Here is a 276,658-nt window from a genome sequence, read left to right on the forward strand (position 1 = left end):
CACCTGTCCTCCGCGTCTGCGCAGGGCGCAAATACAGTGGGGCCTTGACTTACAAGTATCCCGACTAACGAGTTTTTTGAGATACCAGCTGTCTCTCTGCCGATATTTTGTAATGAGTTGATAGAGTAATTTGAGTTAACGAGCTCCTTAACAAGCTCGGTCTCGGAAGGAATTAAACTCGTAAGTCGAGGCCCTACTGTAATCTTAGAAGAGAAGTGTCCGTTCTCTTCTCTACCATCCTCCACAACTTTGTGAGCTGAAGTACTCCCAACCGCCTCTGGCAACAGGTAGTCTGCTCTCTGTATCTATTAGTCTGTTTCTGTTTTGCTTGTTTGTTTATTTTGCTCATTAGATTCCACATATAAGTGAAATCATATGGTACTTGTCTTTCTCTGACTGGCTTATTTCGCTTAGCATAATGCCCTCTAGGTCCATCCATGCTGTCGCAAAAGGTAAGATTGCCTTCTTCTTTACAGCCAAGTAGTATTGCCTTATGTGAGTGAACCACAACTTTTTTCTTACCCACTCATCTACCGATGGGCAATTGGGTTGTTTCTAAATCTTGGCTATTTTAAATAGCACTGCAATGAACATAGGTGTGCATGTATCATTTCAAATTCGTGTTTTGGGTTCCCTCAAATAGATTCCCAGAAGTGGAATCTCTGGGTCATAAGGCAATTCCATTTTTTTTTTATTAGGCACCTCAATACCGTTTTCCATAGTGGTTGCACCAATCTGCAGTCCCATAAACAGTGCACTAGGCTCCCTTTTCTCCATATCTGTGCCAACATTTATTGTTTGTTGATTTATTGATGATAATCATTCTGACAGGTGTGAGGTGGTTTCTCGTTGTGCTTTTGATTTGCATCACTCTGATGATGAGTGATGTCCAGCAACTTTTCATATGTCTATTGGCCATATGTATGTCTTCCTTGGAGCAGTATCTATTCAGGTCTTCTGCCCACTTTTTCATTGGGTTGTTTGATTTTCTGGTGTTAAGTTGTCTGAGTTCTTTAGGGGTCTTTGGATATTGACCCCTTATCAGATGTATCATTGGCAAATATCTTCTTCCATTAAGTAGGTTGTCCTTTTCTTTTGCTGATGCTTTCCTTTGCTGTGCAAAAACTTTTTAGTTTGATCAAGTCAGTCCCATTTGTTTATTTTTTCTCTTGTTTCCCTTGCCTGAGGATATATATCAGAAAAAAAATGTTGCTATGAGAAATGTCCAAGATTTTAATGCCTATGTTTTCATCCAGGCATTTTTATGGTTTCGAGTCTAACATTTAAGTCTTTAATCCATGTTGAATTTATTCTTGTGTATGCTGTAAGAAGACGATCTAGATTCAGTTTTTGCATGTATCTGTCCAATTTACCCAACAACATTTATTGAATAGACTATCTTTACCCCATTGTGTGTTCTTGCCTCATTTGTCAAATATTAAATGACCATATAAGGGTGGGTTTATTTCTGTTCCATTGATCTATATACCTGTTTTTATGCCAACACCATGCTATTTGATTACTACTGCCTTGTGATATAGCTTGATATCAGGTAATGTGATATCTCCAACTTTGTTCTTCTTTCTCTAGGTTGCTGAGGCTATTCAAGATCTTTTGTGGTTCCATATAAATTTTTGTATTATTTGTTCTAGTTCTGTGGAATATGTGATTGGCATTTTGATAGGCATTTTCATTGAGTCTATAGATTGCTTTGGGTAGTATGGACATTTTAATGATGTTAATTCTTCCTATTCATGAACATGGTACTTGCTTCCCCTTACATGTATTTGCATCTTCTTCAATTTCTTTCTTCAGTACAGGTAATTTACCCCCTTGGTTAAATTTATTCCTAGATACTTTTTTTAAAATGCAATTGTAAATGAGATTGTTTTCATAGTTTCTCTTTCTTTTCTTTTTTTGAAATCCTCACCAAAGCATATGTTTTTACAGAAAGGGGAAGGGAGAGAGAGAGAGAGAGAGAGAGAGAGAGAGAGAGAGAGAGAGAGAGAGAAAGAAATATTTATATCAATTGGCTTCCCCACATACACACCCCCATCAGGGATTGAACCCATAACCTAGGTATGTGCCCTCACCAGGAATTGAACATTTTGGTGCATGGGATGACACTCCAATTAACTGAGCCACACCAGCCAGGGCAGATTCTCTTTTTAATAGTTCATTATTGATCTATAAAAATGCCACTGATTTCTGAATATTAATTTTGTTTCCTATTACTTTACTGAATTCATTTATGAGTTTTAGTAGTTTTTTGTTGTTGTTTTTTTGTGTGGAGCTTTAGGGTTCTCTATATACAGTCATCTGCAAATAATGACTCTTACTTCTTCCTTTCCAATTTGGATGCCTTTTATTTCTTCTTGTCTGATTGCTATGGCTAAAACTTCCAGAACTACACTGAGAAACCAGAAACACCAATCAGAAAGGATATATGCACCCCTATGTTCATAGCAGCACAATTCACCATAGCTAAGATCTGGAAACAGCCTAAGTGCCCATCAGTAGATGAATGGATTAGAAAACTGTGGTACATCTACACGATGGAATACTATGCTGCTCTAAAAAGGAAGGAACTCTTACCATTTGCAACGTCATGGATGGAACTGGAGAGCATTATGCTAAGTGAAATAAGCCAGTCAATGAAGGAAACATACCACATGATCTCACTCATTCATGGATAATAGAGACCATTATAAACTTTTGAACAATAATAAACATAGAGGCAGAGCTGCCTCAAACAGACTGTCAAACTGCAGCGGGAAGGCCGGGGAGGGTTGGGGGGCAGGAGGTAGGGGGGTAAGAGATCAACTAAAGGACTTGTATGCATGCATATAAGCATAACCAATGGACATAAGACACTGGGGGGTATGGGAAGCCAGGGGATTGTAAAGGGTGGGGGGAGGGGGAGGACACATATGTAATACCCTTTGTAATACTTTAAGCAATAAATAAATAAAAAAAAAATGCAAAAAAAAAACAAAAAAACTTCCAGAACTACACTGAGTAAAAGTGGTGAAAGCAGACATCCTGTCATTTGCCTGATCTTACGGGAATGGCTTTCAGTTTTTGTCTGTTGAGTATGATACTGGCCGTAGGTTTGTCAGACATGGCCTTTGTTATGTCGCGGTATGGTCCCTCTGTTCCCACGTTGCTCAGGGTTTTCATCATAAGTGGGTGCTGGGTTTTGTCAAATTCTTTTACTGCATCTGTTGATAGGCCATAGGATTTTTATACCACATTTTGTTTATGTGGCGTATTACGTTAATTGATTTGTGGATATTGTGCCAACCTTGCATCTCCAGAATAAATCCCCCTTGATAATGGTGTATTCTTTCTTTAATGCATTGTTAGTATTTTGTTGAAGATTTTAAAATCCATAGTCATCAGGGAAATTGGCCTATAAATTTCTTTCTTTGTAGTGTCTTTATCTGGTTTTGGAATTAAGATAATGCTGGCCATGTAAAATGAGGTGGGGGTCTTCCCTCCTCTTTAATTTTTTGGAGTAGTTTGAGAAGGATCGATGTTAATTCTTCTTTGGATGTTTGGTAAAATTCACCTGTGAAGCCATCTGATCCAGGAGCTTTGTTTGTTCAGAGTCTTTTGATTATTGCTTCAATTTCATTAGTTGTAATTAGTCTACTCAGATTTTTTTTTTTTTTTGTCTCTTCTTGATTCAGTTTCGGAAGATTGCATGTTTCTAGGAATTTATTCATTTCATCTACATTGTCCAAATTGTAGGCATATAGTTGTCCATCGTATTTTATTATAATCCTTTGTATTTCTTTGGTGTCAGTTGTTATCTTATTTATCTTTTCATAGAATCAGCTCAATTTCATTGATCTTTTGTATTTCTTTTTGGACTCTATTTCATTTATTTTCACTCTGATGTTTATTATTTATTTCCTTTTACTTACCTTGGGCTTTATTTGCTGTTCTTTTTCTAGTTCCTCTAGTTCCTAAAGTAAGGTTGCTTATTTGAGATTTTTCTTGCTTCTTTTGGTAGGCCTGTATTGCTATGAATTTTTCTGTTAGGACTGCTTTTGCTGTGTCCCATAGATTTTGGGTTGTTGTGTTTCATTTTCATTTGCCTCAAGGTATATTTTGATTTCTTCCTTGATCTTATTATTCACTCATTCATTGTCTATAACATGTTATTTAGCCTCCATGTGCTTACGTGTTTTTCAGGGTTTTTTCCCATAATTGACTTCTAGTTTCATACCATTGTGGTCAAAGAAAATGCTTGATATGATTTCAATCTTCTTGAATTTTTTAAGACTTTTTTTGGGTTCTAATATGTGGTCTATCCTAGAGAATATTCCATGTGCACTTAATAAGAATATATATTTTGCTGCTTTGGGGTGAAATGCTCTGAAAAATATCAATTAAATACAACTGATCTAATGTGTCATTTAAGGTTGCTGCTTCCTTGTTGATTTTCTGTCGGGAAGATCTACCCATTGATGTCAAACGGGTGTTAAAATCTTCTGCTATGGTTGTATTACAGTCTATCTCTCCCTTTATGTCCACCAAGATTCGCTTTATATATTTAAGTGCTCCTATGTTGGATGCACATATGCTTACAAGGATTATATCCTCTTGTTGGATTGATCTAGTTAGCATTATGTAATGTCCTTCTTTGTCTCTTATTATAGCCTTTATTTTGAAGTCTATTTTGTCTGATATAAGTATTGGTACTCCAGCTTTTGTTGTTATTGTTGTTTCCATTTGCATGAAACATTTTTTCCATCTATTTACTTTCAATCTGTGTGTATCTTTTGTTCTGAGGTGAGTCTCTTGTAGAGAGCAAAAATATTGGTCTTGTTTTCTTATCCATTCAGCCACCCTACAGTTACCATATTTTTTGAGCACCGATTATGTGCCAAGCAATGTGCTGGGCACTGTAGCTAAGCTAAACTGAATTCTGTCTTTTCTATATAAACTAGCTCTTCCTTACACATGTATTAACGGGAAAGATGCAAGTTGGCCAAAGTATGATTATTTGGGGCCTTGAGTCAGATGCAGGAGCATGGAAAATCTGAAAAGCTTTGTTTCCAGTCCTAATTCCCTCATTTGTTATTTCTGCACATATCTCTACAAGGTTGGGAGATAGATCAGAATTAGCTATAAATGTACAGGGGAATGGAATCACCCAAAGGTCAAGTGTGAGAAGGCACACTCCTCGTGTCTGGAGGGGTGTGAGATAACATTTCGTTTAAGTTTATCTAAACACCTTCCAACTAATGGTGTTCCTAGTCCCTTTCTTCCCCTAATCATGGAAAGAAAGAAGAAAGAAAGAAAGAAAGAAAGAAAGAAAGAAAGAAAGAAAGAAAGGAAGGAAGGAAGAAAGAAAGAAAGGAAGAAAGAAAGAGGGAAGGGATAGGGGAGGGGAGGGGAGGGAAGAAAAAAGAAAAGAAAAAGAAAAAAGAAAGAGAAAAGGGAAGACAGTCTATTCTCAAATGGCCTAGGAGGCCCAGCATGGCCATCTGTATTGGTCTGGGGTCATTGTTCCTTCGGTGTTGGGGACATGTGACAGCTTTGCCTTGCGGTCTGGTCTGCTGCTGATCCAAGTGTTAATTAGCTGTCCTCTGGCACCGCCCCCTAAGAGCTTTCCTTAGCTTTCAAGAGACTCTAAGATCTTCCCAGTCACTAGGGGTGAAAATAAGGAAGTCAAGAGGGAACAAAATGGCAGATGTGTTCCCTTCGGTGCAACAAAGAGCTACAGAAATGGATCTTGTTTAAAAAGACTTGAAAGTGTCATTGTTATGGAAACAGGCTGGCTTGTCCTTGGGGCTGTTTTATGGGCTTTTGGAGTTGGCCTGAGAAGGGGGCCTTGTGAGTCCCAAGGAGGTTGCTATTTCAACACCTGCTCTCTGCTGGGGCTGGCTTTCCTCCAAGCTTGATTGGGGGTGGGGCTGGGGTGGGGTGGGGAGAGCTAATGAACTTCCCAGTGATTGACAGTCCACCTACTCCTGGGCTGCCTGGCTCCCAAATGAAGGGGACAAGGTTGCCCAGGCCCCCAGTGATGGGTAAACGCCCCCTTTCTTCCTGCATGACAGCAATAAACTTCTCCTAAGCCCCTACGGTATAGGTTCAAAACGATCCGATGAAGATCCTGGCTGCCATGGATGTGCCACGGGAGGCATTCAAGGAGAAAGCTCGGTGGAGGGCATTGATGAGGAACGTTTCTCTGGAAGATGGCGCTGAGAACCTGACATTAGAAGAAGCCCTTCTGGAGCTCCAGTGACGCAATCGGTTAGCGCGCGGTACTTATAAGAGGAAGCCCTTCGCATAAGCCCCTTGAAAATGTCTGCTGGTGAAGCTACGGAGCCTGGACACTGGCACCTTCGAACAGACACGGTTGGTTGTATGTGACGCTCATGTAGCGACTCTGGTTCTGTGCCTGGAGCACTTCCATCCATTCATTTACTAAGCAGCCACGTAAGGGGGCACCTACTGTGTGGCGCCCACTGTATGTTCCTCAGGCTCTGATGGGGCAACGCCCTAAACTCTCTCCGGGAGGAGGGACTTGGCACTTTTATCAACCCCTCCGCCCGCTGTCTGTGTGTTCATGTCTCCCTCTGCAGACCTCCCCCGGAAACTGCTGAGGGCTAAATAGTGTGCAGTGCAGCTAGTGGTGTTGCACCAATGTTAATGTTCGGGTTTGGATAACTTGGCTGTGGTTATGTAAAATGTTAACATTAGGGGAAGCTGGGGAAGTGGTATGTGCGAATTCTCTGTATTATTTTTTTAACTTTTCTGTAAGTCTAAAATCAGTTCAAAATAATAAGATTTATTTATTTTTCTTTTTCTTCTTTTAAAAAAAGAAGAAAAAATAAAATGTCATTGGAAACATTGAAAAAGAAGAAGAAGACGTCCCACCAGGAGTTTCATTGGCTGCTTCTTTTCCACCCTTTGGTTTCTGCTGTTCCGTATGTCTTTCTATAATCCTGCCAATATTCCTTGTCCCTCCTCTGTCCATTTCCCTTCCTCCGTCTGTCTCTGTCCTTCATTCTCTTTCCCACAAAACCCTGCTCTCCTCCCAGACTTCTCCTCCCCACGGGGCTTAGGTGTTTATAACCAGTTACTAAATTCTGTTCATTAAACTTCCTGAATATCTGTCACCCCCGCCCCCCCCCGCCCCCCCCCCCCCCACACACACACACACACACTGCTACTTCCCAGGCTCCTGGGTGACACCATTGTCACCACACACAGTCATCCGGGTTACCCCAGAGCCCCCCTGTGGGACTGCCCACTGCCAGCTTGGGCTCAGGCTGGTTCCTTCTCCTTGTGCAGCTCCCATTAGGTCTGGCCGGGGTTGACGCCATCACTTTTGCATCCTCCTGAAAAAGCCCAGCCCAGCCCAGCCCGGTCCAGCCCGGTCCAGCCTCATCAGACTCCCTCCCTGCTCCAGTGTCAACTCCCGCCGTGGCATCACTCGTTTGCTGAGTCCCATCGCCGTCCGAGAGGGGCTTCCACACATACAGGGAGAATAGTGCTTCTTCCTCCTGAGGGCAGTGAAGGTGGGTGTTTCTATGTCAAAGTCAGGTTCTGGGGCTGAGTGTGAGGAGAGAGGAGAGAACGCAGTGGGAGGAGAGAGAGGTTTCCATTTCAGTGTGGGCAGAGGAGCCCACGGAGGAAGAGACTCCAAGGGATGCGAGAGTAGCCCGTGTCTTCCTGGCAGGTGGGAAATGGCCTGAGGTCCACAGAGAGGCTGCGGCCCCCTCCGGACACGCCGGGACCTTGCCTGTCACAGCCTGCGGCTTCAGCAACGCCCGCTCAGCTGCCACTGCGCTCAACCAGCCCTTTAAAGGCCCACACACCCTGTGCAATGCAGCAGTTGCATAGTCCTCCTCTCACAGCCACTCACCCTCTCCTCAGTATTTTATGCTCCAACAATACCAAGCCCACCACACTGTGCAGCCATGGGGGGCAAGAGCGCTCGAGCGTTTAGAGGTTTGTACCCATCAGCCACTGGTGGAGGGTCACCGCACTGGGGTGGGAGTCGGGTTATATGTTCCCAGGCACTCGCAGCAAAGCAGGATCCGCAGCCCGAGGACAGGCCTACACAGACACGGTGCTGGCTGTTGGGGCGAGCACAACAGGAGGCTGTGCACCCCGCGGTGGCTAAGGGATCTGAGAGGAGGCTGGTAGAGCAGGACCGCGCGGCTGCAAAGGGGGTTGTTGCCATTTTAGATGCGGGGCAGGGAGGCCTCATTGAGGAGACGGCATTTGAATAACAACCTGCAGGAAGCGCCCCGCACAGAGCAGGTGCTCCGTGTGGTCTGAGGAGTGGATGAAGGGATAAACCAACAACAAGCGATGCCCTGGGCTCCTGTTCCCCTGCATGGGAAGGATTCCGGGCTCCTGGCTCCGCCGAGGTCCAGGCTGACAGTACAGGAGGCGGCTCATGCCACCAGCAGGTCCAGCGCGGCCTCTTCCAGCTCCTCTCCTGCTGAGCACGCCGAGCCAGGGGAAACGAGCACTCCGGGTCCCTCAGCATCCTTGTGAAGTAAACACCCTCGTGCTGGAGAGCTGCAAACTCCCTGGGTGCGTGTGGGCTGCCTCGGGAGCCACAAACGAGCCCGGGCAGATGGTGTGGAGATGAACGGCGCCATCCTGTTACTGTAGCGGTACAGTCGTAATTCTGCGGAGACATTTATTAGGCGCGTCTCCGTCTGCGGGACTGCGCCGCGGCTGGCGCGGGGTGGCCGCCAGCAAGGTGGAATGCGAACCCCAGAGCTGACGGTGTGATGGGCGCCTGTCCTCCCGTTCTCACTTCTGACAATTTATAGGTTAGTTTGATGCTTGAATAGCTGCGTCTCCCTAGTAATATGCACTCCTTGTAAGTACTTCCTGCTGTGGCATATCCTAAGAGAACGCCATCAAATAACTATCTTCCCTTCTATTCATTCTTCTTTTTGCTTGATCTGCATTGCTATAAAATAATAGATGGTCTCCTCTGAGTAGCAGCCTCCTCTGTGATTGTAAAGTGTATTTATGTCCAGTCGTTCTTTATCTCAGCACTGGCTGCCTCTGACAGGGCTCCGGGCCTGCAGCGGCCACACCAGCTCCTGTTGGGAGACGGAGAGCTGGGGTCGTTGAAGCTGGCGTCTCAGCCCTCAGGCCCCGCGGGCATGGGGGTGCCAGCTCAGGAACCTATGTCCAGCTGCACCTCAACATGCTCTGACCTTAACCTCCTTGCTCAGGATCCCCAGTGAGCCCCCTTTGCCATGAGGAGTCTTGTCCAACTTTCCTCCCCTCTCAGGACCTAGAGGAAGCTAGGGCCCACTGGGAGCCACAGCCCCTGGGCCCCACAGCCAGGGCTCAGCTGCCCGCTGGCTTTGGAGCCTCCAGGCTTTTCTTAGGCCTATGGCTTCCCTAGCTTGGCAGAAAGCTCCCTGTGGGCAGCACAATAGCTTTTCCCTCACTTGGTTTTCCCAGAGCCTTTAGCGCAGAGCTGGGTTCAACTCGCAATTCACAGTCAGTCCTACGGCTTTGAGTCCCTTTCCAGGAAGTTGCTCCGATAAGGCCCTTCCTTCCGTGCCCCTCACACCACATTAACGAGCCTAGTTAATAAGCGGCTTCACAGTTTTGTAAGACTCTCTCCAGCTAGATGAGAAGCGCCTGCGACATCTTCCCCTCTCCCGCTGGCAACCTCCTCGGGGGTCCCCCCGGCCCCTTCATATCCAACCTATGAAAGAGGCTTTCTCCTGCTCTTGTTCTATCTTCTTGGCGCCCAGATTAAACAACTTGAAGCAAGAAGCAGCAAAGTGTTCTAGAAAGAGCACAGGCTTGGAGCCAAGACACCTGCATTCTAGTCAGTTCCCTCCCTGCCCTTCTGAGTCACCAGCCTTTCCGGCCTTCATTTCCTCACCCGTAACATATGGAAACGCTTATACCATCACACCGTGTTACACCAGCCCAAGGTTAGTGGCCGGTGGGCTCATCCCTCTGCCCCAGATGTGTATGTATCTTCTCTGGAAAGGCTGCCAGAGGTGGAAATCCAACCCTCTTACCTGCCCCCTGAACCTTCTCCATCCAGTTCCACATCAGGATCACCTTGGATCTGCTGCATCAGAGCGTCAGGGGTTTGGGTCCATGAATCTGTGTGTGTTTTTTAAAGCTCCCTGGTCAATGCCGAAAGCTCCGTCAGGGTGACAGAGGGCCTGTGGGGGTCCTATGACTCCCTAAGCCCCACAGGCAGGGCAGGAAAAGCCTCTGGGGCCTCAGCTTCTCCTGTCGTTGGGCTGCAGAGCAGGACTCGTGAACAAGGCGGCTGACAGCATCCGCTTCAGGACCACAGCCATGGCCGAGCGCCGCGGCGGAGACACGCCCAGGGCAGCAGGGATGGGCCTGCACCCAGTGGGGCTGGATGTGAGGCTTGCCTCTCGAGCAGGCCCTGGTGATCTCATGCCCTGCCAGCTCCACCGGGAGGAGCTGTCACCCACACTAACCGCCAGGCCGGCGGATTGACTCAGGGGCTGGCGGGCTTCCTGTCCTGGTCACTGTGGATTTGACTCTTCAGACACCGACCTCATGCAAGTTCCTGAGTGTATGCAGGCTCGCTGCTAAGACCAGACAGTTTTCCTCGCTCCAAGAAGCTTAACCCCTACAGCAAGGCCTCATCTTCCATCCCACCTCCAGCCCTGGACTCTGCTGTGTGCACAGAACGCCCAGTCCGGCGCTCATGAGGCCTGTCTCCTACACACCCTCCTGCCGGGACTCCACGGTCCACCCGAGAGCCCAGCTGAGCGAGTGGACGCTGGTCCACAGCAGAGGTGTGCTTTGTCCTGTGCTCTCTGGGAAGGAGCCACGTGGCCACACGAGGTCACCCCTGATAGGACCTCACATCTTGGGCCACACCCCTCTTCTATGCCTCCCTCTGCTTCCTATCTGGTCTCAATGACCTTCCGGATTCTTCCATTTTTGGCTTTGTCAGTTCTTAGGCCTGAGCTTCTTCCACTGTCTTCGTGACTTATGGGAAGATTCCTTATTTTCAGTACCCGCTCCTGCCTCCCCACCTCCTCCCCACTCCTGCTTCCCCACCTGCTCCACTCGCCCCTCTCTCAATGTGTGAGAAATAAGGCGAGCCCCCAAATTCAGGGGTCCTGGTAGAACACAAAGCATACTCGGGAGCCAGGCAGCAAGGCCAACACCTTTACTTCTATGAAGAAGGATGCGCAGCACATGATCTGGAGCAGCGGTTCTCAACCTGTGGGTCGTGACCCCTGAAAATACATCCTGCCTGTCAGATATTTACATAACGATTCATAACAGTAGCAAAATTACAGTTATGAAGTAGCAATGAAAATAATTGTATGGTTGGGGGTCACCACAACATGAGGAACTGTATTAAAGGGTCGCGGCATTAGGAAGGTTGAGAACCACTGCACATGCACACTCAGCAGGCGGTCTGCTGGCTTTATAATCCCTGGCACACGTGACCCGTCCCTCACTCTTGATTGGAGCTCAGGCGCACAGTCTTTCGCGATTGGCTAATTCAAAGGGAGGGGTTGGCCTTTGCCGTTTCAAGGTCCCCAGGGAGCTGCAAGTCATGCGGCCAATGTGGTGGCTGTCTACACTGTTCTTTGACAGAACAGATGACTTGTTTATTCTCACAATACAAGAGGGTTTAGCACAGGGAGCAACTAATGAGGTTTCCCATCTCTTTCTGAAAAGGCTATTTCTGAGCCCCAACCCGCAGCCTGGGCATCGCTGTGTGCCAGGGCTGGTGGATGAGCCGAGCCCTGGGATCGCATCTCCTCGTGCGCTCTCCTCCGGCTTGGCCTGCTCCGGAGGACTCTCTTCTGTGGCTGACCTGACTGTTCTGCTCCATCTCGGCCAGGGCCGGAGGCGGGCAAGGCCTGTTGCAAGCTCCAAAAGAAGGCAAAAGGAAGACATGCCGTTCCTGCCTCCTCTCCTTGCTGTGGCGTGCTCTTCTCGCCCAGGAACCTCCGGGCCCCGCGGAAAGTTCCACAGCAGCTGTTCGACATTTACATGTACACAGTGCCAGGTTATTTGACTGCCATGATTTGATTGTCTCCAGTTAATAACCTTGACTTACGGAATGATAGCAGCAATGGCTCAGCTCCTTTTCCTGCCACAAGTTCCTGCTGCTGGGAGTGGTAGGTGAGCACAGACCCTTCTTTCCAAGACCCCTGCCTTCTTCTCCCACAGGGAAGGGACCCTGCAGGACGAGGGAGGTCCAACAGGCCTCGCCGATGCCCAGGCCGTCCATCAGCACCTCCCTTCCTCACCCCTTTGGAACAAGACCCCTGGCCCTGGTCCCTTTCTTCACATACCATCCTGACCTGCCTCTCCTTGTCCTCCTCAGTCCAGAGCCACAGGTAGAGAGGATGAAATATCGATCCCTCTCCTCTCCTCTCCTCTCTCCTCTCCTCTCCTCTCTCCTCTCCTCTCCTCTCTCCTCTCCTCTCCTGTCCTCTCCTCTCCTGTCCTCTCCTCTCCTCTCCTGTCCTCTCCTCTCCTGTCCTCTCCTCTCCTCTCCTCTCCTCTCCTCTCCTCTCCTCTCCTCTCCTGTCCTCTCCTCTCCTCTCCTCTCCTCTCCTCTCTCCTCTCCTCTCCTGTCCTCTTCTCTCCTGTCCTCTTCTCTCCTCTCCTCTCCTCTCCTGTCCTCTCCTCTCCTCTCCTCTCCTCTCCTGTCCTCTCCTCTCCTGTCCTCTCCTCTCCTCTCCTCTCCTCTCCTGTCCTCTCCTCTCCTCTCCTCTCCTCTCCTCTCCTCTCCTGTCCTCTTCTCTCCTCTCCTGTCCTCTCCTCTCCTCTCCTCTCCTCTCCTCTCTCCTCTCCTCTCCTCTCCTCTCCTCTCCTCTCCTCTCCTGTCTTCTCTCCTGTCCTCTCCTCTCCTCTCCTCTCCTCTCCTCTCCTCTCCTGTCTTCTCTCCTGTCCTCTCCTCTCCTCTCCTCTCCTCTCCTCTCCTGTCCTCTCCTCTCCTCTCCTCTCCTCTCCTCTCCTCTCCTCTCCTCTCCTCTCCTGTCTTCTCTCCTGTCCTCTCCTCTCCTCTCCTCTCCTCTCCTGTCCTCTCCTCTCCTCTCCTCTCCTCTCCTCTCCTCTCCTCTCCTCTCCTGTCTTCTCTCCTGTCCTCTCCTCTCCTCTCCTCTCCTCTCCTCTCCTCTCTCCTCTCCTCTCCTCTCCTCTCCTCTCCTGTCTTCTCTCCTGTCCTCTCCTCTCCTCTCCTCTCCTCTCCTCTCCTCTCCTCTCCTCTCCTGTCTTCTCTCCTGTCCTCTCCTCTCCTCTCCTCTCCTCTCCTCTCCTGTCCTCTCCTCTCCTCTCCTCTCCTCTCCTCTCCTCTCCTGTCTTCTCTCCTGTCCTCTCCTCTCCTCTCCTCTCCTCTCCTCTCCTCTCCTGTCTTCTCTCCTGTCCTCTCCTCTCCTCTCCTGTCCTCTCCTCTCCTCTCCTGTCCTCTCCTCTCCTCTCCTCTCCTCTCCTCTCCTCTCCTGTCCTCTTCTCTCCTCTCCTCTCCTGTCCTCTCCTCTCCTCTCCTCTCCTCTCTCCTCTCCTCTCCTCTCCTGTCTTCTCTCCTCTCCTCTCCTCTCCTCTCCTCTCCTCTCCTCTCCTCTCCTCTCCTGTCTTCTCTCCTGTCCTCTCCTCTCCTCTCCTCTCCTCTCCTCTCCTGTCCTCTTCTCTCCTCTCCTCTCCTCTCTCCTCTCCTCTCCTCTCCTCTCCTCTCCTCTCCTGTCCAGTTCTCTCCCCTCCTTTCCAGGAGTCCTGGCACGGGTTAACTGAGTGCATAAAATTGATTGCGATTTTAGTAATTCGGTATAATCACAGTCTACCAGCAGGTTGCTTTTCCAGCAGGAGGGTTTGGAATTATTTTCTGGAGTTTGCAATACAGAACTTAAATTAAGCCTCAGAAGTCAGGGGAGCTCCGCAGCATCCCTAATGCGGTGCTAAATTCTCAGCAGCACAGTCTCCGCATTACAGCCTTTGCTGGCAATTAGGTTCATTAACTATCACAATACCTTATTTATTACTCCTCGTGCCATATGGTTTCCTAGCTAAAGGATGGCGCCCGCTCTCCTACAGACCATTTGGCATCATAAAAATGTTAACAAATAATATTACGGCTCTTGGGGGCACAAGGCCTCACTGGGTTCCAGGTCTGAGCGGAGGGAGAGAATATGAAAACATTTTTCTTCCATGCAAAATAAAACCTTCCTCAAGACAGAAGTATTCAAAGACTGTAGCCCTTGCATAATTCCAATGGGAGTTTTATTTACTCTTGTAATGGTTATGCCAATATTTGCATCAGCTAGGCCTTCACTCATCTTCCTCTCCACTCTCTTTTGGGGTTCTCTTCACTTTCACTTTGCCCATCTTATTTCCCTACTTCTATGGCGTGAGGCCAGCCACAGCCAACACTCCCCAAGGCTGGGGGCACACTGCTGGGCGGGTGAGGACTGCCCATGGGATCTTCCCACAATTCACCTGCCCTCAGGGTCCACCACAGCTCCCACCTGGGCCTGCTGCCCGCTCTGCTCAAATCCTGCCTCAGGGCTCTCCCTCCCAGTTCTAGCTTCAGCTGGCAGTTCCAGCAGAAATGGGGAAGTCATGCACATGCCAGTGTGAGCAGGCGTTCTGTAGCCCAGGCTCTGCCAGTCTCCCACCGTGGAGGGTGGGTCTGGGAGGGCAGGAGCAGGAGGTGAAGACCTCTGGAGGATGGGAGAGGTGCACCTCAAAGGGCCCGCCTGAGAACGCCATTGTGGAAGGACAAAGCACCCCTGTTCCCTGTCCCCTGGCTGTGGGAGGCTGGGCCTATGTCTGGGGATGACAAGCAAAAGGTACATAGAGGAGGTGCTCTCTGCCAGCCTTCAGTGTGCAATGAGCAGGTCCTGCAGCTGTGAGTGCCCCTTCCCCACGCCACAGCCTTCCTCTGCATGAGGGTCAGCCTGGGCAGTATCCAGTGCACGTTCCAGGGAGACTGTGACTTACCTTCTCTCGAACAACTTCTTAGACCTGAGACACTCCTTGGGAAGCAAGATAAGGTTAAATGACAAACACTGGGACTAGACTTCCTAGTTTTGAATAGATGAGTTGTCATACTAGCTGTGTCTTCATCTGTAAAATCTAGCCTATCTAATAATAGAGAAACATGGTAATTAACCGTAACTTTGCTACCCTTCCCATTGGCTAATCAGGGTGATATGCAAATTAACTGCCAACCAAGATGGTGGCCGGCAGCCAGGCAGCTGAAGCGAACAGGAGGCTTACTTGCTCCAGTGATGGAGGAAGCCAAGGTTCCCAGCCTGCCACTGCCAGCCTCTGAGCTGCAACTCTAAGAAACAATGTTGCAATTATAGAAGCTAAACCATCACCAGAAACCCGCTTTCAGCCAGCCAGGCCTCAGAGCTGGAGTTGAAACAGTGTTTCAATTATAGAACCCAAACAAACCAGATACCTGCTTTCAGCAGCCGAGGTCTCAGAGCTGGAGCCGAGCCTCAGAGCTAAAGCCGGCTCTCAGCTCCAGTGACAGCCATAGAAAGTAAATAAATCCCAGAATTAAAAAGAAAAAAAGGAGAGGTTGGGAGCTTCAGTCACCCGCCAGCCTGAAAACGGCCCTCAGCCCCTCACCCAGACTGGCCAGGTACCCCAGTGGGGACCCCCACCCTGAAGGGGGTGTGACCAGCTGCAAACAGCCATCATCCCCTCATCCAGGCTGGCCAGGCACCCCAGTGGGGACCCCTACCCTGAAGGGGGTGTGACCAGCTGCAAACAGCCATCATCCCCTCATCCAGGCTGGCCAGGCACCCAAGCGGGACCCCACCCTGATCTGGGACACCCTTCAGGGCAAACCAGCCGGCCCCCACCCATGCACCAGGCCTCTATCCTATATAGTAAAAGGGTAATATGCCTCCCAGCACCAGGATCAGCAGAGCCACGAGGCCTCCTGGCATCAGGATCAGCGGAGCCTCCCAGCACCAGGATCAGTGGAGCAGCGAGGCCTCCTAGCACCGGGATCAGCTGAGCAGCGAGGCCTCACTGCCCCGGTGTCAAGCGGAGCAGCGAGGCCCCCCAGCACTGGGATCAGCGGAGCCGCGAGGCCTCCTGGCCCCTGGAGCAGCATGACAGGGGGCAGCGCCCAAACCCCCTGATCACCCTGAGGCTCTGTGTGTGACAGGGGGCGGGGCCACAACCTCCCTATCCGCCCTGCTCTGTTCGTGACAGGGGAAGGCTCCTCAAATTCCCAATCGGCCCTGCTCTGGGCCTGACCAGGGCTGCACCTAGGGATTGGGCCTGCCCTCTGCCACCCGGAAGCGGGCCTAAGCCAGCAGGTCGTTATCTCCCGAAGGGTCCCAGACTGTGAGAGGGCACAAGTGGGGCTGAGGGACACCACCCCCCCCCCCCGCCAGTGCACAAATTTTTGTGCACCGGGCCTCTAGTCTATATATATATAAAAAGCCAGCGACCGGAATGCCGTAACGACTGGAACAACTGGTTGCTATGATGCCCACTGCAGCCAGTGAACCGGCCCAATGGGGGTGAGGGGGGGCCCAACCTCCTGTAGCCCCTCCACCACCCAGCCCCACACCAGATTGGCCCCCCACCCCAATCAGGGGCGGGGCCCGCTGGCCAATTGCCTGCAGCCCCTCCCCCCAGCTGGCTGGCCCTGATCAGCCTGGATTGGGGCGGGCCCACTAGCCAGCCTCCTGCTATCTCCTCCTCCCGATAGGCCTGCCCAGATCCACCCCGATTGGGTCCAGGCTGGCTGGACCCCACCCGTGCACGAATTCATGCCCTAGGCTTCTAGTAGGGATCAATAGTACCAAAGACTAAATAACTTGGCCTCTCGAAGGACCTAGGACAGCAGCTGGCACAAAGCAAACACTACACAGGGGACAGCTGTGACTAGAAATAGTTGTGTTAGACTATCCCTCTTCTCTGCTCTGATATTTCCTTTGATGCTTTAAGGCATCTGGGAAGGGGCCCACCCCCACTCTATAACCTCAGCTCCAATCCTGATTCTAGCCTGAGATCAAGCCATGTGGGCAGGGGTAGTGCCAGGGTGCCATCTGCCCCCACCCACACACCATTTCCCCTGCTGTGATCACACACTGTCTGTCATCTGGGGATCACAAATGCAATGACACCCCTGCACACCCTACCACCACTCCCTGACTCAACCATGATGGGTTAGGCTTGGTGAACCAATTGGAATCATGGACATGGACGAAGAATGCCAGACTGGATGAGACCTTAGACATGACCAGAGAAGGAGATGATGTGGCCACGGTCTTACAGCCAGGAAAGGGCAGAAGCAAGGCCCTAGTCAAAGTTCTCATCCCCCAGCTCCACTCAGCACATCAGTGAGGATGGGAACAGAGTGCAGCAGAGGAGAACTCAAAATTAAACAAATCCCATTACGTGTCAATTACATGGAAAGCACAGAAAGCATTGGACCCATTGCTGGGCCCAGCGGATGAGTCTGGGATGAGCTGCCTGCGGGAGGGCAGCCGCAGGAGAGCTGCTCCTCATGCCCAACCTGCTGGGCATGGTCCCTTGAAAGAAACAGGCTATCCGGGCGAGGACATCCTCAAAGGAAGCCCCTTCCATTCCCACCAGCCTGCTTCACAGTGCCAGGCGTGGGTGACTTCCTGCCCACGCTGTCGGCCCAGCAGGTTGCTCAATGTCTTCATCTGTAAAACGGGGATATAACTGTACCCACCCTGTAGCATTGCTCCTGCCCAATGACTCTCTCCCTGTCCAAAGGCACCTGGCTTCCCCGCCTGCTGGTTTGCTCCTACTGGTTGCAGAGACTAGTTTTTCCCCCTTTGCTTCTCCAAGGGGTGGCCCCCTCGGGGAAACTCTTTTAGGAGGAAAAGTGTAGGGCCTGGGGTTATGCAGTAACAATATGCAAAGGTGCACACGCACACGTTACCACAGGCACAGATACAAGCAAATACCAGCCTCAGTATGTGCACCGCCAGGTGACAATTCTCCCAGGACAGGCCATCAGGCTACCGGAGCTCACTTGTCACTTGCCAGGTCCCCCGATTGGGCCAGGACAGCAGCTGGCACAAAGCAAGTGTTTCTGGGCACATTTCCCACTACTTCTCTCCTTCACGTTCCCATTTGTAAATGGAGAAATAAAAAGGAGTCGCTTCAGAGCATCGCTGTGATGGCTAAACAATACATGTGAAAAGTTCCAGTAAGTGCTAGCGATCACTGGAACCATTAGTATCATGTATGACCATCTACCATGGGCCAGGCTCTATCTATCGACATTATGTATTTTCCTATGTATCATCTCACTTAGCCGTCACAACAACCTGTAAGCGTAATCTCTTTTCCATTTTACAGAAGGCAAGACGAAGGCTCAGAGGAGACAGCTGGGTCATGAGAGCCCGAGCATTCGAGCAGCACCCGTCACCCTAAGTCTGGTGCTCCTTCTAACATAGGGCATTGCCTTTCCTCTGCTTCCTGCTCGGGCAGGCATGGGGTATGCAAGGAAGGCTCCACTTTCCCTGGGAACTCCCCAGCTGAGGCGCATCCCAGCCTGCCCAACTCCTGGGGGTCATGCTGCTCCCAGCTGTCACTCCGGAACTCCCTCCACGAGAGTCTGGGAAGGGGAGGATCAAGGTTGTCAGGCCTGGGTAGGTCTCTCCAGGACTGTGCCCTCCAGCCCAGCCTGGAGGGAGGAAGGGCAGAGCAATCCGGAGTAAACTTGCCGAAAGCTGTGGCTGTGAGGAAGAGAAACATGGAGAGGACCGGGAGATTGTTTTCAGGAACATTAGACAGAGACCAGAGAGAAGTGGGTAATTTCAATCCCGTGCAGCTGCTGGAGATTAATTTAACCATTGGTGCTGGCTCTTCTCCCTCTCCACCCATTGCATTGAGGGCCGGAAGGAGTGCAGAGCCCAAGTGATCGCCCAGCACCCCCCGCCACCCCCCCCCCCCCCCAAGCAGCCTTGGGTACTGCAGCCCCAGGTGGACTTAACTAAACAGTATTTTTTTTTCAATCTAGACCTTTCTCTTATTGAGAAGGGACTGCGGTGAGACAACAGGAAGAACTCCCAGGAGCAGAGTGTGATCTCTGAGAATGGGGGACAGAGACTGCAGCAGCTGTCTCCTCCTACTCTTAGGGACAGAGGGATGCTGACGGGCCCCTTGCTCTCACCGCACACACCACCATAGTCAGACATGGGCACTGGTATCAGGGACAGGCTGGGGGTGGAGTGGGGGCACGGAAGCCCAAACCGGGGCTCAGACACACCTGAGGACGCAGCCATATTCACACACACACACACACACACACACACACACACACCCGCTGTCCACTCAGCACATGCACGTTAGAAGCCAGCAAGTGCTGGTTCTGACCTAGGGTTCTGGATCCCCCTGGCTGCCCTTTAGAATCTGCCTGGAGCGCTTTAACAATAAACCCGACGTCAAGGTCCCACCGGTGGAGATTTTGACTTAACTGGACTGTGGTGGGGCGGCACAGGGGTACTTTCTAAGCTCCCGGGTGAAGCTAATTAACATGCAAAGCCAGGGTGGGAACCGCGGAGGTGGGAGAGGACATCCCCCCCGTCCCCCTCTGCTTCCCGCCCTCGCCCGGCGTCCTGGTCAGTTCTGCCTTGTGACCACTAGAGGTCAGCAGGGCCTGGGGGAAGTGGCCGCGGTGGCCCCGGCTCAGAGCGCCCCGCCCAGCCCCGCCCCGCCCCGCCCCGCCCAGCTCTGGGTGAGCGGCGGCCCCTGCCCTCTCGCTGCTGCGGGCGCTGGCGGACAGAGGGCGGGCACCGCGAGGGGCGGAGGCGGCCTGCTGGCAGGATCCAGGCCTGCGAGCCAGAGTCAACTTCACTTACATGCTTTTTAAAAAGTATCCCCAATAAAATCTCACAATCCAGGCCTGTGGCAGCCAGCGCCTCTCGGCACCAGAATTTCCCACGTGGTCACTGCCAGGTACCCTGTGCGCACACGCCGTGCCCGGCAATCAGGGGGCCAACATCAATAGGAGAGAGAAATGTTTTGCCTTTTCCGTGGGACAAGCCAGCGTTTGGATTTCAAGGGCTGTTTATTTGGACTCACTGCTGTTTGGGCTGGAGAAGAGTAAAGCGGCGAGTTCCTGGACGCTGGCTGAGAGGTGGCACACGTAAGGAACGCAGCAGGGCCCAAATTTCAGATGCGCACACAGAAGTGAGCCAGCGGTTCAATCTTTCATCATCTCCCAGAAGAATGTCAGGGGCAGAAAAAAGGAAGCTTTCCTACATTTCAGCTTAAGAAAAATGAAAGCAGGTATTGATGGTAGTTGACTTCAAAAATGAAAACTGGAGGCCTCCTTGTAGTCCTGGTTCCCAGTTCCTGCCATGCAAACCTTGGGGCGCTGCACATGCGTGCCCCTGGCACTGCCCATAACACGGTGTCACAATTGCCCTTTACAAAGCCCACCTTCCCCTCTAAACTGCCAGGCTGCTTGATGGAAGAATAAGTTCTTGGCACATAGAAGGTGTGCCATAAACATTGGTCAAATCAAAATGTTCGGCCCGGCTGGTGTGCCTCAGCGGTTGAGCATGGACACAGGACCCAAGAGGTCGCACGCAGGTTCGATTCCCAGCCTGGGCACATGCTGGGGTTGCGGGCTCAGTCCCCAGTAGGGGCATGCAGGAGGCAGCCAATTGATGATGTTCCTCTCTCATCGATGTTTCTATCGGTCTATTCCTCTCTCTCTCTAAAAATCAGTAAAAACATATTTTTAAAAACGTTTGTTGACAATGTTATCTTGAATAGTATTTAAAATCAACCCACAGAGAAAATTTTCAAGATCCTTCTCTATTCTGTCCCAAAGACACCCCCCCCCCCCCACACACACACACCCATACTTAACCCTAAAACATTTGGGGGAAATTTATTAAAAATGCAGGTTACTTGTTTGGCTCAGTGGATAGAGCGTCGGCCTGCGGACTGAGGGGTCCCAGGTTCGATTCCGGTCAAGGGCATGTACCTGGGTTGTGGGCATATTCCCAGTGGGAGATGTGCAGGAGGCAGCTGATTGATGTTTCTCTCTCATCGATGTTTCTAACTCTCTATCTCTCTCCCTTCCTCTCTGTAAAAAATCAATAAAAAATATTTAAAAAAAAAAAATGCAGGTTACTGAACCTCAAGAGGCAGTGCTTGGTAGGTGTTGGGGTGGAGTCAGGAACAGGCATTTTTTTTTTAATATATTTTATTGATTTTTTACAGAGAGGAAGGGAGAGAGATAGAGAGTTAGAAACATCGATCAGCTGCCTCCTGCACATCTCCTACTGGGGATATGCCCTCAACCCAGGTACATGCCCTTGACTGGAATCGAACCTGGGACCCTTCAGTCCGCAGGCCGACGCTCTATCCACTGAGCCAAACCGGTTTCAGCAAGGAACAGGCATTTTTGACAAGTGCCTCAGGTGCTTCTGAATGGTTAGGGGGAGGAGCCTTCCCCTCCTCAGTCCCACCCACACCTCCTGGCTGGGCTTGTCCCCAGGGGAAGTCCAGGGAGACAGGCCAGGGCAGCTTTCCATGCACCCACAGGGGCTTCTGTCCCTTTGTCCCCCTAGCAAGGCATGCTGGGAGTTGTCCTGGCCTCCAGCAGAGAGGAATCAGGTTTCTCTTCTGCTCCACCTGGTCTGGTTCTTTCCATGCTCGGCTCTCTTTTCTCCCCCTATTTTATGTTACTCTTTTCCTTGATTTCCTTACCAATCCCAGGGGGCAGGACAGACGTGCCAGGCCCCTGTCCCACCAAGTAGGAGACGATTGTGTGGAATTCTGGAACTTGACTTGTGGGCTGACCTTGGGGCTCTTGTGGATATGGTTCCAGGTTTTAGCCTGGCCTTTAATGGAATGAAGGGATCTAGGGCAGCCAGAGGAGAGGGAGGAGCCTGGGGCCTAAAGTTCAACCAGCAGCCTGGTACTCACCTGGCCACTGTCCTCTTCATAACCACTCCAAAGAGACAGGACACTCTCCCTTCTCACAAAGACACTGTCCACAGGCCACCCCTCAGAGGGGTGGAGGGAGAGGGGAGATAAAAAGCCACAGTAAAATAACTTGAATTATTGAGCACTTACTTCATTGCAGACATTGGACTGGGTACCTAAATATACATTAAAACATATACCAACACTGAAAAGTAGCCACATATATATCACTCTCTCCATTTTACAGATGAGTCTGAGAATTTATTTATTTTAAAAATATTTTTAATTGATTTCAGAGAAGAAGGGAGAGGGAGAGGGAGATAAAAACATCAATAATGAGAGAAATTCATTGATTGGCTGCCTCCTGCATGTCCCCCACTGGAAGTCGAGCCCGCACCCCAGGCATGTGCCCTGACCAGGAATCGAACCGTGACCTCCTGGTTTATAGACCAACCACTGAGCCACGCCGGCTGGGTGATGAGTCAGAGAACTTAAACAATTTCCCAGGACACAGAGTTATAGAGTAAGTGACAGAGAGAGGATTTGAATTCATACCTGTCTGGCCAAAGCTCCAAAACGCCACCTCAAAACGAAAGAGAAGGTAATGGCATTACTCTCCCTGCGGATGTTTCCAGGCAAAGTGCCCGCGGGCCAACAGAGGTCTCAGAAACTGTTTGGCATTTGAAAAGCTGCATTGGCTCCAAAATACAAAGAGAAAATGACAAAATTAAAATGTTTAAAACCAGTTATTTAAATGACAACAACACACATTATGACAAGTAGTTAACGCAGCTCACATCTTACCACTTTGATACAAGTGATGTTTAATGAGGGGGATATGCATATTCTGATTAACTGGGAGAGGCTCCTTATCCCCACCCCACCTGGCCCTACCCATCTATACTCATTGTGCCTGGCCCAGGTGCCCCAATAGAAACCAGAAGGAATGCAAAAGGACCAGAGTAGATGTCAGGATATCCCTGCTCTGAGCAAGCTCCTGACAGCAACTTCTTATTTTAGTTTTCCTGCTTGCAGAATGGGGGTAATGATTTGTCTGCCTAACTCCTGAGTAGTCAGAGGTTCAAAAAAAACAACCTTTGGAGGAGCATAAAGTTCCACAGACAAACCAAAGATCCTAGAATGTAAAGGATCTCTCCAGATGCAAAATGCAGGCTCAAATTAAAACAAGGACACATACTAGAATAAATAAGTTTCACCCATAAAAAAAAAAGTCCAGTGTCTTATGTATTTCTCTCCTATCCCAGATCTCATGAGGTTTCAGATTTAATAAGGATAGTCCAGCCGGTGTGGCTCAGGGGTTGAGAGTCAACCTATGAACCAAGAGGTCACGGTTCCATTCCTGGTGAGGGCACATGCCTGGGTTGATGTTTCTATCTCTCTCTCTCTCTGCTCCCTTCCTCTCTGAAATCAATAAAAATATATTTTAAAAAATATTTAATAAGGATAATTACTAATACTAGAGCACTTCACATTCCTTATGCTAGGCATCCATCTTATCCTATAAAGTAAGAGGGCTGTCTCTTCTTATTTCTGTCACAGGTGCAGAGAGGTGAAATGACTAGTTCAGGGCTCCCAAGTAATTGGAGCTAAAGCCTGTCAGACACCAGCCCTCCTTAGGCTAATTAGGTAACGCTCTGGGCCTAAACTTTCTCATTTGGAAATGGGTATAACAAGAATCACTTTAAAATGGGTATACAGCAGCCTCTACCTATCTTTTTTAAAAAAAAATGTTTTTATTGATTTTAGAGAGAGAGGGAGAGAGAGATAGAAACATCGATGAGAGAGCAATATCTTCCTGTATGGCCTCAAGGATCCAGCCTGCAACCTCGGCTTGTGCCCTGATTGGGAATTGGACTGATGAGCTCTTGGTACATGGGTCGATGCTTACCACTGAGCCCCACCAGCCGGGCATTACCTATCTTTTAGGATTGTTGGGAGGCTCCATAAGAAAAAGCATGAAAAATTAGCACATAATGTGGGTGTCCTTATTATTTATTATTATAGTTATTATTACAACATAGATGCATATTCTTTCTTTGCGAATGCCTCGCCCAAACAAACACATACGTAAAATTTCTTTCCAGGAATGAAGATCTCAGGTCTGAGTTCCTTAGGGAAACCAGGCCAAAATATCAGCCAGATGTGGCTTGATTCTCAAGATCATGCAAAGGAGACAGATAAGTTAAGACACAGAAGAAGAAGGAAAATGAATAGATGAGAATTTAGACCAGGGTGCGGAACGTCTGGCCCGAGGACTGTATAATATAAGGCCTGCAAAATCATTTGGTCTGGCCCTGCCAAGGCATTAGGAGTGAGTTAACGACATGTTTGACCAAACACAGAAGGCTAATTTTTAAGTTGGTAATTTTGTGTGGCCGCGAATGGTGTTATAAACATCCAAACAGCCCTTGGTAGAAAAAAGATTCCCCACCCCTGACTTCGACCAAAAGCGAGGAGGAGGAGAGCCAGGAGGAAGGCCGGGCTGAGCCCACCTATTAAAGCTACTAAACAGTTCCGCATCCCTGACCCGGGCAGCTTTGGGGAGCCTGGAGGACGAAGGACAAAATCCACAAACAGGCCCTGGGTGGATGGGGAGGTCTCAGGGCACTTGGGAAGCTGCTTTCATTTCATTACCAGCAACACGGAGCCACATTGTCACAGGAAAATATAAACCAGTTGGTTCAGAGGCGGGAGTCACACTTAGCCGGGCTGTGAAGGTAGCACCACCCGGCTGGGTTCTGAAGGTGCTTCCCGCCCCTCAGTGCAGGGATGTGGGGAAGGAGCCCTGGGAGGCCTGGCTCACTTGCCAGGTCTCAGCCTCCAGCCTTGGACTACACTCCCAGACCAGGCTACCCATGCGGCCACCAGTGAGGAGCTCAGTTCACATCAGCTTTGCTCTAATTCCTGAGCCATCCTGAGCACAGGGGACCTTGAAAGTAGACTTTGAAGGGTGATGGCTTTGTCTCAGGCAGACAGGAAAGGGCAGAAGGCACAGCCTGTCCCAAGCCCTGGAAGCAGGACGTCGCTCAGGAGGCAGCATGGTGCCCGTTTGTAAAGGTCTTAGGGCCACGCCGAGGCCTTTCTTTTCTTCCGAGATCAGACGAGATCGGGCGCGTTCAGGGTGGTATGCCCGTAGACCCTTTCTTTTCTTAAGTGTAGGCCACGAGAAGAACCACTGAAGGGTTTTCATTCCGGGAGTGACACAGACCTGTCTTTTAGAGAAATAATTCCAGTGGCCATTGAAGGAAAGGTTGCTAAGAGGCAGCTAGAACAGTGGTTCTCAACCTTCCGAATGCCGCGACCCTTTAATACAGTTCCTCACATTGTGGTGACCCCCAACCATAAAATTATTTTCGTTGCTACTCCATAACTGTAATGTTGCTACTGTTATGAATCATAATGTAAATATCTGATATGCAGGATGTATTTTCATTGTTACAAATTGAACATAATTAAAGCATAGTGATTAATCACAAAAACAATATGTAATTATATATTCAATATGTGTTTTCCGATGGTCTTAGGCCACCCCTGTGAAAGGGTCGTTCGACCCCTAAAGGGGTTGCGACCCACAGGTTGAGAACCGCTGAGATAGAAGCAAATAGACAAAGTGCGCCAAATCCTCCCCGATCAATCCGCCCTCTAGCTATTTTGCCGATATTTCTAGACAAAGAAGTACCATATGACACGAGAGGAAATGTGCAGGACGCTCCAATGAGCAGGGCCAGCGTGGTGCCTAGAGTGCAAAATCGAACAAGGCGCCACTCTTAGAATCAGGCAAATGCCCAGAGGTGATGCCTCCTCAAACTCTGCACCCTGGGTGCCTCACCTGCCTTACCCGAGTCCTGGCCTGCGAACCAGCCCCAGGAGGCAGCAAGCCTGTATCCTTTGGTAAAATGCTTAAATGCAAAGGCAAGAGCACTAGCTGTGGGCAGACCTGGATCTGAGTCCTAACTCCTCTTTTTTGGTTAAGCCTCACCAGAGGATGTTTTTCTGTTGATTTTAGAGAGAAGCGGAAGAGGGAGGAAGAGACAGAGAGAGAAACATCAGCATGAGAGAGACACCCGAACCTGGCTGGGATCAAACCCGAGACCCTTCAGTCCTCAGGTCAACGCTCTTAGGTCCTAACTCTTTTTGAGCTTGGGTGTCCTCATCTATAAAACCGTAAAAATGATGTGAAAGTACTGGGTACAGGGCTGTACACATTCCAGGCGTTGTGGCTTGTTTTGCCTTGGCCTTGGCTGGCACGCCCCCGGAGAGCGGGCGTCACGCTGCCTGTGTTTCTTTTGGAAGCAGCAGCAGCAAAAATAGGTGCAGCTCAATCAGCATGGGCACCTCGGAGCTCGGGGAAGGACACACTCCTCTCACTCCCCAGCCTGTTCTTTATTTGGGCTCAGATCCCTCATTCCCAGCAACAGCTGCCTGTTTGTTTAAACATCTACCTTGTTTTGTTCTTTCACTCTTTGGACAGACATTTGTTAGGAGTCTACTATACACAAGCATAGTCATTCCAGGTGCTGTGGATACAAAGGGAGAGGGCCCACCCTCTGCCCTCATGCAACTTACATTAACCAGAGGGAAGCTAAGGGGGCTCCAGGGAGGGCTTCAGGGAGGGCTCCAGGGAGGGCGCCAGGAAACAAACAAGCAGGTCCGTAAACAAAGGAAACAATCCCCCCCAGAGGCTCCAGGGGGCAGGAGGCCTCAGCCCAGGAGGCCGCAGGATTTCTCTGGGAGGAGAGATTTGCATGGTGGGAGGGGGAGGACAAGACATCAAGTGCAAAGGCCCTGGGGTGGGAACCGGCAACCTTCAGTTATGTCATCTGCTTAGCGTCAGGTGTACAATTTTGGACATGATTTCTGAACCAGAGGGGCAAATGCGTCTCTAGACCTGATTCAAAGTGGCATGTCTGTATCTGTCTCTATATCTGTACCTAATTCTCCATCCCACTCTCTGTACCCAGGACACCTTATTTGGGTCACAGCTAAACAGTCCCCTAACTACAGTTGCCATGCCCCCTCCCCCCTCCTTCCTCTATGACCTGGCCATGGCTTCACCACTGATATTTCCTTTTCTTTTTAGAACCACAGAGAGCCCTCCCCGGCAGAAGCACCTTGCCATTTCCTGCCCAAGCTGAAGCCCAGAGCACTCTCTCTTTCCTCCTCCACTTTGCTTGCTCCTGTGTGGACGTAGGAGGTTCCCCAATACTTTGGTTCCCTCGTGACAGGAATCAAAGCTATAATAAAGAGAGGCCACTTGCTTTACTTTTTAAAATTCTTTTGTTAATCCTCACCCGAGGATATTTTCCCATTGATTTTTAGAGAGAGTGGAAGAGAGAGTTGGGAGACAGAGAGAAACATCGATGTGAGAGAAACACATGGATTGGTTGCCTCTGGGGAGGAGCCTGTGACCAAGGTATGAGCCCTTGACCAGAATCAAACCTGGGACCCTTTGGTCTGCAGGCCGTTGCTCTATCCATCAAGCCAAACTGGCTAGGGCAGCCGTGGGCAAAATACGGCCCGCCGTCTGTATCCGGCCCGTTTGAAATGAATAAAACTAAAAAAAAAAAAAAAAAAAAAAAGACCGTACCCTTTTATGTAATGATGTTTACTTTGAATTTATATTAGTTCACACAAACACTCCATCCATGCTTTTGTTCCGGCCCTCCGGTCCAGTTTAAGAACCCATTGTGGCCCTCGAGTCAAAAAGTTTGCCCACCCCTGGTCTAGGGGAAGACCACTTATCTTAAACACCCACATCAGAACTTCCCTCAACCAGAAGGGGCTAGCACCTGATCCTGGTGTTGCTGACAGAGTTCACAGAGCACTGTAGAATGTCAGAAGCTACAGTGGGTGTGGCCATAAGCTGGTCCAGTATTTCCATGTTTTCCACAAGGTACCTGGGCCCCAAGAGGGGAAAGCAACTCGCTCCAGGCCAGGCAGGACACTGGAGACGGGCCTTAGGGCTCGTCTCAAAGAGCGAGCAGGGCAAGCACTTAGAAATGGTTAGAAACTTTCCCCCTGTAACATCTCTATTTCCAAGGAGAACAGGGGAGCACTCACCCAGGGGTACTTAGACAGGAAGTTTGGGCAGAGCTGGCCTTGAATCCAGGTCTTCTGACCAGAAAGCCAGCGTTTTTATGATTTCTCCATGTTCTCTCCAATCTGCCTAACAGAAAATCAATCAATAGGTAAACATTCCTGAACATTCCAAAGAGATGCTGGGGGAGAAAAAATGACCATCTTCCATGATGACTCTTTTTTCTTGTTACTGCGGGCACTCAATAGGCAGTAAGCTCAATAGGAGGAAAATTCTCTTTCTGGGAAGATATTGCGTCTTTGAAAAGAGCTTCTAAACACTCAAATATTTGTACTGTTTACTGGAGGGCTTTCCCTTGGAGCGCCTGCGGAATGGGGCTTCAGTCAACCAGAGAAACCCTGGCCTGCAGTCAGCTTATTGTCTTTCCTGCTTTTACACCAAATTTCTCTTCCTGGTAGCATTTTTGGCATTTTAATTTTAGACATGGGCAAAGGAGTGGGAGTTTTTTGGGGTTTTGGGTTTTTTTTTACTGAAATCTAACACGATTTCACTGAAATCATATGTGATCTTAGCCTACTGCTTCTTTCACACAGGGTATAAGAGGTGGCTTTACAAAGCACCACCGGGCCCTGGCTGGCGTGGCTCAGTTGGTGAACGTCTTCCCGTGCACCAAAAGGTCACCGGTTCCATTTGGGTCAAGCATGCACCCAGGTTATGGCACAAACCCTGGTGGGTTCGGTGGTCCTGGGCAGGAACATGTGTGTGGGAGGCAACCGATCGATGTTTCTCTCTCACATTGATGTCCCCCCCTTCATGTTCTCTCTCTCTCCCCCCCCCCCTTCCTCTTTCTCTAAAAAGCACAGACGGGGTGATGTGGGCCTCCTCTCCAGTCCTAGTGGCACCTTCCTCACTGGGAATTGCCTCCTGCTCCCCTAAACATGGGGTGCAGGAGAAGGGTACCCAGGAAAGAGGTAGGTTTGGGAATCTGGTAGATTTAGGTTTCTATGCCAGCTTTGTCCCTTAGGAGCTGTGGGATCATGGCCAAGTTTCTTAACTTCTTTGTGGTTACAGAGACGTTCGGTATCCTAGATATCCTCATGACGGCCAAGCCTTAGGAAACCTGCCAAATGTACATGCTATGAAGTGACAGGTTTGGATCTGAGACCCATTTCTGCTTTCTAACAGCCCTGTAGCTGGTTCCCCTGTATCTTTTGCACAATATACATGGTCCGGGTGAATTAGTGGGCATCTAGGAGGTGGCCACTGTCCCTGCAGGTTTCGCTGGATACTTTAAGATCTGGCTAATAAATATATGGGAAAGAGACAAAGTTACAGCTGGCAAATGACTTCTGAGTATCGGGGCACCCAGCTTTTTATAACATTTCCAGCTTTCACCACTCCCCTTCCTGTCTCCAGCCAAACGGAGCACAGGACACCAGCATACATACCACCAGGCCCCTCACAAGGGACCACGCATCCGGCTGGCAGGCTGCAGCTGCTTTGCAAGGCCAGAGCGCACACACATATGTAGGCTGGACCGGGGCGTGGTGGGGAGTCCGCAGTCCACACCTGCCTCATCCTGGCTTCTCCACAGACCCCTGGGTCTTGTAAGCATAACCCTACAGGTTAATAATGACCACAAGAGGCAGCCCCGCACCACCACCACCCCACCCCCCACCCCCGCCCGGTCTGGCTGAGAAGTTTACAACTTAAACTCACGACAGAGAGAGAAATTGGCTCAATCACTTGGAGTAATGGTACATGGAGAGCCAGTTGGGCATGACTGCTATTTAACGCAAGGAAACCAGGCTGCTGTGCTTAACGTACACACACACTAATAAACACGTCATGCTACAAGGTGAAAATTACCACCACCTCCTGCATTCCCCGCCTCCCTCTGCATTTGCCTGTTGGCCTCATCCCAACCCAATGAAGGGGACAGAGTGGGAGAATCAGGCCACAAACAGATGCTCAAAGCTCCGATTATGTCAATACTCACAGATCACCTTTCACTCTTAAAAAGATTTAAAATTTCTCACAAGACCTTACTCCCGATTTTCATTTTGTAGGAGGAGGGTGGAAAGAAAGGTTACCTGACGTCATTGCTAAGAACAGCTAACGTTTTCAGATCTTCTACTGTGGGCCAAGCACCCCTGGGGCATCTTCCTGGCAAGTCTAGTGAGGTGGGACCATTACTGTCCCCACAATACAGATGAGGCCGCCACAACTCAGGGAGCTCAAGTCACTGACCCACGATGGCCCAGGACCTAAGGGGTGTGTGGTATCTGAACAGAGACCCATGCGAGTGAGTCAGAGCCCAGGCTCTCAGCCTTTACGCTGCACTGGGTGTTTGAGGACAAAGGAGGGAGTGGAGGATGAGAAGATCACTGACGTGACAGTGTTCTCAACAGTTGTAACTTTATTCCCTGAGGTCTTGGAGAGATCCTCATTAAGATGCCTTCCTAGCTGCTTTCCCATCACCAACGAAACTCGACTTTCACCGTGTGCCAAGCACAGAGACACAGAGGTAAAACCCTAGTCCTCCTGTCCCCACAGAGCTCATAGCCTAGGGCAGTGGTCGGCAAACTGCAGCCCCTTGAGTGTGGCTCTTCCACAAAATACCACGTGCGGGCGCACAGGTACAGTGCGATTGAAACTTCGTGGCCACACTCAAGGGGCCAAAGAGCCGCATGTGGCTTACGAGCCGCAGTTTGCCTACCGCTGGTCTAGGGCAGTGGTTCTCAGCCTTGGCTGCACATTAGAATCACCTGGGAATCTTTTTAAAATCCTGATTTCTGGGCCTCATCCTCTGGAAATTCTGTTTCTTTGTGACTAATGTTGTGGCCTCACCCCATCACAAAGATACACAATTTCCGGAGGATGAAGCCCAGACATCAGGATTTAAAAAGATTCCCTGGTGATTCTAATGTGCAGCCAAGGTTGAGAACCACTGGTCTAGGGGAAGAGGCCAGTGGAGACAAACAGGTTCATAGAAGCGGTGAGGGAATTTCCCAGTTTCCGCCTCGGCCCTGTCCACACAGGATGCTCCTGTCTCTGGAGGGACCTGCCGTATGTGTAACCAAATTCCAGCTCAGACCCGGTTGCCATGCTGCTTCTGTCAAATGAAACAAAGTGATCATTAAGGTAATGCTAGCTCCTACAAGAAACAAACCCCAATATATAACAGCTAAAAAGCTAGGGTAGCTAGATGTTTTAAAAAGACCGATTTAAATTTTTATTTCAGAGACCATTTTTGGTTTTCTTCCTGTTTTTTTGTTTTTGTTTTTGTTTGTTTGTTTTTTAGTGTAACTGCTCTGTGTAGTATTTGGGACATACTTATATAAAAAAATATTTATCATTTGTCTAAAATTAAACTTAAACTGGGTGTCCTGAGTTTTATTTGGCAAACCCTACTCCACACACCGAAGGTTTGTTTCTTGTTTATATAAAGTCCACAATGGGTGTTCTTCGTAGGCAAGCAGCTGTCATCCAAATCGCAATTCAGGGATCCGGGTTTTTTCCATCGTGGCTCTGCCATCTTCATCACTGAACTTCCAAGGTAACTACCTATATGGTCATGGGGTCAAGTCACAGAAGGAAAAGGGCATGGAGGGTTCCACGGGGGAGCTTTTGTGGGCCAGTCCTGGAAGTGGCACACTGGACATCTGCTCACAATTCGTACGTTGGCCAGAACTCAGTCACATGGCTTGTCCCTAACAGCAAGGTCAGCTGGAAAGTGTAACCCACTGTGCGCTGGGGAAGGCACGTGCAGACCGCTGGCCAGGCTCTGCCACACCTGGTAACAGCAGAGCTAATCGCTCGCACTGGTGCACATGCATGTCTCATAGGCTGGTGCTGGGTCCGGTCAGCAGTCCTACACCCATGGTGTCCTTCTCAGGCCTGGCTGGGTAACGAATAGCTACATGAGGCTGGAGGACAAGGCCCCTGTGGGAGTAATGAGTGGTGCAATTCAAATCACTTCATTTTACTCAATGCGATTTAATAAGTATTTATTAATGTCCCTAGAATACTGAGAAAAGCTTGGTCCTAGGCCCCTGAAAGAGACCTAAGTTGAAATAGGACACTGTTACAACCTCAAGGAGCTGTATACAATTCAATTCAACAGCCTCCCCCAACCCTTACTTATATCCCACTGATTTTTCAAGGGTGAGTAAAAAACACATAGCTATAAAAAATTCTGCCTTAAATATTGGGATACAGAATAGTACCTCCTCTTCTGAATTTCTGAAACACTTGGTGTATATGTTCACTCATTCATTCATTCATTCAATTAGTTCATTCAGAGCAGATACATGCTCTACTCTGAGGGCAGGGGATGGGAATACTAAATTGAAGAAGATGGAGACATTGTCCTCCAGAAACCCACAGTGCAGGGGGTGGTCAGGAGGCACATACGGCGGTCAGATCCGTCACGGGAGAAATATATGGAATAGTGCAACTGAGACACACGTCTTTATGGACCGTGGTGCTTCCGGTGGCACCTCCAATGAGTGTGACACTCCCCTGCACGTCCCTCCAGGCTTTGCACATAACTGTGGCACTCCTGCTTTAACACAGCTGCCATGATTGAAATCTATAGGGACTGGACTCTGTACCTTTAAACACCTCACCCGTTAAACAGTTAGCTATGTAAAGTTAACCAGCCTAAGAAAACGTTACATACTTTCCTCTTCCTGGACTCTCCACAGTGACCCGCCAAAGTGTCAGAAAAGCCTCCCATTTCTGCTGAGGCCTTGGGGGTTAATTTTCGGCGCGGTGCCTGGGGGCTCCAATTCGCACACACTGTATGGAACCGCGCCCCTCGACAGCTGCAAAATTTTAGTTTTGAAAGTGAAGCTGACTTTCTCAGAACAAAGCAGATTTCCAGGATCACCAAAAACGACTAAATGTTGGCCCAGATCTGTGTGTCGGCGCTTATGTGTATGCAAAGGGAGAAAATGCCTTTCTCTTCCGTGCAGATGACCTTTCAAAGACAACACGAAGACATGACGCCCAACCGCGGGCAGCAATGGTTGCTCCGTCTCACCCCGAAGCTTTGTGGGGAGCCCTGGCCCAAGGTTTGTGACACCCAGTGAAACTCTGTGCTTCTTCCATAACAACCTGAGCGCCGCTGCCTGCCATTAAGGGACCTCTCTTATCACGCATCTCTTTTTTAAATGGCTGCTATCATCTGGTCCCCTTGTACATTAACTTCCATGATAATTATAAACACACTTCCCCATAACATCCGCTGCAGATTTCATCCACACTGCCTACCCCTTCAGGGCATCTTTGCACTAATAACAGCTCAGATTTGCTACTTGAGTTGACAACATGAGGCCCCAACTCCATTTGCAATATGCCAGGGAGAGAGGGTAGAAAACGCTTTCTCTTCCTCAAGCACAAGATCTGGGGTCGCAGTAACCCAAGGCCTCGGGGGGCTAAGAGCAATAACTCCTCTTGTTCTCCCTTTGAAAAGTCACTCTCTGCCCTGAAGGTGAGAGGAAGGGTTTACTTAGAACCCGGAGAAGAAGCCCACGTTTGTAACATCGCTAACCAGGACTCCACGAGGGAAAAAGATGGCTATTATCAGTCAAAGAAATCACCTTCTTATTTGGTCTTCTGGGCTTCCACTAACCAGAATCCACAAGTCATTTGATTATTTCCTCCTCTGTTTTTTGGAGAGGGGATCTAAGGAAGTGACTTAAGAGAATTAACATTTAGCCCTGGCTGGTTTGGCTCAGTGGATAGAGCATCGGACTGCAGACTGAAGGGTCCTGGGTTCGATTCCAGTCAAGGGCACCTGCCTCAGTTCCAGGCTCCACCCCTTGGGCCTAGTCGGGGTACATGCAGAAGGCAACCAATTAATGTGTCTCTCATCATTGATGTTTTTTCTTCCTCTTTCTCCCTCTCCTTTCCTCTCTGAATTCAATAAAAATATATTGAAAAAAAAAAAAGAATTAACATTTTAAAAAAGGCAAACACCAAAGAAACCTATCAACATGCCGGGTGGGCCAAAGGTAGGTTCACAGTTATGAGTACACGAAACAGTTTATTCTTGTATTATTTTCCGTATGAGCAACTGTAGGCCTACTTTTGCCCCACCCGATATGCACTGAGGGCAAATTCGACTCTGCCTAATTTTTTTAAAATAATCCTTACCTGAGGATATCTTTCCCATTGATTTCTAGACAGAGTGAAAGGGGGGTACGAGGGGGAGAGAGAAACATTCATGTGAGAGAGACACATCGTTTGGTTACCTCCACATGTGCCCCTACCCGGGGCTAGGGAACCTGCAACTGAAGTATGTGCCCTTGACCGGAATAGAACCTTGCCACCTTTTGGTCCACGGGCCGATGCTCTAACCACTGAGCGAGCAGCCAGTACTCTGCCTAATTTATTTCTTTTTTAAAAAAAATATATTTTATTGATTTTTTACAGAGAGGAAGGGAGAGGGATAGAGAGTTAGAAACATCGATGAGAGAGAAACATCGATCAGCTGCCTCCTGCACACTCCCCACTGGGGATGTGCCCGCAACCAAGGTACATGCCCTTGACCGGAATCGAACCTGGGACCCTTGAGTCCGCAGGCCGATGCTCTATACACTGAGCCAAACCGGTCAGGGCACTCTGCCTAATTTAAAAAAAAAATGTTTCTTATTGATTTCACAGAGAAGGGAGGAGAGATAGAAACATGGGCTGCCTCCTGCATGCCCTCTACTGGGGATCAAGCCCGAAACCCAGGCATGTGCCCTGATCTGGAATCGAACCGGAGGTGCTCAACCCAATTGCCACACTGGGCAGACTGCCTAATTTTTCACCTCCTCTGCACCTAGCTAGGAGATATCAGTAGTGATGACCTTGAAGTATTGTAAGGTCCTTTGCCGTCAGAAGAGGACACGCAGGTCTGCTGTGTCTTCCCGCAGGGTCCCCGGTGAGGTGACCTGAGAGCACTGAGAACGCCAGGTCACCCCCAGTGGTCACCTCTCCGTTGTAGTGGGGACTGCCTTCACTCGGGCTCCACCGCCTGCATCTTTTTCTGAAAATGCTCACCCCCCACTCACTCATGCCGAGGTTTGGGGGAAATGCAAAGTAGCTTTTTCTCCTCAAAGGGAGGAGTCCTTGATTTATTTATCATGGTAAGAAAGCTTGCCTCTTGCAAAACTGTTTTCCAAATGAGCTGGAATAAAATGAGTTGCTGCATTCCATTAATACTCAATCAGAATACTCAAAACACCCCTATAGCCTTCTTCCTGGGTCTCTGTTTAGGGCAAGTTTTATTGTAATTCAAAACTTCCTCCTCGACTTCCGCCTGAGATTTTGAGGAAGGAGGGAAAGAGCAGAGATCCTGGCGGATGCAAGTCTACTTACCTGGGGGCCTGGTTCCACGGAGGACTGTTTGGGCCTCTGCCGCACAGCCCTAGGCCTCGGTGGAGAAGAGAAGGACATTAAAAGCCCTGGCTCCCCCTTTCTAGCCACCGGAGGCTGTACAATCTAAGGTTAAGAACTTCACAGTCAGAATGGCCGGATTTTAAGCCTCAGCTCTGATGTTTCATGAATTCGATAGTCTTGGATAACACACTCCATCTCTTTGAGTCTCTTTTCTTATCTGCAGAAACTGGGAAAATAACAGTGCCTGCTTGAATAGGGCTGTTATATGCATGAAATAGAACAGCATAGGTAATGTGTTAAGATTCCTAGTCAGCCCTGACCAGTCTGCCTCAGTGGCTAGCAGGGGTGGGCAAACTTTTTGACTCAAGGGCCACAATGGGTTCTTAAACTGGACCGGAGGGCCGGAACAAAAGCATGGATGGAGTGTTTGTGTGAACTAATATAAATTCAAAGTAAACATCATTACATAAAAGGGTACGGTCTTTTTTTTTTTTTTTTTTTTTTTTTTTAGTTTTATTCATTTCAAACGGGCTGGATCCGGCCTGCGGGCCGTAGTTTGCCCACGGCTTGGCTAGAGCATCGGCCTGTGGACTGAAGAGTCCCAGGTTCGATTCTGGTCAAGGGCATGTACCTGGGTTGCGGGCACATCCCCAGTAGGAGGTGTGCAGGAGGCAGCTGATCGATGTTTCTCTCTCAGGGATGTTTCTAACTCTCTATCCCTTTCCCTTCCTCTCTGTAAAAAATCAATAAAATATATATATATTTTTTAAAAAAAGATTCCTAGTCAGTGCTCAGAATGAGTTGTTCGAACTGTCTCCTCCCTGTAAGATCCCTTAGACCAGCGGTTCTCCACCTGTGGGTCGCGGCCCCTTTGGCGGTTGAACGACCCTTCCACAGGGGTCGCCTAAGACCATCCTGCATATCAGATATTCACATTACGATTCATAACAGTAGCAACATTACAGTGATGAAGTAGCAACGAAAATAATTTTATGGTTGGGTCACAACATGAGGAGCTGTATTTAAAGGGCCAGAAGTTTGAGAACCACTGCCTTAGACCTACACACCCTCCTTTTCCACAATCCCAGCTCTGGCCGGTTGCTACCAGTGGGAGGTGTATGAATTAAAGAGGAAGATTTAGCAATGGAATTCCATCCAAAGGTGAACTCATCTGTTCCCTTGTCTCCAGCATGACCTCCCTCCAGACTGAGGGCGCTTCTATTTTTAGGACGGATGTCCCAGCTTCCCTTCCCTTACCCTTCAAGGAAGAAAGGAAAGCCCTGACTGGTGTGGCTCAGTTGGTCTGGGGGTGGTCCCCACCACCAAGAGGTAGGGGGTTTAATTCCTGGCCAGGGCACAAAGTCAGGTTTCGGGTTCCATCTTGGTTGGGCGTGTATGGTGTCAGCCAATCCATGTTTCTCTCTCTCCCCCTTCCTCTCTCTCTCTCTCTCTCTCAAGTAAATAAAAAAGGAAAAAGAAATCAGTACAAATATATATTAGAGAGAGGAGAGAGAGAGAGCGCGCGAGCGCACTTGTAATTTTCCACCCTGCTTGTTTAGGTGCTGCCATATGAAATCCCTGAAGTGGGGATTCTCATCAGCCTTCCTGGGCCCCAAGGACGCAAACGGTGCTGGTGTAGGTGGTAGAGCTGCCGCCGCGTTATCTGGGCCCAATAAACCTTATCAAACTGCTGTGCAGCCGGTCTCCAGTGCTAAGCGGAAATGCTCAGAGCCCAGCGCTGGCACGCAGCCTGCCTTCCTCCTTTTTGTTACCTTCTCCACCTCTTAAACTCAGACATTAATCTCTCTTTAACACGTTCTAACAAGGGTTGGGCTTTTTAATGGCAGAATTTATGAAGCAAGGGAGATTTTCACATAGAGTGAGTATGGTATGGCGGTGGGGGGAGTCCGAGCCATGGAGGAATTGTTCTTTCTCTCCCATTGTTCACAGGGATTCTCTTTCTCTGATTTGAGAATTATTAATAGGCCCAGGACCAAGGGCTAAGCCTGTGCTTCTCCTGCCACTGCATTTGGGAGCGGCTGGCAGTGGTGCGGACAGCCAGGCCGCCACCTTCAGTAGACACCAGGAACACAAGTGTAAGGATTCCCTACTTCCCTGGTGAGGAGGTAGGAGGGCCTTTTCTCCTCTTCCGACATCTCTCCCCACTTGCTCTCCTTGCAGACCAGTTTTCTTAACTTTCTTGACATCCCTTTCCTCTTACCAGACTGCATAGTCTTTGGCTAGGAAAGTTGTCAATGCCAGGATTGCTCTTTATTGTTAATGAAAAGGAACACCCAGGGCCTGGGCTTTCCCGGGCACCAGGTGGGCATTGCGGTTGGTTCCAAGCGGCCTCTCTGCCCCCGGCTACCCTCCCCCCTTCCCGGACCCTGCAGGTCCCAGCACTGCCCTGGAGAGAGAGAGGCAGGAGCGGTGCTGGCTGGGCTGGAGCCGGCTGTCCGGGGGACACCCCGTTAGTAACTCTTGGGAACCCAGATCAGTTGATTTGTAAACTCTGTCTTTTGGCCTTTCACACCCGGAAGCGGATTCTTGTCTCTAGTTGGCTTCTGCCACCTTCCTTGACCCTACAGCTCCTGGGCCGGACGCTCGGCCTGGCGCGGTGCCAGAGGCACACATCGGGAGGCGATTATCCGTGAGTATTGCGGAAGGCCTTTGACCCGCCCGCGTGCCAGGGGCAGAATGTGGAGGCTCAGGACTCCCAGATTGAGATCTGGCTTTGCTAAGACTTGCATGACCTCGGGGTCTGACTGTCCACAGACCCAGAGATAGCCCTCCTCCTCCCCAACCCACCCCCACCCCCACCCCCACCCCAGCCTCTGCTCCTGATCGTAGTGGCTCACCCCTGCCTTCACGCAGCTGCGCGCTTCCCACTCTTTGGCCCCCTACCTTCGCAGGGGAAGGGGCAGAAGGGGACTCCGCGCCGCCGAGGCGGACAGATTCCTTCTGGTTGCTCTGACCCCAGGTTAGTGATCTCCACGCTGAAGTGGAGCGGCCCGCCGGGAGGGGGCGCTTTGCCGGCCCGGACTTGGACAAGCTTCCACCGCCCCCTGAAGACTGCGCGGAGCGGGGCGCAGCGCTCGGGAACTGTTTCCAGCCAGGGCACCTGGGGGGCACAGCCGAGGGCACGCGTAAGACCGAGAAGGCTGAAAGTTTCTCCCAGGCTTCGACCTCAGTCCCCAGGGATCGCGACAGCCCCAATGGGACGTCTGCCTCCAGGGACGGGTCCCGCGGGCCCTTTGGCACTTGGCTCGCCAATTCGGTTGCTCCTCGCCCAGAGGCACACGGCGGCCAGTAGGCACGCAGGGCCTGAGCTTGGGCTGGGAAGGCGACCTTCCCAAACCGACCTCGGGTTACAGGGGACGCAGTCCTGAGCCTGGAGCAAAAGTGAAAGGCGAGATGACACGCACGGAACTGGGGCGAACATTGGAGCCCGGGACGAAACTCCCCTCCTGGAGCAGCAGGGGGGAAACCGTGTCCGGGGGAAAGGAAAATCTCGGGGGTTGAAGGCGGGGCTGGCCCCCGCACCTCATCTCTACCGCCCCGCTAAGGGCTCCGAGCCCCTGGCGCTGTCCTCCGTGAGGTCCTTTCCTCCCCGCTTGGCCGGTGACGGCGGCCGCCGGCGCCCCAGCAGCAGCTAGATGTCAGGCGAAGCCCGGAGCGCGGCGCGCGGAAGGGAGGGGATGGGAGGGGAGGGAAGGGGTGGGGCGGGAGCGTGCGCCCAGTGCGGGGGAGGTGTGTGTGGGGGGTGGGGACGGGCTGAGCCGGGGGACAGCGGGAGGGGGGAGGGAGGGGGGAGCTGTGGGCAGGGAGCCCGGCTCCGCCGCCAGCACTAAAGATGGAGAGGCGCCGGGGCCTCGCAGGGGAGGGGGCTCGGCGTTGACGTGGGACGCGGCGGAGGCGCCGAAGCCGGTGGTGATTTGCTAACCTCACAGCAGAGAGGAGTTGAGGGCGATGAGAGCGGGTACTGCGAACTGCCGGGCGACGCCGCCGCTGCCGCCGTGAGACGGAGAGCAACAGTTCTCCCGCAGCCCCGCTCCCCGACACTGGCACACCCCCGGAGGCACGCACGCCCACCCCACAGCGCCCGGCGCGGCCGCGGTGAGCTGGGGGGCCGGGGAGGGGCGCGCTGCCCAGGGGAAGCCTCTGCCGAGGCGCCCGGGGTTGCAGAGGTCTGGGGGGCGCGTTCGCTTCGGCCACTCGGCCGCTGGGCTTGCGCCTGATTTTATTCGGCTGGTTCCCTTCCTGCTGCTGCCGCCGCCGCCGCCGCCGCCGCCGCCGCCGCCAGTCGGGGTCGGGTAGAAGGGGGAGCCCCGGCTGTCAGCTTGGGCACAGCTGCCACCCCAACCTTTCCACTCCAGGGCACGGTCGGGGTGAGAGGTGGCGTGCGAGCGGTCTTCGGGGACTGAGGGCGCGAGCGGAGGGTTGGGGTTCACGAGGCTTGGGGGTGCCGGGAGCGGTGGGCGCTCATATGCATGCGGACCGGTGCGCGGGCGCGAGAGAGGGTTGTGGCTTATTTGTGTTTATTCGCCGGCCGGCTGGGAAGCTATCACCGGAGGATCCGAGGAGTGGACCTGGGGGCGGAGGGGAGCAGGACTGGGACTCGCTTGGGTTTTGTTTCTCTTTGGAGAACGTGGTGGGCCCTTCTTTCTTGGTTAGACTCGGTCCCCTCTTTTTAGGAGGGTGGGCGGCCGTGGCGGAGCTCCGCAGCGCCCAGGGCTCCGGGCCCTCGGCGCCCAGCGGGACTGGCCGTGACGCCGGAACTGGCTGTGCGCTCCCGGCCGCACTTGGTGGGTGCCAGGCTCTGCACCTGATGCGTTCGGGCGCCTTTCCCACCCGGCGCGCCCGCAGCTCGCCCTCTCGGCCCCGGGACGCCCCCGCGGGCGGTGGAAACGCGCACGGTCTCCCCGGCCTGCGGACCCGCGGGAGCGCTCAGACGTCCTCGGCGCGGACTCGCTGGCCCGCTCCCCGGGACGCGCGCACGGTGCCGGGGCCGGGCACACCGCTGCTGGCGGCGCCGGCTCGCGGCCGGGGATCCTGCCCTTCGCTCCCGGGGGTCACGGCCCTGGGTCGGAGAGGGAGGGCCGGCCGATCCTTCCTTGCCTTCCCTCCCGCAACTCTCGGTGGGGCTTTTGTGCTTCCCCTTAGCGGCGAGGCGGTCCACCTCCCGGCTCTTGCTCCGGCGCCCGGCCCGCCCGGACTCTAGCTTTTCGTCCGGGTCCCTTTTTGCTTTTCCTCGTCCCTAGACCGGCTCCCTTCCTTTCTGCCGCCTGGATCCCCGGGAAAAGTTGCTTCTGCAAGTTTGCCGAAGTCGTCTCCAAGTCTCCGTGGGGGTGGCTGGGAACGGGGTGTGTGAGAGCGCGGTCGATCCCTAGAGCTCGGGCGGGTGAGCGCCGGCTTTCCACCGCTGCGCCGGGGTGGGCGCTGCAGCCGGCGCCGCCAGGATCGCCGCGCTCAGCCGCGGGCCGCAGGCACGGCTGACTGAGGGCACCCAGATTCCCCTTAGGACCCAAGGAGCTTGTTTTTGGGAAGGAATTCAGTAGCCCAGCTTGCATTCGTTGCATTGCTCTCGGAAACCCCTAAGCAGTCTGTGGAAAAGCCATAGGGGAGGATGAATGGCCTCAGCCCCCACCCCAGGCTGGGCAGCCAGCGGGCTTGATGAGAAGTACTGCTACCCTACCTGCGGGCGCTTTTGGCTCTGGAACCCGTAGGGCTCCTTCTGGGGACAGAAGCAAGTAGTGTTGGGAGATTTAGGGAGAGCCCTTGCTCTGCTTTGCTCCCAGTTCATTTCTTGACCACAGCAAGGCAGAGGCTGGAGGGTACTGGGCCTGCGAGGTCTTTCCAAGTCTTTAAACAGTTGGGGGGGGGGGGTGGCTGTTATTGATCCTGAACAGCTTGCTGTGGGGGAGACCTTTGTCTCCCAGCCCTGTCTTCTCTTCATACTGGTTGTAACTCGCACCATAGATGCTGGTGCCAGCGTCACTTCTAGCACCGGGAGCCATGCCCAGCAGCAGTTGCTGCTCCTGGTCACAGGACTTGCCCACTCCAGAGAGCCCGCGGGACACACTGGGAGTTCATATGTCTAGATTGCACTCCTGGCTGTGAGGGTCCATATTTCCTATGACCTCTCTTCTGAGGTCCTCCACGACCTGTCCTACATTTTATAGGTCCTCTTGTCCACTGGGCCCCGTGGGCAGGGGTGAGTGAGGCATCTTACATAAGTGTGCACCCATGTGTTAGGATGGGCCTGAAGAAGAGCCCTTGCCCTTGGATGTCTGTGGGCCAGACTGCAGGCTGCTAGCCCCAGCGAGGCTTGGCTTTGCTCCTGGGGCCACCACACTGAAGCAGGGTTCAGAAAAACGTTACTTTGAAGATGAAGTTTGCTGCACAGGGGGCTGAGAGTGAAACTGAGGGCTTAATTTGACCCAAGGAAGTGGCTCAATTGTTACTGATTTTCAGCAAGTGCTGGGCACCTCCTCATAACATGTTGGCCTTGCACAGGCCCCCCCCCCCCCCAAACTCTTAGATTTAAGACCAGGGCTCTGAAGACTCCATTGTAATTTTCATTTTACTTCATCAGTGAATTAGGCATATGTTATGGCAGAAATTTATCTTTGCTCTCATTGGTGGGTTTGTAAAGGCAGACAGACTCCTAGATTTCTAGGAAGCCCCTTGCCCTCTGTTAAAATCTCCAGGATGCTCTTGCTGGTTGAATGAGGGTGGGGTTGTATTGTTTGAGTTATTTCAGGGACACTGACTAATCTAGCTTTTATTCTGTCATCTCTTTTGCGTCTTCCCCCTTTCTCCCTCCTAGCCCTCTCCGACGGCCCACGAAACCCAGCCCGCCCCACCACGCAGAGCCCGGAAGGAAAGAGAGCCTCATGCCTAAGCCGCGGGGAGCACCATGGATCTGACAAAGATGGGCATGATCCAGCTGCAGAACCCCAGCCACCCTTCGGGGCTCCTGTGCAAGGCCAACCAGATGCGGCTGGCCGGGACGCTGTGCGACGTGGTCATCATGGTGGACAGCCAGGAGTTCCATGCCCACCGGACCGTGCTGGCCTGCACCAGCAAGATGTTTGAGATCCTCTTCCACCGCAACAGCCAGCACTACACTCTGGACTTCCTCTCGCCAAAGACTTTCCAGCAGATCCTGGAGTATGCCTACACGGCCACGCTGCAGGCCAAGGCGGAGGACCTGGATGACCTGCTGTACGCCGCCGAGATCTTGGAGATCGAGTACCTGGAGGAGCAGTGCCTGAAGATCCTGGAGACCATCCAGGCCACAGACGACAATGACACGGAGGCCACCATGGCAGACGGCGGGGCGGAGGAAGAAGAGGACCGCAAGCCTCGGTACCTCAAGAACATCTTCATCTCGAAGCATTCCAGCGAGGAGAGTGGGTATGCCGGTGTGGCTGCGCAGAGCCTCCCTGGGCCCATGGCGGACCAGAGCCCGTCCATGTCCACCTCATTTGGTCTTTCAGCCATGAGTCCCACCAAGGCCGCAGTGGACAGTTTGATGACCATAGGACAGTCTCTCCTGCAGGGAACTCTTCAGCCCCCTGCAGGGCCTGACGAACCTACTCTGGCTGGGGCTGGGCGGCTCCCTGGGGTAGCTGAGGTGAAGACAGAGATGATGCAGGTGGACGAGGTGCCCAGCCAGGACAGCCCTGGGGCAGCCGAGTCCAGCATTTCAGGCGGATTGGGGGACAAGGTTGAGGAAAGGGGTAAAGAGGGGCCCGGGACCCCAACTCGGAGCAGCGTCATTACCAGTGCGAGGGAGCTGCACTATGGGCGCGAGGAGAGTGCCGAGCAGCTGCCAACCCCCGCGGAGGCCGGCCTGGGTCCCCCAGGCCGACAGGAGCACCTGGCGCCCACCGCAGAGAAACATCTGGGCGTCTACTCCGTGTTGCCCAACCACAAGGCTGACTCTGTGCTGAACATGCCGTCGTCCGTGTCCTCCGGGCTCCACGTGCAGGTGCAGCCCGCTCTGGCTGTGTCCATGGACTTCAGCACCTACGGGAGCCTGCTGCCGCAGGGCTTCATCCAGAGGGAGCTGTTCAGCAAGCTGGGTGAGCTGGCTGTGGGCATGAAGTCGGAGAGCCGGACCCTCGGGGAGCCGTGCAGCGTGTGTGGGGTGGATCTTCCTGACAACGAGGCTGTGGAGCAGCACAGGTAGGTCCCTCGCCAGCCCCAGTGTCACCCGGCCCCAACCTCTGGCCCTGGCAGCCTGCCCTCATCCCTGGCTGCTCCCGCGTCCTGGGGCCCGACTCCCCTGTCCTCCCTGCTATTTGTAAAAAGCCCATGTCTTTCTAAGTCTTGGGACTGGGGTATGCCTTCCAAGTGTGGTGAGGGGCCTAGGGTGTTGCCTACGTGTTGGGGAACGCACGGACCCAGATCTTACTAGGCTCTTGACGATTTCTGCTTTCGGGCTCCCATCTGCTTGTTCTGCTGTTGGACCTGTTCTCTTTTGCCTGGAGTGGCTGATAACGTGGAGGGAGGGAGAAGAAAAGGTGGGGTTGAGGATGAAGGTGTCCCACGGCCTGGATCTGGCCATGCCGCCAGGTTTCAGGTACTCGGTTCCCATCAGTGGTCTCTGCCGAGGCAGGCCGTCTGCGGCTCAGGAGGACGGGAGGGGCCGGATGCTGCTTCGCTGCTTAGTGCTTGAGAGCAGCTGCCGGTCCGAACGTCATTCCTGGTGAACGTTCATCACCAGGAACGTGGCTTCCTCTCTCCCTTCCCATTCTCTGTTTCCAGAAACACATTTAGAAGGAGTCGATTTACATATGAAGGGGGAAGGATGGGTATGAGAGACTTGGGGCCAGCGTTGGCTTCGTCTGGCTTCTGTCCCTGCTCTGTGAAATAACCATTGCGCGCTTAGGACGTGTCCGCCCCAATACTAAGTGCTTGCCGTGGAGTCACGTCTTTGTTACGACCCTCTGAGACAGGCCATGTGCTCCCTTCACGTGGGAAGACACGGAGACCTTTGGCCAGGATCGCAGAGAAAGTAGGAGGCAGAGCTGGATTCAAATTCAGCTCCAAAGCCCTTTGCTGCCTTTTGGAGTCATTCAGTCCTGAAGAGGATTGTGCCCATAGCACAGAGGGTTCTGAAGATTCCTCATCAGTAGGGTCTGGTGTTTGCCTGCATCTGTCATAAGGACATGCCCATCATTTTACCCTCCAACCCCGGGTTCTGATGAGTGGTATGGAGAAGTCCAGTTTCTGTCGTCATTGTGATAACATTTGCCTGTGTGCCCTTTCGCCTGCTCTTTGTCTGTTCTTGGGGGATCCCCACTTTTGCACCCCTCTCTGTCTACCCCTTTCCTCCGTTTCTCATGAGTGTAGGAGGGGATGTGACTGAGGGGGTGTGGGCCAGAGGGGGGCGTCTGGAGGTTTGTCTGATGACCCCAAGCTGAGGCGGACTCCGACAGTGACGGTACCTAATCGTGGCTCTGAGGGTTACTGACCTCGTGGAAAGTGTTGCTGAGCTAAACGTTAGCCGAGTTTTCCGGCGGGTGCGGAAAAATAACCACCGCTAAGGTGTGTCTTGATGCTTGTGCCGCTCAGAAGTAGACCGAGTTCGTGTTTGTTTTTGCTCAAACTTTCCTCAAGAGGAAACCCCCTCCTCAAACTTGACCAGGTACGTTTCTCGTCTTCTCCGGATGTGAATGATTTCAGTGTCGTGCTGTGAGAAGTGGGCTCTGGTGGGAAGGAAACGCTTCGCTGGCGCTCCTCAGGCCCGGCTGCCTCTGTGACTGAGGGGGCTACGAAGCTGCCACCCGCCCAGGACTTCCAAGTTCCCGTCCTGCGGGACCCTCGGTCCCCCTGGGAGGGGCTGGGGCCTGGCAGTGCGATACTTTCCGGAGTGAGCGAGGTGGTGAAACTGGAGTTTAGGAAACCTTTCTGAGCCCTGTGTTACTTTTTATTTATTTATTAACAAAATATTTTTCTTGGGTTACTTTTAAAAATGGAGGTGGTTAGCAGGGTGTGGTGCTGAATTAATGAAGTAGTAGCTAGAAGTCCCTAGAGCTGGGACAGTACCCAATAACTGTGAAGGTGAAGAACTGACCCTCTGCCCCCCGTCTTGTTTGGTCTCACGTCTGCCTAACCCCGTTGGATCCGAGCTCCAGTGCGAGCGTCCACCGCGCGGCCGTCCCGGGGCTGTGCTGGCTGCGGGCGTTGTGGGGAGTGGCCCTGTCCCGTGGACTTGGGGTGCTGAGGCGCTGGTCCTGGGCCCTTGGTGTCACGCTGTGGGCTGCTGGCATGGAGAATGTGCTTTGACTGAGGGTGGAGAGTAAGTTGCTGCAACCCAGGAAACCAGGGCCTGGGGCAGTGCCAGGGTGGAAAGCCACGAGGGTCTAGAGAAATCAAGGAGGAGACACAGTGCTCCTGCGCAGCCCGGCCCTCCTAAGACTGGCAGCCCCGCAGCTCCTGGTCGGACGGCCTTACCCCCCCCCCCCCCCAGAGCACCTGGATTAAAGTGCTACTTCCCTACTTCCTACTGTTCCCTGTTCCTCCCCCACATCCCAGCTACCAGCAAAAACAGAGAAGCAACACAAAACAGTCAGTGGGAGACTCTGACATCAGGAGACGGAATTGGCTATAATATAACAGTGATGAACATAGTGAAATAACAGGCGACAGATTTACTTTATTTTTAAATATATTTTTATTAATTTCAGAGAGGAAGGGAGAGGGAGAGAGAGATAGAAACATCCATGTTGAGAGAGAATCACTGAATTGGCTGGGGATGGAGCCCATAACCCGTGCGTGTGCCCTGGCCGGAAATCGAACTGTGACCTCCTGGTTCACAGGTTGAGGCTCAACCACGGAGCCATGCCAATTGGGCAGGTTTTATTTTATTTATTTATTTAGTCTTTTTAAACATTTTAATTTAAATTCTTTATTGTTTAAAGTATTATATAAGTCTCCCCCCCCCATTGACCTCTCCCCAGCCGCTCCCACCCCCCAGCACATGCCCTCACCCCCCTACTGTTTGTGTCCATTGGCTATGCTCATGTGCATGCATACAAGTCCTTTGGTTGATCTCTTACCACCACCACCCCCCATTTTGTTTTTAAGCCCATAGGCTAGAGTGTTGGTCAAGGTGAAGTCCCTTGCAGTTGTTGGGGAGCAGAAGGGCATGGAGAGGAAGGAAGGGGAGCTTGCTGGGAAGTGGTGCAGGAAGGAGAGCTTGTTATGGAATGCCATCAGTAGGATTCCTCGTGACTGGGCCCCAAGCTGGTGAGAGAGGAGCCTGTTAGCATGACAGAAAGTTGGAATGAAACCTAGTGAAGCTGTGGTTCCTACAGGGCACAGGGAGGTGTAAAAACAATGTTAAATGTAGTCCTGGATGGAAGGAAAGGCCAGACAAAGACACTACCTGAGTAAATCAAATGGGGCTGACTTTCCTAAGGGTCCAGAGGAAGTCGGAACAGTTAGAAGACCTGATCGGCAGCATTCTCAGGCAGACGGAGGAGCAAGCTCTGGGCCCCCACACCTTCCCCACGAGGCCCACATTATAGAAGATACGACTGAGGGAGGGAGGGTGATGTTGGGGGGGCCACAGTAAGCTTCTGGAAGACTGGAATCTCTCTCTAGGCCAGTGATGGCGAACCTGTGACACGCGTGTCAGAGGTGACACGCGAACTCATTTTTTTGGTTGATTCTTCTTTGTTAAATGGCATTTAAATATATAAAATAAATATCAAAAATGTAAGTCTTTGTTTTACTATGCTGGCAAATATCAAAAAATTTCTGTATGTGACACGGCACCAGAGTTAAGTTAGGGTTTTTCAAAATGCTGACACGCTGAGCTCAAAAGGTTCGCCATCACTGCTCTAGGCTCAGTCTGTCTTCCTTCTCTTTCTCCTCTGAAAGGCTGGAGCAGTGCTGCACGTAGGCTTGTCTGGATCTGCTCTGGGGACCGGCTCCCGTGGGCAGACGCACCTTCTCATTCTCAGAGTGCATACGGATGTGATGTGTGTGTTCACCTAAGTGGGAACACAGTCATCAGTGATAGCCCTCAGCCTCCCCAGGCTCATGCCGCCTGGTCGTAAGATGTTTCTGAACTCAGTGCTGCAGGATCAGCGTGGGATCTGGCTTCCTAGGATGCTGGGTCTTCTACAGACAAACCCTCAGGCCAGCGACTGTGCGTGTCCTGCACACACAGAGCAGGGTCTCTTGCCTGGCTCCTGCAGAGACGCTCAGGAACCAGAAGGAGCGGTCTCAGCCAGCTCCCTAGACCCAGCTCTGGGGTGCCTGAGCCGTATAGTTGAGATGTCAGAGCTCTGCCTGGCCCTTTGCCTCGGTCTCTCTCAGGTGGCCAGTTGCTCTGTTTCCAGTGACTGACCATGGAGAGGGCCAGTAGCCATTGACCTTGGTTTTGGCCAGTTTGGGGAGGTTAGCAGTTGCCCTGAACTCTTGGCCCCTTTGCATCATTCTACCAGCTTTAGGCACCCGTGAGGTCAAACCAGGTTCTGTTTGGAAAAGAGTATGCTGTGGGGCAATGGTAGCAACAGCGATAATGTTATGAATGCCTTTTATCAGTTGTAGCACTTTCTCCTTTGCAAAGCGTCTTCACTGACCTCAGTCCTCCCCAAAGGGGAGGCAGGCCCATCATCATTCTGTATCTGTGATGATGAAGTCTGAAGAACTCTGCAAGCCGCGGATAGGTTCTTTGTAAGTTTGCAGCAAACTCATTTAGTGGCAAAGCCTCATCTGAACGGATGTGAGGCTATGTTTTTCCTGTCTATTTTGAATATTCATTTGTTTTGCTGCAAAAATATTGATGTGTTTGATTACGGAGCGCTTCCTTAGACTCCTCTGCGACTGGGCAGACACGATCAGCCCCATAGTGCCTTTGTAGAATCTGAACCATTTGGGTTTCTGAAGCACCTCAGGGTTTTGGATAAGGGATTGAGGGCCATTAGCAGCTCCAGTTCACAGATGAGGAGAACGAGCCAGCGTGGAGCCAGTAAGTGACTTGCCCACCGTTGCATAGCTATAAATGGATAGGACCAGCCCCACCTAAGGCACAGCCCCGGGTGCTCCACGCCAGGCCATATAAGAACATGTGCATGCCGTTTGGGTCAGTTCCATCTGACCTAGTCTTCGGTTGCCAACCCTGTCCCTGAGATGCCACCATAGGAGGCTACAGCTATCTTCCTTGACGTCAATCCTAAAGGTCAGGTGGTGCCCAGCTTCTCTTAGTATCTATTTATGGCTATTCTGTCATTCACAGATTTGCCCAAATCCTTTCTGAATCCATTTCTATTTCCAGGAAGTATCCTTTTGGGGGTGATGAATGGCTCAAGTTTATAACCTCCTGAGCTCCTGGAAACCCAGTCTTTGGGAGAGGACGTTGGGTGTACAGATAGGAGAGTGTGTGGGGTCTGCAGCTGCCGAGAGGCAGGCCTTGGGGCCCAGCCCTTTAGTTTATATTTTATTTATTTATTTATTTATTTATTTATTTATTTATTTATTTTATTTTATTTTTTTAACTCTCGTCACCATTGTCAGTCTTTTTTTCATCCCCGAGCTTTAATTTCTTCATTTGTAAACGTAGGCACTTGGACAAACTGTTTCTGGATTGCTGAGCGCTTTAAAACGTCGTTCTTTTACCACCTGTATTCCCACTTTCGTCTTCATGAAGCCCTCTTGGTTCATTGACTTCTGCTCTGGTTTGGATCTGGATTCCAGCGAACGTAGGGGGCCACTGAGAGCCGAGTCTGTCTGCTCCGACGTCGTTTCTACACCCTGAAGCCTGCTTAGGGTTACTGAGTCACCGGGATCGAGGCTGACCGCCGGGAAATTTTGAAGATGATGTGCTTTATTTCCAGTGGAGGAAGCTTGTATGCTCTTTCATCTCAGTGAGAAGTTCCAGTTTGATTTGCTGTCACCACTGGCTGGTGCCGCGAGCTGCGGGGAGTGGGAGACAGCTTTAGCTCAGCAACACTTTCCCTGCCGCTTGCTCTAAGGACACTATTTATGAATCTAAGATAGTGATTATCCTAAACTGTTAAAATTAAACCCCATTCACAACTCGTTGATTTGTTGCTAATTCCGGAGAAAAACATTTCCAATCACTTCAGTTTTGTAAATTAATGACTTTAAAACGCGTCCAAGGGAAAGCCCAAGGGTGAGACTTCAGAGTCCCGCTAAATAAATACAGGTGTGTCTCCGTTTGCCCCGTGGAGGGTTTCTGAGTTTTCCACGGTAACGGAGGTTTTCTTAGCCAGGTTCTGTGCTGGCCAGGTTCGGTGAGAGCCTGACGCGATGGCGGTTATTCTGATAGAAAGAAAAATGTACTGCGGCATCCCCACTGCCCCACCTCCCACCCCACGTTTTATTTATTTATTTAAAAAATATCTTTATTGATTTTTAGAGAGGAAGAGAGAGGGAGAAAGAGATAGAAACATCAATAATAAGTGAGAATCATTGATTGGCTGCCTCCTGCATGACTGGGGATCAAGCCCGCAACCGGGCCTGTGCCCTAACCGGGAATCGAACCGTGACCTCTTGGTTCATAGGTCGACGCTCAACCGCTGAGCCACCGCAGCCAGGCCAACCCACATTTTATACAGAGTAAATGCATATTTTGAGCAAATGAGACTATTTTTGGCTCAGGACCCCGATTTTACTATTTGCCAGCTGTGTGACTCTGGTTACCTTACCTAACCTCTCTGTGCCTGCTTGATTGTTTGTCAAATGGGAATAATGACAAACACTTGGTTAGTTATAAGGACTAATTACTAAATATTTGTAAGGTGCAAGGAATGTGGCACAGGGTAAGTGCTCCATATGTGTTTGCTATTATTTTGTGTGTTTTTTAAATCCTCACCTGAGGATATTTTTTCCATTGATTTTTTTTTAGAAAGAGTGGAAGGGAGGGAGGGAGAGAAGGAGAGAGAGAAACATCAGTGTGAGAGAGACGCATCAATTGGTTGCCTCCTGCATGCACCGTGACTGGGGCCGGTGATTGAACCCGCAAACCCAGGTACATGCCCATGACGGGGCATTCAAACCCATGACCCTTCAGTGTGCAGGCCGATGCTCTAACCACTTAGCACACCCACCAGGGCTGCTGCTGTGTTTTTATTGCCATTGTTGTTGTGACGAGGGGGACACTGGTGGTGCGAGGTGGAAGACATGTTTGTGCTGGTCCAGGTCCTACTTTCCCCAGAGGCGTTGGTTCCTTCAGCACCAAAAAAGCTGCTGCCTCGGGCCTGGTGTGGGGGTGGTACACAGTGAGACCAACGTTTTCCCAGAAGTTGATCTCTTGTTCCTTGGTGGCCGGGGTACTCTTTGTCCCATTGACCCGAGGCCTGATGAGTCATTGCGGTTCTCATTTAAATTTAGCTGGGCCACGCTCCAGCATCCCCAGCTCCCCGCGCCCAGGCGGCTCACGGTGCCGTGTCCCGTTGCCTGCCCGCGTGGCCAGGCGTGCAGAGACGAGGGGCACAGCACCGCCCACTGAGGCAGTCCGGGCTGCGGGTGCTGTGCGGGTGCTGTGCGTTCCAGAGCGCCCTTCCTTTCCCCTCCCCCGTGCAGCAGGGTTCTAAGGGTGAATTCAGCAAGTGCTGTTTTGAGTGCTTGATACAGATCAGGTTCGGTGCTAAGCCGATCCGTCCTCAGAATCTTCCCAAACCCTAGAGGCACCCTCTAAGGTGGATATTAGTTTTGCATCCCAGATGGGCAGAGGGAAGCACAGTGGTTAGTGGACTTGTCCATGGTAAGACAGGCAAGGGTGGCACCAGGGCTTTGTGCCCAGGCCTCTGGCTCCACTCGCACCCTTCTCTCCATCGCACGCTGCTTGGCCCTTCGGCCCCTGGTGTGATCAGAAGGGGAGGGGAATGCAGGACGGCCGGCTCTCGCTCCCTGCAGCCAGTGACCGGGCGGCTCGCTGCTCAGCCTGCTCTGGCCTGGCTGCCTCTTGCGGCTGCCGCGGAGCGGAGCTGTGAATGTGCTGCTTCTGCCTGGGGTCCAGGTGTGTGGTGGTCGGGGCCAGCGAGGCCCAAGGACCTGCATCTACTACACTGTCTCTTACTGACACCGAGACCGGCTTCTCCAGATAGAGGCCTTTTGTGCTGCCTGAAAAAACCCCCAAAAAACAAAAAAGGGAGAGAAAAAGAAACCCACTCACAAAAATGAAAATTCCATGCTGTTACTCCATGCCAGCTTAACCAGAAATCCCCCTTGCTACCATTTCCCCGTAAAAGCCCTGGTGTGCTGCTTCTGCCGGCTCATTCTGGCAAAACTATGGTTGGGTTTTGCCTACGTGAGGTTTATCTCTGCAGCTGCAAGGAGGGAACCTGCGGTACTTCGTTGTCAGCACGGAAACTTTGGCTGAAAACATGCAAAAACCTGCTTAATTCTAAATTCCTAGCTCACTTTGGACTCTTGTCCTCAAGGCGTGATTTTTCTTTACCAGGAAGAGACTGTGTTCAGCTTTGCAGCAGGAAGAACCCAAGTTAGATGAGAGAACTTCCCGAAACAGTGGAAGACTCGTGGTGACGTTATTAGATTTGGTCACGGAAATGTTTAGGAAGAGAATTGTGGGCCAGTCGGAAATGGTTGTTAGAGTTTTCCCCGCTTTAGGGTCTTTTAGATCCTCCCGATATAATAAGACTCTTAGACACACAAACAAACCAGCACCAGCAGGCCCGCCAAGAACAAGCCATGTGTGCCCCCAGACCCGAGGGAAGTGGGGCCAGGCATGAAGACTGGCCGTGGGTCTACGTGGCATGGGAGAGCTGCACTCTGAACTTGGGAACTCTTCCACCTGTGTGTCAGGCTCCTCTCCTGGGAAGCGAGGGCAGCCTCTTCCCTCTCAGCGTGGTTTTAAACATGTGGGTGCCGGTGCCATGTGGCAGAAAGCACACAGCAGGGACTCCGCGTGAGGCCGCCTCCCGCCTCTCCGGTGACTCCTGCCCAGGGAGTCGCTCTCCGAGCCGTCACACCCTCGCCCAGCGCCGGCCTCTAAGCGGATTAGCCAGCGTTGTGATCTTAATGTCATTAGGCCTGTTGGCACAGCTCTCCTTGCCGTAGTGAGAAGCAGATGTGGCCGGCCGTCATGGCCCTGGGTGATCCATCAGCCTGGCGTGCCGGGGGAAACATTACGAGTGTTAATTTGGGGGAGTCTCTTATGGTAGCTGGGGGAAACGTGGAGGGAGTGTTGGAAACGTATTGATTTAAGCCCTTCAGCAGGTTAGATGCTGCCCGGGGTCTACTGTGGCCGAACTGCCCAGCCCCCCACACCCCTCTCTTCCAGTCAGGCCCCTCCTGATGGCTTCCAGAGTTGGAGAGACAACTTAGCAGGCCCTTGTTTCTTGCCGATGTACCTTATTAGTAGCACCTGGCATCATAACCCACTAATGGGAACCAGCGCTCTCCCCCTGCGTGGCCAGTGACAAGTAGCCCTGTCAGCCGGGGCTCGCCGTGCGAGGAAGTTCCTATTAGCTTTATGGTCAGGAGAACTTGTCCTGTTCAGGAAATGAATGTTGCTGCTAAAGGTCCGCGGCCCTGACCCTGGCGGTGTAACCTGTGCTGGCCGGGGAGCCCCGCGCAGGATGCTTGGGATTTCAGCCCCTCTCTGGTTCTTGTCATACGTAAAGAGGGAATCACTGTGGTATGTTGCAGCCTTGAACTTTTGATTTATTAGCCGAGGGCCCCTTAACTGTTGCCGTGCCGGACGGCTGTGCGGTGACAGAGCCAAGTGTCTGTGCCTAGATGTGTGCGAGGAGTCATGCTGGGAGGGCTCATCTCTGCGAGGAGGGTCCTGGGGGGTGGCGGGGGGGGCGGGCGGTCATGATCTACTTGCTTTTGCATTCCTGCAGCTTCAAAATTTTCTGGGGGTGTCGGTCACAGTGATGGGAAACTAGGAAGCACTGCGTTGGACCTGGGTTTGAATTCTTCCTCTGTGTCTTGCAAGCTGTGTCTTGCGGCAAGATTCCCAAGCGCCCCCGTCCTCGTCTGGGAGGGGCAGTGACAGCCTCCACGTTGTAGTGTTGCCGTGACGTTGTCCATAGGGTGATGCATACGGAATAGGCAGCCCAGCTCGGAACGCTGTGTGGTGTCAGGTTATAGTGTTTGAGAGGATGTGCCTGTTGCTTTTATGTTTCTCAACATAAACTTGTTTTAAACATTGGAAAGTATGGCACAGCACTTTTTCCTGTTTAATTTACCGAGACCGTTTTTTTTCCCTCTCATCGTAGCCTTAGAGTCATTAAAGAAAGGCTACTTAAGTTGTTCCTTTTTTTTTTCTTTTCTTTTTCGGCCTGTGAGTACCGTTTCTAAATGTGAATTTTGCAGGGAACAGCAGTGTTTGACCTTCTTCTTGAGGGAAGCTTTTTGCCTCCCTCTTTTTAAGGAGAGGTGTTTGTGAGTTGTCTGGCGAACGGATGCGTTACTTTTGCTGCTATTGCTGCTGCTGCTGCTGCCGTTTTAAAGGCCCCCGGTGACAAAGGAGTGAACCAGACTCCCAGGGAAGCATGCAGAGGGTGGCCCAGAGAGATGGGCCTGTGGGGGACCGGCTCAGAGATGACACCTCCTTTAGGACCTTGAAAACAGATCTGGCCATCTGTCTCCCGTGTTTATAATCGCCAGCAGTAGTTCAAGGCGGGGGGAGGGGGTTATCATCTGATTGCAGGGTTGGGTGCAAGGGAAAGGACAGCCTGTCGAGGCAGCTGGACCCCGAGTTTTGGAGAATGGGTTACTGGCCCATTTCAGGGTACACACACCGGAGGGGAGCACGTTCTCACCTCCTCTCAGCCATTTCTTTATCCTCCACGTGAAGAACGGTGCACGTCTTGATTAAACAGCAGGTGAAAGTTGCTCCGAAGCATTGGTGGAGTAGGGAGTGGAAATGTTCACTGCAAAGCTCAGCCATGACAGTTGTCCCCTAAATGCTCTGCTAAATTAAGGACCTGCTAACATGTGTGAGTCTACCTCCCCACCTCCTCCTTCCCCTTCCCCTCGGCAGAAGGGATAAAGATGGTACCTAGAAACAACGTGAAGCCGCTGCTAAATCGAGCGACTCTAAAAAACAAGTTTCTTTCCTTGACGTTCGTGTGGAAGCCAGGGCTGGCCGTGTGAGCGCTGCAGACCCCTTGGGGCCCGTGTGCCTGCCCCTCCCCAGTTTTTAACGCAGTGGTTTTCATTGCCATGTCTCCCCTCTTTCCCCCTTCGCGATCATCCGCTATTTTACTTTTTGTGTTCTGACAGCCGCAAGAGTGATTTTTGTTGTTTGAGCCGAGGAGCTGCTAAATCTTCCCTAGCGGTTGATTCAATGAGGCAGGGAGGGTGGCTGGAGGGGAGAGGCCAGACCTTGGCATCCCCTGTTGCAAAAGTGAAAAATATTTCTGTTTGCAGTTAATTTTAGTGGCGAGCAGATCATGTTAACTGGATGTAATTGCTTCCAGATATGGCCGAGGGTTTTGTGTGTTGAGATGAAGGGTCTGGTAAGTGCTTGCTTCCTGTGTAAATTAGCCTATTCCATTCAGTCTTTCATTCTCATCAGCCCTGGGTTCTGTCATTCTCCCATTTCCCCTCCCAGCCCGCAGCCTGGTGTGAGAAGCAGCTTGTCTGTCCCTCTGGGTGCAATTCTTTTGTCACTTGGAGCCATTCACCTCTTGCTTCTTGATGTGACTTTGCCCTGAAGATGACGAGAAGAGTTTGAAAAGATGCCACCGGGCCTGCCTCTTCCTGGGCAGGGGCAGGGGCAGGGGCAGGGGCAGGGGCAGGGGCAGGGGCAGGAGCAGGGGCAGGGGCAGGGGCAGGGCAGCCCTGCAGGGCCCCGGAGCAGGCGCGCGTCCTGGCCACGCGGATTGTGTTTCGGAACCCAGGGCTCCAGGTTTTCCATGGCTTTTCTCGCCCCTGCCCTCTGACCTCTACTCCCAGTTTGGAGAATACCCCTTTCTCCCTCCCTGAACAAAGCACATTCCAGTGGGCCTGAAAGCCCAGGCAAATGAAACGGCTGTTGCGCGGAGGAGAAGCTCGTAGTCACAGAAAAGGGTCCCCTTAGACGTGAAGCCACCCCTCTTCTTTGCAAAACAGGTGGGGCCTACACACGCACCTGCCTCTCTCGGTCAGAGAGGAAGAGGACCCCCCCCCCCCCCCCAGAGAATCTTCTCCAGGTTCCTGCGGGTTTCCGGGGTTGAAACCGAGGAAAACTGTTACGATTCCTGCTCTCCCGAATTCCGATTCTGTCCTGTGGCCAGCCCCACATTCTTAGTGCTATTTGCATAAGGGGGTTGCTGTTTATCTTTCTGTATCAGCTCCACTGATAACCCCTGTGGTCTGTTTAACAATCTACGAGGAGTAGATGACTCGATAAATGCCGGTTTTCCAATATGCAAAGATAAACGGTTGGGGTCAGGGTGAGGGGTGGTGAGTGGGGAAGGAGGGGCCAGGTGGGCAGACAGGACCAGACCCTCCTGCAGATCGGGGCGGAGATGTGTGAAAGCACCTGATGGAAGGAAACAGGTACCTTGTACAGCACAGCAGCTGCATTTATCGCGCAGTTGATCAGTTTCCTGCCCTCACCTACTTTTCTCCCCCTTTATGTGGACATGCACAGTCTGAGAACGTTTCGCCGAGCGGGTTGCGGATGCCTGTGCTAATACCAGAGGGGAGAGGATGTCGGTAATCTTGGCTCCTTTAGTTCCGATCTTTTTCTCCCTTAACCCTCTCCCACTCCCCCAAGTTGTTGGCTGGTAAGTAATGGGTGCTCACCCAAAAAAATCTGTAAATCTGAAATCTTAAATGGGTGGACGCTTCCCATCTGCCCTGAATTTGCTTCTTCAAGCAGGGTGCCTGGCTCTGGAAGAGGCTAGGTGCAGGGAAAACTTCTGACCCCATCACCTAGTCAATAGGCTTTCTGAGAATCAAACAAAAGAGTTTGGACTGGAGGCTCAAGCTGGGAACACAGCTGATAGCTTTGTTTTGATGTCCTTGTACTGTTTGCAGATCACCGAGGTGCTATTTAGAGCAGAAGTATCTGCTGAAATAGACTTCCCGGCAAGTTGAAACAGCTCGCCCAAAGTCCACGCGATGCTGCAGATAGGGGAGGGGTCCCAGCCCAGGCCCTGTTGGGGAGGGGGCGCCCTCGCTCACGGGAGAGGCTTTCTGGGAGGTGCTGGTTTCTAGGGACAGTGTGCGAAGGGATCAGGAGAGCACAGGCTTGAGAGCGAGGCGTCCTGGCTGAAAACCCAGGCCCAGCAGGCATGGCGTGTGCCTTGAGCAAGTTCTCGGCCTTTCTGAGCCCGTCTCCTTGTTCTGCGAGAAACGAGGCCAACACCTAAAGGCAGTTACGTGAATAAAATATGTATAAAGTGCACAGCACAAGGGACATCCTTGGTAAACGGCACACGTGAGCTGTGAACACCCTTCGAAGCCTGTTTCTTTGGCCCAGGGGAGGAGCTCTGAAAGGAGCTAGTGAGAGCTTCTGTTTTGGGCTCTGTGTACGTGGATAATGCACTAACCCTGTGCTCACCGCCAGCAGATGAGACGGCAGATGAATAATGTTAAGTACACCGTGCGCACAAAGGCCTTGCCTGTGAAGTGTGGCCGCTGTTCGGAGGAGGCCTACGTATCGGATACGTGACCCCTTAACCCAGTGCTGTGGCCATGGCCCCACACATTTTGGAAATCTTGATTGGGAATCTTTTCCGAAGTCCGTGCCTCCTTCTTTTGCCTTGTCCTTTGGGAGGATAGATTAGGCTGTTGGAAATGGTCACAATAATTTTTCGGTGACAAATCTGGTGAATAGAGTGATGACAGGGGATGCCTGTCTGATCCTGACGGTAGATTCTGGAAAGAACGTGGAGAAGACTTGCCGGCGCAGCCCCCGGGGTAACATTGGCCTCACTGCTTAGGAGGGAGGCGGACAGGCACGGGGCTGGTGCTTCCCGGCTGCTCTGGTTGGAAGGAATCGCCGCTACTGAGGGCCGGTCCCAGGCAGATGCCGCCTACTGCCGAAATGGCTTTGCATTTGTGGTTTGGCTTCCTGTGAGTTTGGGGTCCTGAGGGGCATTTCTGTTGTTAAAAAAAATCGAGACCATTAGATGTAGCTTGGCTTCAGAAGGAATGGCCTGAGTTTTGACATAGGGCCTGACTCTAAGGGGGTGGGGTAGGCATGGGGGCACGGCGGCCTGAGCTGAGCCCTCCTGGATCTGTTGGGAGGGTTTGGGGGGGTGAAAGGAGCCCTCCTCGTATGTATTAGTCCCTTTTCTAACGTGCCCCGAGCACCTGGAGCGGGGAGGGGACAATGTTTGCCTTCCCTCTTGATGATTGCCGCCCTGGGCTGCCCGGGAGCTCCCGTTCACCTCGGGATTGCCTGTCAGACCTGGATGTTTTGTGACCTGCTGTGCAGAGGCCCAGGGCTCAGTCGCTCAGAGTCTGTCCCCCCATTTCTTTCCTTCTCTCCCCCCATCCCCGCAGTATTTATAGTAACCGTATTAGAACAGAGTGTGAAAGAGGAAGGGTGAGTCATCCCCATTGAAACCATTGATGACATAAATAAAAGCAAAATGCTTACTATGTGTTTTGCACGGTATTTAAGACCAGGTTGTGTTAATTTGAATGCTCCCAAACTGGATCTGTGAAAGTCTACGTATGTGGGAAAAATTCAGGTTTAACTAGAGGGAGGTTATTTGTTGAAAACCCATTTCAGTCTCTGCTCTCTCCCTTTTATTTACTTCAGATCCATGTTCAAATCACAGTTGTCGCCCTTCCTCATGAGGGGGACCGACTGGCTTACTCACCGGCAGGGGTTCGGGGGGTTGAGGAGCCGTGTAAGGGAGGACCTGAGTGCCCTCTACCCTCTTCTTACCACTCGTGGGAGGAGGCATGCAGAGCTCGCCACCTGCTCTGTATGGGTTCTCAGCCATGGACCGTAGAATGGTGAAGCTGGGAGGGCCCATCAGATGGTTCATTTCCATATGCTCATGGAGGGGAGGTGGGTAAGTGAAGGCCCAGAGAGGCTCTGTGACTTGCCCAAGGTCACACAGCGAACTACTGGCACGACCGGGACTAGCACCCATGCTTCTCATTCCCTGCCTGCTTTAATTCCTCCCTCACAGACTTGTCTATGACGACCCAGGGCTGCTCCCCACTTCCACCAAGGAGGAGGTAGGAGGAGTGACTGACTTGAGAGCAGTTTCAGATCTTTGGGTGAGGGGTGCTGGGTGGGTTTTGGCGTGGCGACTTACCTCTTGGGGAATTCATTAACCTGTCCCCTGCTCACCTGGAGTCGGCTAATGTACCGGGTCCTTAGGTTTACAGGTGATACACTGTATCAGGGGGTGTAAGAGACAAAGGTGAGTAAGGCATGGGACTTAACTCTCAGGGAGCAGAGAAGTTAAATTTGAACAGAGACGTTACAATACTTAAAACGTGTATGCGCGTGTCGGTAACTGATAGAAAGTAGAAAATGGAAAGATGCTGGTAGATTTACCGAGAAAGCACGAGACACTCAGATATGCAATGCCTTCTACCTGGAGGGATTCCTTTGTAGTTAAAAAAATTAACACTTACTGAGTGCTGGGCCCTGGAAATTCAGTGACAGCAAGTCAGGCAGCCTCTGCCCCGCGGGCTTTCCTCCGGGGAGAGAGCTTTCGCCAGCAGCGCTGCAAAAAAACGACGAAATGACAGTTACCAGGAGGCTGGGATCCCTGATACAGTCCCTTCCTTTGGCTGGAATGAGGACGATTGATGCTGGAATGGTGGGATGGGCTCGGAGTGAGGTGCCCTAAGTGCCAGACCGGGCAGGGGAGATGGCAGCGTGCAGAAGTGGGGAGACCATGGGCAGGTTCTCACGCGGCCGCCGGCAGACTGCATGACCCAGCACCATGGGCCACGCTTTCCTCGCCCCGAATGGTGCTTGTGTGGGGCAGCCAGAGGGTTTCATGGAGGGATCTCAGGGAGCGCAGCCATACTGTGGTCTGCCCAGAGCCTGGAACCAGGCCGCTGCGCACCAACTGTCCCTGCTGTTGGTTTCAGACTTGATTCGGGGGCAGTTGGGCGGCTTGGAAGGCTGAGTGTCACTGAGGAGTGACAGCGGCGCTCCCACGGTGACAGGGTCCCGAGCCTGTCCTGCCGCCCACAGCCTGTCTGAGAAGGGGTCCAGGGGTGCCCACCAGCCCCTCTCCCCCATCCTGTACCTGGTGCTCAACCAAGGTTTGCTGACCTGACCCGAAATGGACCCTGGCCATCTCTTCTCATTGGGTGGCGGGCCTGGGAGAGGGAGGTGGGCTGGGGAGGGCCTTCGGCCACAGGTTCCCAGGAACGGACGCTGTGACGCCGGCCACTGGACCGTTTCCCGGCGCTCTGACTCGCTCTTAGGAGAAAGGCGACGGTCTGAAGGCAGGCTAACCGTCCGGACGCCCCCTGGCCTCGCGATAGCAGGCGGGGAGCCGGCTATCTCCCCGGGTCTGGGCTGTGGTTGCCGCGCTGCGCAATTGCAAACCGACCGTGGCGCGAGATAAGGCCGGCCTTGTGCAACGGGAGCCGGTCTGTTGGCCCCGTGGCTCTGGCCCCTGGGTAACTGCTAACCTCAACGGAGCGGCAGGCCCTGGCTTGGCAAGGCCGTTCCAGGGCCCCTCGCCGGCTCACTGATGCCTTTTTGTGGTTGGATAAAGGAAACTCATGTCGGCCGCCCACAGCACAGACAGGGGCTTGGGCTGCGGGTGTTTGGTTGTTTTGTTTTTCTCTGTTCTTTGTCTTTCTTAAAAAAGAGAAGCTGAAAGGGGGACAGTCTTGCTTGGCACCCACTGCCACCCATAACCCCAAACAACCTAAAACAAACAATTCCTCACGTCAGTTACAACTCAAAGGCGGTAGAGACGTTATCCTCCTCTGCTTGACACCCACTGGTCCCCAGAGGCCGGCGTTGCAAGTTGGTTTGGGGGACTCTGGGTCTTGGATAGAAGCCCCTGTCCTGGAATGTTAACTCCATGCCAGTGTTTAAAATTTTTTTTTTAAATTGATTTTCAGAGAGGAAGGGAGAGGGAGAGAGATAGAACATCAATGATGAGAAAGAGTCATTAATCAGCTGCCTCCTGCACACCTCCCACTGGGGACCGAGCCCGCAACCCAGGCATGTGCCCTCCTGATCAGGAATCGAACCATGACCTTCTGGTTCCTAGGTTGATGCTCAACCACTGAGCCATGCCAGCCGGCAATGCCAACATTTAAAAATATATTTTTATTGATTTCAGAGAGGAAGGGAGAGGGAGAGAGAGAGAGAGAAACATCAATGATGAGAGAGAATCATGGATCGGCTGCTTCCTGCACGCCCCACACTGGGGATTGAGCCCACAACCTGGGCATGTGCCCTGACCGGGAATTGAACCATGACCTCCAGGTTCCTAGGTCGATGCTCAACCACTGAGCCACGCCAGCCAGACTTTGCCAACATTTTAATATCCCAGCGGCTGGGTCCAGGGAGTGACAGTAAAGAGTATTTTGTACTTAGTTTACCTTCTTCCTTCCATCTTTCCCCCTCTTCCTTTTCAGAATGAATAGGTGAGCCGTCGTGCTGTGCCCTGCCCTTTTAGGGGTGATGGGCCAGTACCCTGGCTTTTGGTGTTGCCCGGGTGGAGGATGGGCTAGAAGGGACGTCGGTGGCCGGCCTCCACGTGCTCTGTGCCACCGAGCCTCTGCTTGAACCCCCCAACACCAGGGATAGTACTGTTTTCTGAGCAGCTAATTCTGTTTCCCAAGAGTTCTTAATGCCCCCACTAATTCTGCTCTCTAGTCACGGACACTGAGCCATAGCCCTTGAGATATTTGTAAGGAAGCTACGTAGAGCCCCGGTGTAGGCAGTGGGTTCTCCTAAGCCCACAGTGTGAGGTCCTCTCACGCTCTTTTAGACCCTTCCAGATGTGTGCATTTGATGCCGCTGTCGACGGGATCTCATCAGGGTGTTATCTGCAGTGGCACAACCAGGTAGGCTCGACCCACCTGGAGGAGATCCAGACTCCCACCCCGTTGTTTACGATGCTGCACTTACGTTAATCGTGTCTCCCGAGAACCTCCCTTCTGTGGCTTCCATTGTGTGCTCTGACGTTATTTTCCTTGTTTTTGGCTCTCTCATCGCTGTCACAGATGGCAGTGATTTTATTTATTATTATTACTTTTTTTTTTTTTTTTTACCTGGGAAAGGAACTAGGTGACAAGAATCAGGAGATGGTAACTCTTCAGAGTTCCCTGAGCGGATGGTCATTTGCAGGCTTGGAGGTTGCGCCAGGCCCACTGCAAGGTTGTGGCTCAGGGATGGTCAGGGGAGGAAAGGCGGTGATTTAAGAGATTGAGGAGGCGGCGGCTGATATTGATTTTAGCTTATCTGACCTTTTAGCTAGAGGCTGCTCTTCCCTCAAGGTGTCTAACTAACTGTAACTTAAAGCAACAGAGAAATGTGTATCATCTCTTCTTTGCATACTTAGGGCTGGGGAATTCATTATCAAGAAGGATAAGAACTCATGAGGAGGGCGGCTTTTGAACCAATTGAGATATTTGGGCCCAGGCTGTGTGATTCCTGGGTAACAGGTTGGGGGAAGGAGGTGATGAGAGGTGAGGGATGGAAAGGAGTGATGCTGGCCAGGAAGGTGAGGCAAGGGGACTCACCCCAGAGCCCGTGCAGCCAACCCAGATCAGATGCCCTTCCCAGAGGGGTCCCCAAGTTAGCAGTCCTGGGAGCAGCTTTCCTTGCCCTGGATCTTCTAGGGATGTTTTCTGGATTTAAAATACAATGTTTAGATTAACTCAGTAATGTGGCCTGGTTAACCAAGGATTGACGTCTACATCCCCATTGGTCATAAAGCTAGTTACAGAGGGCCTTCCATGGAGCTCTGTGCCTTCCTGCGTGGTCACTCCTCACGGAGCTCTGTGCCTTCCTGCATGGTCACCTTCCACAGAGCTCTGTGCCTTCCTGCGTGGTCACTCCTCATGGAGCTCTGTGCCTTCCTGCGTGGTCACCCCTCACGGAGCTCTGTGCCTTCCTGTGTGGTCACCCCTCACGGAGCTCTGTGCCTTCCTGCGTGGTCACCCCTCACGGAGCTCTGTGCCTTCCTGCGCAGTCACCCCTCACCGAGCTCTGTGCCTTCCTGCGTGGTCACCCCTCACGGAGCTCTGTGCCTTCCTGCGTGGTCACCCCTCACCGAGCTCTGTGCCTTCCTGCGTGGTCACCTTCCACGGAGCTCTGTGCCTTCCTGCGTGGTCACCCCTCACGGAGCTCTGTGCCTTCCTGCGTGGTCACCTTCCACGGAGCTCTGTGCTGTCCTGCTGTGGTCACCTTCCACGGAGCTCTGTGCCTTCCTGCGTGGTCACCTTCCACGGAGCTCTGTGCCTTCCTGCGTGGTCACCTTCCACGGAGCTCTGTGCCTTCCTGCGTGGTCACCTTCCACGGAGCTCTGTGCCTTCCTGCTGTGGTCAGTGTGTCTGGGGGACTTGTGGGAATAATCAGTGAGTGAGGACTTTAGTCCAAATTTCAAAAAAACCCTTACTTGACGGTTCTGTTCTGAAGCTGGGAGGTATCGGCAAATGAACAGAGCATGTAGTGACCCTCCCAACCCCCAGGTTTCTACACGAGTTTTTTATTTGTGGGTTTTCCTAGAATGGAGGCTGTGGCCTGCAGTGAACAGTGCGTTTTCATCCTAACCCAGGGCACACACAAAAACCCCTCGAGCAAAGGTTCAGCGAAATCACTTAATAGATGCTATGGACTCCGATAGTTTCTCTTCTGTTCTGCCTCCTGTTTTATTTGTTTTTATTTATTTTTATTTATTTTTTGTTAATCCTCACCAAAAGATATTTTTCCATTGATTTTTAGGGAGAGTGGGAGAGAGAGGGAAAGACAGAGAGAAACATCAATGTGAGAGAGACACATCAATTGGTTGCCTCCTGCATGAGCCCCGACCAGGGCCCAGGCCGGGGAGGAGCCTGCGACCACAGTATGTGCCCTTGACTGGAATTGAATCCGGACCCTTTGGTCCGTAGGCCAGTGCTCTATCGACTGAGCCAAACTGGCTAGGGCCTGTTTTATTTTAAAATGTTAATTAAGACCCACTAATGGACTGCCACCCACAGTTTGAAGAACACCCCAATACCGTGAGGCCTTTGCCATGGGCATTCAGTTCAGAAAACATGTACTGGCACCTAATGTGTTCTGGGTAGTTGCAAAGCACTGTGGGCAGCACAGAGATATTAATACATCCCCTGCATATGGCTGTGTGTGCATCATCCTGTGCTCAGTTATGTAAGTGAGGTCCAGGCAGGGCTGAATGCTTCTGATTGGAGCTTCAGGAGGGCTTTATGGAGAAGGTGGCATTTGGCCAGTCTTTGGAGGAAGGCTAGGCTTTAGACAAGTGGAGGTAGGAGCTGTCATTTCTAGGTAGGAGATGAGCAAAGATGTAGCCGTGTATGAATGGGGGTGGGAGGCCCATACACAGTGTGGTGGAGTGGGGAGTGGGCATGGGTGGGATGGGAACACAGGCAGGAAAGTGAGTTGGGGCCAGGCCGTGGGGAGCGCTGTGAATGCCATGCTAGCCAGCACTGTGGGCATTTGCCAGGCTTGGTTGGCTGGAGGCTGGATAACTGAGGTTCGGAAGACAAGGCAGTGCAGCTGCTTAGAATGCTGCCCCTCTCTGTTGTCATTCAACTTCTCTGAGTATGTGGGGGTCGGGGAGGGGGTGGAGGTGGGGGAGGGGTGCTAAAGAACTTTGCAGGCTGCCTGGATTGATTGGGTGCTTGCTCTTTTTCTGAAGTTCCCCCCTCCCCCTTCCAAACGCCTGCTCGCATGTCACGCCCCACTTAGGGGGATGCCAACAAAATTGAGGGGGGACACATTAGACTCGGCACACACCTGTCCTTTCCCACATTCACGCTCTGACTGTGCACACGGCAGCAGTGCACACTCCACCTCGGGCCTCTGAGAAGCCGGCCAGTTCCAGCAGAGCAGGTTGGGAATGAGTGCTTTTGTTGTTGGCATTCACCCCCCCTCCCTACCCCCACCCGCTTGGCCTTCCCCTGCTCCCTGGCCTCCTGGTCCCAGCCAACACCCCCTCAGGGCAGGCTTCGTGGACAGCATGGCCCACTAGTCGGCAGGCTGGCCTCGCTCCGTGTCCTGCAGCATCTGCAGTGTGCCTCATTGATGATGAGCGCTCCGCCTTCTTACTACACTGTTGGAGCTTGCTTTCGCCTCCCTAACTGAAGCGGGGGCTCTCTGAGGACAGCGCTCGTGCTGCCTCCCTCCTCCTCCTGCGCTACCTGACGCCGGGGCGCATAGTAGGTGCTCAGTAAACAACAGCGAGGTGAGCATTCGCGATGCACCGAGCACTTGTTTTGCATGCACACATTTCATCCTCACAGCCACCCGTAGGTGGGTGCTCACGAGTTTACTCTCCCAGCCTTGAACTTTCGTCTGCCCCGAGGAGCTCCTCAGTCCATTGCAGTCTGGTTGTCCTCTGGTGGCTGCGCAGCACGGTTCTTCCCAAGGCCGCTGTGACCTCCGGGTCTAGAAAGCAGCTCCTGCTGGACTCCAGCATTGACCCCCGTCCTCCTGCCTCTGGGGCTTCCTGAAACGCTCTCACTAGGCAGTGTGGCCTGGCGCCTGGAGCTCTGCGGGACCTGGGTTTGAATCCGGTGCTGCCTCTTTCTGAGCGGCCAGCACCTTGGCCCCAGTCTGCTTCCTCATCTGCAAAATGCTGGTAGTTTCTCTTCACAGGGAAGGTGATGGTTGTCAGTGAGTCAGTTGATGTGGAATGTGACCCTGACATCCCACAGTGAGGGTGCTTCCTAGGAAGGTGTCGGTGCCCGTTCTCCTCGCTCTCCGGTCTCCCTCTGGGCAGTTCATGGTTCCCATGCCGACCTCTCTGTGATGACGTCCAGATCTCTAGAGTTTTCCTCCCTCCTTCGCTCCCTCCCTCCCTCCCTCCCTCCCTCCCAGACGTTCCTTTCTAGCTGCCTGCTGGGCACACCAGTCCTGCCAGAAACTAGAACATGGTGTGTGTCGAGTGAGCTCCACCCTGTTCCTCTCTTACCTTCCTCTGTGCCTCAGGTTCTCTCAGAGGTCCTGCCCTCTCCCCAGGCCTGCTGTCCTCGGGCCCTGCAGCACTTTGCCTCCCCATCGCCGTTGCCTCCCCAGCCTTACTGCCTCCTCCTCACCTGCCACATGGTCGTCCCGGGCTCCTGCCCAGCCTTCCTGCAGTGGCCCTGACTGGCTCTCACCCGTCCCCCGGAGCAGCTCTGACCACGGCTGCAGCGGGTCTCTGTTACGTGGTCCAGAGAATCAAGTAGAAAATTCTCAGCTCGGTGTTCAGAGCCATTGAGGAGCCCAGTGAGCTGGGGCCAGGCCGTGGAGCGCCGTGAATGCCATGCTGGCTAGCACTGTGGGCATTGCAGTTCCGGTCAAGGGCATATTCTTCCCTCCACGTGCCATATCCTCCTCCACACATAGAAACGAGGCAAAGCTTCCGGCTCCAGCAGAAGTGCTCTCTCCTCTCAAAGCCCGTCTTGATGCATTCCTTCTTTTTCTTCCAATCGGAAATAGTATTTCCGTCCTTTGAACTCCCATGCCAAGGAGGCATAGAGAAAATGTGATCTCTTGTTACGGTTACTTCTGTTCATGTCTTTCCTGTGACACACTGTGCTTTTGTGGGTAGGATCTGGGTCCTTCTCAGTTGCATCCATCCATCCATCCCTCTGCACGCCTCCCTCCCGAGTCCACTGGGTGCCCTGGATGTGGAGGTGTTCTGTGGGTCGCGTGGGCTCGGGGGATCGGAGGCTGTCTGCACACAGCAGTGTTCGTGCAGCAGGCCTGGGCCGGGTTCCTGAGTCTGCCGCGTGGTAGCCACCGGGGCAGAGCTGGCAGGAAGGGACCCAGCCTCTGAGAGCGCCAGAGCAGAACCATCTGTGCTTCGGAGCTTTTTCTTTTATCTTTCTTTTCTCTATTATCAGTGGAAAATTTGTTTTAATTGGTAACTTCATTGTGGCTGGGATAACCCAGGCAAGAGGGGGGAGCTGGGGAGTGATGCTGAGTGAGGGAGGTGGGCGGGGGCCATGCACACAGAGCCTGTTGCGCAGGCCTACTGGGCGGGCGGCAGCGGGCCGGCTTCCCTGGGCCAAGGATCGAGGGCCCTGCAACTGGATCCTCCGTCCCCTTCCCGCCCTCCAGCCCTCCAGCCCTCCAGCCCAGGACCCACTCTGCTGGGCCACGTCCCATTGAGAAACAGCTCTTGAGGAAAAGCCGTCAGGGGGAGCTTTGCAGAGGGGGTGGCCTGGCTTAAGGAGCGAAACGAACATTTGCTGGTTCCACCGCCGGGTTTTCCTTGGATGGAAGGCCCTGCGAGAGGCAGGTCCCCAAGGCACGGACTCAGACGGGCACCTCTGCTTGGCCAGTGCAGTGCTACACCCGTGTGTTTATAGCCATGCCATGCTTTTGCGAGACTGGGAGCTCTCGGAGGCCAGGCCTGTGGCCTTGTCTTTTCTTTGTCCCAGTGCCTGCTGGCAGGGAGCACAGGGCAGTAATGATCCATGATGTGTTTAGTGGGTTGAATTGTAGAGGTGCCTCTGGCCTTTGGGACCCAGGAATCTGCCCTCTATAGGCCCCTAGAAGTCATCCCCTTTCCAGCGGGGCTTGGAGAGAGGGAGCCAGCGGCTGCTGAAGAAGCCGGTCGGGAGGCAGAGAGGCTGGTGATGTTGCTCCAGCCCTACAGTCCCCACTGGGAAGCACCCTTTTGCAGCCGTGCTTGCGGAGTGCTGTGGGTTCCCGGTAGGATTTGTGAACCCGGTGCAGGCACGAGCCAGATCTGGAGACGAGAGGGGCAGGGAGGCCTGCTGCTCCCCTTTTCCCCCCGCTGTAGGCGTTGCAGGTAAATCCCACTGTGTTTGCAGGGTATAGGCGGCGGGTGCCGGCTTTTACAGGCATCCAGGTGGCAGGGGTGGGTCTGTGACTCTGCTCGGGGCCTCCCTGGGGCAGCAGCCAGGCTCGGGGCAGGAAGTGGCAGATTCTGGGTCACTTGGCTGCTCTCGTTTGCCGCTGAGATTGTTCCTATAATCAAGGAACTTAGAATCGGAGGGCACATGAAGAGGCCATCCAGTTCAGCGCACAGCTTTCAGGCCAGAAAAGTGGCATCATTTCATGGACAAGGAACAGGGGCCCAGAGTGACAGAGGGGCCCTCAGGCCATTCGGTGTGGCTCCTGTGGCCTTCCCTTCTGTTTCCTGCCAGGATATGCTTTGGATGGTGGGGGGAGGGAGGTGCGTTTTCTGGGGGGTGAGGACGTTTTTGTCACTCAGGCATCTGAGGCCCGAGAGGGTCAGGCTTTATTCCTAGTGGCCTGCTAACGCAGGGAGGGTGGTGGGAAGACTTTGGGGTTCCTCGTGTTGAGGCCTTGTCTGGCTATCCCTGGGAGGCTGTTGGCCTGGGAAGCAAAGTAAGGTTGCCTAGCTCAGTCAGAGCGCCCCCAGGCTCCCCTCGCTAACCCCACATCTCAGAAATGCCTGGGATTTCTGGGGGCGAGAAGATAGTTTTGGGGTCGGTGCTGTGAGGCCTTATCTGGGTGAGAACTTCCCGATCGTCATGGTGTAGAGACCCAGGCGTTTTGTTCCTGGATCCAGGGAAACTCATTTACAACATCCCAGAGGACTGCGTGCTCTTGGCGGCTGTGGGCCACCCTGGGCTGCCACTGGGAGAGGACCCAGACCGCTGCTGCTTTCCCACCAGGAGGGCCTGCCCGAGGCCACGTGCCCTTTCTCATGAAATACTAACATCTCTGCCAAACTCTCCGATTGTTTCTGTTTCTTTCTGTAGAATTCCTATCTTTGTAGGAAATGTAAGAAAAATGTACACGGCCCTGTGTTTTTGCTTACTTGTTTTCTCCTCCAAGTTTCAGATTCCATCCTCCCCCACCCCTGCCCGCCCTCAGGTGGCATTTGTGAGAATCGCCGTGGGGGCAACGAGGTGGTTAAAGGTCCGTGTATCCTCCCACTGGCTGCAGAGAGCACAGCCCATGGACATTTAATAAAGAACCTTTCACCATAATCTCGTGTCTTTCCCTGTCCTCCGCTCCCCAAGCCCAGCAGGACCACCGATAGGCAAACGCCTGTGCGCGCCAGCTTCGGTAATGCCAGTGCTGAGTGGATGGCAGGTGGCTGAGTGGCCCTGGGAGTCTAGCCTACGTTTTCTGTGTGTATGCGAGTTGAGTTGCTACTTGTGCGTTTCTTTGTGCCTTTTTTCTTTCCTCCAATCATGTTTCCTTCTTCCTTGTCTTTCCTTTTTTTTAAAGTATGTGGCTACGCCCAGTGTGACGTAGTTCCTGTCTGCTTCTCCAACTTGCTGGGACAGTGACCGGTGGCTGTGATGGAGGGTGGACTTCAGTCACTCAGCCCACTCTCCTTCTCCTTGTTTTTGTCCAGTTGGCTGGACAGAGAGAACAAAGGCAAATGACCTCCCCTCCCCCCTCTCCGAAACCGGCCAGGCAGTGGTTGCTGCGGTGGTTTTTCCTGGAACCATTTGTAAAAGTGTTTAAATGCTTGAAAGTCATTGGGGCTGACCAGGCCCATACAGTCCCCTGTCAGCCTTTTGTCTTCTGGCCCCTGGTGCCCGGTGGGCGCGGGCCGCGGCCGAGCAGAGCCGCTGGGGCTGCGTTGACCAGCAGCTGTTGGAGTACAGTAGAGGGGTCGGGGCTGGAGGGCAGGTCACACAGCCTCTCATTTACCAGGCTCCCTTTCACAGCCCCGGGAAACAGGAGCCCAGGCTGCCCTGAAAGGGCACTGTGTTTGTGCATTCAGGCCTTCCAGGACTTGCTGCAGAAGAGGGGGCGCCCGGAGCCTGAGGGGGCTTTTTGTCACTGGCAGTTGGCTCGGGGTGGAAGAAGGGCAGGAGTGCAGGGGCCGCTGCCAGGGTTGTGAGCATGCGTGTGTGTGTGGGCAGCTCGAAGCTGGTCCTTAAAACGAATTTTGTGGTTCTGGGGTGGGTGGTGGGTGGGGGGGCACTCTGTCTTGATCCTCTTACTTGGTTGAAGCAAATGAGTCCTTTCTGCCTGATGTTCCTCCTGAGGGTCCCGTTGTCCTCACTTGAGCTGCGGTTGGGGGTAAAGAGGAGAGGGGCCCCCACTCTCCTCCCTCATTCTCCTCTCTCCAAAGAGCAGTTTCATGGTCAGCGATGAACTTCTGAGTTCTTTGGCCCTTACAGCTGCCATTTCCTGGTCCTTCCTCTCCCCGTGTTACCTTTCTGAGCCTTACTTTGCCCATCTCTAAAATGGGGGCGGTGGTGACAGCACCTGCCTCTAACATACAGGTTGCTGTGAGGACTCGGTCAGGTAGCACATGAGGTTGCCTTGCACAGGATTCCTTTCCTTCCAGCTGATCAGGCCCTGGCCCCTTTGTGAGTCTGAGGAGCCAAACTGGGGACTCCACTTCGTGGTGCCCCTAATCTTCCTCCAGCCTTCCCTGGCTCTTGGGGTTCTTTGTACTTGTGCCCCTCTGATCTGCATTATGTGGTAAACGGAAGAGAAGTTTTCCAGAAGAACATTCAAAGGACTAAAGTCGGAGGGCGCAGAATGTACGAAGACACTCCTGTACCACAGCACACCCCAAAACGGTCCTTTAAAAGAACATAAACAGCCCGGGGCCTGGCGACCTGGCTGACACCCTTCCCTGACTCACTGACTTCCGGCAGCCGAGACCCATGGGTGGTGAAGCCTCGCATGTTTTTGTCTTCGCCCCATATTTATATCTTCGAGACGATATTTTCAGAAGCGAAGATCAGGGCCACAGACTAGCAGAGGCACAGAAAGGTGAAATTCCAACCCATCCCACGTGGGCCGTCTCGAAGCCCTGGGTGGTTGCTGTGGGAGGTGATGGGAGTTGCTACTCCCAGCTCAGAGGGGCTGCTCTGCCTTTCGGCCTTTTGTTCTGTAGCTCCCCCCCCCCCCCCATGTTACCTGAGGGACAGCCCTGCCCTTGTCCTTGCCCGTCTTCCAGAGAGGCCGATAATAAACAGTGGGCGAGTAGAAGACCCCTGGAAGGACGCGAGTGGGAGGTCCAGATAAGGATGGGGGAGCGTTGGCTTGAAGTGCAGGGTTAGTCTCAGAAGATCTCTACCGTGTACTCACCTCGGGCCATTTCTGTGTCCTGGCCCAGCCGCTGGAAGCAGCCAGAGCCTGTACAGAGATAGGGAAGGCGCAGTAAAGGGCGTTTTCCCTTCTAGCCAGCACTGATTTCTCTGGGATTATAGGAGGACCTGATTCCCACCATGTACCCATGTCCATTTGTAGATGGCTTATAGCAAGGGCCTCACACTAGCTCTTCGGGGCAGTATGTCATAGGCAAAGGTTGGTTCTGGGTGGTTTTTGCATTCTCAAGTGATGCTTTTTCTTTCTGCATTTGAAATGGTGATGACATCTTTGGTTCAGATTTGGAGCCTTTCTCTGGTTAGTGTCTTTAATAGAGGCCCATTAAAATTTTTTTTTGGACTCTGGTAACACAAAACCAAGTGATCCCACTGATACTCTGAGAGGGTGGTTCATTTCCCCGTTGGGATATTGGAACAAGCCACTGGGAAGGTTCGCTCCTTGGTGAGGGCTTGGGCTGCCCTGGGGATGGCAATGCTGTGGCTTTTCGGACACTGGCTTCTGGGGTCATTGGGAAACTTGGACATGCAGGTAACGGGAAGGAGGTGATGGCCTCCACAGAGAGCCATTGCTGCTCTGGAAGTTTCTGTGGGCTCAAGCATGGCTGCTAGTGGTCCACATGGCACTTTTGTGTCATTTAGAGAAGGCGCCCCTTCTTGTGGGAGGATGTGGCTCCTACCTGGCTGGGCCCAGGACCCATGACTGGTGAGCAGGATGGGGCTTGATTTCAGACCTGCTTGCCCCTCAATCAGGTACACAGTGGTTAGAGAGGTCCTTAAATGAAAGCTGTTCCGGTGAGATTTTTTTTAAAGATTGTCTTTGTTGTTGTTATTATTATTTTTTTAGAGAGAGGAAGGGACGGGGGAGAGAGAAACATCGATATGAGAGAAAAACATTCATCAGTTGCCTCCCACACAGGCCCTGACCAGGGATCGAACCCGCGACCTTTTGGGTGGATGGGACGGTGCTCCAACCAGCTGAGCGCACGAGCCAGGGGCTGGTGAGATGTTTTGACCATCAGCTCACTGGGTGTCTGTGGGTGGAAGTGACAGTTTCCGAAGGCCAAGGCCTCCTGGCATCTGTTTCACCGCTCCCTCACCTGCCCGTGTGCTCCCGTGAGCCCAGAGCTCCCCAGGGCGCTCGCCCCAGGCGGCGGGCTCCACTCCACGGAGGCGAGGGCCTCTCCATGCCGTCCTGCCCTCGCAAAGCTGCCAGAAAATCAGGTGGAGTTTAGGGCATCTTTTCAGCGTAACTGTCTCTTGTGGCCAAGGCCAAGAAAGGACAACAGGCCAGGGGCAGGAGTGGTGAGGGAGGACGGCAGCCACCGTCACTGCAGTCTTCAGGGTTGAGGTTGGAAAAAGCGCAGCCTCTTATCCAGTTCTGTCTACACAGATATGGAGCTGTGGGGGTGCCGGGGCGGCGGGGGGGGCGGGGGGGTAAAGAGACCCATTAACAAGGCAGAAGTCAGCCCGTTGCAAGAAAAGAAGAGCTGATTCTCCCCGGCCTTTTCTCATCGTTTTGCTCACCAGGGCTGGGCTTTCTGAAGTAACTGCTTGGCCAAGGCCTGGGGGATGAGAGTGAACGCGAGGTCCCTTTAGCCTGAGCACATTGGGATGCTGCTGACAAGACGCCCAGGGCCCATGGTAAGTAGACCAGGGCCTGAGGATCATTTCCATTTAACTAATTATTATTCTTACTCCAATAGATTTGAAATCTATTTAACTTTCAGGGTCCCGAAGCCTTTTAAATGTTTCAAGTGTATTCTCTCTGATAGGTTACCTGTTCTCTCCCTGTAGGCTATAATTAGTGTCCTTTACACAAAATTGGCTTAGAATTGGATTTAGAGAAGATAAGAATCAAATTACTAGTATTTATCTTGTAAATTCCAAAAGATCTACTTAAGTCACTATATTTAAAAAAAAAAAAGGAGGTTAAAAGAAAAGTTTATTCTATGAAAAAGTAAATTCCTCATGGTCTAAGCAGCGCAGGGACATTTTAGCATTAAAGCTGCCGACCTAAAATTGCCTCTTTTCTTGTCTCAGTTTTTATCTCCAATTGAACTTCTGAGTCATCAGTTGCCAGGCTTTGGTGGTGGAGAGCTGCGGTGGTCTCGGCTTTCATTACATTTGCAGGGTGCATAGTATCTGTTATTTCTGATTTGTGGTTAGACGTAAACTTCTAAACAGGCCTCTCTTAAAGACACGCGTGTAGTTTTTCTCTTGGCGTTTTACAGGAAGCTGTTGGGAGGCAGGGAAAACGGGCCTGTGGTCCCTGTATGCTTGCATGTCCTAAAATGTCAGCCACAGGTCACCTGCTGCCTACCCACCGAGACCGGGCAGGTTAAAGAAGGTCGCGTCAAAAAACACGCCTGTTTTTAACACTGTTGGCTCACAAAGGTGCCAGGCAGTAACGGCCCATTCAGATCGCCATTAAGCTGGTCAGCTGCATTCCCTCTACCCTACAAGCAGTTCTGGTATTGAACTCAGAATTTGCGCCCTCCCCCCAACGAGAAAGGAAGTGGGGGCTTTGGGCTGCAGCCCCCTGCGTGGGGCAGGGGAGCCCTCACAGGCACTGCTGCGGCCACATAGGCACTCTCTCCGTGTGGCTTTCTGCTTCAGCAACATTGTAGACATTACTTTCCCAACCTAATTCTGTGTGTGTGTTTTCTTCCTTTTCTGGGGTCTGGTGAAGGTGTTAGATAAAAATGCAAACAACGAATTGTTTTTTTAAAGGCACAAAAATACGTAGGGACTTAAGCAGGTAACTTACTCGTACTCCCATGTTCATAGCAGCATTATTCACAATCACAAAAAAGGGTGGAAACCACCAATGTCCACTGACAGATGAATGGGTAGATAAAAATGGGATAAATACATAGAATGGAATATTCATCAGCCTTAAAAAGGAGTGAAATTCTGACGTACACTGCTATAGCATGGTTGGACCGGCCTGGAAGGCATTATGCTGAGCGAAATAAGCCATACACAAGAGAGGTAAACATTGTATGGCTCCATTTATGCGAGGCACCTACGTTTATATGAGGCAAATCCATAGAGAAAATAGGAGCCAGGTCACCAGGGGCTGTGGGGAGCCAGGTCACCAGGGGCTGTGGGGAGCCAGGTCACCAGGGGCTGTGGGGAGTTGGTGTTTAATGGGTGCAGAATTTTGATGATGCAAAAGCTCTATGATGGGTGATGTGAATGTACTTAATGCTGCTGAACTGTACACTTAAAAATGGTTAAAACAGCAAGTACGTTTTATGTTGTGTCTATTTTACCACCGAGAGCACTTTATGTTAATTGTGATACTGTTTGAGACAGATTTCTTGGAAAATACTTAGAACACCGTACTGTTGAAAACAACAGCCCTTTGCTAAATTAAAAAACCCAGTTACCGCTATAGCCTTGAGTATCAGTCATCAGCCTATCATTACCGTCACGTAGGTAAAGCCCTTTTCATCAGATGCTGCCTCTCAAGTGGTATGCTTACGTGTTGAGGCCCTGCATGTTTTTAGCAATACGATTCCAGAACAGCGATGGCGAACCTATGACACGCGTGTCAGAGGTGACACGCGAACTCATGTTTTTGGTTGATTTTTCTTTGTTAAATGGCATTTAAATATATAAAATAAATATCAAAAATGTAAGTCTTTGTTTTACTATGGTTGCAAATAGTAAAAAATTTCTCTATGTGACACGGCACCAGAGTTAAGTTAGGGTTTTTCAAAATGCTGACATGCCGAGCTCAAAAGGTTCGCCATCACTGTTCTAGAAAGTCTCCCCCTTTTTGGGTCTTGAGATCCTGTCTAGTTGACCTCTTCCTAGAGGGAAGTCAGGAAAATCTTCCACTCTGATGTTTATCCTACTTAAATAATTTCAAAAATGACTGCGGCTGTACAGCACAGGAGGTTTCAGTGAGGAAGGAAATTCATCGTCGGTTTGCGGAGTTTCTGAAAATGATTGGAGAGCTGTTGCTGTGTTCAGACTTGGTCCCTTGTGGTCAGGTTCCCAGAGGCTTGATGGTCACCGTCTGTGGTGGCCTGGCCCCTGCAGCTGGTGGCAGGCGTAGCCAGGGGTTCTGGGAGCTTCTGAACAGAAACCTTTTCAGCTCTTCTTCCTTCCTTATAGCTTGGCATTTATTTATTTAAAAAATGTTTTTGAATCCTCACCCGAGGATATTTTTTTTCTGTTGATTTTTAGGGAGAGTGGAAGAGAGAGGGAAAGATGGAGATAGAAACATCGATGTGAGAGAAGCACATTGATTGGTTGCCTCCCGCACGTACCCCCGCCGGGGCCTGGGCGGGGGAGGAGCCTGCAACTGCAGTAAGTGCCCTTGACCGGACTCAAACCCGGGACCCTTCGGTCCGCAGGCCGGCACTCTATCCACTGAGCCAAACCAGTGAGGGCTTGGTTTTTATTTAAATGCGATTTAAAAAACTCCTAAGGACATTAAAAGCGAAACTCTATGCCCAAATAAGTTAGAATTTCAAGATGGAAATGTAAGTCCCGGAGCTGGAAGTTTCCTCTGCCTGGTGGTGGCATCGCCCCAGCAGCCTTGTCTGTGCTGCTGAGGGTTTAATGGGCAGCATCGGAAGGTATGGGGCTCCCCATATATATAGTACCAGGCGTGTGGGCGCCTTGGCGCTGATCCGCAAAAGCTTAACTTTGGCATTTCTAGGTCTAATTTTAAACCGACAACCTTTAACGCCAGACACGGAGCTTCTTTCCCACTTAATGTAGCTATACATCGATGGCTTTTAATTAGTGTTGGCTCTCTCGTGGTGTTTTGCAGCTTGGGATATATAAAAAGTCTGACTTAAATTTTTAAAAATAGGAGAGAGAAAAAAGCAAACTCTCAACATTCTCACGAGTCCCGCAGAAGCCAGCCAGCACGGGAGCTTTTAAAATTCTAACTTCCCTGTTCTCTTTATTTTTATCCGAGTCAGGTGGGCTGAGGCATAACTTGAAGAGTCCGAAGTAACTCACAGAATAGATGGAGGTAATTTCCTTGTGCTGTTTTGGCAGAAATTAAACACGTGTATTTAAATAATGGCGGTGTTGGGGCGGACTTTTCATGGCGTCGAAGCAGTTGAGGATCCCCGCCAGAGTTAGTTGTTGGCTGGGGAGAGAGAGGTGGGTCTGGCCTTTTCATCGGACAGTTTGCTCCTGCTCATTTGTGGTTTCCAGCCCAGAATTCTTCCTCTTTGCTTGCACATCGCCACCCTTGTGGGAAGCCTCCAGAATTCTCCAGTAAATATTTCAGGCATCCCGGGCCCCACTCTCCTCTCCCTGCAGTAAATTACATATTAAAGTAGCCTGGTAACTGAGCACTGGTTGCTGTGAGATAAGGGCTGGGAAATCGATATGTTTGCCATGTGGCTGCTTGTTTATGACACCTGCCTCTGGAACAGTTGAGCAATGCTCTGTTTGTTAAGGCTGCGTTTCAGAAGCGTGTATCCTCCTGAAACAACGGTGATCTTACTGGGGAGAGAGAGGTGCCGCAGCAGATATGGATTTTAGTTTTTCCGAGTGTGGGATTGCACTTCTGAACAGTGGTCTCAGCCTGGGATGCTGTTTCCCCTCGAGGAGGGGAGGTTGGTGCTCCGAGACTCTGAATGTAGGCGTATCATAAATCTCTTTTACAATGTTTATGATGTGGTCAGTAAAAGAAGGCGTGTAGCTTATATTAAGGAAGTTGAGGTGTTGTTTAGATTGATCTCTTTTCCGGGTACCTGGCTCCCACCAAACTCCTGATCTTCCCTGATAAGTGCTTTTCCAACAACTACAAAAAGCAACAAGAAACACCGCTGGTAAACAAGCATTTTGAACCTACGTCTCCAGTGGGGTTTTATTTTAACTAGTGGATGATACTATTGTCTTGGGACCCAGCCTGCTGGTGATTCAGTGGTTTTAGAGCTGTGCAGTGTCAACTGGAGTGAGCGAGAGTGTGTGCTGAGTGTGTGTGAGTGTGAGTATGGGTGTGTGTGTGTGTGTGTATGAGCGGGTGTGTGAGTGAGAGCAAGTGTGAGTGTGTGTGATTGAGTGTGTGAACGAGTATGTGATAGTGTGTGTCTGAGTATGGGTGAGTGTGTGTGAGTGTTAGTGAGCGAGTGTGTGTATGAGTGTGTGTGCGTGTGTGAGTGGAGGGTGAGGGGGCATGAGGTAGTCAGCTTTGGAGAGACCAGGGAGGCAGCTGATCCCCTTGGCTGTCCATTTCGGGAAAGAGCAGCAGCAGTGGCCTTAGAGCAGCGATTTTCGTTCGTGTGCTGTAAGTACTGGCCGTGCCTGGCAGTTCAGTGAGGGGTGCTGACCTCTCTCCCCTTAGACTGTCCAATTAGAAAATGACACCAGCCCGTGACAGTGAATCAGAATGATACCTTTTTGGTCAGTTCGGCCAACCATGGAATACAGTTTTTGGTGTGCCTCGGCATTTGAGTAATTAGTTCATGTGCCGCGAGATGGGAGGCTGAAAGTCGCTGCCTTACGTTCAGTAGGATGAACTACATTTCCAAACACGTTTGGGTGCCGGTGTGAAACCGTGCTGTGCTGGTGTGCGTGGGGCGCTGGCGGCACACTCCCTCCGCGGCGCGTTTCGGCACCTTTCTGAGAAGCATTCAGCCCCCCCCCCCCCCTCGTGTTCTGTGGCTTCAAATGGACTGACACATAAACAGTCAGCTCTGCTTTGGTTTGCTGAAAAGTGAGTTAAAGGTTTAAAGAGAAACATGAGCTTGCTCATTGGGCTGAGCTGGTGCCCTGCGCTGGGATTCCTGTGAACTGGGGAGTCCATCTCTTAGTGACACTGATCTCTTCTGAGACCCGATTTTTGTTTGTGTGGCTTTTAACCCAGGTTGCCGGGTTCTCCTTAATCACTCGGGGCAAAGGGTTGCTTTCCTCTCTGTTTCCCATGTGATGGTAAGAGGCTTATCCAACCATCCGTCTCTGCTCTGGCTCAGCCCAAGGTGACTCCAAATTGGACGGAGGTGGCTGGGAGAAGTGCTTGGTGAGTGGCGCCCCAGCAGCCCAAGCTCCGGGGGTGCTGGGGGAATAGTGTCTTCGTGTCTCCGCAGCTGATTGAAAGGTTCATGATCACGTTTTTCAAGTCGAAACATTGTTTTGCCCTCCCCAGCCCTTCTTCCCCAATAAGGTAGTAGGTGTGATTGCTGACTTATTTTGAGGAGGCTGGTGCATATTTGATATTTATTTAATGTTCGCGGCACTAGCCTGGCTGAACGCTGAAAGTGTTTAAACCAAGGCTGATTGAAGGTTTCATCCTGCTTGTCGGGGGTATGGTTGTAGCACAGTGTGCTGATTTGTGGCTATCAGCAAGCTGGCTCTTTCCTCCTGAGTTTACTCAGCTACAGACAGAAAAGGATGAAACGGCATGAGGATTTTAGTTTTCCCAGAGAGTTTTTTCATCAAGCAATGGTGAGAACGGAAGTGACTGCTCTTTCTTTTCTTTTTTCTTTATTTCAGAGAGGAAGGAGAGGGAGAGAGAGAAATATCAATGATGAGAGAGAATAGTTGATCAGCTGCCTCCTGCACGCCCCACACTGGGGATCGAGCCCACAACCTGGGCATGTGCCCTGACCAGGAATCAAACCGTGATCTCTTGGTCCTGGTCCATAGGTGGACGCTCAATCACTGAGCCACGCCGGCTGGGCCTGCCCCTTCTGTTAGAACCTTTTGGGAGATGAGGCATACTAGCTTTATGAGATTACTAGTGGCCCAGAGCACAAAATTTGTGCCTTGGGGGGGGGGGGGTGTCCCTCAGCCAGGCCTGCATCCTCTCCAATCTGGGTCCCCTCGGGGGATATCTGACTGCCAGTTTAGGCCCAATCCAGCCTGCTCGCCCCCAGCTGCCCCCTCCCCCGCCCCGGCCTGCTTGCCCCCAACTGCCCCCCCTGCTGGTCTGCTCACCCCCAACTGCCCCCCCTTGCCGGCCTGCTTGCCCCTAACTGCCTCTGCCTCGGCCCCACCACCATGGCTTTGTCCGGAAGGTCTCCCGATCTAATTAGCATATTACCCTTTCATTAGTATAGATTAACCTTTTATAAGACTGAGGTGATTATAAATGTAGACTGAGGCCAGACAACAGCTGTCAGATTCCTCACTTTGAAAGATCAAGTATTTATCGCTTTCACAGAACTTAATGCTGTTGTGGGAATCTGGGAGGACTCCCAGGATAGTGAGAGACCTTAGTGTGGGTTTTTATTTTATTTTTATTTTTTTGTAAATCCTTACCTGAGGATATTTTTTTCAATTGCTTTTTCAGAGAGCAGAGAGAGTGAAAAGAGAGAGAGACCCGCCAAAACCGGTTTGGCTCAGTGGATAGAGCGTCGGCCTGCGGACTGAAAGGTCCCAGGTTCGATTCCGGTCAAGGGCATGTACCTTGGTTGCGGGCACATCCCCAGTAGGAGATGTGCAGGAGGTGGCTAATCAATGTTTCTCTCTCATCGATGTTTCTGGCTCTCTATCTCTCTCCCTTCCTCTCTGTAAAAAAATCAATAAAATATTTAAAAAAAAAAAAAAAAAAAGAGAGAGAGACCCACAACCCAGGTACATGCCCTTGACCGGGAATTGAACTTCGGTGTGTGGGCCAACGCTCTAACCACTGAGCACACGGGCCAGGGCCCTAGTGAGCTTTTTCATGAGATATTCACGTCAGCAGCATCTCAGGGATCCAGGGGGGGACCCTTACTGCGGGAACATTGCAAACCGGGTCTTTCGTTTTGTTTATTCTGGGCAGCGACCTCCTGCGCGGGCTTCGGAATAGTCCCTCAGGTGTGTGTGGCCCTGCCCTCCCGGGAACCCCGCTCTCACTGGCGTCTGGGGCCTCAGAGGCGTGTTTCCTTCGGCTGGTTCAGTTGTCTGTTGAACCCGGTTTACTTGGGAGGCTCCTTGACCACTTGAGCGACTGAAGGAAGGAACGTGATGTGGTAGAAAGAGCCTTAATGTGGAGCCGGGAGAGACCTCAGTGGAGAGCGCGGCCGCTTTTTAAATGGTGTGTCCTTAGACGCGTCATGTCACTGACGTGTTCCGAGGCTCCTGTGGACGGGGCTGACGGGAAGCAACTGCTGAGGTGATTGCGGATGAATGGAAAACATGCCGATTTCCTTGTTGTTGTCACAGTGCCCCATAAACATCAGTTTCCTCATCCTCCTTTCTCTTCTTGAGAGAAGAGGACCCGCTTTTATTTCTTGGTGTTTTTCACGTCACGGCACACAGTGGAGATACATCCCTGTGTCCGTGGCTCATTTTTATATACATCATGGCGGTGAGAAAGGAGTTGGTGGCACCCTGATGGGGAGGGGCAGGCAGGGTCTTACCAGTGCCTTTGTATTGCTCTTCCTTATGAAACTGGGGCTGCCTCCTGGGCTAGCAACCCCCGGGTGGTCGTGTCTCTTCTTGCCTCTGACTCAGCAGCCGGGACCTCTTCCGTGGTTTCGGGGTGTCTGTGCAGCTGTGTGGGTCTCGGGAGCTTGCTGGGGTTGGCACTGAGCACCCCAATGCTGGGCTTCCTCTCTCTCACAGGCCTGAGACAGGACTGCAGCTGCCTCACCCTGCAGACTTGCTCTCAGTTGCGATTTCCCTTTCCAGGAAAAAAAAACAAAAACCCTTTCAAATACTTGGGGAAGGCGTTCTTTTATGGGCTGTGAGTGCTGGCAGCCCGGCTGGGGTTTGAGGTCTTCCTGGGGTTCGAGGTGCGCAACTGCTACTCCTGACACGCTCTTGCCTCTGGGGCGCGGGCTGGGCTGTCCTCGGGCTCCTTGGTGAGCTGCTTGCTCTGGGGTTTTCAGGAGGAAGGTTGGCTGCTCATCGTCATGCTCCTCGTCCCTCACAGCCGCAGTGAGAGCAGGTGGAGGGACGAGGTGGACTCGGATGCTCACATTTTCCCTTCTGGGTACTCCCTGGAAGTGAGCCAGTTGGGAAATGCCTGGGTCATTGTTTCTGGGATGATCTTGGCATATGTGGGAAGAGGGATGCTTCCAGCCGTAGCCCTGTGGCTGGTCCTCTATCCCTGAGGTGTGGTTGAGGAAGAGCTATACAGTGATTTAATTGTTTATTGGGTACCTGGGGAATTTTACAGGCAGAAGAGCCAAGGGCAGTTCTAGAAGAAAAGCCAGACTTGGAGCTTCTCCTGTGACTCCCTTCTTGGGCCTGAAGCCCTTGATGCTGCCTGACATTTACAACAGCCTCGGGGACCAGAGTCCCCCACAGCTCTTTCATTTCACACACTCATGTTAACGGATCCCGTCCAATGTGGGGTCCTCCCAAACCGTCATGTCTTGCTCCTCTCCGCTGCTGGGAGCAGGAGAAGGTGTGAGTCAGGCAGACCTGCTGTGCCAGGGATGCTGAAAGTGGAGCCCTGTGAAGCAGCGCCTCAGCTGCATTGGGAGTTACTCCTGCTCGAGGCCATAACACTGGGCTGTTGAGGCCAAAAGGCAGGCATCCAGAGAGCCTGGAGGTCATGAGAGCATTCTCTTGCCTCGAGGTCAGGCCCTGTGTTGAGGGAGGGAGACAGCAGACTGTGCAGGGAGGAATATTGGATAATGCCTGGAATTCAGAAGGGGACCCCCGCCCCAACAACTCACCCCCATCCTGAGACCAGAGCACAGTTGCAGGGCACAGAGGGCAGGGCACAGCAGCCTGCGGTGGCTGAGATGCTGTTCAACACTCTTTGTTCTTTGTTAGGGTGCACCGTCGGCTGGCACTGAGGAGGCTGCTGTTTTTGTTTTTTTCTTCTTTTTAACTTGGGGACATAGAAGGTTCTACTTGCTTTGAGTTTCGGTGACCACATGCAACAGTCGGTGGAATCTTTCTTCTCTTTGCTTTCTCTGAACTTTCCAGAGAGTGAGCCCCTGTCTCTCGGAGGATTAACTCCTCCTGCCCCCCCCCGTCCCCCCCCCTCCCGTCGTTGGTGCTCCCCCACCCTGTGTCAGCATCGCAGCCTCTGTACACAGGATGTTTTCTCTAGCGCTTATCAGATGGCTTAGGAGATGCTGGGCGGAGATAGAGGTAACGTTTAACCCATCCTGAATTCCTTTCAAGAGTAGGGGCCCGAGATGAACTCAGCCACAGAACAGAGGGAGGGTTTGGAGCAAACGATGCTGGTTCTTCTATCTCAAAGGGGGGCGTGGGCCTGTGGTGGGGTGGCACCGAGAGCTTCATTTCGGGGCTTACTTAACACCCCTCCCTGACACCAGTGTGTGGGTTTGGAGCCTGCAGAATCAAAGAGAAATTTAATAAACGATTCCTTCTTGTGTGGGGGCTGAATAATTGAATTTGTGGGATAGCCAGGCCAGTTTCTTCTCTCTTCTCATCCTCCTTTCCCTTTGGACCAGCATTTCAGTCAAGGTTCTCAGTTTGAGCCCATTTGCCAAGGGTGCTCAGGGGTGGGCGCCGACACCAGACTGGGCGCCGCTGCAGCTGCGCGAGCCCTTCTCTGCCCCGACGCACTTTCAGCAGCTCTCAACCTGCGGGTCGCGAATAATGAAAACACATCCTGCATATCAGAAATTTACATGACGATTCATAGCAGCAGCAAATTACAGTTATGAGGGAGCAACAAAAATAATTTTATGGCTGGGGGTCACCACAACATGAGGAACTGTGTTAAAGGGTCGCGGCATTAGGAAGGTCGAGAACCACTGGCGGAGTTTTATATTTCCTGTCTTATCCCAGGTTGAACACGCATAGAAAACTGGCAACTAACCATGTTCTACTTTGCAGCCCCATGAGAGTTCCTCCTTTGAAGGTAGAAATGATGGCACCGAAATAGAGAGTGGCTTAGTCTGGCTTTGGGAGCAAACAGCAGGCATGGCTGGCCTGCAGACGCAGCTACGAGCTGGGAAGAAAGCCATCAGCCTTCACGGCCAGCCCCCGAGACATAAGCATCCCTCACTTGCCCTGGGCCTGGCCATCCTGCTGTGCGTTCTCTCCCTACCTCTCCCTGCCCCAGTGCAGGAACAGACAGAACAGTACCCGGGAACAGCCAGCAGGCAGCACCCTTACGGGGGTGAAGGGTGAGCGGGGTTGGGATTGGTGCTGTTCAGCCAGAGGTAGGAGATCTTGTGGCCTGGGAGCAACTCAGTGTGGAATTCAGCCCATTTGGCCTCCAAGACAGAGAACACCGTTCTAGCTTCTGCATCATGTCTCTGTTGAAAAGCCATTCTGTCGAATGGACATGGACGACTTCATGCTTTCCTTCTCGCTGACGCCAAAGAGAAAGGCGGTGCCTCTTGTCATTGGAACGTTCTGGTCAGGGCACCGGGGTAAGCTCAGCCTCTGAGGGTGGCAGGATCGAGTCTGTTTGGGCAACAGAAGGGGCGTTTGTCATTCCCGTTTCCCCTGAGCTGAGGTTGGTTGTCACCCGGGGATCTAGCAACCTTCCCCCGTCGCCATGCACCCATCCAGGGAAGACACATTTGTCAAAAATGAGGGCAGTGGGTGTTTTGGCACCTGTAGGTTGGACATGGCGGTATATTTAGGAAGCTCCTCCCGATAACCAATCTCAGTTTCTCTTGTAATCAGAATATTCTCGGATTCTTAGGTCAAACCTGTGAGCTGAGGCTGGCTGCACAGCCCCGAACCCTGAACTGCTTCTCTGGGTGAGGCCCTGGGTGTGGCTGCTTTTGGTGTAGGTGACCGGAAAGAGGTGGGGAGCTATTTAGGTTTCATTCAGGCCCAGATCTGGCCTCTCCGGGGCCCTTTTGTTTGTTTATAAACCGTGCTTCAATGAGGCCTTTTCCTCCTCTCCTGCCCTCTCCGCCTCTTACCCTGACAGTCTCAGAGGTAAGCTTAGAAGACAGATCCTTCTCAAACTGCCGCCGAGGGTGCCATAAAAAGAGACGCGGGGACAGGCGGTGCCGGGATCCTTGCCTTTGCTCTGTGTTAACACAGGGACGGGGTAGCCCACATCACCCGGGGAAGGCAGTTTTTCTTCGTTTAGCTTTTAATTGCTTCCTCTCACTTTTATGTATAAAAGATTGTCCATTTAATTAACTCAGGAATGCAATTTCAAAAACACTAATGCTTTACACATGATGGCTTTTAAAATAAAAGTAGCATTCTAGCATTGCATAATGTTTCCCGTTCTCCTCGCTCTCTCCCTTCTCCACCCCACCCCTCCACTCTGTGTTACCCCTTCACCGCGGAGGGGTGGTGGGAGGAGAAGGCTGGTCTGGAGGGGCCGTCGGCCCCCACTTGCCCCTGAGTACTCAAGAGCGACACGGCCGCCGCTCCTTTTGAAATGTCCTGTGTCGTCGGTGAAGAGAAAGGGCTCGCCCGTTTGCCTTGGCTTGATTCATGGTTAATTCTGCCCTCTTGTGAGGTCACCGGGCCCCTCCAAAAAGACCACGATGCCCTGGCAGGGTGGCTCAGTTGGTTGTAGCGTTGTCCTGTGCACCGAAAGGTTGCTGGTTTGACTCCCAGTTGGGGCATGTACAGGAGGCAACTGACCCGTCTTTCTTTCCTTCTCTCTTCCTTTCTCAAATCAATAAACATACCCTCAGGTGAGGACAGGAAAAAACCAAAGATCATTACGATGGCTTTTATAGGAAAAAGGAAAGAAAGCCCTAACACTTGGCCCTGACTCCTTGGCCTGAGGGTTGATGATTTCACCACCTTCTCTTTTCTGAAGGAAAAGAAACCCAGCTCTTTCTCACCCCTTGTTATCCCATCGCCACCACCAGAAATGTGGTGAATTCCTCGTGTCTTTGGTCTGTCTGCTGCTCTGTTGGAGGTTCTGAGAGCCAGAATTTCACCCTTCAGACCAGCCCTCCTGGCCGAGTCCCCAGGAGATGGGTTTTTTAAAGGGAGGTTGTCTTGACAAGTTTTATCGACACCAGTGGGCGTGGGGAGGGGCAGGAGTACACACAGAAGGAGACACACGAGTGTTACGGTGCAGGGGCTTGGAGATGAGATAAGCATGGCGCCCCAGAGGGCCAGTGACCTCTCAGTGCCACGAGGTCGGAGCGGGGATGAGCTCGCTCGCGGGGCGTTGGTTAGCCTGTACGCCTGCTCCCTTCGTGGGTTTTCTCTGGTGGATTATGATCGGGTCTTGGAAGGGACCTGGGAGTCACGTGACTCACTCACCGGCCTGGAGGCCTGCTTGTGTGCCCCTCATATTTTGTTTCTGAGGATGTCCGGGGAAGAGCTTTCAGATCTCGCCGCACGCACTATAAAACACTTTCCGTTTAGATCTGACTTAATTCTCTCGATTCACCTGCTTTCTCAGGCTCCGGCCTCCCTGGCGATGAAGCACTCGGCCGTTTGGAGTGAACATCCAGTGAGTCGGCCGAGGGTTTGCCTGTCTTTCGGTGCAGGTCACTCTTCAAAGGGATCCTCTCTCCCATGGTGTCTCTTCTCCAAAGGGCACGAGTTCTGAGCCTCCCGAAGTGATGGCAGTGCTAACGTTCCCACCCGGGAAAACGGTTGTATAGAAGTGACCAGACAGTTCCAGAAGTGATGGGACGGCTCCTTCCCTGCGGGTGGGTGTGTACGCTGTTTCTCAGCTGCCTGATGTGGGTACACGCGCATCTGGGGAGGAGTGTGTACTCTCCATTCTGCGCCGTGTTGGTAAGAATGACTTGGGAACAGAGCTAGCGTGAACGGCTGGGGTTCGGGGACAGTGTGCAGTACAGCACTTTTTTGTTCGTTTGTTTAGTTTTCTGTTCTATTTGGGGAGAGAGATTCTCAAATTAACCTGGAATGAATAGAGAAGATAGCAGGAGAGGTGGGTCTAGGTTTTTAAAAATCTGCCTTCCTGGTAATGGGATCCCTCTTGTTGTTATTATTGCCATCATCGCTTTATTCTTCGGAAACATCCGTTGTAGAAGATGCTGCCAGGGTTCTGAGTGCTGCTGTGAGAGGAGAGGTTGATGGGGACCATACGGCTCCATCATTCATTAATTCCTGGGTTCATTCAGTGAGCTGCTTAAGCTCCTGTGTGTGAGATTGCAGCCCGGATGGTCTTTTGGTGCAAGCGTCAGCTCCGAGACCCCAGGTCTGGCACAGGGCACGGAGCAGCTGAGCGTGCTAAATGTTCGCAGCCATTAGCAAGCGGCCTCGAGTCTGGCACGCAGGCGCTGGAACACCTATGGTCTCCAGCCTCTTGGGAATCTTTTTCCTTGTCTTCCCCCCTTGTCATAAGAAGCCCAGCGTGAATTGGTCAGTCAGCTTCCGTTACAGACAAGCGGTCGGTCACAGTCTCTGACCTGAGAGTGGAATTGATGTCCCTGTGCTTGCGCGCGGCTGTCCGCAGTCACGGCTCTCTGGCTTCTGTTCTGGGAGGACTTCTCTTTAACATCACGGGGAAACTTTGAGCTCTTCTTCCTCCCTTCCTCTCCCCCTTCCCCACTGAACTCTCTAAAAGACACCTAAGCCGTTAGGGAAGTGCCAGCAGGAGCTGATGAGGGTAGATGGTGGTGGCGAGTTCTTTAGGCGTGGGGTCGGTGCCTCCCGTGGGTGTGGCAGGCTCTGAGCCCAGCGTTGGTACACATCACCTCATTCAGTCCCCAGGACAGGCCTTTGGCATCCTGGTGTTAGAGATGAGAGGCCTCATTTGGACGAAGGAGAAGTTCAAAGAGGTTTCCTATTTAGCCCCTGCTTTTGTGTTGGGAGCTGGGAATCAAACCCAGGGCTCTTACCGCCTTCGTGGATTTCCTCTGGGTGTTGGGATAGACTGGCTTCAGCGTTGATGGGTAGACAAGGGCACCCAGACAGAACTGGCTCCACCAGGCTCCGGTTATGGCTACCTCCAGCATCTGCTTCTTCAGGGGCTCAGTCCCATTTGGGGGCTGGAGGTGGGGCACACGGGGTCCTAACCCACGACAGGCTTAGTTGAGCCAAGATCTGGCACTTGGGAGGGGAGGCTTTGGGTGGAGTGAGGTAGAGGGGGCCTTGGGGCACCTCCCTGTCACTGAGACATCGCTTCTTGCCCGGGACTCCTGTTGGCCTCTTGGTAGCTCTCCATTTGAATGTGGCAGTTGCCTAAAGCACCTTGTTCCAGTGCCAACTAGCCTGGAAGACGCTGGTTCCCCAGGAGTAATAGCTGGTCTGTGGTTGGTTCCTTGCCAGATTTTCATCTGGACAGACAGTGTCTGCCACCCTGACCCTTGAAGCCAGGCCCTGTCCCCCACGTCCCAGTGCCGCTCACTCTTGGAGAGACCTGGAGGTTGATGGAGTTCCCTAGGCCAGAGTTGGGAGCATAGGAAGGCCCAGATGCTTTGCATGGGTTTTCCATTGCCCTGATCAGGAATGTGTTCCCTTAGGACGGGTTACAGCCTGGAAGTGAGCCTGATGTAAACATCCTTGCAGAGGCCAGTCCCCTTCATAGAATAGAAGTGGTTTGAGGATGAGTGGGCTTGGAGGTGGGGCAGGGAAGAAAGGGACAGACGGAGGGGAGAGACTTAGGGATGGAATTCAGAAACTGGGGGTGGGGTGGGGGGGTGGGATGATATGGGCCTGTTCTCCCAGTGGGGTCTCAGGCAGGTGCAGGACAGGGACTCGCGTCCGGAGTTGGTGTAGTGCAGACCGGCTGGTTCTGTTAGACAGTGTGATTTATTGAGCAGCTGGACGAGCGGAGAGGGAAACTGAGGTGTTCAGGAAGAGCCAGGACTTGGGGAAGAGCTGGTGCGGGCCGCACGAGGACTTCTGGGGCGTGCCTACTAATTCAAGCACTTCAGGGACCTTCAGCATCATTGTCAAAACTGTACCACTTTGGCACACGACGTTTTGAGGAAACGACTCCTTTTCTTCTCCTTTGAGGGAGGGGCTCAGGGTTCTGGGAGATTCTGGGTATTCACCCACACCCTAAGGTGGAAGGATGGCCAGAGTGGCCTTCTGCAGCACCTGTGTGTATGCCCCTCCCTCCTCGCCAAAGCAGTACTCCGGGGTCACCCAGGGAAAGTTCCACGTGGCTGATCTGCCCTGGGTAGTTTTCTGTTTGGTAGGGAGTTGAGGCGCACTCCAGGCAAAGCCACAGCAACCACTCGTGCCCGGCTGGTCACCTTTCAGGGCTTTGGTGTGCATCTGGTTTAAAAGCATTGGCAGGGCTGCAGGGACTGGCCTGTGGTTTCACTGGTGAGGGTTCCAGGATGGGGGGTCCGGCATCAGGGGGAGACCACAGCACGAACCTTCTTATTCTGGCCCCTCAGAACCTCGGCGCTGGAGTGTGCGGAGGAGAGGGAAGGTGTAGACAATTTAGTTCGCCTTCAGGATGTGGGATCTAACCTAAGCATGATTAAGCGGATCTGATTTTATAGATTGGAATTTCTCAGTGATAGGAACTGATACGGTTAATGTGAAATATTAACTTAATAAAAAGCCTCATTACCTGATGCTGAAGGGTAGAGGGAAGGAAAAAAGGTTCTTGGTAATGTGTCTGATCTTTTGGAAATGAAGTTGGGTTAAAGTTTTCTTGGTAAAAACGGAATTCTTTGATCTTGTTTTTGCACATGCTGTGCTTAAATATTAACACCAATTGAGCAAATTGCCTTTTAACTGCCTTTATTTGCTTTCATTAACAGTATAATTTAAAAGCTTAAGAATTTGCATGGAACCTGTTGTGCATGTTGGGGGGGAGGGACTATTCATAAATTAATTAATCGTGAGAACATTTTCTTTAAGGCAGGTCATGAAACCCGAGCGTGGTTTCTGGAAAGCGATGACATGTTTTTGCTGTTTCTTGGGGACTTGATGTACTTTTGGCTTAGAGATGTGTGTGTGTGTGTGTGTGTGTGTGTGTGTGTGTGTGTGTAGTAACTTGGCTGGATCAAGAAAAATGTTAATGACTGGTCATGTTTTAAGTTGAGTGAGCCTAATTACACTGTAGTTTCCAGAGAGCTAAAGGCAATACCATTGGTAGTTAAGCACTAGTTTCAAAATTAAAAACAACCTATTTAATTGGCTGTGCTCCTTAAACTGTTTATCTCCTCCCTCTCCATCTCTGACCCACCCACCCCACCCCCTTCCCTCTCCCTTTCATTTCCACACCAGCCGGGAGTGGACAGAGAGAGCGAAACTGGCCGGGGCTGCTAACCACAAGGTTGTCCTTCCAGTGTGTGACATTAACTGCATTGTCCTCTCACGAAATGACTCTAACCATGTGAAAAGTTTCCAGAATGATTTCATTGAAATCATTTGCTTCCTTCTGCACAGATGTTTTTGTGGTTTAGAACCTCAGCCAAGGCAAACATTCTGAATGAGCTGGAGACCACCGTGTCCTATGAAGGCCTGGAGGCTCCTCGGGGAGTGATTTTACACGCGCTGTTCTGACGCCTCTGTTTTGACAGCACTCAGCCCTTCCTTGTCCTTCGGCTCCCTGTCCGGTGCTATTGGTTTGTTGTGGGTGGTTTTCCTAATTAATTTAATCTGTGGTCTAGGTTTTCAGGGCTCACAGATGCCAGATGCTGAATTTATTTATCTCTAGTGTTTTTGTTGGCTACTGTTGAGACAGATTTTTCCTCTTCCCTTTTTCCTCTCTCTTCTTTTTGGAAGCTTCCAGACCTACTTCAGTGAAGAAAGAATCTGTCTTGTGAGCATTTGTCACATGTGTTTTCTTGGGTGTGTCTGGGGAGAAATATAGATTTTAAATAATATATTTTATTTTAAATATATTTTTATTGATTTCAGAGAGGAAGGTAGAGGGAGAGAGGTAGAAACATCAATGATGAGAATCATTGGTTAGCTGCTTCCTGCATGCCCCCACTGGGCATTGAGCCCATAACCCTGGGCATGTGCCCTTGACCGGAATCAAACCCAGGACCCTTCAGTTGGCAGGTCGGACTCTCTATCCATTGAGCAAACCCATCTAGGGCAATATAATCTATATTTTTAAAAGTCATACAAAACCCAAAGTATATAGAGGAAAAGATGGATAAGTTTGACTACATAAAAAAAATTCAAACATTTTGCCTGCTTTTCTATTGGAGTTTTGTTTTTTCCTTATATGTTTTTTTGTTCTCTTTCTGTATAAGTCAGAATGTTAATTCTTTACCTACTGAATGCATAGAAATTATTTTTCCCAGGCTATCATTTGTCCTGTAATTCTGATTATGGTTCTTATTTTATAATTTATTTGAAATTATATCATGTTTTTATCACATTTTATAATTTATTTAGTTTTAAAATGTCACAGTGATATCTGTAGAATGGATGATATAAAGCCTTTAATGGTTGTGTTTTACAGTTTGAATTTGGGAAGAGTATTCAGCAAATTGAGAGAGAGGGAGTGAGAGAAAAGAGGAAAGAATTAATGAATGATGCTTTAAAAGAAAGATTGGTTCCCCCTCCCTCCGGTAAAGAAGTGCACTGTCTTCTGAGGCCCGTCTCTTCCTCTGAGGGGATTGTGCTCTGCAGCGTTAGCGTGCACTTGCAGCACTAAGACTTGCTATTCTGAAGAGACCCTACGAGAGTTATCTGGTCACAGAGGCAGCCTCATCCTGTTCTTGCTCTAGTCCTCCCCAGCCTTTAGGACCCAGTTACATGAAAACTCCATAAAGCCATCTCTGTTTCCATACACTTCATTTTCTCCTCTCAAAGCATCCTAGCTCGTGGCAGAAATACTTTTGCATATCTAACCTTCCTTCCTTTGAGAGCAGAGACCTTCCTGTCTTACTCTTCTTTGAATTCTGAACTGTCTGTAGCAGTCAGTGTATAATAATCATTTATGAATGGGTAGTATGCCCATCAGATCAACTCTCACCCATTCTTACTCTCTATGCATTCTTCTGAGACCACTGCATCCTTCAAAAGAGGTATTTGGGGCCTTGATGTCCCACATTGCATGTATTTGCATAAATAAGGTTGACTTAGAGCTATTAGAAACTGGATGGAGTTCTGGGAAGAACAAAGGGGAGAGAACCAGAGAAGAAGGAATTCCAGAGCTGCGAGGATATTCCAATATAAAACACATTTGATCATGACCTTTACCCAGAGGTGAGTTGGTGGCAGCTTATTCAATAGATAACTTACTGAATACCTGACAAGTGTTTTGCTTTGAGTGAGTTGATGTAGCACAGATACAGATAAGTCATGGTCTTTGCTCCTGTGAAGTATTCCATAGTTTGGGATTTGTTCAGGAAATGGGACTTTAAAAATACAGACATTCTGTGAATGATCCTTTCATGCTATCCCTCATTCTATTTTGATGACCTATTCTCTCTTTCCTGTCTAAATGAAGCTGGTGGGGCTTGTCTTTCCCAAGACCAACTCTATTGAGCTTATGGGGGAACAGCCACGAGTTAGTTCTGTAGCCATCTCGTTAGTCTTTAACTGAAACGTGCCATTTCTTCCTTTATTTGTGTGTATTCATTTATTTATTCAGTCAGTCATTCAATACAAAGTTATTCAATCAGTCTTGTCTATCTTAGTCAAGTTTTAAGTACGTAAGTTCCTACTATTCTTCTATTATAATGACGATTTATTAGTGGAAATAATGGATGACAGGGATAAAATTGTTACTGGAAACCTCAGCCCATGGGCTGTCTTATAAACTCCAGGTGATTCAGTAGAAACATTACTATTTCTGTTTCCATGACATATCTTTAGGAAATAAGTAGAAATACTGGTTTCTTCTCTTAGGGGTCTAGAATAGCCTGATGTTCTAATTCGAGATGATTTCTGGGGGGAATGTGTCACTGATTCTCAGCACAATATCTGCACAAAGTAGGGACCAGTAAGTGTTTGCTGAAACAGAATAATGGATGAAGACCGGAGGTAGGTCTTGATGAGAGCAGTTACTTTGGGGCAAGGGTATGGCAGGGAATCTGATTGGGGAGGTGCACACTGGGGGCTGCAGTGTGTATGGGTGGTTTGTTGTAATATTTTTAGACCTTTTGAATAGCTAAACCATTTTTAAAATTTCTCACTATTTTCCCACCTGGTTGATTGCTGCTGGTCCAGCCTGAGCACTACAGAGGGAGCATATTTAAGCTGTAGTGTTTGTGAAAAAAAAAAACGTTTGCTTCAGTTCTTAAGAGTTCTTTCTGGGAAAGAACATACCATATTTTTTATAAGATGCCCTCCATGTATGAGACACCCCCCACTTTTCCAACCCAAAATGAAGAAATCAATATTTTAAACATTTTGCTGGTTTTCCTCTCAAGGCTTCTTATTTTTTGGCTTCCTAAGGAGTTGTTCTTCCTGTTTTCTCCACTGTCTGATCCTACACCCAGTGGGAGGAGGTCCACACTGTCTCTCTGAAGCTCTATTTCCATGCTCTTTTGCAAAGCTGATTACATTCAGTTTGAATTTAGCAGAGTAAGACAATCACTTACTGGTATTTATCTTTTTATTTTTTGACATCTTTATGGGCTCAAAATGCTCTGGTCCCTGTTGCATCTGAGCACCCTCCACCTCCAATTACAGAATCAGTTGACATCAGTAACAATAAAGCCCGTGATTGGAGGAAGCCTGTTTGACAAGGTACGGGCAGCTACGCACCTACGAGGCTCCCTCCTCAGCTGACTTCCATGTATAAGACGCCACTCGATTTTCAGTTTAACAATTTTAGAAAAAAAAAAATAGCGTCTTATACATGGAAAAATATGGTAGGTTACTTCTTAGTGCCTGGGACGGAGATCAGGATGGAAGGTGAGGTGGTCCCTGGAATGCCAGTCCTGAGGCCTCATCTTTTCCTCCTTCTGTTCAGGGAAGGAGGCGGGGGTGTGGGAGGGTGGGTGTTGCTGCAGCCTGTGGACCCATTTCACTGCTCTGTCTGCATCTGAGGAGCTGCGGTGTTCCCTCTGGGAAGGCCCTTCTAGGGAAAGGAGCCATCGCTTTCATATGTGGGTGTGACCAGGGCAGGGAGAATGTGCGTCCTCGGGCACAATTTAAAGTGTTTGGGGTCTGCAGTCTCTCCAGAGGTCAAAGGTGAGACAGACTTTTTGCTGGGGTTGTTTTCCTCCCCAGTCTTTTCCTTTTTTTTTTTTTTTTTTTTTTACTCCCTTTCTTGTTATCTCAACTTCCAAACACCAGCTTTGATGTCTTTTGTTGGGACTTCAAGAAGTCTCTTAGCACATGGGCAGGTGTGGGTTTTAGTGAGCAGGCGAGAGTCCCGCGTTCCTTCCTGGCCTCTTCCCCTCCTTCAGTGGGAGCAGGAGTCCCCGATGCCAGTGCCGACCTCTGGATGGGGTGGTGGGTGTGCACCAGGACTTTCTCCCCGTCTTTTTAAAGCCTGTCTAGGGATCTGTCTTCCTTCAGAGCGCCTGAAGAGAGGTTGTCTAACAGCCGCATGTTAAGGTTTCATTAATCAAAGACACTTCCACTGCCCCTTTACAGAAACACAACTGCTTCGGCTGTCCTCTGCTGACCGCCTGCTAATTTATCTTTCCTGGAGGAGGGAGGGGAGAGGGACAGAGGGGCAGGCCGCTGCTCTAAGGAATGATCGCCTCGCCTGCCCCCTAGCATCATGCGTGTGTTCCCATGTTGCCTTTCACGGTTTTGCTATGAGTGGTGGGCTGCAGGCTGCACCCTGCCCTGACCTGTCCACCCAGCAGGGGGTTAAAACTACTGACAATAGCCACCAGAAATGGTTTACCTCTTTTTATTTGCTGAGAAAATTTCCACTTCTAACTTCCAGCCCCAAGGTTTGCTGATATCTGGGGCAGAAAGTGCTAGAAGAAAGAAATGAGTATGGATGCATGTGTTTGAGTGTTTTTAATGGACATTCTAGGTGAAGTGAGGGGTGATGGGGACATTAATACCTGGGAACCAGTGACCTGAAATGGTCAGTCTTCCTTTTCAGCTTTGCCGAACTTCTCATTCTTAGGTCGGAATCTGACCTTCTGTAACCCTCAGCTCAGAAGATATTTGGGCATTTGGAAACCTCTCAGGGCCTCCTAAGTAGGTGATTGAGCTGTGTGTGTGTGTGTGTGTGTGTGTGTGTGTGTGTGTGTGTGTGTTTGAAAGCTAGGTTTCCACTGGGGAGTAGCTTTGAACTCTATTCATCAAATATTTACTGAATACCTACCGGATGTGTCTGGCTCAGATGGAGAAGTAATGGTGAGGCATACCTCTTCTTCTGGCTCTTAATTTGGGGTTGGTCCTAGTACACAAATGGCTACAATAAAAGATAGGCTAAGACATGTTCCCCAAGACAATTAGAAAATGCATTGGAAGCTCCAAGAAGGGCATGGTCATATCTGACTTACTCATTCAACAAGTATTTATTGAGTTCTACTATACACCAGACAGTGGGGATAAGGAACCCAAAGATGTGGTCCTTGCCCTGAAGAATCTTTTAAGCTAACGGGGAGGCAAAGCCACAGACACAACAATACCTTGTAGTATAATAAAAGTGGTAATGAAGTGACCAGCATGGAATAGAGGGAATGGAGGCAAAGCAGTGATAGGCTATGTTTTGGGAGGGACTGCAGGCAGGGCTGAGCTGAGAAGGTGACATCTGAGCAAGGTTTTGAAAGATGAGAGAAGATTGCTGGTTAGACAAGAGGGAAAGGCTTTCCACATAGAAGAAACAGCATGTGCAAAGGCCCAGGGGCAGAAAGGAGCAGAGAATAGCAGGCCGTTTGGTTTCACTGGAGCTTGAGGTAGGTAGAGGTGGTAGTCGGAGGCGATGTTCAGCCTATTAGAAAGGTTTTGCTTGCTCAGCAAAGAGACCTAAATTTTATTTTCTACATTTGGGGCGAGATGCTGAAAGATTTTCATCAAATGGATGAAATAATAGGAAGTACATTTTAGAAAGAGCACTCCAAGTGTGGCGTTGAGAATGGATATGTGGGAGTCATCCTGGAGTCGAGGGTAGCACTTAGGAGCCTGTTGAGTGGTTTGGATGAGAGATAATGCAGGCTGAATTATGGCAGTCGCAAAGAAGGTGGGAGGGGGGTGGTGTAGATTCCAGGGGTGAAGGGTTAGGTTTCGCTGACCCGGTGGGAGGATTATGAGAAGGAGTTGAGAGAGACTCCTGAGTTTCAGCTTGGATAACTGGTGGATGGAGAAATCGTTAAGTCTATGTTTTAGACCTACTGTTTGAGGGAGATCTTGGAAACATTATGAAGAGGTAGTCTGTGTATTTGCAGGGGGTCAGGCTATTTTGACAAGCAGAAGTTCTCTGTCTACCAATCCCATTGTGTTCATTGACTTTAAAAAAATATATTTTTATTGATTTCAGAGAGGAAGGGAGATGGAGAGAGAGAGATAGAAACATCAACGAGAGAGAGTCATTGATCGGTTGCCTCCTGGAGGCCCCCTACTGGGGATCGAGCCTGCAACCGAGGTACGTGCCCTTGACAGAATCGAACCCAGGACCCTTCAGTCCACAGGCCGACACTCTGTCCACTGAGCCAAACCAGCTAGGGCGTGTTCATTGACTTTTGATGACATTTTAGAGTGTACAGGAATCAGAAGTATCTTAATTCCATAGCAGAAAGAAGTATTTTTGGAGTCCCCTGAATAATGAAAAGTGTTTTCTTCAAAGGCCTTTGCTCATGTGTGTGCTGACATCTGGGGAGTAGAGATAGATACTTTCCTTAGGTCTGGATTCCTGGGCCAAGAGCTCTTCCCTCATTCCCAGTCAATCCTCTGCAGTCAGTGATGGATGAAACCAGACTCTGAAATTTTAATCCTTGGCTGTATAGACAAAACTGTATTTATCGCAGGAGCTCAGGTGTGTGTCTGAAATAAGTGTGTTGAATCTATTGTATATTTTATTATTCCATAAAATCCAGAGAATTTGGAGAAAACGGGCCCAGGGTTTTGGGGAAGATTTATTTTTTTATAGACTTGGCTAATTCTCAGGTATATGGAATCTTGGAACGTGCTGATCACACAGTTTGCTTACCTGGGGAAGCGTAGGTCCTGAGAACTGAAGGGCTGGAAGTGTGGCCTCCTGCTTCACAGGCCAGTTCTCTCTCACCCTTAGGAGAAGATCTGAAGAGAATCAGTCGCCAGTGAGAGGTGAGGGAGAGAGCAATCCTAATATATAAAAAGCCAGGGGCCATCACGACCAAAACCACCGAATGGACCACTGAACAGCCACCGAATGGACCACTGAACAGCAGGCTGCGTGGGGCGACAAGGCCGTCAAGGGGGTTAGTGAGGGACGACCAAACGACTGAACAGCAGGCTGTGGTGGTGGGGCAACAAGGCTGGCAGGGGGGACAGGTGAGGGCGACCAGGTCGGCGGGAGGGCCAGTTTGGAGCGATCAGGCAGGCAGGCAGGTGAGCAGTTAGGAGCCAGTGGTCCCGGCTTGTGAGAGGAATGTCCGAGTTCTGGGGATCGAGCCTAAACTGGCAGTCAGACATCCCCCGAGGGGTCCCGGATTGGAGAGGATGCAGGCTGGGCTGAGGGGATCCCCCAACCTGTACACGAATTCCATGCACTGGGCCTCTAGTGTTTCTAATAAAAGGAGGGTGGGTGTGTCTGTGATGAGAGTGTTCTGGCTTTCGTAGTTTTACTGATCTCAATGTAACCGACTTGGGGTTGGAGCAGCAGTGAATAGGGTGCGCGAATCACCCGGACAGTGTCTTGGAGTTCAGTTACATTTCAGACTGACCTTTGTGATGAAGAATTCAGGGGGTAGGGTATGTGCGTGAGAGAAAGTGTGTGTGTCTGTGTGGGTGCACAGGGTCACTCTCCACCACCCGGGACTTAATTGTAAGGTTTCCTTGGAAGGATTCCCTTTAGGAACCCTTTCGTTCCACACCCATTGCTCTTCGGAAGGACGCGCAAGTCTCTCTCCCTGTGAGGCTAGAGAGAGGTGACAACAAGGCGCTGTGTGTGGGGTGGGCCAGAAGTTGAGAGCTGGCCAGCATGGAGGAGGACTCCTCTGGTCCCACCTGGATAGAACACTGGTTTGGGTCTCTGCAGTGATGGGGGTGTGGGTTTTACAACCAGAGCAACAGCTCTCCACTGTGAGCTCTGCTGTATGTCATCCTTGTGTTCGGCTCTAGCAGCCACATTTGATTTAATCATCACAGCAGGTTTATGGTATCATTAAATCAGGGACAGATAAGAAACTGAAACTCAGAGGGTTAAGTGCCTTGCCTGGTGTCACACGGCCAGGAAGTGGTGGTGCTGGGATCTTGACTGTGATGCCCCGGCTGGCCCATTGCCTGAGATGCTGCTCATGAGGAAAGCTCTGATCACCTGGTGGTTCACTGTTTAGAGGCGGGATTACTCCCAGGAAAGCTTACAGTTTCCTCTCCTGATTCAGGAAGGACCGAGTCCTGTGGGCACAGGTGGAGGGTCTTGGAGGCGGAGGAATGAGCTGGCAGCCTCTTGAGGGAACAGTGTAAGAGGAAGGGTGGGGCCCTGCATACAATCACGTCGCGGTACCAGAGGCCAGTGAGGCTTTCCCAGGGACCAGAGAGCCTGGTGGCCCCTCCTCCCAGCAGTCCTCTCTGGAGGCAGAGCCAGCACTTCTAATGAACTACGGGGACGGGATGCAGGCGGCAGGCTGGGAGCAGGGTGGAGGCTGTCTGTTCACACACTTCCATTAAGCTCCCTACAGCTTCGTTCATCTCCATCTCCCTTCTCCCCTGCTTTTCTGCAGTCCGTTCTATACCTCATCCTTTAAAACTGGGTTCTCTTTAGCCCTAACCGCTTTGGCTCAGTGGATAGATGGTCGACCTGGAAACTGAAGGGTCCCGGGTTCGATTCTGCTCAAGGGCATGTACCTTGGTTGCAGGTTCGGTCCCCAGTAGGGGGGCGTGCAGAAGGCAGCTGATCGATGTTTCTAACTCCCTCTCCCTTCCTCTCTGTAAACAATCAATAAAAAAATATTTTTAAAAATAAATAAAAATGGGTTCTCTTTATATCTAAACGTGCTGTCTTATGCAGTGGGAGAGCTATAGAGATGAAGGCCAATGAACTTACTCCCCACATTGCTGGCAAGAATCAATCTTAGCTGCCCAGTTTCTTCACCTGCCCTCCCTCGTGGTACAGGCTCCACGTTCACCCCAGGGAACTGCTGGGTCCGAGTTCCTTGGCGTTCTTTCTCTTACTCTTGGGGAGCTCTATGTATTCAACTCAGTCACAGGCTGTAGAGGGTGGCAGTGCTGGTTGGGAGCCAAGTCGGGGCCTTCCAGGGACAGGGCCTTTGTCTGACTCTGTAGATGATGGTGATGGTGATTGGTCTGGAATTGGGGTGAAGTGCTGGGAGTTGAACAAAAATGGTGGAAAGGGGAAGGGCCAGCATGGACCTGGGGTGCCTTCGTCCTCATTGGCCTTCATCTCTAGATCTTCCCTGGCCCCTCAGGACTCTCCCCACTGCTGGGAACTCACGTGGCCTTAGCTTCTCCAGCTGCACCTCCGTGGACAGGGCCAGTCTCCATAGTTCAAAGGTTGGAAAAACAGTGGGCCAACGGGGTGCCCTGTTGCAGTTCTTGGTCCTGTGAAACCTCCCTGACCCATGTTCAGAGAAACCTTGGGATTGTAAGGAGTCTGAGGTAGAAAATGTCGTTCCCACCACGTGTTCCTGGTGGGGAAGCTTTCCCATTGACGCCCTAAGAAATGTTTAGCATGAATTCGCCAGGATAAAAGCACGTGGTTTGTGGCATTGACTAGTTTCCATGGTATAAAGCTCCCACCAGGGCTGATGTCAAGCTGCCGTGTGAAATCACTGACGCAGCGTTGGGAAGAGGAGCCGCCCGTGGCGTGGGCTGGCTCTGGGACACCACGGCCCCTGAATAGGAGCACTGGAATATGAGCAGCCTAGTCAGACTGCAGAATGGAGGTCTGATCCTTAGTTGGGCTGCCAGGACAATGAGGGAGATGAATTCCTCACCAAATCTGAACATGAAAACCCTGGCTCTGTTCGTTGTCTCTGCTTTCCTACGTGCGGGTCTTGATTCTTGCCAGCACTGTGGGGAATAAGTACTGTTACGTAGTACCTTTACTATGTACACGGTTGTCATTACTTGAAAACGTATGTACATTATCTCATCGAATCTTGCAATAATCCCATGCAATAGGAGCCATTATTCTCTCACTTTTACAGATGAGGAACAGACACAGAATGGATACGTAGCTTGCTCAGGGTGACAGAGCCTCTAAGTAGAGAGCCAGAATTTGAAACCAGGGTTGTCTGATTCCAGATCCCAAGCTTTCACCCACTATATTCTACTGACAGCTTTATAACGTATCCTGTCTCCAAGTGTGACTTGACTCCCAAGAGAGAGCCCTCTAGCAAAACCTCAGCTCCTGATGGCAGCTCTTCATTTTGGACTGTCAAGGTAGATTCTCTGAGATGCGAGGTGTTACGACCCTGTCCTTGGTCCGTTTGGTTGCAAGGAACTGGCTGTCCTCTAATAAGACACTTCTGAGTCCCAGGCTTACAGATTTCACCGAGGACTGATATGGCTGCATTCTTCAGAGACACTGGGTTTTCCTGTTCCAAAAATGGTGATTTCTATGGCAACCATGTATTCTAGCAGATGTGTGCCTGGTATGGTTGGCAGAAGGTGGGATCAGAAATGGAAACGGCCTTTTATTCTTCACGTGCGGAATCCACACCCTGTATGTGAGGCACATAAGAGGGAAAGCATGGCATCCTCGAATCTGTAAGATCTGTGGCCCAAGAGGTACTTGTTTAATTAAGACTGATTTTTGTCTGGAGCTTGAATCGGGCTGTATTTAGTTTCTGTTTTTTTAAGGAACGTTTTTGGCAGATGCACCTGTTGGTTTCAGTTCAATGGATGGTTATCCCTCCAGCTTCTGTAGCATGTGGACATTTACCGCGGTGGGTAGGGCAGTTAAGTGAACATGGAGAAGACACTGTCTTGGCTCATAAAGATCTCAAAGTCTACGTTCATGTATATGACTGAGAGCTTTTTTATTGTAAATAAAAACGAAAAACAATCTGTGCCAGCTTTAGCTAAACGAGAGGACTTGCCATACATGGGAGCATTACATGGAGCCCAGGGGCAGGCAGACAGCCGCCTTCGAAAGGGAGTGAGGGGAACGAAGAACTAGCAGCCAGCCAGCAACATGTGCCTTCCTGTCCTCATCCTCCCTTCAGTCTGTGCGTCCGGTTTCGTGTTTCTCTCTCTGCAGACCAGAGTCTAAAAGTGATGACCCCAGGACTCCCAGGGCCCCATGTGACAAGAACTGATCGCACTTTCCCTGCATGTGCCCCAGCTTCTAGAAGAGGAGGAGGAATCTGTCTGGCGAAGCTTGCGCAGGTGTCTGCCCCGGCCAGCCACTGGCTGCGGACCTTTTGGTGAGGGCCCTGTCTGAGCTTGGGCGGCCGTAACAAATGCCACAGGCTGGACGGCTTCGTCAGCAGAATTTATTTATCACAATCTGGAGATTGGAAAGTCCGAGATCGATATCCAGCATGGTCTGCATCTGGGGAGAGCTCTCTTCCTGGCCTGCCTTCTCCCGTGTCCCCACGCAGAGGTGGGGGAGTGCATGTACCAGCCTCGCTGGTGTCTCTTCTTATAAGGACACTAATCCTGTTGGGTCAGGACGTCACCCTTCTGACCCCATTTAACCTTAATTACCTCCTAAATATAGTCACACTGGGCGTTAGGGCTTCAGCATATGAATTTGGGGGGAACACAGTGCAGTCTATAGAATCCTGTAGTATAAAATGTCTGCTGGGATTCACCCTTGAGTCCTGTGGACTGGAAGGGGCCCCCAGAAGATGGGACGCTGAACACAATGCCAGGATAACGCCGCATGCCAGGTCAGAATCCGCACCTTGTTGTCGACGCACTGCATTTGGAGTGTGGCTCTGCCATGTAAAGTGTGTGTGTGTGTGTGTGTGTGTGTGTGTGTGTGTGCGTGTGTATAGCTCAGATGAGTATTTTTGAAACTTGGAATCCATGAACCACAGATTATTTCTGAATTAGCAACCAGAATTGGCATAGTCTCGACAGGGTTTCAGCAGATGCGCTCTGCTTTTAAGATCACTTTTCTCTGGAGAGAGGTTGGGGGTGACGGGGAGCAAAGTCCAGCTCGATTCTCCCTTTAACTCCTAGGACACCCATGTCACGTTTGCTCCATTTACCGGTCGCCGTAAGTATCATGCGAGGCACATCGCCGCGGGTCAGGCCTGCTCACGGAGCCAGCTGCCTGCTTTAGTTTTCAATACGTCAGTGTCGGCAGCGCTTACAGCAGAGGCTGTGAGGGAGGACGGCCTCAGGGCGGACGTGGCCATGGCGGTGCTGGCTGAAAAGTCTGAGCAGAGTTCTCAGGTTTACCCAGATGCCTCCCCGCCAGCTCCTGTCTCTTAGCATCTCCCTTCGTCTCTTCCCCCAGCCTCCCTCCTACCAAACCGGGTCCCTCCTACCAAACCAGGTTCCTCCTACCAAACAAGGTCTGAGCTGAGGTGCTCTGGAAGTCAGCCTCCCTGGCTCTGGGATCAGGGCCAGGCATTTGGAAATGGGATGGTGGGAGAGGGACAAGCACTCTGGGACATTAACCCCTTGGGCCCGGAGCAGAGAGGCCTGGCCATTCCGGCCGCCGGCCAGTCCGCGTCTCTTGGCCACCCCCCTGAAACCTGAGCGCTGCCCGAGGAGACAGCTAAGCCAAGGCAGGCGCTGCCTCCCTGTCCTCAGTGACTCGGCCGCACACCTGTTCCAGCCTCTCACTCGTCCTCGCTGGTGGGGACATGCACACCGCGCGCCGCACAGAGTGAGGGGCTGTGCAGGAGGGGGGCTCGGAGCAGCCGAGAGGCCACCGGGTCTGCAGGGAGCTCGCCTGTGGCCTGTGGCCTGTGACCTGTGAGCGGGCGTGTCCCTCTCCTGCCCGCCCAGCACTGCAGGTGCAGGCCCAGCATGTGGGGTGGGAGGGCACATAACGGTGAGGGGCCTCTTCTCTGTGCCAAGCACAGATCCTAGGACCTAGACCAGCCGTGGGCAAACTACGGCCCGCGGGCCGGATCCGGCCCGTTTGAAATGAATAAAACTATTGAAGAAAAAGACCATATCCTTTTATGTAATGATGTTTACTTTGAATTTATATTAGTTCACACAAACACTCCATCCATGCTTTTGTTCCGGCCCTCCGGTCCAGTTTAAGAACCCATTGTGGCCCCCGAGTCAAAAAGTTTGCCCACCCTTGGTCTAGACCATTGAACTGTTTTCCTCCAGACTTTTGTTGGAGTTTACAAAAAAAAGACAACACTAGCATACACCTTTTAAGAAATGAAGCAATACAAAGATATGTGAAGAGCTAACAGTATCCTGCATCCCCCTGCTTTTCAACCCTACTCTAAGGACACTAGTATGTGTTTTATTTTTATGAAATAGCTTCAGACTTCCAGAAAAGTTTCAAGGAAAATACAGAGCTTTGATTCCGTGTTTACCACTTTTTGCCATTTGCCTGCTGGGTTTCTCCTGCATCCAACCTACCCACCGGCAGCCCTCGGCGGTACGAGGCACGAGGCAGGCGGCATTCTCCTCCATTTAGACACGGAGGCGGGGCCCACGCCGCTGTGCAATGTGCCGACAGTCACACAGCTCTCAGGTGGCACGGCAGGCTTCCAGCACCTTCCCCGGGACGTCACTTGTGTTTCAGTTTTTGTCTTTCCTCCTAGGACTTCTAGTCGAACTTAGAGAAGTGGTGGCCAGAGGCGGGAGGTGGGGGAAGAGGCAGAGGTGGTACGAGGGGGCAAGCTTTCAGCTATAAAGGTGAGTAAGGTCTGAGGGCTAAAGCACAACGTGGGACTGCAGTGGGTAACACTGTTGTATAACTGACACTGGCTAAGAGAATAGAACTTGAACATTCTCACCCACGAGGGAAAATATGTGAGGCCATGGAAGTGTTGACCAAGTGGGAGGAATCCCTTCACAGTGCATATGTATATGAAGTCATCAGGATGTACATTTTAAGTATCTTACAATTGTACTAGAGGCCCGGTGCACGAATTCATGCATGGGTGGGGTCTGGCCGGCCTCACCCCCTGGTCGAACTCCAGGTCAAACTCCCAGTCGAGGGGACAATTTTCATATTAGCCTTTTATTATAGAGTATTTGTCAGTTATGCCTTTATAAAGCTGAAAAGAATAGAATCAAAAGAAAAAAGAAGAAAACGAGAAGAGCTTAGCCACCTACATAAACAACTGGGAATCCTGGGATACTATGAATACATAATTACTATTTAAATAATATTGGTTGACTAAAAAATAGACTGCCTCCATTTCTTCCCCAGGGAGGGGATGCTACAGAATAGGAGCAGGTGCAAGTCCTCCCCCAGGACCCTCCTCCCCCCCACCAGTGAGCTCCATCCCCTCTGTTGTCTGGTTTCCCTGGGGGACAGACAGACTGGCTGGCTGGGAGGGGGTCCAGGTGCCGCTTGTTGTGGGAGGGGCACCTTGCCTCAGACCCTCTTTGCTTTGGACAGCCAGACGGGGTCTTTCAGGACCTACCTAAACTTCCTCAAGGAAGCGCACTCCACAAATGCACCTGCTTTCCATGGAAAGGCAGCAGGACAGAAGGAGAAAGCGGCCCTTCCCTTGGAGAGTCGAAATTGCCGGTGTCTTTTGACGATCTGGGTTTGTCACTCGGACCCTGGGGACTGGTGTGTCCTTGAAGGGAGAGGACGAGTCCTCGGTTATACCCCAGGCCTCCAGCCCCGCTGAAGGTGAGCTCCTGGGCGGAGGGGTTGGAGCACTTCGTGCCCAAAGGTCCTGCCACGCCCAGGCTCTTTCCGGCTCTGAACCGTTTGCTTCTCTGATCTCATTGGAATCCGTCCCTTTGGCCCGGGCGTGGATAGTGCTTTTATCTGATGTCAGCTCTGCCCAGCTGGTCTTGAAATGAGGCGACTCGTGCTCTGTATTGGAATATCTAGAAGGGAGCCACGGAACCAGGCGCCTCGCGGCCCCTCTCCCTGCGCCGTTATCCTTGCAGAGCTCTGCTGGCAGCTGCGCCTCTGGCCTCGTTTCTCTCTGAGGGGACGACGGCAGGGCCGTCATAGGGGCCCTGGTGTGATGTAAGCCTGGCTCCTGTGGGACGGTCCTGGGAAATGTGGCCATGAAGGAGCTGGCGATGTAGCCTGGGAAGGGGGAGGTAGTGAGCCCCTCCGTCCGATGTGAGGGAGCTGAGTGTTAAGAGTGGGCCTGGCCTCCTCTTGTCAAGGGAGGACTGGGGACTGCTCTGCAGCAACAGCAGTGAGGTGAGCGCTGGGCAGCGGCCAGACGTTGCTGCCTCTTGGGGCATGTTCTGAAAGCTAGTTCCTGGAGACCTTACCCACGGGAGGGAGGCCCTGGGTGTCCTCAGCCGAAGCCAGAGGCCTGGGGGATATGACCTTGGCACGGGTCCTCTCCTGGCCTGAGGACCCAGTGAGCTCCTTGAGCCTGATCAGGTGCCACCTGATCTCTCCACCTCCCAGCCCTCATTAGAATCTCTGCTCCACAGAAGGACGTTTACTAGTATTGAGAGAGCAGCCGTGGTGGTCCTGGATTGTCCAGTGTGAATGCCTCCCCTCCCCGAGGTGGGCCATCAGCATCCTGAAGGCCGATAGTGTCCTTCCTCCTTCCCATGCGGCACGGGGAGGGAATGCTGGCTCCGTCCCCCCCCCCCCGCCCCCCAACCCCCGCCCTCCACCAGCCAAGTAGCTCTCCTGGCTCCAAGTCAGGGTTGCCCTGCGTTTTCTTACCTGCTCCCCTCCCTGCACCCCCTCCCCCTGTAATTCAGCCCACTCCCTTGGGCCACACAGGCTGGTGATAGCAGTGTCTCCCCTAGAGTCAAGCCGTGTCTCAGGATAATGGTGAGGTGGGAGTGGGGGTGTGCGCGCGCATGGTGTGTGTGTGTGTGTGTGTGTGTGTGTGTGTGTGTGGAGCCCTTCGTGTGCGCTGTGCCCTCTGGTGCAGCTCCTCTCATGAGAAGCCTATCTTCGGTGCTCTTCTCTTCCGCTGCAGCCCATGGGGCAAGGGGTTCCCAAAGAGACCTGCTGAGCCACGGGTCTCGGGGGAAGTACCTCGGCCACACGATGGGCTGGAGTCAGAATCCCTGGAGTGAGAGCAGAAATCTGCCTTAAGTGAGCTCTTCAGATCATCCTGATGTGCCCTGAATTAGAGGACCAGTGGGCCGGTCTGAACCCCCCCTCTCCCTCCCCACGCCCCCCCCCCCCTCGCCCCAGCGGCTGCTGAGAATGCTCTGCCTTCCAGGCCTTTGTGGGTGGGAAGGAGGAGCCTGAGTGTGGGGTCACATGGGCTCAACTAGGACTTGTATCAGGGATTAGTGGGGGAGGACAGGAAAAGGGGTTCTTGCTGGCTGCTGGGGAGGAGAGGGCTTAGGGAGGGGCCGCTCCATCTCCGGGAAGCCTGAGGCCGCCATGCGCGTGGCCAGCCCACGGACGTGCGGATCTGACTCTCATATGCCACATGTGCTCCCTTGGCAGCCCTGAAGCGGGGCTTTGGGAGGGGCTATGTGATTCATCTTGCGCCTGAGAACGCGGCTCAGCATGTGTCTAGGATGGAGATGCCTCCACGGAAGGCTGGAGCCGGGGTGCTTAGAGTAGGGGAGTCCTCCCTCTACCCCAGCATCCTCACTGCAGCACTAGCATGAGGCAAGTGAAAGATCTGATGGGGAGCGGACGGGGCTGGGAGTCCGGCCCGCCTGGATCTAAGCCTTTCTTACTTAGTTCTGGTCCGACTTCGGAAAGTTTCTTTCCAACTTTGGGAGCTCAGTCTCCTAATCCCATCCATCTGGTCCTGGCTTTAGCAGTGTCCACGGCTACCAGGGGCAGTGAGAACCCACTGGAGCTGCGTGGCTTCCTCGGGAAGGCCTGGGGGGCCCCCAGGTGTTGATAATTTGGAGGGTGATGCCCTGAGTGATGCACTGTCAACTTGCCCGTGTGCTGGTGCTGCGACGGCATCGGCACCCAGAGCACCTCTTCAGGGACCCCTCCCAAGCTGAGAAAGGGCGGCCAGCGCCTTAGCCTGTTCTTGCTCCATCAGCGGCAGCCCCCAGCCACTGCTGAGGCCACGTGGAAGGTGGCTGAGCCGTAGTTCTGAGGAAGGGTGATGCCACCACCTGGGCACAGTGAGGCGGGCGGGAAAGCTCAGCCTTTGGGATCAGACAAGACTGGGTTTGAGTCCCGACTTCCACTTGCTGGCTGTAGAGTCTCCGGGCAGATGACGTCACCATTGGACCCTTAGTTTTTTGCCCTGCAAAATGGCTAAACCCGGCAGTGAGCTCCTAGGGTGTGAGCGGAGGATTGGGTGAGGGAAGCCAAGAACCCGTATTAGCACCTGGCCCACAGCAGGCGCTCAGTGAGCTACGGCCAAGGTGGTTGTGTTCCCAAGGCATGCATCCTCTCGTCAAGGGAAGCTCGGGCCCCCAAAGCACGCAGGGTCGGGGCTGGGTCTGGGCTGGTGTAGGAGGGCTCTGAGCTAGTGCAGTCAGCTGGCTTTGCCTTCTTTAGAAGTGGGCACTGCCTGTCATCTGCCCCCTGAGTGCCACGTGTCCTACCCAAGCTCTGTTCCTGGGGGCATTGGAACAGCCAAGGGGAGGCCGAGACACGCTGGGGTACACAGCAGGCACCTGGAGCCCTGGAGCAGGGGGGATGGGGCAGGGGCAGGCCCCAGTGTGGGGGGTGGGCAGGAGAGGACCAGGTCCCCGTGTGCACGGCGCCGAGAGTCTGTTCCTCAGCCTGCATTTTTAGCCGTGGCTGCGTGGGAGGTGGCACGCGCGGCCCAGGCCGGGGGGACCAGGCACACTGCTCACTCTCAGCTCCAGGGGGCCACTCCGCTCTCTTTCTTCACTTTGAAAAGAGTCAGCAAATCCTTATTTCCATAAGCGTTTTTCTGGCTGTAAAAGGCCAAGTCCCAAACCTGTGATTGTAGCTGTTCATGCTATTTTAATCTGCTCTGTTCGGAGGTAAGAGGGTCGCAGTGACTCTGCAATTACCGAGTACATCTGATCCACGGAGCAGCTACCGGAGCCGGCGGAGAGCCCTCCGAGCGGGATGGGGCCGTGTGTGGCAGATCACTTCCGAATTTACTGAAAAACACGCCCCTTCGCAGCCATGCCGATACCCTAATTTCCCTTCTGGAGGCCTGTGGAAATTCCCAGCTGCTTCCGGCCGCACGCTGGCTCCCAGCACGTTCCTGGGCCCTCCTGCCTGCCCCTCCATTCTGTCTTGGCCTTGGTGGCCAGATTCTGCGGGCCTCTCCCACCCTCTGCTCCGCCCCACCCCTTTTTCTTTCTCCCCCTTCGCTTCCTGATGAAACTATTTTATATCCTACTGACCGGCGCACCAGTGAAGCCATTTTTTGTTGTTTTGTTTTCCACGGTCAGAAGAAAAACACTTCGGATTCTCCACCTACCGACAATTTCACATTTAAACAAGCTGGCGAGCTGGGCGGGCGCCGCGTCTCCTACATACAGGGATTGCTGCATCCCCAGGCTCCCTGGTCTATCTCCGTTCCTATTTCATTCACTTTCCTATTTGCGGCCAGCGCAGAACATGGGCTTCCCCCGCCCTCCCGGCCGCAGCCCGCTTTCTGCCCGTGACCTTGGCTTCCCCGAGCGCTGCACTGTAAATGAAATGTGGCACTGCCACATGTATCTTGATAAAATATATCAGTGGATGAATTGATTTTCATATTGATTTCCTGGGACGAGCCAGGCGTGTATGGAAATCAGGTGTCTCTTAATGGTAGTTCTAGAGAGAGTCGGGCCTCCTAGGGGGGAGCAGCCTTTGCTTTTTTCACTTTGGACAAGTTTCTGCCTGTTTGTTCGGGGGAGGGTCCTCTGCGTTACAGGCTTCCCCTCCTCTCTCTGGGAGGGAAGAGCAGATGTCGCCAGGGTGTGACCCAGCCTCAGAGAGGGCTGTGCTGTCCCCGAGACGGCCTGGCTCTTTGGGAAGAACAAGCACCTGTACGTCCCCAGCTACTCTGTCGTTGGAGAAACTCCCGGGAATACAGAAGGCCACGTGCGCCCAGCAGCATGGAGCGTCTTCAGTGCGCAGATGAATTTGCATGTGATCTTCAGACCCTCCCCTCGGCCACTTTCTACCTTCATTTGTCAGGTTAGTTAAGATGTGGCATTTGTGCCCTAACTGGTTTGGCTCAGTGGATAGGGCGTCAGCCTGTGGACTGAAGGGTCCCAGGTTCGATTCTGGTCAAGGGCATCTACCTTGGTTGTGGGCACATCCCCAGTAGGTGTGCAGGAGGCAGCTGATCCATGTTTTTCTCTCATCGATGTTTCTAACTCTCTATCCCTTTCCCTTCCTCTCTGTGAAAAACCAATAAAATATATTAAAAAAAAAAGATGTGGCATTTGTGAATCCAGGACTGATGCTGTGGCCCACGGGAGCCAGGGCAGTGTGCCTGACCAGGTATCGGTCATGTTTCAGTGTCAGTGGGTGGGCGTTGGTCTGTGTGTGTGCTTGCAGGTGCACACATATAAGGATCATTGTGAGGCATGTACGAGGTGGGTGTGGAAGCAGGTAGACAGCCGTCTCCAGGCTTGCACTGGCTTTTATTAGGGAGCTCTAGATGACCAAAGGGCCAGTATCCAGTGAGGTGATCAAAACTTCATTTTCTCTTCTCTGCAATTGCTTTCCCAATTCCCTCTCCCAACTGCTCTTAAATAAAATAGATGCTTTCAGCCCTTTATTCGATCCAAGAAGTGAGCTGATAGTTGAATCTTTTTATGGGGCTAAATAAGCATAGCTTAAGGTGATGGTGAGCGTGTGTGGGTAGCTCATGCAATAAAACTCAGTTAACTCGAATATTTGAGGATGAAGCTAGTGTGATTCATTACATTTTCTGGCCAACGGAGGCTTAACCAGAAAACCCTTTTGGTTATAAGCTCTGCTGAAATGCTTTGCAAAACAAAATAGTTATATTTTCCTGCTTTTGTAAAGTAAGCACCAGGTAGTGAAATAATTGAATCCTTGGACATGTCATGAGCTTGCAGCACATGACAGCTAGTATTTGGGTTATCGCTTATCATTGCACATGCCATATGGAAGGTGACCTGGCTTGAATTAATATTTACTCTAGGACAGTAGTTCTCAAGCAGGGACAGTTTTGTCCCTCTGGGACATTTTGTTTGTCACAACGGAGGGAGTTGGTTGCTGGTATGTAGTGGGTAGAGGCCCCAGATGCTTCTGAGCTCCCTAAATGATCAGGACATCCCCTCTCCCCAGCCTCACCCCATTACAGATAAACACTGGCCTAAAATGTCAGCATTGCTGGGATTAAAAAAAACCCAATTTAGGATCTATCTTCCGAATTTTCTGCCCACAGAATTTTACTAAATTCTTGCACACAAAATATTTTGTTTTCACTGGCCTGGTTTTCCATAAGAGTCAGGTGCTGGAAATGTTCTGAATAAGTGAGGCCTCTCATTCATTGGCATGTATTGTCGCACAGAACAAACAGGGAAGCTGCCAGTCTGCAGATAGGCAGGCCTGTCCCCAGATGGCCCGCCAGTGAATGCCCAGATTCGTTGAATCATTTAGGACCATTAGAAACCATTAGGGCCACCGTAGCTTTAAATTGAATGAAGCAGAATAACTAATCTCAGAGGGGACTGTAGTTTATTCTTTTTCCTTTGTCTCTGTGACCCAAAACTATATTGTCAGGGTCTTCCAACAGGACTTTCTGATGATACAAGGTTTGTTCTGCTCAGTGCAAGTTAGAGAGGCCGGGGCCTAGACGCTTCAAAGCGCTTCTAGAATCTGCAGATGTGTTCATTGGCTTTGAGCTCCCCGAGCGAGCCTTTGGCGTGATCCTTCTGGGTTTGGTGTGGTGAGTGCACCCGAGGGCAGCTGGGGAGGCCTGCACTCTGCATCTGTGACTTCTCTTCAAAGGCATCACTGCAAGGCAGCGAGTGATTCACATACTAAACCACTCTTCTAGGCAGGATCTAACTGGTTTGGGGGCGTAAGGAGGACTGGAGGGCCTCCTTCATTAGGATAAAGGAAAACCCTTTACTGGGAACTTAGTCTCACGTGGAACTTCTGTGTCAAGTGCTCTGGAACTGCTAGGCATCATTTCATTCACCTACACCCTTTCTGCCCAGGACTCTGCAGAAGAGCCCAGGGAAAGGAGATCCAGGTCCCAGGGGAAGGCCGAGCAGTTAGGGAGCATTCAGTGCTTGGCTGAATGTCCAGCTTGCCAGTCTGTGGTAACCTCTGGCAGAGGCCATCATCTCCTACAAACTAAAAGGCCAGAACTGCCCTTGCAAGGCTGATGGCTCTTTTTTTTTAAAAAAAAAAATAAAATATTTTTATTGATTTCAGAGAGGACGGGAGTGGGATAGAGAGATAGAAACATCAGTGATGAGAGAGAATCATCGATTGGCTGCCTCCTGCACGCCCCCAACTAGGGACCGAGCCTGCAACCCGGGCATGTGCCCTTGAACGGAATTGAACCCAGGACGCTTCAGTCCGCAGGCTGACACTCTATCCACCGAGCCAAACCAGCTAGGGCAAGGCTGACGGCTCTTACAGATCAGCCACCGAGGGTGGAGCTGTGCAGCTGAAGCAGGGTCCATCTCTCACGTCTGATTTAAGAGTTTTGCCTTACCGTGTACGTCAGTAGAGGTGGCTGCCGGGAAAGAGGACTGGAGGTGGAGTCAGATGGCCCAGGTTCTCAGCCTGGCTGTGCTGCCTTCTAGCTGTGTGACGGGGACACATTGCCAACCTCTCGGACAACCACCTCCTAGGGACAGCAGCATCCACCGCCCCTGGTCCCCACAGGCTTGTTCTCAGGATCTCGGATGGGAAAGCACTCTGCCAATTGCAGAGCTGAGTAAATACCATGCACTCCCCACAAGGCCCGTTGTTAAGCCAGAGCAGTACCATCTGCAGAGCAGGTTTTGATAGCATCCCCAGCATTGCAGAGGCCAGAGCGTCTCCGCATGCGTTCCTTAAGGGCTGGTGTCACCGTCACTCCATCTGCTGTTCCATGGCTGTGGGTGTACCTGGGGCCTTTCCCTTGCAGTGCACTCTGGGGGGCTCGCGGTGCCTGCTCGCCGCTGTCTTCGGTGGACGTGTGTTTACAGCCTGGTATCAATGCAATCAGAGGCTCCTGTAAAACTCTGCTATCACTGCAGGACAGACTTAGCAATGCTTGAGGTTTCGGGTTCTTGGCTCTTCCATGTGGCAATGAATATTTTATGGGAAAGGAAATACTTAGTGTCTGACTCTTTTTATAGTGCAGCTACTCATAGGCTGGTAACCTTCCAGAAATCTCCAAAATCAAATTGTTGCCTGTCAGTTTCTCCTTCCTTCACAGAAACCCGCCGGTGCCCTGCCTTGCTGAGGTGTGCCCATGCTCTCGTGGTGAATGGGTCCATTTACAAAATTCGTGGGGTCCAATTTCCAGGCTAATGAATGCCCTGGACAAGGGGAGCTGGCTGCTCGCCAGGCCGGCCCACCGCTGCTGGCACCTGTGGGCTGGCCAGCCTGGGAGCGTGGTCCTGGCAGCATGCCCCTGGGTGTCTCTGCACTTGCCGCCAGGCCTGCTTTGCGGAGTGCCCAGTAGCCATGGGAGGACGTGGCCCAACCTTCCCAACGGCCACCCTGATCTTGATTTTGAAAAGCAGTAGGGGAGCCTGAGCCCGGCCGAGCCCATTCGGTGTTCCCCTGGCAAGGCCGCAGCTTCGGGCTGGCTTCCCCAGGGCAGCACAGAGCCGCGGAGATTGCCTGTCGGCGCCCATTACGTGGTCCTTTCGGTGACCCCGTGTTACGGCAGGAAGCGGGGCCAGCAGCGCCAGCTCCGGCTGGAGGTCCAGGACTGTAAGTGAGGACATGGGTCTCCTGGCCATCAGCATCCATGGAAACGGCTCCTCTGCGGGCCGGGGCCATCCCGCACGGGCTCTGCCGGGCCAGCCTGGTGGTGCTCAGGAGCCTGTTAGACCACAGCAGTGGCACAGAGCTGTTCACGGCCGGACTACGGAGTCAGAGAACACCGGCCGCAGGTTCCTAGTCACTGGGCTCCTCAGAGGCCCCCACAGGCTGGCGAAGTACCAAGGCGTCCGTCCCATGGAGGTGGGCCCAGTGTCCTGGGTCTTTTTTTTTTTTTTTTTTTGTAAATATATTTCTTTATTGATTTCAGAGAGAAAGGGAGAAGGGGAGAGAGAGAGAAACATCAATGATGAGAATCATTGATTGGCTGCCTCCAGCAGGTCCCTTACTAGGGATTGAGCCTGCAGCCCAGGCATGTGCCTTTGGCCGGATTTGAACCTGGGACCCTTCAGTCCACAGGCTCTATCCACTGAGCCAAACCAGCTAGGGCTGGCCTGGGTCTTTATACTGGTGTGTGTGTGTGTGTGTTGGGGGGGGGGGGGGATGGCGGACGTGAAGTGTGGCCTCTGAGACGCACAGGAGCAGAGCTGGGGTGGGGGGTCTGTGAGAAGTGCGTGGCCTACTCTGAGTATGGGTTCCACGCTGCGCTCCGTGGCGTTCTGGGAGCTCCGCAGCGTCCCCGCGTTGCCTTCCGTCGCCTCTGGCGTCGCCCTGTGTCGGAGTGGGCCCAGGGACAGTGATCTGCAGGCCTCCGGCGGCTTTGGTCTCAGCTCCCCGCTCTGGTTGTGTTCCTGCCAAATGGAGCTGCATTTCCTCGCTGCACCTTTGTCCCGAGCCTCGCTCTGCCTGCTCGCCCGCTCCTTCCTGCTTTCTGCTCTCCGGGCTCAGCGGTAGGCGGCGAGGCAAGGCTTTGGCTTTGGAGGCTCACAGGCTCAGTCGTGTCTGCAGTTGTCAAGGTGAGGAAAGGGCTATTTATTATTTTCAACAAATGGCAGTGGGATTAGCCGAAGGCTCACTGGAGAAATCAGGCACAGCGTTTTATATTGGGATCGACCACACAGGGCCGTTAACACAGATGACATTCAGGGTCCTTCTACCACCCGGTTGTTGGTGGGACATAGGCAAGGCTCGAGGAATTGAAAATCCTCCAATGTTCTCAGAGCTGCGTTACTGGTCCTTACTCATATTTTAACTCGCCCTCCCCATCTGTGAAGTAAACAGTGAAGGTGGATCAAAGAAATTGACCAGAGAGAGAAGAGAGAAGACTTTTTATTAAGCGCCTGTTGTACAGTAGACAGTGCTGTGCGTTTTTAAATCAGTACCTTGCAGGTCAATTGCGAAGCTGAGATTCGGGAAGTGCCTGATTCTGGGACCTGCATAATCCATAGATGGGATTATTGGTCCTAGGAGCAGATGAACCACCCGTGTTGAGTGTCTCATTTGGTGTCTATACTTGTGCCAGATCCCATGGAAAATTCAAGAACATATATGTAATCTCTTCTCTCCAGGTTTGAGACCACACCCCTGTGAAGGTTATACACATGTGCCCATATACACATGTGTATACACAGAGGTAGATACCGCTTGTGGGTCATGCCAGTGCAAGCTGTACATTCCAGTGCTCCAGAAATTTGCAGGGCCCTGACGGGGATGTCAGGAAAGTGAGGGGAGACATTCTGCCTCCTTACCAAAGCCGTGCGGGCTGCTGTGGTGGAAGGTGGGGCAGCCTCGAGGCATCAGGCAGAAGATGAGAACAGGAAAACCCGCTCCTGAAGATGATGTATGGTTAGTGAGTGTGCAGGCAGAATCGTGGCCCCACAGGGATGCCCGCATCCTGATCCCTGGAGCCTGTCCTGTGTTCGGTTACTGGCAGAGGGGAATCCCAGTTACTAACCAGCGCACTTTAGGTAGGTTATCTGGATTATCCAAGTGGTCCAGTGTAGTTGATGCGATCACAGTGTTCAAATGTGGAAGAGGGAGGCAGATGAGTCAGCGTCAGTCCGAGAAGGAGCTGTGTGGATGGAAGCAGGGAGGCAGAGAGATGGCAACCTGGCGGAATCCCAGAGAAGGGGCCATGGGCCAAGGAATGAGAGTGGCCTCTGGAAGCTGAAAAAGGTCAGGGAGAGATGCTCGCCCAGACCCTCCAGAAGGCAGCACTGACCCAGCTTCTGGTGTAGCTCACAGAGCCACTCTGCTCTTCCCTGTACCTCAGTTCCTTCTTGGGGGACAGCTCCTCTCTTCTCTGCAGTGCTGTGAATTCTCCGTGTGGGTGCGAAGCTCCCGGCAGGGCTCTGGCTAAATGAGGGAAGAAGGTTGCATGGAATGCAGCAGAAATTCTTCTGTCTTGGGAGACAGCTGTAGGCTTGGACCCAGTGAGAAGAGGTCTGGGGTTCTGAAATCATTCCGCACCTTCCCTTGCTCAGGTCCTTCTTTTAACTTGTCTTCTTTGTGGAAACAACCTGGGTGAAGTTTTAAAAATAAGTAGATTCTCCCAGGAAGAGCTAAAAATAGCAGTTGGCCTTCAAGTACTGCCTTGACATTTTTCGAAGGTTATTTACCACTGTTTGGAGGGTAGGAGTGCCCTGCATTTAGGGCCACCCAAGAGCAACTGTGGAGATGGGATCTTGCCCCCATAAGGGAGAGGGGCTCATGAGCTCATAGATGACAGATGTGTCCATAGGCTGTCAAAGTTGGAAAGAACATCCTTATTTTGTACTAGTAGGTGGGGAAACTGCGGCCTAGAAGGCTCAGATGGTCTGTGGAAGATCTCACAATTTTCAGGCCGCCTGCCAACTTTGCCCTACTGGCTTTGGAATGTTCTGAGGTTCTTGCTATCTCTTGGCAGTTTGGGGGCTGGGGGGAATTGTGGTGGTAGGTGCAGAGATCATCTTTCCAGAGTTCCCCGGAAGAGATACATGAAACTAATCATCAGGCAGAATATCGCCTCCCAAGGGTTTGATTTGGGAGGTTTTACTCCTTATCTGGGAACCTGAGCATAATGTCTACCAAAGATGCCTTTGTCTTGGGTGATTCAGTTTTGTTTTTAAGATTCAAAGTAGATTTAACTGAAGGGCATCAGCCCCCTTGAGGGGCATGTCATGCTGAATCTGGGGTTTGTGACTTACCTCTTTTTGCTAGGTGACGTGTCCTATACGCTGTCTTATTATCCCATTCTCCTGTCCCCTAGATCTCCACAAGTTCCCCGTGTTCTATGTGGCATATCTTTTCTGGGAGTCACCTGGAATATTTATTCTAGGTGCTCTGTCTGTAATGCTTGAGTATACTTATCCTGGATGCCTAGAAGGCTCAAGGACCTCCCAGGCCCTCTCAGCTCTCTGGTTCTTAGAAGGTTAAACGATTATGGAAACAGACACCACATCTGTGTCTTCTCTTATTTCTTGCATGTAGGGTGTCCTATCTACCAGTTAAGTCTGCTGCTCTCATCTCTCTGCCAAAGAGAAACTAACCTCATTGTCATGACTAAGGTCACAACCAATAGCCAGTTGCAGAAGGCATTGCCCCTACTCTCGCACTTACTGCTCCCCTCTCCCCAGGTCTCCTGGCCTCTCCAAGATGCAGGGGTCTTGGGAAGAAAAGGGGGCTGGGGAGTAAATGAGAAAGATAAAAAGGCTGCTCGTAGGACTTTCTCTTACCCTCACTGGAGAAGGAACTTGGCCACACACTCGTCGGGTGTACTGAAGTGACACAATGTGGATGTTCAGATGGCAAGCAAGTATTTGTATGACTAGATTCTAGGATTTCCAGACCATGACACTTCCCGATCCATCCAGCGCATGTGCAGAGAGGCCTGGAGGCTCCCAGCAAGACAATTAGTGCATGAATTAGATTGTGTCTTCTGGAAGGGAGATGAAGTCCTCTGCCCACTCTATTATTTCATTAAGGTCGACCATGTCCCTGGCTTTGGGCAGAGTAAGGGGGGGATTCCGTGGAGAAACAAGTGCAGCAGAAACCTGCTCTACAGATGGTCTCCCTCAGCCCTGGGGAGCGGTGTGGCGTTGCTCTGAGCACACCGGCTGTTGTGAGCACATAGCCCCGGCTGGTGCTGGGTGCACTGAGCCCCATGTCCTGCATTGGCCAGAGGTGCGGAGGGGACACTCAGGTGAGCACTGCCCTCCTCGCTGGCTCATGAGGAAGGCCACGCGTGAGGAGTGACCTGGAGGACCTTAGGGGAGCAGCTTGTCAGAGACCTCTGGTGCCTGGGAGCTAGACAAGCCCACCCCCCAGTCCTCCGTTCCCACGCTGGACAGAAAAGCAGGTGGCACAGGAGGACAGGAGGCTGCTGTGGGGTTTGACCCTGGGGCTGTATGACTGAAGAGTGGGTGGGGTGAGTATTTCCAGCCTGACAGACTTAGACATTTGCGACAGAGCGAGGACAGGATGGAAGAGCCGCAGGAGGGAGGCCTGGGGTGGAGATGGGTGTGGGGTTCCCAGAGAGCAAGAAACCTTGGATGGGGAAGGGGCTGTTTCCTGCTTGGCTGCTTGGGGCCTGGATGCAAAACCCCCCGTGCTGTTCTTCTAGTGGTTAGCCCTCCTGTCCTTTGCTGTCCTGTGACTCTGGAACTGGTGTTTAATCTTTACATGCAGATGACTTGTGCTTGCAACTAAGTTGTAAGGTCCGTGAGGGAGAGCCTGTGTGTTCCAGCTCTTTGAACCTTTCCGCCAGCACTGTGCCTGGCACGTAGTAGGTAGCACCTGTGTGTCAGCTCTGACGGCCACTCCCTGCTCCTGTCCCCTGAGGGGAGCTGCTCTCGCCTGTCCCCATGCCCAGTTTCCACCCCAGCCTCTCCCTCCTAAGCGGGGTTTCGTGAAGATTTATACGATGAAAATTGTAGGTGCCGATGGACACGTGGGAACGAGGGGTCACTGGAGTGTGGAGACCACACTTCTGCAGACGGAGGGGGCCTTCTCCAGGCTGGCACCCGGACTCGTGGACTTCCCATTGCTCACTGGTCCAGCTGACCCTCTGTCCGCAGGGGAGGGCCTCACGCTTCCCTCTCTGCCTCCAGTTATTATTTTTATCTCACTTCCTCCCTTCCATTATTTTTATCGCACTTCCTCCCTTCCTTGCCGCTCCTCTCCACAGCGCCTTCACCCGCCAGCTCTGCCCGTCTGCTCAGCGGGATTGTTTCGGTTTTATTTAGAAACTGGAAGCCTCATTTTACTATAATAGTTCCTCAATGATTTTCTAAATTAAACTGGTATACTTCATCTGCTCCCCACTTTTCAGATATTAAACAAATATCTGGAAGACGTTTTTCTCCCCCCGCCCCTTTTTCCTCAGACACCAGCAGTTTGCTCAGCCAGATGGTGATGGGTGGTGTGTTGTGGGTACGTGCCCGCTCATCCACGTGTGTGAGCAGGAGACTCGCACGGTGGCTGGTTTCTGTCCAGCATTTTCTTGCCTTGTTGGCATCCAGCCACCAGGCAAGACAGAGCACCCTGACCGTGCCCAGATGCAGAGGGTGGCAGGAAGGCCCATCGCCTGAAAGCCCTGTGAAGCATCTGCTTGTCGTGAATGGGAGGGTGGAGGAGGCCGGAGAGCAAGTGTCCGGCCCATCTCCACGGCCAGCTGTTCCTCAGTGCGTTGTCCTGTCGGATGGGTGGGCATGAGGGCTTCTAGAGCGTGCCGGACGCTGCTCTGGTGCCACCACGCTCCTTGGGTCCCCTTCCCTCTGTCCCACACCTGTGCGGCCCTCTGTGCCTGCTGTTCTGCCCACCAGCGTGCTGGGCTGAAGTCATTTCACGTGGCTCCACGGTACGCGCCTCCGCTCCAGCTCCGCTGCTCTGCGCTGGCTGCTCCTCGCGCAGGAACCACGCTCTTCTCGGGCCTGCTTCGCCCTCGTCTGACGTGTCTTCTCTGCTCTCCCTGCTGCACCCTTGGTGTCCTGTGAGCTCAGCCTGGAGGCCGCCTCCTCGGGGAGGCCTCTGAGTTTCTGGTTCCCACTGCTCTGGGTGTGGTGATGACAGTTGGGGTGACATTTGAGCACACGAGTGAGAACTACTTTGTATGATTTTGTGTTTGTCTTCTCTCTCCAGCTAGATGCCAAGAGTTAGGGGGACGGTGTTGCCCTCTGCTTTGGTTGTATATTTCACTTTGCCAGTAAAGGCACAAGTGATTCTCAGTCTGCCTGAGCTCATGAGAGAGAGGGGCCCCGGATATCCTGCTCCCCAGCCGTCTCAGCTCCAGGTGACTTAGGGAAGCAGTGCCGCAGCGTTGCTCCTCCACCGCCCATGCTGCCACCTTCGTCCCCCGGTGGGCGGGGCCTGTTTGATTGGTGGATTGCTGCCAGGTAGCAAACAGAAGAGGCAGCACTTCTGGGTCCCCCCCCCCCCCCCCCCCCCGGGGCCCGTACTCCACGGAGCCAGGCACCTGTGCTGGGCAGCAGATACGATAGGAGGTTGGTTTCCGTCTCTTTCTCTTGGGAAGCACACGTATCTCACTGACGCCTGGCAAGGATATCGTGTTGGCATTTTGTCTGGGAGACTGACCTAACTGCTGTCTTTGGACATGTCCACATCCTCAATACAGAACGGGGATGCTTCTCTCTGTGCCTCTCCTTCAGTGGTCCCTGCCCGCACGGAGCCGGCCACTCCCAGAAGGCTCCACTGCTCCAGGGAGGACCTGGGTGGCTGCTCAAGGACAGCAGCGCTGAGGTCAAAGTCAGCCTCCACTTTAGGACGCCCCATTCCCCAGCCGTGCTAAGGCCTCTGCAAGCTTAGCCCCACCCACGCTGCCCCCTGGCCAGTCTGCATAAACCAGGCCAATCTCCTCTGGAATGACTTGCCCGTTCCTAACGGCAAGTCTTGGCTCGTGTGATGCTGCTGTCACGTGGAACTCTTTCCCTTATCCAAGGCCTTTCGGTTTACATTCTCCCCAACCTGGGTAAGTCGATAGAGGCCTTCAGAGCTTACACAGCCCCCTAAAGGACCGCTCAGCCTTGAGCCACCTGTAGCCACCCACCCACTGTTTACCGGCTGCTCTCCTGAGCACCCATGTGTTGGTTACTTGTTGACATTTGGCACATCACCCCATCCTCCTCTCAGGATTCTTCCTCTGTTTCTCACCAGCTAGGTCACAAACTGGCCAGGGGACAAGGGTCTGCCTTTCTTTTTCTGCAGCCTCATTTAGCTCACCGTTTACTTCACACATTGTTCTTAACCTTGTGCTGCCTTTTTACGGGCACAGTCTCATCTTTCTGCCCTCCAAGGTAATAATATTATTAACCCACTTGGCAGATGAGAAAACTGTGGTTTCCATAACCCCTGCGTGTTGAGGCCAGTGCATTGTAACCTGCAATTTGCAATCAGGGCTGGTCTCAGTCTGGGTTCTTCAACTCTTTCCTCTGCTAACTCGGTTTGTACCAGGCTCTGCCGCCTACAAGCGTTATGACCTTGAGCAAGTTGTTTACTTCCTTTTTGCCTCAGTGTCTTCCTCAGCAAAACAGAAATAAAGATAATCGCCGCCTCCTAAGGTTGTTGGCAAGGATTGGATGAGATAGCGCGTGAACACGCACTGCAGAGGGCCTGGCACATGGTGTTATGTCTTGTACACATTTGTTCTTCTTCATTCTCAGCATCATCTTAATATTGTTGCTTGAATTACTGTTACTACCTCGGTGTCCCCGGCATCATCTTAGCACTTGAGACAATGTTACGCACGCGGCTTGTGCTCCGGAAATGCCTCCTTAACGAAGGAGAAGGCACTTGGGCTTGTGGAGGGGACTGGGTGGCACGTGCCCGGCGTGATGTTGTCTCTGTGGCGGTTGCTGACGAAGAGCTTGCCTTTGCCAGTGTACAGTCCAGGCTCTTGTTCGGCTGCTTCGGCCGCAGGCTTTGTGGGTTGTGATGGACGCTGCAATCGAGAACCCTTCTGTAGCCTAAAAACTTTTTTCCTTCCTTCCCACCCCCTTCGCCGGTAGCTCTGAGCCCTGCCAAGTCTGTGCAGAAGCCTTGAAATGACAAAGCACCCTTTAGTTAATTGCACAACGGATTGCCTAGAGTTAAAAGTTCTGATTTATATGGCTATAGCTGTAACTGCTCAATAACACAGGCCTGTAATCTACTTTCATTTCAAACAGAACGGTGATTTATAAGGCAGCATGCCGCTTTAGCTCAGAAATGAGGTGTCCAACATATGCTCTGTTGACATAAATTTGGAATTTATCGCTGTTGTCAAAACTGCCTGTTGGACAAAGGTGGGTATTAAGGCAATAAATGGCTCCGAATAGTTTTCTGTCACATTTCCTAACCATTGTATTTAGTCTATTTGAGGAGAAAATATATACTTAAAAGTAATCAAATGTCTAAAATCCATGCATCTTGTTTTGAATGTGAGAAGGGAGGGGGCGGGGAGGAGGAGGAGGGAGGACTTGCCGAGGGTGGGGGTGGGCCGGGAGAAAGCTTTCCATGGAGTTATGGCCCATTTTAAAAAGATCCCACTTCGCTTCCTCTCCCCCATCCCCATTAGGAGGTGGGCTTTCCTTTCTCATTTACAAAGAAGGGGAGGAAAATGAAAGCTCATTAAATAAAAATAGTAAAGGACATTTTTATGTGTGGGCTTAAAGCCAGTGATGTCAGGGAGGAGTTAGTGAGTGCGGCTGCGAGGGAGGCCGAGCAGGATTTTGTTTATGGGGAAATAAAGCCAGCGGCCAGCGGAGGTTTCTTTGCCACCTCGGCCAGCGAGCTGGGGCTTGCTGGCAGGCCCGAGGCCCCTGTGGGCCGCATGCACTGCTGGCTACCTGGTGAGGGCGAGGGCGAGGCTGAGGGTGGGGAACCAGGCCCGGTGCACTGTGCTGTATGGCCCCATCCAGTCCTGACTTGTTACCTGCAGTGTGGCCAAGAGGCACACGCCTACGCTACACACTCACCCACAGCACGTCTTGAGCACCCACATGGCCTTTCGAGGCTCGAGACACCGAAGTGAGGAAGCGCTCAGCCTCCAGGTAGCTTTCCATCGAGTTGGGAGAGACAGACAAGCAGGCAGAGGCAGCCCCGGTGCCATGGCCGCAGCAGACACACACCACGGGCTAAAGCGGACTAGCTTTGGGAGCGGAGGGGCCAAGGGAGGCCTCTAGCGATGATGGTGACTCTCCTGCCTGGCGAAATGTCCCCTTGTGGGCATCAGATCCCTTAGAGAGAATACAGAACAAATACGCCACTGATAGGCTTTTCACAGATGTGCCGCGTACGGCCAGGTGATCACTGATGTGTAGGTGGGTTTTCTGCGTCGTTTATTGTAAGAGTGAGGCCAGAGTCCCTGTGCTCCGAGGCTGCCACCTGTTCTCTGTGCATCAGCTCGTGCCACGGCCTGGTCATCACGTCCCAGGGGGCAGGGGCGCCAGGCAGGCAGCTCGGAGGGTTTAACGAAGGGAGTCAAAGTCAAGGTTAAGAATCTCCATCCTCCACTTTAAGATAACATAGCTTGCGGCGTGCCATCGCCAGGTATGTCTCTGCGTTGGAAAGGCCCAGCATATCCAGAGAGCCGCTGGGCCTGGCTGCTCTGGGCCTGAGGAGCTGGAATCAGGCATCGCCTGCCCGCCAGCTCCCAGGCTTGCAAGTGGAGCTGGAGGAGCACGCAAGCCGCCCGTCGGTCCTTCTCCCCGTGAAAGCCAGCCCAGCAGGGGGAGAGGATGCATATTTGCTGCTTTTATTTTGTTTTTCCTTTTATCTCCATGCCCACACGCTCGGAGCCTCTGGCGCTGATAAATGGGTGCCCTCACACACACACGCACGCCGCCCCCCTTTCTCTTTGCCCGCCTGCGTGCCACACACACGCACAAACACACGCACGCTGTCCCCAGTACATGGGGTGTGGACACCAATTGTAAGCCTCCTCTGTGTGGCTCAGCCTCCCTCTGCCACCAATCCCTGTCCTTTTCAAAGCTCCCCGTGGGGAAAACTCATAATTTTTACACCACAGAGCCTGGCCTGGCCGTCGCTGGAATTGCTGTCTCTTTGAAGTGCTTTCTGCTGGGGCATTTACAGGCCGTTTTAATTACCCGCAGCTTGCGAGGGGCCTTGCTCTGTCCCAGCCTTTGTTTGTTTGTTCTTTGCAAGGAGTCTGTGCAGAAAGGAATACGGTGGCCTTTTTATACAAAGAAAGAAGAGGGGGGAAAAGAAGTTTGGGGGACCCCTAATCGCGATTTTCCCTGCAGCCTGCTCTGGACACCCGCCCACTGGAAGGAGCTCAGGACGGGAGCCAGCCTTGCTCTTGGCCGGCCCATGTCTCAACAACATGGGTCCCTCTCCTAGGGTTTGCCTGGGATATTTATGTATTTTTATTTTAAGGATTATTAAATATACTTTCAAACTTCCCGTCAGAGACAGCGGGGCTGTCAAATAAAGCTCCCCTCATCGCTGACCACATCAGAGTCAGCTGCACTGAAGCTGGATTCCTGCTCGTATTTTTCAGCTCAATCTACTCGAGGCTTGTGCGCCATTTCATTATGGAGTCTGGACATGGGGTGGGGTGGGGGGTTGGAATTACATGCGAAGGCAGTGCCCACTGTGAGCTGTCTGGGGCTTTCCTTTCCTGTCTTGATTTTCCATTTGCTTCCCTCTCTAGGATGAACTACACATAAATAGCCTTCTGTTAAACATAGAGGTTTCTGGTAAACACGAGTGTGGCATGTCATGTCTGCAGATGAAGATGCGAGTTTACCGGAGGAGCCTGGGAAATTTATCCCCTTCTCTGTGGGCCCTCCCAGCAGCAGGACCTTCATTCATTTATTCATTTAGTCCGAAAACGTATTGAGCAATCAGAACCTCACACATTGCTGCTGGGAATGCAAAGTGGGGCAGCTGCCTTCGGAGACAGCCTGGCAGCTCCTTAAAAGGTGAGGGACGGAGTTACCACTGACCCAGCAACTGGGCCTGGGCATATACCCAGGGACGTGAGACATGCGTCCACAGGTAAAACTTGTACACACATGTTCATAGACACATTATTCATAATTGCCAAAAGGTGGAAACAACACGGACGAACTCTGAAAACATCATGCTAAGCGGAAAAAGGCAGGCACAGAAGGCCACGTATGGTATGACTGCATTGATAGGAAATGTTCAGAATAGGTAAATACGTAGAGGGAGTGAGATGAGTGGTGGCCAGAGACTGGGAGATAGAGGCGTAGGGAGCGACTGCTAAGTGCTCTGAGATTAGATAGGGGCGATGGTTACAAAGCTCTGAAAATCCTGAAAATCACAGAGTGGCACATTGCACTAGGGTGACTTTTATGGTATGTGCATAGTATCTCAGTAAACCTGTGACTTAAAAATATATACTAAATGCTTACTCTGTACCAGGCACTGTTCCAGACTCTGAGGGCACCGACGATAGTTCCTGCCTTCATGCAGGCTGCAGTCTAGGAGAGAGAAAGAATTCTAGTAAAAAACAACAATAATATAAACCTGTACATTGTGTTAGTGTTAGAAGGGAAGTCAATAAAGTGCAATAATGGAGAACAGTGTTGAGGTAGAACCTACCTAGACTGCAGTTCACGTGCAGTCTGCTTCCCAGAGCCTGGCACACAGTAGGGGCTTAATAGATAGTGAGGAGCCAGGAGTAGGGGACGAGGCAGTGTGCCTTCCCTGTAGGAGGTTATCTGGTCCCCTGGAGACTCAGCCTGGCCATGGACTCTGGGTGCCATCGTTGGACTTACCTGTCTTTTGAGCTCCTCTGTTTTTGCTTCTCTTTGATTGGGATCAGGGGAATACCAGGCATGTTCTCTCTCTCAGGATATTCTTTCTTGCTGGTGGTTTTCCTGTGACTTTTAGAGGGCAGCTCTGGGAGGACATTATGGACAGGGTGGATAGTCTCTCCTCAGGTGGGGAAATGTGAATGTGGATCCCGGGGTGAAAAGCCTGGAAACTCCACCTGCTTACATGGGACAGTAAGTCAGTCAGTCCCAGTTTTCCTCATCCACAAAATGGGACAGCACTCTCTTCCCCAACCACATGGAGGTTGATATGGTCCTCAGGAAGTCCTTTCAAAGGTACATGTGATGTAGAAATGTATTAGCATTATTACTATAAAACCTCAATGAACTAGATTTATTTATTTTTTGCATTGTTGCTAAAAGGAAAAAACAACAAGAAATGAGATCTCTTTGGCTTTTGCCTTTTTCCTTTATTAAAATGGCAACTTTCACAGTGCGATTTGGTGTCTGTACAGGTTAATCTGCCCAACCTCTTATTTTGTGTTCATCAAGAATATTTAGGGTGATGGCTCTACAGCTCAGAATCTTCATAGGAAAGGAGTGTAATTTTCAGTGTACGGAGGCAGAAAGAGTGAGGCGGTCTGTGTTGTGGAGGTTTCGGATGGATTTAATCACAGGAACTTCCTTCTTGGGTCCTGAATGAGCCTCCGCTATCTTCGGCAGCCGCTGAGGATCCTGGCTGGCCTGTGGGATGCGAGGTAGCATCTGGGCTTCCTGGCTAAAGTGAGAACATGCACAGACGAGCCGGACAACCAGGAGATGACGTTCCTCACAGCAGGCAAAACGGGGAGAAAGGAGGAATCTGTAGCTTTCTGAAAACTGTTTCCTCAGAAATGGACTATCTGTGCTGGTTTGATGCCTCATCCGGGTGTGAGAGAGAAAAACCAAAGAACATCGTTCATCAATAACCATCGTTCGTTCCCCTTTCCCGGCCTTTTAGGGCCTGGAGAGAGAATTTTGGATTTATTTTTGTTTCCCTTGGGCTGACATCATCAAGCATGCATCATGGTGCTCTGTTTTGGGCTTGGAAAAAGCTCTGAGAAGCTATAAATCTTGAGACAGTTTCTATTTTTTTCTCTTCCCTTTCCTACAAGCACAACTTTTCTGGTTTCTTAAAAAAAAAAAAAAGAAAACTACAAAAGTGTGTATTGATCCCTTTCCCTCAGATCTTAACTGGCCAGGCTGTAATACCTTGCTTACATCTGCCAGGTTTTGTGCAGTTTTGCAACATCGCCTTAATCCAGTGAGCATAAATAGAACATTTCAATCATATTTGGCTACCAGGAACTTCGCAGATAAGCACGCTAAAACCTTGTTGAAAGAGACTGTACGAGACGGTGTGCGATAAGATCAGCCTAAAGCCCAGCGCACAAATGAAAAACTTTTGTTCTTGCTGAAATTTGTTGATAGAGATATTTCAAATAAATGACTTAGAAGAACTCGGCGTTTTAAAACAAAGGCCCGGTTACGTCACCGCCAGAAGCCCAGGCCTCCCGGTGCTCAGCGGCCATGAAGATCCTTCTGTGAGCAGTTGCTGCGGGGAGATTAGCCGGCCTTTGTCACGTCTGCCATCTTATTTGAACACTCCGGCAGCCTTATCTGAGAGCACTGTACTTGGTGCGGCCATGGCCGCGGGGAAAGCCATTGTCCTTCCTCCTATTTTCAAAGCTGGGGACAGCTCCTTCCCCTCTTCGGGCAGCTCAGGTTGGCCCGGATCCCAGGCCAAGGCAGGTCGCACGGCTTTCGTTCTAAGAACCCGTGCAGGCCTTTGCTTTGGGGCCGTGGGGACTGCTGTTCATGGACGGGGATGTGTTTGTGTGTTGGTGTGTGTAGAGGGGGTGGGCGTTTTCACCTCTGCATTTTCCCCTTCGAATTCCCATTCATGTTTGCTCGCTCACTCAACAACAATGCACCGAGCCCCACCCTGTTCTGGGCTCAGGGCCAGATGTTGAGGGGATGGTTCTGGTTGGCTCCTTCACGGAGGAGGTTATGGTCTGGCTCACACAGGCCCATGTCCGCCCCACAGCCTCTCCTGTGTCATAACCCGACTGGAAGGGACTCAACCCTTGCAGTGTCACAAAAGTGTGAAGCGAGAGCGTGAGAGGGTGAGTGGTCTCACCAAGGTCACTGGCTGGGCATGGCTGAGCTGGGTGAGCACCGCGTCTCCTGCCCTCCGCCCAGTATTTCAGTGAGTGCCACACCTTTACTCTAGGTGACCCTTGAGAAAGCACCTTCTTTGCTATCCTCTCCCCGTCCTTTAACAGGCTCCAAAGCAACCACGTAGCCATGCCTTCCATGGCCGCACTGGCCCGGATGCCCCCAGGGGGGCGCTTGCCTGTCTCCCCCGCCCCACCCCCCTGTCCTGCAGCATGTAAAGTGTTAACCGCCACTGTCAGTTCCTGGTTGCTTTTTTTAATCCGTTGCTTGAAATCCTTGCCTTTTATTGGTAAATTTGCTTTATGGCATACATAAAGAGCTGTATTAAAAAATAAATTGTGTTGTAAAAGCATTTGGTAATGTTTATTAATATTGACAAGTCAGGGAGCAGCAAACTCTATTGCTAGAAGGATAATTTGTGGTAATACCAGCTAAGCATTTGTAGCTTATAATGACTATCTATAATCTCAACACGTGAAAAAGTGGGGGAGGGATAATTCCCCTGATGCCTGGAGAAAATGAAGGTGACCGTTCTGCAGCCAAGATTAGGACCATCCCTTCGTTGTCCTTCCCGGAGGAGGCAGGCCTCCGCTCTGGTCCCAGGCAGGGTCTCCTCGGTCAGGCAGCCCTTTGCCCTGGGGAGGGTGGCAGCAGCGCCATCAGCAGCCTCTCCTGTGTGTGCCTGTGTGTGCTGGGAAGAATTTATAATGGGCTTAGTCTTGAATCATGGACTTGATATTCCAAGAAAGTACAGAAGGAGAATGACGCTGGGCATAACTAGTGTCACAGACTACCTGGCCTCCCTCTTGTCATTTGCATGAAAGGCAAATAGACATTGAAGGTATATTTCGAAATTAAGGGTCTAGGGAGAAAGAGTGAGCCCATTGCTGAAGGATGTCCGTTCGTCCCTCGTTCAGTTCTGTTTCTGCTTGGAGAGGTGAGCGAGGCTGGGGAAGCCTCTCTTCCCACTGGGTTTATGAGTCATTAGTCGCTTTGGAGACAGCGCATTTCGAGAGGCAGCCTGCGCCTTGCAGGGGCCCCGGCCGGTCAGTGCCACTCGGCCAGGTCCTGCTCAGAGAGGAGTAGGAGGCTCCATGTGGGCAGCAGTAGAATTTTTATTGTCGCTGTTGTTGTTAAGCCTCACCCAAGGATTTTTTTTCCACATTGATTTTTAGAGAGAGAGAGAGAGTGGAAGAGAGGGAGGCGGAGAAAAAGAGAAAGAGAAACATCGATGTGACAAAAACACCTTGATTGGTTGCGTCCTGCACGTGCCTCGACCAGGCCAGGGACCAAACCTGCAACCCAGATAAGTGCCCTTGACCGGGATTCGAACCCGGTAGGCACCCTTTGGTGCTCGGGCCAGTGCTCTAGTCACTGGGCAAAACTGGCAAGGACAGCAGCAGGCTCTTTTGAAAAGAGGGCCATTTAGACTTTGGTGTGGATCTGGTTCACAGAATGTCCTGTCTCGTCCATGTCTGTGCTGAGTCCCCCTAGAAGCGCTGTGAGGTCATGTTGATGGTCCGGGACCAGGAAGCAAAAGCCCCAGGCCCCGGATGACTTCCGCACGTGGAGCCCTCAGACCAGGGAGCTGGATGCTGGTCCATGGGTTGGAGTCAGTTAAACTGAGAACAAGGAAAACATGACCTTGTCGAAGCCCTTCCTCCTTTATTTTTACTTCATTTAAAGGTGGGTGGTCCCACTGCTTTCCCCAGGGACAGCTCCTGCATCTCCGTGCTGGTCTGCCCGCAGGGCTCAGACAACCTCAGCTTCTGGGAGGAGAGTCAGGAGGGCAGCCCTTAGGTTACTGGAACCGAATCCCCCCGTCCCCCCAACCCCAGGCATCCCCTGCCCATTGGTCTGCTCTAAGCGTCTCCGGGCAGAGGAACTTGGGAGAAAGGGGAACATTGGAGGCACTGGGCCTTGAACCGCTCTCTAGGTGCGAGGTGCTGCTGTTCGTTCTCCTAGCCTTGCCCCCTGGTCCTGGCTGTGGGGGACACAGATGGGGGAGCCCCTTCTGCACCCCTTAGGGAGCAGCTGTGCTTGGGAGGCTGAAGGGGGGGGGGATGATGGGTCTCTCCTTGCTGCCACTCACTGAGCTGCTGTTCCAGGTGGCCTGGGGGAGGTCTGAAGCTCAGGCTTTAGGCAGCGATGAAAGAGCCATCGCTTTTCCCTGTGTGGACCGCAGGAGCCACCGGACAGGGCCCAGCACTCGGTGGGGGCTGCCCAGGAAGCTCTTGTACTTGGAATGTTGTCAGGATGGGAGGAGGGTGCCTAGACCCCACCTTAAGTAGAGGAACCTCTTTAGCAGAACTGAACAATCCCTTCTAAACTAGGCCCAGGAAGAAGAGGAAAAGTAAACATTATACCGCTGGTACATGAGCATCATACTCGGCCATTGTATCATTTGCCGGTTAAAGCAGATGAAATCTCTGTACATTCCCAGACTCACAACAGTACTGCAATCAATGGTTTGGGTGAGCGTGGACTTGCTACCTTGGTGAGAATTGTGTGGTTGAGAATCTGTGGGAAGGAATGAGCCTTTCTCTCTGGTTACTTGTTAAAAGGTTTAGACTTAATTTCTCATAAAGATGCAGTTCTCTTGAGCAAATAGCTAGAAACCTGTTCGAGGTTCATTTTTTTCTTTGTCTTTTTGGATAGAAATGTAAATCCGTGGAAGTCAAGGTGAGCTTACTCAATGGGCCAGGCGTGGTCTGCGAAGGGGCAGAGCTAGGGGTGGGGAGAACTTGAGCCTGCTCCCCAAAGTGGATGGTGAGAACCTGAGCGTATGGGGGAGAATGGTCCTGCACTGAGTACAGAGTGAGGTACGTGGGCCCCCTGGAGCGGGGCTACTTTCAAAATGGCGTTCAGCAGTGTCGCTGCTTCTTTTTTGTTTGGTTTGATTAATCCTCACCTGAGGATATTATCCCCATTGATATTTAGAGAAAGAAGGGAGGAGAAGAAGGAGAAGAGAGAGAGAGAGAGAGAGAGAGAGAGAGAGAGAGAGAGGGAGGAGAGAGAGATCTTGTGTGATGGAGAGAAATAAAGAAGCACGGATGTGAGAGAGAGACACATGGATTGGTTGCCTCCCGCACACACTCCAGTTAGGCTGGGGATTGAACCTGCAACCCGGGTACATGCCCTCGACCAGGAACTCAAGAGCCTTCCATGCGCAGGCCGGCGCTCTAACCGCTGGGAACACCGGCCAGGGCAATGTTGCTTCCTAGAGGAGAGTGAAAGCCAAGCAATATTCAGAAAGATGTCCCCTGCCGTCCTTCCTCCCTGATGACTTCCAATGGCCAGGAGCAGTTGGACTTTGTGAAAGGACAGGACCAGACTGGGAAACTAAGGGTGTGCCTGGTAAGGAGAAAAGAGGTGACAGAATTTCCATTTTAATCAAAATGCTTTGCAGTTGCCGAATGTGGTCATGGCAGTGAGGGCTGTGGTCTGAAGAGTGACAGACTGTGAGCTCATACAAGTGTGTACTCTACTTCAAAGCCGGCTGGAATTCTAGTTCCGTATTGGCCATTCTGCAGACTGTGCCCTGGAATCTGTCGGTCGCAAGTCCCTTGAACGAACCCAAGTTCTTTTCCTTTGAATTAGGAGAAGGCTCCTCTTCCTCACAGTCTTCCCTGGTCCGAACAGCAATGAAAGCTACACACAGGCCAGTGCTGGGCTCCACGGAGCCACCAGGCCTGGGAGGCGTCCCCTTCTCTCTCCTGGACTCTGTGCTTGGCCCTGGTCCCTCTGCCAGGGGAAGGACCTTTGTTCTCACACTCCTGTGGGGTCACATGGGCGCCTCTGGTGAGCGGTGTGGGGCACTGAGTCAGTGGGTCAGGTGCAGGCCGGTGCCCTTACCCCAAGGACTGGACAGGTAGGACACCTGTGTCTCTGAAGGCGGGCGACGGGGCGGCACCAGAAGAGAGGCTGGTGATGAGATCTGGGAGATACTTTCACCGAAAGGTAGACCACACGTGAGGGAAGGAGGTCATGTAGGAGGATGTTTTCAGTGAACAGGTTTCTGCGATGGGGTGTCGATTTTTGCTGAGGCTCTCCCATGCCGACTGCGTGGGTGTCGTGGGACGTCACCCGAGTGGACACGTGGCTCTGCGAGAATAAATAGTGCCGGGGAGGCTAGGAACAGGATGTGGATAAGACTTCTGAATAATAAACTTTTGGCTCCAGACGGGACCAGAACCTTAGCTGTCACCCACATCACTCTACAGGTGATGACCCTGCAGAGGTCGCCATGGCGTGGTTTGTCCAAGGTCATGAGCAGGTTCATGGCCGAGTCGGGATAAGGAGCCAGGTCCTGGGGCTGCTCGCCGGGCAGCCTTCCCTGCCCCTGCCCCTGCCCCTGCCCCTGCCCCTGCGCAGTGGAGGGCTGGAGCACGGCACCTCTCATACACCCCAGTGCAGTCGGCCAAGAAAGCCACCGCCACCAGTTGCCCATCAGATACTCTCATCTGGAAAAAAGGCGGGGAGTTACCCAGGAAGTGTTCATCTTGGTGAAGAGCTTGGTGTGAAAAGGAGGTGGGAGTCCCAGGGCCGGTAGAGGGTAGTGGCTCCTGAAACCGAAGACCGGTACTCCGGAGTCCTTTTGGGAAAATAAAGCCGAATGGTGCTTGTCCCCCCTCTTCCTCCTGACAGCCACGTCCTGGGAAGCGGGCACCCCTGGGAGCTAGGAAGTCACTAGTGAAGGGAAGGACGAACATAAATAAGACTGAAACTCAGACTCTGCCAGCCACCACCCTGACCATGAATGCGGGCAAGAGGTTCACGTGCTGAACCACGCGTGACTAGAGCTTTGGCCCCTCCCTGGACCGCCTGTTAGAGACGCACATATCTGTCATGCCTGCAGGCGACAGGACACGCAGTCATCACGCATGTGCGTGCTCCTCGTGTGTGTACACTTTTGTGTGCCTGGAGCTGTACAGCGGTCTCCCCTTGTCCGTGGTTTCGGGGACCCACAGACAGCCATGGTCCTAAAATACTAAGTTTTTCCAGCCACCGACGCCGTCTGCTCCTGACGTCCAGCCATTCACATCGTCATGGCTGGGTGATCCAGGGTCACGTGAGGCAGGTGGCCCTCCTTCTGACGTCTTCAGAAGGTCAACAGCAGCCTAACACGGTGTCGCAATGTTGATTTCACTTCATCTTACCATGTAGGGATGTATCTAACCATCAGAAGAATGGTGGGTAGAGTATAGGGAGGTATTTTGAAAGTGAGACCACATTTCCGTAACGTTTATTATAGTATGGTATAATTGTTCTATTTTTTATTACTAGCTGTTCATCACTTACTTTGCCTCATGTATAAAGTAAGCTTTATTCTATGTATAGAGAGGAAACATAGGACATAGTATAGGGTTCGGTGCTGTCGGTTTCAGCATCCCCGGAAACAAATCTCTCACGGATAAGGGGCTAGGCTATCCAGAACACGCTTTGTCCAGGATGCTGCTAAGACATGTCCCAGTGCCCAGCATTGTGAAATACACTTAGAGTCAAAAATGTTCAGTTAAAATGTTCTGTACTGTTACTATTTCTCAATTGGGACGGGTCATCGTGGCCCGGAGAAAGATAACATGGGGGTGGGGTGCACTACACTATCATGGACAAGGGTGTGTGTGTGTGTGTGTGTGTGTGTGTGTGTGTGATTGAGAAATCAGTTGTTGGCTTTGGCAAGGAGTAAAGGGAAAGCCAGCAACAGCGCTGTGATTGAGAAAGAGCCCTGCTTGGGACTGGGCGTGTCTGCCGTGGCGCGCGCGCACACTGGACACCACAGGCCTCAGGCAGGGACTGCGCCGAGAGGGCTCACCTGGGCCCCAGGGTTCCGACACTGCGGGTTCTCACTGTGGGGTTTGGAAGGCGATGGCAGTGGGTGGCTCAGTGTAGTTGCCATGATCTGGGCCCTAAGGCCCAGACTGCGCGCTGCTGGCTCGAGTGTATAACGCCCCCTCCCCTCCCGCGTTTATCTAGCGTCAGTGCCAGCAGCTCTCTCTCCAGCCTTTCACTATGACCTTAGCACATCAACATTCGATTGCAATAGTGTGTTGTCTCTAAGGCGCCTGCAGGCCTCCTGCCTGCCCCACCAACCTGGCTCCTGCCCTTGGCTGCTGCTGTCCACCCTGTTCCTCGGGGCCAGGCCTCTGGGCAGGTGAGGGGCAGACCTGGGTCGAGGTGGATCCTGGCAGAGGCAGGGAAAGGCCTGAGAACAGGAGTGTGGGTGGGAGGGAAGTCCGTGTTCTGGGCCAGATGGCTCACACACCAGCCAGCCGCTCAGAGCCCAGTGTGTGTGCTCGGAAACCTCTTCCCGGTGCTCGGCTCCCTCTAGCCCTGCTTCCCTGCGTCGTGGTGGCTCGATGGCTGGCTCCTGATGGGGCCATGGGGCCGGTGGGAAAGGCCCTGGGTTCGGGAGTCGGGGCAGGGCACCATGTCGGCTGGGCCTGCGGTCACTTGTCGACAGGGCCTCTGTCTCCTGGGGCGATCCCATGTGCCAAACCCATCCCTCAGAACTGCGGCGATGGTCCAACGCGGTAACGTGTAGGACAGTCCTTTGGAAAACCAAACATGACCACGACCACCTTTCATTCGTAGGCTATTCCCTGGTTTCTCGAAGCCTCTCTTTCTGGGAGGGCCCACCCTGCAGCAAGTCTAGTGGGAAGTCCTAAAGCTGGGCTTAGGGGAAGGCATGCATGTTGGGGAGCCGCTGTGGTTCTGGGAACATCTGGAAGCCGGAGAGAGGAGCATCTCGTGTCCGTACAGCTCGTTACTGAGCGCGTTCACTGCCTGCAGCATCCCACCGGAGTGGGTGCTGGATCGAGGCAGTGCTCTGGCCGAGGCCCAGGCTGTCTGACTGTCCTGGGCTTTTTCCTCCCTCCCTCTGAAGTTGGATCCGATTTTGGGGTGTTTTGTGTGTGTGTGTGTGTATGTGCCAGTGAGTGAGCAGTAAGCGGGGGCTTGTTCTCCTACCCCCTGGACCAGGAGCAGGGTCTTCCTTGCAGGGTCCGTAGGGAAGAGGGGCCTTCAGGCAATCTGTCTCCACCAGTGCCCAGCTCCGGCTCCCACTCCCGCACCTCCTTCCTCCTGTCACCTGCCCGAGGGAGGGCCTCCTGTCCAGCCAGAGCAGCGGCAACCTGTCTTCTCCTTTTCCCACAGGAAGCTGCACAGCGGGATGAAGACGTACGGGTGTGAGCTCTGCGGAAAGCGGTTCCTCGATAGTTTGCGACTGAGAATGCACTTACTGGCTCACTCAGGTAGGCACGGAGGCCTCGACTGCCCCTCCCCGCACCAACAGCCCCCTCCTGCCCTCTTTCCTTCCTCCACTCAGAGAATGGACGTCCCCACTGCCCGCCGGGCCTGGCGCCCTCCACCTTGTCCCGTGGGTGCTCCCTCCAGGTTCATGGAGCAGAAAGTCCATCCTGACGCTGTGCTCCACCTTCCAAAGCAGAATGCGGCCTCATTAGCAAAACAGTGGTGGAATTAGGTTCTCGCTCTCTAATGAATCTGACTATTGGGTTCACATTATCCAGGAGCCTTTAATTAAATAGATATAGAAAGGTTGGAACACAGAGCTAGTTACGCGTGCTGTGTTTTGCAAGTTAATTTTACCCCGTTCCAGCGGGGTCGCCTCGGCGGCTGTCGGTATTTTTTCTCGTGTTTGGGCAAAACTGCTCTGCCGCATTCGGTTTAAAAAGGGGAGAAGCCCTGACTCAGGGGGGCCGGGTGTTCATGGTGGGAGGCAGGACACAGCAGCCCCCCTGGTGCTGCTGGAGGCCCAGGGTCACCGCTTCAGTTGCAGAGCCCAGCCCCGCCCCGCCCGGTCCCCTGCCCGGCCTGTGCACGCTTCCTTCTCGTTCCCTTCCTTCAGCTTCGGCGGCACATTTTGGGGGAGAGGAAGGGACTACCTTCTCATCTGGTCTCGCTCTCCCCTCGGAACAGCGGTCAGCGTCTGCGGGCTCTCCCCCAGATTGCTTCGGCGGCTGGTCCCCAGGCAGCTAAGCCTTTGTGAAATGAGCATGGGCTTTGGGTCGTGCAGATGAAGGTTCCATCTTGTCTGTGATATGTGCTAACTGTGGGACCTTGGGCAGATCTGCCTTCTGAACCCCGGTTTCCGCATCTGTAAATGCAGGTGTTGCTCGCTCGTATACTTCCTTGTAGTATGAGGCGGTAGAATGTATGTTAAAGGCATCTGTAGCTCGCACCCTGGCATACAGTTGCTTTGTAACGAATGGCGATTGCTTCTGCTTCCACCTTCCTCTTTGCCCCAGCCGTGATGTCACCTGGGGTGTGTGCCCGGTCGGTGGTGGGCTGCAGGCTGTCCTCACTCCATCTCCCGCCCAGATAGTCGGGTAGGTGCCGTGTGGTGGTTTTCAGTGCCTCGGCTCACTGCCTTGCCTGAAGGGCCCTCGCTCCTTCTCGCTTCCTGTCCTTCCTTCCTTCCACATCCAGGGGTCAGGCTACACGGAGGGGCTGTCTGTCTTGGCATGTCCCCTCCGTCCGCCTGTCTTTGTGTGTCCCCTTCCTCCTTCCCTTCCAGCCTTTCCACCCCACACCTGGCTCCACTGCCCATCCTCGTGCCGCCTGCCTGTCCCCTGTTGGCCGGCATCCCGAGTCCAGGTGTCCCTGCACTCAGCGTCTCCCGGGGCTCATGACTCCTTTGTTCGTTTCTGTTACTTGCATCGTCTGTCTTCTTGCTTCCCTTCAGCTTTTTACGCTGCTTAGGGTTCAGTGTGGGTGGGTTTCATGAGCTGTCTGCCAACAAAGCTGTTCAGCCTCTGGGTTTGCTCTGCCTGCAAACCCCTCGCTCCCTCTGCGTGGCATCACCTTCCCCGTCTTCCCAGACCTTCAAGGGCCCTTCTGCCAGGCCGTCCTTGACTCCTCCCTCCCCCAGCAGGATAGTTGCGCCTTCTTCTTCGCGCCATGCCTTTATCTGGAGCATCTTTGGGCACACTCGTTCTTCTTCATATCACGGCTATTTGTGGACTTGCCTTATCTCTTCTACTTGGGAGTCAGGGTTAGGAATTCGTGCTGACCATGTGACCTTGGGTAGGAGATGTAAGCTCTGTGAGCCACCGTGTCCCCATCTGTAAGGTGAGCATTCGCCTGCCTCTGCGCGGCTGTGGCTCACATCAGGTTCTTAGCGCTGTGCCTGGCGCGTGACAGGTGCTCAGCGTAGGTAGCCTGCCCTTCCCTCTGCTTCTCTAACAGACGGTGAGCTGCTTAGAGACAGGTCTGTCCCACAGACCTTTCACCCCTTCGCTGGGATGTCTTGAAAGTAAAATAACAACGAGGGTTTAGGGAGGCAAGACCACTTGCTAAATTGTTAAACAGTGAAGGCAGAGAGAGACCTGGCATTGCGGGGGGTGGGTTGGAGGCTGGGCTGGTGGTGCCAGGCCTTCTCTCCCTCAGATCCTGGAGGCACTAGTCGGGCCTCCCATCTTCTGGCTCCTGCTCTCCTTGCTGGATAACAGAACCGTGTGATGTGTAGAGGAGATGTGCAAGATGTTCTTGCTGCCTGTGTTGAAGGCTCCATGCAGGAAGCTGACAGCAAGAATGTTCCCTGAGGGCTGCAGTGCAGACCCATTTTGCAGAAGATGCTCAAAGGCTGTGGCTCCAGAACCCTGGGGACTGTTTTGTTTTTTTTTTTAAAGGGGGCAGGTCATGGAGAAGTGAGCCTGGGGCCCGGGTGGGGTCATGGTGTCCTGGCTTCCCCTGAATGTCATTGCTGTCTCTTGCACGAGCACATTCCTGTTGTCTCCTGCTCAGCAGAGCAGAACAGCCTGCCCTCCCTCGCTCTCCCTTGCTCTGTGTGCTAGCTGTCCCCACCCCCTCTTGGCTAGCATGGGGGTGTTTGTTATTGTAGCTCTGGCACTGGGCCAGGCCTGGCTGGAAGCCAGCCTTGTGGGTACAGTGTGTACAGTGAGTGCTGAGCCAAGTTTGTCATCATACACGATTAATTTTTTTTTCTGATCTGGAAGGGGTGGGGTGAAGGAGGAGGCAAGGAAAGTGTTTCTCCCATGCTTGAGTCGAGCCCACATTGAATCTGCAGAGCTGTTATTTGTGAAGGCTGATGGCTCTGGCTTGTTTATCCCTCAGCGTTTCCCCCTCTCTCTTCTCTCCATTTCCTTAGCCTCGGAAATCAGCCTGTGTGAGTCTGTCAGTGACTAGACTGCTAAATTTACATTCCTAAATCAGTTTTCATTGTGTGGAAATTGACAATTTGTTTAATTAGAAGTTTGCCCTGTAGGAGGCCCTTCCTAGAGACAATTCTTTCTTTCTCTTTCTCTCTCCCACTCTCCTCCTTTTTTCTTTTCTGAGACCCTCAATGGTAGTAGTGAATGTTCACTTTAATTGAAGCTTTGGTTTCGATTTGAGTGTGTTAACTAGTCAAGTGTTTGCGAGATGTACCTGATGATAACAATAAGTTTAAATGAGCCAACGTTAACCTCACTCATTAACTAATGAGACTGATCTGGCGAGGCCCCAAGTTCTCCGAGGCAGTTTGGGGGCCCCAGGAGGGTTTGAGGACTGGGAAAGAGGCTGGGCCCAGAAGAGTGGCCACCCCCATGCTTTGCGGAGCTGGTCCTCCGACAGCATGCACCTTGGGTACAGGATTGTGGCGGTGAGCGGGGAGGAGCCCAGCCCCTTGGGGTCCCAGAGCCACTCTGCAGTCCCCTTCCTCACAGGTGGCTGCCCCACCGCCGTGGAAGCGGTAGGGGTGGGCGCTGTTTCTTGGGCGCGCCTTATTCTCACTCGAGAGGCGATTCCTAGCTCTGGGGTGTCCATGCGAAGCCACAGCCCCGGGCGGTGACTGCAGTTGGTTCTGCGATTCGCTAGTGTATGGTTTCCTATTGGGTAATATCTCCCACAGCTTGGCTTACCGTCCTGGTGGATTACAAGTGAGCACACCCAGAACTGCTGGCCCCTATTTTTGACTTGGCTGTGCACTATTTAGAGGTCTGCATATTTCTGTGGCCTGCTTGTATTCTGGGAGTGCCCTTCATTTTCGGAGCCAGCGGACATTTACTTAGCAAATGTCCTTTACCCTGGAGAAGCCACAGCACCCCTGCCCTCAGGGAACAACTCCTGTCCAGTAGGAGAGACGTTTGACTAGAAGGCAGTGGGGAAAGAAGGTGGTAGAGTGTGCAGAGAACCGTGAAGAGTTCTGGGAGGCATTCAGAGGCGGAGGGTCGTAGACTTAATGGATGGTGAGAAGGGGATTCTGAAAGGAGCTGGATGGGGAAGGCCAGCTCACCAGAGTGATATGCATGGAGTTGGGGAGTGTAGGCTGCGTGGTGGGGGTGGGAGACGGAAGGGTCTTAGAGCAAGGTTATGGAGGGCCTTGAGTAGCAAAACGGTATGCATTTTACCTGCATCCCTGGAAAGCCACTGGAAGACAGAATAAGAGATTAAGCCCTCCCCGCTCTGGAATAGGAAGGACTGTGGGCTTTTTGATGTAGACTAGGCAGGAGTGTAGGGTTTATAAGAGTCCATGGAGAGGTGGCGTGACTGGCAGGCTATCTGGGGGCATGGCTGGAGTATGGAGAGGCTGGTGCCACTTGCACTGGTTAGGGGCACACACCTGCCTGAGAGCCCAGTGCTGTTAGGGGCCTGTCCCCTGTGCCTACTCCTTGCTCCTCTCTGGGCACTGTAAGCAGCCATGGCTGTTGAGAAATCTCCCTTGATATACCCTCTTCCCATAGCCAGAGCCACTGGGACAGAAGAATATGGAGCCGGGTGATGATTGTCTGATGCCAGCTGCCGTGTGGGTGGCCAGGGCACATCACCTGGGGCCTGGGTCATCCATCTGGCAGGAAGGGGCAGGAGGGGTTGGGGCCAAAAACCAGATTGCTTCCCCCTGTTCTGATTGGAAAGAAAATTACAAAATGTTAAAGACGTGTGGATCATACTTGTTCCCTTTTTTCTTGTTTTTGGAACATGTAAATTTCGGGTTCAGGGTTCTTCTTCCCAAAGTCAAGGAAGGTGGGGGGAGCAGAGTAGCTGGAGGAGCCCCTGGGACTGCGAGGGTGAGGAAATGAGCTGGGAGAAGCCCCTTAGGGTGCACAGGAGGCTCTCAGGACCGGCAGCTTCCTTCTCTCATTTACCTCTCTCCTCCCAGATGAGGTGTCTCCTGAGAGCAAGAGATTGGGGGCTGTCCAGGCAGGCCGAGCCCATGGTCACTTCATGCCCTCTGTCCAGTGAATGTCACTGCTCCCTTCTGGTTAGCTTTCCCCTCCGGGCAGAGCCAGGAGGGAGCCAGGAGGAATCTTCCTCAGGCCCTTCAACACGCCCCCCCCCCCACGCCTACAGGGGGCACGATGGGGGGTTGGGCACGATGGAGAAGGGCAATGTGCGGTGCAGTGCGTGGCTCAGAGGCCCCGCCGCCTCCCCTTTGGTCCGCGTGGATGCCAGGTGTGGCGAGGGGACAGGGCGAGGAGCAGCCGCTCTGCTGGGCTCGCATGGAGCGCTCTCCCTCTCCCCTCCCCGCTCTGACTTTGGCCGGCTTCCCGAACTTTTTCCCAGAGCGGTGTCGTCACTGGCCTGCCCGCAGGTCTGGATGTTCTGCCAGCATTCCAGAGAGTTTATGATCGCTTGCAGATGTGCCTCCAAGAACACACTGTACCCAGAGCAGAAATTAATGCAGGCTTGACTGCTGTCCAAGCCCGTCCGCGGGAGAGGAGAAGGAAAACAAAAACTGTTTAATGCTGTTTATAAATTATACACCGGCTGATGAAAAATACATGCCCCCTCCCCCCACCCTGCTCACCGCCCCCACCCCACCCTTCCCACTCTCTGCCTCCAGAACCTACATGGAGACCAGGAGGCCGCGGTTTTGCTTTTCGCTCCTGTTTTGGCTGGGATCCGGACCCCTGCTGCTGGTGCGCAGCCAGGGTAGTTTTCCCCTTTACCTGATGAAACACACTGATTTTCCCAGCCCAGATGGGGTGGCTCTGGCTTTGTTATCTGGGTTTTTATTTTTTTTAACTTTTCTTTCTTGGCCAGGGGTTTTGTTTACAGCAAGGGACAGGTTCTGTGCTCTGCTGGCTGTGATGCCCACCCAGGGCAGAAGGCGCCCCTCCCCCGCCTCGCTGCTAGAGGTGTGTGCCCGCCCCCAACCCCGCCCCGAAGATTCCACTTGCGTCAGGCCAGCTGAGCAGAGAAAGTTTGGAAAGTTCATGGCAGGTCATTGTATTAAACAGTGTTTCCACCACTTCCCTCCTACCCCTTCACAGACAACTCCTGCGTGAAGAGGGGGTTCACATAGCTCCCCCCCAAATACACGTCTCTACCTCCATCTGGTGCCTTAGCAGGGGTTTGGGAAGCTCGTTGCCTCTACCCCTCTGGATCCCAGCCTTTCCCCCTACACTCAAGTCCCCCATCCCCATTTATTCTATAAATTCGTTTCCACATTATGTCTATCCATTTACATGGCTCTTGTGTTTTTAATACCGCTAATGTTTATCATTTGCCCAACAGGCTCGACAGATTTTGCTTCCTGTAGAGCATCGAGGCTTTAGAGCCCCCTCGTTGCTAAGTAGCAGTCTCCCTGTACTGTAATGGGCTGATTTCGTATTCTGTTCAGCGCTGGATCTTATTTTTGTATGCAAGACAAAGTGTTTTGATGGAGGACGATTGCGGCAGTGTCTGGAGGCTGTTTGGAGTTTTATGGGCTGTACAGTACACTGTGTGCTCTCTGAACAGAACACAGGCTGTTGAATTTTGGATTGGATTTGTCATTTTCCCCCCTCAGAGAGGAGCCTGTCTCTCTGATAGAACATTACTTTAAGGGTGGAGGGAAGAAAGTGGAAATTATGTAATAACCTTCTCTCCTCTCTGTCTCCCTGCCCCTCTCTCTGTGTCTCTGTGTGTCTCCCTCCGTGTGTGTGTGTGTGTGTGTGTGTGTGTGCGCGCGTGCGCCTCTTGCCTCGCTCCTCCTCTGATTCTTCCATCCCCACCCCCTGTCATTCCACCATATGATTTTGTGGAGCTGGATGATGACATTATTATCAGAAAATGATTGGCTCTAGAGAAATCGGCTCTGTGTATCTGCTGCTATTCTCCTCTCTCTCCTCTCCTGTCCGCTGGCCGCCTGGCTGCTCTTGTTTTTCCTGAGGCCATAGGTGGGATGTTTGTGTGGGACCCGCCCAAAGGCAGGGCCGTTTTCTTACTTCCAGGGCCTTCCACCTTCCTTTTGCTTCCCAGACATGCACCCACCGCCACTCTTTGCTGGTCATCCTCTTCTCTCCTCAGCCCTGGTGCGCCGGCCCCCTGACCAGGCCGTGTCTGGGCCCCAGTGTGCCGGGCTGTGCCCCAGAGACCAGGTCCAGCCACCCACAGGCGCTGGCAGCGGGCAGTCATCCTTGGCACCTTCTCTGAGCTCCCTGTGGCAGCAGGGGCTCATTTTCAGCGTTGCCCTTCTCTCCGGTCACCTCACTCCAGCTCTTCGCCCCTGTCCTTGGGTCTGGTTAACCTCGGCCTTTCCTTATGCCCCCGTGTGTGTCCCACCTTCCTGCTTAGGTCTTCATGTGCCTTAGTCTCCATCCGTCACGGTTGGTCTTCTCCCCTCTCACCCCTCTCAGGTTCTTCTCTTGGAAGTTGGGTGGGGATTGGGATGGGGAATGAAACGTCACCATGGCCCAGAAGGCCGGGGGGGCGGGGGTAGTGTTGAGCAAACACCCTGAGAGCTCCCAGCACCTGCGGCCTGTGTGCTCTGTCCCTCTGCCTCTCGGGGACCAGAGCGGGGCTCCCTGGCTTGGCTCTAGGTCCCTAGTTTCCTTAAGTCGAGCTGAATGTGGGCATGCGCATGAGCAGGACTCAGGCTTGCAAGGTCCTGGCGGCCTTTGCGACTAAAAAGCATGTCTTGTGGCGCTTGTTCGAGGAGGTCCATACCAAGCAGAGCGCCGAGCCTGCTGGCACCACGTGCTTTCTTCACCATCACATGCCATGCCTGGCACAGCGCCTGGCACACAGAGGCTCTTGGTAAGTTTTTGTTGAATAAGTGAGTACCCTTTACTGAAGTGTTTGCGCTCTGGGCACATCATACTTTGGTCGGCTTGGAGACTTACACAATTTCGGGTGCCCTCACAGAAAAAGAAAATGGCTATCCAGCGTTAGAGCCCCTCCCAGGAAGTGGGCTGGTGTAAGGGCGGGGCCTGGAGCCCCAACTGGGACACCTTCGGGGAGAACAGGCCTTTGTGACTCACCTGAGGAGCCACCAGTGCAGGCCCCACAGCTGGAGCAACCGAGTGGGGAGTCAAGGATAAGGATGCCATGGGGACATCTGCTCACTGCGGGGCCCTCAGAGTGTGGGGCAGGCCCGTCCATAGGCTTCAGGACAAGCCACCCCGCTGTGGGAAACTGCTGCTGGTCCCAGTGGACCTAGAAGCAAAGCTGGCCGGTACGGGTAGACCTGAGGCCCCTTCTCCCCTGAGCCACCGGCGGATAGAGATACATGGCAGCATCTGGGGCTCCACACTGGCCTTCCGTGACTCTCCACAAACCCCCTCAACATCCACCCCTCTCCTGGGGGCTCGCCTTGCCTGGGTCTGTGGGCAGTAGAGTTGTCTGATGGGGGCAGAGCACTGTTCTCCGGGTGTGTGCGTGTGTGTGCACTCGTGTGTGTGTGTGTGTGTGTGTGTGTGTGTGTGTGTCTTGGAGAGGAGCCCTGAGAGCGAGGGGTCCTGGGGGTGATGGGAGGGTGCGTAGACTTCTAAGGGTCTGTTCTCCGGAGCTTCCGGATTCAGACTCATCCGTTAATGAGTCAGCGGAGGAAGCAGGATTGGATACTTCTTTGGGAAGGACGCTACTTACTCCCTGGAAGGTGCGGAAAAGCTGCGATTTATGTTCCCAGAACCGAGGGGCGGCTGTGTGCGTGCGAGTGCGTGTTGGTGTATGCACGCGTGCGAAAAAGGGATTGTGAAGAAGCGTTTACATGAAGTACTCAGAATTGTTCCTTTGCGGTAATGGCCCCGCACAGACCATTACCTTGCAGATTTAAAACTAAATGAGCTCATCATATCTAGCGACTTCCACCGACATTCATGCTTGATTGCAAAGCCCATGTTACCTTTGAATTTCAACTTCATTGTTATGAATTCTCAGATATTGGGGGTGCAGTTAGTTCCCTTATTGGATTCAACCACGAACATGTTGATTTTTGTGTGATGGATGGGAATGTTTTCAACAGGACCCCACAGAAGAACCTTTTCATTTCCAAAATAGCCCGGTGACCTCTAGGGCTGCGCCTGGACTTCCCGAGGAGCCCAGTGCGCGGAGGTGGACACGGGTTGACTCTGGAGGGGGCTGAAGTTTTGCATTTTTTAAGTTCGTGATTTGAGTTCCCCATGAATGATCCTGTGTTCTGTGCAGTACTCTGCGTTTTCATAACTGTCTCTTTCACTTTGGGTAAAGGAAGGGAGGGAAGAAATAGCAGCAGCAGCATTCTGTGGGCAAAGGAAGAAAACAAGAGAATGGGGCAGAGAACAGGCTAAATTTAAAATTGTAATTGGCTGACTTCCACTGGCTTGCGGGTGTTTTAATGACTCATAATAACTTCATTTAAAACCAGCTGAGCAGAAAATAGATTGGAGAGGAGCCTCGGGCCATTATGGATTTGTTTTTTTTGACAAGCTCGGTTTTCAGCAGCCAGGAAGGCTCTCTCGCTCGCTCCGAGAGGCTTGGCTGTGCTCTCTCTCCCTCTCTCTCGGGTTGGTGGTCTGCCCGGGAGAGGTTGTATAGAAACCGGGGCTGCTTTTTTTTCACCCCACCCCCCCTTTTCCAAACTGATTATAAATAGATGCCTTGAGGTATTATTTTAGCATCAGTATGATTTTTTTTTTCTACTTTTGATGTGGTAAATGGAACATAAATAAAATTGTTTTTGAAATGACTGAATTAATTAGCTAGTAAGGCAGCGACGATGCATACCATACATTTTCTTTGCTTGTTGCCCTCATTCATTTTTCGGGGCGTTTCCCATTTTTCCCAGAGTCCCCCTCCTCTGCCCCACCAGCCCCGCTTCCTCCCAGTGTGAGCCGGACCCTTTGAATGCCGGGCCCTTTTATCCGGATCTGTAGAACTTTGATAGGATTGGTTCTGCCCAGCTACCCAGTCAGCTCGAGGAAGCACGAGTTCGGGGAGCTGCCAGGAAAGGTGCCTCTAGTCGGTCTAAATTGGTCCTGCCCGATTCCCATGCGAGGGCGGGCGCCGGCAGCGAGGGCTCCTTTTTCTCTCCTCTTTTTAAAGTCGGCCGGCTCACTGTGGATGCATCTGTCTGGACAGAAAAAGAGGCCGCCCCCATCTGATGGCTCGTAGCCATTTATCTACCTGCTCTTATGGCACCTGCCACCTTCTTTGTGCCATGCTGTTATTTGCTTGTCCTTTTTCGCCTACTGGGTCTAAGCTTCCTCAGAATACATGACTAATTCCCACCTCCCCCAGACCAGAGTAACCTGCAGGGTGTTACAACTCGGTCGTTTTTTGAATAAACCACTGGGTGAGGGGGTGAGGGGGTGAGTGTGTGGATAGGCGCCTGGTAGGGATTAGCTCTGAAGCGCTCCCCTACTTCCTTCCACCCCTGGGCGTCAGCAGTCCGCTGAGAAGACCAGGATCAGAGGCAGGGCCTTACTGGCAGCGTGCTCTGGTGCATGCCCACAGCCTAGCACAGGCAGGCTCTCAGGGACCATCTGCAGAATGAATGAATGGCTCGGGGTGGACAGTAGGGAGAGGGAAGGAGGGAGGTGCCCTAACATTTACCGGATGCCTCCTGTGTTCCAGGCTTGGTGCTTGGCACTCCGCATGTCTGAACTAACCTAATCTGACATTGACTTTAGGAGGCAGATATGCCGATTTCATTTTGCAAGTGAGGACACTGGACTTAAGGAATTGAAGTACAGTGGGGCCTTGACTTACGAGTGTCCCGACTAACGAGCTTTTTGAGATACCAGCTGTCTCTCTGCCGATTTTTTGCATTGACTTGATAGAGTAATTTGAGTTAACGAGCTCCTTAACGAGCTCGGTCTCGGAACGAATTAAACTCGTAAATCAAGGCCCCACTGTAATTTCCTTAAGCTCATAGCGAGGGCTCTCTGCCCCCACGCTCTTGCTTTCCTGGTATGCCATACTGTTGCACCTGGCCCGAATGCTTGCTCTTCTGTATGTAGAGATAACTCATGTCTCAGAGACTGGGGAGCTGAGGGAGGGAGAACAGAGAAGGCCCTGGGGCGGGGAGGGGCAGTACAGCACTTGGCCAGTGCTCCGGGCCTTGCACCTAGGCCATCAGGAGCAGTTGTGTTTTAGCCTCTCTTGCTCCACCGGCTGCTCACTCACAGCTCACATTGTGGTCATTGTGCACCCCTCTGCCTTGAAGGGCCGGGTAGGATGGTTCTGGGAGCTTTGCTTGAGGGTCTGTGGTTGAGCATTTGGCCCTCTCACCCTGGCAAGAGCTTGGCTGTGTCCTTTCCCCCCTCCTGCTCCCCACCATTGTCCCTGAGGGAGGAGGGGCAGGGCCAGAGGCCCCCCGTGGTCCCTCCTGCCTGGTGACCCAGCTGGGTGCTCTGTTCCGGGAGGAAGGGGTGTCTGTGGTGCTGAGTCAAGAGGGGAAGGGGCTGCTGGGTCCCAGGAATGTGGGCGCCGGGACGGCTTGGGTTGTCACCAGCTCCCAAGACTTCCAGTGCCTCTGAGTGTGACACGTCAGAAGGACCGCGGCCTTCCTGACCTGCGGATGCTGCCCAGTGACGATGGACCACTTGACACGAGGTTCATACGTCTGTTCTCCAACAACCGCATCTTCCCAGACAAGTGCTGGGGATGCTGGAGCCTTCTCTGGGGACCAAGTCATCCACCAAAAGGGAGCCAGATGGGGAAGGTCGGGCAGCAGAGCAGCCTCGATGCCTGCTCTGGGTCACTCCGTGTGGCTCTCTTGGGGGAAAACTGTCCATGAGTGAAATCATCAGTCAGCAGTTATGAACTGCCAGTGGCAGGCAAAGCCAGGCAGGACGGACGGGCTGCGGCCAGCCAGGGCCCTCACCTGCCAGGGGCTGTGGGCAGGCTGAGCGGGTGATGTGAGCCCCCAGCGAGGGGAGGACCATGCCAGGCTGGGTGAGCTCACCATCCTCACAGGGGAAGGAGTGAGTGCCGCCGAGTTCACAGGGAAGAGGAACTTCGTGGGACTTTGATGGGCTCTTTCCGGCCAGAACGCCCAGGTGGAGCTTTGTGGTGGGAAAGGAACCTGCTTTCCTGGACAAGAGGGAGCAAGAGCTTCTTTGAGCTGGAGTCAGCCAGGCAGGCGTCTGCTCGCTGCTCCTGCTCCTCTGCCCACGCGGAGCCCAGTGTATGAGTCCTCAGAGCTCTAGGACAGCGGTTCTCAACCTGTGGGTCGCGACCCCTTTGGCGGTCGAACGACCCTTTCACAGGGGTCGCCTAAGACCATCCTGCATATCAGATGTTTACATTACGATTCATAACAGTAGCAACATTACAGTTATGAAGTAGCAACGAAAATAATGTGATGGTTGGGTCACAACATGAGGAACTGTATTTAAAGGGCCAGAAGGCTGAGAACCACTGCTCTAGGAGGTCCAACCCGCCCTGCCTGCGGGTTCAGAAACACTGCCCGCAGCTGGCCTTCCCTGTGAGGTGTCCACAAGACAAACAGTTGGGAAAGTGAGGCTTAAAATTGGATGTGGATCCAGAGTATTATTATTAGCCTTTCTCATCCATGTCTTGATGAACCCCAAGATATGTCATGAGTGCCCAGGGCTCCCTGAAGCCAGGTTGAGGGAAGTGCCTTGGTGAGGGTGAGGCTGGGGCCTGGGACTTGGCTGTTCTGGAGGGAGATGAAGGGGCAGGAGGGCTGGCACACTCAGGGCCCTGGCCATGTTCTTGGACCACACGAATGGAGCCCCTGGGTCTGTCTTTGATGAAGGACCTTCCCTGTGGGTGGGAAGCCAGGGAGAGGGGTGGGTGCTTCTGTAGTTAGGGCTCCCTTCCTGGGCTCTCCTTGATTCAACCTGACAAGGACGTGTCTTCTAGACTTTTCCCCTATAGTTAACATGCTCCCCCACCCCCACTTTTATTGGGATTCTTTCACTTGCCAGGGAAAAGAAAAAAGAAAGCAAGCCCTACAACTTTTCATTAGGTAGCTGGAATAAGAAGTCTTCTGGGGTAGTTGGATGAAACCTCCGCAGCTCTTACTATTACAAGCTAATTGAGCACCGCAAGCTCATTGGCGGCTGCAATGAACATTTTGCTGGAGTAATTATGCAAGGCCACAGTTGTTTGCAGTAACAAGGTAACTCCAGGTACAGAGAGAACTCCCTGAAACTCTGGATTTGCTGGAGTCTTCCTCCATCGTCTCGTTAATAGGAGCCCAGGACAAAGGCCCAGAGACCAGGAGGCTGCTGTTCGTTAGGGCTTTCTGCCTGAACGGCCCAGATCTCCTGCTCCCTCTGTTAGGGCCTGATGGGATCAACCCGGCCACCTGGGAGAGCCCTGCTGCACTGCGTCTACATTGATTGAGATTTGGAGTCCAGAGCCAGACGCTCTGGAATATAGGATGGAGAGGGACAGGTGCAGGCTCTGGAAGCCTGGAGACAGCTGACCGGGGGCAGGGAGACTCACAGGCCAGTGTCATCGTATTTGACCAACATGCTGAAAGCAAGGCCTGACCACAGGCAACAAGTCCAGAATCACCCGCTCTGTCTCCACTGGGATCTGTCAGTCCTGGGTGGGTGAGGCGTGGGCCTAAACATGGGACCAGGACAATTCCTGGGGCTCCTGTCTATCCCAGAGGACTCTTTATGGCCACACTCTCTTACACATGCTATCCTCCTCCCCTCCCCCCCCCCCCCGAAGCATAGAATCAGGAGATGGGAGCCTGAACCTGCCATGGGGAGAGGGGGGTCGAGGAGGTGAGGTGTCCTGAGCATAGTGGCTGGGCAAGGGCCTCTCAGCGCCCTCTGGCAGGGGCCCTAGGGACTTGCCAAGCCAACGTGTCCTCTTGGTGGCCCTGCCTGGCCTCTGGCCTGCCGCCCATCAGCATTGAATCATGCCCCTTGAGGACAGCATGTAACTGTGCTTCCCGATATAGCCCCAGGCCCGGGTGACAAGAGGAGTCGTTGTCAGGGAGCACTCCAGCTTTCTGCCGCCTCATACCCCGCACAGCTTCCTTCCTCACTTCTCCGCCCTGCACAGCCAGGACTCTGCTCCGAAACACACGGGGAGCTGGTTTTTAAAGAAGGTGACCCTTTTATTTATTTTTTTTTATCTTCTCCACCTCCCACTTTAATCTTCAAGACTCTGCTGGGCCATCTTCTACCTCCATCTCACAACTATAAAAGTTTGTCACAGTCAGAGGCTGGCTGCATTGAGGCGGGAATGTGGTGTTTGGTTAAATTGTAAAATTAGCTAGGGGAGTTAATGAGGCGTCCTGCCTCTGCCTTCCGCAGAGCGGGAGTTTATGAAGGTGCTCCGAGCACCGTGCCCGAGACGGGAGAGGACTGGAGGGAGTGGCCAGGCATGAGGAAGAGCTCCGTGCGGGGAGTCCGCAGGCCTGGGACCTGCTGCTTAGCTGGAAGGACCTGAGGGGTCATCCCCTCAGAGCTGCTCCTTTCAGCCTCCATCAACCGCTTTGAATCCATAGGAGCTCCCTCCCCATGTCCAAGGGCTTCTGGAGGCCGCATGCATCTGGCTATGGTTGGCCATGCGAGCCGCAAATTCCTCTTTTGTCTTGTGTAAAGCTGAAGACACAAAGACTTAACTCTCTGCCGCAGAAGGCTTCCACAGCAGAAAGACCAAAGAGAACAATTACAACTGCAGTTAACATTTGCTGAGTGCCGCTGTACCCCTTGCTTTCAGCGTGTTGGTCAAATACGATGACACTGGCCTCTGAGTCTCCCTGCCCCCGGTCAGCTGTCCCCAGGCTTCCAGAGCCTGCACCTGTCCCTCTCCATCCTATATAGGTGCCAGCCGCTGTACCCCACGGTCTCATTTGATCCCCACGAGACCTCGGTAAGGTTGGTGTTACTGTGTCCATTTGACAGATGAGGAAACTGAGTTTACTTGGCCCAGATCCCTCAACGAGTAAGAGGGAGAGTTGAGCTGCCTGCCTCCAAAGCCCTTGGTCTTCACCCCGAGGCAGAATTGCTTCCATCCCTTCCCAGGCAGCCCACGGGCACAGTGCACACTTGCAGACACTCACCTGAAAGCTTTCAAAGTTATGCCTCAAAGGTGCGTGCAGAAGACCTGCTCACGGGCTACTTTCTGCACACACCTGCTCTCCGGTCCCGTACTTACAGACAGACCTTCCTGTTTGCAAGCAGCTATCCAGTGTCATCTTAGTTGTTAGATGCACTTCAATAACGCTTAACATGGGGAAGTCTTTCGCTTGAGGTCAGCCAGAAAAGATCAGGTTTTTGTTTTTGTTTTCCGCCGACAGGATGGTTCGTGCTAAGAGTGGGCATTACACGTGACAGGCAGTATTTCTGTTTTGAAAAGTGTGGAGTCTTAATGCTTCTGAAATTTGAGCCTGAAAATGTCAGTGCTGTAGCTGTAATGTAACACCTCAATTACGGTGCAGGGGTAGGAAAGAAAGGCCCTGAAACCTGCGAGGTTCTTTAGATCCACAGCCTGAGCCACAATTACGGTTTCAGAAACACCAAAGGCAAGCCAATGAGTGTCATTTTTAACCAGTTTGAACATTTTACTACTTCCTAACATCAGACGGCCCAGGCTGCAAGCCTGCTTCTTGTCCTCAATAAAGTGATTAAGCTGAAGGGGTGTGGGGAGCATTATTGGGCGGAGAAGGGCTAAAAATAGCAGTGCTCTGTTTTCAGAAAGCCACAGCAGGCCTGGCGCGATCCGAAGCCTGGAGGTGCCACTGCGGAGGGGAGGGAGGGGGCAGTCCCCTGGGTCTGAGTGAGGTGGGGTGATTGGTAGATGTGACAGCGAGCCAGGTGACGGGTGTCTTTCAGAGCTGTCATCAAGAATGGAGTGTCAGTGGAAGCTACGGATGGGTCGCTTCTGCCTCAGTGTGAAGAAACCTCCAGGGTGTGTGTGTGTGTGTGTGTGTGTGTGTGTGTGTGTATTAATGAATTTAACTGACAACACAATAGACTGGGATGGACACCTCAGCCTAAAATTTACACATTCGCCCCAAAGTTGTTACATTTACTGGCTCTTCTTGGGGAGAGAGGTCCAATCTGGGCAGTGGGTAAGGCCAGTTATAAGGGGCATTTACAGAGAGAGGTGGGGAAGGGAGGAGACCCTCAGAGCCCATTGAGCGTCTGTTGTGCAAACCCATGGTTAGCTAGGCTGCTTCTGGAGAGCGGAATTGGGGGACTTTTTGGTTACCTGAAGGTCAACCAAGAACCTTGCCTGTTTCAGTCTTTGTAGTCTGCTGTCATTCATCAATATGAGGGTCCATTTTTTCTACTTTAAGTGAATACAATTGATTGTTTTTTATGATAGATGCTTGCCTAGAAGTCAAAAGGAGAATGCCCAGGAGGAGAGCCAGTCATGGAAGGGTGTTCTTAGTTGGGGTTTTGTTGTAAGTCCGTCTTTGTATGTGTATGAGCAAAAAGAATTCATTGTATTTTGCTTTGGCAGTATATTTTTTCCCAGTTTTATTGTGAAATAATTGACATACGTCACTGTGTAAGTTTAAGGCATACTGCAGGATGTGTGTGTTTTTATACTCACTCGAGAGGAAAAAAGAGAAACAACGACAGACATTGAGGTAAGAGAGAAACATCGATCCCGTATGCTCTCTGACCAGAAATCGAACCCGCAGCATTTAGGTGTGTGGGACCAACCTAGCAGCCAGCCATGGCCAGCATGATGGTTTCATTTACATATGTTGTAAAATGTTATCACAATAGCTTCAGCTAACACCCGTCATCTCATATAGGTTCGATATAAAGAGATGAAAGAAGAAAAGAAATTTCTCATTGTGCCAAGAACTCTCTCAACAACTTTCCTGTACACCATACTGCATTACATCCCTAGTACTTATTTATCATATAACTGGAAATTTGTACCTTTTGACCACCTTCCTCCAGTTTCCCCTTCCCCCACCTTCTGCCTCTGGTAACCACGAGTCTAAGCTCTTTTTCTAACGAGTTTGATTTTAGATTCCACATAGAAGTGAGATCATACAGCATTTGTCTTTCTCTGCCTGACTGACTTCACATGTCATAACGCCTTCAAGTTCCATCCATGTTGTCGAGAACGATGGGATTTTCTTAATTTTATGGCTGGATGGTATTCCGGTGTGTGTGTGTGTGTGTGTGTGTGTGTGCGTGTGTGTGTGTACCACAGCCTCCTTACTTATCCATTCATTCACTGGCGGACATCTCTTGGCTGTGGAAAACAATGCTGCAGTGAACATGGGAGCGCAGATATCTTTCAAGTCAGTGCTTTTGCTCCCTTTGGATGTATTGCCAGGCGTGGGAGCGCTGGGTCATATAGTTGTTCTATTTTTAATTTTTTGAGGAACCTCCATACTTTTCTATAGGGGCTGCACCAAGTTACCGGCCATCAACAGTGCCCCAGGGAGTTGAGTTCCCTTTTTCCACATTTGTGCCGCGCCAGCACGGCCAAGGGTGACCCTCAGTGGGGGCGGTGAAGGATTTAGAAAAGACAGACAAGAGAATAAAGCTGAGTCTGAGTGGGACGCTGCCCTCTCTGCTGGAGAGACAGTGCCACACACTACAAGCCATGTCTTTATTTTATAGCAGATTCCACGAGGCAAAGTAAGGGCGTGGTCAAGATGTTTACAACATTCTCGTGGGTTTCGACCCTACTCAGTTACATGCACCTGAACTCTGATCAAGCCCACATCACTCAGGCAGATGGGGCCACGTGTTCGGACCATAGGTTCAAGCTTACAACTATAGCTGTTGGCTATACTTGTGCTGGGAGGGCTCTGCCATCCAAGCTGGGACTTGCATGTGGCAGTGAGAGGACTGTGCCCTCTCATTAGTCCGAGGCTTGAACCTGTCCAAACACTGCAGCCGCTCTCCACACACATCCGTGCCAGCATTTTTTACCTCTTGTCATTTTGATGATGGCCATTCTAACTGGCATGAGGCGATACCTCATTCTGGTTTTAATTTGCATTTCCATAGCGACTAGTGATGCTGCGCATCTTTTCATGTACTATGGGACCTTTCATACCTCTTCTTCGGAAGAAGGTTCATTTAGGTCCTTTGCCCATTTTTAAATTGGGTGGGGTTTTTTTTGTTGTTTGTTTGTTTGTTGCTAATGAGTTGTATGAGTTCTTTATGTATTTTAGGTATTAATCCCCTATCAGAGGCATGGTGTGCAAATAATTTTTTTCATTCTGTAGGTTGTTTTTCACTTTGTTGCTGGTTTCTTTTGCTGTACAGACGCCTTTTAGTTTGATGTAGTCCCAAGTGTTTGAGTATGATTTTTTGCTTGTGCTTTAGGTGTTGTATCAAAAAATTATTTCCAAAGCCCATGTCAAGGAGCGTTATTCCTGTTTTGTTTTTTTCATGGTTTCAGGTCTTATTTGTTTTCAATCCATGTTGAGGTGATTTTTGTGAATGGTGTAAGATAGGGGTCTGGTTTCACTTTTTTTCACATGTGACTATTCGGTGATCTCAGCACCATTTATTGACGAGTCTGTCTTTTACCCATTGAGTATTACTGCTCTCTCGTCAAATCCTAGTTGACCATATACGCCTGGGTTTATTTCTGGCTCTCAATTCTGTTCCTGTGATCTATTTGTCTGTTTTTGGAATGTAATGCCTCCTGTTTTGTTCTTTTTCAGGAATTCTTTGGCTATTCATGGTATTTTGTGGTCCATATAAATTTTAGGAGTGTGTTTTCCTACTTCTGTAAAAGTTGCCAGTGGAATCTTGATAGGGATTGCATTGAATCTCTAGATGGCTCTTGGTAGTGTTGACATTCTAGCAATATAATTCTTCCAATCCATGAACACAGGGTATCTTTTCATTTATTTGTGTCTTCGGTTTCTTTCATCATTGTTTCACAGTTTCCAGAGGAGAGATCTTTCACCTCCTTGGTGAAATTTATTTCTAAGTATTTTATTGGTTTTATATGTCCTCTGCAAGTAGAGACAATTTTGCTTCTTCCTTTCCATTTCTGATATCCTTTATTTATTTTTCTTTACTAATTGCTCTAGCTAGGACTTCCAGTTCTATGTTGAATAGGAATGAGGAGAGGGTGCCCTTGCCTTGTTTATGATCTTAGAAGGAAAGCTTTCAACCTTTCACTGTTGATATGATATTAGCTTGGGCTTATCATATATCATATATGGCCATTATTATGTTAAGATAACATTATTATGTTATTTCTATGCCTGATTTGTTAAGAGTTTTCATCATGAATGGATGTTAAATTTTGTCAAATGCTTTTTCTGTATCTATTAAGATGATCATATGATTCTTTATTCTATTTATTTGATGTATCAGATTGATTTGTATATGTTGATTCATCCTTGCATCTCAGGAATAAATCTCACTTGATGATGGCGAGTGATCCTTTTAATGTGCTGTGGTATTCAGTTTGTTAGTATTTTATTGAGAGATTTTGCATCTATATTATCAGGGATATTGGCTAGTAATTTCTTTTCTAGTAGCGTCCTTTTCTGGTTCTGGTATCAGAATAGTGGCCTTGTAAAATGGGTTTTGGAATTTTTCCTCCTTTTCAAATTTTTGGAAGTTTGATAAAGATTGGTGTTAATTTTTCTTTACATGTTTGGTAAAGTCCACCAGTGAAACCATCTGGTCCTGGACTTTTCTTCATTGGGAGAATTGTTATTATTGATTCAATCCTCTTACAGTAATTGGTGTATTCAGATTTTCTGTTTCTTCCTGATTCAATCTTGGTAAGTTGTATGTTCCTAAGAATTTTTTTCATTTCTTCCAGGTTGTTCAGTATGTCGGCATGTAGTTACTTATCGTACCTACCCTCTTATGATCATTTGCATTCCTGTGGTATCCGTTGTCATGTCTCCTTTTTCACTTATAATTTTGTTGATTCGAGTCTTCTCTCTTTTTTCCTTGGTCTAGCTAAGGGTTTTTCAATTGTGTTTATGTTCAAATACCCAACTCTTAATTTGGTTAATCTTTTCTATTCTATATTTCATTTATTTCTGCTCTAATATTTATTACTGCCTTTCTTCTGCCAACTTTGGGCTTGTTTTTTTTTCTTTTCTAGCTCCTTTAAGGCATAGAGTAAGGTTGTTTATATGAGATCTTCCTTGTTTCTTAATATAGGCATTTATTGCTATGAATTTTTCTCTTAGAACTGCTTTTGCTGCATCCCATAATTTTGCTGCAATGTTGCTTTTCTGTTTTTGTTTGTTTCAGGAAACTTTGTTTCCCCTTCTAATTTCTTTTTTGGTTCATTGGTTGTCCATAAGCGTGCTGTGTAATTTCCATGTGTTCGTGAATTTTCCAGTTTTCCTCTTGCTGGTTTCTAGTTTCATGCCATCATGGTCAGAGAAGATGCGTGGTATGATTTCAGTCTTCTTGAATTCATTGAGACTTGTCTTATGGCCTGACATATGGTCTGTCTTAGAAAATACTGCATGTGTGCTTGAGAAGAACGTGTATTCCACTGTTGTAGGATGGAATGTTCTATGTTTGCCTAATAGGCTCAGTTGATCTATATAGTGTTGTTCAGATCTGCTATTTCCTTATTGATTCTCTCTTTGGATTATCTATCCACTGTGGAGAGTGATGTAAGTCCGTTTTGAAGATTGACTGTGTCTTTTCTTCTGTAAAGCCCTACATGTTTTCCTGTCCTGGAGCTCATTCCTCTCCATAACAGCTTTAGGTGGTAGGAAGTGGCTAGGAAAATGATGGCCAATTTACAGATGGATAAATGGAGGCCAATAAAGCAGGATTCTGGAAGACACCAAAGTGCACGGCAGAGCCAGATCTAGACCCTGTGCTGCTGGCTTCCAGTCCAGACGCTCTCTCATGGACAGTGATGTTATATTCCTGGACCAAGAGGCGAGAGTTCTGAGTAGTGAAGTGCTCAGAGGAGAGGGTACACACTGCGGAGGGTGGCCTCAGAGCCTGGGGAATGATCCCCTGGCTCCAAGGAGTGAGCCCGAGTGTGGAGAACAGCAGAGGACTCGGGCACACTGCCTTCGGGACCTTTTTCTACTCCCCTTACTATGAACTTCTTACTCGTTAACCTTTTACATAATTAAAGGGCCTTCTAGTTAGCTGGGCTGCCCCTGCTTCCACCTGTTTGAGTTAGTTTCTTTACTGTTGACACTTACTATCTATGACACCTCGGACAAGTGAACCAAGCTTTTCCAACAGCAATTTTCACATCTATAAAACGAGCACAACCTTAGAATTAATGGGAGAATTGAATAGCATATCGTGTGTAAAGCAGCGCAGTTCTCATTTCATAATAAATGCTCAATATGTATTATTAATACTCATTATTACTATCGACGCAGCAGCAGCAGCAGCAGCATGGCTCCTCATCACAGGGCAGCCCTTGTGGGACCCCTGGGGCCCTGGGAAGGGAGCATTAGGGTGCAGTTGCCAAGTGCCAGTTCCCATTGTGAGGCACCTTCATGTGCGGCTCCTCGTTTAACTCCCCTGACAACCTGCGGCCTCATTTCTGAGTGAGGGCTGCTCCCTGGAGCTGTGCAACTTCCAAGTCCCACTTGGAGGCTAGGAGAAATGCACCATTACCTCTTTCCAGGCGAGGGAACCGAGGCTCAGAGTGGTTAGCTTGCTCACGCTCTTGATGTAGCTGGTGGGTCTCTGAGCTGAAACCTTGGATCCGTTGGCATCAGAGCCAGCGATGGGCTTGACTGTGAGGCTCCTCTGCGGACTGAACCCTGCCTCTCACCAGCAGCCCGGCCTGGGTGTCGGGGAGGGGGCTGCGTGTGGCTCCCCGGGGGAGCTGGCAGCGGAGCCCCTGTGCTCACAGCCGCAGGAACGGCCAGCAGACGGCATGCAGATTCCTGCTCCCAGCTCCTGGGAGGCGCACTGGTCATCACACGCGCGACAGCATTGAGGCCCCCGAAACGCTTGGTTTCTTGTCGCTTGTTGAAAAGTGACACGGATACTAGAATCGGGGGCCACTCTGTAAATGATATAAATGTCTGACCACCATGCTGTACACCTGAAACGAACATGAAATTATGTCCAATTAATTGGAAACTAACAGTTAAAAATGAGAAAGAAAGACATATGGTTACTTATGGTGATTCAACTTAAAGACAAAGTACACACACCCATGGATGGAAGTGGAATTAAAGGGATGTGCTGGGAACAGGGAGAGAGCAGGAGGTTCTGAGCAGAGGGGAGGGGGGAATTGTCACTACAGGGACCCCGAGAGATCCCAGCGTTGGGAGGAGACTTGGCACCCTTTTGGCCGTGAGCAGGTGGGGAGGAGACTCTGGCCCGGAGAAAGGGAGGCCCAGAGGGCAGGTGGGCTGGGGAAGGGCTGGCCGCCTCCCTCTGCAGATGCCTCCAGTGAAAACAATTGGCAAGCGGGTTGGGGGATGTTAGGGGCCAGGCAGGGACAGACAATGGCTTGAAATGTGTGGGTTGGCAGGGTTTCGATTCTGGCCTTCCCCCCTCTGCACCCCCCACCCCCGCAGCAGCCTGGTTTAGCTTTTCTCCATGGTTCAGTAGTCATGTGGGAGCCCCCCCCCCATTCCAGGGAAGGCCTGTGACAGAACTCTGAGGTGCTTGGGGAGAAAGGAGCAGGAAAGTGCGGTGGAGAGGAGGCCAGAGGCTCAGGTAACAAGCAGCTTGAGACGGCTGCATGCTGAACCTCTCACCTGAGAATCCCATGTTGGGACCGGGAGGAAGAGGATTGTTGGTGCCCACGGGTTGAGGGGATGTCCCACTAAATCATGGCAGCAGCCCCCCTGGGGCTTTCCTGGCCCTTTAACCTGGTCTCCTTTCAAATGCCAAGCGCTACCTTTTTTAAACAAAGCAAAGCTGCGAAGACCGGAGATGGTCACCGCTCCCTGGAACTCAGGGCCAGCCTCTGCCACAGGTCGCAGGTTCTGGGCTCCGCGTGGCTCATCTGGCTGAGGATCCCCAGCAGCTGGACTCTGTTCCCCGCTGCCTGCCTGAGAGCAGTCCCTGCTGAGCCAGGAGCCCAGCCCCGCGGTCCAGCCAGCGCCTTCCCATCACCCAGTTGCGAGCCCCTGAGCTCCTGTACAGCCGCTGTTACCGTCTTCGTCACCTGCTTCCAGCTCCTCCTTACACAACGCCGTTCATCTTTGCTTCAGAGTTGACCCGACTTAAAGCTTGTCATTTAGAGATGAAGAGGTGAAGTGACTCCGCCAAGGCCACACACTCGGGCAGGGGTGGGAGGTGGGGGGGACGCTGCACCCTTTGGTGCTTCGGGAACTCTTGGGTGCTCCTGAGAGCAGACCCCTCCTTGAGCCAGGTGTCCGCCTCCCTCCTCTGACGGTGACCCCTCTGTCATCCCAGACAGCTGAATAACACGGGTACAAGGAGCCCTGGAGCGGGCACTCCTGCCTCCCTGGGCCATTTACTCACTGCGGGGGGGACCTTTCCCCAGGAGCTGTGGGGCAGGGGTATTATGGGCTGGAGTTCTTGAAGGCTCAGGCTGGAGGCTGGCCTCCTAGAGCTTATCAACCTGATGAAGTGAAATTATTTCATAATCACCATTCAGGCACCTAGTATGTGCTGGGAACTTCATAACTCCATTTTAAAAAGGGAAGTGAGGCCACAGAGTTGGTGCCAGGGCCATACCCCCCGTGGCAGAAGCCCGAGCCACTGTAGGACCTCCTCTCGGGACGTCTCCAAGTTGGCCAGAGTGTCCGGGAGCCAGACGAGCCCATCACGCAGGGCTCATCCCATTGTAAGAGGTTTTGTTCCATGGCATTGATCACCACAGTGCCCTGATTTGCCGCTCACAGAAGTAGCTCGGGAAGAGATGGGTATAGGCAGAGGTAAGGAGGCCCCCCAAATCAGTGCTAGGACCTCAGGAAGCTTTGTATGTTATTCTCTCTCTCTCTCTCTCTCTCTCTCTCTCTCTCTCTCTCTCTCCCTCTCCCTCCCTCTCCCTCCCTCCCTCTCTCTCTCCCTTTAAAGTTTTTATTGATTTCAGAGAGAGGAAGGGAGAGGGAGAGAGATAGAAACATCGATGAGAGAGAAACATGAGAAGCATCAACCGCTGCCTCCTGCATGCCCCCTACTGGCTATGGAGCCTGAAACCCGGGCTTGCGCCCTGACTGGGAATCGAACTGGCAGCCTCCTGGTGCCTGAGACGACACCCAACCACTGGGGCCACACCGGCTGGGCTGTATGTTGTTGTTTTCGCTGCAACAAGCTTACCATCCTACTTGTGTTTTTCTCAACATGATTCACCTTAGATAGGTTCGGACTCATCTCAGGAGGAGGAGGATAATGCCACCAGAACTTGGCCGTGAGTGCTGCGTGCTGGCTGCAGAGGTGTCATTTCTCTGATCTCCTCCCAGGGCAGGGTGTGCGGGCCCGTCTTTACTTGTGCCTTGTTGGCTTGTGCACAGGTGTCGTGGGGGTGCCAGTTGTAGTGTCATCTGCCTTTCCTTAGCTTCCACCCCCTGGAGGAAACCTGCCGAAGACGTGTCCAGGGGGGTGGCTTGCCTCTCTTCTTTTTCTCTTCGTGGTTTGGCTGGGGTGGTAAGAGTGTTTTAGGTGCTGTGTTTATTGCATGCATTTATGGCCACGAGGGTCTCAGACGTTGACATTGGGGGAGAAGGTAATGGCAGTGATGATCTTAATGACAACTAGCACTTACTGAGCAGTACTGTGTGCTAAACGCGGTGGTAAGGACTTTACATGTGCTATGGAAATTCGTCATTACTCAACCCTGGGAAGCGCCTACTGTGTGCCGATCTTACAGGTGAAGAAAGGCCCAGAGAAGAGAAGGAGCTTGCTCAGGGCGGTAGCTAGAAATGCTGGACCCAGGGCCTGCGCCCAGGTTTGTCTGAGTGGAGGATTCTCAGCTTCCTGCCGGTGCGGCTGGAGAGGGCACGCTGGCAGGGCTGTGTCCCCAAGCCGATTGGGTCACTGCTGGGGCTGGAAGCGGGAACAGGGGAGCTTCCCCAAGGCTCTCCAGGCTGAGAGCTGAGTGCAGGAACAAGGGACAAGGTGGAGATCGCAGTGAAAGCCGGCGCCCCGGGGCCGCACGGAACCGCCTGGTGGAATGAGGGCTGTTAGGTTGGGTAAGAAATGTTCTCTCACACTAGAGCTGCCTCGGTGTTGTCTTCTGATCCATTCCCAGGGCTTATCTTCTACGGAATGGACAGTCCGCCCAGGGTGAGGTGCCCAGCCACTTCACTTACCAGTTCCCTGATGGGAATGCCATTCTAGAGATCTGAAACCCTGCCGCCTGCCGCCCGCAGCCCCGGGGACTCCCTATCTCTGCTGCCCGGCTGGCCGAGCCTGTCCGGGCGGCTTTCTCAGTCCTGCCTCTGATGGGGGCCCTGCACCTGAGCCCTGTCACCCTCCGTCCCGCAGCGAGGCCAGGCGCGGGCCTGTCTCCCACTCCGTTGTCAACCATATCCTGGGCCCATCGACAGGGCCGGCTGTTTTCCACTCAGCCCTCGCCTGCCTGCCTGCCTCCCTCTTCCCTGTCCCCCGAATGTGTGTACCGTATGGAGACTCTGGTTCCCGATCAGTTTTTGTTTTGCTGATAAAGGAGAGGAGAGTGTCGGGGAGAGCGTGCCTCCCAGCTCCTCCCGGGGCACGCGTCTCCCTGCGTGAAAGAACACGCAGTGCCGGCCTCGCCGGAGCTGGCAGCCGGCGAGTGTTCTGTCTGATAAGAGGTACTGTAAATAAAACTGTACGCCGCGGAGTGCCCGTGTCTGTACTCATTGTTCTGACAGCTTATGCTTTTTTTGGGTCTGCTGTTTTGGTACACTCTGTACTTCCTTATGTAAGCAGGCATGCATATCTCATCAGAACATTCAAGATGTTTATTTTAAAATCTCAAGGAATTAAAAGAAAAGGGACACATTACTCAACATTAGGTGCTGGCAGACCTTGGGTGTTTTTGTTTTTTTTTTTCCCCCCAGTGTTTCCCCCGCCTCTTTTTATTAGTGCGGGTGGGGGGGGGGGAAGGTTTTGGGGAGGGAGGGGTTTTGAGCTTTTTTTCTTCTCGCATTGGCTTCTGCCTTATTTATTATAGAGAGTCAGCGGCCCACATCTGCTTGCGTTCAGCATCTTCTCCCTTCCTAGAGGCTTGGGGGACCCCCCCCCCCGGTTCCAGTGGGGAAGCAGGCAGGAGGAGGACGCTGTCCTTTGCCAAGAAGGGGAGGCCAGAGTGTGCGGGGAGGGAGTGCGGGGAGCTCGACGCCCCGCCTTCTGCTGGATTTCAGCTCTGTTGCCCTTGGAATGCTGGCCATTTAGAGAAAGCGTTATGGCTTTGAAAGTGCTTTCCTGGCATGTCCCTCCGATTCCTGCGAGTCGGGTGATCCTGAGCCCGGCATGAACGCGGCTGCCACACAAGGAGGCCTTAGACCACTCCAGCCTCTGTGGGCTGCAGCGACCGCCTCCTTCCTCTCCACCTGCTGGGACCCCCTCCTTCCTCTAGCCCCTGTCTAGCTTTCTGGAAGCATCAGGAAGTCAAGGGAGACCTAGCAGCCTAGGAAATGCACTTGGTCAGGCGGTGCCTGCTGCCCCCAGTGTAGTGCTTAAGACATCCTTGAACCCTCACCTGCAGACCCCTGGGAGCTGGCAGGGGCAAAGATGTCTGTCTGTCTCTTTTTTAAAAGTCACCCGAGGATATGTTTTGTTGATTTTTAGAGAGGGAGGGAGGAGAGAGAAACATCGATCGGTTGCCTCCCATACATGCCCTGACCAGGCATCGAACCTGCAACCTTTAGGTGCTCAGACCAACACTCCAGCCCACCGAGCCACCTGCCTGTCTCTGTAGCACTGACTCTCAGATAAACTCAGTGCTGGGGCTGGGAATGGAGGTCACAGCAGCCCCCGGCCCGCCAGGTGAGGGTCCACTCTGGCTACAGGAGGGCTCCTTGGATAGGTGACTCCTGCATGTACTGGAGGGAGGGGTTGCTTCTTTGCTGCAAGGGCGTGAGTCCTGGGCAACTGGGCGGGGGGCGGGGAGGGGGGGCGAGGGCTGATGAGGAGGAGGTCTTGCTCCAGACGAGGCAGACAGCCCCACTTCCCAGCCTCTCCTTTCTTCTCTGCTCAATGGCCTGGGTTCCATCCAGAGACTGTGGACCTTGAGCTGTGAGAAGAGGGCAGTAGAGAACCCGGGAGAGTGTGTAGAAGAAGGACTCTGCCACCCCCTAGGGGACAGCCTGGCAGTGCCCGGAATGGCCACTGTCCCTTCCCAGATCAGTTCTGCTCCCAGGAGCCTGCCTGAGGGTTTCTTTGTTTATCGGCACTTAGTTAATCAGAAACTGCGCCCAGCACGGAGCAGGGCACCGGGGATAGAGAGCGAGCATGACAGGGGCCAGGCCTCGGGGGGCTTGCCGCCTGCCGGGAGGCTGGAGCGGAGCCCAGCAGGCAGGGCGGCCGAGGGGCTCCCAGGCTCGGCGCTGTTCGTGGCCGGTGCTGAGGGGCCGCCAGTGCTGACAGGTTGGTCCTGTGACGGATATTCCTGCTCCCTCAACAAGACAGCCGCTCACCTTTAAGTCAGAGGACAAGGTGTGTGGAGAGATTATAGTGAAATATGTCTTTACAAATGTGAGCCTCACCTCACAAAAGACAGATGACCCCCAAATAACTGTATGAGTGTCCGTGGAGCAGTCGTGCAGAGCGGCGTTCTTCCCAGGAGCCATGCGCCCTGCGGTGCGGAAGGGCTGCTGCCTCTGGCTCTGCGTGTCTGCCCTCAGACAGGCCGCCCTTTCCCACCACGCCCAGGTCTCTGGGGCCGATTCCTGCTGCTCCCACATCCCAGAAGCGACAGCCTGCGGAGATTAGGCCCCTGGCTGAGGGCCACACTGGTGATGAGCTTGGCTGGGATTTGAACTCTGATCTGTCTGACCCGAATCCGAGCTCTCAGCCAGACTCTGCTGCTTCCTGAGGTAGAAATGACACCCGGCTCTTACGTCTGCGAGTGCTTGGGGAGGAACCACGTGGGGTGTTTATTCACGTCCATGATCTCCTGCTATCCGCACACCCGCTGCGAGCAGGGCGGGCAGGGACGGCCATCCCCTCTTACAGACGGAGCTAGTTCATCGAAGTGTGATGACCATCGTGGTGACCACAGCAGTACGGCTAATCCGGGCCCGGGGCCCCGCCCTCCCCACCCAGAACTTGCCGTCTTCTCCTTTCGTTCACTAAGCTCATGTGTGAGGGGTCTAGCCTGCCTCATCCTGTGCTTCTCCCTCCTTCCTGTTTAATTTCTCTCTCTGCGGCCCATCCCTGACTTGACCCCGTCGCTGCCTCTCCCAGCAGCTCCACTCCCGCCAGCGGCCCGCGCCCTGCCTGTGCCTGCGATGGGCTTTCCCACGCAGTGGTGTGCGGGCGTCCCTTGCCTGCACTTCTCCATCACCGTCAGCTCTCACCGGTCTTCCCTGGCCACGCCGTGTGAGGTGGCACCCCCGGCACCTCGATCCCTCTTCGCTTAGTTTATTTCTCTTTTTTATTTATCTCTCGTCTCCACCTATTTTTGTTTCTTTTACTTTACAAAATGTGCCTTCCTCTCTAGAATGTAAGCTCTTTGCAGACAGGGATTTGTCTCTGTTCGTGACTGTAATTCCCCTTGGGCACGTATTCCATGGGCCCCAAGACACATCCCCTGCTTATAGGGGGCATGTGGCCAGGAGTGGCCATCCCCAAGCCATGCCCGGGAGTTCGCCCACTCCAGGAGGAGCCCAGGCAGTGCTGTGGGGGTGAATGCACCCACTGTGTGGCGCGGGCACAACCTCGTCCCCCCCCCCCCCGGCACCCTCACAGTGAGGCTGTGTCCATGCACGAGGGGCTGAGTGATGTCACCGGGATGCATTTTGGGAAGCGTCATGTGGTTCACAGACACCCGAGTTGCTCTGAATGCAAGCCTGACATCATACTGAAGGCAGCAGCGAACAGCATGTGCACAGTAAACAGGCAGAGACTGTCTTATTGATTAACAGATGAGGCCTCTATTATCGATCAGAGCTTGCCGAGGAAATTTATCACTTTTAATTTCAGGGATGCCAAATATTTCTGCCTCTGAGCCAGCCATTACAGAGACAATTTAAAGGTGCATGTCCCCCTGGAAGAGGGGGTTGCTGCCTGTCTCTGCTGGCTTGTGTGTCCTGGGTGCCTGCCTGAGCTGTTGGGCTACGCTGGGGGGAGTTGGCGTTGGGGTGGGGTGTGCTGGGCTCGATGAATGGGAGCTGATGTCCAGGGCATCCATGTGTGAGGAAGACTCTGACCGAGTGGCTGAGGACAGGAACTTGCACACCCTCGGCTCAATTTTGTGACTTCAGCCAGACAGGCTTGGAGGGGAAGGGCTTGGAGGACGACCAGCTGTGGTCAGGTAGAGCCCAGCCAGCCGCTGCCTCGGCAGCGAGTGCTGATGTGCCGTCTTCCTCTGCGCTTGTCTGGCGCACACATCCGGCCCTTGATGTCCCACCTGCCTCCTTCCCTTCTCTCGGCCATTAAAGCCGCCCTGACACCACATCCAGGGCTGTCTTCTAGGAACTCCTCCTACCACATCCCTTTGAAGCGGAGCTCTGGCTTCCTGGGGCTTCCCAGCCCCACAGGGAGCCCTTTCTTTCTAGTCCCCACTTCCCTCCTCAGGCCCCTTCCCCTTCTCTAGGGAGCCATGAGAACTGATAGAACCAAAGAAAGAAATACAATTAAAACCAGATCCCTTACAGACCCACGGAAAATCATCGTGGCTAACGATTTGGGGCCGGGGCAGCTTCTCTGTGAAGGGCCGGGGCTGTCCCTCCCCGGTGCTCCCGCTCTGGCCCGTCTACTCTCGAGGCTCACGCTGCATCTCCAGGGTCAACGTCTGCCCCCTCTGTGACACAGGGTGGCTCTGTGGACGTCAGGCTTCCTGGCTTTCTTCAAAGCTCTGTAAGCCCCTCATAGGCCCTGGGGCCCAGGGGTGCCCTCCAGCTTGAAGGGAAACTCAGAGGGGTCAGCTGTTCTCCCTGCCTCCTGCAGAACTCGGCTCCAGCCACCTAGAACAGATGGCAGTGCTTGCTTTTAAAGCACTTAAGGGAAAGTTCTTTCGTATCTTTCCTGGGGCACTGTATCACGCGTTCATTCTGTCAGTCAGACAGAATGAACTGTATCACGCGTTCATTCTGTCAGTCAACTAATACTTGCTGAGCACCTACTAAAGGTCAGTGCCCTGTCGGGCCGGACAGTCCCAGTCTTCTCGGGCTCCTTGCTCCCTTCACTGGTGAGAACTGGCCATTGGTGTTTAATTGAAGACTGACGCTACAACTTACATTCTGAGTTCTAGCCCTTAAGAGTGTGCTAATACTCCTGATTTTAAACGTTTAAAGAGCAGTAGAACCATTTTTTCCAAATAGAGTTTTACACAAAACCTCGATGCATTCAAGGGGTAAGTTGGATTTTCACTTCTTTGATTTGAGAGACGGCAGCCCAGAGCTCACCCTCTCGCCCAGGAGGCATCTCTGCGGGTGGAACCAGGAGGCTGGAGGGCACTGGGCTGCAGAGCAGAGGCTCTGACATCGGCTGCCAGCTTCGCCTCCACCTCCGCTGCTCCTGTGGGACCCTGGGCCAGCTGCTGAACCTGCCCGAGCCCGAGGTTCTCATATGCTAAAGGGGGGTAGGAATGGTAAGCGCTTTAGAAGGGTTTCAGCATCAAATGCAATGGTATGTCCTCAGGACTTAGCATCCTGCAGTGTGTGATAAAGTCTCAGGAAATCTGAGAGGCTTTGAAAACGCACTGGATTGTTTCTGCTACACCATTCTGCCTCTATGAACCCTGATAGACAACGAAAACACAGGCACCCTCAGGGAGGTGCTCGGTCATGCCGAGGGGAGCAGAGGCAGCAGCGGGGGAGGGCGGAGCAGCGAGGGCTGGGGTGCTCGGTGCGTGCTTTCTCCAGTTTTGAAAATAGAAAGGGCCTGGAATAGAGGAGGCGTGAGCCCAGGCATCACTCAAGCCCAGAGACTCAGGGAGGGTCGGGTGGTGCACAGGGGCCAGTGAGGACAGCTCCCTGTGGAGGCCTTGAGGCCGAGGAGCGGAATGGAGAACCAGTGAGGGCCACTGTATCTTCTTGAGCAAGGAAGGGTGAGGAGTCACGTGGCCTACAAGGGGCCTGCGTCTGCTGGCTGGCTCCGAGGGCAGCTGGTGGTGTGGCGGCCGTCCTGAGTCTTCGGTGTCCTGGGCACGGCCCCACGAGGGCCTGGTTGGGACAGTGGTTAGGGACGTGCGGAGGAAGAGAGGCATCCAGTAGACATTTGAAAGAAGACCGCCAGGGCTCACACAGGTGCTCCCTGGAGGAGATAACATCTTGAAGACGACGAGTAAGCGGTAAAAAGTCGTCCTGTCTAACTTGACGTCGTGACATTGTCGCTTGGAGCCTTGTGAATAGTGGTTCTAAAAAAGTTTACCAAGTTGAATTGCACTGAATTGATTAGTTTATTCCACAAGTATGTACAGTCATAGGTCCCACTGGGGGGGAGAGCAGATGCCCTCCCTCGGGAGCCAAGTGTCCGGAGATGGAGACAGACTGGCCCACAGGCATTGGTAAAGGAGCATGCGCAGCTGTGAACTGGACCGTACGGGGTGCGTCGGAGCAGAAAGGAGGGCTCCCTCCCCCAGACAGCGGGACAAGGGGAAGGAAGCTGATGCTTCAATGAGGACTAGAGACCGGCTGTACCGAGAGGCCAGGGCGAGGGGCAAGACTGTCAGAGACAGGAGGTACAGAAGGATGTGCAGAGACCTTGTGGTGAGGGAGAACGCAGCTCCTCCCGCAGCCAGAGCAGCTCCTCACAGAGCTGGAGCCTGGACAGCAGGAGTGAGGAAGCCGAGACATAGCAGGGAAGCTGCTAAGCACACCGAGAAGCGCTTTGTGCCTTGGCCGGTTGCTCAGGGGTTAGAGCGCTGGCCCAGGCACTGAAAGGTCACGTGGTTTGATTCCCAGTCAGGGCCACGTACCTGGGTTGCGGATTCGATCCTGGCCCCGGTCAGGGAGTGTGCGGGAGGCAACCAATTGATGGGTCTCTCTCACATCGATGTTGCTCTCTCTCCCCCTCCTTCCTTGCCTTCCACTCTCTAAAAAATCAAGGGAAAGGATGTCCTCCGTGAGGAATAACAGAAAAAAACAAAAAAAGCACATTGTGAGCTATCAGGAGGGGTTTGGACTTTACCCAGAAGGCACTAGGGAGTCGTTCCGGCTTTTGAATGGTCAGCTGTAGGAGGCGGCTGGGGGAACTGTGGCTTAGTTTTGGACACACAGAGCTAGAGGCTTATCCAAGTAGAGGTATGTCAGTAATTCCTTGAAGCATAATCTAGGCAGCAGAGCACGCATCACTCACTCCTTCCCATCCCGCACCTGGAGCAGCCCCCAAAGTCCCTTCTTACCAGGTGTCCCATCGGGAGCCCATCTCTGTTTGTCTTGGTTCCCTCTTCTCGCTGGGAGGGCCCTGGACGGCGCATTTGGAGTTCATGTGGGTGGTGCTTACCCCTTGAAGGAGGGCTGAGCTGGGCTGGCTGCTGGGGCCTTGATTCTCCCTGACACATCACAGGTGTTCACCCCCTGCCCCAGGTCCACCTGCTCTGTTTGGGCCCAGGACCCGCCTCCTAATGGAATGTCACTCTGGGAAGTTAGTAACCGCCTCCCCTTTCTTTCAGCGGGCGCCAAAGCCTTCGTCTGCGATCAGTGCGGTGCCCAGTTCTCGAAGGAGGATGCCCTGGAGACACACAGGCAGACCCATACAGGTGAGTCGGCTTCCATCCCCATTCTCCAGCTCCTCCACAATGTGGTAGCACATGGATGGGAGGCATCTCGGCCGCACCCCTTCAGCAAGGCGATATCCAGTCATCTCCTGGGGACCTGCGAGTGGGGGTGGCTGGGCAGGTGTGACTTTGCTCCCTAAGAGCATTGCCCTGGATTTAGGCCTAAATCTCTGTCTCTAACAGGCCACCGAGGTCCGTCTTCTCTTGTCAGGATCTTTCAAAGTCCGGGATGTTGTCTAAGCATCCCCTTCCTCTGAAGGGTCAGGACACCCTTTATCCCCTGTGACCAACTCTGACACCCTTGTGTGGCCCAGTGGCTGGTCCCCCATCTGCGAGGGTAGAGTCATGGTCTAAAAGAAAGCAGTCTGCACACAGGGTGAACAAGCAACGATATCTTGTTATTTGACTTCAAAGCATTGATTTCACAGCTTCTTCTCATCACTGTGATCGCACTGTCCTTGTCATGGGTGTGCCCCCCGCCCACTGGACACTCCTTAGGTGCCAAGCACCGGCCTCAGTGTCCCTGACCTCACCTGGCCGGTCTCCCAGTAAACGTGTGAGGTAGGAGGCGACGCCCATGTCACAGATGAGACTGCGGCTCGGGGGACAGAAGGTGACTTGCCTGAGTGAGTGAGCCCGGGAGTGGTACAGCTGAGACCGTCTGGGATGAAACCCAGCTAAACTTTTAGCTCTGCCACTTCCTGTGTGCGGGACCGTGGATCAGTTACTTAAACTCCCTCAATTTCAGTTTCCTCATCTGTTAGAAAAGTGGAGTAATGATAGTACCTACCATAGAGAGTTGTAGGGATTAAATAAGATGTTTTATTTAAGGTGATTGGCAGAATGTTTGGCTCTTAGTAAGCATTCAATACATAGTAGTAGATGTATTTAATTTAATAAGTATGTGTTGAGTCCCTACAACATTCCTGGCACTGTTGGGCCATTTAGGGAGAGTAACATAGGTGACGGACAGCGCTTCTCATGGAACTGTGATCCTAACAGGGCGAGAGTATAGGCAGATAGGTGTCGAATACACTGCCACGTTATAGTAAGTGCTGGTGAGTACAGATAAAGCAGGATGAGGGTAGAGAGTGATGGGGGGAAAGTGGAGTTTTAATCAAATGGTCGGGGAAGGCCTCTCAGAGAAGGTGGCATCTGAGCAGAGTCCTAAAGGGAGGGACTGAGCAGCACAGTGTTTTCAAATGCTTGCAGACCATAAGCTGATCAGAGACTTGTAGTTATAAAATATAAAGGAGTCTTATGTCTCAATTATAAAAATACAAATAACCAACATTAAAAACGGACAAAGGAACCTGATAGACATTTCTCCAAAAATAGACAAATCCGTGAGCTGTCAGAAAATGCAGATCAAAATCTCAGTGAGGTCCTCCTTCACCGGGGCAGGATGTGGCTGTAATAAAAATACGACTGCGAGAAGGGTTGGCGAGGATGTGGAGAAGTCAGAACCCCGCGCTGCTGGTGGGGGTGTGGAATGGTGCGGGCACTTTGGGAAACAGTCTGGTAGTTCCTCAAGAGGTTAAACAAAGTCACCGTATGACAGGGCAGTGCCCCTCCTAGGGACGTACCCAGGAGAAATGAACACATGTAGCTACACAAGAACTTGCATACACGTTTATCGCGGCGTTATTCACGGTAGTCAGAAGGTAGCCCTAGCCAGTGTCTGCCCGCTGCCGAATGGATGAAATACCATGGAATATTATTCGGCTACGGAAAGGAATGAGGTGCTGATACATTCCACAGCATAGGTGAACCTTAAAAACCTCACGCTCTGTGAAAGAAGCCAGACACAAAAGGCCGCGTGGTGTACGGTTTCATTTACAGGAAACACCCAGAGAGGCAGATCCATACACAGAAAGGAAATGGGGGTTCGTTTCAAGTGAAAATGTTCTAAAATTGTGATGGTTACACAACTCTGAATGTATTAGAAACGATTGAACTGTCTTCAGTCACTCTTAATATGGTTTGGAACTGTGCGTGTCTACCTACACACGGATCTTTTTCAGGAAATACCTATACTGTTTGTGCTCTGTGGTTGGGAGTCCGCGGATACAGAGGGCTGGGCGTATGCTTTGATCTATGCCATTTTATATAGGGGACTTAAGGATCGTGGGCACTGAGGCACAACTGAGTTTGGGGGAGTCAAAAGTTATACACGGATTTTCAGCTGCATGGGAGGTCAGCACCCCGAATCCCCCATTGGTCAGAGGTTAGCTGTGCTTTAAAAGCATGAATTGCACATTGTGTGGTACCTGAATTATATCTCGGTAACGCTGCATACACATGCATACCACACGCACATTTATAGGCAAGGGGACAGTAGCTCACCACAGGGCTAGAATGGGAGGGTGGCCTGACTCAACTTACGTGTCTGGGCGAGCGCCCTGGGCCCTGGGTTGAGCGGGACCACAGGAGGGTTTCCGTTGTTGGCGGCTCTACAGCAGTTGATTGAAGCAACGGTGTCTTTTTTCTTGGGCAGTTCTGTGGGTTGACTGTGCTCAGCCGGGCAGTTTTCGCGTGGGGTTGCAGTCGGGGAGTGTCTGCCTGGGGTATTCTGCAGACTCGACCGGCCTGGGTGTCCAGTGGCCTCCTCAGCCCCTCGTGGGCTATCGGTGCTCCCCCACGTGCCCTCCAGAGCCGAGTAGCTGGACTTCATGACAGCGCCGGGCAGCCCCCCTGCAGCTGGCGGGGATGCGGCATCGCTCCGCCAGGCTTTAGTGATCACAGCAGGCACGGGTCAGCCCAGGTTCCGGGCGGCCGACTAGAGTGCCTTCTGGGAGGGCTGGCAGGCAGACAGGGAGAGGAACTGATGGCAGTCGTCTCTGGACTCAGGGCTGAGCCACCACGGTTGTGTGTGTGTGTGTGGACTGCAGTGGAAGAGGGAGGGATCCCAGTGAGCTGCTGCCGTTACAGTTATTGTCGCAGGTATGTCCTTGTCCTGCCTCCTCACCAGGTCTGCTCTCCTGAGCGGGCTGGTGCCACGGGTGTTGGCCTGTGGCAGTGGGAGGAGAGCCTTCTAGGCGAGCTGGCACTCCTGCCGGCACCTGCCCGGCTCCGTTGGAGACGGGGACTTGCCCAGATGATTGTGCTCAGGGCCCCAGAGCTGGTTGTCTTGAGAGCCAGAGGCGATCTCCCCAGCCCCGCTCTAGACCTCACGTCACTGAGGATCCCACCCTGGAACTGCTCCGGGGCTGAGGGACTGCGTGCGGGCCAGGGTGCCAGGCAGCTCATTCTGTCCATCAGGTTCATGTGCAGAGCAGGGAGCGAGCTGCCACTCAGCCAGGCCTGGGAAGAGGCACAGCCCCGCGCGGGGAGCAGAGGGGACTCTGTTCGCAAGCAGACCCCACACCTTCTGGCACTCGCTAGGGACATGACAGTGACCAACACAGACACCTCCCAGGCCTCCCCCCCTCAACAGCTTTCTTCAGATATAACCCACAGAACAGCTCACCTGTTGAAAGTGTACAGTTCAGCGGCTTGGGTATATCACTTTGTTAATTTTTACGGCAGTGGTAAAACATGTGCAACATAAAATTAGCCATTTTAACCGTTTTTATTTGTACAATTTGGTGATATTAATGACCCCGGCCTGTTTTCAGAGTTTGGGTTTTGCATTGGCTTTGAAAGTCAGGACGTGTCCTCGGACCAGTGACTTTCTAGGATTGATGAAGTAACGAGAACTTGAGAGAGTCAGCCCTTTCCGGAAAAGGACTGTTTAGAGAGAGATGATTTGGAAGAGCCTGGAGTTGGAGTCAGAAGCCTGGGGTGGGGCTCTAACTCCACTACCTGGTTGGTGAGTACCTTGCCTTGTTACTCGCCTTTCTGCCCTACAAGTCCCCTCACCTGCGAAAGGAGCCCGGTGCGGTCCCTCCTGTGGCACAGGTAGGGCCCAGCCCGCTCAGCCTGGCTTTGCTCCTCCAAGCTGAGTGCTTGGAGCTCGTGAAAGGGGAAAACAGTTGAATCCCAATTAAGGACGAGAGACCAAGGCGGGTGCTTTGAGAAAGGCGCCCTCCCCGCCCGGGTGTGAGAGTGGCAAGCTCCCCCAGCCGAGAGGAGTGCCTCCCGGTGCCACCGGGCTGGGCCCTCCTGGGCAGAGGTGCAACGGCAGCCTCACCCTCAGCGGAGGGCCGGCACCCAGGCGGCTCTGCCTGACACGTGGCAGAGCTCGCAGGTCACTTCCAGCGCTGTTTCCGCGGAACCCACACCGGGCTTCCGGCTTCTCTATGACCAGTCCTTGGACGAACACAACTGAAATCCGCTTGGGTTCTCAGAAAGGGACCCCATGACGGGGAGAGGCCTGATGTGAGGAGTGCTGGTAGGAGCGCTGGGGGAGCCAGCGGGTGCCCGGACTGTGGAGAGCCAGCAAGAGAGCAGGGAGCGCGCTCTGAAAAGGAGGAGGAATCGAGACCCCAGAGAGTAAAGTAATGGCAGTGCCACCTTATACTTCTGACACCTTAGTTTATAAAACGCCTTCCTGTATTATACCCATTTAATAGGTGAGAAAATGAAGGTCTCGAAGCCACCCACTAGGGGGTGGAGAGCTGGAACTTGACCCAACTTCAGTGCTCTTCCCACGACGCCTCCGCTGCCTGCACATTGATTTACTGTTTAAAGAGAGCATGTCAGAGACCATTTAGCTCATTGATCTCTGGTCCGTTTGATTAAGAATCCTCAACATGCTCTAGCCGGTTTGGCTCAGTGGATAGAGTGTCGTGGGCCTGCAGACTGAAGGGTTCTGGGTTTGATTCTCATCAAGGGCACGTACCTCAGTTGCAGGCTCCTCCCTGGCCCGGCCTTGGTTGGGGTGTGTGTAGGAGGCAACCAATCAATGTTTCTCTCACATCGATATTTCTCTCTTCCACTCTCTCTAAAAAATCAATGGAAAAATATCCTGGGGTGAGGATTTAAAAAAAGAAAAGAATCCTCAGACCCTGATGCCCACGTCCCCCTCCTGAAACAGACCGGGTCTGGCCTAAGGCCGCCGTCAGGGGAAGTCACAGAGCTAGGGTAGCATTGTCAGATGGGTGATGGTGGGCCGTACAGGTATTCTTGACACTGGAAAGTGAATTTAGTAAAAAGTATTTCCTTTTCCATTTTAGCCAACAGACTGCCATCTTTTGACCCTTTTGTTGTTGTTGTGTTAATCCTCACCCGAGGATATTTTTTCCATTGACTTTTAGAGAGAGTGGGAGGGAGAAGGAGAGACAGAGAGAAACATATTGACTGGTTGCATCCCGCAGGCGGCCCCAGAGATCGAGCCTGCAACCAACCCAGGTACGTGCCCTTGACCAGAATCAAACCCAGGATCCTTCCGTCTGAGGGCCGACACTCTATCCACTGAGCCAAACTGGCCAGGGCCAACATCTGACCCTTTTGACGCCACTTAGCCTGGACACGTGTCACGGTGTGTGTGACCCACCTTGTCCCCTCCCTCCAGGATCTTGGTGAGCTCCAGCCGGGGCCCTGGGAGGCCACGCTGTGGTTGGGCTGGGCTCAGGCTCTGTTGCCACACTCCGGTTTTCTGTTTTGGTACAGGGAAGACATTGAGGAGATAAACAGAGATCACTTTACACCTTTTATATTATGACAAATACATATTGCAAAACACTGCTGCTTCCAAAATGTTTGGGTGGCAGAGCAGCGAGGAATTAGCAGCTACGCAGCTCCCGAGATGCTTGTACTTCATTCACACATCAGAACTTTTTTACACTTTCCAGCAAAATAAAAAGTGAGAAGGCACACATACACGCGCGCGCACACACACACACACACGCACACACACACGCACACACGCGCCCAGCGCACCACTTGGATGCTATATCAGGAAGGTCTTAAATTAGTAAGGAGTTCTTTAAGTGCAGATAAACTGATAAATACCATTAATGGCTTAATTTATACTCTGGGTTTGAAATTTGACACATGGACACTATCTTGGCTCAGGAAACACAAGTGGGTTTGTGCCAGAGGTTTTAATGACCGATCAGTAATATAAATTGCTGCATCACTGCACAGAAATAGCTTCTCCATGTCATTTGATCTGGAAACTTCTCTGGCCAGGCAGCAGTTAATAAATTTAAAAATAATTACCCTCTTTATTCAAAGTCAAGCTAATGAGGAGTGGTTTTTACAAATCATAACGTTGTCTAGGCCACTGTACATCCCCTTTTGGGACTTGAACAGACCTGGGGGCAGCAGACGGAATGGGTGGCATGAATTAGAGGGCAGGGGCGCTCGCTCCCTTGGCTGCTGGGTGAACGTGAGGGGCTGGGGCCGTCTTCAGCATGCCCTGTGGGGTAGGGGAGGAGGGTCAGCGAGGAGGCCTTGGGGGTGACCTGTAGGAGTCTTCAACTCTTTTAACCCATATGTAGGTTAAAACATGGGGAGAGGGGCCAGTGCTGGTGGTGGGCCGGGCGAGAGCCCATGGAGGAGGAGAGACAGGTGTGCACACGGCTCCTGGGGGACGATGGACCTGCCCAAAGGAAGGGAGTGGATAGGATGGTCTCTAGAGCGCTTTGCTCCCCGGACAAGTTTGGGCCCTAATGGGGCAAAGCAGGTTTGTCTTGCAGGCTTTAGAGAAGAGGGACCCAGGAGCTGGTGTCAGAGTGTGAAGTTCACATTTTCTGTGCGTGGGGACACCCAGAACTTGGAAGCCTGTACCTCATTTAGGCAAATGCTAGCCCCATCACTTTCATGTTGTATGATCTTGGGGAGGTGGCTTAATTTCTCTAAGCCCTGGTTTCCTCTTTGTCACGTGGGCAATGATGGCATCTGTCCTGTAAGGGGTATTGTGAGGGTTAATTGGATAGTTCATGGGAAGCGCTCCGTGTAGGCCTGGTGCAGAGTAAACACTGATGTGGTGGTATCATCATCGTGATTCATCCCGAGGAGGGCACCCGTTCCCCACCACCGTGGGCGGGAGTGTGAAGGGCCAGGTTGGTGGCAATGGTGGTGGAGGAACAAGATCGGTGGGATTCCCCCAGGATCCCTGACTTGTCCTCTGACTGGGCCATTTCCCCTGTGCCCACAGACCTGACAGCCACCGGACCCATCCACGTGCAGTTGGGAGAGGTGAGGGCAGAATGAAGTTCTTCTACAGGTTGAACAATCTCACAGAGCAGATTCTTATTTTAAGCTCTGGTGCCTGGAATGCCCAGGGGGACCACCCTTACCAACACCCAAACTGATGTCGTAGACACCCAGGTCAGACACGCTGCGGAGCTGGGATCAGCACGGCACTGAGCAGGTGTCTGCCCTCCAGAAGCATGTCTCACAGGAGGCCTCCTCGGATGGTGCCCTGGAAGGAAGGCTCAGGCATCTGGAGTCCCACTGGTGCCTGGCCAATGGCTGTGACCGTCGGGAACCTGGGTGTTCTGGGGCTCCTGCCTTCTGTATTCAGGGCCCCCTAGTGCCCAGGTGAGGAAAAGAGGCAGATGGCTAAAGTCACCCCACGTTAAGAGTTCTGGGGCCAGGAATCTTCAGGGAAACCTTGGGGTCCCCGGACACTGGGTGGAACTGGATCTCTAGTAGACTTGCCCCAAAGCAGTTCCGCTCTCTCCTCCAGCCCCTCACTTGCCCCATTGGCTTGCAGGTTCGTGACCTGGATTTGCTGCCCATCAGAGTAGTCTATGCAGCTGGTTCATTTTGTTATTTCTCATTCACTTATTTCCCAAGTTTCAAAGTACCTACTACATGCAAGGGCCTTGGTAACCCAATACCTAATGGTGAACAAAACTGCCTTTCTGGGGGTTACAGTGCTGTGAGGGAAATGACCGTGCAGGTGACCCTGCCTTGGGAGCAGATAGTGCATAGCTACACTCCCATGGACACTTAGGAGTTACAGTTTACTAAGGCCTCACGACAGCCCTAAAACATAGATACTCTTCTCCCTATTCTTCGCTACAGAAAGCAGACCTGGACATGTTAAGGAAGGCCAGCCCAGGAGGAAGCTAGAAAGTAGGCCTCGGGCTCCTGCACCCCAGAGCCCATGTTATCCCTCCCCATGGGGTGTGAGCATTGAACCTAATGTGCAGACCAGGGAGTCAGCTCTGCCCAGCCAACAGTCTAGGTAGGAAACCAGGGCTCAGAAGCCCATATTTGCAAAAGGGGTCAGTTAAGAACAAGCCAGGCAAGAGTTAGGACCCATGAGTTCGTCCAGTCCAAGAGTCTCTCCACCCTGACTACAAAGTAAGGGCTTTCTTTTACTGGCCTAGAAAAAGTTGCTGAGTCCCCACAATCCTGTGTCACACAGGAAGCCATTCAGGCAGATGCAAATGTTGAGGTGCTGGTTCTCCCCCACTCTGTGTTGGCTGCAGGAGGGCCCTGCAGACCAGAAACAGTGAACACACCCGGTGAGGGCCAGCAGCTGTGCTGTGGGATCTGCTGTCCCTCGGGCAGGGAGCAGGGGCTGGAGGGAACCCCTGCCCAGGGCCCTCACACTTCCCCTTCGAGGCACCTTACCGCAGCCCTGGAAGGAGGAGGCGGCGAGGCACACACTCCACAGCTGTGTGACCGCCCCGAGGAAGGTGCAGAGCTGCACCCCACTCCGTGGTGTGCTACCTGCGTACCCCCCTCTCTCTCCTGACATGGTCAGTGTCTGGCCCCGAAGTCCAGAGTGGAGAGTGAAGTCCTTGTCTGGAGGACTCTCTGTGGCAGGTGAGCGAGGGCGGGGTGGCAGGAGCAGCAGGCGGGGAGGGGACTTAAAGGGTAGCAGTAGCATTCCTTCCCTCTGGGTGGCTGCCAGCTTTGCTCCTCTCCTGCCCAGGCCCTGGCACTGAGCGACTGCTTCAGGTGGCTGGCCCCCGTCCCACAGCAGGAGGAAAACCAGCAACTGTTCTGGCCCCTCCTCCCAAGGTCAGCCTCCTGGTGCCCGGCCCCAGAAAAGCTGGGGAAGGGAGAGGGGCCGGCTGATGAGAAACAAGTTAATCTACTTAAAACTTTACACGGAGAAAAAGGCAGGGCGGGCTGCCGGAGGACAAGGTCATCCGTAGACACGTGGACTCCCATGCAGGTCGGCGTGACCTCCTCATTGAAAGCATAATAGCACTTGACTTTTCTAAATATCAAGGGTGATCTGTATAGCGTTTCATGCGGTGCGCCAAGAAATCGAACCTGGGCCAGCCGGAGCGCGGGGGCGGCCGCGGGACAGCAGAGGCGCTTTGGGAGGGAGGGTCATGTGCTGCCGACCATGTGCACCGCAGCCTCCGTCCTCACCTCGCCTGATGCTGTTGCCATACAGGCGTGCTTCATGCCTAACATAGACTTTCATTTCCCCGCACGGGGTGCTCGGCTCTGCTGAGCTGTCACCTCCTGGCCCCGACAGACCTGGCCCGAACGCTGGTGGCTCCCAGGCCTTCTGGATGGGTCCCTAGTGCTGGTGTTAAGTGAATAAACTTTATTTTTAGAGCAATTTTAAGTTTGCTCCGGCCCCGCCCCACTCCTGCCCAGCCTCTCCTCCATCCGCATCCTCGCCCGAGTGGCACGTCGCCACCCCCCGAAGTCGATAGTTTACGTTATGGTTCCGTCTTGTACCCGCCATAGTTGCACCCTCCAGAATAGTTCCGCTGTCCCGAACACCCTCCCTGCTCTGTTCTCCACCCCAGTGGTTTTTATGTGCAGCGTCGCCGCTTTGGGCATCGGTGGTTTGCTGATCTTGGGGTTTGGGGAGGAAGATCGGCCTCGGGCGGGTTTGGTTACGAAAAGGTTGTAACTCCTGCTTGCGTAGAAAGGAGTGTCTGCTTTGCGCCAGACGTGTGCTGGGCCGTCAGAGGCCCAGCAGCCGCGCCCTCACCAACGCCCTTCGCAGCAGAAGTGGCCCGAGCGTTGCCGCGGGGGCAGCGCAGCGTTTGGAAACAGTGGTGAAGGAGGAGGAGGAGGAGAACTGGGTTCTTACCCCGGCCCTGTCACAGGCCTGCTCTAGGACGTGGGACAGAATACTTCATCTGCCCCTCAGATGCTGGGTGTCGGCATGAGGGAGATGCTGGGTGTCGGGATGAGGGAGATGCTGGGTGTCGGCATGAGGGAGATGCTGGGTGTCGGGATGAGGGAGATGCTGGGTGTCGGGATGAGGGAGATGCTGGGTGTCGGGATGAGGGAGATGCTGGGTGTCGGGATGAGGGAGATGCTGGGTGTCGGGATGAGGGAGATGCTGGGTGTCGGGATGAGGGAGATGCTGGGTGTCGGGATGAGGGAGATGCTGGGTGTCGGCATGAGGGAGATGCTGGGGGGGTTGTGGTTCCAGCACCGCCTGAGATCCTGACCTTGTGTGGATGGTCTGCATTTTCCTCAGCCTCGGTTTCCACGTTTGTAAACCACGTTAACAGTATGTGTCCGCCATCAGGACCGCGTTAAATAACGTGTGGACAGAGCTCAGCCCCGCGGCGGGGGCCGCTCGCCCGCCTTCAGTGCGCCTGCTCCTCATTACCTTTAATGCCTCCGTCTCTGTCCCTCCTCAGCAGGTAAGTATTTGCTTCACTGTATTTAGAAGCTTTTTCAGTAAAAATTGGAGTGCACACGGTGGGTGACGAAGAAACTAAAGATGAAGATCTTTTGTCTTTTATTTTTTATATATTTTTATCGACTCCAGAGAGGAAGGGAGAGGTAGAGGGAAAGAGAAACATCAGTGGATCGGCTGCCTCCTGCACACCCCCTATTGGGGATCGAGCCCCCAACCCGGGCACATGCCCTGACCAGGAATCGAACCGTGACCTCCTGGTTCCTAGGTTGACGCTCAACCACTGAGCCACGCCGGCCGGGTGGTCTTTCTCGCCTTTTAAAAACTCTTCTAGAATTTGCGGGGAATGACAGAATGTGACCCGAGGACTTTTGCTTGGGGCTGGGGCTGGGGCTGTTAGAGACGGTCTGAGGCGGCCGTTGTCGCTGCACCTCCCAGGCCGGGTCGCTGCCTGGCTGGCAGGAATGGGGCTCAGAGAGGCTTGACGTCTCGTTTAACGGAAGGACTGGGGTCCCGGTTTGGGGACAGTGGTGAGTCCTGGACACCCATCGTCCTCGCTGTCCAGAGCTGCTCCTTCCCTCTCAGCATCATCCTGGCTCCAAGTCCCATCTGTCCTCAGGTCCGACGCCAGCCCCCTCCGCTCTCCGCACCCACGCCCGGCCCGCAGCTCCCCTTCTCCGCTGCCTTCCAGCTCCTGCCCCTTCCTCCCCGCTGCCCCCCTCTCCCTCGAGACACCACTGCTGCCCCGTGACAGAAAGGAGTTAATAAAAACCAATGTGTAACCGAAACTTGAAAACCCATAAATCGCCTTGTTTTTTCTAGGATGTTGGTAGCATTTTGATTTAATAGTTGGACAAACACAAGGGCCTATTTTATTCAGAGTTTACAGGCCTCAAGGCTGTTATTCCTCCAAATTTAATGGCATTGAAATTGCAGGGTTTGCTATAATTTGCCTATCGCTTTCTGCTCCGCCATTGATGTTTATTGTCGGCGGGATGGAATCTCGCTCCCACTCACTTAGATAACATGTCTGTTAAACATTTAGATAATTGTACCATCATTAACTTGTCACATCATTTTAGAGACTCAAAACAGACGCAGGGTAAGTAGAGGTACCACGGGGTGGAGGTGGTGGGAGGAGTGGAAGCACAGGAGGTGAGGGTTGGTTTCCGTCTTGGCGTTCGCACGGGTGCGTCTGAGGCAGGGGTGCGCTGCAGAGCTGGGCCAGCCCTGGGCCCGTGCGCAGGTGCCCAGAGCTCCTTGGTGGTCCTCTCCTTCCCAGCGTTGGCCTTCAGGTACCAAAGACCAATTTTCTAGCCTCCCTTAGGGATGCTGAGTACAACATGATACGTAATTACAACACGTTGAGAACAGCCCACATGTCCAAAGGTAAGGAACCTGCTAATTATGGCACCTGAGTTGGAAAGATGCCCATGATGTTTGGGTGATAAAAGCTGGTTAGAGACAGCAGGTTATATAGTGTGACCCCGTTTCATATAAAATGCAGGAGCCTTCCTGTAAGATTATGTAAGGCTCTGTGTCTGTTCACAGTGATTATCTTTAGAGAATGGAATTACAGAGCAAAGAGGGTTTTACTTTGCTTGATCTGCTTCTGAATAATAATTATTATTGCCCTTGCCAGTTTTGCTCAATGGTTAGACTGTCCACCCACAGATGGAAGGGTCTCGGGCTCGATTCCTGGTCAAGGCCATGTTCCTCGGCTGCAGGTTCCCCAGCCCTTGCGGGAGGCAGCTAATCAATATGTCTCTATCACATGGATGCTTCTCTTTCTCCCTCTCCTCCCTTCCTTTCATTCTCTCTAGAAATCAATGGAAAAAATATCCTCCGGTGGGGATTAAAAAAACACACCAAAAATAATAATAGGTATTTATTTTGATTTATTATATAATCATTAGTTCTAGACATGTATCATTTTTATAAATTTTAAAAGCAAGTTCACACTATAAATAAGAAAAATACCACCCTTGAGTCTCCTTTTTTCCCATGGAGAAGGACTTCCTAAAAGAGAAGGCTGCAAGTGCAACTAGAGAGATTTTGAGAGAGAGAGCCAGCACATTAATGTCTGTTACACTGGCAGGCGCCTCAGTTCCCCCTGTGAGGACACGTAAATGCCAGAGGGAGAACTCAGGGCCCTGGGGATGGGCCCGGGCCAGCACTCCCAGGCCACAGCAGCTGTCCCGGCTCACCGAGCGCCTGGCAGAGGGAGTGGGTGGCAGAGACTGTCCTTACCCCTCAGTGAGGACTGAGGGCACACCTGGACACGTGACAGGCCTGGGGGGAGTAGCAGTGAGCTCCCACTCCTCAGAATGGGGGATTCTGGGAGCAGCCAAATGTCACTGAGCTTGGCATCTAAAACTACCCCCCAGAAATTCTGTGATGTAGGTCCCCTGGCCCCATGTGGGCGGCAGGAGTGGCTGCGGCCTGTCTGCCTGGCTGTGGACACCATGTTCTCTCCTGCATCCCAGGGCCTGTTCTGTGACTTGGGCAAAGAGAACTCACTAATTGCTTCTCACGGCTGGAGCACACCAGGGACACAGGGACGGGAAAGTGCACAAGTCCGGGAGCAAGGCGTACCGTTGCCATGATGGTCCTGTAAATAATGCAGGTGTTTTGGGCCATAAGGGGCAACAAGGTAAATATTTTATAGACTGTAAGCTAAATATGTTTATCTTTAGAAAAGCAGCTTAAATATTTCATATGCTACAGCTCAGACTCCTGCATAGAGGACCGTGGGGTAAGGGTGGGGATATGGTAAGAGCCCGGGTAGAGGGGTGAAGGAGTAGAAAATTTTGCAATAGAATAACGCTTTGCAGTAAAAGTATGTGAATGAGATTGGGGTGCAACAAAGCCAGCCAACTCTCAGTTACTGGGAACCCAAGTATGTAGTTGGAAGTCTCAGATTTTTTAAATCATTGTTAAATACCCTGTATTTTTTTTTAATGTGAGACACAAATGACAACCCAATAACAAGCTTTTATTTTTAAAACGCAACTTCCAACCCAAGAGAATTGAGACCATGCTTCCACATAAAAACTTATACCTGAGTGTTCATAGGTTCATGATACGACAAAAAAAAAAAAAAAAAATAGGAGCTAGTCAAATGTCCATCAGCTGATGAACAGGTAAACAAATGTGGTCTATCACACAATGGAATGTTATCCTATATAATAAAAGGCGAATATGCATATCGACTCAAGGGCAGAACGACTGGTACCTATGACATGCACTGACCATGGGGGGGGAAGGGGGGGCAGGGAACCACTTAGGCAGAAGCTGGGCTCATGGCTGGTGAGTGCAGTGGCGGTGGCGAGAGCCTCTCCCGCCTCTGCAGCAGCACTAAGGACCCCCACAAGGGGTGTCCGCCTACTGGCTTAGGCCAGCTCCCAGCAGGCGGACATCCCCTGAGGGGTCCCGGACTGCGAGAGGGAGCAGGCCTGGCTGAGGGGACCCCACCCCCAGTGCACAAATGTCATGCACCAGGCCTCTAGTTCAGCCATAAAAAGGAGCCCAGTACCGATACATATTGCAACATGACGGATGTTGAAACCAACATGGAAGGAGCTGAGCACAGAAGGCTACGTGCCGTATGATTCCATGTGTATGAGATGTTCAGAGGAGGCAAAGCTCTAGAGATGAGGCACATCAGTAGTTGCTAGGGTGGAGGGGAGGGAGAATGGAGAGTGACAACGGATGTGTGTGGTTTCTTTTGGGGTGAAAATGTTCTGGAATTAGATAGTGTTGCTGGTGTTTGTACAACTTTGTGAGCACATTCAAAGCCATTGGACCATATACTTTACTTAAAAAGGTGGACTTTATGATTTGTGAATTGTATTTCAACTAAAATGAAGACACAGATTCCAGGTATTTGTTGGATTTCACAGGCTCAGCACAAGCCTGACCCTAACCCTAGCGCTGCTGCACCACGGGACTTTATGGATGGGGCGGTTTGTGTACCAGGGGTGACCTTCCAGCGAGAATGGGGCCTTCGGAACCAGTCTGTCCTCTCAGGCAGCAAGAAATAGGGTGGCTCAGGTACCCCAGTCCTCCATTTTCAGAGCTGGGAAGGAGGAGAGAACCAGTCAGGACCATCGATGGGAGAAGGATGTGCCTCTGACGTCCGCAAAGCCAGCGGGCAGGAGCTGCCTTTAGCGTAGGTCTCGGGGAGAAAAGCCAGCCCTCCTCGCGCCTGGCGGAGCGCCCTGGCCAAAGGCAGGACGGGACAGTCTGGGCCGGTTTTAAGAAAAGAATCCCTCACCCAAGTAACCTGTTTCGTGTAGAGAACGTAGAAAGTACATGCAAACAAAAGAAATGTGTCCCCTGAAGTCCCACCATCATTTTCAGTTTTTTCATAAACAGAACTCAGGTGATCGCTGTTTTGTAATCTGTTCCTCGAGTGCCAGTAAACCTGGGTCTTGCTGGTGTATTTTAGTGGTTTCCTAGCTGTCTCCCCAGCCCCGATCACTTTTTTCTGTCGGCCTGGAGTGCTTACTTGAGTGCTGGGACGCCCCTTTGCCCTCCATGCTTTGTGGGGGCCAGGCCTTATGTCTGAAGGACCTGCCAGGGACTGCGGGCAGGAGCAGAAACTCACAGAGGCAGCACCATACCATCTCTTACCTGCCACTGCTCTGTCCACAAGACCAACTGCGCTGGCCCGGCGCGCTGGAGGCAGCGTTCACGCGGCCATTCTAGGCAAGCTGGAGGTGCTGGGAATGTCCCCGGTCCTCCTATTGCCAGCGGTCGGCAAACTCATTAGTCAACAGAGCCAAATATCAACAGTACAGCGATTGAAATTTCTTTTGAGAGCCAAATTTTTTAAACTTAAGCTATATAGGTAGGTACATTGTTATTAACTTAATTAGGGTACTCCTAAGGCTTAGGAAGAGCCACACTCAAGGGGCCAAAGAGCCGCGTGTAGCTTGCGAGCCGCAGTTTGCCGACCACGGTCCTATTCCATCTTCATAGATGCTGTTCCCCTGTGGTTTTCTCCAGCCTTGCAAATGGCCACTCGCCCTGGGCAGGTAATTCATCTCCTCTGCTAACCTAAGGAATGGCACTGCCTGAAATACGCCCATCGATTCCTTTGCCAAGTTCAAACCCAGAGTTAAGTATCAAGTTAAGCATCTCCATATGCTAAGTGTCCCAGGCCCAACCAGGGGAGCTCTCCGGCAGGACACCCAACAGGTGTTAGGAAAGGGCTTTTCTTTCCGAATTCCCTTCTCTGAGCGTTAGGAAAAGTAACTTACCGGAGGAGTTGCAGGTGTGGGTCAGACGCAATGTTCCCTGCTCCCCACTAGGAGAAGATCCATTTCAGATTGGAAATGGCTTTGTCTCCAAGTGCCCATTGTCAGATGGGATGCTCGTTCCCCTCAACCAAACAAATATAACATGTTCCAGCCCCGGCTCGAATTTCCTATTACTGTTTCACAGGACTCCAGAGAGTGTTAAGATAGCAATTTGATTAAGCTTATGGGGAAGATCCCATCAGATAACATTCTTTTTCTGCAGGTAGAGATAATGTGTTGGAGTATTAAGTATGTTTTAAAGGTAATTATCTTTTCCATATTCATTTTAGTTACAGGAATTGGAAAGGGGGGGACTTGGCCTCTGAAAGCTGCCCCCCTGGGCCCGGGAGTCGCTGGGACTTCTCTCCTCTGGGGAGCACACTTGAGGCTTTTGACAAATGAATGAGTGCCCAGTGTTTTTCTATTTTGAAATGGCTCCGGCTCCAGAGAGGTGGTCCAGAAGGCGGGGTCTGGGTGTGACTTCAGCAGGCCCCTTAGCTTGCATTCTTGTTCTGGAATACTTTGGGTCTCCCATTTTATGCTCCTGGATGCCAGGAGGGGGCCTGGTGCTACTCAGAGGACTTGGCTCATCCACCTTCCACCTGGAAGGCTCATGTCCACTTACCAGGCCCGGTGTTGGGCTCTATTCAGGTTGGGAAAGACTAATTCATGGTCTAGGCTTCTAACGTGGGGAGGCTCCTAGACTTCATGGCTAGAGCAGAGGGCACAGGGAGGATGACCCTGAGCCTCAGTGAGGTCCAGGGACTTGCCCAGGGTCACACCGCAAGTCCGAGAGACACACTGTGCACTGGATCCCAGGAGTCTTGGTCTTGGACCACCCTGCCTATCCCCCCAGACAATAAACCTCATCTTTTCTGGAAATCTCCAGAGTAGGAGACGCTGTCCCTTGTGGTCTCCTTGGCAACCCGTTAGTCAGGGTCCGCCCCAAGAGAGAGCCTCCAGGGCCCCTGTGGGCTTGAGGAGCCCAGAGCAAGCCCAGTGCTGACACTCAACTGCCTCAGACCTCTGTCTACCAGCCAGGCTGTTCTGAGCACGCTGATTTCAAAATAGGAAAATCAGACCCAAGCCTGCCTTCAGACTGCTAACCAATGCTACAGGAGGAAAACACAAATGTACCTAAAAAGATAAGCAATTCTACTGGGCAGCCAAACATGGTGTGCGGTGGGGGTTAGTGTCGTGTGTGTAGTGGGACACGTCCCTTTGTCAACCTGAGATCCTTCCTTCTGCCGCCTGAAACCCCTGGTCCCACATTTGCCCACCTGGCATCTCTGCCGATCACCTGGGCACCTGCCATGGGATGGCTGCAGCCTTGGTCTGAAGGCAGCTGACTCTGGAAAGGGCCCCAGATGACAGGTTTATTTGACATTTAAGACCCCAGGCTGGTGGCGTGTAGTGCCCATTGTCTCCAATTCCCGCCTCATTCCCACCAGACCAAGGTGGCCGCAGAGGGTGGATGCCAACTCAGTGGGCCCAGGCAGGGTGAGTGCTTGGCCTCGTGCCCTAAATTCTAGGCACAGATGTCGCTGGCATCTTATGTGCCCAACCAACGTTGCCTCTCCTATGCTTCTCCTTCGAAATACCCTCGTTGTCTTACCCCAGCTGCACATTGAAATCATTTGACGAAGCTTTGAAAAAACAACCAAGGGCTCCCACCCCAAACCAGTTAAGTCAGAATCTGGCTCCAGGCGAGAGGTGTTTCACAGCTCCCGGGGAGATCCCAGCGTCTGGCCCAGGTGAGAACTTCCTGATGGGGGAGATCGGAGGCCACTCTGTGGCCCTGAAAGTGTGTCACAGTCAGAGTTGGGCCTTATCTCTGCAGTCCCCTACAGTGTGTTCGTAAAGAGCCACGTACAGTTTCCCATTCTTTACGACTGTTGTCTGTTGTCTCCTCCATGTCTTCCCCACCCCGCTCTCTCATGTGCCTGGTCTGCCTGCCGTATTCGTAGCTCAGTTGTTTCCGTGACAGACTGATGTTTGGACCCTCTCCCCTCCATTCATGTTGAGCCCTAACCTCCCGTGGGATGGATTTGCAGGTGTGGGAAATCCTTTAGGCGGATGGAGATGAGGTTGTGAGGGGGGAGCCCCCTCAGTGGATTAGTGCCCTTATATGAAGAGGAAGCGCCTGAAGCGTTCTCTCTCTGCCATGCGAGGACACAGCTGGGACGTGGTTGTCTGCAAGCCAGGAGGAGAGCCTCACCAAGACCCCAACCATGCTGGCCCCCGGATCTCAGACTTCCAGCCCCCAGAACTGTGAGAGCGAAAGGTCCGTTGGTTAGGCCACCGTCATGGTATTTGTTACAGCAGCCGGAGCAGAGCAAGACCGTGTCCTTCTCGGTCACACTCTTCCCACAACTAAGCCGCGGGATGCGTTTCCTCCTTTGGTCACCCGCACCATGAATGTACCCCACTTGGAGCACTGGGCCATCTTGCTGCTCCAGGACTTGGGGTCCAGAGCATTGGTCCCTGAGTCCTTGCACTGTGTTAGAATAAGTAGTCACTCAATAAATATCTATGTGTATTTAACCAAAAGCAGTAAAGGGGGCTTCCTGGTTGGAAGCAAGAAAGTGGAATCTGTTCTCGTCTGTGTGTGGTCTTCGACAATCCACCCAACATTTGCAAGGTTCACATTCCATGTCTAAAACGTTAGAGCACCACACTTTATCTATAGACCTCAAAGGTGGATGTGAGGGCCAGAACGATCTTGGACAGAAGTAACATCTTTGCAAGATGTGAAATACAATTGACATTGAAGGTGTTGTTATAATGGCGATGTCTCTTGATGCCCTCTGGGCTGTGGCTTCCAGATGCCCAACTATGCAGTGCCACCAGCCTGTGCCCTCTGCACCGCCTCCCTCCCTGCCCTCTCAGGCCCTCCCCTTCTTTGGCTTCCCCTGTTGCACCTGTTGTGCTCCCCTGCACATACAAGGAATGCTGTCTGAAAGCATTATATATATACTAGAGGCCTGGTGCACAAAAATTTGTGCACTTGGGGGGGGGGGGGGTCCCTCAGCCCGGCCTGTGCCCTCTTGCAGTCTGGGACCCCTCAGGGGATGTCCACCTTCTGGCTTAGGCCTGCTCCCTGGGGGGGGATCGGGCCTAAGCTGGCAGTCAGACATCCCTCTGGCAGCCCGGGAGCCCTCGAGGGATGCCCACTTGCCAGCAGGGGGCAGGCCTAAGCTGCAGTCAGATATCCTTAGTGCTGCTGAGGAGGCAGGAGAGGTTCCCACCATCACTGCTGTGCTAGCAGCCATCAGCCTGGCTTGTGGCTGAGCAGAGCTTCCCCCTGTGGGAGCATACTGACCACCAGAGGGCAGCTCCTGCATCGAGCGTCTGCCCCCTGGTGGTCAGTGTGTGTCATAGTGACCAGTCATTCCCAGTCGTTCTGCTGTTAGGGTCAATTTGCATATTACCCTTTTATTATATAGGATAGAGGCCTGGTGCATGGGTGGGGGCCGGCTGGTTTGCCCTGAAGGGTGTCCCAGATCAGGGTGGGGGTCTTGCTGGGGTGCCTGGCCAGCCTCAGTGAGGGGCTGAGGGCCGTTTTCAGGCTGGCCAAACCCCCCCAGCAGGGACCCTCACCCCATGGGGATGTGGCCATCCTGGATTAGGGGCGGAGGGCTGTTTCCAGGCTGGCCACACACACCTGGTGACCCAAGCTCCCAGCCTCTCCTTTTTTTCTTTCTTTCCAGGGTGGCCTGGAATCAGGTATCTAGGATTTATTGATCTTCTATAATTGAAACTTTGTAGCCTTGAGTGGAGCCCAGGGCCAGCCAGGGCAGGTGGGAAGCTTGGCTTCCTCCATTTCCAGGGGCAACCCAAGCCTCCTGCTTGCTCCACCTCCGTGGCTGTGGCCGTCTTAGGTGGGTTAATTTGCATACTGGCTCCTGACTGGCTGGTGGGCATGACTTGCGGGTGTAGCGGAGTGATGGTTAATTTGCATCTTTCTCTTTTATTAGTGTAGATTGTTCATTACAGAGGAAATATACAGGGAAGCAGGCTGGTCCATTCAGTAGTTAACTATCCAGTCACCTGATGGGCAGAAGTTTGGAGGAGCGGAATTCTAGGATGTTTGACTAAATGTGATTGGGGTAGGACAGTGAGACAGCCTCCACCGCAAACCATTCCACGTCCATAACCTCTAGTGTGGAGAAGGTTTCAGAAGGAAGAGCTTTCCTAGATCAGTGGTTCTCAACCTTCCTAATGCTGCAACCCTTTAATACAGTTCCTCATATTGTGGTGACCCCCAATTTCATTGTTACAAATTGAACATAATTAAAGCATAGTGATTAACCACAAAAACAATATGTAATTATATATGTGTTTTCTGGTGGTCTTAGGCGACCCCTGTGAAAGGGTCATTCGACCCCCAAAGGAGTCACGACCCACAGGTTGAGAACCGCTGCCCTAGACGATCACTTTTTCCTCATTCATCAGCGAGGATTTGAGCACCAACCGAGAGCATCAGTGCCAGCATCCAAAATAGCCTGCCTTGTCTCCCACCCGGAGCTTGCAGAGGCTTGGAAGAGGGCTGTGACCGGCGTGCCCTGGTAGCATGCAAGGAGGCAGGTACCCACCCCTGATAGGGGCAGTGGGCAGGGAGGCTTGGAGGCCGAAGGGGAGGCTCAAACAGAACTTGCTTCTCACCTTCGTCTCTCCTGCTTTGGGGTGCACTTATTTTGTGGGGGTGGTGAATGCTTTGCTCCTCGCGTCCTGTAGAAGGAACCTTTGTGTGTTACTAATCCCCTTCCTTTCTTGGGTTCCTGTTTCTGGGCTAGTGATGCCTGGCTTTGTGGAGGGAGAGATGGAGGGAGGGAAGGAGGGAGGCAGGATATAAAAGGGCAAGACAGGAGACTCTGGTGCTTGGACTCAGAGCCTTGCATTCCAGAGACCCCCCAGGGGCCCCTCTCCCTGGACCCTTCAGCTCCAGAAGGCCATTGTGCCGTCCTGGCCTCTGACCCTGAGGCTCTGGGAAGCAGCAGGTTGTTGACACTTAGACAATCATTTCTTGCAAGGCAACTGCCTCCCTCGGGAGTTCTCTCTGCCTTGGGGTGGTGACTGTTCCCCCAGCCGGGATGGGGGTGGTGAGGGAGGAGGGAAATGAGCTCTCGGCCAGAGTGGGAGGCTAGGAGGGGGCTCCTCGGTCTCGGCCCCCCGGGCAGCTGAGCTTCCCCAGCGTTCTCCACAGGTCACTCCTCTCACCTGTCCACTCAGAAGCACGCCCTCCCCATGTTCTCCTGGGAGCCCGTGTGTCTCCAGGGAGGATGCCTGTCTGTCTCCTGCAGCCACAGGAGCACAGACGATCACTAGTCCTGGCGCTGCTACGAACTAGGGGCATAGCTTAGGCGGATCAGTGCCAGACTTGGGGCAGGCCGCTTGCCCTGGTAGACGGTCAGTCTCCCCTTTGGTAGGAGGGGGTTGAGAAACTACACTGACCTCCTGGCACCGCGGTTAACTCCTGGGCGGCTGTGAGCGCCAGCACTTTGCATCGTGTGGGCTTGTCCCCCCCCCCCCCACCCCCCGGCCGAGGCTGCGTCCCGGGTGTGAGCCCACCGGTCTGAGTGTGGGCTTGCCAAGCATCCTCTTCTCCCTGCCTTTTCCGAATGCATTTCGGGGAGCATTATTCAGAAGAGGGTGAGAGGTGACCGAGGGACTCTTCCCTGTTTAAAGTGCCACTTGGCATTCCTTTTGCCTTGGCCCTAATAATAAGTAACGGCACGGCCCGGAGCTGGGATGTTCGGTCCAGATGAACCGAGTGTGTGTCTCATGGACCTGGTCGGTACCATTTCCCCAGCCATACGAAAAAGCCCTCTTGCTAAACCACAGAAAGTCTCTCTGGCGTGTTAATTCTGGAAGGCGCAGATTAGTGTGGCCATATTTAACCTTTGACCCCAACACAAAAGCACTATCCAAATTAGTCACCAAGAGGCTCTGTCTTCCTCTCCCGGCCGCCCTGTCCCTGTTGGCCGGCGCTGGTTTAGCATCTTGGTGAACTTCTTCTGAGTAAGAGCCCGGGTCCAGAAGCACGCTGCTGCCTAAGGGGCTTCGGGCTGGTCCCAGGTGGGCCGGGGCAGAGGCAGAACCTGGCCCTGCAGCGGGGCCGGAGTTTATGGGCTGGATTTTAAAACGCTCTCTCTTCTGACCCAGCCTCGTTCTTGGCTGTGCTGGAAACTGGAGTCTATTCAGAGGCTGTAGTGATATTTATTCTTCAGAACTTTCTTTAATGTCTCCTTCCACCCGCCTGCTGCGCGGCCCAAAAGTACTGTTTGATCTGCAGGGCAAACAGGTTGGGGGTCGAGTGGAGGTATGTCTGGACCTGGGTCATTTCTCTGGGTTTAAGTCCCATCCTCCCTGTCATTTCCTCATTTTCCCTCGGGCAGGTCATTGGAAACCTGAGCCTCAGCTTCCTCATCCGTAAAATGGGCCTAATAGTAATAGTGCCGCCTCTTAGAGTGCTTTCCGAGGATTGCTATCGGATACACACGAGGCGCTGAGAAGGGCACATGGCACTCACTCCGTGTTTAGCACCTGCTGGCTACTGTTGTCATTATTATTATCCTGGTTATCGGTATCATCATTATGGATTTCTCCGCGCCCTCCAGGTCCGGGCTGGCTCCTGCCTCAGGCATGCATCCTACCGAGACCCAACCCGTGGGCCTTTGCTGGTGGCCTGTCCCATCCCCTGCCCCTTCCTTCCCCAGCTTCCCTTGCAGTCCTTTTTGGATGCGGGAGGGGGAGGAACGCTTGGCTTCATCTCCTACCAGGAGCCCAACTTGCAGTGGGGCCTGGGAGGGAAGCGCTTTATAAGCTCGCGATGAAAGCTGTAAAGCGAGATGGTCAAGGATCCGGCTGGCCAGCCCCAGGATTATGGCGGCCCTGGAATGCCGGGGGCCTCTTAAGAAGCCAGTGTCTATTTACAGTGTATCTCTCATAAACCCGCCCGGGCCAGGGCAGGGGGACGCGCCCTCCTGGCATGTGATTGATTATCTGGTATTTATGCCATTGAGGACTTGTCAGCGGCTCAGGGTCAAAGGGTCATCTCATGTGTCTTGCCGCCAGTCCACCTCCTTTTGTACAGTGTGGACGGGCGAGCTGTGCACAAAACAGCTTTTTCTTTGCCTCGGGGAACAGAGGGAGGGGTGGGGGCGTGTCAGTGAAATTTTTTTTCAACCTTTCCTGAATAGTGTCCTTTTAATTCTAAAGAACTTTTAATTAAAAGTAGAAGGAAAATTCATCTTGAGAAGGTTTAACTTACCTTAACAGATACTTTTGTGTCCCAAGAAGCTGGGAGTGACTTTCAGAAAAAGAGTGTAAGGGTTTTTGTTGAGTCTCTCCCCCTCCCCAGACATCTTCAAAGCTCCGCGGAGCCTGAGTGTGGCCCCTGCTCGGGGGAGCGGGAGGAAAGAGTCTGTCCTTCACTGTGGCGTAGCCATAACGTTTAGAAAGGGACCTCGGTCCCTCTGGTCCAACTCTCGCTTATTGTAGATGAAGAAACGGTGCCTCCAGCAGGCCAAGAGACTGTCCCAGAGTCCGGCAGCCAGTTGGTGGCCAAGTCGGGGCCGGGATCCGTCCCCCTCTGCCTTCTCGTGCTCCGTCTTGCACACTGCGTTGTGTCCCAAGGCTGGGACGCCACGTGAAGATAAACGTGCTGTGACTGTTGTTGATTTTAGGCCCTAGATATCGGGGACTTGGGAACCACTCCTGAGGGACCACCCAGCTCATCCCCCTGCCCCGAGCAGGCAGTCCTTCCTCCTGGGTCCCAGGGGACTTGCTCTGTGCCCCCATCCACAGAGAGAGGCAGCGTCAGGCCCTCTGCTTGTAGGAAATACCGGCACCCCATGCCCAAATCCTGTTGCTCTGAGCGTCTGGATGTCCTGAACAGTTAACTCAGTTACCTCCTGCGGCTCAGTTCTGGCTGAGGGGGAGCCTTCTCTCTGGTCACCAGTAGGGGACAGTCCAGAGCTGGGACAGGCCAGGACACTTCATTCTGCAGTGCTGCTCCCCACCACCCCCATTGTTTATCCTTGAAAACCCCACCGAGGCTCCTCCTCCCTGGGTGGTGCCCCAGGATAGGGAAGTGAGACCTGGGTGGGGGCTCTGCCCTGGCGCTCAGCTCATCAACCGGGTAGAAACCAGGCGGAGAAATGAGTTCCTAGACGGACTTATTTGCCAGAGTCACGGGAAACTCACGCTCCCTGGATTCCTGATTTTGGCCTCCCTACCTTTCCAACTAAAAAAATAAAATTTAAAAAACCAACAAAGAATCCTCTCCTGACGGATATGTTTAGAAATCCCAAGTCCGTCTGTCCCCTCCATTCCCTTTCACATTAAACTAGTGACTGCTCGTTTGGACCGAGGGGCACCACTGTGAGGAAGGTGCGGAAACGGTGTGAGATCTGGTTCTTGCTCATGAGTGGGGAGGCCGGTGTGTGCTGAGTTCCTACAGAATTTCCCGAGTGCCATGTGCTGTGCCCATGCTTCTCTGAGCTCATCTTAGTCTGTATATCAGCTTTGCAAGGTGGACATTCCAGGTCTAGATGAAGAAGATGGAGTATATGTAACCATTATAGCTAATATTTATTGACCATTGCTTTATGATAGGTAGTGTTGATCTCTTTGAATCCACATAAAACCCCAGTGAGATCGTTACTGTTATTAACATGGTTTTACAGAGGATGAAACAGGCACAGAGGAGTTAAGTAACTTGCCTGAGGCCACACAGCAGTGGTAAGTGGCCCAGCTGGATTTGCGCCACAGTGAACGGTTGCACAGTTCACGCTTTAACTGTGCTACACTCTGCCTCTAGGTTTCAGAGCTGGGCTGGGACCCAAGGCTTTGTAATGCCAGCGCTCACATTGAGGTCTTCTCCCGCTCTCCTGACATCAGCATGCTGGGCGCCACACGGAGACACACATAAATCAGCCGGCGGCCAGCAGAAGGCCACTGTGTACTAGGTGGCGGCTGAGGCGGCGTGTGGGGCGGCATTCAGAGGAGGGCCAGGGTAACGAGGACAGTGTGGGGTCTCACCTCTGGAAGCCGCAGTGAGGGCCCGCTTCCTCCTTCCTCTCTCCATTCCCAGGGCCAAGCACACGTGAGATGTGCCCGTAAGGCTGGTTTAACTGCTGGGGAGGTTTAGTGGGGAAGATGGGGTTGAACGGAATGTAAGTTGAGGAAAATGATGTTGAAAACTCTCCCCCTTCCTCTTGTGCTGACCAGGTGCCAGGTGCTCAGCAGGGCATATACGTGAGGCTGTACTAGTATTTCGCCCTTGCTACAGTCAAGTAGCTGTTATCACCCCGGAGTAAACGGGGAGGCTCTGTGTCAGGCCCACGTTTTCAAAGCCTTTTATTTTCCCTGGTTTCAAAGCCCACTTTCTTTCCCGAAGCAGAGGAGCAGGCCCGGGTGAAAGGGAGAAACGCAGGAGTGAGCGAGGCCGCAGCCCCTGCGTGCGCCCCGGGACCTGGAGCGCCAGGGCCCAGAGTCCGTGGTGTTCTGCTTGTGGTCGGGAGCTGCCTCTCTCCATAAGGATTTCTGGGTCTATGATGTTAACCGTGTCCAGTTCATTGAATTTATAATTCAGCACCCAAATCCTGGAAAGAACAGTCTTTTATGTCCCTTAATGAGTGCTATAAAAACAAGTGGTGGACCTAATTTTATGAATGATCTTTATGACTTACCTGATAACCAGTAGTAGTTCAACACAAAGGACTCGTAACTCAGTCCGGCCCGCAGCTGGCTGCCCTCCGTGAAAAGACTTGTGTTAAAGTTGCTGTCTTGTTCCTCTGGAGCGGCCCCGGGTGGTGCTTCCCCTCGCCTGTCTCCTCTGGTAGAGGAAGGTCCGGGCCTCACTCGGGGGTTACGGAGGAGGGCCGCCTGGCCTGCCCACCCAGGATGCCAAGGGCTCACCTCTCGGACCGGCTCTCCCCAGAAGCGGGAGGAGGACACGGCGGCTCATTTCGGCCTCTCTGTTGGGAAACTGATCCCACCTCAGTGTTGCCAGCTGTGCTGGGAAGAGAACAGGAATGCAGAGGAAGATGTGCAGGGATGTGAGAACGAACTCCTTTTATCTGTGCCCAACAGCAAGAGGCAATGAGGGAGGGAGGGAGGGAGGGAGGGAGGGAGGGAGAGAGAGAGAGAGAGAGAGAGAGAGAGAGAGAGAGAGAGAGAGAAGGAAGCTCAGGTTAGTCAGGGGTGGGCAAACTTTTTGACTCGAGGGCCACAATGGGTTCTTAAACTGGACCGGAGGGCCGGAACAAAGGCATGGATGGAGTGTTTGTGTGAACTAATATAAATTCAAAGTAAACATCATTACATAAAAGGGTACGGTCTTTTTTTTCAATAGTTTTATTCATTTCAAACGGGCCGGACAGGCCATAGTTTGCCCACGGCTGGGTTAGATGCTGCTGAGAGTTGCTGATACGAAGCTGTCCCCGAGACAGGAGCCTTCAGCTCTGGAGCTGCTGCTGTTGAGCATGTAAACACGCACCCTTTGCTTTTACAGATTTTCGTCGTCTTAAAAGTGGAATTTGAATGATTTTGTGCTTGCAGATCTTAAAAGTAATAGGTGGACACAAAACATAAGCATCATCCATGAATACAGGTTCAGAAAGGCTGGCTCCGCCCACCTGGGAGTCAGAGGCAGGGGCTGGACTCGAGGCCGGTCCCCCACCCGTGGTAGCAGCCGGGAGTGGAAGGGCTTTGGCAGAGGGGAGCCCTTGGGTGGGTGTGGGGGCGTCGACAAAGGAAGGCCCGGGTGAAGCTGTGACATCCGCTTGTCATCGCCTTCCCCTGTTTGTCTCGGCTAAGAACAGGCCCTGCAGCCCTGCCTGATCTTTGCATGGGGCTGCTGAGCTGGGAGGAGGAGTTGTGGAACCCCATTCTCTCTCTTCCTGGGCCCCTTCCTCCCTCGAGCACACCTGCTCCTGTAAAGGCAGCTTCGGTGGAGGGTTGTGGGGGTCGTGCAGACGTGTCCCTGAGTGGGTGCCATCACTTCCTAGCAGAGCTGGGGTTGGGCTGGGACTCCTGGTGCCCTGATGTGAGTCTTGCCCCAGCTGGCCTTATGCTGGGCTGGCTGGCGGACCTTCCTCTCCCTTGTCCCACCCTCACCGGCTAATGAACTGGTGTTAACCGATGGGGGCTCTGACTTGGCCATTACCTTTGGTCAGAGGAGGCTGGTGACAAGGACAGAGAGGATGACTACCGGTGCAGCCTGGCATTTGGAGACGGATGGACTTGTGCAGGGTACGCCCCCTCAGCTGGTTTGGAAAATCTACTTGGGCCCCAGGAAACCTGACAAAACTTGGTGCTATGAGCCTCAAAATATCTACACTGAAGGCAGCCTGGAGCACACACATTTCCTAGGCTTACGAAAGGCTGGAGATGGAGGGGAATAAGACCCCCCCCAACACACACACCCCAAATCCGAATCTCACTGAGCTGGCATGTCCCTAAATGACCCCCACTCCTGTTATTTTCAGACGAAACAGGATAACTGGCCATTCACTCACTCAGCATTCATTGCAAGCCTGCTGGGTGCTTAAACGCCGGGCGTACAAAGATGAATGGATCCTGGTGTCTTGATTCAGGGCACTCAGAGTTGGGAAGTCGGACACATAGGCAGGGATTATAATGTACAAGACTGAGTGCAGTGGTGGTGAGATTTGTACACAGGGTATGTGGGGACCCAAAGGAAGGGGGTGCATAGCAGACACCCGGGGAACGCTGAGCCTCCTGGAGAAGAGGACAGCGTGAGGTTTTTAAAGAAGAACGGAAATTAGCCAAATGCAGGGAGACCTCAGCAGCAGAAACGGTGGTGATGGCTGATGGCGTAGCATCACATCTGAGGCAGGTGCGGAGGATGATGGTGGAGGGGTGGGCAGGCCCAGACCACAGAGTCTTGTTAGGCCATCGGGAGGCCCCTAGATTTCGTTCTTAGTGATGGGGAGTCTTGAGAAGCCTTTGAAAGGCAGTTACGAGGTCAGATCGGTTTCCGACCGGCCGCCCCGGCAGCTGTGTGCGGGTCACTGAGGGGCTGGGCTGTGTCTGGGAGCCTCTCGCAGGAATCCCAGTGAGGATGCTGGTGGCTTGCACGTGGCCGCGCCTTCCTGGAATGAGGAGGAAGGGCCAGAACTTAGATAATAAAAGATGAGCCGGATTGGAATGTGTGGAGGAGGAGCTGGGCCTCTGGGGTGACGCAGGCATCTGCTTGGGTGACAGAGTGGCTGTGGGTGCTAATAACCGACAAAGATCCAGGAAGGGGAGCAGGTTTGGGAGCAGAAGATGAGGTTTTGGGTTTGGACACATTGAGCTTCAGGTGCCTGTGGAACATCCAGGGACACTTGGGCTTATGGATTTGGGGTTCAAAAGAGCAGTGTGGCTGGAGGTGTGGTGTTAGCCTTGGAATGGTCGCTGGGACCCTGAGAACAGAGGCCACCGGGGCAGGTGGGGTGGGAACGGAGGGGGCAGGACGCTGTGGGGCGCAGGGCCCCGTTCAGCAGAGACGGGCCTCAGCCTGTCAGGCCCTCCGGCTTCGCAGACAGAAGCGCCGGCCTCCGGTGCAGAAGTCTTTTCCAGAAGAACCTGAAGGCCTGGGCTGCTGCAGGGACGCCCTCAGACCGGTGGGGGCCCAGCTCTGGGCAGCCTCCAACCCCGGGGACCTCCCTCGGCCAGGGCCAGGCCTGGGGTGGGAGGAGAGAAGCTGGCAGGTGAAGGAACAGCCTCAGGGCTGCTGGGGTCTTCAGGGCTTACACGTCGTCCCTCCTGCTTCTTGGGGACTGGATGGTCGGTCGTCCATGCAGTTCCGGAAAGTTCTTAGAGACGGACCTTTCCTGGAAGACACGCCTATCTCCTAGGTGACTTCCCGCGGGTCCCGTGGCCTCGCACACCAGCCCTTTGCATGCGTGTCTCCTTCCTGCAGGTAAGCAAGCCGGTCCCGCCTTATTTTCTGGAGGGAGTGTAAGCACACTGTCTCCTCCACAGGAGGAGAGAGCAGGGCCGCTGGACCCTGCCCCGTTCGGACGCCACTTTCCCTAAAAGCCCTTCTTCCACTCTCCCTCTCCCACACGGGTCCCACACCAGCACTTCCTCTGGGACTCGTGCCCCCCCGCCCTCGGCGCCCTCTTCCAGGGGCCTGGCATTTGGGACCAGCTGCCAGAATGATTGACGCAAAGCCAATCTATAAATAAAGTCTTTTTCTTTTCTCATAAAGACTTTGTGGTTGAGTTTGCCTTCAAGGTCAAGATCAGACCTTTCTAAATAAACACATATCAAAGGATCATTAGCAAAGCCGCGCTGTTAAATTGAGATATTAACTTCTGTCAACTGCCTGCCTCTTTTTTGTTTTGTAACTCATGGCTGCAGTAGGCTTTTATTATTTTGTCCTTAGGCAGTCGCATCTGGCTTCTGTGGAGACTGTAAAAATTAAAAAGCAACACAAATCATTGCGAGAGAAAAGCAGTAAATTCAATGATAAGAATTTAAAATTAAAATGTTTTAGCGCTTTTATATTCTGCAAAACATGAAATGAATGTTTGCTGCCTGTTGCCATAAACCTAACAGCTAATCGTCCGCTTGAGTTTTTTCCCATCTCCTTCGCTCATCACCATCAATTCTGTCTTGGCACGAGGCGAGGCATAAAGTGAGAGCCGTGTGTGTGCGTGCGTGTGTGTGTGTGTGTGTACACACGAACGCGTGGTAGGTGGGGGCAGAGCGGCAGATGCACTGAGACCCACCTCATTGGAATGGCGGAGACAACGGGGTGCGTCTCTAGGGAGCCCGGGTGGGGAAGGAAGGGTTGAAGACTGGTCCATCCCCATGAATCAGAATTCTCTTTTTTCTTCACTCTTTGTAGTTTAGCTTTAAAAACAGAGCAACAACAAAACCCCCAGGTCATCCACATAAGTGGCCACTCACAGCATCCCGGTGAAATTCTACAAGGAATTTCCAGAGCAGGTTTGTGATGCTGGCCGAGGGGTCTGAGCAGGTGCTGCTCCTCCCCACCCCCCCAGAAAGCCCGGCCTTCTGGGAGAGCGCTGGGGTGGGTGCAGTTCCGCCAGAGATCCCAGGTTTCTGGGTCATTAATTCCTCCTGCAAAAACCAAGTGGGACGCTGGGCCTGGCTCCACGCTCGGCGTGCGGGAGATAAAAGTAGACGTTCATTTTTCTTCCCTGCTCTGCAGGAACTGTAGCTTGAAGATAAAACAGATACGAGGCTCCCTGTGTTAAACAGCTGGAGGCCAGTGGGAGGCGGGTGTGAAGAGGGGTGTGGAGGTGTACGAGCCATCCGCAGAAGTGCTAGCGAGTGTGGGGTTATTCGCATGCAGTGTCGCCAGTTCAGGGAGAGCTTTTAGGATGTGAACTGTCTTAAGCTAATTCTCGAGCCCACCCACTTGGGGCCTGGGAGCTGGGGTGAGCATGTCAGGGGGATGATCCCCGTGTCCACCCAGGGCCGTCAGGGCCGTGGGGGTGGGGCGGGGGTTGAGGGCCGCAAGTCCCTTTCACGCCACCTGTCCCGGTTTGACTGCTGGACCCCAGGCACCAGGGCTGAGCTCTTTGTCCCGGGCAAACTTCTCCAGCCCAGGGAGAGGCGCGAAAGCCCATCGTGGCCTCCGTCAAAGGGAGTGAGGGAAAGTGTGAAGATTAGGGACGGAGGGGTCGCGTTAAGAGGGTATGACTAACACGCCGGTCATTCAGATAGGAGAGCACATTGTTCGCTGTGCCCAGATGGTCCTTGGAATAAATCAGCTCAGGCAGAAGACTTCCAGTACAAGGAGGTTGGAGCCACCGCTTGCCCGCTGTTCTGCAGGGACATAGCCAGGGCCCCGGCCCCGGACGGCAGCCCTTCACCTCCCTCCTGTGTGTATTGGAACCGGGGATGGCGTGCGCGTGCGTGTAAACATGTCATTGTATAGCCTCCGATTCTTCCAGAAGAGTGTACGAGGGTTTACGCTGTGAGGGGAACTTAGGCCTCATCCCTCCTCTACTCTAGCTCCGGGCTGGAGAGTCTTACAGGTAGTCGCTTGTTTAAGTCCATCTCCTCCGAGGGTGGGAAGCTCTCGGGGCAGGGCCTGTGCCTGTCGGAGTCACCCGTGCACCCCCAGGTCCCATGGCGCTCAGCGGCCGGTTCCTAACGGTGCTTATTTAGTAAATATAAACGAGAGGAAAGCTCTAGCAACATTTTAATTTTTATTGCCGTGTGGTAACCGCCCATTCATTCGTTAAACTAATAATTAATTAGTACACAAGTAAATCAACGGAGAGTCCAGGTGATCCTCAGAGGGCTCCCATCTGGGGACGGTTGGGAGGATTGGATGAGATAAGGTAGGGACACCCACCACAGCCACTAGAACGTTTGGGGTGCTGCGGGGCTTTCTCTCCAGCGTTTCCTGGCAGGTGTAGCCCCGGTCCCCTGGCTGCAGGCTGCGGTGCACGTAGGACCACAGATGTGATGGTCGCAGTGCCCGGGCAGCCTTTGTGCAGGCCCAGGCCTCTCTCCGCGCCCTGAGTCTCTGTCCAGCGCTGCCTGGTTTCCTTTTCCTTCGCAGAAGCCGCTTAGGCTCGCTGAGTAAATAAGAGCGAGCGCGCAGATCCTCCCTGGAGGCAGTTTACTTTCTGGGAAGACGTTAATTAATATGAACGCCCTGTCCTTTCTGCGCAGACTGTACATGGCTGCCGATCCCGTGCTGGGTCTTGATCCTTGGGACAATGAGCTTCTTTAGGGGAATCAAGTCAGACCCTGCTGTTCAGAGTAAATAAGTTGATTTTGCTCTGGCCAGTGTTCTCAGTGGTTAGAGCACCAGCCCATACACTGAAGGGTCATAGATTCGATTTCCGGTCAAGGGAACATGCCTGGGTTGCACGTGCAGGAGACAACAGCAATATGTCTCCCTCACACCTATGTTTTCCTCCCCCTGCCTCCCTCCTTTCTACTCTCTCTAAAAAAACAATGGGAAAATGTCCCTGGGTGAAACTAAAATAATAATAAGCTGATTTTTCTAAAATTAAGTGCATACTAAACAAAGCACTCTGCCGCCCTCCCTGTATTTCGGAAGACCCAGGCTTGAGCGCCCCAGGGGGAGACTTGGGGGTGTCCTGTCCTCATGGCCTTTCCTCGTGCTCGGTTCTCTGGGCCCCTCCGGCGAAGAGGGAGGTGGCCTTCACGTTCTCTGACCAGGACCACGCTGGTATTAGGAGGAAACCAGTCTTCTCTGGACAGACATTGTTCCAGAAAAACAACGGCAGTGAGTGACACCAGGAGGGAGAGGGAGGGGGCAGGAGGGCGGGGGAATGGTGGCCCGGGGAGTGCTTGGAGGGCGGAGGAGCCGAGGAGAACTGGGAACTGGTGCCAAGGGCAGACTCCTGTTAGGAGAAGTGGCGGTGACCACAGCGGTCTGTGCAGGTTGTAGCTGATGCTCCTGCGTGGGAAACACGCGGGAAACACCCGGTGTGGGGAGGGGTGGTGGCAGCCGTTCTGAGGGAGGCGTCTGAAGGAGGGGGTCCTTTCTGCTTACCTTTGATTGACACCGATTCTAGAGGCCTCGGAAACTCCACAGTGCTTCCATCTGGGCGCAACGGGGACATTTTGGAGATTTCCCACTTCTTTCTTGGCTTCTTCCCAAACCCCCCAGTCCCTCTACAAAATACCCGATTACTCTAACCAGACTGAACAGGACATACCAGCAGTGTGTTCTAATTCTCTGTGGCCCCTGTACTGGTCTAAACACAAATCACGGCTCCCTCCCCTCCAAAAACAAGGTAGGAAAGAGGCATAAAGATGATTGAGAAAACTCTGCTTACCTTTCTCATTTGTAAGGGTTCTTTGACTTGGGAGATGGGGAATTGGGAAGTAGGAGTGAGCCTGGTGTTTGGACAAAGGAAGGGACCTAAATGGATAGGGGCAGCGTTGGGACGCCTTTGCATGGGAGCTAGTGCGCCGGGGGCTGCCTGTCCTGTGCCATTTGCACTGCATTCACCCCTGACAGCTCATCCCCAAATCCGCAAGAACTGGGTAAGGTCTGGCCAGGGCCGAGAACAACACTGGACCCAAATCTTACAAAAGCCTGTTCAACTCCTAAAGAAAAAGCAGTCTTTATTTTCCTAGCAGGATGGCTGGAGTTCACAGTTTACGTGCATGTTGGTGACGTGGCTTCGGGCACTTCCAGAAGCAGCTCTGTTTTAGAGGTTTTCCGTCTGCTGTAGAAATTGAGTCTCCACATAGTCTATTATATGTAATCACTACCTGGAAAGGGAGGAAAACCCACCAAGAGTGTGATTTTTTAGGGAGCCATTTCCGGGGCATGGAGGGCTCTGGGGCTGGGCCAGCCTGTGTGCCTGGGGGCAGCTCACAGTAGGCACCGCAGGAAGAGCTGAGGGCCTGCTGTGGTCTTGGAGGAGGACAGGGTAGGACGGGTGCCGCAGAGGCTCCTGCAGCCTGGCCCTCTTCTGCTGGTGCCGGAGGGGCCAGGTTTGACCTCGGGTAGTGGACTGCCGGTGCTCGCCGGCTGCTGGCTCACGGCCTGGCCACGGAGTGATGTCGGTGACTGCACTCGGAAGCCCTCCCGGGGTACGGATGGCTCCCCATCATGGAGACGTGTCTGGGTGGTCCGTACACATGAACCAGCCCTTCCCGGTGGGCTCAGGCGAGCCACGCCCTGGTTCTGTAGCATGTGGATAGGAGTGCACACCTAACAGTCACGCGTGTGAGGGGTACAGGAACCTGTGGGCCCCGGCGCCTGCAGCTCACTGGGAAGCTGGGTGGTGGTGGGTGGCTGGAGAAGGCAAAGACGTGTGTTTATTTGGAGTTGGTAAGAGTCAAATATTAACATCTTGGGCTCTAGAAAGCATAGCTGGCCAAAGACGTATTAATAGGTTAAATGTTTATGTATGTATGTATTTATTTACTTATCTATACATTCAGGAAATACTTATTGAATATCCATTATGTACCTAGTAGTATATTAGACTCTGGGAATACAATGTTGAGCAAATCAGAACCCCTGTGCTCATGGGGCTTATGCCTTACAGGGAGACACACAGGTCAGTAAAAAAGTCACAAGCAGGACAAATATTGTTATGTTGGAGGTGTCGGATGTTACAGGAGCACACGGGAGGCCTCTGCCTTGGACGGGGAACGGAAGGCCTTCCTGGAGGTGGTATCATCTAAGTTGTCCTCTGAAGGATGAGAAAAAGTTACCAAGTACAGAGTGCGGTGTTGTGGAGAAAAAAGGAAGAATGCCGGCCGAGGTCAGCGCGGGTGAGCGTGTGGAGCTGGGAGAGGTTAAGGCAAGGTCCTGGCACTGGAAACCGGATGGGGGAGGGGGCCACGACCTGGGGCTGGAGAGGGAAGCGGCCTTTCTGCCAAAGGCCCCACAGCCATTGGAAGGAGTTCTTTTTCCTGAGGGCAGTGGGGAGCCATGCACAGTCTTAGGGGGGTGACATCAGAGTATATTTTAGAAAAAGAACTGTGAATAGACCGGAGGGGTTTAAACTGAAGGCAGGGAGACGAGTTAGAACAATATTGCCATAACCTAGGTAGGAGTGATGGTAGCTCGAAGCAGTGTGGTTGCAGTGGGGATGGGGAAGAAATGGGAAGGATTCAAGACATTTACGAGGCTGAAGAAGTGTGGTGATCTGTTCTGAGAGGTGAGGGAGAAAGGAACCCAGGTGATGGCCCCTTCACTTGCCTGGGTGTTTGGGTGACGGGGGTACTCTTTCCTGAAGTGGGAACAAGAGAGAGGCAGAGCTTTTTTGTTATCGCTGCTAAGATGAGGAGCAGTCTTGCTATGGCAACGATGAGGTGTGTGTGCATCGGTGAGGAGCGAGTCAGGAGGCACGTGGATGTGTAGTTATGTGTAGGAATCAGAAGACACTCGCTGGGTGTATTTATTTCAGAATCGTCAGCTATAAATGATCCTTGAAGCTCCAGATGTGGGTGAATTTGGAAAACAAGAGGGTGTAGAAAGAGAAGAGAGCTTAGAACAGAGTTCAGAGGAGCCCCAACATATTCTGCCCATTCCCCCCGTCCCCAGAACAATCACAACCCACAGCGGAGAAGGAGAAGGGGTCAGTGGAGGAAGGAGAGGACCATGGGGTCATGGAAGCTAAAGGAAGGTTTCAGAAAGAAACAGCCTTAATGCTTTGCGAAGTCTTCTCTGAGGAACACTAGGAAATGTTCATTGGATTTGGTGACATGGGCGTCGCTGGTTATCGGAGCAAACAGTTGTGGTCTTGGAGGAAGGATGGAAGCAGGAATGAGGTCATGGAAGGCCGAGGAGTGGATGGTGCTTGCGAAGCAGAGGCCACATATGTGGGCAGCCAGGAGTGGAGAAGGGGATGAGTGAGACTGACCCAAGCTAGGGTTTGGCAGGATGGATGGGAGCATTGGAAGGATAATGGGCAAGAAGGTTCTCGAATCCGCAAGGCGGCAGCTGGTGGTTGAAACATGGGCCTTGAGTTATGCACTGAACGGAGAAAGTAAGGAAAGGAAGGGCCTGCGAGAGGGGTGTTAGGAAATCCAAGAATGGTTCTGGTGAGAGTACCTGGATGGGAGGACTTGAAGGGTGGGGAGGAGGTTTAAATTTAATACTGAAGAGGAGCTGCTCTCACTGGTGGTGAAAGGCCGAGTGTCCTCCGGAAGCACCTCCTGGAGGGGGCTGTTTAGTTCAGGGACCTGCGTTCAAGGACCACGCGGTCCCTTACCACATGCCTGACTCCACGGCTCACCCCTTCCACCGAATCAGCGATTTTCAAGCAGCGTGCCGCAGAATCTTCACAACATGCAATACCTACTTAGTCAGGGGCACTGAGCTCCTCTCCCTTAGATTGTCAGGTTTAAAGAAATGACAACAGCCAATACTACAGTAGCCATCTGGTATGAATAAATCAAAATTATACACCACCTCCCCCCCCTTTTTTTTTTTTTTGGTCAGATCAGCAAAAAAGAAAATTTTTGGTGTGCCACAGAACTTTAGTAATTAGTTTGTGTCCTGAGATGAAAAAGGTTGAAAATGGCTGCCGTCTCTCGATCCCCTGCCATCTGGCGCTGTGGTAGACGCTTTTCATATATTACCTATAATCTTCCCAGCAGCCTTGCCTGGTGGATATTATGGCTAATACAGAGATAGTAGGAAATTTGCATCTGGTTCTGTAGCTAGTAAATAGATGTCAGAGCCAAGATGTGAACCCAGGTTTTGTCTGGCTTCGAAGTCCTGGCTTTTTGCTCTGTATGTTTTAAACTGTAAGCTTCTGGGGGGAAGAAGTGTCTTCTTAAGATTGTAGCCTTGGCAGTTGACGCCTGCGCAGAATTGGAACTCAAGAAATGCTAGGTGTGTAAATGAGTGAGTGAGTGATGCTACAAGCAACTCCCGTACTATCTCCCAAGGGACGTAAAAGTGCTGCCCCCCAGAGAGAGGAATGGAGGTCAGTGGTCAGTGGGAGGGGAAGACAGAATTGGAAGGTCCTGCAAGCGAGTGATGCTGGTTTTGGGGAGAGAGAACAGAGCTGTGTCCTCTGGCCGCTGTCTGTGGCCAGGGTGCGGGGTGCCTGGACGTGGCATGAGAGAGTGAACCATAAGGTTTCCCATCTGCTCTGGGCCAGCCTGGCTGCAGCCCAGACACCCCAGGGGAGGACGTGAAAGGGGGGTACTTAGGAACCAAACCTACAAGGGAGGAAAGAAGAACCCAAACCACTAAGTGACACTTAGCTTCTTTCCTTTTTAGAACCTGAGGCTGGGGTTTCTCTCAGACTTGCCTTCAGAATGTAAAGGGCCATGTGCACGGGTGTGCGTGTGAGGCATGGGAGGGGAGGGCCAGTGCCCTTCAGTGGTCTGAGGGCACCCCCACACCTGCATGGCCTTGCGGCCCAGGCCATGCCTGTCGGATGCCCCACCTCCTTTCCCTGGGAAAGGTTCAGATTTGGGGGGAATGGGAAAGGCTGCCTCAGATTCCTCCCTCCACCCTCTCCCTAAGAGCAGGTTCCTCTTCAGGTGGTAAAAGTCACTGCTGACCCCCTGACACCACGTCAAAGCCTCTCCTTGGGTCTGGGTCTCCGTGGCCGCCTTTCCTTGCTTGTGTGCTCAGCGCATCTACGCTCACTGTCCCCGTACCGCTACCACCCCAGCTCACCCTCCCGGGTGGCAGGGATGAGGCCTGTGAGCCAGTGCGGCCACCCCTGAGGTCCACAGGGAAGCCCTGGGCCTGAGGACCATGGCCCCACCCTCAGGATTCCTCAGTCAGCCTGTCCCCCGCCTATGGACACCCCACCCACTGTCTAGTTCTGGGGGCTGCACCGGGTCGGGGCGGCAGCGGCAGAGCATGGCGAGCCCCTGAGGGCTGAGGGGGTTTTAAAGGATCACAGAGCCTCCCCTCTTTATGGTACAGATGAGATTGGGGTCTAAAGAGAGAAGTTCCTTTATTGAGTCCTTCCTCTGCCCATTGGAGCGCCCTTCCATCCGGCAAATACTCACCAAACACCTGTCGGATCCACGAGATACGGGGTTTGGAGAAGAAATGCGGTCCCTGCGCTCAGGCGCCTTTTGTGCCGAAGGAGGAGACCATAACCGCTGGCCTCCGAGCGACTGCCCCTCCCGAGGCTGGCGGTTCAGATCTGAGGTGCCTGGCCGTCCCCCTGGGCGTCCCCCCGTCCCCCAGCCTCCTGCAGCAGGACCCACGCAGGACAGCCCGTCCGCTTCAGTGCGGTCCCCCTGCAGGCGGAAACGCTGAGCCGGATGAAACCGGAGTCCAGGCTCCACACCTGTGGGCAGCAGCGGGGTGGGAGGGGTACAAGTGACTTTCGACAGACTAAGGATTCCTTTTTTTTTTTAAATTTGGTAAAATATATAGATCATATAATTTACAATTTTACCATATTTAAGATTATAGTTCAGTCGTATTAAGTACAATCCCATCACTGTCACCACCATCCACAGAACATTTTTCATCTTCCCAAACTTTGTACCCATTAAACAAGAACCCCCAATCCCCACCCCCAGACCAGGTTGTGTCGTGGAGAGCAGGGTTTGTGGCAGCTGTGGCGTGGGCCCTGGGGAAGTCTGTAAATCTGTGAGCCCCTCCTCGGAGTAATTTCTCCGAATATATCACGTAAAAGACATGTGATTGTCAATGGAGAGCTGGACTACGGGTACCAACATATCTTTTCATGTGTAATGAGTATGTGTGATCCTGTTAACGGCTCCTCGGATGTCGATGGTTTGCATAGATATTTTGGGGCAATTGCAACATTTCCAGTGCAGTATGAAAATACCGATGACCAAGTCGCAAGTACAGGCTGTATGACTGGTTTGCTGCTTTCATTCCCCATGGAAGAAACTGCTAAATCGCAGCTAGAGGTTGGTGGGAATAAAGAGGTGATTATTTCTCCCTCGAGTTCACCGCCATTCTGGACCCTAACCCTGGGCAGGTGGGAGGTGTGTGGACTCTGGGTTAACAAGTCCTTCAGGGCAGAGCTTGCCCACCCTTTCTGCTGGGCGGACAGTGTGCGGGGCCAGGAGTGCCCTGGGGAGTAGGACGCAGTGACACAAACTCTCCCTGTGCACAGGCTGTGGAGGGAGGGGAGGCAGGAGCATTGCAGGACCCCCCCCCCATAGGGGGAATGTGCCCCTGTTCTCCCCCAGCCGCCAGCCTGCTGTCTGAGGGGGGCAGGGCCAGTGCCCCTGGAAGGGTGCCTTCTGGCAGCTTCCCACTCCCCTCCCACCCCCTTGTCCAAAGGCTCCATGCAGAAGGAAGCCATATGGTCCTTTGTGGAACACACTCTCCCGGGTACAGTATCTTCCCGGGGAGATGCAGGGCCTGGCTCCCCAGTCAGCTGGCCTCCCCTCCCCGCTGCCTCCTCCCCCACAGCCAGCCCCAGAGAGCGGAAGGTTGTGGGGGCCAAGCTCACCAAGTCGGGGAGCCCTGCCGAGTCAGGGTGAGCGAGGAGTCTTTTAGTAACACCCACCCACACGCTCACAGAAAACTGTTGAAGGCGAATGTCTCAAAGTCAGACCCCTTTTTAGTATGAATTTGCTGTGTCTCATTCTGAGCACTAATTCCAATTTAATTGCAAGTGGCCTGAAGCCTCTTCAATAGGAGTAACAAATGGTTTGATTTTGTAAACTTCATCAGACTGCATTTTAAATGCGACACAGTAGCCCAACTCGAATGCCAATGAAGCACTGGAGTAGCTCTCTGTTTACTAATTATCCGTTTTTACTCCAAGCCACGCTGGCTGGCTTGTCTGATTAAATCGGATTTGTGGGATAGAGAACAGCTAGCAGAGTTTTCTCTATAGTAAACGAGATTGAAACTATGGGCCGCCTGGCTGCACACTGTAAATTATATTTCCTTTTAAAGGGGACGTGTCTCTTTTATTTCTCCGTCGTCCCTCCTGCATATTAAACTTTACGGCACAGAAATGCACCCGCTGCTTCCAGGCCCAGCCTCTCCCTCTCCGCCTGGTAGCCCGCTCGCTTCTGTTGCGTTCCACCTTCCCCTCTGAAGAACTGGAAAGGGAATTGGTAGCTACGTCCCATAGGCACCCCCCCCACACACCCGCTCCTTTTCCTTTTCAATCCTTTGCTCCCCTCTGTCTGGGGGTGAGAGTTCATGATTCCATTGTTCTCAAAGCTACCTGCGATGATCTGGGTTCTTAGAACCCATATTAAGTTGGCTCACAGAAAGTTCTAGCCATAAAATGTACTGGGATGTAACCGGACTGGGTGCTGTTACATCTTTCTTTCAGAAAGACGTGAGGATTGGTGCTATTGGGCAGGGTTGGACTTGAATTGGTGGTGACCGTGTAGACGGTGAAAATCAGTTGATTTCTGAAAAATGAAATTTGTTCCTTTGGTCCACCCTTACAATGAAAACCTTTCCTCTGAGCAGAGTGACATTAAAATCAACTGGCTTCTACCTGTGGCCCAGCAGGGAAGGCCGTGAAATAGCTACTGGCAGGGTGCACCTGGGTGGATGTTGCTGGACTGGGGCCCCCACAGTTGAAGCCCAGGGTGGGGTGGCCAGTATATCTGTCCTCCTCCCCACTCCCTGGCCTGTTTTGAGGTCTGGAGTCAGGCCTAGAGCTCTCTCTCCGCTCTCCCTCTCCACCCCCCCCCCCACCCCCATACACAGGTGTGGTCAGGTTGCGCTTAAACGGGGTGGCTTCTAAGACTTGAACTCTGCAAGCTTGACCTGCCCTGCCCTCAATCTTGGTATCAACCTTTGTGCAGGAGCTTTTCATATTTTAATTTGCTCCGAATCGCCTGCAAAATTAGCGGAGTGCGCACTTTTCCCCGATTGGCCATTGTGTGCGGTACAGTACGCGAAGGTCTGGCGGTGCTTCTGATAGCCTGGTTACCGTGGGAATGAATGGCCACCACACTCTCAGGCTCACCACCCTGCTTTTAATTGTTGACAGTAAAAAGCATTTAAATGCTGCTTAATTTGTAATCATCTTCTGGGGGGGAAGGAGAGGAACCATTAAAATGTCAGTAAAATGAATACGCCCTTCTCTGTTTTTTTGGTTTGGTTGTGTTATATTTACAGGGGGCAGGTTTTCTTTTCATTGCCCAATGTTTGTCAGATCTTTAAATGGCTCTGAAACAATCAGTATTTCATTTTATTTTGAATTTCATCTCCCCAATCCCATCCCTTCCCCACCCTATTCTGTCTCGGGGTCTTTGTCCTGCCTCTCTCTGTCCTCATCTGTCCCTTCTCTTCTATGTGCCCCCCTCTGCCTTCACCTCACAGTCTCAGGAACACACTGGGGGTTACAAGAACCTTAAATAAGACCCTAGCCTCATTTTCCCCCCAAAAGACTCCTCTTCTGGGCCCCAGTTCCTCTCAGGGGCCTCGGGCTGACTGTGGGTGCCTGGAACCGGCGACAGCGAGTGTCTGTAGAAAATGCCCTGTGCACAGTACAAGAGAGGAGAGCGACCTGCTGGTACTCATTGTGCAAATGAGGAAATTGAAGCTCACCTTCAGGGGGCCCTCTGTGTCCTCCCACCACTCAGAATGTAAGTGCCTACTATGCGCCAGGCACTACGTTAAAGACCTGACACTGGATTCAGAGGGGCTGGTTCTCGGCTCACCCTCTATGCCCAGTCATTGGGTGTCTTGTCTGTCACCCCAGTGTTGGGGCTATGAGAGAGAAAGCCCCTGCTCCCCATCCCCACCCCAGCAGCCAAGCCCTGCCCCAGCACAGAGAGGTGAGCAAGTACCCTCAGACCCCGAGACTCAAGGATTGTCCTGGGTGTATGGCCAGTTCTTCGAGGTACTAGCAGATAACAGGTGGTTCCTTGGGAGAGGGCATGGCAGGTTCTGTCAAGCCTTGCTTTCTCCATCTCCCCGAAACCCCTGTCTCACAGCGCTGCCAAGAAGGGCCGGAGTGAGACCCCACTGGCCCCTAGCAGATGCTCAGTGAAGTTAGATCTTTCTTGCCTTGCCTATGACTGTTCCTCTGGGAGCCTGATGGTGCTCCCACTGAAGCCGCTCTTTAAAGGAAGGCCATGGAGGCAGACTTCTCGGTGGGAGAGAGGACCTTTCCGTCTTCAACGCCCCCTTCAGTAGGCCCAGAACCACTGGCTGCGGGAGTGTGTCTGGGGGAGGCCCTTTGAGAATCATTTCCTTCACCTTTATTTTTCCAGTGCCGAAACGCGGGTTCAGAGAGGTTTAGTAACCTGCCCAAGAATGCACAGCAAGCTAGTCACTGAGCCAGGACTTGAAGGCAGGTCTGCAGCTGAAGCCTCCAGTGCTTTCCACGCTTCTCACCCCTTCAGCTGGAGCCTGTAGTGAAGGTCACGGGCAAGGACGGGGAAGAGGACAGCAACGGATGACTTCCTCGCTGGTCCTTTCACCTGCCAGACGGACTGCCCACCTCACACTCGGGTTCTTTGCCCAGAAGCCTGGGGACCAGCTGAGTCAGAGGCCGAGGGACCCCAGTTCCTTACAGTGCGGCTGTAGGCCTCCACCCTCCGCAGGCGGAGCTGGGCACACGCCAGGGAGGGGCAGTGAGGAAGGAACCCACTGGAGCTGTTTGCTCCTCCCCCCTCCTCCCCGAAATGAGGGAAGCAAAGCAATTGGCTTGGGAACCCAGCAAGTAGACAGGTCTCCCTCCTCTGAACTTGATTCCTGCAGAGCAAGCAGCGTAGAGACTCTGAGGAAGGTAGTTCTCTTTTCCTTCTTGGGAGGAGAAGTGGGCCCCCTAGTACGGCGGGATGCCCACCCCCCAGCCATCTTCTCCTGGACTGGCCTCGACTCAAAGGCACCGACCCCTCCGCACAGGGAGTTACCTGAGAGCAGCAGCGGATGCAGATCCCCCAGGACGGGCCGGGTTAGGTGACTGCGGGCGCCCGCTCCTCCCGGACCTGCTGAAGTGGGTCCTGTTTTTCAATCGTGGGCCAATTAGTTTCACAAATGGGGGCCCCGTGGTGCCAGGGCACATTTGTTCCGGGCCTGCGCGCTGGCTGGGCCCCATTGTCCTGCCTCCCAACCCCAGTGGGCCCATTGTCCTCCTCCCCAGCGGGTGCTGCGTGCCGCTGATTTATCCAGGCGGGCGTCCTGCGGGCTCCTGGCCGCACCGCCACAGCTGGCGGAGGTGCTTAAGGCCTGGGACCTCGTGACCTTTGCCCCCGTCCTGCTGTCATTTTGAAAGTTACAGACCATAGGCCCGCATACTTCTCCGGATTTACTTCCCACCCCGGCCCCTCCAGCATGCACACGCATGCGCGCACGCCCTTGCCTTCCTTGCTCTCTTGGTAGAAGTTTGGATTCATTCTGGAATGTGTCTGGAAGGGGCCGTGGGGTGGGAGGTACCACGAGAGGCTAGTCTCTCCTCATGTGGAGGAGCTGCTGCTTCCTTGGGGGGCTTCCCACCCTCGATTCCTTAGTCCCGCCCGCCCCTCCACCCCACACAGAGCGGCAGGACCCGAGGATCTAGTCCCATCAGTGAGGCCTGCCGGGGAGCCAGGCCAGGGCGTGGCACCTCCCAATTGAATTTGCCCTTGGCCCCTTTGCGGCCAGGGCTGCCTGCCCCCTGAAAAAGGTGTCCTGGCTGGAAGTAGGTGGAACCGGGGAGATGGTCTTGTAACCGGGCAGGAAAGCCTAGACCGGGCTCCATCTTAACCGTGAACTCTCCTGCGAATCAAACTCCACTTTCCCCTCCTTCTCACCCCCTTTCCTTTACTTCCCACCCCGTTTCTTGTCCTCCTCCCCCAGTTTCTTCCCCTCCTGGCTGGCTTGTGGGAGTGATTGACAAAATTAGCAAATCCATTCATGTTATTTTATTGTGCAGGTCTCAATAAATCCCGCGTGTCCGGGTGCACCGTAATGAGCTGGCGAGCTGACAGATTTGTTTACTGTAGCTGGAGGTGCCGAGTAATGAAAGTGCTGGTGCCTGCAGCTCGCTGCTAAACAAATGCAGTCTCTGGGAGCCAGTCGCTAGCTGCTGCCTGAGGATGAGCCCACATTCCCTAGAGACTGAGGGGTGTGTGTGTGTGTGTGTGTGTGTGTGTGTACGCGCGCGCGCACGCACATGCCTGCCTGCATGCCTACATGTGTGCTTTGAGACGTAATCACACACCCATCCATGGCTTAGTATTAAAACAAATTTGAATCAGCTGCTCCAACTCTTCCCCTTTCTGGCTGTTCATTAAGAGTTCTCTTCCTAGGAAACCATCACATTCCCACCCCCTCTCCCTTGAGGAAATAGAAGGTTATGTGCATGTATAGGGTGCCTTCCAAGACTCTAAGCAGATAAGAATGAAGGGAAAAAGGGGTAGGAAGGGTTGGGTAAAGAGACGGGCATCGACAAGGCTGAAATTGTCGAGAAGAGTAAATGCTCAGGTTTTTACCTCTTGGCTTGGTTTGGAAAGATGTAACTGAGCACGTGATTCAAGGTGCCCAGCAGCCCTGGCCAATGTGGCTCCGTTGGTTGGTGTCATCCTGTACACGGAAAGGTCTCGGGTTCGACTCCCAGTCAGGGGGCACACCCATATTGCAGGTGTGAGTCCTGGTCACTGTATGCAGGAGACAGGCACCCATGCACAGGCTTCCAGCTAAGCTGGTTCGAGACAAGCTCTCGAGGTGTTTGTTCGGCCTCGCTACCCCTCTCGGGAGGGAGGCAGCGGGCAGTAATGGAACAGCAGGACTTGGCTTGAACTCTACCAGCCGTCGCTCCAGGGGTCAGTGGGCTGACACCTTCTTGGGCTGGGCAGTCTGGGCCCACACTGTGCACGTAGCTAGCTTTCTGAGGACGTGCAAGAGCGTGTCCCAAACGGTCCTGCAACTTATGCCCAAGAGGAAAACCAGAGGGGGGCGCTCTTGGCCCCTTCTCGGGTAGTCCCTGCATAATGGCACAGGGGAGCTGAAAGCCGCAGGCGCCTCTGCCCGTGTCATGGGCTGGGTGTTTGGTTCCTTTTTGTCTCCTCCCTGCCTACCCCCCACCTCCCACCCCCCCACACACACACTGCTTGTCCTCCCCATCCTCTTGAGATGCAGACAGAACCTCCTGCCTTCAGTGTGAGTCAGCCCCAGGCTGCGTGTCTGCGTCTGTCTCTTTCTCCCACACAGTGGACGATGCCTGCGTCTTGACCTCATCTTTAACAGCAGTCCCCCGGGGGGGGGGAGCCAGGAGGTGGCAGTGTGAATCTTCTCACACCCCTACATTTGATACTTTCTTCCTCTGGGAGAGGAAGCTCTTACTTTGGTGGGGGAGCTCGGGGGGTCGGACATGGAAGCCCGTCGTGGTCCACGTGCATGGACACGCACACGCTCCAGCACATGCATACACACACACACACACACACACCGCTGTCACTGCCGGCTTACCAAAAAAAGCCAGAGTATATTTAGATTCCTCTGCTCCTTTGATTAAGAAACTGCTTCTCGCTGGAGATAATAAGAGCCTTGCTGCAAGGTGTCGCACCTGAGCCTCTCCCCAGCTGTGTGCCTCTGCTCCTGCTCCTTCCTTCCTGTGAGAGAGCTAATTGGTATGGAAATCGTACAGGTGTATAAACACGAGGGTTTTTGTGTCTCGTAATTTCAGGCCCAGTCATCACCTGGGTGAAATAAGCACCCTGGTCTCTGTCACCCCTCCTGCCTCCTGTTCCACCCGGCCTTGGCTTTCTCCCATTTTTTATTTTTTATTTTTTTGCTAAAATTAAACTCGTTTTAAATGGCGAGTCTGTGAGCCATACATGCCGTGCAGCCAACGCTGGCTGTGCCTGCTGCCGGGGGAGGGGGCGGGGGTGCGGTGGGCGCCCTCTCCAGAGCGGGAACTGAAGCAGATGGGGCGGGCGTTTGCATGACCCCGCCCACCTCACCTAGAAGCCCCTGATGCAGCCTGCCGCCCCCTTCCCTCTTCCTCCTCCGACTTCCCTCCTCGCAGACACCCTCTGAGTCCCGTTCAGGACGTGCTATGGTTTGACCTGGTAAATGGTTTCCTGGGGCCGAGGCTAACTTACGTATCTGACTTACACTGAAGTTTACAGATTGATAGGAAACAACTCACTTCTAGGATCTGCGGACCCAGAGACGTCCGTCCGTTGCCTCATCACAGCACTGAGCAGCTGGTGCTGGAAAGGGCTGGCTAGTTTCGAACGCTGTTTCCTCCGCCAGGGAAGGAGGCCGGGCAGCAGCTGCCCGGAGCCAGGGAGGGCCGCCCGGGGCCGGAGCCAGGGGCTTCCCGCTGCCTCACTGTGTGATGTGTAAGACCCGTCCTTCTGCGGCCTGAACAGTAGAGTCCGACGTGGAGCCAGAACTGGGCGTCCGACCCAGCACACCACGCGGACGTGAGGGGCCCCAGCGGTCAGCGCCTGTGTGTCGCTTTGCGTTACTCATTTCAAGGAGGGTCTGGCTGGAAGCTCTCGGCGGTGGGTCTGCACTTGGCCCAGCCCTCGCGGCTGCCTCCGTGCCATGCCCCTCTGCCCTGTGTGATCGCCCCACAGCTCCTCACTCTTTACCGCTCCTGGCACGCCTTGAGTGCCCGCTCCCTGCCAGGCCCTGTGCTCTGTAAAGATAAAGAGAAGAGTTCATGCTTTAGAGGGCTCACAATCCAACAGGCAGAGCCTACTGTCAGAAACAAATGCGGCGCGGGGATTTTACGTGCTGTCAGCGCCAGGGCTCCGAGGAAGGTGGTCTTGGCACTGAGTGCTAAATGGTGCCACTCAGCCAAGACGCCTTCTGCAGGGTCAGCTTCCCGGAAGAAGCAGCCCAGAGTCGATAAAACAACTCGGGCTTGTGTGCGGTGCAGGCTGCACGAGCCGTGGCCAGGTGGTCCGCGGCCGGAGGACGCCGGGCTGAGGGGGCGGCGGCTGGCATCCAGCCCGCTTCGCTCGCGGAGCTGTGCGCCCAGGCCAGCGAGGATCCGTGTCTGCCCAGAGCAAGAGGCACAACTTTCTAATTCAGACAGAGGCGTCGTCTGGGCTGGCACCGGCCTGCCACCGCTTGATAGCTATAAAGCTCTTTCACACGCGAATCTCATTGGATGCTCTCAGCAGCCACGGGCAGCAGGGCAAGGGGTGCGCATGCTCTGGCCCAGAGGAGCGCAGTGGCGTGCTGAGGGCACAGGGCGAGGATGTGACAGAGCCAGGGTGCCCGCGCCCCCCTGTCTCCCGCGTGGACTGGAGCCGTGTTCTGACGCTGCCCCGCCGCACATCTCCCGGCAGCTAATGAATTGCTAATATAATTTTCTAGATAATTTTATTTTCATAGCCCCACATTTTAATGTGTTTCCAAAAGCCAGCATTTATTTGCTTAATCTCCCAGTGTAATAGAATCTGCCCTGACTCATCATACATGCGGACAATCAGCTAGGCAGAAACTATAGCAAATTGGTTAATAACTCGGATCTGGTCTCGATTTTTAACTTGCTGCACCGACAGCTTTCCTGGTGTCTCCTCCACATCTCCCCTGCCCTTTCCTTTTTCCTTTTAAAATATTTTTTCATTCTTTCAGCTGTTGGTGTCCAGACACAAGGCTGGGGAGAGTGCATGCGGGGCCTGAGAGCCCCCTGGTCTGTGTCTCTGGGCCTAGAGCAGTGTCTCGGTGGCCAGAGAGAGCCCCACACCTTGCTGGATGTCCCAGGAAGGGGGTGGGGAGGCCCTGGGAGGGACTCCGCTGCGTTTTCTTCCTGGGTGGCGGCTGTATAATGTTACACCTGTGACCACGGTGCAGAGCTGGCCATCTGGGCTTCAGGCGCACTGTGCCCCGGGTCCTGCCATGCCACCTCCTGGGCGTCATTCTTCCACGCCTGTCCTTGCAGCCCCTGCCCTGGTCTGGTTCCCACCCTCTTCTAGTGGGGCCACAAAAGCCGTCAGCTCTCTCCCTGTCCCAGCCACTTGCCTCGGCTGTTGGTCCCCAGGCTGCCCCCGGGGTAGTTGCCCTCACATACCAAAAGGATCATGCCAGCACCCCCAGCCTTCGCGGCACTGCGTTGCCTGTAGAATAAAGTCTACTCTGTCCACCCCCAGTATGGCCCTCTGCCATCGGGCCCCCAGGAGCCTTCCCTGCTCTTCTCTCTCCTCGGGGTCTGTCCTCTGTCCCCGCCTGCTCCGAAATTTGCTTGTGCTGTCTCCTTAGCCGAGTCCAGTGCCCCACCTCCTCGTCCTCGCTTCTCAATACTCTTCACTTTTCAGAGCCATTGAGAAAGTCTCTCAGGCCGCCTCAGAGCCTCTTGAGGCCGCCCTGCCTTGTCCTCGGGGTGCTTGTTGACTGGCGTCCCCCAGTAGCCTGGGAGCCGTTCTCTGGTTGACCTCAGCATCTCCCTGGTCCAGCAGAGAGCCATGCCCGTGACTCGGCCCCAGCCACCCCTCCCGCCCAGGTCCTGAGCATTGCTGGGCGAGCCCTGGGCGCATGGAGCTCCTGCACCCGCGGGCTGGCGCTGGCTGCTGCTGGTGTTGCCTTGTCTTCCCGGAGAAGCCCAGGCAGGCAGGTGGCAGCCTCAGAGGTAGACATGGGCCCAGCCCTGTGGTTTCTGACACCAGACAGACCTCGGCATTTTTAAACCTCAGCTCTGCCTCTTTCTCCCTGTGTGGCCTTAGGCAAGTTTTTTCATCTCTGTTTTCCCATTTGTGAAAAGGGGATGCGAATGCCTGCCGTGGAGAGCAGCGAGTGTTAAATGAGGCAACACAGACAGAGCGCCTTGCACAGTGCCAGATCAGTTCCTTCCCTCTGCTCGCTGAGGCAGGAGCAAGTCCCTGCCGGCTTGTGCTCAGCCTGGCCTGGTCCTAGGTGCAGGCAGCGTGAGCTGAGCATGGCTGCAGGTGCCTCGTCTCCGAGTGTCTACACAGGTGGCTGTGAGGGGTGGAGAACTACGGGGAGTGAGAGGTCTTGCCTTCCCACTAATCCATCCCAAACCAGCCGTGAATGGGACGGAGGCAGGAGAACAGACCTCCTACTTGCCGACCCCATTGGTGGACCGGAGAGGCAGCCAGGCTCGTGACGCGACCCTTCTCCACCCCACTTCCCACCAGGAGCCCCGATTCCGCACTGAGCAGGCCACAGCCCTGGCAGCCAAAGCTCTGTCCCTTCCGCCCCTGGGGCTGGGTGGGCAGATGCCAGGCCTGCCCACCTTTCCCGCTCTGTCCCTCACACAGGGCTGAGCACCGGTGATACTGCCCAGATGCCATTAGAGCAGTGGTTCTCAACCTTCTGGCCCTTTAAATACAGTTCCTCATGTTGTGACCCAACCATAAAATTATTTTCGTTGCTACTTCATAACTGTCATGTTGCTACTGCTATGAATCGTAATGTAAATCTCTGATATGCAGGATGGTCTTAGGCGACCCCTGTGGAAGGGTCGTTCGACCTGCCAAAGGGGTCGTGACCCACAGGTTGAGAACTGCTGCATTAGAGGGAGGTGAGCAGGTGGACCTGCTGGGGGAGCTTGTGTGCTTATGGAAACAGAATCCAAAATGGTGGGCAGGGAGCCACCAGTTAGGACCAGACGGGGGTTGTAGCTTCCTCAGGGGTTGCTGCACCCGGAGAGGCGTGGCTCAGAGCAGCACTGGGCAGGGGCTCAAACACACAGGAAGTGGCGGTCAGTCTCGGAGGGCACTGTGGGTGCCTGCCTACCTGCGCCCCGGGTTGGCCCAGGAATGACTGGACTGCGTTAAATGAAAATCTCATGTTCCTCATTAGCTTAAATCCTTTGAAAATTGCCCTTTCGTTTTGGGATGAAACCTAAGGCTCTAAATAGTGTTTTCAAGACCCCACACGGCCTGGCCCTGTCTGCTGCTCTGGCTCCCCTCCCCTCTCCCTGACTCCCAGCTGCCCCGCTCGTCTGCCTGGTCCTCCGGCCTGCGTGCTTCTCTCCAGCCTGGAGTGTTCACACTACTATTGTGTCCTCCAGGAATGGTCTCCGCCACTCCCCCGTGTGCTGGGTGGCATCTGTGATGAGAGCAGGGGCTTTGAATCGTTTCCCATGGTGACAGCCCCAGTGCCCAAAAGAGGGGTCCCACCTGTAGAAGGCACTGAAATAGTCTTTCCTGAGTGAATGGACCCTTAAGATGGGTGCTTTAATAAGTGGGGCATCGGATCTGATAGAAGCGACATCGGAAGGGGAAGGGGACCCCCTCCCGGCGCCAGGTGCACCGGCTCAGCTGCTCAGGAGCTGCATGGAACTCGGGACGAGCGCCTCGCTCTCGCTGCGCCTCGCTTTCCTCATCTGAAGGGTGAGGATGGGGCGCCTACGGTTTGGTGATGCGATTTTAAATTAGTTACAACTGAGCAATGGCCGGCAGATGTTATCTCCGTTACTGTTATCCTCACAGAGGCCACTCTGACACCCCACCTCCTGCCCCAGACTCCGCAAAGGCCCTCTGACAGATGTGGTTCAGTACCGTGCCTTCGATGGCACTCCATACAACTGCCAGCTCCCATTTGCTACTGCGACGTGTTTTATCAGTGCTGCTCTTTCTCCACTAGACTTTGGGTGTCATGGTACCGGGAGGGAGTTGATTTTGTCCCGCTGGATCACATCCTGGGTGTTCCATCCACGTTGCTTGTCCTGGGCCGCCTCTGGGTTCGCCCCTGAGCGCAGGGGTTGAGGGCACCAGTCCTGACGCGGGCCCTTGCGCTAGCCTGGATGGGTAGAGGATGGCCTTGCGTTCCAGCTTCCTGAGGCTCTCCCGGCTCTGTCTCCCACAGGCACAGACATGGCTGTCTTCTGTCTGCTGTGCGGGAAGCGTTTCCAGGCGCAGAGCGCCCTCCAGCAGCACATGGAGGTCCACGCGGGCGTGCGCAGCTACATCTGCAGCGAGTGCAACCGCACCTTCCCCAGCCACACCGCCCTCAAGCGCCACCTGCGCTCGCACACAGGTAGGCAGCCAGGTGATGGGTGGGCCAGGGTCTCCGGGAACCAGTGTCTGGTTTTACCTCCAGACACATGAAGTGGAGGTGCTGGCCAGAATTAGCCCCCAGCTCTTTGCTCAAGGATTGGGCTGGGGGTGGTTTCCACGGTGCAGGTAAATGCTGATGGTTCTCCCCACCCACCTTGGGGAACTTGAGTTCTCCGTCTCTCTTTGCTCAACCGAGGGGGGGGGGTCATTAGAGACGCAGTCTTGGGCCCCCCTCTCAGAAACTTTGATTCGTTGTGTACGGCTGAGATGGAAGACTTCAATGTTGTTAATAAATATTCCCAAGGGATTCTGAGGCAGGTGGACCCAAAACACACTTTGAGAAAAACCTACCTGCTTGGTCTCTGGTTCTCTCAGCCACACACCCCTTCGCTCTCCCTGGCCCCCGCCCCATGGACACATGTTCTCCAAGTCAGCCTTGGGCTCCGAGGGAAATGTTGCAGAGTGGTCCCAATTGCTCCACAATAACAGAAGACATTTCTATCCTGGGGCCTTAACCTTGTTTAGGGGAGTAAACGATGAGCCATGACAGGTCTCTGCCTAGCCAGTTCCAGACGCCGGGGAGGGGAGGGGCTGTCCGTCAGCGAGGCTAGACCAGGTGCCACCACAGTGTAGGTTTGGGGGTGGCATGCTTGGTCCCTGAGGGCCAAGAGCATCTGCTTCCTTGCAACCGGATCCCATTGTAAGGGGATGGGTGACTTAAATTCTTTCCTTTCTCTAAGACAAAATTGGGTCCCTGCTGACCATACTGGATAAAGGACTGCCCACACCTCTGCTGTGTGTGTTCTCTGCTGGTTTTGGGATGAGAGGGCGGGGCCAGGGCGACAGGCAGGCAGGCTCTATATCGGGACAAGGTGTACGTTCATGTTTGTCGGACAGGGCACAAAAACTGTGTACAGACAGGCGGTTGGGCACTTTCTCTCCTCACTCCCGAGTCTTGTCACAGCCCCGGGACTACGTGTGCAGGCCAGGCCTTCCATGGCGACAGGCTCAGCGGAGCAGGGGAGGGGCTTTCTTTATCGTGGACTGAGTAGCCTGTCCTGCCAGCCGTGGGCTTGCTCACCGAAGAGCCTGCCTGGGCCCTCGCTTCTGGATGCCACTCTGTTCGGGGGAGCATGTGGCCCGAGCATCACCACATTTGCTGGCACAGGACAGGGAGGTCCCAGAGAGTGGGGCCAGGCGAGAAGGGCTCAGGCGGAGGAATGCCGGCAGGACTGTCTCTGTGCCGCGTAAGCATCCCTTGCGGGTCCGTGCACCTTCCCGTCAACACCACCCCCCTGCAGTCCTACGGTGGCCAGTCACCTTCAGCCACTAGCCTCCTGTGCCTGAATCATCCAGCCCCACTGAGTCTCCCCAGGTTACGCCCAGCTCTGCTCAGGCCCCTTCAGAGAGATCGGCGCTCAGCTGTCGCAAGCTCCTGTGTCGTTGGGGGCTCAGACCTGTGGGGAGGAGGCATCGTTTGGGAGAAGCACTTGCTTAATCTCGGAAACATGGCACATGAGCACCGCCTGTGCACAAGCACAGACTCAGAGATGGCCACCAGCGAGCCCTGTACACACAGCCACACGCAGGCGGAGCGGAGCACGCCCCACACAATGCCTCATTAATATTCCGTTGTTCTTGGCCCATTTGCTGCTGGGGCCTGGTGTTTAGCATCCGCAGCTGTGTTTGGTAAGTTAGTCCAGCCGCGCTCTTGGCATTGATGGATCCCTGATTCACGCGGCTCGTCATATATATAATAAGCTCTCAGCTGCGCTGCGTGGAGGGGCTGAGGAGCCGTGGGGTGGGGCTGGGATGGGGAGGATCACGCCGGGCCTGCCAGTGCTGGGGGGAAACCGCAGGTGAGGGCAGGCCGCTGGGGTCACAGGTGCACAGGGCAGGCCGGAGGGGGCCCTAATTAGTCTCATTTGTCCTGTACTTAATGTCAAGCTCATTAAAGAGGCTACAGAGTTAATCAACACACCACAAATTGGATTTGGAGTTGTGCAGCCAGTTTTGTGTACATTATGGCAACACCGTCACAATTAACTCTCAGGGTAAGGATTTTGGACCAGGCCCTTGCCATGTTCCCAAAGGTAGGGGTGTGTGTGTGTGTGTGTGTGTGTGTGTGTGTGTGTGTGTCTTCTAAGTTTTTCTTATTCTGTTCCCTGGCTGACTCTGGAGATTTCCTATTTAAACTTACTTAACGTGTGATCCCCTTCATAATTAAATTCATAAAAATCTGATCAAACAAGCCTCTCTGTCTCCCCCTGTGTTTTTAAACGCGTAGGGCCCCCCCTGCAGGGGACAGCGCAGATGCTGGCTTCCCAGCCGGATGGCTGTGGTGTACGCTTTAATTACCGGCTCTGGCTGAAGTCTCCCGTGGCCCTGGCTTTATTTATTTATTTATATATATATCTTGATGAGGATTCTGAATCCTTGATTGAAGCCGTAATCATTGCTGATTCAGTAAGGAGGGGCAGTTGGGTGTGAGACGGGCGGTATGTGAAGCGTCTGCACAGGAAGTGGCATGCGGGCACAGGCACTGACCTCACCCAGCTGAGGAGGACCAGGGTCTGGGTGGGCGTGCCCTCCCCTTGGGTCAGATGGGGTGGGCGGCTGGCGACAGGCAGGTGCTGAGAACCGCCCAGGTCTGCATGCGAGGGCCTCACTGGACCTGCTCGCTCGGGCGTGCCCCATAGGCCGGCTGTGCTCCCTGAGCTTTTCCAATCCGGCTCCTCCTTGGAGTTGCTCCCCCTCCCACCCCCATCTCCCTCTGTGCCCTGGGGGCTTCTTGCAAATCTTTCACCCATGAGAGAGCCCGCCAGTGGGCAGACCGCAGCATCCACTCCCCATAGAGCCTTAAAAAACCCTTCAGAGCCATCAGAACCGATGAGAATTTATGTGGGTACAGGGGCCTGCATTCAAGAGGGGGGAGCTTGGGGTAGCGGCCTGAGGAGGGGGGAGAGAGAAGAGAGTAAAATATAATTTTAAAGAGGAAGTGAAGGCACAGGCATGCGAGTCTATAACGAGAGGGACAATTTATGCCCAGGCACGCACGCAGTTTGACATGGGGATAATGAAAAAACGTAGGTCATTGTGGATGACTTAAACCTTCAGCAGCTGAAGAAAATGTATGAAATGCAGAGGACATTACACGGTTGGCAGCCCCGCACATCTGCAGGGGGACAAGTGAAATACAGTGGGCCATCCTTTACCATAAACTGTGGTTGGTGGAGATGCAGCCCAGAGAAATTGTAATTACAGTGACAAGACGAATCAGCGATATTTAAATATTCATGAACAAAGTCTGGGGTGATCAATCTATCTTTATTGTCTGTGCCTTCGCTCCTGTAATAAATAAGTAGCTGAAGTCTTCACCTTGCAGCCCCAAAGCGCCCCCACTTCGGGTACAAAACGAAAAATCGTTAACCCCCACAACCCCACCCAACCTCTCACCTTCCGGGGGACACTGGGATGCACAGAAAGGAGGCTGACGGGCGTGGATTCCAGGCGAGGAGAAGCAGTCCTCCCCGAGGTTCGAGGTTCGTGCACCCAGCGTTTCCCAGGGCCCCCTGGGTCGTCCTCAGAGATGCACTGAGGCCACAGGGTGAATGGAGCTCCCCTTTGCCTTGACGCGCTTCCATTTAGGAGCCTGGTGGGCGTGACGGTGGCGTCAGTACAGCCTGTCACCTAGCCATCGGAGACGGTCCCACGTCCAACTGGAACAGACCAGAATCTGACTCCTGACTCCGCTTCTTACTAGCTCTTGGACCTTGGGGACCATGGTTAAGCGTCTCTAAGCATCTCGGTTTTCTCCTCTGTAAAATGAGAATAATAGTAATACCTTTCTCGTAATGTTCTTGCAGGGATTACGTGAGACGAGCCATGTGAAGTTTTTCATGTCGTAGTGAGCGCTCAAAAATGTGGGCCATTTTCATCAGAAAGTGTCATAAAAATTATGCCTCTGCTGCTAAAAGAACAAAATGCGGGACTTTTTTCCTCTTTGGGGACAGAGAAGAAACTGAAACCTCGTTTTGCCTGGGAGGCTAGGGGGGGCTAAAGAGAAGCTTCCAAGCAGGTGATTTTTGAGCTGGGCTTTGCAGGATGACTAGGAGTTCGCCAGGGAGAGAAGAGAAAATCAAGCGGAGAAAACAGTCGTGTGAAACTGTAGAGGAGGGAAGGGGCAGAAGGCATTTTGGAATAATGTTCTCATTGTTCCCAAATTGGAAGGATTTCTTAAGGGCAGGTCCTCAGGCTGGAGTGGCCTTTGCCCCTGACCGAGAGGAAAGGAAGAGGAAAGGAAGGGAAGGTAGCGTGAGAAGCTGAACGACCAGGTCTCAGAGCCCCACGCCTGCTCTAGCCTCATGGGGCCTGCTCTCTGGGGACTGCTGTTTATTTCAAGCAAATGGGCTCTCTTTCCCTGGGACTGGCCCTTGGCCCGTGGGTGACCATTGGGCCACAGTAAGGCACAGACACGTGGGAACAGGGCTCCCTGTTTTTGCCCTGGGGGCCGGCAGAGGTGGGGGTCTGACCTTAAATGGCGTTTGCAGGTGGTGAAGGCAGGCACTCCTCCTCCTGCTGTCCCCTGAAGTGGGGGCCGGGATAGGCAAAGCCCTGAACCAGCCCCTTGTCCCCACAGGCGACCACCCGTACGAGTGTGAGTTCTGTGGCAGCTGCTTCCGGGATGAGAGCACGCTCAAAAGCCACAAGCGCATCCACACGGGCGAGAAGCCCTATGAGTGCAACGGCTGCGGCAAGAAGTTCAGCCTCAAGCACCAGCTGGAGACGCACTACAGGGTGCACACAGGTACCGAGGGCCAGAGCGGCGCGGAGCGGCTCTGGAACCTGGGCGGGGTGGCGGGCAGGGGGCTCCCAGAGGCGTCAGGGCTGAAGGAAAGAGTCGGGCAGGTTCTGCTAAGGGTTGTGTGCTGACCTGCGTGCCACTGCCCCTTGCAAGACTGAGGCAGGCATTGCTACGCAACCGCAGCCCTTCCCGGAGCCCAGACCGGCCCTCCAGGCAGCCCCAACCAGTGGGTCCCAGATCACGCAGGATGGCGTCCGTCTGTGAATCCCAGATTAGGTTTCCCAGGTAGCTAAGAGTGAAGGTTGGGGTAGTTTTTTACTTGGCAGAGTAGGAATTAGAGGGCATTGGGTCAGCTTACGGTGCGGGTTGAGAAGTCATCAGTTAGGTTCTGAGCTTGGAGGAGCAGATGTATTTAAAACGCCCAAGTGTAGACTGTCTTGCCATTTCAAAGGGACTTCACGTTCCTTTTCACATAATAGAAACATGAGCTACACTTTTCCCTGGGGTCCCCGGCAGACCAGCAGACGCGTCCCCGTGCCCAGGACTGCCAGCTGGGGGCGGTGGGTGCTGGGGCATGTCCCTTCCCAACTGCAAGTCCAGTGGCCTCACCTTGGTGGCTTAGCATTGGCCATGGTGGGAGTAGTCACCGCGTGGCCATGGCAAATGCTGCAGACCCAGGCTTGCACGGAACCGGTGGTTGCAGGTTCTGTCACCAGCCCACCACTGGTTGGGGGAAGGTAGCCACTCAGAAGGGCTTCCTCTGAGAATAAGACGCAGTGGAAGGTCGTCTCGCCACCTGGGAGCCTCCTGTGACGAGGGGAGGTAGCTGCCCTTTTCAGAGGAGGGGAGAGGTGACCTCTGTGGGTGGAGAGGGTGGGCAGAGGGGACAGGAAGCAGAGGACTCGTGTTGTCATCGCTCTGCTTCTTGCATTGGCCACAGGAGAGGATGGGGTGCTCGTTGCTGGCCACCGGAGTGACCCAGAGATTCCCCAGAGGCCTGGGCCTCCTTAGCCCTTGTCGGGGATGTGGCCTGGCAGGTGGATCATTAAACGCATTGGCAGTGACTATTGTAAATAGCAGGTCGATAGTTAGATCACTTTGGCTGTTCATTACTTCATTATTTGCTGGGCCCTCTGCATGGAGGAGTATCGATAGTGAGATGGCTGGCCAGTTAATTACTGTATCGAAACGAGGTTCCCTCACTCCTCGGCTCAGCTCCAGGGGACTCCCAACAGGAGGCCGGACACCAGCTAGCGTGGGGCCAGGCCGCCAGCTATTCTGTCCCCCATTCCAGCCCCAGAGGGAAGGCGGGGGCCGGCGCAGGCTCTAAGAGCCCGTGATGATACGCAAGCCCAGATGCAGATGTTTGAAGGGTGAGGTCCCTCATCTCGCGGCACCCCTACTCCCCACCATCTGTAGCCCCGCCCCCCGGAAGGGACTGCTGAAGGGCCATCCCCAAGGAGGTCCCGGGCCTCCCTGCCCCTGTTCCAGAACCCCAGGCCCCTCCTTTGGGAGGATGAAGAAGAGGAAGGCCAGGGACTAGGGCTGCGCTGCATACCGCCACCTCGGGCTGCATGCGGCTGTTAAATCAGCGACAGGAAATACCTTGAAGACTAGTGCCCAGTCACACTGGCATATTTCAGCCGCTCAGCTGCCGGGTGTGACGAGGGCTACAATCCCAGGTGCATCCACGGTGCGGTGCTGGAAGTGTGACCGGGCTGGGCGAGGGCCCCGCGCGCCCCAGGGGAGGCCCTCACAGCGCTCCCTCCTCCCGCAGGTGAGAAGCCCTTCGAGTGCAAGCTGTGCCACCAGCGCTCCCGGGACTACTCGGCCATGATCAAGCACCTGCGGACGCACAACGGCGCCTCCCCCTACCAGTGCACCATCTGCACCGAGTACTGCCCCAGCCTGTCCTCCATGCAGAAGCACATGAAGGGCCACAAGCCCGAGGAGATCCCGCCCGACTGGAGGATAGAGAAGACGTACCTGTACCTGTGCTACGTGTGAAGCCGGCCGGCCGGGGCCGGAGGAGCGGGAGCGAGAGGAGGAGTTAGAGCAGGATGAAGTCGGGGAAGGATTGTGCAAAAATACATGTCTATACCTAAGGGAAAAAAGGAAGCAAAAGGAAACCTGGTAGCTCTCTGGCCTTGAGTCTCTCTGGGGCTCCAGGTGACCAGGATGCCCCGCCCGGCCCCTTCCCGGGCCTCCGTCCCTCCTCCCCTGGCTGGATTTCTGGGGTGGGGGTGGAAGGGGTTTTGTTCTGCTCAGACCCTCTTTTATGTCCAGAAATGGAGTCTGAGAAGAAGGCGAGGGGTGTTCTGGTCAGAGCCAGTCTCTGCCTGCCATCCTCAGCTTCCTCAGAAGATAGAGGCTCCGGGGGGCCAGGGGGGTGGCCTGCAGATGGTGGGGCTGGACTGGGTCGCTGGCTGACACTCAGAGTGGCAGCTGGTGTGCTGGGCGCAGATGGGCGTGGGGAAGGGCGCCTCTTCCCCTCCCACCACTCATTTCACCTGTTGCTTCCCTCCGCTCTGCCGATCTGCATGTCCCTCCTGGCCTCCAGGAGCCTCACGGCTCTTGCCCCTCCCCCAGCTCCTGGTCCCCGCCTCCCCTGCCTCCTGTCCTCCAGTTCAGGGAGTGCCCAGCCCCCCCCCCCAGCTCCTTAGAGGGGAATCTGTGTCCGACCCCGGAGCCCCACTCCCACCCTTAGCCTCTGAGAACACAAAGCCAACGGGAGACCCACCCCCAGAAAGCCCTGTCCTGAGTGAGACTTGCTTCCCAGTTGGAAAAACAGCTAAATACACACAAATCCATGGGTCCCACCAACACCGGACAAGGCTCCCTGCCACCCCGGGTCCCGTCCCCGGGAGAAGGAATCTGTGGACGTCCTTCTCCAGCGGTGCCCTCCCCCGGAGAAGGGGCACCTGCCAGCTGTCGGGGTACTGGCCAAGGGGGTGCTGTTGAGTCATTCTGGGGGCCTTTTAAACACCCCAGACCCGGTGAGCGCAGTGGGAAACCCAGGTCCAGAGAAGGCACAGAATTCCCGGCTCATGCCCCCCCCCCCGCCCCCTCCGCCCCCCAGGCCACAGGAAGAGGGGGAGCTGTTGAAAGCGCTTCGGCCTTGTGTTACTTCTGTTGTGTGTCCGGGTTCCCCTGTAGCACGTTGTGCTTGAATTACCTCAGTTTTTCGTGACCTCGTGAGCTTTTGTACCCCTGCATCTCTCTCTTTGGTTGGGGGTTGGAAGAATGGGGAGGGAGTTCTTTTGTGTTTCTTGTGTAAATTTAATAGTTGGTTTAGTACCTGTTAGCTGGCCAAGGCCCCCCATCCCTGAGCGACCAGCTTCCCAGCGGGAAGGAGCTGCACAGAAGGATCGAGTCCTCGGGCCCTGAATGTGGGGGCTGGGTCCCCGGAAGGTGGGTGGAGGGGGAGGTGTACTGGGGGCCTTTGGAGTCACTGTGTTGGCTCTGCCCAGAGCATGAACTCATCATGCCCAGCATCGGTTCAGCCTAAAACGCTCTGGACACGACCCCCGCTTTCTTACAGTTTGCTGGGTCTGGGGGCTTGGGCTATTCAGATCCTTGCGTCTGTGCGACCCCACTTCTGTGCGCGCCCCCCACCTCTGCGCGCATGATCATTGCCAAAATCGGTCTGCTTCCCGGCTGCAGCTGCGAGGGATGCGCCAGTTGGGGTTCTGTTGCCCGGGGTGGGGTGTTGTTTTCTGAAAGCTACCTCTTAGGTTCGTCCGGTTCCTTTGTCCCCTCCTGCCGGCCTGCGGCGCTGCTGCCCGCTCTCCCCAGCCTCCGCCCCAGCTTAGGAAAGCACATTTGCCATGTTTGTGTTCATGGTGGGATGGGCCCTCGGTTTCGTCTCATGCTTTATTTGTGGAAGTTATTTTCTTTCCTTTCTCTCTCGGAGAAAGTTGTGGCTGCGTTTTTATCTTAGGTTTAAAAAAAGTGGTTTAGGGAAGCGGTTTTGGGGAGAAGCATCGTGAGGAGAAGAGGGCCGTCGGAGGGATGGGTGCTGCTGGGACCACCCCCCGTCTCTTGGCCCCACCCCTCCAGTCTTGCCCACCCAATCTGAAGGCCTTAAAAACTGTGTTGGGGGTATAGCATTGGGGGGACCGTGTCGCTGGACTATGGATTGGGGTGATAAGTAGGGAGGATGCTACTTTGCAATTATAATAATGAGTTAGTGCTTGGGAAAGGAAAGAGCTAAACTTGAAATCCGTGACTAGAGCAGTTTTATTTATAATGTGAAGAGGGAAGTCTTTGGGGAGGAGCAGTCTGCAGGAATTCGTTGTGCACTATGGCTTCCCCCCCCGCATCTGGGAGAAAGGGGCGCTGGCGGGCCCCGGGGTCTGTAAGTCCCGGAGACAGTGTGTTAACAGCAAGGTGTCATTGAGCTTTGGTGGGGAAGAGAAAGAAATCAAACTATTCCATGGGCCTGGCTGACACCCACACGGGCCCCACCGCCCAGCAGCCAGGGTCTCCTCCCCTTTGCCTGAAAGCTGAGAGGGCGGAGCTAATCGTAGAAATTGTAATATTTTTGTAATGTTTATTAGTTCCTTTGTCAGTTCTGCAGGACCCTGCCCTTCCTTTTGTAATGTGCATAGGAAAAAGAAAAAGACAAAAAAAACCTACCACCACCACCAAAATGTCCGTTTGTGCGTGTGTGTGTGCGTGTGCGTGTGCGTGTGCACGTGCTGCTTGTGTGAGGTCAGGCAGCGTGGCGTCTGCTGGGCAGCACTGGATGGTACTAAAGCTCGGGGCCCAGGGAGCCCCAGTGGGGAGGCAGGAAGAGGGGTCCAGACTGCGGTTTCTGAAGGGCACTGGGTGGGAGACCTGTGTCTTGCTTTCTTCCTTTTCGGCTTCCTGCTCACGAAGGTGAGAATTCTGATCTTGCCAGGGCCGTCGTGGCCAGGCCTAAGGGCAAGGTGAGGGCCAGGGATTAGCTGGAGGTGTTGCTGTGTCTGGATAGAGGGGGCTTGGAGACGAGGCGGGGGGAGGCTGCTCCCCCCCAGGTGAGGTCTGAGTGGCTTTACTCCCCTTTCTCTCCGACATCTGGCCCTTGGCCACCTGCTGCCTTTGGCTGTGGACGGCGGACAGCCCTGCTCGCTCTGCCTTGGCCAGCGTCTCACGCTCTCCAGTCTGCAGGGTCCAGGTTGGGCACAGTCCCTCCCCTGGGTTCCGGCCGACAGGCGTGTCCCCGCTGCTTCCAGTGACACTGCCCCTGACTCGTGCCCCTTCCCTGCCACTCCTTCACTCACTCAAAGCATTAAAATCCTATGTGTGTAGGATAGACAGATATATAGAGAGAGATATATAGCAAGAGAGATATAAATAGTAAATATCGTTGCTGCTCTGGAGGAGGCCACGGATGTGAGGAAGGCGGGTCTGGGGTGCAGGGTGGGTAGGGGGGCTGGGGGACCCAGTGATTCAGTACAATCCAGGGATGCAATGTGGGCTTGTTTAATATTTGTGCCTGAACAGTTCTCCATGTTTAGAAAAAGGGGAAAAAAAAGGAAAAAAACCTGCTGCAATTTTCCGCAAGGTGTGTGGTGCCCTTGGGGGTGCTGCTGGCTGGGGGTGGAGGCCCCGGAGGGAGAGGGCCTTCGGGCCCCCTCCGTCCGTCCATCTGGGGAGTAAGCGGCAGGGGCGGGTCTGTGGCCGGGTCCCTGCCAGCCCAGCAGGAGTGAGAGTGCGGGGTGTCGGACAGAAACAGGAAAAGATGAAGCCGTCTGTTCATTTTCCTAGGCCTGTAGCACGTTCTCCCCTCCCGCCTCGCTTCCTCCTCTGGGGGGCTTCCTGGCGGCACCTGCCTGGGTATTTCAGCAGGAAGTAAACAGCCGGACGAACCCTTCGTGGAAACTGATGGGTGCGGGGCGGGGGGCGGGCGGGGGGGGGGCGCGGGGGGGAGGCAGAGCCGGCCAGGAGGGGCCAGGAGACAGGCTGGGGAGAGGGGCGCAGGCCCCACCGGCCTGTTGGCCAGCCGCCCTGCTCCCCGCGTCCCGGGTGCCCGCTCTGCAGATGGCGTACCCGCCCCCTGGCGTGTGTCCTGGAACTCGTTCACACGGTGTCACGCATGACCCCTGTCAGGTGGCGGTGCCGTGGCGGGGCGCCGTGACCGCCTACCCATCTATATAAAGATGAATATATAGAGATATATATATGTATGTAAGTTAAGCACTGGGGCCCCGGCCCTGCTGGACCAAGCAAAGCCCAGCCTCCGGCTCGGGCGTGTTCTGTTGCGTTTCGTTTGTTTTCGTGGCTTGTCTTTTGTCAAGTGCCAGTCCGATCGCTCTGTGTTACAGATAGTGTTTTAATTCATGGCTGTTCTAGTTCATGTCTACCTCAGCACCTCCTCTTAGCCTAATTTTAGGAGGTTGCCCAATTTTGTTTCTTCAATTATACTGGTTACTTTTTTGTACAAATCTCTCTCCCCCTCTCCTTCTCTCTCCCTTCCGATGCTCCGTCCCTCGTCCCTCCCCTTCCATCTCTGTTGGTTTGTTCCACTGGCCCCCACCCATCCCCTGCCCCTGCCCCTGCCCCAGCCTGGGGACCCCAGGTGTGCTTGCCAGCCCCACCTGCCCCTGCCCCGAAGCCGTCCCCTCCAAGCTGTGCGGTCCTGGGTGAGCTCTGCGCTGCGCCTCTCTCTGCCTTCGTTTCGTGTAGATGGATGCGTTTCTCTGTAATTCCAGTGTTCTGATGACATTTAAAAGAAAAAACAATGAATTTCCTGCTGCAGGTCTTCTCTCCATGTGTCACTAAGTGAAGTTGTGCCTTCTATAGCAAAGAGAATATTTTTTACATCCTACTAACAGTAGATTTTTTTGTAGTGAACATTTTTTTGTATTTTTATTTATAAGTCTCATAAGAAAAATAGCAATGTTCAGCTGTATACCTTGAATCTGCAGTTAGAAGAGAATAAAGTTAACTCAGTTGTCTCCGGCTCCAAGTGTCGCTGTTTGTAAGAACTGGTTTGTCTTTTCTGCCCTTTCTTGGGAGGGGGGCAGGGGGGCGTAGAGGAACTGAGATTTCCGTCTGCAGAGGGAGAAAGCTCCGGGCCCCGCATTCAGCCTCATCCGTGCGTCACTTCTGTGTCCTGTTTACTGGCACAGATCCGCTCCACGACGGATTTCTCTAGTACTGGTGAGGAAAACGGTGTGCACGACGCTGCTGTCGCTTGACGCCGTGGCACGACGTGTGAAGCAGGCGCGGGGTCATCGTCCCTTCAGCTGGGCCGTCATGGCCGCCCGCCCCGTGGCTGTGGGAGGCCGGGAGCCTGGCCTGGTGGCTGGTGGCTGTGGGAGGGTGGGAGCCTGGCCTGGTGGCTGTGGCCGTCATGGCCGCCCGCCCCGTGGCTGCGGGAGGCGGGAGCAGCGCTGGGCAGCGCCAGGGCGCCTGCCCTCGGGGAGCTGGCCGCCTGGTGGCCGTGAGGCTCCCTGGGTTTGTGTCCGCACAGCTTGCTCCGAATCACAACGGCTGATGAGTGAGTCGCGGAGTCAGAACTTGCATCCAAACCTCCTGATACCAAATTGGGGTTGTCTCTCCAGGACTCCAGAGGCAGGGCTGTCGTCTGGTCTTTATAATAGAGACATTTTTACTTCTCAGCTTCAGCAAGCGCCAGAAATTTCTCAGCAAGAAGCTGCCACCCCATGTAAGGCCCCTGGGTCTGTGGCAGCCAAGCCCATGGCGAAGGGAGATGGACGGGGGGAAGGCACGGGGGAGGTGTGCGAGCCCAGTGTCACCGTCACCGCAGCAGGATGAGTGCAGCCTTCCCTCCCGCAGATTTCGGGGGCCCCCGCCCGCCTCCGCTCCCTGTCTCTGGGCCAAGGCGTCCTCTCCAGGCCTGCCTTCCCCTCCCGGGGGCTGGGAGCTTTGCCCTGTTGTCGAGCTAGGAAACCACTTCTGCCCAGTCCTAGGCCTGCTGGCTCCGTGCCTCTGCCCAGAGCCTCCTGCCTGCCCTGCTCCGACCACAGTAACCCATCTCCTCACTAAAACCCAGGACACAGCGCTGATGGCTGCAAGTCTGGGGGTGGGGGGTGGGGGCGGGAACCGGTGCGCAGGGCCCACCTGACCTGCGTTACCGCGGGTCACGAGGAGCCATCGCTCTGCACCCTCCGGCACCACAGCCTGTGAGGGAGGCCGGTGCTTTGCCTCACCTGCCTGCTCGGGCGTGGACTGAAGAGTGGCCTTGCATCCCCTTTGTCCCCGAGGGGCCGAGGGAACCGAATTGAGACCGGCCTGGCGCGACATTCGCCACCCTGGCTGGACGCTGGACGCTGGACGCCCTTCCCAGGAACAACACAGCAGGGCGCTCTCCAGCCTGTGGCTTGTCGGTCTGTCTACTTTCTTCTCTTTTCTCTCTGCTCCTCTCTCTCGTCTTCCCTTCCCTTCATCTCTCTCTTCCTTTCACCTCATCTTTCTTCTGTCTCCACTCCTTCTTTCTCATTCTTTCTCCTGTGTCATTTTTGTTGTCCTCTTTTTGTGTCTCTGTCTCACATTCATTTTCCTCTCCCCCTATTTCTCATCTTGGAAACAATCCTTTGCCAAAAAACATAGTGGGTTTGATTTTGAGCCCCTGTCTCCAAGCCGTCCATCCATCCCTTTCTTCTCTGGTCCTGGGCACTCCCCCGGCCTCACCCCTCCCGGGGTCTCCCCTCCCCCGCAGGCTCCCGTCCCTCCCCCACACTCCTCCCTACTTAGGCCTCGCTTTCTCCTGACAGATGGGAGGGAGTGAGCACTGCCTCTTTAAAACAACATTTAATCGCCGTTTTCTGTTCTTGGACATCAAAGCTGGGGCTTAGGCGCTGCGCTGGGGTCGCGGCGGTGCAGGCTGTGGGGGAGAGGAGGTGCGTGAATAGGCCCCGGCTGAATGGGCTTTGTGTGGCTGCCAGGGTCTGCCTGCTTTACATGCTCTTTGACCCAGATATGATCTCATGGAGAGAAAGGGGCCCTGGCTGGGCCAGCCTGAGAACGCTCGGCGGCCCGCTCCGTCCTCCCTCCCCCTGGAGACCGGGCCAGCTGCCCTCTGCCCCAGCCCGCAGCCCTGGGCAGCCTCCTCCCGGACAGGACTTGCCAGAAGGGCACTCTGCTGGGGTCAGAGGAGGGGTCAGGCAGCCGGGGGAGGGGCCACATTCCTCCTGAGTGTGTCTCCAAGGATATTAAGTGGGAGCCCCCTACGCACAATGTCCCTCTGGCCAGGGCCGATGGGGTTCAGGTGGGCCCTGGGGTCGCATCCTGTCAGCCTCAACAGCTCTCCTTCCAGCCGTTCTGAGGGGCTCCCCTCTGCCCAGAGCCCGGAGCCAGCAGCGGCTTGCTGAGGCCTGAAGGCCTGAGCACGGTGTGGCAGCCGTCCAAGGCCTCACCTTCTCCATCAGCTCAACATTGCCAGGCTCCCCTGGCCCCCACCAGGAGGAGAGCGGCTGGGGAGCACTGGCCGCACTGCTCTGCCTGCCCCTGTCCCAGCCTCTCCCGCCTCTGAGCAGCCAGAGGGATCCTCCGAGAATGCACACAGCGTCGTGTCAGTCCTTGGCTAAAGGCCCGGTGGCTCCTGTAACTCAGGATGGAATCGGAACTCCTAACGAGGCTGGCAAGACCCTTGGTGGTAGGGCCCTGTGCTCGCCGCCCCGCCTTGTCTCGGAATCACCCGCATGTCCCTCGGCCACCCCCTACTCTGGTCTGGACAACTGGACCGCAGATGATTGTGAAGACACGGAGATCCGCCCCCGTGGGCCTTGCACATGCTGTGTCCTCTGGGGGGAACGCTGCAATGCACACACTCCCCTCCCTCTGTCTGGCCACCTCACCTCTCGTTACTCAGGTCGCAGCTCACACCTTTCTCTCCGGAAACCTTCGCTGCCTGAGCTGGGTGGTGCCTCCAGGCCGCACCTGCTGTTGTGCACGCATCACCTGCTTTCTCAGCTGTTGTCACCGCCTGACCGGCAGCTTCCTGCAGGCAAGGATTGTGCGTTGAACGTCTCCCTGTGCTCAGAGCCTAACGCTGCCGGGTACGTGGTACACACCCAGTAACCCTTTGCTGAAAAAAACAAATGAAAGGAGGGGATGGAGAGGGAGGGAAGGAGAGAGGCAACACGCATCCGGGACTGAGGTTGCAGTTGCCAAGGATGGTGGAACCGGATACCCCGTGTACATGCCGCGCCCGCCCAGGCCCTGTGCATGCACGTCCCCGGCTGCAGAGGCCACAGCGGAGGCCCTCCTGCTTCCCTCACATGTGTCATGTCAGTGCACAGACATCTGAACGGTGTTTGCCATGTGCAAAGGGAGGAGCAGCCAGCACAGGCCACGGCTCGTCGCAGGCAGGGTGCTCCCTGGGCATCGCTGTGTGTGCGTGTGTGTGCGTGCGTGTGTGTGTGTGTGTGTGTGTGCGTGCACATGAGTGCACATGTGCACACGGGTGCATGTGGACACCTGGTCCCCTGCCACGATGGTCTCGGCAGCCTGGGCCCACCCTCCCCACTCCCCACTCCCGGCCTTGGCCCTCCGGGCTGCAGGAGGGCGGGCTCCTCTCCGGGCTGTGTTTTCTGCTCTCCGGGGCGCCTCAGTGAAAGTGAACTCACTCATTGCAACCTGCCTCGCAGCCGCAGCCCCCACGGCGCTAATTGCCTGTGGCTAAGCTGACTGCAGTGCTCGAAGCTTAAGCTCTCCTTTACTTATTTACCGACTACATTAATGGCAAAGCCGCTGCTCCCGACGGTGTGCCGGCTGGCTGCACCCCGTTCCTCTGCACCTCCCCTGGGAGTTGGGGTGCAGAGATGCAGCCTGGCACAGAGCCCCCGAATCTGCCACCCTCCCAGAGTCCCTGGGGCCAGACAACAATGAGAAAATCATTGCCTTTGTCCACACGGACTCCAGACCAGCTCCTCTCTGCCAGCCCGCCCGCCAGGATGATCCAGCGGAGCACACTCCGCAGCCGCCCTTCGGCGCCCACAGCGTCTGTGAGGGGTGCGCACCGGACACCTCTATACAGACTGGGAGGCTGGGGCTGGGACCCCGGAGCTGTTGGTGCTGATGGTGAGACTTCCAGCCGAGACTGAATGCCAACAGCCCTGTCTGTCCTCTCCGCACGCTGCCTGCCCAGGAGCTGTCTCCCCTCTCCTGGCCCCACCCACCCAGGTCTGCCAACTGCCTGCTAGTTGTACGTTCTCATAGCTCCTACTCTGTGCCAGGAGGAGGTCCCGTGTTGAAGCAAAACCTCTATCTCCCAGCTTTGTCTGCCTTGCTGACATGCTTGCCAGAATTTGCTGGAAATTCAGGTACTGGAGCCTTTCCTTCATGCTCAGCAGCCTTTCCCAGGGCAGACCCAAGTCCAGCCTTAGCCACACCCCCACCTCCCTCTTCCTGGAGATAGGGTCCTGCCTATGCTCTCATTCCAGGGGGCATGCATGCCTGCAACCAGGCACTGCCTGCTTCTCAGTGTCCTCCTGCCCCGTGGCAGAGCTGGGCCCTGCACTGAGGCCATGGCAGCATTCTGGAGACCAGAGGGGCCCCATCAAGGGTGCCACGAATGGATCCATGGGGTCAAGCACCCAGGCTCCACTCTATTTGAAATAGCATAAGTGACTCCTAAGGAAAGGGGGGCAGTAGGGTCTGGCAGAGAAAACCTGGGGTTCAGAATCCAGATGACCTTGGTCTAAGGTCAGCTCTGCATTTACTGTGTGGCCTTGACTACATCTCAGGTTCTACTTCCTCAACTGTACAATGGGTGCAGGAACGCCTGCCCTTCTACCCTCAGGACATTCACCAACTGGAACACAAGGCACAAGAATCAGCTTTCTAAACACCACGGTGCTGTAAACATGACAGTTATAAATGGCGGCAGGCTCAGGGGTGGCCAGGGAGAGGAGGTGGTGGCCCAGACACTTATTTCCAGGGCAGGAGCCCCTCAGCCAGGACCCGGGAACCTGGGGTCTGGAGTGGAGGCGGCCTCTGCTGGCATCGCCGGGACTCTGTCGCCACCTGGTGGGCACAGGCTGCAGGTGCTTCTGCCACTCAGCCGGGTCTGGAAATGGGAAAGCACATCTTCCTTCCGGTTCCCTGCTACACCAGGTGGGTAGGTAAGAGGAGAAGGTGGTCCAGATTTATGCCGGAGAAGAAACGCCTTAAACCACATGGTAGGAAGTTCAGTCGGACTTTCTAGAACAGTGATGACGAACCTCTGACACGCGAACTCATTTTTTGGGTTGATTTTTCTTTGTTAAATGGCATTTAAATATATAAAATAAATATCAAAAATATAAGTCTTTGTTTTACTATGACTGCATATATCAAAAAATTTCTATATGTGACCCGGCACCAGAGTTAAGTTAGGGTTTTTCAAAATGCTGACACGCCGAGCTCAAAAGGTTCGCCATCACTGTTCTAGAAGTTCTCCTGAGTTAATATTTCTATCCTGACCCTTTTCTCCCCCCCCCCACCCCCCCACGGACTAACTGGCCTCGTCACACTCAGCTTCTCCCGTCCCCAAAGGCTGGGTTTGAAGTTGCTCTCAGCCAAGCCAGACCCGAGGGATCCCTGGGACCTCATATTACTGAGGGAAGACCAACCTCAGATGGAACCCAGCCCCTCAAAAGTGTTGCCGCTGGGAGAGGAGCAGGCCCATGGAGAAAGGGTCTCACAGAGCACCCCAGTCTGGCTCTGGGGGGCCCGAGAGGTGACCCGAGGGGCCAGAGGACATGGAGCATCTCTTTCCTCCGGAGAAACTTCTGAGAGACCAGAAAAGCCACAGTGGAGGGTTGCTAAAGCCAGCGCCTGCCTCTAAAATACAGCTCCCTCCTAATGCAGGGAGGGAGCCTCCTGCCTGTCCCCAAGCCCTCCTCAGCCCCACTCCGGCTGCTCACACTGGGTGCTCCAGCCAGCACCTGAGTTCTCCGGGGGACAGTGGGCTCCCCATTCCCGTGGGCAGTGGGCTTAAGGGTTGTTGGGTGGAAATGGTCTTAGGATGGATCATTTGTCTCTCTCTTGCCTCTTGGCACCTCCAGCTATTTTCAAATGGATGCAACTCAGTGGTTTGGAAGATCCTTCTCATCAATGAACTTCTAAGATTCTGACTCTCGCCAACTGTAAAGATCCTCAGAGCGAAGGGTACCTCTGGCTCCATACCACCCGCTAGCGCTTCTTTACAGAGCAGGGAGTCACCGGGTCAGCATGGGCTACCGCTTAGAGTGGGCTTCTGATGACACCCGCTGGCGAGAAAGGGGACTGCATGAGTGAAGGTTGATCTGATGGACAGGAAGGTAGGGGCCTTCCCTGATAAACCCCACTTTGGGAAGGCAGGAAGTCAGGAAGTGGCAGGAGCGAGTAGGGGGTGGGAGGGGCGGGACCTCACAAATTTGACTTGACTGATAGTCACCTTATTCTCAGAAGTCTCTTGCCAATTAGCATTCCTCCTTAGCATCCTATCCCAAGCGTTGGTGCTTGGCCTTTCCCTAATTCCCCAGAGCACAGCTGAGAGCAGGCTTGGACACCGGAATTCGCTTTCTCTGGTATCAAGGACAACAAATGAAAATACGCAGCAAGTACAACAGAACAGCAGCGGGTGTCTGCCTGCCTTCCGCTTTCATCCCCGCCAGCACGGAGCCCAGGAAGTGAGGCCCACAGGCACTTGTCTGATGAAGTTCGTCGCCTTCCTCCTACTGAAGGTCTCTTGGGCTCTGGGTCTCACTGTCTATGTCAGTGGTTCTCAACCTGGCTGCACATTAGAATCACCTGGGAATCTTTTTAAAATCCTGATTTCTGGGCCTCATCCTCCGGAAATTCTGTTTCTTTGTGATGGGGTGGGGCCACAACATTAGTAACAAAGAAACAGAATTTCCGGAGGATGAGGCCCAGAAATCAGGATTTTAAAAGATTCCCAGGTGATTCTAATGTGCAGCCAAGGCTGAGAACCACTGCCCTATGTCTTAGCTCTTGCTCCGGCACTTTTCTCTTCTCTCAGCTGCACCTGTTTTTCCCCTCAGCCTGATTACTCCCATCAGCATACACACATCTATTTTAACAAACCTTCCCCTGGCCCCACATCCCCCTTTCGTTGCCATCCAAACCCCTCTCCTTTGACAGCAAAATTCTAGGCAGAGCTGTGTAGAGGCACCGTCGTCTTCGTGTTCCTTACAGCAGTTTCCGGCCCGGGTGTTATCTCTCATACCCGATTGAAATCGTCTTGTCAAGCAGGGCAGTGGCTCCATCCTCCGGGACACAGTGGCTGCTCTGCTGTCATACCTGATCCCCCAGCAGCTTGCACGTAACTGGCTCCTTTCGGAGATACGCACTCCCCGGGCGTCTCCCAGCCACGTGCTGCTGCCGTCTCCCTGGCTGGCTCCCAAAGAGAACTGACCCAAATTCTACCCTGTCCTTGCATCCGGTCCAAAATGGAGGCTGTCCGGGTGACTGGCGCGCAGGCCCCCATCAGCTCTGTGACCTAAGAGCAAGTAATCTGCGCCCTCCCCCATCCACTGAGTAAAGGACTGAAATGATGGATGGCCCAGGCTATGCAATGGTGAGCCATTTCACAAAACGTCGTTCTGCAGCGGTTTTCCCTTCTCCTTCGGGACAAATTAAGATTCTTTTCCTTGCCGTTAAGTGTGGCCAGGGTCTGCTTTCTAACAATCACACGTGAGCAGGAGTCGTGTGTGCCGTTGGCGGGCAGAGGCTTTAAGAGGCAGCATACCCCGCATCGTTTCTTAAGGCTGCCACGGCAGATTACCACTAGTTGGTGGCTTAAGGCAGAAATTGATTCTTTCCCAGTTGTAGAAACCAGAAATCCCAAACCACGGTTTGGTAGGACCACATTCCCTCTGGAGACTCTGGGTAAGGATTTTTTCCTGTCGCTTCCAGCTCCTGGCTTTCCTGCTGTGGCAGCATCTGTCTCTGCCTTTACTCGGCCTTCCCTGCGTGTCTGTGTGTGTGTGTTTTTCTGTCTCTTGTAAGGACACTCATTCATAAAGGGCCTACCACAGCCCAGCATGCTCTCATCTTAGTCCTTGCCTTATTCACACCTGCAAGGGCCCCGTTTCCGGTAAGGTCAGATTCTGAGGTTACAGCCGACATGAATTTTTGGGAGACACTATCCAATATACTAGAGCTCCCTGTACAATAAAAATCCCCCTTTGGCAACGGGAAGAATGGGGCACAGGTACGAGTCCCTAGTCTAGCGCTGGTTCTCAGGTGTTTGTGAGGACCCGTGCGGGGTAGTGGAGAACGTCGTTTAATTAGACTCTGTCTGTCTTGGAGGAATTTCTTATCTATTGTCCTCTGAAGTCCCCAGCTCCAGTCCCTAGGAAATAGTTTCTTGCTTGTGATCTGTCCTGGCCACATCCTGGGGGTGGGGCCTCCCTTGGGACTGCACAGCTTCCACCTTAGCCTGATTCCTACTTGGGCAAGTTGGGGGTACTGGGTGTGCCTTTAGGCTCCACCAGCCCAAGGCTTTATTCGGCCACGTGTGTGGGTCTTTTGGCAATTCCACTTCTTCTAAAACAGCCTTTGGACCGATTTGCTTCCAATCTGTTCCTCGTTCTCGTAACCAAAGCTAAAGTTCCTTCCTGGACACAGTTGTCAGACCTACTTTTATTATTGTTATTGTTGTTGATTTTTTTCTTCCTCAGATCCAAGCCTCCTTGTCATCTTCCTGTTCGCTACCCTGGGGCGTCTGAAGGAGCTTCCGTAGGAAAGGCAACTCTCTTGACTGGATGTTTGCCACAGGACTGAGTCCCGTGTGGATATTGCCTGAAGCCTTTTTCAGTCTTACTTCCTATAATTTAGGGCATAGAAGCAGCCAGCTTTCCTATGTCCACGGAAACACTTATGTCTAGATTCCCCCAATTTTCTTTCACTTCTTCTTGGAAACTTGTCATTTTCCCCCTGAACTTATCTCTTTTTTAAAAGAAGTTTTTAAAATTGATTTTAGAAAAAGGAAGAGAAAGAGAGTGGGAAAGAGAGAGAAAGAGAGTGGGAAAGAGAGAGAGAGAAACTTTGGTCGGTTGCCTCCCATACGTGTCCCAGCGGGAATTGAACCCAAAACCTGGGTATGTGCCCTGACCGGGAATTGAACCGGAGACCTTTTGATGTAAGGGGAGACGCTCCAACCAACTGAGCCACCCGGCCAGGGTTCATCTCTTACTAATAATATCTTGCTACAAACGCTGGAGAACAACCAACATACACTAACATTCTGGTTCTTTCCCAGTTTCTCATAGAGCTATGGCCCAGTGGGTACTTGGTCTGCCTTTCAAGGTATTGCAAAAATTTCCCAAAATGTGTTATTCCTGCCTACCCTGGGACTCCATTTTTCTAGCCAAGCACTCTTTGCTGCCAGCAAATGTCCCAAGTAATGTGGCCACTGCCTACTTCTCTGACCCACCTCCTTCCACCCACTTCTGCCTCTGTACCGGCCTCAGCCTTCCACCTGCTCCCAGAGAGCACAGTCCTTACAGGTGCTGGTCCCTCTGCCAACAGCTCTCTGACCATAAACCTTTGCCTGGATCTTCCTTCACATATCATTCAGGTCTCCACTCAAACATGGCCTCCCCCGGACGTCCCATCTCATTCATTTTTTCATAGCATTTACTGCCACCTGATTCTGTCTTCTTTATTTGTACCTGTGGTGGCCTATGTCCCGTTCCCCGTGCATGGAACGTTTGTGAGCACAGTCCTTTGGTCTTGTTTGCAGCTATGTCTTGGTGGCAGCTACTTGCTACACAGTCATTAGGACAATGTGCAGGTACTTGTATAATGCCGCGTACCCAGCACAACTTTAGTTCTTTGTTGGAAACTTTTGAAATGAAAAATTTCAAAGGTACACAAAAGTAGAATATGATACTTGAAATATTAATGTTTATTGCATGTAACATTATTATATTTAAAATCATTTTTCTTGAAAAAAAAGAATATGATAAACTCCTCATAAAATCTATCACTCAGATTCAACATTATCAAGATTTTGCCACACTTGCTTCATCTATTCTTCCTTCTTTTTCTTTCATTTCTCTTTCCTTTGTTTTTGTTGAAATATTTTAAAGAAATCCCAGGCCTCCTGCCATCCATACTTTAATATGTGCATTTTAAATGAATGTTTCTATAATTTCAAGGCACTCATACACCTTTCAGAATAAGCAATGGCCCCTTAGTGCCATCACAACCGTACTCAGATTTTCCTGGTTGATCTGTTTGAATTAGAAGCCAGACCAAGTCCACACGCTGCATCTGTTATTTCTCTTAAGTCTCCTTTCCGAGCTGTTGACTTGTTGAAGGAAGGGGTGATTATTATGAACTACTCAGCTGAGATGATGAGAGCCTAAAAGGGGACTGAGCAGTGGGGATGAAAAGGAGGAAATGGTCTGAAGAGACCACTTGAGTAGAGTTGTTTGGTTGATGCTGCTTCAGGCATTAGGGCGGCGTCATTACTGACTTCTCGAGGCACAGGAGTGACAAGAGCAGTGGGGAGGGACCTTAAATCAGCTCATTGTTTCTTTTGTTTTAGTCACTTGCCAGCCCCCCCCCCCGCCCCCCCCCCACCCCCCTGGGGTTGGAAACCCTCCCATGTCTTCACAAGATTCCCTCTTCCTCTTGCTACCTCTGAAGCTTGTTAGGAGAAGGTCAGTCCTCATACACTGTACTTACTTACCATGGTTCCCAGACCAGCTGTGCACCACAAGTCATGGAGTTTTATTTTACTTCTTTAAAAATATGCTTGAGCCCTGGTCCATGTAGCTCTGGTTGGGTGTTGTCCGCTGCACCAAGCGGTCGCTGGTTTGATTCCTGGTCAGGGCCCATTAACAAAGGGTATTTTTGCTGGATATGGAATTCTGGGTTGACAGTTACTTTGTTTGTATAGAACCTTAGGGATGTCATCCTTTATCTCCTGGCCTCCACTGTCCTGATGAGAGCATAGCCATTATTTGTGTCATTCTTCTCATATCTGTAATATGTCATTTTTCTCTGGATGATTTCATAATTTTCAGAAGTTTGACTACGATGTGCCTGATGTGACTTTTTTTGCTTGAGGGTTTGCTAAGCTTCCCTAAGTTGACGTGTTTCACCAAATTTGGAAAGTTTTGACGATTTCATCTTCATTTAACTCTTTCTACTCAATTCTCTCCTTCCTTTCCTTCAGGGATTCTAATTATATATATGTTAGACAGCTTGATATTTTCCCACAGGTTACTGAGGTTCTGTTTATTTTGTTTCAATCCTTTTTCTCTCTGTTCTTCAGATTGGATAAGTTTTTATGGTTTTGTCTTCAATTCACGGACTCTTACTTCTGCCATCTCCAACCAGCTGTAAAAGCCATCCAGGGAATTCTTCACTTCAGACATTGTATTTTCAGTCTAGAATTTCCTTTTAAAAATAGTTTTCAGCCATAGCTGGTTTGGCTCAGTGGATAGAGCGTCAGACTGCGGACTGAAGGGTCCCAGGTTCAATTCTGGTCAAGGGCACATGCCTGGGTTGTGGGCTCAATCCCCAGTTGGGGGTGTGCAAGAGGCAGCCAATCAATGATTCTCTGTCATCATTGATGTTTCTCTCTCTCCCTCTCCCTTCCTCTCTGAAATCAATAAAAATATATTTTACAAAATAGTTTTCATTTTTCTGTTAAGATTTTCTGTTTGCTTTTCATTAAAAAATATATATTTCTTGGCCCAGGCCAGGTAGCCAAGGTGTGGGTTTAATACCTTGTCAGGGCATATAGAAAAATCAAACAATGAATGCATAAATAAGGTGAACAACAAATTTCTCTCTCTCCCTCCCTCCCTCTTTCTCTCTCTAAAATCAATTTTTAAAAATTGTTAATATATTTTTCTTTAACTTAAGCACACTTATAACTGCTTTAAAGTCCTAGTCTGCTGAAGCAGCATAAGTAAATGCTGGTACTCACATCCTCCTACAACAACATCAAAATTTCAACTAAAATACAGAATAACTATCATTCAGAACCACCTGAGATCTGGCTGAATGGAAGTCCTACAACTAGAGAAGTAAAGAAGAAAGCACATTGAGACTAGTAGGAAGGGTGGGGGCTTGGACCGGGCTGGTCTGACACCACATGTGTCGTGTTTTTAATCTGGAGAGATATCTCCTAGTTTGCTGAGGAGGTCTCCTGTGAGGAACAGGGGTCACAGCCCCACTCCAAAACTGTCAGCCCACAGTTCCAGTGTCAGGGAGAGAAGTCTCTGTAACTTTGGGCTGTAAAAACCAGTGGGGATTGTGGCTGAGTGACACAGAGGCTGCTGGAGTCCCAGGCAATTCCCCTTAAAGGGCCTGCACATAGACTTACTTGAACTCACTCCTTCTGAGCTCCACCACTGAGGCAGCAGTTTGAAAGGATCCAGGGACATACAAAGAGGAACTAAGTTGTCTGGCTTTAGGGCAAGAATTCAGGGGCAGCTTTCTCCCAGATAAAAGTGCTGGGACATCCCCTCAACAGAACTGACTATCAGCCGTATCTGAGTCTCCATCAACTGGGTCTACACTGTTCACCCCACCCTGGTGATTCTCTCAGACCTTCCCCATCCAAGCTGTTTGTCACGGCTTTTCCATATGAATGGCCTATCCTGGCTCAGGCTTCTGACTTTTCTAAAATCTCTCAAACAAGCAGCAGCTGGTGTCAGCATGCCCCATACCTCTCAATAAGTGGCCCTAAGCCCAGTACTAGCAGCATTTTGCTAAGGTTCACAGCTTGGCCTCTCCTGGACATCTCCAAGTCCAACACAAGTAGCAGCCATCTGCAAATCGCTCTGTAGCTGGTGCTGGGTAGCCCCAGGTAGGGCACAGGCAGTGGCTGGCTTTGCATATCCCCAAGGCCCCAGAGCCAGTACACCTGGAAGACAGTTTCAGACCATGCCAGATTACATATTTATGCATCCATGAGAGACACACTCAAGGACCAGACTCAGTGAGCACCAAAGCTGCACTGAAGCAAGTTCTGCTCCATTGGATCAGTTCCTGCACAGCAGCTCCTCCACTGTAGTCACAGCTGGTCCTCACAGCCAACTGGCCTGGAGGTCAATTCCTCCCAGTGAGGCCAACAACAATCAAGGCTCAACTACAACAAGACAGTGCACACAGCCCACACAGGGGTGCCCAGCTCAGGTGACTAAAGAGGCCAATCCACTGGACATTACAAGACACCTACTATACAAGGCCACTCTACCATTCCAAGAGATATAGCAGCTATACCTAATACATAGAAAAAAACACAGGAAAACAGCCAAAATGCTGAGACAAAGAAACATGTCACAAATGAACAGAAGAAATCTCCAGGAAAAGAACTAAGTGAAATGAAATCAAGCAAACTATTAAATACAGAGTTTAAAACAATGGTTATAAGTTTGCCAAGGAACTTAATGAGAACTTCAAGGAACTTAGTGAGAATGTCAAGGAACTTCATGAGAATTTCAATGAACTTAGTACCACTAAGACCATCAAAGACATGCAAAAGGACCAATCAGAAATGCAGGATATACTAACTGAAATGAAGAATAATTTGTAGGTAATCAATAGTAGAGTAGAGAATGCTGAGAATCAAACCAGTGATTTGGAATATGATCAAGCAAAAAACACCCAACCAGAAGAGCAAAAAGACAAAATAATCCAGAACTACGAAGATAGTGTAAGGAGGCTCTGGACAACTTCAAGTGTGCCAGAAAGAGAAGAGGGGGAGCAAGAAATTGAAAACCTACTTCCTACCTGGTGAAAGAAATAGACTTACAAGTCCAGGAAGAATCCCAAACAAGGTGAACCCAAAGAGGCCCACACCAAGACACATCATAATTAAACCGCCAAAGGTTTAATCTTAAAAGAGAGAATCTTAAAAGCAGCAAGAGAAAAGCAGGTAGTTCCCTACAGGGGAGTGCCCATACAACTGTCAACAGATTTCTCAACAGAAACTTTGCAGGCCAGATAAATATTCAGTGATGAAAAGCAAGGATCTACAACCAAGATTACTTTACCCAGCAAAGCTATCATTTAGAACTGAAGGTCAGATAAAGAGCTACACAGATAAGAAAAAGCTAAAGGAATTCATCACAGCCAAACCAGTATTACATGGAATGTTGAAGGGTCTTCTTGAAGAAGAAGAAGAACAAGAAGGAGGAGAAAAAGAAGAAGAAGAAGAAGAAGAAGAAGAAGAAGAAGAAGAAGAAGAAGAAGAAGAAATGAAGATCAAAATTATGAATAATAGCCCTATTCAAAAACATGAATGGTGTGTGTGAAGGAGGCAACCAAGTGATGTGTCTCTCTCACATCAATGTTTCTATCTCCGTGTCTCTCCCCGTACCTTCCACTCTCTAAAAAACCAATGGAAAAAAATATCCTTAGGTGAGGATTAACATATATAATATATAATATGAACAATAAAATGGCAATAAATAAATTAAAAAGGTCCTAATCTGCTAATTTCAACATCTAGATAAGCTCAGAGTCTGTTTCTGTTGACACTTTTTTTTTTTATGGATAACATTTTCCTGCTTCTTGGAATATTCAGTTATTTAAAAAATATATATATTTTATCGATTTTTTTACAGAGAGGAAGGGAGAGGGATAGAGAGTTAGAAACATCGATGAGAGAGAAACATCGATCAGCTGCCTCCTGCACACCCTCTACTAGTGCCCGCAATCAAGGTACATGCCCTTGACTGGAATCGAACCTGGGACCCTTCAGTCTGTAGGCCGACGCTCTATCCACTGAGCCAAACCGGTTAGGGCTCAGTAATTTTTTTATTGTAGGCTAGATATTGTGAGTGACGTATTTAAAGGAGTCTGGATCGTGTCGTTTTCCTTTAAAGAGTGTTTTATTTTGTTTTGGCAGTCAATTAATCTATCACAGGGTTTCCTTGCCCCTGTCAAGACTTGGTTTTAGGCTTCTTCTTTTTCTTAAACTAAATCTTTCTGTGGAAAGTCTTACATATGTCCCCTATTTTCTCCCATTGACCCCTCTTAGCCCAGCCATGTCCCCCACCCCAGGCCTTCACCACCCTATTGTCTGTGTCCATGAGTTATGCATATATGCATACAAGTTCCTTGGTTGCACTCGTCCCACCCACCCACTTATTTCATAAGTGAAATAAGCTAAGTTGCTTATTTCACTTAGCATAATACTATCTGCCGGGAGCCGGTCCATCCTTGCTCCTTGACACAGTCGCTGCAGGGAAGAAACATCTGCACAGCATATGTTTCAAGGGACCTGGCATATATGGCATACTGTTCTTAATATGTTTGTTCACCTTCTTGGCACTATGTGTTTTAACCAAGGTCACCTCTCCGAGAAAGGTTGTTTCCCCAGGTAGGGATTTTCCCCTGAAGTTAGGGAGGGAATAAAACCCCTTAACTAAGTGCCAGGTGGGTAGTTAATCTCTTTAACTATGAACAATCATGCTTAAGCTACATAATCTTTACTCCCTGGAATAGAGATAAGAAATGCTCTAACCTTTGGAATAGAGATTGACAGGATTAGAATCAACTGGTATAAATACAGATGTAACAAGACAACAGGACACAGAACCTAGAGACAGAACCTGGCTACAGAACCTGGATAGAACATGGCAAGAGAACCTGACTAGAACCTGGTGACTGAACCTGGCTGGAGAACCTAGCGAGGGAACATGGCTACAGAACCTGGGGGGTGGGGGGGAACCTGGAGAACCTGGCTGTAGAACCTAGCAAGAGAACATGGACACAGAACCTGGCTGGAGATCCTAACCAGAACTTCGCTGGAGATCCGGACCAGAACTTGGCTAGAGGAACCTGGCTATGATGATCACCTGAAGGCTGCCTCCATGTCATTCCTTCTTCACCGACTCTGTCCACACCTTTGGGGACCCCTGGACCTGCTGGGGTTGGACCCCAGCAACTATCCAGGTCCCTCCATGCTGTCTCAAAAGGTAAAAGATCCTTCTTTTTTACTGCTGCATAGTATTCCATGGTATAAATGTACCACAGCCTTTTTATCCACTCATCTACTGATGGGCACTTGGGCTGTTTCCAGATCTTAACTATTATAAATTGTACTGCTATGAACATAGGGGTGCATACATTATTTCTGATTGGTGTTTTGGGTATCTTAGGATATATTCCTAAAAGTGGGATCACTGGGTCAAATGGCAGTTCCATATTTAATTTTTTGAGGAAACTCCATACTGTTTGTCATAATGGCTGCACCAGTCTGTATTCCCACCAGCAGTGCATGAGCGTTCCCTTTTCTCCACATCCTCGCCAGCACTTGTCATTTGTTGAGTTGTTGATGGTAGCCATTCTGACAGGTGTGAGATGATACCTCATTGCTCTTTTAATTTGCACCTCTCTGATGATCATGACTTTGAGCATTTTTTCATATGCCTCTTGGCTTTCTGTATGTCTGCTTTGGAGAAGTGTCTATTTAGGTCCCTTGCCCATTTTTTTTTAATTGGATTGTCTTCCTTTTGTTAACTTATATGAGTTCCTTATATATTTTGGATATTAACCCATTATCAGATATGTCATTGTCAAATATGTTCTCCAATACAGTGGGCTCACTTTTCATTTTGTTGATGGTTTCTTTTGCTGTGCAGTTTTTATTTTGATGTAGTCCCATTTGTTTATTTTCTCCTTAGTTTCCTTTGCCCTAGGAGATGTATCCGTAAACATATTGCTACAAGAGATGTCTGAGATTTTTCTGCTTATGGTTTCTTCTAGGATTTTTATGGTTTCACTACTTACATTTAAGGCTTTTATCCATTTTGAGTTTATTCTTGTGTGTGGTGTAAGTTGGTGATTTAGTTTCTTTCTTTCTTTTTCTTTCTTTCTTTTCTTTTTTTTTTATGTATCTTTCCAATTTTCCCAACACTATTTATTGAAGAGACTGTCTTGACTCCATTTTATGTTCTTGCCTTCTTGGTCAAATATTAATTGAGTGTAATGGCTTGGGTCGATTTCTAAGGTCTCTGTTCTGTTTCATTGATCTATATGCCTGTTCTTGTGCCAGTGCCAGGGTTTTTTATTACAGTGGCTTTGGAGTATAACTTGATACCTGGTATTGTGAACCCTCCAACTTTGTTCTTTTTTCTCAACATTGCTGCAGTTATTCAGGGTCTTTTTGGGTTCCATATAAATTTTTGGTGTATATTTTCTAGTTCTGTGAAATATGCTGTTGGAATTTTAATAGGGATTGCATTGAACCGGTAGATTGCTTTGAGTAGTATAGACATTTTAATGATGTTAATTTTACCAACCTGTGAACACTTGTTTATATCTTTCTCTATCTCTTTCTTCAACGTCCTGTAGTTTTCTGAGTATAAGACTTTTACCTCCTTGGTTAAGTTTATTCCTAAGTATCTTAATTTTTTTGTTGCAATGGTATATAGGATTGTTTAGTTTCTCTTTCTGGGAATTCATTATTGGTTATAAAAAGAACATTGATTTCTGAGTATTACTTTTATATCCTGCTACATTGTTCAATTCTTTTATTAAATCTAGTAGATTTTGGTGGAGTCTTTAGGGTTTTCTATGTACTATATCATGCCACCTGCAAATAATGAGAGTTTTACTTTCTCCTTTCCAGTTTGGATGCCTTTTATTTCTTCTTCATGTCTGATCACTATGGCTAGGACTTTCAGTACTATGTTGAATGAGTGGTAAAAGCGGATATCCCTGTCTTGCTCCTTTTCTTAGGGGAAATACTTTTAGTTTCTGCGCATAGAAACTAAATATGATGTTCACTGTGGTTTTGTCACATATGGCCTTTATCGTGTTGAGATATGATCCCTCTTTCCTACTTTGCTGAGAGATTTTTTTTAAAAAAAATTAAAAATGGGTGTTGTATTTTGTCAAATGCTTTTTCTGCATCTATTGATATGATCAGGTGATTTTTGTCTTTCAGTTTGTTTCTATGATGTATCATGTTTATTGATTTGTGAATATTTTACCAGCCTTGTATCCCTGGAATAAATCCCACTTGGTCATGGTGTATGATCTTTTTAATATATTGCTGGATGCGATTTGCTAATATTTTGTTTAGGATTTTAGCATCTATGTTCATTAGGGATATTGGCCTGTAGTTCTCTTTCTTTTTAGTATTCTTATCTGGTTTTGGAATTAGGATAATGTTGGTCTCATAAAAAAGAGCTTGGAGGTGTTTCTTCCTCTTGGATTTTTGGAATCATTTGAGGAGGATAGGAGCTAGTTGTTCTTTTCAGGCTTGGTAAAACTGTAGTGTGAAGCTGTCTGGAGCAAGACTGCTGTTTGCCAGTTTTTTTTTTTTATTATTACTATTTCTATTCCATCAGTTGTTATTGGCCTATTCAGGATTTCTTCCTAATTCAGTTTTGAAAGATTGTATTTTTTTAGGAATTTTTCCATTTCATCTACATTGTCCAGCTTGTTGGCATATAGCTTTTTATAGTATTTTCTTACAATCCTTTGTATTTCTGTGGTGTCAGTTGTTACTTCACTGCTTTTCTTTCTGATTTTACTTATTTGGATCCTCTCTCTTTGTTTCTTGATGAGTCTGGCTAGCAGTTCATCAATCTTGTTTATCTTTTCAAAGAACCAATTCTTGATTTCATTGATTTTTTTCTATTTTTTTTTTACCCACTGTAATTTATTTCTCCTCTAATCTTTATTATTTCCTTCCTTCTACTTACTCTGGGATTTTATTTTTGTTATCTTTTTAATTATTTAAGTTGTAGGGTTAAATAGTTTATTATTAATTTTTCTTGTTTTTTGAGATAGGCCTGTAGTGCTATGAACTTCCCTCTCAGGACTGCTTTTTCTGTGTCCCAGAGATTTTGGGCTATCGTGTGTCCATTTTCATTTTTTTCTAGAAAAATTTTTATTTTTTTCTTGATCTCCACTAAACCATTCATTGTTTCTTAACATACTATTTTGCTTCCATGTGTTTGAGTGTTTTTGAGTGATATTGCTGCAGTTGATTTATAATTTCATTCCACTGTGACCTGATAAATTGCTTGAGATGATTTCAGTCTTTTTGAATTTGTAGAGACTTGTTTTGTGTCCTAACATGTGGTCTACCTTTGAGAATGACCCAAGTGCACTTGAAAAGAATGTATATTCTGCAGTATTGGGGTGAAATGTTCTATAAATGTCAACTAAATCCATCTGATCTTTGTGTCATTTAGAGTCTCTATCTCCTTGTTAATTTTTTTTTGTCTGGAAGATGTATCCAATGAAGTCAGCAAAGTGTTAAAGTCCCCTGCTATGACTATATTACTGTCGGTTTTTCCCTTAAAGTCCTCTAGAAGTTTTCTTATACATTTAGATGCTCCTATACATTTAGTGCATGTATGTTTACCAGAGTTATTGCCTCTTGTTGGATTGATCCCTTTAGTAATATGTAGTGACCTTTTTTGTCTCTTGCAATGGCCTTCATTTTGAAGTTTATTTTGTCAGATATGAATATTGTTATCCCAGCTTATTTTTGTTTCCATGGCAAATTTTTTTTCATCCCTTTACTCTCATCCTGTGTAAGTCTTTTATTCTGAGGTGGGTCTCTTGTAGTTGGGTCATGTTTTCTTATCCATTTAGCTACCCTGTCTTTTTGATTGGACCATTTAATCTATTTACATTTAAGGTTATTATTGGTAGGTACTTATTTATTGCCACTTTAATTCTGTATGCTTAGGTTTCTCTCTCTATATTTATTCTTCTCATTACAGCAGTCCCTTTAGCTTTTCTTACATTGCTGGTTTGGTGGTGATAAACTCCTTTAGCCTGTTTTGTCTGGGAAGCTCTTTATTTCACCATCTATTTTGAATGATGGATATAGTAATCTTGGTTTCAGATCCTTGCTTTTTGTTACCTTGAATAATTCATGCCATTCCTTTCTGGCCTATAGAGTTTCTAATGAGAAATCAGCTGACAGCCTTATGGGAGCTCCTTTTTAGGTAACAAATTGCTTTTCTCTAGCTGCCTTTGAGATTCTCTCTCTTTGTCTTTAATTTTTGGCATTTAAATTATGATGTCTGGTAAATTGTCTTATCTCCATTTCATTTATCTCTCCTTCTGGAAGATCTCTTGTCCTTTCCACTGGGGCTTGTTTTTTTTTTTTGTCTCCCCATTTTGGCTGCCTGATTGGGTTTGTGTCTGTCTTTTAGGTAGATGTCCTTTGACTCCCAATCTCGAGTGCAGGACAATGTCAGATGCTGTTTGCTACTGGTCCTGAGTGCCCTGTTTGGAGCTAGCAGCAACCCACAGTTTGTGGCTCCCTCTGCTGGGACTGGGGGAAAGGACCAAGATGTGTACCAGAGTCTGCTTTTTCTAGCCCTGTTCCCAGGATTAGATTAGGCAAAAACTCAAAGCCTCCAGAGACCTGCCTCTGCCTGTAGTTCTACTGACACTCAGACTTGAATAGCCTCAGGCTATCAACCACAGGGTTGGGTGAGAGGTCTTCCAATAGGGTGGGACAACTTCCTTCCTCCCAGGCAAAAACCATCTGGAAAGAAAAGTTTTGCCACCAGAGAAAGATTTCCTCCACAGAGTGAGGGAGTGACTTAGCACAGGAAACCAGGTGGCTGCCCTCCAAACTCTAACCTCAGACTTTTTAATCATGGCTTCTGCTCACACAGTTCCAGTCCACTCTGCCCTCCCTCTGCCAGAGCCCAAGGTGAGTGGCTACACATCAAATTTTGTGAATTGGCCTTTTAAGAGGGTGCCTGCATTTCCATCCATCTCTTGCTTGCAAACAACAACCCTGCTGCTTTTCACAGCCAGATGTTATGTGTGCACCTTTCTCAGTTCTGGTGCTCTGGGTTAGGGAGCCCAGATTGGGGTTTAAGACCCCAGAGTTCTCAGTGGGAAGACCCCATAGCTGAGATATCCATCCAGAACTTTAGCTGCTGCCTATGGGAGCCCAGCCAGCCCTCTCATATCTCTGCACTTCCTACCAGTCTCTATGGGGTCTCCACTTTGTATCCTTGGTTATCAGGGTTCTCTCCAGCTACCCTTCAGTTGATTTTTCAGAGTGGTTCTTCTTTATTTTAGCTGTATTTCCAGTTTGGTCCTGGGAGCGTGTCAGTATAGCTTCTACCTACTCTGCCGCCATTTTGGAATCTCGGTTTTAGGCTTCTTTAGGATGAGTCTAAAGTAGCCTTTATCTAGGACATGATCCTTCTTCCCAAAGTCTAACTTTTCTGGTTTCTCAGCTGAATGCTGAGCTAATACGTGCTGTGCCAATAAGATCTCTCTGCTTTGGCTGGAGGGGACTCCTGGCACTGGGCGACCTCTAGTATTTCCATTCTGCTAGGAACCAATATCTTACAAGGTTGAGACTGTACCTATGCAATCCAGTTGTTGACCAAAAACCAATAGGAAACTTCTGTTATGGGTTAAATTGTGTTCCCCCTTAAATACACTTTGAAGTCTTAATCCCCAATACTTCAAAATGTGACCTTTATATGGAAATTGGGTCTTTAAAATAAAATTAGGTCATTCAGTTAACCTAAACCAGTATAACTTATGTCCTTACAAAAAGGGAAAATTGGACCCAAAGACATGTACACAGAGAGAAAGCCATGTGAAGATGAAGGGAGAGATCAAGGTGATACATCTACAAGCAAAGGAATCTCAAAGATTGACAGCAAATCACCGGATGCCAGGGAAGAGGCATGGAACAGATTCTCCCTCCCAGCTCTCAAAACAAACCAACCCTGCTGATACCTTGATCTCACACTTCCAGCCCCCAGAACTGTGACAGAATATACTTCTGTTATTTAAGGCACCCAGTGTGTGGTACTTTGTTGCAGCAGACCTAGAAAATGAATATACATCCACATATATAGTGAGGACTTTTGGGGTCCTCACTATATCACTCCCTTCTCCCTGCAGCCAACCCCACGAGTTCCATTTGCTTTCACAGCTCCAAACTCTGGTCTTTGTTTTCTCAGCTCAGTAGGACTGCTGGACTCTTCCTGGGCTCCACCTACCTCTGCTGTAACCAGGAAGTTGTCCTCAGCGAGTGGATGCTGGGCTTGCGTTATGTGTTTCCTTTCCTCAGAGATTGCAGTGCACTGCCTGTTGCCCGATACCTAGAAACAGTTGTGTCATATTCTTTGTTCAGGTTTATAGTTGTTTATGGTGAAAGGCAATCCAGTATTTGTTACTCCATAGTGGCCATAAATGACATTTCTGTTCTAAAGTCTTTGAAGTAATCCTCTCAATAACTCTGTGAGGGCAGGTTATTATCCACACGAGTCCCAGACAAAAAATGGAGGCCATAAATAAATAACTTGTCCAAAGATATATCTATAAATGGTGGAGCTATATTTCGAGTGTAGGCAGTTTGGTTGCAGAGTCTATGCTCCTAAACTTTAACCTATTACCTTACATCATAGGTGCTCAAGGAATGCATTTTGAATAATTAAATACTGTCTCTTAAACCTTTGTTGGCCACTTACCTTCTGTTCCACTCACACAGGAAAATCCCAACATCACATCAATCCACTGTCTTCACTTCTCCTGCACTCAGACTTTTAAGCATGCTGGAGAAAACTTCCAGGTAGAAGTTATCTGGGCCTCTGAAAATGCCTAATAATTCTGCATTTCCCTAGTCTTTGTCTTCCATTTGCTGTTGGTGCTCACCTCAAATCTCAAATACCTCTTCCCCCTTACTCATTATTTTCAGGAAAAACACAATTTCCAGCTGTGAACTCTCACCTTCCTACTCATTCCTATAAATTTGACGTGTATTGGCATCCAGCCTTCTCACAAATAGTGTTTCTCTCTCTATCGAAGGCTCACCCACTTCTTGCTGCTGCCCAATGTCTTTCTCCCCTTTCACAGCCGAGCTCTGGGAAGTGTTTACACCTGTCTGCACTACCTCACTCCCCTCACCTGCAGCTCACTCCGTCACCCCAATCTGGCTTCTGTACTTGTTATTTCACTCACTCACTAATGTGGCTTTTGGCTTCACTGATTTCATCCTCATGCCTTCTTTAAATGTGTTTGTTATTCTTTATTAACTTCTTGATTTGGATGCTTAATACATTTTTTTTCTATTTGTTAATATAAGCATTTAAGATCATGAATTCTTCTCTGCTTTATTTGTGTCTTATAGATTCTTAACTACGGGATTTTTTTCTATAGATTTTTTTAAAATATTTTTTATTGATTAAGATATTACATATGTGTACCCTCTACCCCCCCCCCCACCCCGCTCATCCCCTCACCCCCCCGTTGTCCGTGTCCATTGGTTAGGCCTATATGCTTGCATATAAATCCTTTGGTTGATCTTTCTCCCTTGCCCCCACCCTCCCCTACCTTCCCTTCAAGGCCCGACAGTCCAATCAAAGCCTCTCCATCTCTGGATCAGTCCTTGTTCATCAGTTTATGTTGCTCATTATATTCCACAAATAAGTGAGATCTTGTGGTATTTATCCGCTCTCCAGTTCCATCCATGCTGTGGCAAATGGTAAGAGTTCCTTTTTCTTCTTCCTCTTCTTAAAGAATACCTTTCAGCATTTCATATAATGCTGGTTTGGTGGTGATGAACTCCTTTAGCTTTTTCTTATCCGTGAAGCTCTTTATCTGACCTTCCATTCTGAATGATAGCTTTGCTGGATAAAGTAATCTTGGTTGCAGGTTCTTGCTATTCATCTCTTTGAATATTTCTTGCCACTCTCTTCTGGCCTGCATGGTTTCTGTTGAGAAATCAGCTGACAGTCGGATGGGTACTCCCTTGTAGGTAACTGACTGTCTTTCTCTTGCTGCTTTTAAGATTCTCTCTTTATCTTTTGCTCTTGGCATTTTAATTATGATGTGTCTTGGTGGGGTCCTCTTTGGATTCCTTTTGTTTGGGGTTCTCTGCGCTTCCTGGACTTGTAAGTCCATTTCTTTCACCAGGTAGGGGAAGTTTTCTGTCATTATTTCTTCAAAAAGGTTTTCAATATCTTGCCCTCTCTCTCCTTCTGGTACCCCTATAATTCTGATGTTGGTACGCTTGAAGTTGTCCCAGAGGTTCCTTACACTATCTTCATATTTTTTGAATCTCTTTTCTTTTTTCTTTTTCGGTTGGGTATTTTTTGTTTCTTTGTATTTCAAGTCTATGACTTGATTCTTGGGATCCTCTTGTCTGCTGTTGGATCTCTGTAAATTATTCTTTATTTCAGTCAGTGTATGCTTAATTTCTAGTTGGTCCTTTTTCATGTCCTCCATGGTCTCACTATACTCCTTGAGGGATTCATTAAATTTATCGGCGGTTTCCATAAAATTCTTGACAAACCTTATAAACGTGGCCTTGAACTCTATATCCAGTCGTCTGCCCTCCTCCGTTTCTGCCAATTGTGACCTGTTTCTTTGTCTCCGCATTTTGGCTGCTTCCCTGTGTTGATAGAGTGGCCCTGCGCACCAGGTGTCCTGTAGGGCCCAGTGGCTCAGCCTCCCCAGTTACCTGGGGTGGACACTCTTGGTGCACTCTTGGTGCCTTGGTTGTTGTAGGATCACTGGGAGGAACTGACCTCCAGACCAATTGGCTGTGGGAAGCAGCTGTGTCTGAAGTGGGAGAATGGTCCCCCTCTGACCACTGGGTACAGTGGCTCCTGGATCTAAGGAAGTGCTAATTCAGCCCCTGCCTGAGGCCACAGAGCAGGAACCACGAAGAGGCTCAGCTGTGAAGCAATGCAAGCCGCTGCGGGGCCTTGGGCCTTCTCTTGGAAGTTCCGGGTCTGCCTGGCTGGGCTGTAGTTAGGTACATTGACATGCAAAAGCCTCTGCTGCAGCCTGGGTGGGGCAGGGTCTCAGGGAGTCAAAAGGGCGGAGAAAGAAGCTATGGCTGATTCTCCGCGCCCGGAGTCGCGCGTCTCAGTGTCCCGGTAACAGCTGCAAGCACCTCTGAGGGAAATCCGCCCTCAAGTTCGCCCGCTGCCGCCTGACAGAGCAGCCTCTCCCCGTATGAGTCCTGGGTCCCCAGAGACTTCCTGGAACCGGAGTTCAGAGCAGTCGGGAGCTTGTGATTCAAAAAGACAGCCGCGTCCTCAGGTGCCACCCCCTTTCCGCGCGCGCGAGCCGCCGCCGTACCTCTGCACTTCACCTCCGCAGCTCCTCTGGCTCTCAGGGTGCTTTTCTTGTCTTCTAGTTGTAGAAATTACACTCAGCCAGCCTTCCTGTTGTTCTGGACGATGTTTGCTCCGTCCTTTGGGATATTTTTCAATTGTTGTGTGAGGCGACTATTTCCCGGTGTTTATCTATGCCACCATCTTAGTTTCTCTAGATTTTTAAATTTTGTTTTGTTTTCCTCATTGATACAAAAGTGTTTAAGAGATAATTTAAAATTTCTGAGTAGCAGTCTTTTGTTTTCTGGTTTTGCAATTAATATCTATTATATTGCTTTCTGTTCAAAGTATGCTATTTTATATTATTTTTACTTTGGGGAAGTTTTATAATTTCTATGTAGTTTTATATACAGTCAGTTTTTTGATATCCCATGAATAGCTTTTTTTTTTCCTTTGTCTTTTTTTGTTAATCCTTACCTGAGAATATTTTTCCATTGATTTTTAGAGCGCATGGAAGGGAGGAGAGACAGAGAGAAACATCGATTGGTTCCCTCCCTACCAGGGTTGGCCGGGGATCAAGTACATACCCTTGACCAGAATTGAACCTGTGACTCTTTATTCCATGGGCCAACATTCAATCCACTGAGGCCAAACCAGCTAGGGCCCTATGAATAGCTTTTAAAAAGCCATTACTTTTGCCGTTTCCACAGGTGTTGAAAGGAAGGAGGCTTGGGGCCGCCAGTGGTCACCTTTCCCCGAAGGAAAACCACCTGGGAGTAAAGTCACACCCAAGAGGAACCGAACTGGAGGTGAAGCCAAGGCACCATCTGGCCCCTGGATCCAGCCATGCCTGAAGGCGGTCATGCCTTCGGACTTCCCAGTGTTTGCTCTGAGCTGGGCTTCTGTCTTCACCTCCCCTCCTGCCTCCTCCGTGACAGATGTCCTGTGGTTGGTTTACAGTGAGGCTGTCCTTTGGCGTGACTCCTCCCTACTTGGAGTAAAATCTGCCTGTATTTGGCTGAAAAAAAAAAAGCCATTACTTTTGTTTTCTGATTACAGAGTTCAATATATAAATTAACCAAATTTATAGTATTAATTACACTTTTATTCCTTCTCCATTTTATTTATTTAGGCAAATGTGAGCATAAGAAACAGGTGCCCTCAGTGGGCTCTGCTGGTTTTGGAGGATGAGGGGGAAGCTATGGTGGGGAGAGATAGAGAGACAAATATGGGGCCACCCAAAGAGGGGGAACGTTCCCCCAGTGTGCTGCTGCCACAGCCTGCCTGAATAAACATGTATTTATATATTTTTTCCATAACATTTTGGACAATATTTATATTGTCTCAAGTCTGAAAGCAAAGAATATGACTGGAAATGTTTGCAGAGGCCAGTGCACCAGCGCTGATACGGGGGCTGTGCAGGCGGGTGAGGGAGTGTGCTTTCGGGGGCCTGGAGCGTCCCTGGCTGAGGGTGTGCCAATGTGCACAGATGTATTTAGTGGCACAGTGTAGAGAGGCAAAAAAACCTAAAAATCCCAAATGTATATCTTTTCTTATTGCCCTTTCCTCGCCCCCAAGTCCTCACTTCCTGTTCCTGTCCCCCCACCCTGTTACGGGGAACTGTAAGCCATGCTCAGCGCCATCTCCCTTCTACCACGAATGCTGCCAGCCCCTCGGCCCCTGCTGTGACAGACAACTCCAGCTACAAGTGCTGGTGTTCTTAGCTCCCCGGCTCCCACTTTGCTCACCCTCATGTTCAGACAGTGCCCCCTGCTGGGAAAAGTCGGATGTGAGTCTATGCTTTAGGGTCCTTGGTCTCTGTAACGGAGGAGACCAGAGGGCAGGGACTGGGCCAGTGTCTCCAGGGGAGCAATTTGGACAGGTTCACCGGAGGCCAGCTGTGTGTGGCCAGTAACTTCAGTCTTCCCCGGCCCCCAAGGCAGTGTGTGAGTGCGTGTGTGTGGGTGTGTGCATGTAAGTGTGTGTGCGTGTGCATGTAGGTGTGTGGGTGTGGGTGTGTGCATGTAGGTGTGTGGGTGTGTGTGCGTGCGTGTGGGTATGTGCATGTAGGTGTGTGGGTGTGGGTGGGTGCATGCATGTGGGTGTGTGCATGTAGGTGTGTGGTGTGGGTGTGGGTGTGTGCATGTGGGTACTTATGTGTGCTCTGCACCATGACTGTGTGGGCTGGAGGCGTTCTGAGTAACAAGGGATCTGGGTAGCAAGGTCGGCCCGACGTGAAGTAGTTAACAATCCCCCACACTCTTACAAATGTACATTTTCAAAACATGAAAACCATAATAAATGTTTTGAATATTTTAAAAAATTAACCTACTGAGGAAAATGAATGGAGGGAGCAGTTTGCTTCATGTTTTCCACAACTGTTGCTGCTCCTTCCCTCTCACCCATGGGACACGCGTGAATTAAGTTTTGTTTTTATTTCTCTCCTCTGCCCTCGAAACAAGCCTGTTCATTTTTTCCTCCTTCCCCTCTGGCGCCTGCGTGGGGAATCCCTTCTTGCACGATGGGTGCAGACAGGCGTGTACGGGTGTTGCTGCATACAGTGTAGGCAACGGGACCGCCCCTACTTCAGTGGTTGCTAAGAAACAGAAGAAGCCTGTGGGCCTCGCTGAGAACGGGCTAGGAAGTGTGAGACGCAGCCTGTCCTGCAGCCTGTCCTTACCGCCACGCAGCGCCGGCCAGGGCAGAGCCGCAAGTGTGGTGGAGAGGGGTCCCTTTGCTCCCGGGGGAAGCGTGGAACTAGGGCAGAGAGAGAGACACAGGCACGGAGGTTGAGTCAAGGGGATGTCCCAACACTTGCTAAGCAGCGATTATACAATTAACCAGATCACACAATGTAATCTCAGTAGGTGCCAGCAGCCGGGGCAAATGCCAGCCCCCATGCCTGGCACCAGGTGGGCCACCCTCCAGCCTGCTCCTGCCCGGGCCTCCTGGTGAAGGAAGACTAAGTGGTGGAGATTAGATGCCCCCGCCCGTCTGAATGGGACTCGAAGCAGAAATTCAGTTCGGTTAGAGAGCGAGCGTTTCCTGCACACTCGGCCCACAGCATCTGTAGCTCGGCTCAGAGCTCCTGTGAGTTCCAGACTTGTGTCTGAGTCAGATCTCTCAGCCTCCCTCCCAACATGCTCAAAATGAAACCACTGTTTCTCATCGTCTCATCCTCCTCACCCCGCAACTAAAACTGTTCTTGTCTTCCCGACTTTAGTACATATTGTCCACATCCGGTTGTTAGGGCAGATTCTAGGATCTTGTGTTGGGTGGGGGTAGGGTGTAGTTCAAAAACGCTGAAGATTAAAAGCCAACTAAGCGCCTGGCCTGTGTGGCTCAGTGGTTGAGCGTCCACCAATGAACCAGGAGGTCATGGTTCAATTCCCAGTGAGGGCACATGCCCTGGGTTGCAGGCTCAATCCCCAGTAGGGGGCAGCTGATCAATGATTCTCTCTCATCATTGATGTTTCTATCTCTCTCTCCCTCTCCCTTTCTCTCTTTGAAATCGATAGAAATATATATTTATTTATTTTTTAACCTGGAGATTTAAAATCTGCCGGCCGACGCACATGAGGGCAGGGGGAAGCCAAGTCGACCCCAGTCGTGCTGCCCCAGTGACAGCCACTTGCCGCAGCCAGGATCTGAGTGACATGTCCCTACCCAGACCCTCCCCGGCAGCAGGCGTTCAGCCTGGGCTGAGAAGCTGGCCTGCACGGCGGGCTGGCAGGAACGGGCTCCCGGCTGAGTCCTCAGCAGTCTGTGGCAGCCAGGAGAGGCCTGGCGTCTGGAGTGGGGCAGGGATGAGGCAGTTCTGGAGTGAGTGAGGGGTCGGAGTCCTACCCGCCTGGCCCACCACGGTCCAGAGAGTGTGGGGGAGCCACATTCTGTGGCATCGGGAGCCCCGCTCCTGCTGGCCAACCTGCTGAGCTTCGGCCTGGAGGTGTGTCTGGCCGCAGGATCACCTACGTGCCACCCATGCTGCTGGAAGGGGGAGTAGAAGAGACGGTCATGACCATGGTGCTGGTGGGTCACCACCACCTCCTGGTCCAGATGCATGCCACTTGGGCATAGGGCAGCAGTGCCTCTGCCCAGAGAGCTGCTTGGAGGGAGAGGTGGCTGTCTGCTGGGGACAGGGGTGACCCTGGGCTGAGCGGGCCCTAAGAGGAAGAAAAGGGTACAGGGACATGCCCTGGTCCCCACTGTACCCCCGGCCCTGCATCATGACTGGCTCCTAGGAGACAGCGTAGGAATGGCCCTTCCCTTTCGCTGGCTCTTTCTAAGTTCTCTCTATCACCTCTAACGCTTGCAGCAGGCCTTGCGGGCATCTGCGCCACCGAGAAGAGAATGGGGTCTGTCAGTCGGCTGAACCCGGCAGCTGCATACTAGCTCCTGGGCGGCAGGGTCAGTCTCTCCCTGCCAGGGTCCCTGCTCACCTGGGGGTCAGGGCCGGCTCGGCCGCAGATGAATCCTGCGAAAGCCGCAGAGGAGGTGGCAGCCTCGGGCGACTCCCAGGAGGAAGGGGCTCTGCCAGGACGACAGGCTCTGGGTCTGACCTCCTGTCGCAGCCCTGCCTGCAGCCCTCCTAGCCCTGTGCCTGGACACGAGTGTCACTCATCAGTCGCTCTGTGCCTCAGTTCCCCTGCGAGAGTCCACGGCAGCCGTGGGCAAACTACGGCCCGCGGGCCGGATCCGGCCCGTCTAAAATGAATAAAACTAAAAAACAAAAAGACTGTACCTTTTTATGTAATGATGTTTACTTTGAATTTATATTAGTTCACACAAACACTCCATCCATGCTTTTGTTCCGGCCCTCCGGTCCAGTTTAAGAACCCATTGTGGCCCTCGAGTCAAAAAGTTTGCCCACCCCTGACGGAGGGAGGGCTGATGCGCAAATGATACACACAAGACGGAATATTAATTTTTATAATTACCGGGGGAACCAGAGAATAACTCAACTAAAGAAGTGGAGTTCTCCCTGTTGCTCCTGTCCCAGCTGCTTTTGTTAGCTAAAATACACAATTGCCTTTAGGAATGCAAACACATATCAATGGTAATGTTTAGCAAACAGTAAGATTGCCAGGTTTTGGGGGAGTTTGCTTTAGGCCATTGAGCAGCAGGTAACAAAATGCAGATATTCACCCTGTGACTATCAAAAGGAGTCCTGGTCAGCCTTCTGCCAGACTCCTCACATTTGTATCAATTACTGTTGATCTTGGTCGTCAGCATTTCCCGTCTGAAAAAGGGGCATTAGTGATCCCAGCTGTGAGGAGTAAATCAGAGCCCCTGAGTACTCAGCACGGTGCCCAGGGCAGGAGCGGTCCCCCCTGTGAGAGTATCACGGTCATTTCCGTCCTTCCCAAGGAGGCTGGTTCCCTGCCCCTGCCCCTGCCCCTGCCCCTAAGGGCCCCAGCCTCTGGCTCACACTACTTGCCCTTCTTGCGGGCATCTGTCCAGGGCTGGGCCTGGTCTCAGTCCCGCTCCTAGGTTCAGCCAGTGACCACTGCATGGGCGTTATGGTCACCAGAGGCCCTTCATCTGGGCCCTGTCCCTGGGCGTCCTGCTGAGCCTCCTCCTCCTCCAGAGGGCCGGCGGGCGGGCGGGGCTGCTGTGCCCGGACACCCGGCCCCTGGGGTTGGCGCTGCTGGTCCTGGGCGTGGGGCTGCTGGACGCCTGCGGCCAGGTGTGCGTCCCTCCTCCAAGGGCCCTGCTCTCTGACCTCTTCTGGGACCCAGGTCACTGTCACCAGGCCTTCTTGCCTGTGCTTTCATGATCAGCCTCGGGGGCTGCGTGGGCTGCCGCCTGCCCGCCACTGACTGGGACGCCGGTGCCCTGGCCCCTGCCTGGGCCCCCAGGAAGAGTGCCCCTTCCGCCTGCTCACCCTCATCGTCCTCACTGGCGTGGCAGCCGCGCTGTTTGTGGCCCAGGAGACAGCTCTGGGCCGAGCCGAGCCAGCAGAAGGGCTGTGGGTCCCTCCAGGCCACCCACTGCTGCCCGTGTGGCATTCATGGCATTTGCACTGTTTTGCACGGACTTTGTGGGTGGGGGGCTGTACCGGGTGTGCCCAGGGCTGAGCCAGGCACCGAGGCCGGGAGACACTGCGATGCAGGAGTCCAGACAGGCAGCCCGTGCAGTGTGCCACCTCCCTGCTCTTCCCTTGGGCCACGAACCAGCCGGGGCAGCAATTCTGCACCCGGGCAGTCTATCTGGCCGGTGTGGGGCCGCTCCGCGTGCCTGTCCTGCAGTGTGACTTGTGACCGCCTGGGCATCACTGAGCTCACGTTTCCGCCCACAGATCCTGCCCCGTGTGCCAGCCACCCTCTGCCACCAGGAGAGGCAGGTGTTCCTGGCCGCGTGCTGAGGAGATGCCGGAGGGGGTGCCCGTGCTGGCAGCCGATGGCCAACTTCCTGCTGGGCCCCAAGGCTGGGTCTCCTCCCTGCAGGGGACATGTGGGTGCTGGAGGCAGCGGCCTGCTCCCTCTGCACCTCGCCATCCTGACAGTGCCTTCCTGCTGCCCCAGGTGGCCCCGTCCCTGGCTCCATCGTCCAGCTCGGCCAGTCTGTCACTGCCTGTCAGCCGCAGGCCCGGGTCTGATTGCCGTTTACTTTGCTACATGGGTAGTAACTGACAAGAATGACTTGGCCAAATACTCCGTGTAGAGTACTTCCCACCCACTGAGGGAGGGCCTGCCTCAGGGGTCCCAGCTCCCCCTGTGCCAGGCTCCATAGGACTGTGGAGCTGGCTTCCCAGGTTCTATTGCTGCCCAAGTGGTGTGGCTCTCTGCTGCCACCCCATGGCGGTAAAGTGCATAGCTGCACAGAGAGGGCTTCCCTCCCACCTCTCCTGTCTTCAGGGCTGTGGCTGAGTCCAAATGGGCCTAACACCAGGAGGGAAGGGCTTGACTAGCACCGTGCAATGAAATTCAGGACTCAGATGGGATCACCCAGGCTCAGGGGTAAGAGCTAGGGTGCTGATCCAGTCATACCGAGAGAAGGTCCTTGGGGAGCTGGGTAATTGAGCCGCCAGGGCTCCCCTCTCCAAGCCCCCATATCCTGTAGGTCCCCCCAGTGTTGCTCTAGTGTGAAACTCCTCCACAGGATTTGAAAGTATGGGGGCAGGTTTCTGAGGGAGAGGGGACACTGCCTGGCCCACAGACCGCCTTTCCGCGGATTCCCCCTGCCCTGTTTTACCAGGACACGGCTCATTGCCCCTGTGTCTCCATCACAGGGACACAGGCCTTTAAACATGTTTAGGGGTGACATCCCCACCGACTGGGTCCCCTGAGGTGGCTGGCTATTGGGCTAAACGTGGCCAGAATCTCCTTTCCTGGGGTGATTGGTCTGGCCCCCAAACTGCCTAACCCAGAAACTCTGCTCACCCCAACTCCTCTTACCCAAAGCTGGGTGGAGGCAGAGGCTAGGGTTCTGGTCTCAGCAGCCTCCCTGGGTTCCCCTCCTCTTCTGCCCCCCTCCCCTCCTCCCCCCCTCCACCACCTCCCCTGCCCCACTCCCCTCTGCTCGCTCTAGGGCTGAGCTGAGGAAGGAGCTGCTAACCTCCCACCTTTTCCCACTGGCTTCACAGCCTCTCTTTGGGGCTATTTCAGGACCAGCAGCAGCCAGAGTGGCTCCTGGAACCTCTGACTGTCTCAGCCCCCAGGGCGTATCTGCTGGGGGATCTGGCACAGACTCTCAGGAGCCCCAGGCTAAGGGGGGCATATCTGGGGGGCTGGGAGGGCGGGGGAGGGGAGCTCCATTTGCAATAATGTCGTATTTGTTTAGCGGAGTAAATATTTTATACTGTATGTGAGCAATCAGAGTATAATTAAAGGCTTCTTCCATGTTTTTTAAAAATAAATAAAAATTAGGCTGCTTTCTAAATATTTGCGAGACCACCGTAGCAGGGGATGCAGTGCAGTGAAGCAGAAGAAACCAGAAACCCTTCTAGACAAGCCAATGCCCCTGAGAAGCTGGGGCGGGGGTGGGGCAGAGGCTGGTGACTGCTGCTGGGAGGGAGCTGGGGAGGGGGTGGGAGGAGGCCGTGTGGCCCAGGTGCATGGCCCAGGGGAGGAGGGCTCAGGGAGCGTCTTTCCTAGGCTGGTCTTCACCCGAGTGTCTGAGCCTGCGGCCATCGGGGAGGGCTGGGGCATGGCTGAGCCTGCGGCCATGGAGAAGAAGGGCCGGGGCATGGCTGAGCCTGCGGCCATGGAGAAGAAGGCCCCGGGGAACCAGACTGCTTGCTCTCTCCGGGCAGAGCTCCCTGCTCTCCAGGCTCCTCGGGAATCCATGGCGCCTGCCCTCCGTCAGGTGGGCTCTGACCCACAGCTTACCTGGGCCGCTTCAAGTCGGGCCAGAGTCCCTTGGGTGATGAATTCCTGGACGACATCACTCTTAAATCAGATGCTGGTCTCCTTGCACCCTGAGGTGGGTTTGGGGTGGGGGTGGAGGTGGCCAGACGGCTGACAGGCACTTTGGACCTCAGGGGTGCATTGAGCTGCCTGGCAGGAAGGGTTCAGAGACACCTGATGGCGGGTGCACGGGGGACCCCCTCAAAATGCCTGAGGTCTCCAAGGTCAAGATTGTCTCCTGCCAGATTGTTAAGAGCCATGGTCTCTGAAGGTCCTGGGCGGGCAGTCTCCCCTGTTCCCAGCAAAAGAAGCTGCAGGGGCGCCAGCACGTGTAGGAAGCCTTGGTCCAAAGTCAGGGCGGCCTCTGTTCTTTGGCCTGACACCCCCCCCACCCTTCCCCCCCCCCGGCCCCCATGGCTCACTGTGATGGGGTGGCTCTCAGATTCACCTCCAGGGAAACTAGTGCTAGGCAGCTGGACTGTAAAAACCAAATAATGGGCATGTTTCCATGATTTTCACAGGAGAATACAACCCAATAGCTAGAATGTCCCACTAAAATGTTCTGCTATCACATTTTCTTAAACTCTTGATGTCAACCTCAATTTATCTGCCACCAGACCCTACAGATACACCCCAAACACGGGCCACCGAGAGGCAGCAGACCCCAGGACCAAAGGAGCGGGCAGAGTCGGCAGCTGGGCCGGACCCCTGGGCCCACCAGCTCCTCCCCTCGCTGTCTTGCTGTTTACCTGGGAAGCCCCTTGCCAGGGTCCCAACCCCACAGATATTTCGTGTCAACCCGGTTTCTCCCTGGCTGGAGAGAAAGCAAGACAGGAGGGGGAGGCCACACACACTGAGCAGGCCCTACATTTTCCCTGCAGCCTCCGCACTGCCCAGCAAGTTTCCTGAAGGACAGCTGGTTCTCAAGAAATATTTGCTGACGATCTTCAGAGCATTATAAGTGGCCTCGCGGGCCACAGCGCACTTCAGGGAAAAGTGCTTGGGATCGGGAAACCCGTGTCTGCAGGAACGTGGCCAGCTTCCTTCTCTGGCAGTTGGAAGGACAAAGCTGGCTCTCTAAATGCCACCCTCCCCAACAGGCTCTCCTGCTAACTCTCCCCTCCCAGTGCTGGGGACTGTGCAAAGCGGTGCCTGAGGCTGCTCCTGCAGGCCAGCGTCCTAATCCTGGAGTGACATGCCCGGGGGTCTGCTCCCTGCAGCCTCTCCAAGGCGGTGGAGAGAGTAGAGCCTGGGAAAGTATGGCCCCAGAGCCAGGCTTAGGTCCTGATGGGTTAGAATGGCCCTGTTCTAAAGCAGGGGATGGGGAAGAGAAGCCCCGATGGGCGTTGGCTCCGGGCCGCCATTTATCAGCGGCTCTCGGCCTGCAAGTCTTTGGAGGAGATCATTGCCACCGACTACCGACAAGACACGCTGGGAGCTGGGAAACGGCCGGAGAACGTGCCCGGGGTGTTTGCCTGTCTCCGGTGCTTGGGGGAGGAGGTCGGTGTGTTGTTGGAGTTGGATCTCCATGGATTCCTGGCGCTCGTTGACCTCTCTGCGTCAAGCATTTTCTGTGAGGTTCATGTGGAAATGGAGACTCAGAAGTGTTAGTTCGGAGAGAGCCCAGGTTCGGATGCATGCAGGCATGTGATGAGATAATGGACTTCCCCTGGAATTTCTCACAGATCAAGGTGCCAGACACAGATACCAGCTTCTTCTCCCTGAATTCACATACCCCCACACAGATAAGAAATTCGACCTGAATATTCCGCCCATTCCCTGCAGCAGAGAATTCCTCAGCTCATGTCCCCGCCCCTCACCCAACCGCAGTATAAAAAAAGCGCCCCCCTCCCTGTTGGCGTGAATCCACGTGCCCTGTCCTTGGGGTACGTGGGTCTCCTGGGGACGCAGAATAAACCTTTTCCTTTCCTTTCTTTTCTGATTCACTGGACTCTATTTCTTGCGCCGCCTCCTGAGCCACCTAACCTAACAAGAAGGAAGAAAGCAGATGGACACTGAGAAGGAAGAAAGCAGATGGACACTGAGAAGGAAGAAAGCAGATGGACACTGAGAAGGAAGAAAGCCGGTGTGGCCCCAAGAAGAAGCAGCAATGGACATAAGACACTGGGGGATAGGGGAGGCTAGGGGACTGTCAAGGGCGGGGGAAAAAATGGACACATATTTAATACCCTTTGTAATACTTTAAGCAATAAAAAAAAAAAAAGAAATGGTTTCAGAAAAAAAAAAAAAAGAAGAAGAAGAAGTAGGAAAAGTGAGACGTGAGATCTGTGAGGACCACAGGAGGCACCAGGAATAGATGGCCAGAGACAGCCTGGGAGCCAGAAAGGAACTGTCACAAAAGTCTACCCAGACGGCCTTGGTGTGAGCCCACGTGATGTAAACCAGGCCCTGCAGCCAACTGGTGGGTCATGGCAGGCGTCCATTCTGATTGGCTAGTGCCCCTGTTGTTCCGGTTACAACCTCCAGGTGGCTCCACACTTGTGGGACCTTTCTGGGATCACACCAGGTGGGGGTAGACTTGAGACTACTCCTGCCCGCAGGCGGAACAGAATTTACTTACCTTGTGTGATGTCAGGGCACCAGGAAGGCCCCCCCCCCACACACACACACACACACTTCCACGCCCCAAACAGCCCTCTTCCTAGTTAGATAAGATGGCTGCAGTTGTCCATTACGTCCTATTCCTTTTGCTTAAGACTATGACTTTTAAACTACAGAACTGGAAAGAGGAAGCCTTAAGTGCCAGTCCTCCCTCATAGCTCAGGAGGAAGGAGCCCCACACGCTGAGATCAGGTATAGGTGAGAAGAGAATCTGAGGCAGTGAGGAGGTGGAGTGGAACGGCTGGGCTGGTGGGGAGGAGGGGGGGGGGGTGCGGACAGGGAGGGAGAGGAAATGGAGAAACTGGAGGTGCCAGCAAAGGCTACCGAGCTGCTCCGTAGTCTCGCTTGGCTGCTTCCAGGTGGACTCCCTCTGCCTCCCTGCACTTGCTGGGCTGTGTCCAGCGGGGGCCTAGCAGAAAGAGAGGGGCGAACACCGGGAGCACCTGTCGAAGGGGCCTGCGGCTGGAACGCGTACTGACCACAGGGTAGGCAGGTCCTAGGCTTCACTTTGTCAACAACCTGCTTCATGGTGTGTCTCTCTCTGAGACTCAGTTTCTTTGTTCATAAAACCAGTGGCCTGCTATTCTGGAAGCCTGTGGGAAAGGCAAAGAATGGCCAGGAGTGATGTACACATCTCACGTGATGAGCATGACCAAGCCACTCTTCTCTCTTCCAGAGACAAGGGGGCTGAGCAGGAGACGTGGTTAGGGGGCTGTCTGCAGGGCTCAAGTGTGACATTGGAAAGAGTGGCCCCTGGGGGAGGCCTCACTTCCTCCCTGTGGCTCCAGGCTGCTGCCTTGCCCTGGGGCTACTCAGAACCATGCTCGGGCCCAGGGGCCACCTGGGCTTTGAGGCCAGCTTCTACAGGGCTGGGGACAATGGGATCTCTGCACTGCCCCTGGGGGAGAAATTTCCTGTGGGAGGAGGTTGGACAGATGTTTTTCCTCATGGCCCAGAGGAGGCACTGAGACGGCAGACTCAGAAGGAGCAGGAGGCACAGGGCGGAACTCCTGCTGTCATTGTGCCACCTCATTTGATTTCCTCTGTATTTAGTTGGTTTTATTTAGAACCCTTACCAGCAAAGGCTTTTAGAGTCTTATTATACACTAGAGGCTCGGTGCATGAAATTCATGGGGGGGGGGGAGGGTTCCCCTCAGCTCAGCCTGCACCCTTTCGTAATCCGGGACCACTGGCTCTGAATCACTCACCTGCCTGCCTGCCTGATCGCCCCTAACCTCTTGCCTGCCTGCCTGATCACCCCTAACTGCTTGTCTGCTTGTCTGCTTGCCCCGAACTGCTTGTCTGCTTGTCTGATTGCCCCTAACCCCTCTGCCTGCCTGCCTGATCACCCCTAACTGCTCGCCTGCCTGCCTGATTGCCCCTAACTGCCTCTGCCTTGGCCCCTGCTGCAGCTACTTTATCCAGAATGACGTCTGGATGGTCATTTGGCTGTCCAGTCTAATTAGTATATTACACTTTTATTATTATAGATGATTGCCAGGTAAATAGGGAAGTTTACCTCAAACAGAGGGGTTTATAATATACTAGAGGCCCGGTGCATAAAATTCGTGCACTCGGGGGGGCGGGGAGGGGGTAGGACCCTCAGCCTGGATTGCGAGAGGGCACAGGCCAGGCTGAAGGACTCCATCAGTGCATGATCAGGGCCAGGGAAGAACACGGGAGGCTGGCCAGCTGGGGAGGGACCACGGGAAGGCCCAGGGCTGTCCGGCCTGTCTCACTCAGTCCTGATCAGCTGGACCCCAGCAGCAAGCTAACCTACCGGTCAGAGCTCCTGCCCTCTGGCGGTCAGTGTACATCATAGAGGCTGGTCAACCGGTCGACTGTCTGCCCCTGGTAGTCAGTGCACGTCATAGTGAGCAGTTGAGTGGCCTTACATATCATTAGCATATTACACTTTGATTGGTTGAACGGCCAACCAGACAACTGGACACTTAACATATTAGGCTTTTATTATATAGGATTCCACGAATGGCTCAGAGTTGGGGAAGAGAGTTGGACCAGAGAAATAGAGCTGTGCCACCCCTAGTTTCGCAGGCTTCTCGGGGCTGTATGGAGGGAAGGGAGTGGAGCCCCATGATCCCCTATGTTAGGCAGTTTGGAGCTGCCCAGCATCTGTGCTCACTCGCCCCTCAACCTTCACCCCTGCTGATCCTCAGCTCTCTGGCCTAGCTGCTCCTGTGTCTTTTGGGGGGCCATAATATCTCAGAGCCTCAGCACCCCACTCTGAAATGAAAATAATAACACCTCTCCCCAGGGTTTGGTGAATGCACTTGGTAAATAACTACATGTGCAATGCTGTGTGTATAAGTTTGGGCTGAGTTATATGTATGTGACAAGCAATTCTAAACAGAGGTAGAGAAGTTGTTTTCCTTTTTTTTTTTGGTCCCATGCAGCCCACCTAGACCAGTTTGGGATGGATGGGGAGCTTGGGAAAGACTTTCTGGTGGAAGGAGCAGCAGATGAGTGACTCTAAGTGGGACCAAGACTGAGCCTGGCAGAGGAATAGGGTGGGTGGGGTGAAGGGCAGGAATTGCCAGCAGCATGTGCCGAGACCCCGAGGGGAAACAACAGGCTGCGTTTGGTGAACTTCAAGAAAAACTGAAGCCAAAAGGTTGTGTGTTCAGTTCCCAGTCAGGGCACATACCTAGGTTGTTGGTTCGATCCTCGATCCCCTGTCAGGACATGTATGGGAGGCAACTGATAGATGTTTCTCTCTCTCCACACCCGCCCCCTTACTCTCTAAAATCAATAAAATCATGTTCTTGAGTGAGAATTCAAAAAAAATAGAAGGAAAAGAAATCTGAGGACGCTTGGGTACAAAGGCTGGGCCCCTGTTGCTGAGGGCACTGCTAACCACAGGCCACTTGGCGTGGTAAAAGGGCAGCGTGCCAAGCGGACAGAGAGTGCCTGAGCAGTGACGATGATGGGGGTGGGACATGGGAAAGCAAGTCATTTATTCGTTCAACAAATATTTATTGATGCCTGAGCAAAGCGGGCATGGACTGCGTGTCAGAACCTTTCTGCCCTTCACTCTAAACACAGTTGCCCTTGATCAGATTCTACCCCATGTGTGCATCTGTGTATATTCTTGTGTGTATATGTGGGCATGTGCACATGTGTGTGTGCGTGATGGTAGTAGAGGGTGGGCCAGCCCTATCTGCAGTCCCACCACTTGAGTGACAGGTGAGGTTGCCTCCTGGAGGCTGGGATCAGATCAGGGGTTCGCTACCAGGAGCCGCCTGCAGTAGGTAGATCCAGAGCTGTGTCAACACCCGTCCAAGGAGGGCTCCGGAGTGTGTGGCCAGGAAGCTGGAACGGGCTGGGAAACATAAGCAAAGAAGCAGGTGGTGGGCCGAGGGGGAGGGTCCCAGGGCAGGTGCTCCCCCAGGGCTGGGCTGCCCAGCGCTCCACTGCCCCGTGTGCAGCGTGGGTGCAGCCTGGGCTGGGTGCTCCGGGGTCCTGTTAGAGTCACACAGGCATTCACAGCGGGGAGCTACTGGCTCCTCTACATGATATCCAAGTTACCACATGACTCTGTGGGTCGACGACAGGTGGGCACTGTGTCTGGGAGTCAGACCCAGCTCGTGCGAGACGCAGCTGGCGTCTAGAAAGGGCTCACAATGTGCTGAAGTCGTAAGCAACACACTTTGTAAGCACCCACTGAGCAGCCCAGACGCCACTACCAGGCAGATGTGCTGGGAGAGGAACGGTGACGGGGATCACGATCACGGGGGAAGGTTCCCCGAGGAAGAGGCAGCCAAGATGTGTTAACAAGGAGGAGGTGGCTGGAGAGGCCTGCCCTGGGGGGAATTGCCAAAAACACCACCGTGGGCAAACCTGGGTGAATGGAGAGATGCTTCCTTCGCCTGCGGGGTGGGCTCCCTCTGAGAGGAAGGGGGGGCGAGGACGGGAATAGAAGGCAGCTCAGGGCCTTGGGCACCGAGAGCCTCTTGGGGGTAATCCAAGTTCATGAATAAATATTTACTTAGCATCTGCCAGGCTCGGGAATGTGAGCATGACGTGACTCAACCCCTGCCCTTGCTGGGCCCACAGGCAGTGGTGACAGCAGTGTTCTGGGAGGTGAGGCACGCAGAAGGGATTGCCTAATGCGGGGAGACTGGAGAGGGCTCACAAAGAGGCCATGTTTCAAGGGCCCTTAAACCAACAGTACGTGCCGGGCTCCAGGCAGACAGTGAGGTGGGTGGGTGGGGTGGCGAGTGCCCAGGTGGAGGACCAGCGCGGCCCAGGTGGGAGCCCTGGAGACACCAGGCACGCTGGGGGAACTTTATCAGGAAACATGGACCGAGTGACCACCCGGTGCCAGGCCTCTTCTGTAATCTGGGGGTGCAGTTGAGGAGTCCACCAAGGCCCTGCCTTCCTTCCACTTGGGAGGAGCAGGGAAGCAGGTGAGAGTTGACAAGGTAGGGACACTGTCGGAGCCTGAGGAGCCTTAAAGAGGAAATAAGGCCCAGTTGGTTGGAGCGTCGGTCCCCTACACCAAAGGCTGCCGTTGATTCCAGCCAGGGCACATACCTAGGTGTGGGTTCCATCCCTGGCTGGGGCACACATGGGAGGCAACTGATGGATGTTTCTCTCTCACATCTATGTTTCCCTCCCTCTCTCCCTTCCTCTCTCTAAAAAGAAAAAAAAAATCAATAAAAACATATCCTTGGGTGAGGATTTAAAAAAAATTAATAAAAGAAGGAAATAAACAGGGTGATACTATGGAGAGCAGGGCAGAGGACATAGGCGGCGGCTCTGGCAGGTGCTGAGATGGGCAGGCGAGACCAGGACCTGCACGCCAGACGGTGTGCGAGCAGGGGCGGGGCAGGGGCCAAGCCCGCAGCCGCCCTCCCTGTGGCCGTGCTCCCCAACACTGGCCTGGAGAGGCCTCTGGGAGCAGAGCCTGCGGGCAGAGGCTGCTCCCTGCCTGTTTGCATTCTGCCTGTGGGCCTCCCGTGGGGAAGCCCTCGGAAATGTCCCTGCCACCCGCTCTGCGTTCCAATGGAGGCCCCAGGCACTCAGACCTGGGGGAATGCTGGGCATGAGTGGGATGGGTGGCACATCCCAGGGGACAAGGCAGGCATCTTGGTGAGAGAGAGAGAGAGAGAGAGAGAGAGAGAGAGAGAGAGAGAACGTGCCCCTGCCTGCCCTTCAGGAGGAGGGATGCAGTCCATGCACGACTCCTTCCAGACCAGTGACCTGTTTGATTATGTTTCCCTAGCCCTTCTCTCTCTGGACACAAGGGGGCAGCAGAGCCTTGGTCTTGGCAATACGCAGAGCCAGCGTGGGAAGGCCTCTGCTCTCAACCTGGCTGGTCTACCTCCTGCTCCTTTGCCTGAGCCTTCCCTCCTGTTCAAGCTGGAATCTGCACGGGGGAGTCAGGAAAAGGAGGGCCACTGCCAGGACAGAGCACCCTGGTTTCCACTGCCCCCGCTCAGCCACGGTCCCTCCCCTCACAGGGAAGTCAGGCCCAGGAAAGCTAGCCCAGATCTGCCTGCTCCAGGGCCACGCTGGATGACAGACAGGCCAAGGGAGAGGGACCCTGGCTGGCCCCCGGAGGGAATTTCTCTGGGCCTGGCTGCTGTCGTGAAAACCTCCCCAGAGCCCAGGAAGCTGGGCCAAGAGGGCCAAGAGCAATGGAGGGGACACAGCAAGCCCATCCGGTCCACTAGACAGCTGGGAAGGCCCGTGCACGGGTGAGGTCCCCTGTAGTAGTAGGAGAGCAAAGGGGAATTGGATTCCAAAAAGTTCACGATCAAATGGCCACTGGCATTGCCATATAGTGTGGTAAGTCCAGTGAGAGATGTGGAGGTGTGTTAACCTAGACTTTGCGTTGGGGTAGAGCAGGGGTCCTCAAACTTTTTAAACAGGGGGCCAGTTCACTGTCCCTCAGACCGTTGGAGGGCCGGACTATAGTTTAAAAACAAACTATGAACAAATTCCTATGCACACAGCGGCGGCAAAAACACCCTGCGGGCCAGATAAATGTTTTCGGCGGGCCGCATGTGGCCCGCGGGCCGTAGTTTGAGGACCCCTGGGGTAGAGGGAGGTGAGAGAGGGCTTCCTGGAAGTAATGCTAAGGTTGAATCTTGAGGATCAAAGGGTGTAGCCAGGTAAAGGTAGAGAAGGCTAACAGTATGAGCAAGAGACCCAGGTTAAGAAGCAACATGGCAACCCGGCCGCTGTGGCTCAGTGGTTGAACATGGACCTATGAAACAGAAAGTCACGATTTGATTTGTGGTCAGGGCACATGCTCGGGTTGTGGGCTTGATCCCCAGTGGGGGATGTGCAGGAGGCAGCCAATCAATGATTCTCTCTCATTATTGATGTGTCTATCTCTCCCTCTTCCTTCCTTTCTGAAATCAATTTTTAAAATTTTTTTTTAAAAGCAACATGGGAGGGAGATCAAAAGTTCCTGCATCTGACAAAGTTCTAACATCTAACAACACCTTTAATGTTGCAACTTTTAATAGGCTCACGCTCCGTGGTCTGGCTCTTGCCTAGCACTGCGGGCAGTTCGAAGAGCTTCCTGGACAGTTTTGCCCATTTGCATAGGAGATTTAGGGAACCGAGTTCTTCCAGACGAGGGTCTCCAGGATTAGGGGAAGCTGGATGCTGGAAGGGAGACTGGGCGGCTGAGAAATTAGTTTCTGGTGGGACTTCCCCTTTAGGGACCTTCCTCTTCCCTGGGCCTTCGCAAGTGACTCCCCTTCAAATTGGGGACCAATGGGGAAACTGACAATGGAGGTAGTGATGGTTTTATTCAAGAGGAGTCTAGAGGTTGAGATGGTAAACAAATAACAAATATAATTCTAAAGACAAAAACCATAGGCTAAACATTGATTAACTAGGTCACATAAAACTGAGATGCCTGCTTGAGTCAGACAGAGCGGGAGAAATGTTTGCAATGGATAAAACCAACAGAAGAGGAAACTCCGAAGTCAGCAAATATTCTGCGGCCGAGATGATGTAACGCGTCACCACTTTCACGTCTTCTCTTTGGCACACAGCTAAACACTGCTCAGCCCCCTTGCCTCGGGCATGTAACTGGAAAATAAGCATTTATTTTGTAAAGCCCCTGACACTTGGGGTTTGGTACATCACCTAGCCTGCCTCATTAATGCCCATGCTTAGATGTTCCAAACCGACCTGAGACAGGCAAAACTTCAGAAGGGTACAACGTCACTTATTTTCATCAGACTGGAGAACAATTGCAAGAATTGTGGAAAGGGTTGGAAACGTGTATGTGTGTGTGGTGATATAGGAACTCCCATAAGGAGTATCCATAGGGGAGTTTTTGTATCTGGTTTAAGCAATCTTTTTCTATACCCAAGCTCACAAGTGCCGCTTGTGGGATGTAGACCGATGCAGCCTTGCTGGGATTATCACTAAAATTGAACACATGGATAGCTTATAATGCAGCAGTTCTACTCCTGGGAATATACCCCGTAGAACTGCTCACACAGGTCTTCCCAGAGGAGACATGGATAGCTACAGAAACGTGTTGGGGAGTTAGAGGCAACCTGGGTGTCCTTCACGGGGGAGTAGGTAAGTAAATGAGGGGGACACATACCCGCCTGGAGAATGTGCAGTGGCAAGTAGTGGGCCACACATACTCGTAGCAGCGTGAATGGGCCTTAAAAGCAAAGTGAAAATGACGTAAATAAAAACATATGCATGCAGACCAACACTATGTATTTTACAAATCTATACTTAAAGAATCGACACTCAGCAGCTTAGGTGGGGAGAAAGAGAGTGGAAACGGAGGGAGAAGAGAAAAGGGGGTTGAATGAATGTTCCGCTCCCCGAGGCAGACAGGGCCTACGCTTTCTGTGTCTCCACCTGAGGCCAGTCTTCTTCCGGAAGCTGAGTTCTGGGCGGCTGCTACAGCTACCCTCAACTTTTTCCCATTCCAGACGCGGTCTCTTTTCATTGCCTGACCTCATGCTTTTCAACAACTACACGAAACAATAAAAGAGGAACAGAATTAAAAGATCCAATCTTAGTCCAAACAGCGTTTGCTCAGAACATAACACTGTATGCTTTTTAGATATATAATAAGCAGATGTAGAAAAGAGTGAAATGCAACATCCTTATATTTGTACAGGATGATGAGCCACAAATATCCTAAATATATATAAGATAGCACCACAATGACTAGTAGGAAGCAAGTGAAACACCAGTGGACCCTGGATCAGGTCCTGAGTGTAAGTAAGCATGTGAAAAAGGACCCGCCCACCCAGCCGGGAAGGAAACCAAGCAAAGCATCCAAACAGCACAGGAGCCACCTCAGCTCTCAGCCTTGCCCCGTGGGTGTGCGGAGGCTCCACGCTGATACCCACTGGGTTTTGCTGTTACATCTGCTGGGCACACGCTGATCTCCCGCAGGCTGGCCGCCTGACACCCCAAAGCCTGAGGCCCTGATGCCATGTCCCTGCAGTTCTCAAACCTGCGATGGGTGGGCTGCGGCTGCTCACCTCTTGGCGGGAGTATGGAACTGGCCTTATTTTCCAAGTAGCCCTTAGCCATCCCACCCCCACTATCTCTTTCCTCCCATCACTCTTCTTTAGCCAAGCAGCTCTCCACCTTATGCCCTGCCTTTCCTTCCTCTCCTCAGCATCCTCCCCTCCTTAGGCCTGGGCAGTGGATTCGGTGGCCAGTTTGAAACTTGGAGACGCCTGCGTGTAGATAACCAGGTAACTAGAGTTTCTGGCTGAAGCAGTACCTGTGTGGGCACGGGTTCAACCCAGCGTTCTGTGAGGCTGTGCACTGCTGGAGGGGGCCACGTGGAGCACAGCTGTGTGCGCACAGCGCCCTCTCCTGGTGGCCCAGCCTCCTCTCTTCTCCACAGCCGGCAGGACTCACAACAAAAGGAGGAAGCCAAGGGGTTGTGGGCTCCCAGAAAGGGCTCCCCGCCTCCCTGCACTCAGGCTCAGCTGAGTCCCCTGGACGCGCCATCTGCTTTCATTAAAATCTAGAGCAGGCCCCGTGGCATCACGTGGCTTGGTGTTTTTGTTTATTTTTTATTAATTACTGAGCACATGGAACCCGTTGCTGGGTCCTCAGGCTCCAGGGGCTGCTTCGTTTGGCTTGGCCTTGGGTTCTGACCTGGGCTCACAGCTGCCTCAGGCCTGGTGGGAGCCCAGAACTGGGGAGAGGCCCGGTGGGGAGCTGCTGTGCTGCGTGAGCCCCGCCCCACGCCGCAGGGAGAGATGGCCAAGCGGCTCCACCGCCAGGTGCGCCTGGGCGCCCTTCTCCCTGTGATGGCTGGGGTGCGCCTGGGTGCCCTTCCTCCCCGTCATGGCTGGGGTGTACCTGGGCGCCCTTCCTCCCCGTCATGGCTGGGGTGTACCTGGGCGCCCTTCTCCCTGTGATGGCTGGGGTGCGCCTGGGTGCCCTTCCTCCCCGTGATGGCTGGGGTGTACCTGGGCGCCCTTCCTCCCCGTGATGACTGGGGTGTACCTGGGCGCCCTTCCTCCCCGTGATGACTGGGGTGTAGCTGGGCGCCCTTCCTCCCCGTGATGACTGGGGTGCGCCTGGGTGCCCTTCCCCGTGATGGCTGGGGTGTACCTGGGCGCCCTTCTCCCCGTGATGGCTGGGGTGTACCTGGGCGCCCTTCTCCCCGTGATGGCTGGGGTGTACCTGGGCGCCCTTCCTCCCCGTGATGACTGGGGTGTACCTGGGCGCCCTTCCTCCCCGTGATGACTGGGGTGCGCCTGGGCGCCCTTCTCCCTGTGATGGCTGGGGTGTACCTGGGCGCCCTTCCTCCCCGTGATGGCTGGGGTGTACCTGGGCGCCCTTCTCCCCGTGATGGCTGGGGTGTACCTGGGCGCCCTTCTCCCCGTGATGGCTGGGGTGTACCTGGGCGCCCTTCCTCCCCGTGATGACTGGGGTGTACCTGGGCGCCCTTCCTCCCCGTGATGACTGGGGTGCGCCTGGGTGCCCTTCCCCGTGATGGCTGGGGTGTACCTGGGCGCCCTTCCTCCCCGTGATGGCTGGGGTGTACCTGGGCGCCCTTCTCCCCGTGATGGCTGGGGTGTACCTGGGCGCCCTTCCTCCCCGTGATGGCTGGGGTGCACCTGGGCGCCCTTCTCCCCGTGATGGCTGGGGTGTACCTGGGCGCCCTTCCTCCCCGTGATGACTGGGGTGTACCTGGGCGCCCTTCTCCCCGTGATGGCTGGGGTGTACCTGGGCGCCCTTCTCCCTGTGATGGCTGGGGTGAAGCTGGGCGCCCTTCTCCCTGTGATGGCTGGGGTGTAGCTGGGCGCCCTTCCTCCCCGTGATGACTGGGGTGTAGCTGGGCGCCCTTCCTCCCCGTGATGACTGGGGTGCACCTGGGCGCCCTTCTCCCCGTGATGGCTGGGGTGCACCTGGGCGCCCTTCTCCCCGTGATGACTGGGGTGTACCTGGGCGCCCTTCCTCCCCGTGATGGCTGGGGTGTACCTGGGCGCCCTTCTCCCCGTGATGGCTGGGGTGTACCTGGGCGCCCTTCTCCCCGTGATGGCTGGGGTGTACCTGGGCGCCCTTCCTCCCCGTGATGACTGGGGTGTACCTGGGCGCCCTTCCTCCCCGTGATGACTGGGGTGCGCCTGGGCGCCCTTCTCCCTGTGATGGCTGGGGTGTACCTGGGCGCCCTTCCTCCCCGTGATGGCTGGGGTGTACCTGGGCGCCCTTCTCCCCGTGATGGCTGGGGTGTACCTGGGCGCCCTTCTCCCCGTGATGGCTGGGGTGTACCTGGGCGCCCTTCCTCCCCGTGATGACTGGGGTGTACCTGGGCGCCCTTCCTCCCCGTGATGACTGGGGTGCGCCTGGGTGCCCTTCCCCGTGATGGCTGGGGTGTACCTGGGCGCCCTTCCTCCCCGTGATGGCTGGGGTGTACCTGGGCGCCCTTCTCCCCGTGATGGCTGGGGTGTACCTGGGCGCCCTTCCTCCCCGTGATGGCTGGGGTGCACCTGGGCGCCCTTCTCCCCGTGATGGCTGGGGTGTACCTGGGCGCCCTTCCTCCCCGTGATGACTGGGGTGTACCTGGGCGCCCTTCTCCCCGTGATGGCTGGGGTGTACCTGGGCGCCCTTCTCCCTGTGATGGCTGGGGTGAAGCTGGGCGCCCTTCTCCCTGTGATGGCTGGGGTGTAGCTGGGCGCCCTTCCTCCCCGTGATGACTGGGGTGTAGCTGGGCGCCCTTCCTCCCCGTGATGACTGGGGTGCACCTGGGCGCCCTTCTCCCCGTGATGGCTGGGGTGCACCTGGGCGCCCTTCTCCCCGTGATGACTGGGGTGTACCTGGGCGCCCTTCCTCCCCGTGATGACTGGGGTGTAGCTGGGCGCCCTTCCTCCCCGTGATGACTGGGGTGTACCTGGGCGCCCTTCTCCCCGTGATGACTGGGGTGTACCTGGGCGCCCTTCCTCCCCGTGATGACTGGGGTGTACCTGGGCGCCCTTCCTCCCCGTGATGGCTGGGGTGTACCTGGGCGCCCTTCTCCCCGTGATGGCTGGGGTGAAGCTGGGCGCCCTTCTCCCTGTGATGGCTGGGGTGTAGCTGGGCGCCCTTCCTCCCCGTGATGACTGGGGTGTAGCTGGGCGCCCTTCCTCCCCGTGATGACTGGGGTGTAGCTGGGCGCCCTTCCTCCCCGTGATGACTGGGGTGTACCTGGGCGCCCTTCCTCCCCGTGATGACTGGGGTGTACCTGGGCGCCCTTCCTCCCCGTGATGACTGGGGTGTACCTGGGCGCCCTTCTCCCTGTGATGGCTGGGGTGTAGCTGGGCGCCCTTCTCCCCGTGATGGCTGGGGTGCACCTGGGTGCCCTTCTCCCCGTGATGGCTGGGGTGCACCTGGGCGCCCTTGCTCCCCGTGATGGCTGGGGTGTAGCTGGGCGCCCTTCCTCCCCGTGATGCCTGGGGTGTAGCTGGGCGCCCTTCTCCCCGTGATGACTGGGGTGTACCTGGGCGCCCTTCTCACCATGATGGCTGGGGTGTACCTGGGCGCCCTTCCTCCCCGTGATGGCTGGGGTGCACCTGGGCGCCCTTCCTCCCCGTGATGGCTGGGGTGCACCTGGGCGCCCTTCCTCCCCGTGATGCCTGGGGTGTAGCTGGGCGCCCTTCCTCCCCGTGATGGCTGGGGTGCACCTGGGCGCACACTTCCTTCTCGGAGGTAAGCAGAAGCCATGTAGAGTCAGAGGAGCCGCTGCCTGCTGGGGTCTGTGTCATGTCCGAGTGTCCCATGAGCCTCCTGGGCCCCTGACCTAAGCAGGCCTGGTTGCCCATCTCAGAGAAAGCCTCTCCCAGGACCGGAAGAGGAGCTGGGGGAGGGAAACTTGAGCGGCAGTTTTTGTCTTGCTCCCCGCCATCCTTGCCACCTTTCTGTTGAGCTACTCGGTTACCCTTTAACCCCATCGGATAAGGTTGATTAGAAAGCGCGGTGCCGGGCTGCTCGCAGAGGAAACCTGGGAAGACTCTGTGACCAAGCGCCTACCTTGATGTCACACCTGTGCTTGTTGCAAAGGGGGCCGCAGCCGCACAGGCAGGAGCTTGCTGTGAATGTGAGGCAGCTCATACGTGAAGGAGCGCGCATAACACATTCACAACGTGTGTGGAGAGTAACGTAAAGTGAACACCAGGTGACCGCCCCCAAGCTGAGACGCAGAGCCCAGAAGACCCTAGCAGCACCGTTCTCGGGGGAGCACACCCCCAACCCCCCAGAAGCGACCGCTGTCCTGATGTCTAAGCAATCCTTTCATTGTTTCGCTTGACAGTGTACTCTTCACTTATGCTTCACTAAATAATATTGCGTACTTTTGCCTGTTTTGAACTTTATATGATGGAATAAAAATGTAGGTCTTCTTTATGACTTGCTTCTTTCTCTCCACATCATTTGGAGAATCAGGTATTTTAATATCTATAGTGATAATTGGCTCATTTCCATTGCTGTATACGCCAATTTACTTATTTCTTCTACTGGACGTTTGGATTGCTTCTGGGTGGGGGCTATGGCAATCAGTAATGGTAAGAACATTCATGTGTGGGTGCCGATTTGGTCCAGGTATGCCCTGGGCGCAGGCTGTGCACAGACTCCACGCCACAGTCAAGGCCGTTCTCCTGAATGGTGCACCTATCCACACGCCCACCAGACATGAGAGAGAAGAGCTGTGATCCAGGCGCTGGTGCTGCTCAGATGTTATTTTTGTCCGTTTCATGGTTGTGAAGCAATTTGCATTTCACTAATGAGATTAAACATCTTCCCATCGGTCTGTTTGTCATTTGGATTTCCTTTCCGGTGAAGGGTCTGTTCAGGTCTTCGGTGTTGTTCTTTATTTTCACTGTGATTCACAGAACTTCTCTATAGAGTCTGGATCCTTGTCCGTGGTCAGTTTTATGTGCTTTAGTATCTTTTCCCACGCTGGCTTATCTCTTGGCAATCTGAATGTGTCCTTGGTTGAACAGGCATTCTTAACTGTAATATACTCAAATTTACGAAGCATGTATTTACACGATGGTTTTTGAATCTGGTTTAAGAAATCTTTTTCTATACCCAAGCTCACAAGGATAGTCTTCTATATCACCCTCTAAATCCTAAGAGTTTTGCCCTTCATATATAGTTTTTAAATCTTCCTGAATTGATTTTTGTGTATAGTGTAAAGAGAGGTTCTAATTCTATTTTCTCCCCTATGGATACTCAGTTATTGCAGCACTACTCTTTGAAAGGTATTTTTCCCCGCTGAGCTGGAATATCACCTCTGTCGGATATCAAATGCTCCTGAAGGTGTGGGTGTGTTTATGGGCTCTCTACTGTTCCATTAGTCTAT

At 52.7% G+C, this 276,658-nt stretch overlaps 1 protein-coding gene and 1 pseudogene across 3 annotated transcripts; both read left to right on the plus strand.

Annotated features, from left to right (window-relative positions):
* The first annotated feature begins 39,156 nt into the window (after window positions 1–39,156).
* Window positions 39,157–224,495, plus strand: ZBTB16 (zinc finger and BTB domain containing 16). Of its 2 annotated transcripts, XM_081099172.1 has the most exons (7): window positions 39,157–39,487; window positions 42,201–43,564; window positions 132,239–132,336; window positions 164,864–164,950; window positions 214,890–215,060; window positions 219,720–219,887; window positions 221,662–224,495. In XM_081099172.1, the coding sequence occupies exons 2-7, from the start codon at window positions 42,291–42,293 to the stop codon at window positions 221,889–221,891; spliced, it is 2,028 nt and encodes a 675-aa protein (XP_080955298.1). In that variant the 5' UTR covers window positions 39,157–39,487; window positions 42,201–42,290; the 3' UTR covers window positions 221,892–224,495. The 2 variants fall into 2 exon arrangements, with proteins under 2 accessions (XP_080955298.1, XP_080955299.1); XM_081099173.1 differs by lacking the exon at window positions 214,890–215,060 and having other exon boundaries at window positions 39,215–39,487.
* Window positions 224,496–255,672: 31,177 nt separating this feature from the next.
* LOC308525576 (solute carrier family 45 member 3-like) lies at window positions 255,673–258,230 on the plus strand (annotated as a pseudogene). Its single transcript has 4 exons — window positions 255,673–255,688; window positions 255,736–255,895; window positions 257,314–258,004; window positions 258,165–258,230. The product of its transcript is annotated as a solute carrier family 45 member 3-like (transcript).
* The last annotated feature ends 18,428 nt before the right edge of the window (window positions 258,231–276,658 follow it).

This window comes from Myotis nattereri (genome assembly GCF_964212035.1).
Source record: "Myotis nattereri genome assembly, chromosome: 9".
Classification (NCBI taxonomy): domain Eukaryota; kingdom Metazoa; phylum Chordata; class Mammalia; order Chiroptera; family Vespertilionidae; genus Myotis; species Myotis nattereri.

Bases quoted from the DNA above. Each gene is read 5' to 3' on its own strand.
- ZBTB16 (XM_081099172.1), top strand. From the start codon at position 42,291: ATGGATCTGACAAAGATGGGCATGATCCAGCTGCAGAACCCCAGCCAC. The intron at 132,337-164,863 runs GTAGGCACGGAG...CCTTTCTTTCAG, and splicing joins GCACTTACTGGCTCACTCAG to CGGGCGCCAAAGCCTTCGTC. The intron at 164,951-214,889 runs GTGAGTCGGCTT...TGTCTCCCACAG, and splicing joins ACACAGGCAGACCCATACAG to GCACAGACATGGCTGTCTTC.